The sequence below is a fragment of the Sminthopsis crassicaudata genome, chromosome 1, assembly GCF_048593235.1.
Source record: "Sminthopsis crassicaudata isolate SCR6 chromosome 1, ASM4859323v1, whole genome shotgun sequence".
Classification (NCBI taxonomy): domain Eukaryota; kingdom Metazoa; phylum Chordata; class Mammalia; order Dasyuromorphia; family Dasyuridae; genus Sminthopsis; species Sminthopsis crassicaudata.
Window position 1 is genome coordinate 622,262,591 of NC_133617.1, and position 288,358 is coordinate 622,550,948.

General features: G+C 34.6%; 1 pseudogene; it reads right to left on the minus strand.

Moving 5' to 3' along the window:
• Positions 1-277: 277 nt before the first annotated feature.
• On the minus strand, positions 278-192,022 carry LOC141551074 (uncharacterized; annotated as a pseudogene).
• Positions 192,023-288,358: the final 96,336 nt, after the last annotated feature.

The window sequence follows — 288,358 nt, forward strand, 5'->3', positions numbered from 1 at the left end:
CACAGATATAAAAATAGGGACAGAGGAGAATAAAGAGAATTAAGTGGGAAAACATTATTCAGGATCAAGAAACTAATATTTCAGGGATTTTTTAAGAATCTTCACATTTAACATATCATAAACATTTTCTTTTTTTTTTAAATAAAAAGCTTTAATAAAACAAAACAAAACAAAAAACCCAAACATTCCTGATTTTGTTTAGAATAAGCATAAATCATAAACTTCTATTGTAAAATTTCATTTTCTAAAGAAGTTGACCAAGAATTAACTATCAGGATTACATTCCCCTTCTACCACTCATATTGGACAAGTCAGTCATTTCTCCTATTCCATTCATTTTCATGGATGCATGGCTCCTGGTATTCTAGTAGTTGCTGTTCATCATTCCATGACTCCTTATGCAATGTTTGATTGAAAATCAGTGGAATTTTCTGAAAACTTGTTATCTGCTTGTGCTTGCTTTGATCACGACAGCCTCCTTTGTAACTCCTACTCAGGTGCAGGGTAGCTGAATTAATAATGTAAATAGACTGGTTTGGCAAGTCCAAGCTCAGCATCATTTGGCTACCAAAAGCATCACCACTTGCTTCTGCTATAAAATTCAAGAAGAGTTCTTCATAGCCATACTGAATATTTGCTTTGTCTATGTTGGAGCTGCCATAGCATCTTCAGGATAAACAAGTTCAACATCTGTTTCTCCAGTCACTTTACCATCAGGTCCAATTTTATTGTGTATTTGAAGGTTGAGTGATAAAAAAAATTATAAATAGCATTTTCCTTAGTTTTATAAGATAATTTTCTCATGCATACAGTGGCCTGCCATACTCTGGAAAGTGGATTCACCATTTCCATATCTATGATCAAACATCCTTGAAAAATAATAATTGAGGTCTATTCCAAAGCTATCCATCCCAAAGGCATATCCATAATTATATCCATTCACCATAGACTCCATATCCCCCACGATAGGCACCTCAACTCATTCTTTCAAACCCAGCTTTTTACCAGTGCTGTTATAGCCTCTGTCAACCTCAGACTGGTTATAAAGACCATAGTCATTAACTTTCAAAAAGGATCATAATGAGTATGAACCTGTGCCCAGCTCCTCTTGAAGATTTCAATGTACTTGTGCCCTTTTATTTTCTTATAATTCTTTAGAGCCTTTTCAGCTTTTCCAGCATGAAAATCTCTCCTACATCCATGGAAGTCATCTGACAATATTGTCCCATTTGGCACAGTTTCCAATTCTTCCTTGCTACAACCAAATGGGAGTTCTTTAAGGTGAACAAAATGATCATAGTCAATGTCTGAGTATTTAGATCAGTGGGCTTCAATACATTAAAAACTTTTTTAAAAATCAGCCTGGGAAGATTGATATAAACTGATGCTGAGTGAAACAAGCAGAACCAGAAATTCATTGTACACAATAACAGCAAGAAGGTATGATGATCAACTATGAAAGACTTGGTTCTCTCAATGGTTCAGTGATCCAAAGCAATCCCAATAGACTTTGGCAAAAAATGCCATCTGCATCCAGAAAAAAATCTAAGGAGACTGAATGTAAATCAATACATGCTATATTCACTTCTTTTTTCTGTTTTTTTTTTTTAAATCTCTCACATGGTTTTTTCTCTTTTGCTTTGCTTTTTCTCTCCCAACATTATTCATAAAGTAATGTGTATTAAAATTAAATAAATTTATTAGGAAAATTTATTTTATTAAAAAAACAGAATAAAAAAAGAAAAACAGAAAAGGAATAAAAAACAAAACTAAGAGAGAACACTGTCAGGTGCTGAGTAAAATATCAGGAAGGATTCAAAACATAAAACAGCAAGTGGTTAGATCAAGAAAGTTTATATGTATTAGTAGAAGAAATTATATTTACTAGTGTCCATCTTTTATTTACTTCCTTATAAATTGTTCTTTTTTCTCTTCTGCTCATCTTTTTTACTTTATCCTTTTTTTCTCCATTTTTCTCTGGTATCATATCCCCAAACAGGCTAGTAATTAAGAAAGGATATATTTATATACACATATGTAGTTATATACATATACATATATATATATATATATACATATGCCCCCGATGTCCCCACATACACCTTCACATATCTTTCCTATCCCTGCTGACCATTTATTGTAACTTGCCTTGCTATTACTTAATGTCCCCTCATCCATGCATCCCTCCCTTGTCTTCTTCCCACACTCTTTGCTTACCCATTTGCCCATTCCTCCCCACCTCATTTCTTTCTACATTTTGGAGGATGCTATGCTTTTCATGGTATAGCTGTAGTGTTGCCTGTTTAACCCATTCCTGATGTGAGTAGGTTTTGAGAACTATTGAGCCCCTTTCTCCCCTCTAATGCCTCCATGTCTATTCTTCCTTTGTACCTCATTTGAATAATATAATTATTATTTTTACCTTAATTTTGCCTGAATCTTACTTTTGAACAATTGCTGATATCAATCTTAAACATATGGTATACATTTTCCGTATTAAAAAAAACATAAACAATTTGTCCATATTGAGTTCCTTGAAATTGATCTCTAATATTGACTCTTATATGTCAGATTTTCTATTAAATTCAGGTTTGATTAATAGAAAGGTCTGAAAATCTACAAGTTCATTGAATGTTCATATTTTTTCATCAAATATTTTGGATAATTTTTCTGGATATGATATTTTTTGGCTACAGGCCTAGTTCTTTTGATTGTCAGTTGATTCTATTACTTGTGGTGTTTTATTGTGGCTGCTAAGTCCTGTATAATTCTAATTATAGCTCCAGTGTATTTGACTTGTTTTTTTTCTTGTTTCTTGCAAAATTATCTTTTTGATGTGGCAGTTTTGAAATTTGGCAAAAATTTCTTTTATGTTTTCCACAAAGGATCTCGTTCTGATGGTAATCAGTGGATTTTTTTCTATTTATTCTTTCCTTTCATGCTACCACTCAAAGACAATGTTCTTAGATTATTTCTTGCATTTTTGTGTCAAGGCTTTTTTTTTTATCACAAATTTCAGGAAGTTCAATTATTCTTATATTTTTTCTTCTTGATCTGTCATTTTTCTTATGTTTCACATTCTATTCTATTCTTTCATTCTTTATAATCTGTTTTGTTATTGCTTGGTCTCTCATAGCTTCACTGACTTCTCCTTGTCCAATTCTAATTTTCAAAGAATAATTTTCATCATTGAGACTCTATCTCCTTTTCTAGTTGGTTAATTTTTTTCACAATCATCTTGTTTTTCTTGGATGGTTTTTATTTTATTTTTAAAATTTTCCCTCAATGTCTCTCATTTGATTTTTTTATTAGTTTTTATAATTATAACATTTTCTTTGACAGTACACATGCATAGGTAATTTTTTTTTTTACAACATTATCCCTTGTACTCCCTTCTGTTCCAAAATTTTCCCCTCCTTCCTTCCACCCCCTCTCCTAGATGGCAGGCATTTCCATATGTATTAAATATCTTATAGTATATCCTAGGTACAATATATATGTGCAGAACCGAATTTTGTTGTTGTTGTTGTTGTTGTTGCAAAGGAAGGATTGTATTCAGAAAACATTTTCTTGAAGAAGAGAATCAGAAACCTTTGGACATAGCAAATAAAATTGATTTTATAGACTACCAAAATAGGAGTAATTTTCAAATCAAAGTCGTTCCCAAACAGCCAGAAATCAAGTCAATCCAATCAATCAATGACAAAAAGGGAAGGGAGAGAGATGACAATATTAATAATTATGGCCTGAAATTAAGACAAAGAGCTATTTAAATAAAATTTTGACATATAAAATGTTGAATAGATAAAGGAATAAATATTAATATAGGGGTAGCTAGGTGGCACAGTGAATAGAACACAGCCCTAAAATCAGGAAGACCTGAGTTCAAATTTGACCTCAGACACTTAATATTTCTTAGCTGCATGACCTTGGGCAAGTCACTTAGCCCCAAGTGCCTCAGCAAAAATAATAATAATAAATAAATATTTTTAAATAGACTCTATTTTAAAATAGAAGTTGAATCAACGTAAAACAATTGCCAAAATTAGGTAAAAAAAATGAAGACCTGTCTCAACAGAGAAAAAATAAGTCCATTATCAGACGTGGTAGTCATGGGCAATTCTGGCTTAGAATTTTAATTTTGTTGTGAAACCATGTGGAAATATAAAAGATTATGAACCATTTTACTTCATAAAACAGTGAGAAGCATTGTGGGGAAAATTCAATTTGCAGAAAAAAAATTGTGAGATGGATAAATTCAAAACAAGAAAGAGAATACAAGAAATAAAGAAGTAGAAAAATTCTGTCATAATTTCTTTAGAAATGTCAGTGGAACCATCACATCACATCTAGTTCCTAATATGCTAGATAAGGAAGAGAAAATGGTATGAAAAAAAATCAGAGATTGAAAGATCAGAGGAGGTACATTTTGTAAGTCATGCAATTTTGAGGGTGCTGAAATAATAATAAAAATATGAGAAGGAAGGTTTATTCAGACTATATTCTTCAATAGATTATGTATTTACAGTAACATTAGTAATAATAATATCTAATATTTCTATAGTTCTTGCCATGTGGTAGGCATTATGCTTCACAATTATTATCTCATTTGATTCCCACAAAAACCCTGGGATGTAGATGCTGTTATTACCCTCATTTTATAGATTTTTATAGATGAGACAAAAAGACATAAAGTAATATGTCTAGTAACACAGAGCTATTAAATGTGTGAGGCTGGATTTGAACTCCCAGCTCTCTCTGCATTGTAGTGCCACCTAGCTGACTTGGTTTTTGTTAATTGTATAAAAGGTTTCTATTGGGTACATGTTAACAGCATATAAAATTATTTAATAAATGCAACAGAGACAACTTTATTTAGTGAATCTCATTATTAATAATAAAGAAGACATAAAACAAGGGAGAAATATGGTTAACATGTGTTTTCTGCTGTTAGGGAGAATAGAAGCTAAGAAAAAAATATTGACTCTGGAGTCAAATCCCTTTTTCTTTCCATTTTTGGTGAGGGAGTTGGAATTAAGTGACTTGTTCAAGGTCACACAGCTAGGAAGTATTAAGTATCTGAGGCTGTATTTGAAGTCAGGTTCTCCAGTCTGACTCCAGGACCAGTGGTGTATACCTTAGGCCATCTAGCTGCTCCTAAATGCTATTCCTGAGGTTTGCTACCTATGACTCTGTACTTCATTTTCCTCATTTATAAAATGGCAGATTTGAATAGATGACCTCTGAGCTCTTTTCTGTTATTTAAGTTCCCAATCTGAAATCTGGCAAGATATTTTAAAAAAATTTTTCTTGTTCTTCTTATGGATAAAATGGAGAATGGTGGGTTGGATGATAGATAGTAAAAGCATGTTTTTTAAAAATAAATTGCATTTTAATCGGAATTGATAATAGATTGATATTAACTGAGAGAAAGATACCTGGGGGAATGCCACGTGACTAAATCCTGTGACATGTCCTGTTCAATATTATTTACAGAGGCTTGAATTAGATGGTGAGCTTGAGAAATTACAGGTGATATGAAGCTGGGAGAGATCTCTGATAAATACATGGTATAAAAGAATTAAGATTTCAAAAGAGTTTTTTTGAAGTTGGAGTGTTGAGTTGAAATAAAGAAGGTAAAATGTACTACTCTTACCTTAAAAGCAAATACTCAATTATATAAGTTTATGATACAGGAAAATTGGTTTAACAAAAGTTTATGCAAAAAAAAAAAAAAGATGAGGTTTTAGTTTAATACAAGCTCAGTGTGAATCAGTAGTGCGATATAGTTGCTGAAAAGCCAAATGCAATCTTGGGAGATAGAAATTATGATTATTCCTGTGATTTCAATTTCTGGTAAGGCAATTAATTCCTTCTGCCAGTGCAGACTGACAACCAAGGCAGCTGGCTAGCGCAGCAACTACAGCACTCTCCTTTGAAGTGAGAGAACTTTGAGTTGAAATCCAGCTTCCCATATGTATTAGCAGTGGAATCTGGGCAAGTCATTTAGTATCTAACTGCCGCAGTGTCCATAATTGTAAAATGGGGATACTAATAGTATGTACTGCTCAGAGTGGCAATGAGGATCACATGAGATAATATTTGTAAAATGTACTATATTTCTAAGTGACTATAATACTGTAGTAATTACTTGATGAATGTTTGTTTCCTTTCTCCCTCCTTCTCACCTTCCATCCCATTCATTTTTCCTTCATTCCTTCCTCTCCTTCTTTACATTCTTTCTTCATCTTTTTTCTTTCCTTCCTTCCTTCCTTCCTTCCTTCCTTCCTTCCTTCCTTCCTTCCTTCCTTCCTTCCTTCCTTCCTTCCTTCCTTCCTTCCTTCCTTCCTTCCTTCCTTCCTTCCTTCCTTCCTTCCTTCCTTCTTTCCTGCTTTCCTTCCTTTCTGCCTTCCTGCCTTCCTTCTTCCTCTGAAATATGAGTTACCCAGAGCACTGAGAAGTTAAGGAATTTGCTCAGCATCACATAACCACTATGTCAAAGATAGGGTTTGAAACTATGTCTTTCCAATTACAAGACCAAATCCCTTTCCATTCTGCTATGCTATTTTTCAAATTCAATCTTAGACTGGAAGCCATGTTTCATGAGGAATGATTGAAGGAACTAGAAATGTTTAGTCTTTAGAAGTTTAAAGAAGTTATATAACAGCTTTCTTTGAATATTTGAAAGGCTAGAATGTAGAGAAAGAATTAGAACTTCATTTGGTCTAGAGAGCAGAATTAAATCAAAGGGCAGAGGTTACAAGAAGGATGTTTTTGGTTCAATTAGACCAATAATTATAGTGCTTGAAACATAGTGGGTGCTAAATAAATGCTTCTTTCTTTCTTCTTTCTTTAGAGTGGAAAGGGCACTTAGAGATCATTTAATCAAATCCCTTCTTCCTACTTTCTAAGATGGACATCCCATGCAGATTTTCCTGTTGTCAGGGGATTCAAGTGCTATAAAAATAATCATAGATGAAGAATTGGAGAGGTACCTCAAATGTTTTCTAAAGGCTATTTCCTGATTATATTTACATTATCATATCTTCAAACCTCTAAATGATTAGAAGAGAGAAATGAGATGATGACTTCAAGAATAAAAGGAAGAAGGGAGGGAACGAGGAAGGGGGGGATTGGAACACAGGGTTTTGCAAAGGTTGATGCTGAGAAATTATCCATTCACATGTTTTGAAAATAAAAGGCTTTAATTTAAAAATGCAAACAAAAAAGAAATAAAGGGAGATGAAAAAATTAGAGAGACATTTGGTGCTTCTGGTTGGATCATGATAATACAATAAAAATGACAATACCAGCAAAATTCATTTACAAAAAAATAAAAATCAAAGAATAAAAAGAGGAAAGCTTGTGTTTTGGGAAAGATTTAATTGAACTGAGAATTGAATTAATTGAACAGGACTATATGAATTCATAGTCGTGGTGATACTTCTATAACCACTGAGTGTAGAAGAAATAGTCTAATTTGATTTGTTCCTTTGCTTTTTTTAATGAAAAGATTTGAGACAATGCACTTAAGGAGTATCATTTTAGCATGACAAAACATATGGCTGAGGAATAGACCTTACCTACTTCTTGAAGATCTCATTAGGAAAAAATCTATGTGAAGTCCTTTGAGATAATTTTAGAAAGAAATGTGCTTTGTAAGTACAAGATATGGATGGCCTCCTTGGGGTTATGATTATTGAATGAAGGGGTATTTTTGTTTGCTTGCTTGCTTCAAACTAGGGAAGAGGGAAGGGAGGATGCTGAATGGGGAGTGGGTTGGGGTGGAGGATTATGGAAGGATAATAGAGTCAAGAACTCTCAGTTAGTTAGTTTCAGACAAATCATCAGATTTAGTTTGTATGTCATTACAGTCCCATTCCTTGTCCCAATAAGGATATATGAATTTTAGAAAGTCTGAACATTATCATTATCAGTTGATACATGATTCACTAATTATTACAAGAGCTCAATGGATCTCACAGAGCTGGAATTTCTTCTAAAATAATTTTTAAAAGGGAGGAGACATGAGGAGGGATGTGAGTGGGTTCATTCCCATCCCACTCTTCCTGGCATATAACTTGTTAGCCTCGAGACAGTGGGACTCAGCAAGTCAGGCAGTAATGATTTGTTCCCACCTCCCCTCCCTATTCCTCAGGCACACAGGCACCCCTTTTGTTCCCCTTCACCCACATGAACTAAGTGATTCATAAATGGTCCTCTTGATGGCTACAGTGGACTCTGATCCTCTTAGGCAAATTGCCTCCAAGGGAAAAGTCCACGAAGTGAGCAAGAGATCGAGTGGGCATAGAAAAATTGCTTCAGAATGATGATAGGGAGTATGAGCGTGACATGGGTCATCATAGCATCCAAATAACACTTTCTAAATATAGATTACCCTTGGGGGCAAAGGGAGGGGGAGAAGAGCTTTATTCAGCTCTCTTCAGCCCTGCCCTGGGAAATGCAGTGAGAAGGGATATTGAGCAAAATGTTTCTGGCCTGGGATATAATAGAGACTCTTCTTTCTGCTCCTTCCCTCACTATTCTCCTCCCCATCCTCCCAAGGCTAGTCTGCTGGCTTTTTTTGGCAAAGCCCACATCCACACTGAAAGACACCTATGAGTTATGGCTGCCTGTTAGTGAAGGACTATTTTCCACAGTAGTTTTCCATGTCTAGCTCAAAAAAATATCCGGAATATAGTGATTCAGGAACTGGCTCTGAATCCAGATCCATTTGCATCAATATATGGTATGTACATGTTATAGTTCTTACATAGAAACTGAGCCACTGGCAAATGTCTACTTAAATGCAAGACATTAGGATGGTTGATTTCTTGACTTCAGATGATCAAGATAAGCAAACATTGGTAGATGATCAGTTCTGTCTGATTTCTGCATGTCAGACTTCTCAAAGTTAAGGTCTCTGTAATGGTCACCATTAAAATCTTTATTCACCCTTGAAGATTAATAGTAATAATAATAATACATTTATATAAAGGTTTACAAAGCACTTTATATATATATATATATATATATATATATATATATATATATATATATATATATATATATATTAGCTCACATAATTCTTAGGTGAAAGTTTCCATCAAATCTCTCTGTCTTTTAAAAAGGTTTGCCTTCCAAGTCACTCCTATTGTGAAGTCTTTCCTAAAGAATCAAGGGAAAATACTGAGTTTGCACAGCTGAGGCTCTGGGTTCTACTTCTAATGTTGGCATTTCTTACTTATATGACCTGAGACGAATTACTTCTCTTTGAGTCTCAGTTTCCTCATCTATAAAATGAGCTGGAGAAGGAAATAGCAAACTACTTTAATATCTTTGCCAAAGAAACCCCAAACAGGATAGGGAAAGTCAGACATGACTTAAGTGACTGAACAACAATAATAAATTAGATGGCAATAGAGTCTAGATAGAACTATCATAAACATACCGTGGATGGGTGGACAATGTTAGCTGCTATATCAAGAAAGAGTAGGAAGTATGGAAGAGCCTCAGATTAATCAGTCACCATTTATCAAGAACTATTTGCCATGCATGCCAGACATTGTGCTAAGCTCAATTGTGGCTCTTCTAAAACTTAGGTTACTAATGGGTCATCTGGTGGAATTTTCCTTTACATGGACAGAATAATAAAAAAGAAAATTGCAAGACCTCTTGTAAGATCATTCATCTTATATACAGTCTAATTATTTTATTACATGCTATATCTAAATCCATATAGTAGTTATCTACTTTGTTATGGTATAAAGCCACATCAGGCAAACCTTTTATGATGGGCTACCTGTTTAATGTTGGGTTGAACTCGCTGTTCATTTGGGCTTATTTCCCAACCTTTAAGTGACTCATCTCGTTGCTGACAGAGCCTGTGACACTGATTTTCAGTCAGTGCTCTTCCTCTGCCAGTACATAAAGGGCAGACTTGTTCCTACAAAATAAATTCAAACAAATGTAGGGAGCAATGGAATGATCTGATTGGAAATGGAATATCTCTTTGACAGTGAAAGCCTTCTTTGCCTCACTCCTAGAAGGCAACTGGGCTGAGTCACAAGCTAATGGAAACAGTGACTAGTTTTCTGTGACTACTCCAAAGTCCCCCAGTGAGTCAGTGGGTGAAGTTCAAACAGGAGATAATTTGTCTTGTGGGGTTTAAGCATCTTTACAAAATTCATTGAGGATCTCATGAGTCTGACTGCTTTTGCTCTGCTAACTAATTTAGCTCATTCTTGCTATATTATGCTAAGAAGCCTTAGCTTCTAAAATGGTCATTATCTGAAAAGTTTGTTTAAATGTGTTTATAAGGTCATGCGGTGGGTGTCAAGGTATATGAGACAGAGGAGCAACAAGTGATTCAGTCCTATGTTCCCATTAAGGCTGACATTGTAGGGAGGAACATTTTAATGTTGAATCAGCTCATGAAAAAAGAAAATTAAAAATCACAGAAAAGGATATCCTAAAGTTCTATCTATGTGAAGAAACAACCACCTGAATGGTCAAAACAGTCAATTAAAATTGTTGTGTATTATACATTATGTCAAATAACTAGCATGACCAACTCATCTGACTAAAGAAAGCGGTAGTTTTGAGTATAGTGCCCATAGAGGCAAAAATATGGATTTTAGGAAGGATCTTATGGAAATAGATTGGTATGATGGATTTAGGGCTAGCCACAGACTAAGTAAGATCTATCTGTGATACATTCTAGCTATATGACCATAAGCAAGTTATTTAACCTCAGTTTACTTATGTTTAAAATAGTGAGAATAATTCCTATAGTACTTCCCCAAAGGATTGCTAAAAAGGATCAAATGAGACAGTATGTATAAAATGCTTTATAAATTTTAAATTACTTTATAAAGTTATTATCAAGGCTGGGAACAACTCTTACTGGCTCAGAACATTCAATTGTTAAATTTTCAGAGTAAATATTTAAACTTCTAAAATAGTCAAATATTAAAAATCATGACTTGTTTTGTTGTTTTTATTGACTGTCTAGATTTAAGAAAGTAATGGAGAATATGTTGATGATGCAAATTTTTCAAAAAATTGTGTACATTTGGGTTTTTGGAAGGCAGTTGTTCAGCATTTATCAATCCATCCCTACTACTTTTACTCTGAAAATCTCTAGAGCAGTATAACTGAGATTTTAGTTTAAATAATAGTGAAAAGTACAAAAAAAATGAAAAACTACTTTCTTTTCACAGGAGAGGAGGTAGTCAGTGATATGTAGGTAAAGAAAAAGTGAGGGAATCAAATTAAATTAAAAAAAATTCTAGGCATGTGTATGACTTCTCTATTATTCAAGCCAAATTGATTTTAGGACCAAGTATTACATACTTGCAAATGAGCTTGAGATAGAGTAAGGCCTCAAACTATGATTTCTGTGATATAAGGAATTTCTTTCACCAATGCAGAATTAGACATTTTCCTGAAATCTGAAGTCTTAAAGACTTGTTCTAAGGATACTGAAAGCTACAGTGAGTAGCATATCTATTACATATCAGAGGTGGCATTTGGTCCCAGGTCTTATCACTGCTGATAGCAATTGTCTGTCCAATATACCTTATTGCCTTCCTTCTCAGCTGTTCTTGAATAACCTAGAACTTTAATCAGTGAAGAAAAGAAAAGACTTGCTACCTGCTAGATGTATGGAGTAGTGGAAAAGAAGACTAATCTGAGAATCAAAAGACTTTAGATGTTTTACTAGCTTTTCTGCTGTCTTACTGTCTATGTAAGAAATATGTGGAGAAAAGTATTTCTTGCCAAAGTCCCCTGACATGTGGGTCTGAATTGATTGTTTTCCTTGAGGGGTGTTGTGGCTATTCTTGAAACTTAATTGGTATTGGCCACTATGGGCTTGGGTCACTGTTATGGCTTTCTGGTTTACTAAGTACAGAAGGACCACTGCTTGCTTAGATTTGAAAGGCAGATCACCATGGGCAACACTAAGGCAAGGAAGCTATGTTTAATTGAACCAAGATTGGAATATCTTTTCCATGCTCTGATGATGTTCTTCCTCTCCTGAGGCTAATAAGCCATCTTATTTTATTATCTGTTAATTGTTCTAAGTCTTTCATCTTATTTCAATAAGGTCCCAGATTGGCCTGACTCAAAGAATGGCAACTACACCATGGAAAGTCAGTTATCCTCTCTAAACCACAATATTCTCATCTGTGAGGTGGAGATCATGTGACATAATGTCTTCATTTGCAGGACTGTTAGGTGGAAAGATCTTTATGACACTTAAAGCAGTTGACATGTGTAAAATAAAGTAGATTGGCAAATATAGATAGAAAACAAAATACAAGCAAACAACAAGAAAAAGAATGAAAATACTATGTTGTGATCCACACTCAGTTCTCACAGTCCACTCTCTGAATGTAGATGGTTCTCTTAATCACAAAGTCAGTGGAACTATCCTGAATCATTTCATTATTTAAGAGAGCCAAGTCCATCAGAATTGATCATCCTATAATTTTGCTGTTGCCATGTATAATGATCTCCTGGTTCTTCTCATTTCATTTAGCATCAGTTTATGTAAGTCTCTCCAGAACTCTCTGAAATCATTTTGCTGATCACTTTTTATAGAACAATATTCATATTCATAACCTTCATATACCATAACTTATTAAACCATTTTCTAACTGATGAGCCTCCACTCAGTTTCCAGTTCCTTGCCACTACAAAAAGGGCTGCCACAAACATTTTTACACATGTGGGTCCCTTTCCCTCCTTTATGATCTCTTTGGGATACAAGGCCAGTAGAAACACTGCTGGATTAAAGGGTATGCACAGTTTGATAGCCCTTAAAAATATTTCTTATTTATAGTTTATTTAATTTAAAATCATATAATAAGTGAAATAATAACTATAGAAGAAAAAATAGAAAATATTGGTGGTTTTTTCATTCCAGAAGGAATAAAACTCAGTTACAGACCTTAAAAACAGTAGATAAACCAAAAGAGAAAATATCTATAACAGAGAGTAATATGGTCTCTAGGATAGTATAAGGCCAGACACTAATTAATAAATATTTTAAAATAAAGGAAAATCCATTAACACCTGATGAAGTAGTGAGCTCTGTGGATGACCAAGACAGCAGGATAGTAGGATGTTCTTAAATAGTTAGAGAGAAAAATACAAAATGATAAGGCAGAATATATAGTCTGTACCACAGAAATAATTAGTAGAAGAGAAAAACCAGATTATATACTGGCAAATCTTACCAAAGAAACAATAGGGAGAATAATGATTGAGAATGCAATGGTACAAATATAAGGAATAATCTGGAAGAAGATGGAAAAAAGCAATAACATTAATAGAAACCATGATTTCTACTCAAACAAAATGTATCAACCTCAAAGAAAGGATACATAGAGCATTATAGGTTCCCCAGAAGGATACAAGTACCAAAACCTGAACATGTTAATGCAAGAAATAATATTTTTAAAATGTCCAGAATTTTTGCATCTACACTCTCACACACATATACATTGAAAAAAATCACAAAGTACTTCTATAAAGAGAGAAGGGAACATGCTACATTGTAAACAAATAATTATTAAATTATCTAGTGGTTAAGCAACACATAATCTTTAAATTACACAATTCTAATAAGAAGCAACAAATTCTGAAAGTATCAAGAAGAAATAAATATAAAGGAAAGAAAATGTGAATGACAAAAGACTATCCTATACCCACCAGAATTGAAGAAAGGAATGGAATAATATTTTAAAAAGAGAAAGAACTCAAGATGAACCCCAAAGTGACATACTTTGCAAAGCAGAGTCCAATCATCAATAAAAAATGATGGAAATTCCATAAAAAGAAGCATTTGAAGTACTTCTACAAAGAAAACGAGGTCTGAGCAAATTGTTTCTCTTGCAAAGATACTGGATAAAGGAAATATGATATGTAAACAAATGGTACATCCAATGAAGGCACAAATAGTGAAATAAATACACAAGAATGAAATTCTTATATCCTAATAGGGGAGGGGATATATGTCATTTAACTCTAGTGTCATCAGCAGTGATAAGAGTTAAACAAGGCTTAGTTGTGATTTGATGATTTTAAAAGAAGAATTAGAAAGCGAGGGAGAAAAAGAATACATAAATGAAGAAAGGAAAAAAGAGAAAGGGAAAGAAACCTCATTGTCATTTGAACTTGTCAAAGGAAAGAACACATACATATATACATGCACACAGAATTTGATGCAGAAGCATTCAACTTAAAAAGGAAACAAGACAAAATAGGGAGACAGGATATTAAGAGGAAAGGTAGATTTAAAAAAAAAAAACTGATCATAAGCAAAATAAACTCTAACCTTACTTATGAAGAAGAGTTTGAAAAGAAGGAAGGTTTATAACATTATGTATGGGGTCTCAGTGAGGGGAATAGGAGGACAGAAGAGCAGAAGTGTACTAGTCATCCAGTATAGGGCACAGGAAATGAGTAAAGTTTCACTACCCTTGTATTATTTATAAAAGAAGTGCTGGAGACAAAAAGAGGGGAAACCATAAGTGAAAAGGATGGAGAGAATTTGAATAGAATGAAATCATCCATAAAACAGAAGTTAACAGAATGGATTATAAAGCAGTATAGAAAACTACATTGCTTGCAAGAACACTTGAACCATAAAAATTCATAGTTAACATAAAGTATTGGGGGAAAACATTATATTTCTCTTAAACTAAAAAATTTAGAGATAGTGATTATTATCTCAGGCAATAAAAACATAGGATTAAGAGATAAATATAAATTTAACTTGAAAGATAGAAAATGAATTAGTATCAATATTAACCTATATGTCTCAAACGCAAAGCATCTAAGCACTTAAAGGGAAAACTAAATAAATTTTTCAGATAAATAGAAAAACTATAATTGTGGATTTCTGTAGAGCCTATTAAGATCTAGATAAATGCAATTAAAAATAAATAAGATGCTGAGCTGACCTAGAGTTTTAGAAAAGTTAAAAACAATGAATTAGCGTTTATTGAAAAGAAATAGAAAGAAGCATATATATTTTCTCAGCACTATATGGAACATTTAAATATGTTTTGGGGCATAAAAATCTCAAAGAGAAAGACAAACAGTATAGTTTTGTGATTACCATAAAATTATATTAAATAAAGAGCCACTGAAGATACTATTGTTGATGATATAATATTATCTGAAGGAATTGGTGAGTCAAAAAAATAATAGAAACAAAATATAATTTTATCTAAAATATGAAAATGTCAGCTTGAAGCTAAGAAAATATTACTTACTAAAAGATGCTCTCAGGTCCGTTTCTCACAATGCTTTATTTGTTCTGGAGTTCACAGCAGAGTAGTAGTATCTGGCAGACTGATGAAAGTGCTTTACAAATAATACTATCAAACTCAAATAGTTTGATATCTTGAAATTCAAATAGTTTAGAAATGGGAGCCATATAAGGCTCTCTGTGGGCTTCATATTAACTTAGAAAACCATATTATCTTTGAGTTATTGTATTTTTATTTATTTTGTTACATTTTTTTCCAATTATATTTTCACCTGGTATGGCTACAAGGTTGGGGGTTTAAAAATATAAGTCAAGCATAAGTGCAGCTTATTAGATAGTATAGGCAATATAAAGAGTTGTGGCCAAAGTGGCGAAACAAAGACTGCCACATGTATGACCATGATGACTCTGAACTCCAGTGGTGCATCTGAAGCATTTTGATTTAAAAATCAAGATGTCTTTCTGCCATTCTCTTGTCTTTGCTGAGAGAGATTGGCAAAGATGATGTAAGGCATGGATGACACTACTTTCTGTGTCCATTTCTAGGACTCTGAGTTCTGAAGCAATTTTGCCCTCTTATTATGATGGAAATTCAGGATTGAAAAGGAATTTGATGATGATATCCCTGAATGTATAGAAGATTATATCTCCTTATATAAAGACACAGATAATGTTTTGTTACTTGAGTAATATTCTTCTTTCTTATTCAGATTGTTTTATATTTTAAGTATATAATGAGATTTTTCTGTTGGATTAAATGTCTCTGGCATAGATTAGCAATGTACTAATAAATTGGGTCAGAGTTTGGATTGTAAACTGAATAGTTATTATTGATGATAATCATCCTGGTAGTAGCTAAAGAGTACAAAATATAAATATAAACTGTTATTAATAAAGGAACCACCAGAAAGTCTATTCTGCACCTAAAATAAGTTTGTCCTTTGATTAGGGAAATCAGAAATTTTAAGGGATGGCAAAGAGGATGATTGTTTCTGGGAATCCTTTCTACTGAGTACTGCATAAACATAAAAAATCAATCATTAAAGGTACTATCTCACTATAACTATTAGGCAATCTTTACCATGGGAAAAAATCTAGCTCATATTCACTAGATAGAAATCTAGGGCCATTAGCCCTGGAAAATTAAACGCACCCTAGTAATTAGGTCACTAAATATTATTAACTTTTCTGTTTCCTTACTAATGTGCATAATTTACTGTCTTTTAGCCAAAATTTAACCAGACATATTTTTGTGGGGAATTTGAAGTGGAAGAAGAAAAACAATTGGCATGAGTTATATAAAAATTATTTTCTTGTACCCTTTCCCACATACCCATTCTCCTGTAATCTCACTCATCTCTCATACCTTTCATATCTATCATGAACCTCTTTCTGGTCTTCTACAAATCTCTGGATTTATATAACTTTGCTAGTGCCACTAATCTGGGGTTATCCTAAAAGGTGAGAGATTGAAGAGAGACCAAGAAGAAAAGGATTGGGGTAGCAAAGAAGATTGAATAGAAAACAAAATTTTAAAAACCTAGGAGGAATCATGGGATTAGAGAATTTGGAGTAAGAAAAAACATTGTGTCATCTAATATAATCCTCTCATTTCACAAATGTGGAAACTGAAGCCTGAAAAAGAAAAAATAAAAAGTAGAAGTTAGGTCAAAACAACATTCTAGGATATATTTAAGATTGATAAAAAAAATTGAGATACAAAAGTGGAGAGAAGGGGGAAGAATGAATTTAAGATTGTTCCCACAATGTTAGAATAAGGAACATTAAACTAACCAAATCTGAGCCTTTCCACACAAAAAAATTATAGAGCAAGCAGGGACCCTCAGAGACAATTTTGTCCAACTCCTTCATTTTAATTGATAGCTACAAAGTAAGGCAGAGAAGTAAAAGTGATTTACCTAATCATATATTAATTATTGACGAGGCAGGGCTCAAATCTAGTTTTTCTGACTCTAAGTTCAGTCTTCTGCCTATTGCATAACACTCCTTTCTTGAAGGGAATAATCCCTGCCTTATCTATTCTTCGTCCCTTGTCACTTTGCAGCTATGATATACATCATTTTATGTTCCTTGGATTTCCTATGTATACTAGAAAATATATAGATATAGATAATGATCCTCATTGACTGTTCCTACTGTTTTGTTTGCCCTTTATTTGCACTGAATCTGCTTATTCTTCAATCCCTTTCTCCCCACCAATTCATTTTAACAGGTTCTTTGAAATCATTGAGGCCCTCATGCTTCTTCAAAAATTTTTCCTCACATTCAGATGAATGATGTCCACTTTCTTCCTAATTTAGCACTTAGGAGATAAGCAAAATGCATCTAATCCTTTTTCTCTATTACAGCCTTTCAAATACCCCTTAAATATATCACATCTATATATTTATTCTTTTTCAGGCTTCTCAGTTCTTTCAACCAATACTCATTGCATGAACTCAAGGCTCTTCCCTAGACATAATTGCTCTCTGATGATGTATAAGCAATAGCCTTTAGATTTTCTTGGTTTGTTTTTTTAATTTAATGATGGATTTGTTGATCTTTTTATTAGTAGAAGTATCCAGAATTATCTATTTTCCCCGAAGTATTGCTTTCACTGATTCCCAAAATTTTGATAGGTTATCTCTTTGTGGTTACTATTTTAATGAAATCATAGAATTTAGTTACTTGGTTTTTAATTAATTCAATCTATGTTTCAAGGTTCTCTATTGAACATAATTTTATCACATTGTGTTCCATAAAAGATGTTTTTATTTCTATTTGTATTGTCAATGTTTTTATATTCTAATACTTGGATATTTCTGTGAAGGGCCCATGAACAATTGAGAAATAAGAATGGTCCTTTCTAATCCCATAAAACATTCTTCAGAGGCTTATCATCTCTAGCTTTGCTAGATATTTTATTTCTTGGTTAGCTTTTACTAAGTCTGAGAGTGGTAAATTGACATTTAGTGAAATTTTCAAATGTTTCTATGATTTGTTCTTTGGCCTATCAATTCTTTAGGATTAAATTAATCCCCAAATAATTTTAATTCTTCAATGCATTTTATTGCATACAATTTTCTTGCATTCTTTATAATGCACATTTAACATTTCTGTTTTTCTTCATTCATATATGTGGGTGGTAGCATTATACATGATCAATTTTGGTGAAGATGTCCTCTGAAGCTGTAAAATATGTATTCTCCTTTCTATTTCCTTTTGGTTGATTGCAATCTATTTAATTAAAAAATTTCTAAAAGTGTATTAGAGTCTTTAATTTTTTCTTATTTATTTTTTGTTAGATTTTTGTAGATCTAAAAAGGGTACATTGAAGTTCTCTCTATTATAATTTTATTGTCTATTTCTCTCTGTAACTCATTTAGTTTTAAACATTTAAACTGTGATGTCTGCTACTAAGTGTTGATATTAATTAAAGTCTATGAAAATTTTCAGCACAATATAATTTTCTTGTTTATCTTTTTTAATAATATATTTTGCTATTGCCTTGTCTGAGATCATGATTGTTAACCCTAATTTTTTTTAATTTTAAAATTTTTAAAATTAAAAAAAAGTTGAAGCTCAATAGATTTTTGCTCCAGACTCTTATTTTAACTTTCTATGAATGTTTCAAGTGGGTTTCCTGTAAACAACATATTTTTATACTCTGCTTGTCTTGTAATCCATTCAGTTATTTTCTTATTTATGAGTGAATCCATTCCATTCATATCTTCCACTGTAAAAAGTTGCCTCTATTCTTTGACTTATTCTTTGACTATAGCAAGTTATTATATTCTCTGGGTCTCAGTTTCCTCTTTTTAAAATGATGAATTAATCTAGATTTCTAAGGTTCTTTCTGGCTCTAAATCTCATGATCTTAAGATCCTTACAACAAATCAGGAAGTAGATCTTATTCCCAGGTGGGGATGGGATAATAATGAGCAATTGGAGTATTGTTTAGCACTCTAAACTGCTATAAGGGAGATTAGCCTGTGCAGAATTTGGCTGTTTCCCTATTTTGCCCATTCTCACTATACTAGAACCTTGTGACTTTACCTTGGGGTATTTCCTGCTAGATTTATTTATTTGCTGTCTGTGCTTTTATAATGTGTTTTGTTTCCCCCCCCAAAAAGACAAATATATACATATATATATATACACAAATATACTACTTTTAATGCCAAGCCAATAGACAGTGTGTATTTGTGTGTGTGTATGTGTATGTATGAAAGAGTGAGAGAATCTATGTGACATAAATCTTTTACATAAAACAATGATTAAAATGTATTTGCACTGATACATTTAGGGTACATTCATGTAAATATTTATGAGAATTACTATATTTAAAGTTTTAGTGCAAATTGACTAACTCATTTGTAGGCCTGGTGATATCACAAGAACTAATTTTGTAAAATCCAAAGTTTATTTTTGGTAGAAGAAATTTAATGAACAAAAAGTTATCTATCTGATAGAGTTGTTTTTTTTTTTTTTTTCAATTGACCAAATAATTTTTTTTTGCCCTTGGACCTTTTCAATAGGGCACTTACTTTACTGAAAGGAAAAATTATCTACACACATCATGATAACTTAGAAGAACTCATTCTAATGAGCCACTAATTGGAGGATACAGAAGGAGGTAGAATAGAGAAAGGGTGAGAAAGAAAAAGGAGAGAAAGGAAAGAGGAAGAAGAAGAAAAGGGAGGAAAAGAAAAAAGGGTTACTAATGCAGAAGGAAAATAGAGGACTTTCTAAAACATGATAGCCGTCTTCAAGTATATGAAATATTTTTGAAAGATATATTACATTTGTTCCATTTGACCCCAAAGGCAAAAATAGAAGCAAAATAAAATGGGTGCAAAGGAGAAAATTTAGGCTGAATGTGACGAGAAATTTGTTTACAAAACAAATTGCAAAGTGTAACAGACTGTTTTAAGAGGCTCTTTAGAGGTCTTGGAGAAAAATCTGTTTGACCATTTACAATCATATAGTTATATGGATTGTTTTTCCAGTCTGGATTTGATTAGATAACTTCTGGGGTTCCTTTGAACTCTAGAGTACAAAGAGGTGGAAGAGAAAGAAAAGTGATAGCTCCCAATAACTTCCTCATCAACCACTGTGACTCTTTCCTCATCCTTTCCTGAGCCAGCACCACAATTATTGTCTTCCTTAGAGGAAGAAGCCATATTCCCATCCATCCAAGCAATACAAACTGGCACAGGTCACAGATTTTACTGTACCTATTATCAGGCTAGAGCTTGTCTTGGCACAGAGAACATGGGCAAATCATAACCACGGTGGGTTTCATTTTTATTGTCAGCTGATGTTATGATCCTCTTCAAGATTGAAGGAAAAATACCAATAACAGCAGCACAATGGAGGCAAAATTTATATTATCAATTTCAACAGAATTTTGGTGAAAACTCTTAGAGAATACATATGTCACTACATATGACTGATTGTTATTGTTATTGTCTAGCCCTGATATTTCACTAGTGCAAGAAACTCTCATTGAGAAAACTACTTCTATGACAATGCATATCCAGCATCTTTATTTTTACAGTCTTAAGAGAGTTGACTGAGCACTTGGAAGTTGTGTGACCTAGGACCACACAGTTTAAGTCAAAGCTAAAACTTGTACCCAGTTCTTTTTGGCTCTGAGTTCTGCTCTGAGTATGTCATATTGCCTCTCACTAAAGAAATGTAAATTATCAGTAAATTATTCATGATTATCATCATCAGTTACTTGGACAGATGACTTGTAAATGTTATTGTCACAAGGAAAACTGGACCAGAGAGTTATTCATGGCTTTATGAGAACTCATCACCCTCCTAGGGAACCAGCTCAAAGGGTTTGAGTTACTAATGGTTGATCAATAGCATTGTTTCATTAGAAGTCCAGGCATTTATAACAAAACACATCTTATATGCTAGTCTCTTTTCACCCAGAAGATTCTCCAAATTCTTCCCAAACTGAACCAGCTTCCATGCCACAATTGGAACCACATCTCTCTTCCCCAAAGCAATCCAAATCTGCTAGAAAAATCAGATGAGTAAACAGTGTATATTGCAACTCGACACAACCATTTAAAATGGAAAGCAAATATTACCATGTCCAATTGAAGCCACAGTGACTGTATAGAAAAAGTGTGTCTTTGCAGAACCATTCTTGTGAATTAGGAATAAAAATGACTTCCCTTCATCCCCACTTTGTCTTTGTGAGATCTCTTTATGATAGATTAATAGAGAATCTCTGAATGGTGGTGATTGACCTAGAGAAGTCCATCAGAAGATCACAAACTTATTGATTCATTCATTCTCTGTCTTCTAATAGCCAAAAAACACACATTAGCTTCATGACTTTATAGTTAGTGACCACCCATCAAGTACATTTAATGCCTTTGTTTAATAATTTAGTCAGTGATTCCTTGTGTTGCCTCCCAAACATGAAGGTATATTCATTTATCTAAGTTGAGATGACTAGATCCTTCTTTTCTTTTTTAAGTGACCTAGAATCTGAATTGTACATAATTCACCTTTTCTAGGAAATCTTGTGTAACAACATTCTGCACCTTGCCCTACCCCCTAACATGGGTGATGACCTCAGTTCTTACATAAAACTTTCTTTCATAACTAATCCACTTATCATGTAATAGTCTATATTATAGCTATCATAGTTCGAGGGTTATCCTCAAAGGAAGGCACCATGTCTTATTTCAACTTTATATCTTTTCCAACATGTAGCACAGGGTTCTACATATAGTAGGCATTTTATAAAGTTTGTTTTATTATTTTTTAGTTACAGAAGTCATCCATTTCCTATGCTCTCTGAAAACACCAGAGTAAGAGGGATAAAGGGAGAAAGGAGGGATAGAATTTGGAACTGAAGATAAAAACTAAAAATCGCATTAAAAAAACACAACCCTGGATCCCATCATACTGCTGCTGTTCTTTTTAGAGATTCCCCTATGCATCAAGAGGAAAATGTACCAAACCTATCCTATTCCTTACACATGGTATCATGTGGGACATAAATTCTAGGATTTCACTTTCCTACCTCCAATAGGTCCAACACACATATATACCCATAGCAATATTTTTGCCTTGGAAAGAATTAGTCAAGAATCTAGATTATCAGAAAATAATGATGACCCAGTCACAAAGATGACTGATATGTGTCTGTATTGTGTAGCACGGGAAAGCTCTTTTTGGTGTTTGTGTGGAGATGGATTGGAGACAAAGACTTGTGGCCTGAAAGCCAGTCAATAAACTCCAATGCTTCCTATCACCTGTAGGGTTATATACAAACTCCTCTAGTTGGTATTTGAAGCCCTTTATGAGTTGACTTCACTCTACTTTTACATTCTCATTATACATTATGTACATTCCCCTTCACAGACATTCCCACCAAAATGGCCTTTATAATATTCTTTATATATAGCTTTCCATCTTCCATCCCCAGATCTTTGTACAAGCTATCCTCCTGAAAAGGCCTCTCTCTTTATCTTGACTATTTCAAATCTCCAGCTTCCTTCAAGTTTCAACTGAAATTCAGCCTCATATATAGGACCTTTCCTAATTCCTCTTCCTCTCTCTTCCCTCACCCCTCATATTAATTATTTTTAATTTATGGAATAAACAAGAATTTCCATAATAAAATATAATGATAAAAATGCACATGAAACTGCAAATCTATTATAGAATGCTTGCTATTCCTAGATGTTTTCCCTCTGTCCTCAAGCCCTCAACCATTCTGTTATAGTTCACTCTTATAATAAATAATGAAGCTGCTCATTTTGATGACAAGATTTGGGGCCTCCAATTCAAGGTATCTCAGCTCTTTTGCTTCATTTCTCAAAACTTCTCATTATTGTCTCTTAATCTATTAATTTTTCCCCTCAGGTCAGAATCTCTCCTTTAACCAGTACATGCCTATGAATGGGGGAGTCTATTTCTTACTAAAATCATTACTTCAACTTATTTCCTTCATCCCATATCTTTCAACATTTTCCAGGAACTTGGTTCTAGTATTTCTTCTCTCCCATGAATTGTCAATTTTTCTCTTTCGATTAATTCTTTCCCTTCTGCATATAAAAACATAGTTTTCCTCTATTATAAAATATATTCCCTTAATATTTATACTCATTATATACTCTGAATCATTACTGTATAATCTTTTATTAATCAATTTCTTGTTTTTATGAAAAAAAAAGTTCAACAAAACCTAGGTGTCAGGACCTGAGTTTGTCATTTCTTATGATACAGTAGTATTTGTTTACTTCAGTTACTACTATTTGTTTAATCATTCTCCAGTAGATAGGTAACTGCTTTTTTCTCCTAAGTTCTTTGGTCCTACAAAAAGAAAAAGTATTGCTATTTAATATTTTGGTTTACAAGGTTTACTTCTAACTACTTTGGGATATATGATCATACTATTAAACCCTCAAAATCATCATTTACATAATTACCAAATCTAATAGGCTTTTTGTTACTCTTATTCCATAAGATTCTTTCCTTGGACTGTTCCTCAATCTACACCTCTAGCAATTCTAATTCATTCTTATGTATTCAACTACCAATTCTATGATTATTCCAAGATCTACACCCATCCTGAACCACTATTCTTTTTTAAAATTTAATTTAATTTAATTTTTATTTATTTTTTTATTATAGCTTTTTATATACAAAGCATATGCATAGGTAATTTTTCAGCATTGACCCTTGAAAACCTTCTGTCCCAATGTTTTCCCCTCCTTTCCCCCACCTCCTCCCCTAGATGGCAGTTAGACCAATACCTGTTAAATATGTTAAAGTATATGTTAAATACAATATATTTATACATATTTATACAGTTATCTTGTTGCACAAGAAAAATCAGACTTAGAAAGAAGGTAAAAATAACCTTGGAAGAAAAACAAAAAGCAAGCAAACAATAACAGAGTGTAAATTCCCAGTGTTTTTTTACTGGGTGTAGCTGGTTCTGTTCATTGCTAATCAATTGGAACTGATTTGAATCCTCTCATTGCCAAAGATAGCCACTTCCATCAGAATTGATCCTCATATAGTATTGTTGTTGAAGTGTATAATGATCTCCTGTGCTGCTCATTTCACTTAGCATCAGTTCATGTAAGTTTCTCCAAGCCTCTCTATATTCATCTTGCTGGTCATTTCTTACAGAACAATACTATTCCATAATAATCATATACCACAATTTACTCAGCCATTCTCCAATTGATGGGCATCCATTCAATTTCCAGTTTCTAGTCACTGCAAAAAGGGCTGCCAAACATTTTTGTACATACAGGTTCCTCTCTCTAACATCTCTTTGGGATATAAGCTCAATAATAATGTTTCTGGATCAAAGGGTATGCACAGTTTGATAACTTTTTGAGTATAGTTCCAAATTGCTCTCCAGAATGGTTGGATCCATTCACAACTCCACCAACAATGCATCAATATCCCAGTTTCCCCCCCACTCCCCATCATCATTATCTTTTCCTGTCCTCTTAGCCAATCTGACAGGTATGTAGTGGTATCTCAGAGTTATCTTAATTTGTATTTCTCTGATCAATAATGATTTGGAACACCTTATCATATGACTAGAAATAATTTCAATTTATTCATCTGAAAATTGTTTGACCACTATTCTAAGTGTAGATCTGTGACTATAGAATATTTCTATCTGGATATTCCATTTAAACTCAATATATCCAAAATTTAAGTTTATATTTTTTTTCTTAAAATAGTTCCTCCTGCTGACTTTGGTGCTTCTACATAAGGCACTTAATTTCACTTGATCTCAAATGTCTGGTATCTTAGAGCTGTCCCTCATTTCTCACATTAAAAATACACATGCAAAAATTACCAAGTACTCTCACTTCTTACCTCTGCAATATCTCACAAACAAATTCTTGTCTCCTATTTCTATTTCTACTGCCATCATCCTAGTAGTGGCCATCTTTGGTACTCAACTAGGTAAATGAATAGCCTCCCTAAAGATTTTATTAGATTCACTATCTCATCACCCCCACCATACTCAATCAATATATCATACTATTACCAGATTAATTTGTTTTATATACATAGACCTGCTTAAAAACTTTTTGAATTTTAGCAAGAAAAATTCAACCCCATTTTCTTGACATTCAAAGCCATACATAACTAAGACTACCCACTCTTTTTAATCTCTTCTTATATTTCTGTCCTCCATGAAAACTATCCTCTACTCAAATAAGATTGCTTTCTATCCTTTGAATAATCCCTATACTTTTCTATCTCTGCGTCTTTGCTAGTGTTGCACCCTTTGTCCATAATATCTTCCTTCTTACTCTCTGTCTAATGGATTGCTAGTCATCCTTTGAAGCCCAACTCAAATTTTACTCACTCCAAAATCTGCTCTAATTTTTACTATTAGTAAAAATTGTCCCTTTGGATACTACAGAACATTTTATTTGGTAGCTATTTAATGTATTTACAAGGTAATTATTACTTTGCACCTTGTTCTCCCATTTAGTTATAAATTCCTTTTTTTATAATTATAAATTTTTTGGCAGTGTATCTGCATGAGTAATTTTTTATAACATTATCCCTTGTATTCATTTTTCCAAATTATCCCCTCCCTCCCTCTACTCCCTCCCCTAGATGACAGGCAATCCCATACATTTTACATGTGTTACAAAATAACCTAGATACAATATATGTGTGTAAATCCCATTTTCTTGTTGCATGTTAAGTATTAGATTCCGAAGGTGTAAGTAACCTAGGTAGATAGACAGTAGTGCTAACAATTTACATTCACTTCCCAGTGTTCCCTCTCTGGGTGTAGTTGTTTCTGTCCATCATTGATCAACTGGAAGTGAGTTGGATCTTCTTTATGTTGAAAATAGCCACTTCCATCAGAATACATCTTCATACAACATTGAAGTGTACAGCAATCTTCTGGTTCTATTCATTTCACTCAGCATCAGTTGTTGTAAGTCTCTCCAAGCCTCTCTGTATTCCTCCTGCTGGTCATTTCTTACAGAGCAATAATATTCCATAGCCTTCATATACCATAATTTACCCAACCATTCTCCAATTGATGGACATCCATTCATCTTCCAGTTTCTAGCCACTACAAAAAGAACTGCCACAAACATTTTGGCACATACAGGTCCCTTTCCCCTCCTCAGTATTTCTTTGCGATATAAGCCCAATAGCAGCAATGCTGGATCAAAGGGTATGCACAGTTTGATAACTTTTTGGGCATAGTTCCAAATTGCTCTCCAGAATGGCCAGATTCTTTCACAACTCCACCAACAATGTACCAGTGTCCCAGTTTTCCCACATCCCCTCCAGCATTCATCATTATTTGTTCCTGTCGTCTTAGCCAATCTGACAGGTGTGTAGTGAGATCTCAGAGTTGTCTTAATTTGCATTTCTCTGATCAGTAGTGATTTGGAACATTCTTTCATATGAGTGGATATAATTTCAATTTCATCATCTGGGAATTGTCTGTTTATATCCTTTGACCATTTATCAATTGGAGAATGGTTTGATTTCTTATAAATTAGGATCAGTTCTCTTATATATTTTGGAGATGAGGCCTTTATCAGAACCTTTAACTGTAAAAATATTTTCCCAATTTGTTACTTCCCTTCTAATCTTGTTTGCATTAGTATTGTTTGTACAGAAACTTTTTAGTTTGATGTAATCAAAATCTTCTATTTTGTGATCAATAATGATCTCTAGTACTCCTCTGGTCATAAATTCCTTCCTCTTCCACAGGTCTGAGAGGTAGACTATCCTCTCTTCCTCTAATATATTTATGATCTCATTCTTTATGCCTAAATCATGGACCCATTTTGATCTTATCTTGGTATATGGTGTTAAGTGTGGATCCATATCTAATTTCTGCCATATTAATTTCCAGTTTTCCCAACAGTTTTTTTCAAATAATGAATTTTTATCCCTAATGTTGGTATCTTTGGGTTTGTCAAAGACTAGATTGCTATAGATATACCCTTTTTCATCCTTTGTACCTAATCTATTCCACTGATCGACGGTCTATTTCTTAGCCAATACCAAATGGTTTTGGTGACTGCTGCTATATAATATAGCTTTAGATCAGGTACACCTAGACCACCTTCATCTGACTTTTTTTTCATTAGTTCCCTTGCAATTCTCGACCTTTTATTCTTCCATATGAATTTTGTTGTTATTTTTTCTAGGTCATTAAAATAGTTTCTTGGGAGTCTGATTGGTATAGCACTAGATAAATATATTAGTTTGGGGAATATTGTCATCTTTATTATATTCGCTTGGCCTATCCAAGAGCACTGAATGTCTTTCCAATTATTTAAATGTGACTTTATTTTTATGGCAAGTGTTTCGTAATTTTGCTCATATAATTGCTGACTATTCTTTGGTAGATGATTCCCAAATATTTTATACTCTCAACATTTGTTTGGAATGGAATTTCTCTTTGTATCTTTTGCTGTTGTATTGTGTTGGTAATGTATAAAAATGCTGAGGATTTATGTGGATTTATTTTGTATCCTGAAACTTTGCTAAAATTCTGAATTATTTCTAATAGCTTTTTAGCAGAGTCTTTGGGGTTCTCTAAGTATACCATCATGCCATCTGCGAAAAGTGATAATTTGATTTCCTCATTTCCTACTCTAATTCCTTGAATCTCTTTCTCGGCTCTTATTGCCGAGGCTAGTGTTTCTAGTACTATATTGAATAGTAATGGTGATAATGGGCAACCTTGTTTCACTCCTGATCTTACTGGGAAAGGTTCCAGTTTATCTCTATTGCATATTATGCTTACTGACGGTCATAAATATAATGTTCCCGATTGTTCTAAGGAATAGTCCATTTATTCCTATACTCTCATCGTTTTTAATAGGAATGGATGTTGGATTTTATGAAATGCTTTTTCTGCATCTATTGAGATGATCATATGGTTTTTATTAATTTGATTGTTAATATGGTCAATTGTACTAATAGTTTCCCTAATATTAAACCATCCCTGCATTCCTGGTATAAATCCTATTTGATCATAGTGCATTATCCTGGGGTTGATTTTCTGAATTCTTTTTGCTACTATCTTATTTAAAATTTAGCATCAATATTCATTAAGGAAATTGGTCTATAGTTTTCTTTCTCAGTTTTCAATCTACCTGGTTTAGGTATCAGTACCATGTCGGTGTCATAAAAGGAGTTTGGTAGGACTCCTTCATCCCCTATTTTTTCAAATAGTTTATATAACATTGGGACTAATTGTTCTCTAAATGTTTGGTAGAATTCACATGTAAATCCATCTGTTCCTGGGGATTTTTTCCTGGGGAGTTAATAGCTTGTTCTATTTCTTTTTCTGAAATGGGACTATTTAAGCAATTTATCTCCTTTATAATCTAGGAAGCCTATTTATAATCTAGGAAGCCTATATTTTTGGAGGAAGTCATCCATTTCACTTAAGTTATCAAATTTATTGGCATATATTGGCAAAGTTGGGCAAAATAATTCCTTATTATTTCTCTAATTTCCTCTTCATTGGTGGAAAGATCCCCCTTTTCATTTGTAAGACTAACAATTTGATTTTCCTCTTTCCTTTTTCTGATCAGATTTACCAAATGTTTATCTATTTTATTGGCTTTTTCACAAAACCAATTCTTGGTTTTATTTATTAATTCAATAGTTTTTTTTTATTTTTACTTTCAATATTATTTATTTCTCCTTTTAATTTTTGTATTTCAAGCTTGATTTTTGGTTGTGGGTTTTTCATTTGGTCTTTTTCTAGCTTTTTAAGTTGCAGTCCCAATTCATTAATCTTCTCTTTCTCTATTTTGTTCAAATAAGCCTCTAAAGATATAAAATTTCCCCTTATTACCACTTTAGCTGCATCCCACAGATTTTGGTATGATGTCTCATCACTGTCATTATCTTGGGTGAAATTATTGTTTCTATAATTTGCTGTTTCACCCAGTCATTCTTTAAGATGAGATTATTCAGTTTCCAATTACTTTTTGGTCTATTTACCCCTAACTTCTTACTGAATGTAGCTTTTATTGCATCGTGATCTGAGAAGAAGGCATTTATTATTTCTGCCTTCCTGCATTTAATTTTGAGATCTTTATGTCCTAATATATGGTCTATTTTTGTATAGGATCCATGAACTGCTGAGAAGAAAGTATATTCCTTTATATTGCCATTCAGTTTTCTCCAAAGGTCTATCATAGCTAGTTTTTCTAATGTTCTATTTACTTTTTAAATTTCTTTCTTATTTTTTTTTGTGGTTTGATTTGTCTAAATCTGAGAGTGCAAGGTTGAGATCTCCTACTATTATAGTTTTACTGTCTATTTCTTCTTGCAGTTCTCTTAACTTTTCCTTTAGAAAGTTAGATGCTATACTACTTGGTGCATATGTTTAGTATTGATATGGCTTCATTATTTATGCTACCTTTCAGCAGGATATAGTTTCCTTCCTTATCTTTTTTAACTAGATCAACTTCTGCTTTTGCTTGATCTGAGATAAGGATAGCTACCCCTGCTTTTTTGGCTTTACCTGAAGCATAATAGATTCTGCTCCAACCTTTTACTTTTACTCTGTATGTATCTCCCTGCTTTAAGTGTGTTTCCTGTAAACAACATATTGTAGGGTTCTGACTTTTGATCCAGTCTGCTATCCGTCTCCGTTTGATGGGAGAGTTCATCCTATTCACATTTAAAGTTAAAATGACTAATTCTGTATTTCCTGCCATCATATTATCCCCAAATTATGCTTTTTCCCTTGACCCCCCAAACCCCTTCCCCAATATTTAATTTATAGACCTCACTTGTGACACACAGCCCTCCCTTTTCAATATCCCTTCCCCCTCCATCCAAGTCCCTTCCCTTATTCCCCTTTTCCTTTTCCCTTTTCCTCTCCCCCCTTATAATAAGGTGAGAGAGAATTCTCTGAAAAAAAATATGTCAATCATTTACTCTTTGAGCCTATTCTGATGAGAGTAAGAGTCACACAATGTTTCTCCCCCTCTCTAAATTCCCTCAGATATGGTATATTTTCTATGCTTCTTCCTGGGATGTAGTTTTATCACTCTTTCCCCTTTTTCTGATACTACCCCCTTCTCTTTACTACTCCTCCCCTTTTTTTAATATCAGCAAAACCAAATTATCCATGTGGACTTTACATATCCACCACAGAGATACAGTTCTCAAGAGTTCTTTTTACCTTTTTCTGTTTCTCTTCAGTCTTGTGGATGTAGATCAAATTTTTTGTTTAAGTCTGGTTTTTTTTCTTAGAAACAAATGGAATTCCTCTGTTTCATTAAATGACCATCTTCTTCCATGGAAGAAAATGCTAACCTTAGCTGGGTAGTTTATTCTTGGTTGCAATCCTTGATCTTTTGCCTTACGGAATATCAGGTTCCAGGCCCTTCTATCTTTTAATGTGGAGGCAGCCAGATCTTGAGTGACCCTTATTGTGGCCCCTTGGTATTTGAATTCCTTTTTTCCTAGCTGCTTGCAATATTTTTTCCTTTGTGTGGTAATTCTGCAGCTTAGCCACAATATTCCGAGGAGTTCTTTTTTTAGGGTCTTTTTCAGAAAGTGTTCGATGAATTCTTTCAACGCCTATTTTCCCTTCTGTTTCTATTATCTCTGGACAGTTCTCTTTGATAATATCCTGTAAAATAGAACCTAGGCTCTTTTTTTGGTCATAGTTTTCGGGAAGTCCAATGATCCTCAGATTATCTCTCCTAGATCTATTTTCCAGGTCTATAGATTTTCCCAGTAAGTATTTGACGTTATTCTCCAGCTTTTCATTTTTTTTGTTTTGTTTGACTGATTCTTGGGTTCTCAATGAATCATTCATTTCTATTTGTTCTGTCCTGATTTTTAATGAGTTATTTTCTTCATTCACATTTTTTAGTTCTTTTTGTATATGCCCAACTGAGTTTTTAAATGAATTATTTTGCTCTATTGAATTTTTTTCCATTTCCCTAATTTGTTTTTTAGAGAATTATTTTCTTTTTCCAATTCAGATATCCTACTTTCTTGAGACTTTTTATCTTTTCCAATTCAGAAATCCTACTTTCTTGAGAATTTTTTATCTTTTCCAATTCAGAAATCTTACTTTCCTGTGATTTTTTAACCTTTTCTAATTCACAAATTTTGTTTCCCTGCATCTCCTGTGAATTCTTTATTTTTTCCAACTAAAATTTCAGAACGTTGTTATTCTCTATCATAGCTTCTTTTTCCTTTCCCCATTTTTCTTCAAACTCTCTTAACTTTTTAATAGTCTCTTGTAGGAGAGAGTTATGTGATGGGGGGCCCTTTAAGCTGTTATCTGCTGACTCTCTGCTATTAACTTCCTTGGGGTTGGGTACCCGCTCTTTCTCTGTGTAGAAGGAATCAATGGTTCTCTTTAGCTTTTTACTCAAGGTTAAAAAATCTTTTGGGGTCTGCCCTTGGGTTAAGAAGTTTATTTATTTATTTCTTTACCAGCTTCCTCCCAGACTGGATGGATGCAGCAGCCCCTGTGCCTGATCTAAGAGATAGTTCTAGGAGAGAGTTCCCCTCCCCCTCCCTGGAAGTGCCTCAGAGGTGATTAGTATGACTGTGCTGTGAGGGTTGCCCAGTGAAGGACCCCACTGTGTGTCCTAGCGACTTCTCTGAGGTTTAAGACTGAACAGTAAAGGTGACACAAAGCCCCAGCCAATGCTTCCCGTGTGGCGTGCATATCAGCAGCTGACATGAAAAGCCAATGTGCTCAAACTGAAAGTGTCTGCCCAGAAACCGCGGTCCCTATTTCAAAGGTTCCACTTCTCTGAGACTTCTGAGGCTGAGTTCCACAGCCTCCAGCCAAGCCCAGAACTATGTGAATTAGATGTTGCCTCAGGCTGTGTCCCCACTGTTCAAGCTCTTAACTACCCCAAGGTGAAGCCCCGGGCATTAGAAAGCAGCTGCACAGCCTTGCCAAGATCTGTTAGGTCACTTCTGGATTGGGGTGGTTCTAGTATCTGGCTTTATATTTTAAAGTGGCTTGATTTCTCTTCTGAACTGCTGTTTTATAAGCAGAGAAGAGCTAACAGCCTGTGCCAGATTCTTCTATCTCAGTGGCTTCTCTGATCCCAGAGTTCTCCCCAGCTTGATTGGTACAGTGTGCTAGCACCTAACCGTCTGTGCTGGCCTTTTTTCTTCCTCCCCTGGGAACCGACCTTTTCTGTTGAAACTCCAGATTCTCTTCAGCTGGTAAGTAGTGCTTCCAATCCTTGTGGTTTATATCAGTCCAGCGTTATTTTTGAGGCTGATTTAACTAATTGGTAATGAGAGAAGAAGGGAGCTTACAAAATCATGTGTATCTTCTCCGCCATCTTGGCTCCGCCAATCTAGTTATAAATTCCAAAATGATCTGGATTATGTCTTGACTTTCTATTTTCTCCAGCATCTATCATAGTGCTATACACAGAAGGTAGACATTTAATAAAAAAATTTTTGAAAAGAAATGGATTATATCAATTTATGATTTAGAAAATCATATATATGTGTGTGTGTGTGTGTGTGTGTGTGTGTGTGTGTGTGTGTGTGTGTGTATAGCCCACTCCCTGGACTAATTCTCCCAAACTACATTCTGATATTGGGACTTCAGAGCATATTCTCCTCAGGACAACAGGGGACAGTGTGTTATTCAATTTCATCAGCTTGAGTCCCCATGATGTGTATTCCCTTCACATCAATCATCAATGATTGTGCTCCACCATAATTTTCTACAGCCAGTCAATATCTCTATAGTATCATTTAATGAATTCATATTTTTATCATTAATAACCATTTTGGGATCATTAAAGACCAATTAATACAATTGATCTTAAAAGGGAAAATTACCTGAAATGCTAATAGCAAGACTTGAAGTATAATAGCATTTTCCCAAATCAAGGTACTTTCTCCTTTGAAAAGTCAACTTAACATGGCAATTACAAACATTCTTCCCAATAAGTTCACAAATGAATGTGGAAAAACCTATGAATGAGTCACATTCTTACTTATAGAATATAGAGGGTCTTACCTGGTTGGTCAATCTAATGTTGAACTGGATTAAGTGGTAATTCCTTAATCCTAGTTTCTTTCTGACATCTAAAAATGGACTTTGCTGGTTCTTGCAACTTTCTAAAGCTTGCAAGATTACTGGTCCTTTACACCATTCACTTAAAGGGAAAAAAAGAACAAACAAAAATACAAAAAGAAGAAATATCAATTCTAGGGTTATATGGAAGCCAGCAGAGAGAAAGTAGCATAGTGATGCTACATTCTTCTCTACATAAAGGTAGTTCTTGCCTTACCACTAAGGAAAAGAGAGAGTCTTGATCTTTCATATTTATACTCAGCTCTGTAGTCATTTAAAAGACCTGTACTCATCACTTTTTTAGTGGACAGGAAATAGTTACATAAGAGCTGTGCATGCTCTGAATTGATAAGTCCCTCCATCACCATGCTCAGAAATAAGCTTCTTCCCAAGCATCTATGTTGGTTGATTTATATTATCCTTAAAGCAATCCTTCACAGTGGATAGTAAAGATACCTTTATGTTTAATTAAAAAACTGAGACACAGAGAAGTTAATTCATTTGTTAAAATTGCATCACTAATCAGTAGCAGAGGTAGAATTTGAATTCAGGTCTTATTCCAAATCTAATAATCACTATAACTTGTAAAGTTTAAGCCTTGCTTGAATTAATCTGTTTATACAATTTTTAAAATTATTGTAAATCACAATCAATTAAATATGTTTTATGTAAAGCCAGACACAAGAAAAACAAATGCTACACATTTTTTAAAAAGTACATTCATATTTACAAAACCATCTAATGGAAAGTTGTTTTTTTTTCCTTTCCATTTGAAGTTCAAAATAGGGAAAAACAGTTGCACAGCTAAGGAAATGCCTTTACTTGGTAAAGATGGATTTGAAAGCCTTTAAGGCCAAAAAACTGCACCCAATATGGGGATAACAATCTCTACCATTGAACTTACCAAGAAACTGAATTCCATCAATCTGGAAGCTCAGTTATTTGAAATGGGTCCTGCTTCTTAGGTCCTACAAGTTCATGGTATATCAAGTTAAGCTGAAGCTACTCTCTAATGCATTTCAGATATAGATATATTTTCTTCTCCTTCCCAGTTTTCTGATATCAGGTCCTGGAGCAATTTCAAGGTGATTCTAGCAAAGTTCATACAATGCATATTAAGAAAGCACAAATTTTATCTTTGCTGCATTGAGGAAAGTTTCTAAGCTAAAAAGTGAGACAAATAATTTTAACCACACATTTTGGTGATTATGAGGATCTCAATAATGGAAAGAAAAACTTAAAATTGGTACCAAATTTCTCACATGTAGGCAATTGTAATAATTGGCCTCCTCTATAAACCAGGCATTCAAAGTTTCTATCCTGCTTTTTCGTGGATAATTGTTATAATACTCCTGCAGTCCTCTAAAAGTGGAAATGATGTGAAAATGGCTATAAGGCATATGTACACCATATGGCTTTTTGATCCATCAAAGAATTTCATTTTTTATCTCAATGAAAGGCACAATAATCTTCCAAGACTATTTGCTATTATTTATGGAAATGATTGTTTAATTTGTTACTCAGTCAATAGGTATTGATATTAGTCAGTGAAGTTTGCTGACCTGGAATGTTCTACACTCAACTGTCCCCAAATGACTTTCATATGACACAGCAGGAATGAGGTTCATGCAAGAAAATGACTAAACTATGTCATAACAAAACCATACTGATAATTCTTTTTCATAAAATCTAGGGGTAAAAGAACAAATTGAAAATCATTTAGTGATAATGAGGGACATTTGATAATGAAGAAAACTATGGGATTTCATTCTCAATTCATCTTCTCTGAAGAGAGTAGAAAAAGTCAGCTATATATTTCTGTTACAGAGCTCCTTCCCTAGCCCCAAACTTGCTGAATCTATTCAGAAGATCAGTCAGGCTAAATTCACTGGTATCTAACTTTAAGAATGGAGCAAACTTCATCTTTTATCTTACTCAGTCCTCTCAATAAACATAGTTGCTTATTAATAATTCTGTTTAGAGCTAATAATAGTAGCTGTTTATTCAATTTCATTTCATTGTATACCCTTCATTTTTGTAGACTCTCCCTTTAGCAGATACATCCTCTTGTATCTATATGATCAATCTGATTTCTTAAGTTATTTTACCTGCATTCAGTCATACATCAATCATGCTTGATTATTTGTGGCCTCATTTGGGTGCCATTTCTTTTTCCAGTTCATTTTACAGATGAAACTGAGGCAAATAGGGTTAAGTGACTTGCCCAGAGTCACATAGCCAGTACATGTCTAAGGCCAGACTTGAACTCAGGAAGAGGAATCTTCCTAACTGAAGGCTCCAGATAGTGAAGTGCATAAATCTATGCACTACACTATCTAACTGCCCTGAAGTACTTAGTCCACAGCCCTTCCCAATGACATTAGTACAACTCAAAGGGAATGCACAGGGTAGAAATATTATCCCAGTTCAGACCAAGGCCCTAAGTCTTTCAGCTCAACAGGATTCAGCCATTTTTTAGTCCCCCACTCCCTTTAAACTTTTGATAATCCTTTCTGAGATCTTTTCTTTGTCTTTAGAATTTTCCTTGAACAGCTCAAGGTTATTCTTTCTTTTTAAAATATTTTTATTAAAGCTTTTAATTTTCAAAACATACACAGAGATAATTTCCAACATTCACCCTTGTAAAACTTTGTGTTCCAAACTTTTTCCCTCTCTTCTCTTCACCTCCTCCCCTAGATGGCAAGTAACCCAATATATGTTAAACATGTGCAATTCTTATATATATATATATATATATATATATATATATATATATATATATATATATATATATATATATATGTATTTCTACAATTATCATGCTGCACAAGAAAAATCAGATCAAAAAGGAAAAAAATGAGTAAGAAAACAAAAAGCAAGGAAACAATAACAAAAATATGAAAATATGTTGTGATCCACACTCAGTCCTCACAGTCCTCTCTCTGGATGCAGATGGCTCTCTTTATCACAAGATCATTGAAAATGACCTGAATCACTTCATTGTTGAAAAGAGCCACATCCATCAGAATTGATAATTGTTTAGTCTTGCTGTTGCTATGTACAATGTTCTCTTGGTTTTATTCACTTCACTTAGTATCAATTCATGTAAGTCTCTCCAGGCCTCTCTGATATTATCCTGTTGATTGTTTCTTGAGGAATAATAATCTAATAATATTCCATAACATTCATATACCCATTCATATTCAGCTGTTCTCCAACTGATGGATGTTCACTCAGTTTCCGGTTTCTTAGCACTACAAAAAAGGCTGCTATAAACATTTTTGCAGATGTGGGTCTTTTTCCCTTTCTCAAGGTAATTCTTAACATTACCTTTAGCAAGTCATAATTTGATAACAATGCTTCATTTCCCCATTTAGAAAATTATTTTAACCATTTTTTTGGGCATGAAACTTGGTGTAGAAAAAAATTCTTTATCTTTCACTTCAGTACTTATTAGCTGGGTGAATCCGACCAAATCAATAAACCTCTCAGTCTCTGTTTTCTCATCTGTAAAATAATAATAGCTAGCTAGCATTTATACAGCACTTTACTATTTGAAAAGTAGGATGATAATAATACCTATATTTTATATATAATGATCAAATGGGATAATATACATAGTTTTACTAACTTCAATGCACTATATAAATATGAACTGTTATCATTACTGTTATCATGTACCTATATATTCTAACAAATTTGACTATCCATTACAATCCGAATGAACAGTTGAATGAAATGAAAAGAAAAACATACTTATCTAAAGGAAGTGTTCATTCACCAAACATTCATTTATTATGTCTATATTGTATACAAAGCACTTCATTATTTGTAGCTAAGAGTCAAAGTGGGAAGAGGGCTGGATTTGGTTTCTTGAAGTCTGAGTTCAGAACCTGCTCCAGAGACTTGTTATTTATGTGAACCTGGGCAAGGCCCTTAACTTCTCCTCACTTTATTTTTCCTCATTTGTAAAATGGAGGATAATCACATTTACCTTCCAAAGGAATTGTGATATTTAAAGGAAATAACCTATACAGAACTCTGTCAGCCTTAAAGTACTATGTAGATATTAGATATTATGACAGGATTATTTACTGGTGAGTATCAAAGATAACAAAGACATAAAGTATTCCTTTATAAAACTTATAATCTAATCATGATAGGATGGAATAGTAATATCAATTAACCATTAAGCATTAATTAAGTGCCTGTAATGTGCCAGGTTCTGTATTAGGTGTCAGGGATACAAAATCATAGGACCTTACAGTAAAATGGTACAGAAAAAAGTTTATTTCCAAAATAAATATAAAGATATTTACAACAAACTAATGTGAAGTTATTAAATAAAAGATAGTTCATGAAATAGGGCACTCAGAGTTGGGGAAGTCAGAAAGGCTTCATGGAAAATGTAGTGCTTGATCTGAGTGTTGAAGAAAGACAGGGATTCTCTGAGCTAGAAATTGAGAGGGAATGCATTACATGTATGGGGAATATGTAAAGACTAAGTCACGGAGATGAGAGATTGATTGTCCAGTGTAAAAGACAAACAGAAGGCAAGTTTTGTTGGATCAGAGATTTCTGAAGAAGGAATTATATTTAATAAGGATAAAGAACCAACTTGGGCGAAATTTGTGAAGTGTTATTAAACTGCCTACATACTTTGACCGAGTAGAACCACAACTTGGTCTATTTCCAAAAATAATTAGGGGGAAAAGAAAAAAAAAAAAAACCTACATGTTTTACAATATTTATACCAGTTCTGTTTTTAGTAGCAAACAACTGGAAGTTGTGGGGGGATGGCCATCATTGGAGAATGGCTGAACAAGTTGTGGTATATTATTGTGATGGAATATTATTATGCTGTAAGAGATGATGAGCTTGATGATTGTAGAAAAACATGGATAAAGTTGCACAAAATAATGAAGAGTAGAAACAAGAAAACATTGTATAAAGTAACAGCAACATTTTTTTATGAATGACTTTGCATGAATATGTCATCTTGACTATTATAAAAACTCATATTAATTACAAAGGACCTATGAAGGAAAATGTTCTTTTCATCAAGAGAAAGAACAAATGGAAGTATGTATAAGAATGATTTTACATATATGTATGTGTATGTATGTATTTGTGTCTAATTACAGACATCTCTAGTATAGAAGGGAGAGAAGAAAAAAAAGGAAAAAAGAAATTTACATAACTTATCACATATTTAAGATGAATAACAAATTATACATACTAGATTTTCAGGTTCATGTGCAAAATCACCTTTTTAAAATAATGTTATGGATTTTTGCACTTCCGACCAAGATGGTGGCGTGGAGGCAGACAGCTGCTTGAGCTCCTCGTTTTCTCTTAGAACTTACTTCATGACAAGCCTCAGACTTAATGCTTGACCCAGAAAGAAATCCACAAATAATCATCAAGAGAGACATCCTTGAAAGTCGTCAGAAAAGGTCTGTGTTTGCTTGGGGGAGGGTCAATCAGACTGGGCACAGACTGAGGGCAGGCAACAAAAGCGAGACAGGCAGTTTACACAGCTCTTACCAGAGGAGGGAGGGGTGCGATCTCTACTGTTTCTGCAAAAAGACTTTTTCCCCAGTGTGGATACTCCATCTTGGCAGCAAGCCAGGAGCAGCAGAGAGGGTGTAAACACCTGAGGTGAAGATTAAAACCCCGGAAAGCTAGCGTCTCTCAGAACCCAGCCACCCCCAACCCCCACCTGGACTGACTCAGCGCGTTCTCAGAGCCTCAGAGTGCAGACTCAGTACAGTCATCGCTGTTCTGTTAGTGGCTCTCTGCTGCCCTACCCCCAGTCTGTAGAGGAAGCCCATTAATACCATCCAGCCCCATCCCCCGCAAAACAGACCAATTGTTTCTCTTGTCAATTTGTTTTCTTCGAATCCTACTCTGACAAAATGAACAAAAAATTCAAAAGGGCTCTAACCATTGACAGCTTCTGTATGGAGAGAGAGCAGACTTCAAATGCTGAGGGGACTAAAAACAGACTGTCCCCAGATGAATGCCGTAAGGGGGATATGAGCTGCTCCTCAATACAAAAGAATCTCATAGAGGAAATCAAAAAGACTCTCACAAGAGAGCTAGAAAAGAAATGGGAAACTTGGCAAGAAAGCCTGGAGAAGTCATCCCATGCATCTAAAGACAGAGTGGATAAAGAAATTAAATCATTGAGAAACAAGATTAGAGAGCTGGAAAAGGTAAACAACTCCAAAGAAAACAGGATTAGTGAACTGGAAAAAGAAAAAAGCTCTCTAAAAAATAAAATGGATAAAATGAAAAAAAATTCCACAGAAGATAAAAACTCAATTGGACAATTACAAAGAGATATAAAAAAAAGTGAGTGAAGAAAATACATCATTGAAAATTAGACTGGAACAAGTAGAAATGAATGACTCAAGGAGAAACCAAGAGGTAGTCAAACAAAACCAGAGAAATGAAACAATTGAAAAGAATGTCAAGTACCTTATTAGAAAGACAACAGACCTGGAAAACAGATCCAGGAGAGACAATTTGAGAATAATTGGACTCCCTGAAAAATGTGAGGGAAAAAAGAGCTTGGACACTATTTTCGAGGAAATTATCAAAGAGAACTGCCCAGACGTTCTGGAAACAGAGGGTAAAATAGACATTGAAAAAATTCATCAATCACCTACTGAAAGGGACCCTAAAATCAAAACGCCAAGAAATATAGTGGCCAAGTTCAAGAACCATCAGACAAAGGAAAAGATATTGGAAGCTGCTAGAAAAAAGCAATTCAGATATGGAGGATCCACAATAAGGATAACCCAGGATCTAGCAGCGTCCACATTAAAAGAACGAAGGGCCTGGAACATGATATTCCGAAAGGCTAAGGAACTTGGTATATAGCCAAGAATAACTTACCCAGCAAGAAGGAGCATCGTTTTCCAGGGAAGAAGATGGACATTTAATGAAATAAATGAATTCCATCTATTTTTGATGAAAAAACCAGACCTACATAAAAGGTTTGATCTTCAAATACAGAACTCAAGAGAGTTCTAAAAAGGTAAAAAGAAATCTTGAGAACTATACTTCTGCCAAAAAATATGTAAAGAACATATGTACAATTTGTCTTAGAAACTAGAGGTGGAAAGGAAATTATATCATAAAAAAGGGTAAAGTGGTGGTACTACATCTCATGAAGAGGCAAAAGTAACCTATTATATCTGAGAGAAAGAAAGGAGGGAGATGAACATAGTGTGTATCAATAGACATATTCCATTTATGGTGAAACTTCTTCCACTTCATTGAAAAGTGAAAGGGAAGGAGTAAGCTAAGGGGAAGGGAATACAGAAATTTCGAGGAAAAGGGGTAAAATAAGGGAAGGAACTTTAAGGTGGGGGAGGGATCCTAAAAAGGGAGGGCTGTGAAAAGCAAGTGGTGTTCACAAGTTTAATACTGGGTAGGGAGGTAAGAGGGAAGGAAAGGGGAAAAGCATAAACAGGGGTTAATAGGATTGCAAGCAATATAGAATTAGTCCTTCTAACCATAAATGTGAATGGGGCAAACTGCCTCATAAAGAGGAAGTAGTTAGCAGACTGGATTAAAAGCCAGAATCCTACTATATGTTGTTTACAGGAAACACATCTGAAACAGGGTGAGACATTCAAACTAAAACTAAAAGGGTGGAGCAGAATCTATTATGCTTTAGGCAAAACCAAAAAAGCAGGAGTAGCCATCCTCATCTCAGATCAGGCAAAAACAAAAATTGATCTAATTAAAAGAGATAAGGAAGGGCATTATATCCTGCTAAAGGGCAGCATCAATAATGAAGCAGTATCAATATTAAACATATATGCACCAAGTGGTGCAGCATCTAAATTCTTAAAAGAGAAATTAAGAGAGCTGCAAGAGGAAATAGATAGCAAAACTATAATAGTGGGAGATCTCAACCTTGCACTCTCAGAATTAGATAAATCAAACCACAAAATAAATAAGAAAGAAGTCAAAGAGTTAAATAGAATACTAGAAAAGTTTGATATGATAGATCTTTGGCGAAAGCTAAATGGAGACAGAAAGGAGTATACTTTCTTCTCAGCAGTTCATGGAACCTATACAAAAATTGATCATATACTAGGGCATAAAAACCTCAAAATCAAATGCAGTAAGGCAGAAATAGTAAATGCATCCTTTTCAGACCACAATACAATCAAAATTACATTTAATAAAAAGCCAGGGGAAAATAGACCAAAAAATAATTGGAAACTAAATAATCTTATACTAAAGAATGATTGGGTAAAACAGCAAATCATAGACATAATTAATAACTTCACCCAAGAAAATGACAATAATGACACATCATACCAAAGTGTGTGGGATACAGGCAAAGCAGTAATAAGGGAAAGTTTTATATCTCTACAGGCCTACTTGCATAAAATAGAGAAAGACAGGGCCAACGAATTGGGCTTACAACTAAAATTGCTAGAAAAGGAACAAATTAAAAACTCCCAGACAACCACAAAACTTGAAATTCAAAAAATAAAAGGTGGGATTAATAAAATTGAAAGTAAAAAAACTATTGAATTAATTAATAAAACTAAGAGTTGGTTCTATGAAAAAACCAACAAAATAGACAAACCCTTAGTAAACCTGATTAGAAAAAGGAAAGAGAAAAAGCAAATTGTTAGTCTTGAAAATGAAAAGGGTGAACTCACCACTAATGAAGAGGAAATTAGAACAATAGTTAGGAGCTACTTTGCTCAACTTTATGCCGATAAATTCGATAACTTAAATGAAATGGAAGAATACCTTCAAAAATATAGCTTGCCCAGATTAACAGAGGAAGAAGTAAGTAGTCTAAATAGGCCCATCTCAGAAAAAGAAATAGACCAAGCTATTAACCAACTTCCTAAGAAAAAGTCCCCAGGACCAGATGGATTTACATGTGAATTCTACCAAACATTTAAAGAACAACTAACTCCAATGCTATGTAAACTATTTGAAAAAATAGGGATTGAAGGAGTCCTACCAAATTCCTTCTATGACACAGACATGGTACTGATACCTAAACCAGGTAGATTGAAAACTGAGAAAGAAAACTATAGACCAATTTCCTTAATGAATATTGATGCTAAAATCTTAAATAAGATAAGATATTAGCAAATAGACTTCAGAAAATCATCCCCAGGATAATACACTATGATCAAGTGGGATTTATACCAGGAATGTAGGGCTGGTTTAATATTAGGAAAATTATTAGTATAATTGACCATATTAATAATCAAATTAATAAAAACCATATGATCATGTCAATAGATGCAGAAAAAGCATTTGATAAAATCCAACATCCATTCCTACTAAAAACGCTTGAGAGTATAGGAGTAAATGGACTATTCCTTAGAATAATCAGGAGCATATATTTATGACCGTCAGTAAGCATAATATGCAATAGAGGTAAACTGGAACCTTTCCCTGTAAGATCAGGAGTAAAACAAGATTGTCCACTATCACCATTACTTTTCAATATAGTACTAGAAACACTAACCTCGGGAATAAGAGCCGAGAAAGAGATTCAAGGAATTAGAGTAGGAAATGAGGAAATCAAATTATCACTTTTCGCAGATGACATGATGGTATACTTAGAGAACCCCAAAGACTCTGCTAAAAAGCTATTAGAAATAACTCAGAATTTTAGCAAAGTTTCAGGATACAAAATAAATCCACATAAATCCTCAGCATTTTTATACATTACCAACACAATCCAACAGCAAGAGATACAAAGAGAAATTCCATTCAAAATAATGGTCGATAGTATAAAATATTTGGGAATATATCTACTAAAGGAGAGTCAGGAATTATATGAGCAAAATTACAAAACACTTGCCACAAAAATAAAGTCAGATTTAAATAATTGGAAAGACATTCAGTGCTCTTGGATAGGCCGAGCGAATATAATTAAGATGACAATACTCCCTAAACTAATCTATTTATTTAGTGCTATACCAATCAGACTCCCAAGAAACTATTTTAATAACCTAGAAAAAATAACAACAGAATTCATATGGAACAACAAAAGGTCGAGAATTTCAAGGGAAGTAATGAAAAAAAAATTAAATGAAGGTGGTCTAGCTGTACCTAATCTAGAACTGTATTATAAAGCAACAGTCACCAAAACCATTTGGTATTGGCTAAGAAATCGACTAGTAGATCAGTGGCATAGGTTAAGTTTACAGGGCAAGATAGTGAATAAAAATAGCAATCTAGTGTTTGACAAACCCAAAGATCCCAACTTTTGGGATAAGAATTCATTATTTGACAAAAACTGCTGGGAAAACTAGAAATTAGTATGGCAGAAACTAGGCATGGACCCACATTTAACACCACATACTAAGATTAGATCAAAATGAGTCCAAGATTTAGGCATAAAGAACGAAATCATAAATAAATTGGAGGAACATGGGATGGTTTACCTCTCAGACTTGTGGAGGAGGAAGGAGCTTGTGTCCAAGGGAGAACTAGAGACCATTATTGATCACAAAATAGAAAATTTTGATTACACCAAATTAAAAAGTTTCTGCACAAACAAAACTAATGCAAACAAGATTAGAAGGGAAGTAACAAACTGGGAAAACATTTTTACAGTTAAAGGTTCTGATAAAGGCCTCATCTCCAAAATATACAGAGAATTGACTTTAATTTATAAGAAATCAAGCCATTCTCCAATTGATAAATGGTCAAAGGATATGAACAGACAATTTTCAGATGATGAAATTAAAACTATTTTCACTCATATGAAAGAGTGTTCCAAATCACTATTGATCAGAGAAATGCAAATTAAGACAACTCTGAGATATCATTACACACCTGTCAGATTGGCTAAGATGACGGAACAAATAACGATGAATGTTGGAGGGGCTGTGGGAAAACTGGGACACTGATGCATTGTTGGTGGAGTTGTGAAAGAATCCAACCATTCTGGAGAGCAATCTGGAATTATGCCCAAAAAGTTATCAAAATGTGCATACCCTTTGACCCAGCCATACTACTACTGGGTTTATATCCCAAGGAAATACTAAAGAAGGGAAAGGGACCTGTATGTGCCAAAATGTTTGTGGCAGCCCTTTTCATAGTGGCTAGAAGCTGGAAGATGAATGGATGTCCATCAATTGGAGAATGGTTGGGTAAATTATGGTATATGAATGTTATGGAATATTATTGTTCTGTAAGAAATGACCAATAGGAGAAATACAGAGAGACTTGGAGAGACTTACATCAACTGATGCTGAGTGAAACGAGCGGAACCAGAAGATCATTATACACTTCAACAATGATACTGTACGAGGATGTATTCTGATGGAAGTGGATATCTTCAACATAGAGAAGAGCTAATCCAATTCCAATTGATCAATGATGGACAGAATCAGCTACATCCAGAAAAGGAACACTGGGAAATGAGTGTAAACTGTTATTTTTACCTTCTGAATCCAATTCTTCCTGTGCAACAAGAAATTCGGTTCTACACACATAATTTGTATCTAGAATATATTGTAATATATTTAACATGTATAAGACTGCCTGCCATCTGGGGGAGGGGGTTGGGGGAGGAAGGGAAAAAATCTGAACAGAAGTAAGTGCAAGGGATAATGTTGTAAAAAAATTACCCATGCATCTGTAATGTCAAAAAAAAAAAGTTATAATTATAAAATAAAATTAAAATAAAAAATAATAATGTTATGGAAATGCTTGTTTTATTATTTTGTTGATTCATCAATTATTTATTTAATTTATTTATTCCATAATTATTTCCATAAATTAAAAATAAAACAAAAAATGTTTTTAGTAAGAAAATGGCATTTCCACCCTAGAGAAAGTATGGAGACACTTGGTTTTTTTGAGTTGAGGAGAGATCTGACTTTGAAGAAAATTGATTTGATAGGTATGGGGAAGATGGACTGGAGTGGAAAAAGTTTTGAGGCAGAGAAACCAATTAGGAGGGATCAAGAAATGCCATCTAGGAAATGTGATATTAGAACTGGTTCATGAAGGACTGAAGGATGAATAGGATTTTAAAAGACACAGATTAGACAGAAGGACATTCTAGCCATAAGCAATGTTATGAGCAAAGACCTAGGGGTGGGAAAATCATGAACTGTGCTTGAATGTTGTCTTTTATAAATTTCTACCTCTCATTTAGCTTCATTTCTTCTGAGGGACAAAAACTTCCATATGCTACCTCTTCTCACACTCTCATTCTTAGCTAAATCAGTCCTCTCTCTCTCCAGCTTCCATTTTCTGCTCTGCTCCTCTTTTTTTTTTTTTTTTTTTTTTTTTTTTACACTAGGGCTTTTGAAACCCTACTTTTTTGATTAACAAACTTCCCTTTAGATAATATCTCTTCCTCACAATTCTATCTTCTGGTGCAGAAAACCTGGCTTTGTCCAGATGACACTTCTTCCTAAGGTTTTTGGTATTCCTTCTCTAATGTCCTCTACTTTTTGCAAGTGGAGAAGTTGGTATATTTCCTTCATCTTGCACACTCTTCCTCTTGCTGCCATCATTCTGCAACCTTTCTATCTCTCATCCCCCTTTACTTATTCATATCACACTATTTACACAGTTGGTGCTTTGCTCTCTTGACTTTCAGGCCAATCTTTTTTTTCTTCCAAGTGGTCTCTATCTGTCTACAGAAATTTGAGCCTACTTCCATCATACTTGGGGATTTCAATATTTATGATGTTATCCTCTCAAATTTCTAGGTCTAAACCTAAATTTCTAATTTCTTGCAAGTCCACTTTATCTCAGTTACCCACAGGGGTATCAGTTAGGGAATGATTTATATTCTTATACATTTGACTTAGTACTTTATATATTTGAGAAATGAGGCCTTCAGCAGAGAAACTTGCCATAAATACCTTTCCATAGTTATGATTACTGTGTATTCTCCTCTATCTTATTTTCCCATTTTATCCTCCTCCCTTCTTCTTTCCCTCCCTTTTTTTCTCCATTTCCCCCCTTTCTACTTTCACCCTATTCATCCTTAAAAGTGTTATGCTTCTTACCACTATTTCCTACAATCTATCCTGCCTTTTATCCCTGTCTATTTCCCTGTAGAATAAGATATATTTTCCCCTCTTTGAGCCAATTCTGATGAGTTGAAACATTCCTTGCCATCTTCCCCATTTTCTCTTTCACTATAAAAATTATTTCATGCTCCTTTTATATTAGATAATTTACAAAATTATACTTCTTCCCTTTCTCTAGTGAATCCCTTTTTTTACCCTATAATATTTTCAGACACCAGCCCATCGTAGCCATCCCTCTTTCTTATTCCTTAATTTTATTTAATTATTATCCCATCATAGTCAACTAATACTCATATCCTCTATCTTTCTATACTTCTTTTAACTGTCCTAATAATGATAAAGTTTTTAGGCATTACTACTATTATCTTCCATTGTATGATATAAAAAGTTTAATCTTATTGAATTATTTATGACTTTTCTCTCCTGTTTACCTTTTTATGTTTCTCTAGAATATTGTCAGATTTTCTACTCTGCTCTGGTCTTTTCATTAGGAATACTTGAAAGTTCTATACTTCGTTAAATATCCAATTTTCTACATTATCCATTCTTCTCCATTTTCTCCATTTCAGTTTTGCTGGGTAGGATGATTCTTGGTTGTAATCCTGGCTCCTTTCCTTTTCAGAATATCATCTTCTAAACTTTCTAATTTTTTTTAAATGTGGAAGCTGCTAAATCTTGTGTTATCCTGACTGTGGCTCCATCATATTTGAATTGTTTCTTTCTGTATGCTTTCAATAATTTCTCCTTGACCTGGGGCTCTGAAATTTGACTATAATATTCCTGGGAGCTTTCATTTTGGAATTATCTTTTAAGAGGTAATCAGTTTATTCTTTCAATTTCCATCTCCTTTGGTTCTAGACTATCAGGGAGTTTCTCCTTGATAACTACTTAAAATATGATGTCCGGACTCTTTTTTAATATAAAGGCCTTCAAGTAGTCCAGATAACTTTTAAATTAGCTTTCCTCAAACTGTTTTGCAAGTCAGTTGTTTTTCCAAAGAGATGGTTCATGTTTTCTTCTATATTTTTCATTCCTTCTTTTTCTTTATCTTTTGTTTCCTCATATCTTAAATTTCACTTGCCAGTTTCTAATATTTAAGGAATTCTTTTCTTTAGTGATTTTTGTGTCTCTTTTACCATTTGGCCTATTCTGATTTTAAGATGTTAATTTCTTCAATATTTTTGTCACTTTTTTAACCAAACTGTTGACTTCATCATTATTATTATTTTCTTGCATTATTCTCAATTCCCTAAATATTCTCTAACTTTCTTATTGAACCCTGTTGAGCTCTTCCAGGAATTCTTTCTTTTGGGGGTAGACCTGAAACCATTTCATTTTTTTTGAGGTTTCAGATGGAGGAGTTTTGTCTTTGTTGTCTTCTTCTGAGTTTGCTTTGATCTTTTCTTATCATTCAAATCAAATGTTTTGATTATTCCTATCATTGTATATGAGCAATGCAACAGAGTTCCCAGTAATGTCATTTTGATCAGTTGTCTCAACCACTTAGCCTCTGTGAGCTGAGAACTTTGAAAGCCACTGATGCTGATTCAACTACCCCTCTACTCTTATTCTTGATCTATTCAACACTGCTAAAAGGAATAAAACAACTACAGTCCAGCTGTATCCACTACAGATGTTATCTAATGTAATGAAATCTTTATTTCCACATAGAAAACTTCTTATTCACCTTAGACAGATGTTTTCTGCAATCATTATTCTAAGCCTTCTCTTCTCTTTCAATTCCAAAATGTTGCCTTTATTCCTTGTCTTTCTCAACAGATAACCAGCACTTCTTCCTTCCTGAGAAAATTGAGTGATCTCCAACACTTACTAGCTATGTGACTCTAGGCAACATATCCCATCTATGTGACACTGACCAGCTGTGTGATTGTTTCTATATATCTCAATTTACTTTTATTTAAAATGGGTATGATAATAGGACCTAACTTTTAGAGTTGTTGTGAGGATAAATGAAAAATGAGATAACATTTGTAAAGGGCTTGACATGATACATAAATACTAGCTATTAGTATATTCTCTGTTGTATATGTCAGAACCTCTTTAGTTTTTCCACTTTTTATGTATTGTTACACAAGGCAAGTTAATCATAGTATAATGATTATACCCAGAAATACCTGAATACCTGAAAAATGTTGTCATTGTTATTGTTGTTCAGTCATATCCGTAATGTTCAACTTTACGATCCCATTTTGGTTTTTTTTCGTAAAGATGCTGGAATGGTTTGCCATTTACTTCTCCAACTCATTTGGATGAGGAAAGTAATGGAAACAGCATTAAGTGACTTGCCTAGGGTCATATAGCTAGTGTTTTTGGTCAGCTTTGAACTCAGGTCTTTCTGACACTAGGCCTAGCACCCTATTCAATATATTGCCTAATTGCCCCCAAAATAACACATAAAATAAATGCTGATTGATTAATTGATTCTTGTAGAAGGAAACTTAGCTTCTGATTATTTTTCTTTTGATACTTGCTAATTCTTTAGGGAATCTAAGAGGTATTATAACATCCCATAAAAATATTAGGTATGAATTGCAAGTTTTGGATTTCCAGAACAAACTATTTCAATTCCCTCTCTTTAAAGGTGCTCAGAATGAATGAATGTAAGCCACCATAACTAATCCTATGGTAGGGAAGATAGCCAGCTTTCCTTAGAGAACTTATAACAACAAATGGGATATTTGAAACATATAAAAATGTTTATCTTACAAATTGTAAAAATGGTCATGTTGAAAATCACCCCTAATCTTTCCACCAAAAGTGTTAGATTGAATAGCATATGTATAGGAGAAGCTAAATAAATTTTTCAAAACTGAAAAGAATTTTATGACCAGAAGATCAAATGTTTATACAAAAACCTTTATTTTCATAAAACTATTTTTTGAACTAAGTAGTATGGGAGACTTAGGGGAGAAATGCAAGCCATCTTCTAAGTCACATACTTGTCACGTAGGAAAAGAGACAAATTTGTTTTTCTTGACCTTAGAGGGCAGATTTAAACTGAACTTAAAGACTAAGTTTCTGACAGATGGAACAATGCAAAGGTAGAGGGAGTTGACTAGAAAAATTGGAGGTAACCTTTCATTAGAGACCTTCAGGAAAAAACTGGTCAGCTGCTGGCAGATGTTAAAATGGAATTTTTGTCCAAATAGGCTGATCTAGGTGGCATCTGAAATCTCTTCCAATGCTTTAAGGGTTGTTGGTTCTGTGACAGAGATCCTTTTACCCATACACATACTCATAAATGTCACGTTTAAGTACTGCTCATGCTGAAGGCAATGATTGATTCATAAATGTACATGTTCAAATCTTCACAATTAAGTCCTGAAATCTTACTGGGATAGTTAAACTTTCATGATTTTCAGCTCAAGAATTTTTCCATGAAGTCTTTTCCAGTTTAGTAAGCCAAAAGTAACCCTTTTTCCTGTAAGTTCTCATTAGAGTAAGAACAAAGTATTTGAAACCTCAGGCATGAATTAGAGATCACATTTCATCTACATTACTGTCCAGGGGAAACTTCTAGTCTTTTTTATAATAATTAATGATATGTATTTTCACTTCAAATTTTTCAAAGCATTTGACTAACATTATATCATTTGAGATTCCCTCAAAATATGTAAGGTACAGATTTATTATCCTAGTTTTATAGATGAGAAAGCTACAAGGGTAATTATTAATGTTTAGATTTGAACCCATTGCTTTCACACTCCAAATCCAACATTCTATCTGTTATGCCATGTCACTTGGTGACATGTGGTTGAATTCAATAGAATTATTTCATGCATGCAATGGAAAGTTGAATTTTTGGCTTTGAAAATGGATAGGCATATTAAAAAGTAATATTAAAAATTATCGCTTCCTGTATACCAAACAGCTACTCTCCCTACCCTTGCTGCTAACTCTCAATAATATAATATGATATCCCTTTTATGCACTTTCCACTGAATTCTATATTAAATTTATTTTGCACTATTTATTTCCCTCAACTGGATCATGAACTTATTAAAAGAGAATAGAGATTCTATGTTATTTATCTCTGTAAATTATGATTATGAAATATGTAGATTATGATATAGGGCTTTCCATATAAAAAGTGACTAATGAATATTTATTGTATTGAATCATTGAATTGCTCATTATGCATTTATTAAGCAGTTCCTTTATGTATGATGCTACAGTAGGTACTAGAGGTACAAAAATGTAATAATGTATAGATTCTGCTGCCAAGCAGCATAAAATCTAAATTGGTGAGAACTATACTCAAGTAACTTTGATACATATATTAGATTATGAAAATGCATATCATTGATTCAGGAAAATTTCTCTGAGAAATATGTGAAAAGAAAAGTCAGTTTCCTTTTGTGGGAAGTAGAAGGGGGAAGAATCACCAACTCATTGAGTAAGTAGGACCTGAGCTAGGATTCAAAGTAATAGAGGAACTTTACTAGGTAGAAATTGGTGAAAAAAGCAGTCCAGGAATAAGGCATGTACTGAGAGTATAGATACAGAAATGGAAGAGGAGGACATTCCATTTTCCTAAAAATATAGCATATGTAAATTGACATAGTATTGCTTTGAATATTAAGCTGAGTTTATGATTTAGTATTCAATGCATCAACCATTGCAATTTTTGGTTTTGAGAAGTTTGGCTATCAGAATGCTAGATTAAAAGATGTATAGATGTATAGAACTCAAATTATGGAAGGAAAGTTGACCTAAGAAAAACAAAAAGCAAAAACATGAAGGGAATTAAAATTAAAGATAGGATATGCAGGAGACAATTCTTTGGGAAAAACATGAAAAAAGCAATGTAAATATCATACAATAATAAACCACTAATATATACTAATGCAAAAATAAAAATAAAACTATCCATAAATTTGCATATGGACAGCAAAGCATTAATTAAGAGAATTCACAGTTCTTTACTAAGGAAGGGGAAAAAACTATTTCAAACTCTAAGACACATAGTGGTTACATTTGACTATTTTAAAGACAAAAGACAAAATTCACAAGCAGCCAAGATGACATTTAAACATGATGGAAATATAATTTGAGTTGTATACACACACACACACACACGCACACATATCACAAAATGAAGATGTAATATTAAGGGGGAATACAAACTGTTTCTTGCAGAAGTTAGGATTTTGGCTGAAAGTTGAAGTTTCTCAAAGGAAAATGGGAGTTTGAGATGAGAAGGGAGAGAATTCCAGACGTAAGAAAACATTGAAAATATATGGAATCTGGAAAGAGGATGTCTTGTGTGAGAAATAAGAAGGTAGCTAGTGTCATAAGATTCTAGAGTACATGGATGAAAATAAAATATAAAAAAACCAGGAAAGGCAGGAAGAAACTAGATTAAGAGGAGCTATAAAAGCTAAACAGGGACATCTATACTTGATTCTGAAGGTAATAAGAAATCACTGAAGTTCATCAAATAGGTAGGTGAGATGATGGGCGATCTCAGCCCAAACCTCACTTGGTCATTATTTGAGTTCTGATAGATCAGACTGAGTAATATAGTAATTGTTTCTATTGTGGCCAGAAACCATGAGTCTTCTTTCCCAGATGGGTATTGCTTTAGAAATTCCTGAGCTTAAAAAGGCCAAGGACTCCCAATGCATCCAGGACTATTTTCAGTCATATGTTGCCAATGAGTGCAGATGACCCTAACGGAGAGAATAATGATGGTAACTTTGCACAGCCATGATTCACTTAAACCTAATTCACTTTCAAATCATGACATGACCTTCCTGATATTATGGTCCTCTTTGAGAATAAAGGACAAATAACAACAACAACAAAGTGGCATGGTCAGACCTATGCATTAAAAAGATCATTTTAGTAGCTGAGTAGAGATTTAATATATTATGAAAAACAAAGGAAGCAAAGTTGTAACAAAAAAAAATCCTAGGTTGATAAACCTAATTTAACTATCAATGAAAAAAATGTTTGTTCAATAACAAAAGCATTGGAAGCATTCTTGCAAAAAAACCAAAACAACAACAAAAGAGCAAAAAGAATATTCAACTTGCAAACATCTCAAACAGAAAAAAACAGTAAATCAGGAAAAGCAAAAGTAAAAGGCTGAATTGAGTTACCATTGACTGAATCCCTCCAACAACACCCCTCTACCAAAGCAATATGGTTTATAGAACACATATAGAGTGGGAGATTACACATATAGGGTCAAGGAACATGGGGACAGAGGGAATAATATATCTATACTATGTTCATGGGAGAACAGTGAAGGGATGTTGATTCTTATTGTCTCTTGGTAATTGTAGAGAATGGAAGAGGTGATAGAAGGAAGGAATTGAAATGGACAACAGAAAGGATGTGGTCCTGATTGGGAGAGAAAAGATCCAGCTGAAAACCCCATGGCAGGATAAAGTTTATCTGTGATAGAAAATGAGAACTGCATGACAAGGTTAGCTTAGAAAGATTTTGTGTATTTGAAGGCACCTTGCAGAAAGAATCTTCTGCTTCCATGAAAAGCAGCACCCTGTCCCAGGAGAAGGGGAGATATGACTTGCTAAGAATATTTGATATTCAAAATAGTATACTAAGGGTATAAATAAGGTACATAGCCTTTAGGCTGTAGATTGATCATGGTAATGGAAAGGAAAAAGACTGGGTCACTTGAGGGCATATTATTTTGCACCTATTTTGTAAAATTTGGTAATTTTACCATTACATAATGCTGCTTTTCTCATTCATTGATATTTCTAAGAGATAATCACAGTAGAAAAAAGGGAGGAACATAGGAGAAAAACCTATAAAGCCAATAATGCAAAAATTAGTTAAAAGAAACTCAAATCTGTTACCTCAAAAACTTTAACATCATAAATGATACAGAAAACAAAAAGAAATAAATAAGGAATCATAAAATGAAATATGAAATAGACAAAGTGAATAATAAAAAAAGAATGCTGAAATTAACAAAGGAAAGAAAAATTTCTTTTAAAAAGGTACAACATTGAATAGTAATAAGACAGAATTAAACATACTCCATGGCATCCTAAAAAGATGTATCATGTGCTACTGGAACTTCACCAAAAAAATGTAAAAAAGCAGAAATACTTTCTTTTCAAGAAAGAGTTTAAAAGTATTTAGAGAGTAAGTCAATTAATTCTAAAGAACTGGTGGGTTAAAAAACAAATTAATATTTTTTTCTTTTTTTATTTATAATTTTTTTCACAATATATATGCATGAGTAATTTTTTAAATAATATTATCCCTTGTATTCATTTTTCCAAATTATCCCCTCCCTCCCCTTGATGACAGGCAATCCCATATATTTTACATATGTAACAATATAACCTAGATACAATATATGTGTGTAAATACCATTTTCTTGTTGCACATTAATTATTCGCTTCCAAAGGTATAAGTAACCTGGATAGATAGACAGTAGTGCTAACAATTTACATTCACTTCCCAGCTTTCCCTCTCTGGGTGTAGTTGTTTCTGTCCATCATTGATCAACTGGAAGTGAGTTGGATCTTCTTTATGTTGAAGATATCCACTTCCATCAGAATACATTTTCATACAACATTGAAGTGTACAGCGATCTTCTGGTTCTATTCATTTCACTCAGCATCAGTTGATGTAAGTCTCTCCAAGCCTCTCTGTATTCCTCCTGCTGGTCATTTCTTACAGAGCAATAATATTCCATAACCTCCATATACCATAATTTACCCAACCATTCTCCAATTGATGGACATCCATTCATATTCCAGTTTCTAGCTACTACAAAAAGAGCTGCCACAAACATTAACAAATTAATATTTTAAAAATAGATTATTTAACCAAAGAAAATTATAACAATTAAGCAAGATACCAAAAGATACAGCTTATAGGCTACAACAAAAGCTATCCTTAAGCCAAAAATGTATATCTCTAAACATTTTTATCATGAAAGAGAACATATTAATAAATTGGATACATGACTAAAAAACTTGAAAAATCATTTTTCAGAACCTCCAACTAAACTAGAAAATGAAAATTCTGAAAATTAAAGACAAGTCTAATAAAGCTGAAAGTAAAAAGTGCTATTGAATTGATAAGTATAATGAGCAGTTTTCAAAAAACTAATAAAATTATCTAATTTATTTTTTAAAAGAGGAGAAAACAAATTGTATAAAAAATAAAAGGAAAAATTCACAATAACTAAAGATTACATAAAGGATAGTATGAAAAATATTTTGCTCAATTATGTGCCAATATAATTAATAACTTAGAGAAATAAAGGAATACTTACAACAATTAAAAAATACCCAAATTAGTAGAAAAAAAAATTAAACAGTCCCATTTCAGAAAAAGACAAACAAACCACAAATAAACTCTCATAGGATCAGAGTGATTTACAAGTGAATTAAATCCAATAATAAAAGAAAATTATATCCCAGATCATATAAGTGGTTTGCAGAAATGGAAGAAATGCTGTCCTTCCAATTACTTTTCTATAATAAAATATGATCTTGATACTTAAATAAGAGAATGCAGAGAAAAATATAGAACCAATATCATTAATGAAGACTGACACAAAACTTTAAGTAAATTATTAGCAAACAAGGAAATACATTAGAAAGATTATGCTCTATAACCATGAGTGTAATGTTGGTTCAACATAAGGAAACTATAAGTACAATTAATAATGCAAGTGATATAAATAATAAAAATTACATGTTCATGCCACTAAATAATGAAAAGGTTTTTGAAAAAAAAATCTAAGACTTGTTTTTGTTTAAAAAAAATACTAGAAAGCATAGAAATAAGTGAACTTCTTTCTATTATAAGTAATTCCCATTTAAAATCAGGAACAGTTCTATGTAATGGAGAAAAGTTAGAATTCTTTCTAATAAGATCAGAGCTAAAGCAAGAATGCCCATTATCACCATTAATATATAACACAGTTGTAGAGTAATAAGACAAAAAAAGAAAATAAGAAAAATATGGGCAAAGGAAAAAATAAACAAAATTATTACTTTTGCAGATGAAAAAAGTATTTAAAACACCTTAAAGAATTCTTTGAAATTAATTGAAACAAATATAAATTATTTAAAATTTTCAGATAAATATATAAAAATATAAAAAAGGAAAATCTCATTTCAAATAACTAAAATAGGTACAAAATATTGAGGATCTATATACTAAGAAATACATTTGTACTATATCAATCCAATTAAAACACTCTTTGCAGAAATGAAGATATATCTAAAGAATGGGAGAACTATTTATTATTAATAAATTGTTCAGATGAATAGAATGAAAATTATAAAACTAGCTAAACTAATGTATATATATAGTATTATACCAATCAAGCTACCAAAAGAACAATTTTAGTTCTAGCAAAAATAATAATGAGCTCATATGGAGGAAGAAAGGCAAAAAATTTCAAGGAAATGATGGGAAAAAATAATATGAAGAAAGAAGACCTCTCAGTACCAGATTTCAAACTATAATACAAAGCAATAATCATTGTAACAAGTTGGTATTGGTCAAGAAATAAATAAGTTGATTTGTGGAACAGATTAGTCACACAACATGCAGAAATAAACATAGTAGTATATTATATAGCCCAAAGATCTACATTACTGAGGTAAAAATTCATTATTTAACAAAAACTTTCAAGAAAACTAGAAAGCAGTGGGACAGAATTTAGATATAGATCAACATATCACATTATTTGTCAAGGTAAACTCCAAATGTATATATGATTTAAATTTAAAATGTAATATTGGAGACAAATTTTAGGAGCAAAGAAGAAATTGTCTTTCAGACCTATGATTAGAAGAAGAGTTTGTGATCAAACAAATGATAGGGAGCATCACAGAGATAATGATCTTGCGATGAAGAGAGCCATCTACAAGCAGAGAAAGGACTGTGGGAACTGAGTGTTGATCACAACACAGCATTTTTACTCTTTTTGTTGTTATTTGCTTGCATTTTGTTTTCTTTCCCATTTTTTTAATCCTTTTGATCGAATTTTTCTTGTGCAACAAGATTATTGTATAAATATGTATACATATATTGTATTTAATGTATTTTAATATATTTTGGATAACTTGGCATCTAGGGGAGAAAGTGGGGAGAGGAAGGGAAAATTTGGAATTTGAAAAATTACCATGCATATGTTTTGAAAATAAAAAGCTTTAATAAAAAAAAGAAGTAAATCCAAGCTATCAAAAATAATTCAAAAATGCTTTAAATCACTAATAGATAAATGTAAATTAAAGCATTTCTGCTGTTTTATCTTATTCCCATCTTCCTAAGTGCCAAGTGCTGTATTAAATATTTTATAATTATTATATCATTTTATTATCATATTAATCCTGAAAGGTAGAGGCTGTTATTATCCCCATTTTCCAGAAAGAAAACCAAGACAGGCAAGGACTAAATGACTTGACTAGGATCACACAGTTAAGTGTCTGAGTCTATATCTTAACTTATATCTTCTTGACTCCAGGCTCAGCACTCTATCTACTATATCATTTGGCTGCCCCTGTTTTTACCATAAATGTCAAAATCTGAACAATCAAATAAAAGAAAAAAATGAAATAATGGAAAAGAAAGCAAACCCCACCCAAAAACTGTTGTCTGTAAAAATCAACATATAAAGAATCAAATAAGAGAGTAAAACACAATTTACAGTAAATTAAGTGAATCCAAAGGTGGCACAGTGGGCCAAATGGCAGGCCTGATGTCAGGATGACCTGTGTTCAAATGTGCCCTCAGATATTTACTACCTGTGTAACTCTGGGTACATCACTTAACTTTGTTTGCCTCAGTTTTCTCATCTATAAAGTGAGTTGGAGAAGGAAATGGTGAACCATTTGAGTATTCTAGTCAACAAAAACCCTAAATGGGTCACAAAGAGTTAGATTCAACTGAAGCAACTGAACAACAACCAAAAAAAAGATCTGAGATCAAGTAAAATTTATAATTTCCAATATCAATAGAGATTAGCAGGGAAACAATATTGAACTTCAAGCAACTATAAAAAATGAACTAATGTCAATACTACACATATATGTATCAAATGCTATAGCAATGAGATCAATGTAGGAAAGCTAAATGAATTGATAAAAGATATATATATATATATATATATATAAAATAACACAATAATATTGAGAGACTTTAAGATTCCTTTACAGGAGCCAAACAAATTTAAAAGAAATAGAAAAAAGAGGAAAATATGTAATAAAATGTTTGAAGACTTAGTTTTAAGACTTTCACTATCTTATGAAAGAGAACATTTCAAATGTTCTCATATTTCTCAATATTACATCTTATCTCCACAACTTAACAAAGTTGCAAGATACAAAATAAATCTACATAAATCCTCAGCATTTTTATACATCAGTAACAAAATCCAACGGTAAGAGATACAAAGAGAAATTCCATTTAAAATAAGTGTTGATAGTGTAAAATATTTGGGAATATATCTGCCAAGGGAAACTCAGGAACTATATGAGCAAAAGTACAAAACACTTTCCACACATAAATAGATTAAAAAAAATAAATTCAGATCAAAACAATTGGAAAAATATTAAGTGATCTTGGATAGGTTGAACGAATATAATAAAGATGACAATACTACCTAAACTAACTATTTATTTAGTGCTATACCAATCAGACACCCAAGAAACTGTTTTAATGACCTAGAAAAAATAACAACAAAATTCATCTGGAAGAACAAAAGGTCAGAATTTCAAGGGAACTAATGAAAAAAAAAATCAAATGAAGGTGGCCTACTAGATCTAAAACTATATTATAAAGCAATGGCCATCAAAACCATTTGGTACTGGCTAAGAAATAGACTAGTTGATCAGTGAAAATAGCTTAGGTTCACTGGACAAAACAATCCATTACTATAGCAATCTAATGTTTGAAAAACTCAAAGACCCAAACTTTTGGGATAAGAATTCACTATTTGACAAAAACTACTGGAAAAATTGGAAATTAGTAAGGCAGAAATTAGGCATTGACCCACACTTAACACCGTATGCCAAGATAAGGTCAAAATAGGTTCATGATCTAGGCATAAAGAATGGGATTATAAATAAATTAGAAGAACATAGGAGAGTTTACCTCTCAAACCTGTGGAGGAAGAAGGAATTTGTGACTAAAGAAGAACTAGAGATCATCATTGATCACAAAATAGAAAATTTTTATTATGTTAAGTTAAAAAGCTTTTGTACAAACAAAACTAATGCAGACAAGATTAGGAGGGAAGGAATAAACTGGGAAAACACTTAAGGCCTCATTTCAAAAATATATAGAGAATTGGCTCTAATTTATAAGAAATCAAGCCATTCTCCAATTGATAAATGGTCAAAGGATATGAAGACAATTTTCAGACGATGAAATTGAAACTATTTCTACTCATATGAAAAGGTGTTCCAAATCATTATTGATCAGAGAAATGCAAATTAAGACAACTCTGAGATACCACTACACACTTGTTATATTGGCTAAGATGACAGAAAAAAATAATGAAGATGTTGGGGGGGAGGTGGGAAAATTGGGACATTGATGCATTATTGGTAGAGTTGTGAATGGATCCAGTCATTCTAGAGAGCAATTTGGAACTATAATCAAAAAGTTATCAAACTGTGCATACCTTTGATCTAGAAGTGTTACTACTGGGCTCATATCCCAAAGCGATATTGAAGAAGGGAAAGGAATCTGTATGTACAAAAATGTTTGTGGCAGCCCTTTGCACAGTGGCTAGAAACTGGAAATTGAATGGATGTCCAATCAATCGGAGAATGGCTGAGTAAATTGTGGTATATGAATGTTATGGAATATTATTGTTCTGTAAGAAATGACCAGCAAGATGAATATAGAGAGACTTGGAGAGACTTACATGAACTGATGCTAAGTGAAATGAGCAGAACCAGGAGATCATTATACACTTCAACAAAAATACTATATGAGGATCAATTCTGAGGGAAGTGGCTATCTTTGACAATGATAGGATCCAAATCAGTTTCAATTGATCAGTAATGAACAGAAACAGCCACACCCAGTGAAAGAACACTGGGAAATGAGTGTGGACCACAAAATAGCATTTACACTTTTTCTTTTATTGTTTGCTTGCATTTTGTTTTTCTTCCAAGGTTGTTTTTACCTTCTTTCTAAATCTGATTTTTCTTGTGCAACAAGATAATTGTATAAATATGTATACATATTATATTTAATATATTTTAACATATTTAATATGTATGGGACTACCTGCCATCTAGGGGAAAAGGTGGAGGGAAGGAGGGGGAAAGATAGAACAGAAGTTTTTGCAAGGGTCAATGTTTATATATGTTTTGTCAATATGTTGTCAATAAAAAGCTATAATAAAAATATTATATCACACCTTTACAAAAACATGTCATATGCTATGTCACATAGAAATTAAAAATAAATGGTAAAAATCAGATGAACTACATAGAGCCTCTCCAGGTCACAATGTAATTACAGTAGTAATTGGGGAATGCATATTTAAGAAACATATTTAAATGAAATTTAACAATCATCCTGAGTTCAAAAGACAAATCATAGGAATAATAACTATATTTAAAAGAATGGTAATGAAAAGAAAAGACATCAACATTTTGGGGACATTGTTAAAGTAGTTAATAAAGGAAAATTTAAATTCCTGAAAATAGACCAACAGAATGTAAAAAGAAGAGGAGTTTTGAACAGAATGTATAATTTAAAAATGACAAAATAAACAAAAATAAATAAAACCAAAATAAGCATAAAAAAGAAAAAGTTGAAAAATAGGGATGAAATAATTAGAAAACAAAAGATGATATAATAAAGCTGAAAACTGTTTCTTTAGAAAATCAAAGAAAACAGACAATAGAGAAAAACTTTAAGAAAATTGTCAGAAGTTGTGATATAGTTACATACAAGTTAAAATGAGGATTTGGAGGATATATAGGTTTATTTGCAAAAATGTAAAATTAACAAATTTAAAAAATACCAAATAGAGACCTTAAATAACCTGATTTCAGAAAAGGAAATTTAATTATTTATAAAGGAATTTCCAAAGAATAGAAGTCCTGCTACAAACAGAATTATATCAAACTTTTAAATAATAATTATTAATTATGCTACATGAAATATTCATTTAAAGTTCAGGATAAATATCTCTAGCCAACTTGTTTTATGACACAAAATATGTATAGTCCTATTATCTTTTCAAGTAAAGGATAAAGTAAAGAAAAACAGCTATTGACTAGAATGATTAATAATTTTTATATTAAATAATACCCAGGGAAAGATAAAAGCAATGAAACAGCAACAAGAAAAAAAAAATACAAAAAAGCACACAACAATTGAGCTTATCATAAGTTTAAAGTAGTGATACAAGAATGATTTAAAGTTACAAAAACAATTAATAAAACTAAATATATTAAAAATAGAAACATGCCAAACTACCTGGTTGCATAAATAGTTGAAGAAAAATACATTGATAAAATAATACTCAATTATTCTAAAACTGTACAAAGCATGGACATAGAGGACTTTTTTAATATGATAAAAAGATATTTATATAAAATCAAAACTTAATATTTATCCAATCTATAAATATTAGTAAGTTTTACAGTACATGCAGAAGTAAAGTGAGGATTCTCCTTTTCCTCGCTGTCATTTGACAGTTCTAGAAATGCTCCTAATAGCAATAAAACAAGAGGAATAAATTAAAGACATAAAGATAACCAACGAGAAGGCTAAATCATCATTATTTGGTGATATAATTTATTTAGGAAACCCTATAGATAAGTAAAAAACTAATTGAGACAATTAATAGCTTTGATAAAGGAGCAGGAAACAAAATAAACCCACAAAGTCAATAGCAGTAATAAAATCTAGGGAAAAACAATAGAAAAACAAATCCCACTCAAATTAACTAGAAAATATGTATGTAATTCAATGTCACATTCATTACCAACACATCTACAATTATAAAAACACTCCTTAAGGAAATACAGAAGATTTAAGAAATCAGAGGGAAGTTCTTTACTGTGGCTAGACTATGCCAGTATAATAAAGATGACAATGCTATTACCGATTTAGTACTTAGTCAATCAAACTATCAAGGGAATGCTTTATAGAGCCAGACAAAATAACAACTAAATTTAGTTTAGTCTACAGCCAGGTTCCTCATAAGGAATTACCTTTGGAAGAAAAGATAGTCTTCTTTTCTATTTGCCTTTCACATACATTCTACCATTGACTATGTCATTGGGAGACTAAACCAGTAGTCCAGCTGAGATCAAAAGGACTGGATCTGAATGAAAGAACACATCCAGTCAGGAGCACAGTGATAAAATGAGGTCTAATGAAAGTAAAAGTCATTCATGGAAGAAGAAAGGATCAAGGAACATGGCTCCTTTAATTAGAAAATGACCCTAACCTATGGATTCAAAAAAGAACTTGCAGGTCATAAGATAGGCATTCCTGACCATTTTCATGATATGGTACTATGTTGCAGTCTTATATTTCCATCTGAGATGGTAGGTTCCACTCCTGTGATCTTGGGCTCTAACTGGTGAGCTTCATTTTATCTTACTCTGCTAAAAGCTCTCCATTACCACTTCCATGCCATCCTAGTTCTAAGAACAATAATAAAAATCTAAAGTTCCATTCCTAGTAATGACATAACAACCAATTGAAATTCTCCTTCCTGGCCACCATTTCCTTCTATAAATTGTAATCTCTTATTAGAATACAAACTCCTTTAGGGCAGGGACTATCTTGTGTGTATTTTTATCCCAGCAGTAAAATATAGTGTCAGGAATCTAGTAAGCCTTTTTGTTCTTCAGTTGTTTCAAATGTGTCAGTTGTTTCAAAAAGAGTCAGCTCTTTATGAACTCATTTGGGGTTTTCTTTTTTTTTCTTTTCCTAAAATTTTATTTATCTAATATGTTTCTCTATTTACATCCAAAATTTTTTTCATTTTTTTTTTAACTTGAGTTTTATATTCTCTCTCTTATCCCTACCCACAATTAGGAAACTACATGTGAAGTTATGCAAACATTTCCATAAAAGTCGTTATGAAAGAAAACATAGATCTCCCTCCCTAATGAAAATAAAAACCCTCAAGAAAAATTAAATTAAAAAGAAAGAAAGAGATAGAGAAACAGAGAATGCTTTGATCTATATTCAGACACAATCAGTTCCTTCTCTGGGTATGGATAGGACTGTCTTTCAGAGTAGTTATGGATAATTGTACTACTAAGAATAGCAAAGTCATTTACATCTGATCATCCCAGAACATTGCTATTTCTTTGAATACAGCATAAAACAAATTTATTTTGCTTGAGTTCATGGAGAACGTTTCAGGTCCTTTATTTTTTTTCTGAGATCATCCTTCTCATCATTTCCCACAGAACAATAATATTCCATTACAAACATACCACAATTTATTGAGCTATTCCCCAATTGATAGGCATCCCCTCAGTTTTCAGAGATAGAAAGGAATATACTTTTTTTCTCAGCAATACATGGAACTTAACACAAGAAATGACCATGTCTTAGGGCATAAAAATCTCAAAATCAAATGCAGAAAGGCATAAATAATAAATTAATTTTTTTCAGATCATGATGCTACAAAAGTTACATGCAATAAGAGGCTAGAGAAAAATAGATCAAAAATTAATTGGAAACTAAATAATCTAATTCTAAAGAATAAGTCGGTAAAACAACAAATCATAGACACAAACAATAATTTCATCCAAGAGAATGACAATAATGAAACACCATATCAAAATTTATGGAATAATGCCAAAACAGTTCTTAGGGGAAGTTTTATATTCCTAGATGCTTACTTGCATAAAATAAAGAGAAGAACAATGAATTGGATATGCAACTAAAAAAGTTAGAAAAAAAGACAAATTAAAAATCCCCAATTGAATACCAAATGTGAAATTCTGAAAATTAAAGGGGAGATTAACAAAATTGAAAATAAGAAAACTATTGAATTAATAAACAAAACTAAAAATTGGTTTTATGAAAAAAACAACAAAATAGATAAACAAATCTAAATTTGATTAAAAAAAGGAAAGAAGAAAATCAAATTATTAATATTAAATATGAAAAAGGAGAACTTTCCACTAATGAAGAGGAAATTAAGGCAATAATTAGTAGATTTTGTCCAATTACATATCAATAAATCTGATAATCTAAGTAAAATAGATGAATATTTTAAAAAATATAGATTGCTATGATTCACAGAAGAGGAAATAAATTACTTAAATAGTCCCATTTTAGAAAAAGAAATTGAGCAAGCTATTAATCAATTCCCCAAGATAAAAGCTTGAGGGCCAGATGGATTTATATGTGAATTTAACCAAATACTTTAAGAACAATTAATTCCAATATTATACAAACTATTTGGAAAAATAGGGAAAGAAGGAGTCCTACCAAAATCCTTTTATGACCCAGATGTAGTACTGATACCTAAACCAGATAGGGTCAAAAACAGAGAAAGAAAATTATAGACCAATTTTCTTAATGAATATTGAAGCAAAATCTTAAACATAATATTAGTAGAGAGATTACAGATTAGTATCCCCAGAATAATACAACAAGACCAAGTAGGATTTATACCAGGAATGCAAGGCTGGTTCAATATTAGGAAAACTATTGCATAATTGACTATCAATAACCAAACTAACAAAAACCATATAATTATCTCAATAGATGTAGAAAAAACATTTGACAAAATCTAATATCTATTCCTACTAAAATCACTAGTGTTTAGGAATAAATGGAGTTTTCCTTAAAATGATCAGTAGCATCTATTTAAACCATCACTAAGCATCATATGTAATAGGAATAAACTACAACCATTTCCAGTGAAATCATGGGTGAAACAAGGTTGCCCACTATCACCATTACTCTTCAATATTGTAATAGAAATATTAGCTTTGGCAATAAGAGAAGAAAAAGAAATTAAAGGAATTAGAGTAGGTAATGAAAAAGCCAAATTATCATTCTGCAGATGACATGATGGTATACTTAGAGAACACTAAAAAATCAACTTAAAAACTACCAGAAACAATTCACAACTTTAACAAAGTTGCAGGATACAAAATAAATCCATATAAATCATCAGCATTTGTATATATTACCAATAAAGTCCAGCAGCAACAGACACAAAGAGAAATTCTATTTAAAAATAACAGTCAATAATATAAAATATTTGGGAATCTATTTGCCAAGGCAAAGTCAGGAAACTATATGATGAACACAACTACCAAACATTTCCCACACAAATAAAGTCATATCTAATCAACTGGAAAAATATCAAGTGCTCATGGTTAAGCCAAGAAAATATAATAAAAATTACAATAATACCTAAATTCATCTATTTATTTAGTGCCAATCAAAATCCCAAGAAATTATTTTATAGTTAGAAAAAAATAATAACAAAGTTCACCTAGAAGAACAAAAGGTCAAGAATTTCAAGGGAATTGGTGAAAAAGGTACAAATGAAGGTGGCCTAACTATATGAGACCTTAAACTATATTATAATGCAGTGGTCATAAAAAAAACCACTTGGTACTGGCAAGAAATAGAGTAGTTGATCAGTGGAATAGGTTAGGTTCACAAGACACAAAATTCAATGACTATAGTTAGTGTTTAATAAACCCAAAGACCCCACCTTTTGGGATAAGAATTCACCATTTGACAAATTTGCTGGGAAAATTGGAAATTTGTATGGCAAACACTAGGTATTGAACCTCACCTAATGCCCTATACCAAGAAAAGGTTGAAATGTGTTGATAATTTAGACATAAAGAATGATATTAGAAACAAATTAGAAGAACAAAGCATTGCATATCTCTCAGATGTGTGAAAAAAGAAGGGATTTGTGGCCAAAGAACAACATTATTGAATGCAAAATGGATAATTTTGATTATATTAAGTTAAAAAGTTTTTGTACAAACAATATAAATGCAGACAAGATTAGAAGGGAAGCAATAAACTGGGGAAACGTTTTACATTAAAGGGTTCTGAGAAATGTCTCATTTCTAAAATATATAGAGAATTGACTCAAATTTATAAGAATTCAAGCCAATTGATAAATGGTCAAAGGATATGAACAGACAATTTCTCAAATGAAGAAATTGAAAACATTGCTCTTAATCACTATTGATCAGAGAAAGGCAAATTAAAGGAACTCTGAGGTACCACTACATACCTCTCAGATTGGCTAAGATGACAAGAAAAGATAATGATTAATATTGGAAAGGATGTGGGGAAACTGGGACACTAATACATCGTCGCAAACTGATTCAGCCATTCTGGAGAGCAATTTGTAACTATGCTCAAAGGACTATCAAACTGTGCATACCCTTTGATCCAGCAGTGTTTCTACTGGGCTTATATCCCAAAGAGATCATAAAGGAGGGAAAGGGACCCACAGGTGCAAAAATGTTTGTGGAAGACATGAACTGATGATATATAAATAAAGTGAGTACCAAAAGAACATTGTACATGGCAAGTATAGTAAGATTGTAGGATGATCAATTCTGATGAAAGTGGCTCTTTTCAACAATGAGATGATTCAGGACAGTTCCAATGGTCTTGTGATAAAAGAGCCATCTGAACCCAGAGAGAATTCTATGGGAATTGAGTGTGGATCACAACATAATATTTTTGCTCTTTTTGTTGTTGGTTGCTTGCATTTTGATTTCTCATTTTGATTTTCTTTTTGATCTGATTTGTCTTTTGCAGCATGACAATTGTGTAAATATGTATAGAAGAATTACTTATTTTTAACATGTATTGGATTACTTGCCATCTAAAGGATGGGGTGGTGGGAAGGGAAGGAAAAAAAAATTGGAGCACAAGGTTTTGCAGGGCTAAATGTTGAAAATTATCTATGCATATTTTGCAAATAAAAAGTTTTAATTAAAAATAAGAATATTTTGTGTATAGATAGCTTGTTTTTCTTTTTTTCTTTTATCCAAATCTCTTTTGCTATTCATGCCTAGTAATTGGGTTATTAAGTCAAAGGATGTACATGAATTTATAGCCCTTTGGGCACAGATCACATATTTTGATCATTTATCAATTGGAGCATATTTCTTTTTTTTTTTTTTAATAAATTTGACTCAGTTCCCTCTATGTTTGAGAAATGAGACCTTATCAGAGAAACTTAATTTTTAAAAATCAATTACTATTGCTAACTGTATCTCCCCCCCCCAATTTATTCTTTCTCCTTTAACTCCTATCCCTCCTGAAAAGTGTTTTGGTATTGACCACTCTCTCCCACAATATGCACTCTTTTATCAGCCTTCCTCTTCCCATATCACATGCTCCTTTTTTTCCTGCAGAGTAAGACATAATTGCTATATTAAGTATATAAATTATTTCCTCTTTGAGTCAATTCTGATGAGATTAAGGTTCACTCATACATACTCCCCCACCCCTGTCCTTCCACTGTAAAAGGTACTGCACTATTCCACTCCTCCCTTTCTCTTTCTCACTCCTTAATTTCATCATTTTTAAGAGTATTATCCCTTCAAATTCACTCACACCTGTGCTCTCTGTCTCTCTCTGTAAATTATATATATATTCTCCCTAACTGACATAATAATGAGAACATTCTAATCAATTGCATGGGGTTTTCTTGACAAAAAAAAAAAAAAAAGTTGGAGTTGTTTGACATTTCCTTCTTCAACTCATTCTACAGATAAGAAATTGAGGCAAACAGGGTTAAGTGACTTGCCCAAGGTCACCCACCTTGTAAATGGCTGAGGCTGGATTTGAATTCAGGAAGATGAATCTTGTTGAGTCTAGGCCTGACATTCTATTCACTGTATCACCTAATGGTCCAATTGTAAGCACTTAATACTTTTTTCATTCATTCACTTTGAGGAACAAAAGATCTCAAGGGAAATTTTTTTTAAAGTAGGAACAAAGATAGAAAAGCATTTATAAAACAGCAATGACCAAAGCTACTTGGTACTAAAAAAAAGTGAATAATTGAAACAGACTTGATCAGGAAGAATCATGTCAATAACCTAGAGTATAAGAGACTTAAAAACATAAATTATTTGAGCAAAGAACTATGTATTTGACAAGAACTACACAGAAAATTGGAAAATAATTAGTCAAAAATTAGATTTAAATTAACTTTCTGTACCATATGTATTTCAATAAGTTTGAAACAAATGGATGATTTGAATATTAAAAATTATATCTTAAAATTTTTTTAAAGGACGCTCTTTGCAGATGATATGATGGTATACTTAGAAAACCCCAGAGATTCTAATAAAAAGTTATTAGAAATAATTCATAACTTTAGCAAAGTTGCTGGGTACAAAATAAATCCACATAAATCCTCAGCATTTTTATACATCAGCAATAAATTGCAACAGCAAGAGATACAAAGAGAAATTCCATCCCAAACAAATGTCGAGAGCAAAAACTATTTGGGAATCCATCTACCAAAGAAAAGTCAGGAATTATATGAACAAAATTATAAGACAATTGCCACAAAAATAAAGTCAGATTTAAATAATTGGAAAGATATCCAGTGCTTGTGGATAGGCCGAGCAAATATAATAAAGATGACAACACTCCCCAAACTAATCTATTTATTCAGTGCTATACCAATCAGACTCCCAAGAAACTGTTTTAGTGACCTAGAAAAAATAAGACAAAGTTCACATGGAAGAATAAAAGGTCGAGAATTGCAAGGGAACTAATGAAAAAAAAAGGTCTGATGAAGGTGGTCTAGGTATACCTGATCTAAAGCTATATTATATAGCAGCAGTCACCAAAACCATTTGGTATTGGCTAAGAAATAGAACAGTTGATCAGTGGAACAGATTTGGTACAAAGGACAAAAAAGGGTACAACTATAGCAATCTAGTGCTTGATAAACCCAAAGATACCAACATTAGGGATAAAAATTCATTATTTGAAAAAAACTGTTGGGAAAACTGGAAATTAGTATGCCAGAAATTAGATATGGACCCACACTTAACACCATATACCAAGATAAGATCAAAATAGGTCCATGATTTAGGCATAAAGAGTGAGATCATAAATAGATTAGAGGAAGAGAGACCTGTGGAAGAGGAAGGAATTTATTACTAGAAAAGAACTAGAGATCATTATTGATCACAAAATAGAAGATTTTGATTACATCAAACTAAAAAGTTTCTGTACAAACAATACTAATGCAAACAAGATTAGAAGGGAAGTAACAAATTGGGAAAATATTTTTAAAAGTAAAGGTTCTGACAAAGGTCTCATTTCCAAAATATATCGAGAACTGACCCTAATTTATAAGAAATCAAACCATTCTCCAATTGATAAGTGGTCAAAGGATATGGACAATTCTCAGATAATGAAATTGAAACTATATCCACTCATATGAAAGAGTGTTCCAAATCACTACTGATCAGAGAAATGCAAATTAAGACAACTCTGAGATCTCACTACACACCTGTCAGATTGGCTAAGATGACAAGAACAAATAATGATGAATGTTGGAGGGGATGTGGGAAAACTGGAACACTAATACATTGTTAGTGGAGTTCTGAAAGAATCTGGCCATTCTGGAGAGCAATTTGGAACTATGCCCAACAAGTTATCAAACTGTGCATAACCTTTGACCCAGCAGCGCTACTACTGGGATTATATCCCAAAGAAATACTAACGAGGGGAAAGGGACCTGTGTGTGCCAAAATGTTTGTAGCAGTTCTTTTCACAGTGGCTAGAAATTGGAAGATGAATGGATGTCCATCAATTGGAGAATGGTTGGATAAATTATGGTATATGAAGGCTATGAATGACCTGCTGGATGAATTCAGAAAGGCTTGGAGAGACTTGCATGAACTGATGCTGAGTGAAATGAGCAGAATCAGAAGATCACTATACACTTCAACAACAATACTGTATGAAGATGTATTCTGATGGAAGTGGCTATCTTCAACATAAAGAAGATCCAACTCACTTCCAGCTGATCAATGATGGACAGAAACACCCAGAGAAGTGAATGTAAATTGTTAGCACTACTGTCTATCTACCCAGGTTACTTATACCTTCAGAATCCAATACTTAACGTCCAACAAGAAAATTGGATTTACACACATATATAGTATCTAGGTTATACTGTAACACATGTAAAATGTATGGGATTGCCTGTCATCTAGGGGAGGTAGTAGATAGAGGGAGGGAGGGGAAAATCTGGAAAAACGAATACAAGGGATAATGTTATAAAAAATTACTCATGCATATATATTGTCAAAAATTTTATAATTATAAAATTAATTAAAAAAAGAGAAAAAGAAAAAAAATTTAAGGAGTACCAGGAGGACAGTTCTTAATCAAACAAAGGAGGGAAGCACTCTTAAAGATAAAAGCAAAAAATTCTGATTATGAGATATTGAAAAGCTTTTCCACAAATAAACTCAATTGTAATAGGTTTTTTTTTTGGGGGGGGAGGTGAAGGGACTCATTTTTTTTCCATAGTATTTCTCTAGTAAAGGATTAATTTGATATATGGGCAATTGGCTTATGCCAATAGGCATAAAGTGGATAATGGTTAAAGGATATGAAAAATAACCCTAAAAAGAATTTTAAACTATTAGCAACCATATAAAATATTTCTCTAAATCACTATTAATGAGAATATAAGTCAGAACAGCTCACATTCCATCTCATGCCCCACAAACTGCCATGATGACAAAACATGGGAAATGGGAAATGTTGAAAGGGATGAAAATAGATAAGCACCCCAAGGAATTGTTAGTGAAACTATGACTTAGTTCAACTATTCTGAAAAGTAGTTTGAAATCCTGCTTTAAAGTAACCAAAATGTCCATATCCTTTAATCCAAAAATCTCACTGCTAAGCATGTACCCTAAGAAGGTCAATGATGAGAGGTTATTCTCTGAAATATTTATAACAGCACTTTTAGTCATAGCAAAGAAATAGAAACAAAACAGATGCCCATCAACTGGGGAATATCTAAGTAAATTATAACAAAATAATATAATATAAATTTACTACACTTATGAGAAAACATGAATAGAGAAACATGGAAAGACATATAAACTGATGTAAAGTCAAATGAGGAGAATCAGGAACCCAATACATGTGTGTGTGTGTGTGTGTGTGTGTGTGTGTGTGTGTGTGTGTGTATAATTACTACATTAGTATAACTGGAAAGAATAACAATGAAATCATTTAAACTGAGTGCTATGGAATTATTATCAAGAAAAAGAATAGAGGTAAAAAAAAAAAAAGAAAAAAAGTGTTTGGTGGGATGTGGGGCAGAGCATGGAAGTGCATAGAAAATAATGTGTAAATGAAGGAGACTGAGAAGGAATAATTAGAGAGGTAGTAAAAGGACCAAAGGAAAGGTGAGAATATGGGCTTAAAGTAGTAAAGAGATTTTTGTAGATTCTAAACGTCCTCTTCATTAAAAAGAGAAGTTGTTACTGTTATCATAAGGATAGCAATGAAAGTTCATTGTGCAAGCACTGAAGTCTCAATTTATATTTTATTTTGGGCCAATCTGGAATTTCAATGGAAAAAGGAATTCCTGATAAGGAAGCTCCTTATAACAATGCACATCTCAAAAATTTATCATCTAAGAAAGTTGCCTTTGAGAAGTGGCTTCCCCATGATCATCAACTTTAGAACCTGGGTCTGACTAAATTCAAGAAAGCTGAACATTGTACTGGAGAGAGCTCTGGACACTTATTTGGCACTGGACAAATAAATCACTTAACTCTATCTGCCTCAGTTTCCTCAACAATAAAATGCAATAATACCTAATTCTCAGGGTTGTTGTGAGAAACAAATGAAATAATATTCATACAACAGTATTTGGAACATAGCAAACAATTAATAAATGTTTGTTTCCTTTATTTGCTTGTTATTCATTACTCTCAGTGGTCCTCAAACTTTTTAAATAGGGGCCAGTTCACTGTACCTCAGACTGTTGGAAGGCGGGACTATAGTAAAAACAAAAACTCACACTCTGTCTCCACCCCTCAGCCCATTTGCTATAACCCTGGCATAAACGTCCTCAGGGGGCCTCATCTGGGCCACAGGCCGTAGTTTGAGAACCCCTGCTACATTATCTGTTGAAGTTGGATAGCATAAATATGAAGTAGAACCAGTTGGCATGTCCTTCTTTCCTCCAACAAGGTCCATCAACTCTTGGGAACAAAGAGGGCAGATGTTAGGATTTATGGAAAGTGCAAATTAGCAGGTTGGGAAACACATATGATTAAAGAGACAAAGGCTTTATGGTAGGAAAGAGATCATTATCCTGATGGCTGGTCACTGAGTGAAGGCAGAGGAATGAAAGAAGTGAAACCAGGATCTTTTTTTTTTTTTCCCCCATGGGAGATATTTGTCATCAGGAAACTCTTGGAAGGACTGTCTTAGCACCTCATTTGCACTTTTTACCAAGAGTCCCTCCAGGGTCATCTCAGATAAAGACAATTTAAAGAAGAGTGTTCCACACTGGAAACATAGGTGGTCAGGTACAGATTTCCCCCCAGAAGTGCCACTTGACCACAGGAATTTAGTTTTAGTTCACTACTCTAAGTATTTAATTAAAGACAAACTTAATGTGTTTATGAAATAGGATTTGATTCCCAAACACTCTAATCCTCCATCCCCTTCCTTTTTGCCTTCCTGCCTTGCCCCCACCATGAGGTAAACCACACTTTTTAAAACTCATGGAAGGTAGAAAATAACCAAAGATAACCTGGTTCCATGAGATATGAGAGGAGACTGTTACGTCTCAGAGGAACAAAAGAGAAAAGTCAGTTATTGTCCTTAGCAAAACTGGTGATGATTTGGATGCCTCTTCAAAGCCATTTGGGCTGGAAACCTCAAGTGATCAGATTTCCAGACCAAACCTGAAGCATTTCCTGGTCTGAGCTAACCTTGAAATGCCAGAAGTTCCCTGCATCTAATGATATTTTGGTATTTCCACTTCCAGCAATTAGCAGTGTAGAAAAGCCCCTACGGGGTAAAAATAAAAGATCTCTCTCTCTCTCTCTCTCTCTCTCTCTCTCTCTCTCTCTCTCTCTCTCTCTCTCTCTCTCTCTCTCTCTCTCTCTCTCTCTGTCTCTCTCTCTCTCTCTCTCTCTCTCTCTCTCTCTCTCTCTCTCTCTCTCTCTCTCTCTCTCTCTCTCTCTCTCTCCTGTTTCCCTTGTTTCTCCTCTCTCTGTGTTTCTCTTTTCCTTTTCCCCATTTCTCTGTCTCTTTGTCTCATCTCTCTGTCTCTGTCTTTCTCTTTCTCCCGCCCCAATCTCTGTGTATGTCTCTTTTTCTCTGTCTCTTTCTCTGCCTATCTCTGTCTGCCTCTTTCCAAAAACAAAAACAATCCTCCAAAAAACAAACAAACAAAAACCCCAGAGTCAAAAGATTTTGAAGGAGAAACAGGTTTTGCTTCAATCGGGCAAAAGTTCTATTTTTATTGCATTTGTTTTGTGTTTCTCTCTCTGGGTTTTACTTTTCTGGCTATCTGGGACACAAAAAGAGAGCTTTTGCCTTTATTTTAAGCAAGAAAAGGACAGTGCTCAGCCCACAAAAAGGACTGGCAACTGAGTTCACTAGTGGGTGATCCAAATGGGAAGTGAAGGGCTTCTCTACTTCCTGAAGTTAGTGCTGTCTGTGGAGGGAAGCCCAGCAGGCATGTCTGCTAGAGAGGAGGGAATTTATGAACTGACCAGGTCATCAAAAAAAAATCACAAGTCGCTCAGGATTCATTGAAGCAGTTGTGTAATGACCAGGTTTCAACAGCTGAAGTAGGGTGATACTTTGTAATCAGAGAAGCTATTACAGGGGGGACCGGGTAGAGTAAGACCAAAAATAATCACTGCAGGACCTGATGGAGGCAAATACTTCAGAGCTGTGTTACCCACACAGAGATTAGAAGTTTCAAGTATACTTGGGGATCAGAACTCTTTAAAGGGGCTGGCTAACATTAGGAGCACCAGTGATAAGATTCTAGGTGAGGTTAACACTAAACCCTAGGATCTTGGGAAAATATCAAGGAAGGGGAAAATATCAATTTTAGATGCACACTGAAATGTAATTAGTCTAATGCATTCCATGAATTTGGAAGGTTTCTTATGCAACAGACCAAAATATGAGTTTGCAAAGACCTCTGGATGTGGAGTTAGAGTCCCCAGGGCCCCTAAATCCTGTGCCACTGAGTCCCAATATTTTTATTGAGGCAAATCATATCACCTCTCTCCCTCAGTTTCCTCGGAAGGCAGCTAGATGGCACTATGGGGCACACAGCACTGGATCTGGAGGAGGGAAAGATTTGAGTTCAAATCTGTTCTCAGACATTTACTATTTATGTAACCCCGAGGACATCATTTAACCTCTGCCTGCCTCTGCTTAGTCAGCTGTAAAATGGGCATCTGTCTCTCAGAGTTGTCATGAAGATTAAATAGAATGATATTTGCAAAGTACTTAGCAGTATTTTACTTATTTATTTAGCATAGAGTAAGTGCTTTAATAAATACCTATTTCCTTCCTTCATCTATAAAATATGGAGATAGAACTAGATGACCTCCAAATCTATAGCTATTATCCTATAACAATAGATTTCAAAATTGCATCAATTTCAAAATTTACAATTACAGATTTTAAATTTCCTTCTGAAATATTTTTCCTTTTTTAAAATTTCCTTCCTTTCTTTCCTTCTTAAAGGGTGGGAATCATTGTTCCATTATTTGAATTTGGTTGAAAATCTCTGATTTCCCTAAAGAGAACTCCAAGCCTCATTCAACTTTTCTGGAGTTCACTCACAAATCAAACTGGACTGTGTTCCAGTAAGCTAGCTGATTTTCTTGATGTCCTTGTAAATGAAATCACTATTTTACTTTAAAAAAAAAAAACAATAATACAGAATATAGTTTGTGCTCTGTAATGCCCTTGAAGGACAAATGCTTAACAAAATCATGCTGAGAATGGACCTAGAGCATGGGGAGACCCTATATCCTTCCACACAATCTAATGGAACTAATGATTCTGTTAGACTTCTCAAAGAAGTCAAGTATTAGGCTTTAAGCCAGGCCCCAGGGATGTTTGAGAGACACTTTGCAATAGATTTCAGGCAGAGTAGGCAGGAACCACAGAGCAGAAGTTTTATGTCAAAGATAGCCTTCTAGAGCTCAATCCTTAACAAAGCTTCCCCTGCAGCAGCAGCAAGCAATTTAAGACAAATTATATAAAACACAGAAGATAGAAATCATGTCTACCAGCTGGTTGAATGACAAGGTAGGTCTCCAAAGGTTTGTTTTGTTCTGTCATAAACAGAAAATATCTGTGTGGAGTCTAGTACTAACTCATTACAGTTAAAGCAAGGAAAAAGCTCAGCAATTCATTCTCTCCTTGTGTACCCCTCCCTGTCCTCAACTTTTGATTTAGCTGAAGTCAGGCTTCAATAGTTCAATGGTTTCCATACTTATTTTACTTGGAATTACTTGGAATATGCGGATATTGCCTAATGTTGGTCTAAGATCCATTTGTTCTGATAGATGTGTTGTGACACAGTTCTCTTTTATTGTCCTGACTCAGTTTCTCTAATTATCCTGACCTAGTCCTGTCTCAGTTTCCTAAGGGTTCTGCCTCAGTTTATAATTGTTCTGCAAAACCTTCCCTCGCTCTTTATCAGAATATCTGATAAAGATTAAAGATCTTATGTTTTAGAATATCAGAATGCCTCTCCCCATCACAAGCTATCAGAATATCAGATAGCACCTTATCAGGATGTCTCTCCCCATGTCCAGGATGCCTCCCCCTATTATGTCATCCCCCTCTCCAGAGACTCACCCCATCCTGTCAGAGTTCAGTTCCCGCTCTCAGCATCCTGACTCCACCCCTGCCTCAGTCTACCCCCTGAGTCTGAGCCATGTGTATATAGGTCATTGAGAACTAACATTGTTTGCTAGCCTCATTCAGCCCTGGGACCAAACCATGGATCCATTTGGTACCAGCATATCTCTGCCTTTTAAATAAATTATTAAATACTATCTAATCTCTATCTTGCCACAATTTCTCCAGCATTACAGATGGAGTCATACTTCTTACCTAACTCCTTGAGTTCCACCAAAAGCAAATTAGAGTCAAGAGCTGAATTCTAATTTTGTTTTTTTCAGCTATATGATCTTGAATAAGTTACTTCTCATTGGTTCTCTGTTTCTTCATCTGTAAAAGAAAGGTTTGGGAATAGATAATTTCTAATATACTTCCCAGCTCCAGCATAATTTTAGTTTTGTAGAAACTCAGAGTGCACAGGATATTCTTCCTCCAAACTCCCCCTTACACCACTGACCATCTCTGAACCCAACAGGGAGATTATTTCTTACCCAAAGCCACACCCCAGAGAAGTTTCCCCTTAATGCTGATTCCTAGTCTCACAGCCTTGCCCCAGATGAAAATTTTGCTTGTAACTATCCCAGGAGAATCATCTGGGTGAAATCATAAAACCACAAGATCCTAAATTATAAGATTCTGCATCATAGCTTCTTCCTCCCTCCTCCCCTCCACCATAATAGGAAGCAAGTCCCAGGCATTGGTTAGAGATAGAGAGAGGTATGTGAGGCAAAAGAGAGAAAGTATATCCTGGAACAACTAAGGTTTACACCCCACTGAAAATAGAGCAGATGAAGGAAAGAAATGTACAATTATTGCCAGAGACAGCCTCAGCAGAGGACATAGATGGTTGGCGAAGAGGACAAGAATCAGTCTCTTTAGCTTCTAAGGATGGGGTAGCTAAGATAGGAAGGAACCCTCTTTCCTCTAAATTTTCTGCCTTGGAAGAGATCCTTAATTGTGGCTCTGTTTTCTCTAGTTCTACAAGTCTTACTTGAACTGTATAATTTCTATTAAAAAAATTGGCTATCTATACTTTTAATTGCTTTCATGGGAGGAAAAACTTTCCTTCAAGCAGTTGATTCATTCATCAATCTCCTTTGCTATATGGATTAGACTAGTCCACAGTCTGAAAACAAATTGATATTTTCCTTGCTTGGTTTTTTCCCCTAAATCACTAAAAATAATTTTCTCCAGCTGACTTTGAAATTACAATTCAAAGAGGAATGGTGTTTACAAAAAATTTGTCTTGACATAATTTTTTAATTGATTCTATGAGGCAGGGAGAAAGGGAATGGCAAATATTTGGTTCATTGAATACTCATTGTTTTCTTCACATGGGCATTTTTTTTTTTTTTTGCTAATTCTGAATGATGAGTCATTGGAAATCTCCAAACATGATGAGAAAAGAGAACTAGCAATAATTCTAATGCTATAGCTTTCTTGGTGAAAACTGCCACTTTTAGTGGCAGCAGAGAGTCTAAAATATTTGGGAGGGGGTGGAAAGAGTCCCCCCCCCCAACCCTGAAGTGTTTATTTCTGAGTATAGAGAAAAGTTCCAAAAGTGGTCTTTCATTTCAACATTCTTTCAACAGCTCAGTGAACTTCTCATAAAATGAATATTGTAAATACTTCTTTAAAGGAGAGTGGGGAGAGGGGCCTGGTATTTTCCTGTGATTTGTTTTATGTTATTGAAATATCCTGTTCTGGAAAACTCTCTGCTATAAATGCCATTCTCTATAAACATTAGCTCTGGGGCTGCTAATACTTGGCTTTAACAAATCTTTTTGGTAACAGCCAAGACTTGCAGCTTTGTCTTCTGAGAAGAGAGAAGGAAGTTGCTTGTGCACCAATGCTCAAGAAGAAATATTGATTTCTTTCCCCAATATGTGTTCTGAGACTGCTGCTTTCTGAATCTCTCTACGCTTGTGTCTTTTCAACTAGCTTAAAGTTTGCTTCACAGATAAAGATCCTATTACACTCACTAGAGGCTTTCAAACGCATTCTGCATGTTATCAGCATTCCTTTAAGATCACAACTACCATCAGAAAGCTTCAAAGGTCAAATGGGTATTCTCTCATTGCCTGAATGCTTACTAGACTTGTGACTTTGGACAAGTCGTTAACCTCTGACAGTTTCTCTTCCTCATCTATAAAATGAAATTAAATATTTGCCCTGCCTGTCTAGAAAACCTGATGTGAAGATGAAACAAAATTAATCTATGTAAAGGTACTTTAGAATCTGTGAAGAAATTTGACTTTTTTTTGTTTGACTATTTTGTTACAAGAATTTTCTTTTCTTTTAGAGGGGATAAGAGGGCAAAAAAATAAATTCTTAACTGTAAATTAAGTAAAAGGAAAAAACTTAAAAAACAAAACAATATAAGATGATGTTATTGTTGCTGCTGATTTTTTTTTTTACTTTCTCTGGAAAGGAAAAGGGATAAGGAAAAAGGGAATATGGGGGATGGGGTGGTATAAGGTTATAGATGGGTTGGAGATGAGGCTAGGCAATAGTACCAATCTGTTTTCAGAGACTCTACTGCAAAACATTTTCAGAATTCACTTGACCAACTGGCAATTCAATTTGACAAAGTTGTATTTGGTATTTACTATGTGTACAACACTGTGCTATGATAATAAATTCCCTTGTTCTCATGAAATTTGCTTAGGATGATACAGGTAATAAGTAGCAAAGTTAAGGGGAGACCCCATTTTCCTGATTTCCTCCACATCTTTCAAGGGAAAACCCAATTGCCACAAAGATAATGACCTTTATTAACCCAATAGACCAAGCTGGTTTGTCTTCCTCTCCTTTCACTTCTAGTAGAAGAGTTCCTGGAGGACAACTAACTTCCAGGAGGGTGGGAGAACATAGATGTAGAGGGTAAATTTCATTACAAATGGGAACCCACGAAGCTGTTGAGAACACCAAGAGATATTTTGTGGAAAGAGAATAGAAGAAGGCTTAGAACAGAGCCTTGAATTATTTAAAGTTAAAGAACAAGGCATAGATGATGCATTTGGGAAGAAGACTGAAAAGAAGGTGAGACATGAAAGAAAGAAAGAAAGAAAGAAAGAAAGAAAGAAAGAAAGAAAGAAAGAAAGAAAGAAAGAAAGAAAGAAAGAAAGAAAGAAAGAAAGAAAGAAAGAAAGAAAGAAAAAGAAAGAAAGAAAGAAAGAAAGAGAGAGAGAGAGAGAGACAGAGACAGAGAGAGAGGGAGGGAGGGAGGAAGAGAGAGAAATAAAGAGGGAGGAAGGATGAGAAAGAGGGGGCGAAGAAGGGAGGAAAGAGACAAAAAAAAAAAAAAACCAATGGTTAATATCAAATACTGTGTAAGTGTCATGGGGGAATAAGCACAGAAAAAGAGCCATGTAATTTATTAATTAAGATATTGATAACTTTGAAAAGAATTTAAAGCTAAATGATGAGATCAGAAAAAAGTTTGCAAAAAAAAAACTGAGAAATGAATAAAAAAATAAAAATGAAACCACTGAATATAGATAATTTTTCCTAGAAGTTTGACTATGAAAGGATAGAGAGATGTAAGATAACAGCTTGAAGAAATGGAAGGATCCCCTAAATATTTAATTTTTTTTGTTTATGCTTTTTAGTTAGTTGAAAGGAGCACTGATCCTGTCTGTAGGCAGCAGGGAAAGAGTCAAAAAACAGAGATATTAAAGATTAGGTTGATGAAGAAAGAAGGATAGGGCATTAATTGCAAAGACAATCTACTAGTGACAATGGGAATTGATTGAATCAAGAACACTGATAGATTGGCTGTAGCCAGAAGAGTTATCTTTTCATCCAAAATGAATGGAAGGTAGTGTAAGCAAGAGTGTGGAAAGAGAGAGAGTAGGAGAGAAGGCATTCAAGGCAAATGATCTCTTTTCTCAGTAAGGTAAAACAAAGTCCTCTGCTTAAAGCATAGTATGAAAGAATGGTATACAAGAGTTTGAAAAGATGTGATCTTTTGAACAACCATTGTTGTAAATACAATAGAGTTAACAAAAGAATAAAAAATTTTCAAGAGAACAATAAACAAAATAAACTGACAAAACAGAGTATCCATTTAAGTTAAACTATAAAAAGTATAAGAATCAAAAAAAATTAAAAAGTCATTTCCTTTATATCTAAAATAAGCAAATAGTATTATTTGCAATAGAGAAAAACCAGTAGGTTTCCAAATAAAATCATCACTTGAGTAAATCTGGTGGAAAAATTTCTCCGAATTTAGCTAGAGTGGTCTTTGAACAACAAACATGCTATCTATCATGTTGTCTGTCTAGTATCATTGTCAGAAAAAGAAATTAGGTAAATATGAAATGACATATTTTAAATGAAACCATACTGGCTTTTTATCATAATATTATTAATAGGGGAAAAAAGATGGGCCTTTATTTCAGATATAAGTTTAAAGGTCATCAAAAGTGCTGTACCAATAGTTCAAAAGCAATCAAACCCACTCTCCTTATTCCATTCTTGACTATTCACAGAATTTGTCCAAGATATAAGCATTGATGAATTCTTTAGATTGTCCTTTAGACTGCAAATAATATCGGGAAATATGGGTGCTTTTCACATACTTTGTATTTCCTAAAAAAGCTGAGCTACTCTAATCTGTGAATGTGTGCCTGGAACATAGTAAGTGCTTAATAAATGCCTATTGAAAAAAGTTATTGATTTAACATAGTACATCTAGCCCTTTCCATAATATGCTTCACATTCCATAAACTTTGTATTCTAGACATTAAAATGTGTGCCCTGAGAGTTCTTGTCTACCTGCCCCTCAAATTTTTACTTCTTCTAAGAACAATAAACATATTGATACCACTAATGGTTCTATAAAGATGGAGATAATTAACTGCCCTATAACTTCTCATAATCCACAGACAAAGCCTCCTTCTTTAGTCATAATTTCCATTTATGAGATTGTTTCTTGTCTCTTCCCTCTACCATTAGAATGTAAGCTCCTTGAAGATGGGAACTATTACACTTTTCAATTTAGATCCCCAGCATCTAATAGGACAGTGTTTGGTTTATAAATGATATTTAATACATTGTTTTTGCAATAGGAGTAGAATGTAATATGTTACCAACAAAGAATTTTATAAATGGAATTGGCATAAAGGATGCCAGAGATATAGTAGAATTAAAGAGAAAGTGAGCCAGGCATTCAGTATGAGACTGTGATAAATGATGAACACCCTGAAGAATCCAGTGGCATTAATTCAGCACTAAAGGATCAGATTCTAGAAGAAGACCTTCTTCTAGAGCACTGCGTGGACCCCTAATAAAGGATGGGAAAGGGTGGATAGGTTGACATCAATTCTTACAGAGGGAGTTCCTATATAGAGGGGATGATCACAGATCTATTAATGTAGGGAAATATTGAAGAAACTGGTTGTTATTCTTTGTTGATTTCTTTTATAGCTACTCTCAAATCATTCCTCCAATCTACTCTAGAATTTAATCAGAAATTGACTTTGTTAAATGCTTCCTCAAAGGTCCTTGATTCAAGTTCATTATTCACTTTAATTGTGTATTTATTAAGCATTACTATATCCCAGTTCTTGTGGTATCCCTTCATACATAACAATCTCCATGCCAAGAAATCTGTTCTAAAGCAGATATACAGACATCATAATTTTTTAGTTTTGTTTTTATTTTCAAATACATGCATAGATAGTTTTCAACATTCACTCTTGCAAAACCTTGTGCTTCAAATTTTTTCTGCCTCCCTTTCCACCACTACCTTTCTTAGACAGCAAGTAATCCAATATATGACTATGCCATTCTTCTATATATTTCCACAGTTATACTGTACAAGAAAAATCAAAAAGGAAAAGAAAAAAAACGAAAAATGAGAAAGAAAACAAATGTAAGCAAACAACAAAAAGAGTAAAAATATTGTGTTATGATATACATTCAGTTCTCACAGACCTCTCTCTGGGTGCAGATGGCTCTCTCCATCACAAGACAATTGGAACTGACCTAAATTACCTCACTATTTAATAGAGCCACATCCTTGAGAGTTTATCATCAAATAATCTTGTTCCCACTGTGTACAATGTTCTCTTGGTTCTACTCACTTTGCTTAGCATCAGTTCATGTAAGTCTCTCTAGGCCTTTCTGAAATCATCCTGCTGATCATTTCTTATAGAACAATAATATTCCATTACATTCATATACCATAACTTATTCAGCCATTCTCCAACTGATGAGTATCTACTCAGTTTCTAGTTTCTTGACACTACAAAAAGGGCTGCTACAAACATTTTAGCACATGTGGGTCTCTTTTTCTCCTTTATGATTTCTTTGGGATACAGGCCAGATAGAGATACTGCTGGATCAAAGGGTATGCACAGTTTGATTGTATAGTTATCACTCTTATTCCTAGAAGCACATCTCATCATAGCTACCATGCTCTATCACTCTCCAAACCTTGAGTAGATTCAAGTCCTCTTCCCTGACCTCCAATCAACTGTCTTCAGCAATCTGCCTGCTGTAATATAGTGCTAAATATAGCACAACTCAGGCAGGTTCTGGCTTTTGAAGAATTGCAATGAAAAGTTCTATTCCCATCTTCTTTGCAAGTGCAACAACTATATAGAGATGACCTCCCTGTACAAAGGCAAGTATTTAAGTCTCTCTTTCCCTTCTTACTGAGTAATTTCCTAAGCTCCTCATAATCACTCCAAGTCAAAGCTCCCCAAAAGGCTACACTAAGCCTTCTCCTTATTTATCATAAACTTTATGGCTTGATCACTGCTTCCCTAAATTCTTGTCATTTCTACATTATCCTTCATTTCCTGCTTATTATTCAGAAACCTATTCAACAGAGCAAAGTAATGTTGTTGTCTCTACCTTCTGAAAGATTAAATTATCAGAAGGGCAAACCAAAAATTTATCTACTATTCAGTTTTGAGCAACGTTAAAACCCAGCAGCTATCCAGACAGCTGGAGTCCTCCATCAGAACCATATTTTGCATCTGTGCCTACTCTGTGATCTTCCTCAGCAGCTTGTTCTCCAATTACTTCCTGCAGCTAACCTGCAGTGTCTCTCAACCAGATTTCTTCCTCCTCTATTCCCAAGTGCTTATCACTATATTGCTCTACTCAGGTTCATTGATTTCCCTGATACTCAATGCTACATTACCCTCTGCTCCAACCTAATTTGTTCTTCCTGCTATTCCCTCCCTCTCTCTTCCTAATTTTTTAGAGCTACTTATATAAGTAATATGAGAAAGAAAGAATTAAATCCATCAAATTAAACAGAAGTAGTTCTACCTTCATTTTTCATGTTTAGGTTTAAAATATTAAAATTTCTCCCCACATCTATGTCTATAGCAGTAATGTCTTGTTTTTTTTTTCTACTTGAATTTCTTAGAAGGATAAAATTTACTTTTTATAGTGTCTAGCACTCTGGTAGGACCAAAAGTATTTTATAGAATGGATTACAAAATAGAAGGTAGACTCCCTAAGGTCAGGAACCATTTTCATTTCTGACTTTGTATCCTCAATACTTAGCACAGTGCTTATAGATAGTAGTTCCTTAATAAAGGTTTGATAATTACATATATTCTGCATTTACTTATATGTGTACATGTTATATTTTCCAGAAGAATATGAGTTCCTTGAGATCAGGAGATGTTTCACTTTTCTTTTGTTTTTATATATTTGTTTAATATAGAAGAATTTACTAAATGCTTCTTAAAATGAAATAATCTATATTTTGAATGATAAAGATAGATCAAGCTTGCAAAAAGAAGAAATCTACTGATTATATAAAAATTGGGTTTTACTTAGGAAAATGAACAAATATTTTTATTGGAAATCCTGATGGGAAAATTTAAAAACTGATCTAATAATGGATTTTAAAAATCTTTCTAATAGTGAATATTATATCAGTTTATGGATCTATTTATTACTGAGAAGACAATTCTCAAATTGTTTTAGCTTTGCATGTTTCTTTTATATAAAGGAATGGAAAAGTTGCCCCACTAAACATTAAAAGAAGCCTGAGAAGCCAGATTCTGACACTTATCTCAACTTTTCAGTTTATAATCCAGGCCTTTGAACTTCATTCAGCAAGTCTTCTTCAGAAGAAGTCCATTCCAATTAGATGTGGAAGCTACTCTAGCCAAGAATTCCAATTTCAGCCTTCCAATATTTTCATTAACTTTAATTGTGTGATGTTTATCTCATTTCATATATGCCACATGGAATAATTTCATATTGACAATTGTTTGTTGCTAATAAAATAAACTTAACACTTCTTGGTATTTTCTTCCTTGCATCAGTTTAAAATACACAAAATGAATAAACTCAGTAGTTATGAAAACAAAACTTCCAAGGATGGAAAGGGTTATTGCCTTTTCAACTGTTGCCTAGGAAATCTAATCTAAATAAGAAAACACTTATTCTATCCACTGAATAAAGAGTTTTGATTGATGTTAAATACATTCAGTTAACAGCATACATATTTATTACAAAGCTGACAATTCTCAAAGCTTTTTTAAGGTACTTATATGTCAAAGGCAAGTCAAAAAGTACTTATTAAGCACTTACTGTGTGCCAGGCACAGTGCTAAGTGCGGGAGATACAGAGAAAGGAACTGAAAAATTTAATAAGGAAAACAACATGGTATAAACAAGATAGATAATAAATAAAATATAGAGAATGCACTAGAATGAAAACAGTCAGGATAGGGAAAATGTTTTTGCAGAAGATGAAATTTTAGCTGAGACTTGAAAGAAATCAGGACAACCAAGAGACAGAGGTGAGGAGGAAGAGGATCCCAACGTGGAGAATAGCCAGGGAAAATGCAGAGATAGAAATTAGAATGTCTCATGCAAGAAATAAGAAGGAGGTCAAAGTCATATAGTTACAAAATACATGAAGTGGAGCAAAAGGAAAGAAAACTGAAAAGGTAAAATGGTTAAGATTACATAGTAATTTAAAAACCAAATAGAATTAATTTTTGATTCTGGAAATAATAAAGGAGCACTGGAATTGATTGAAAATGGAGAAAAGAAGTGGTCATAGAATTTAGATCTTACTTTAGGAAGATAGATCTGACTTTATTGAATTTAGATCTGACTTTAGTGGAATTTTTGAATTTATTGAATTTAAATTTATTGAATTTAGATCTGACTTTAGTGGAAGATAGCCTGAGGTGGAAAGAGGCTTGAGGAAGGCAGACCAACAAGCAGGTTACTGCAATAGTCCAGGAATGATATAAGAGCCTGAACTAAGATAATAATAATGTCAGAGAAGAAAAAAGAAGGCATATGTGCATGAGAGAGATTATGAAGGTAGAATGATACTACTTGGCAAACAATTGAATATGGCGTGTGAAAAAGTGAGAAATTAAGAATGGCAGCTAGGTGGTGAGTGTGAGTGACTAACTGGGAGGATGAGAGTACCCTCGTCAGTAATAAAGAAATTAGAAAGAGAGGATGGTTTAGGGGGTAAGATAGTAAGTTCAGCTTTGATCATGTTTTAGTGAAGATGTCTATGGGGGATTTAATTTGAGATGTCTAATAGAGCTATGATACTGAAGGTCAGGAGAAAGGCTGGGGATGGACAAGTAAATCAAAAAAGTATCTGCATAGAGATGAAAATTGAATATAGAGGGATTGATATAATCACTAAGTGAAATTAGTAATGGAAAGAAAAGAGATAAGGGACCAGAATGGAGCTTTGAGGAATACCTAGAATTAGTGGGAAAGACCTGGATATGGTTGCATTCCCCAAATGATTTATTGGGCTGATTTAACATTAGTAAGAATACTAATTTGGGGATGGTTTTTCTAGTAGTGGAGAGTGCAGAATATCAGAGTAGTGGTATGTGTGTTGCATTTGGAATCAGATAACTTTGGATCAGATTTATGCTTTGCCATTTTCTATCTGTATAAACTCTGCCAAGTTATTTTCACCTCTTTGGGCCTCAATGCCCTTTCCCTTAGAACAATTTCCTGAAAACCTAGAGAGAAAAGAGTATCAAAAAGGAGAAGATAATTGGCAATGCCAAAGGCTGCAAAGAAGTCAAGAAAGACAAGAAGAAGCTATTGGATTTGGCAATTAAAAGATCATTAGTAACTTTGGAGAAAATATTCCAATCAAATGCAGATTGCAGCAAATTAAGAAATGTATGAAACAAAGGAAGTGGAAGCACTGATTATAGATGTTCTTCTCAAAGTCATTAATGGGAGAAGAGATATGAAATATTAGCTATTGAGGAACAGATGAATCAAATGAGGGTTTTTCTCCGAGAATGGAGAAGATGTGTGTGAGAGAGAGAGAGACAGAGACAGAAACAAAGATAGAGAGACAGAGACAGAGATAGAGACGTATTAACATTAATGGATAAAGAAACTACAGAAGATTCCTAAGAAATCTCTCCTACTAATCCCTGTCATTACTATTACCTTTAAGTGGTTATTGGCATATATATATTAAAAAAAAAAAAAAAAAAAAACTTTACCCAATTGAAATCAGTGGCTGGATAATACAGTTTCCTGGAGTATGGTGGTAGTGGCTGAGGTTTTGGATCCAAGGCCCACCTAGATAAAATAGCTTTATTCTCTTCCAGGGTCACAAGCTTATCTAATGACTTTTATATAACATTAGGCAGATGTGTATCACTAGTTTCTTAGGATTTATAGCTGGGAAGATATCAAAGTTCACATAAACCAGCCCCATAATTTTTGAAATAAGGAGGCTGAGGTCCAGAGCAGAAAAATGACTTGACCCATAGTATACAGTAAGTAGCAAAACATGGATTTGAATTGACTCCAAAGGCCTCAAGCTTACCACTATTCCAGCATTTTGTACTTCCCATTATTAGAGAAGGAAAAAAAAAACAAAAACACAAAACACAAAAAACAAACCCTTGAAACTAGTATTCTTACTAATGGTGAGTCAGCTTACTTAATCATTTGGGGAATGCAGCCACATTCCTGGGACAACAGCATGTCATGCTGTTTGTATTCACTACTAAGGAAAGCTTTTTTTCCCCCCTAATTCTCCATAGAAGCCTGCAAATTGGTCAGCTTTGGGCAAAAATCAGCATTGTACAAAGCTGACAGTGCAGAGGGTAGTCAAATCCTCTCTCCATTTGTAACCCTCATAGTCAAATATCCCCCCAACTTTTGAATTTTGGTATTAAAAAAAAATCAAGAATGGGCTGAAGAATGTTCCATTATTCCATGGGTGGACTATAAAATAATAATACATCCCCAATAGGTGATTGAGGATTGAATTGTATTTCATTCTACTCATTCTACACTAACTCACCCTAAGGAAAGTGATTAACATGCTCAGTACATCCTACTGATAGATGTGATGCAGCAAACAGCTGTGTATATGTAGCACCCAGATGTTTTTAGCAAATATGTGTAAGCTAGACAGTCAGCCAGTAGTAACTGTTTCCATAACCCTCTCCTTAAAGGTAACCTGGTTTTCCTTCCAAATATGAACAACTCCAAGAGAACCATCATAAATTGACTGTTCCCCATGAGAAGGGCAGCCAGAATGTCTAGTACCATGAAATCACCACTCCTTTTTTTTATTATCTTAGAAGCACAGAGGCCACAGCTGTACCCCTCTGCTGTCCTTGAGGTCCCGCCCTGCAAAGAGGTGCTAAATCAGGCAGTATCCTAATGGCCCAAACAACTGGTGCTCAAGTCAGAGGCTGGGGTAGCTAACAAAAATTCCATTGCTACTTATCCCTCTGACCTTGGACAAGTTACTTAACCTCAGAGCCATAAGGGGGGGTGGGGCAGCCAGAGGCCCAGGGTGCCAAAATTTAGAGGGTGTGGAGCCTTCCTCTGTTGCCCACTAGAAACAACTGAGCTTAGCACCTTGTCAGCAAGAATAAGTGGTAAAAGAAGCAAGGTAGCAGATGGTAGTTTCTCCTCAGCCTGTCCCCACCCTGACTCCTTCATCCCATCATCAGCTCTTAACAGGGAGCTTGTACTGTCCCAAGATCTCCTGAGTTTTGTGTCCTGGGGTCTCTCCTCTCAGTGACCCTAACAAGTAAATTTATCTTTAAAATAGTATAGGATACATTAGGATCTAATCAGATAGAATTCCTGGGGGGGGGGGGGAGAAAGAGAGAGAGAGGGGGGGGGATAGAAAGAGAGAGAGAGAGAGAGAGAGAGAGAGAGAGAGAGAGAGAGAGAGAGAGAGAGAGAGAGAGTCAAAGACAGAGAATGGACATTTAGTAGTGCTTATTACGTGCTAGTCACTTTTCTACAAACTATGGACACAAATTCAAGAACATTAATACAGTTCCTACCTTCAAGGAATTGGCATTCCTATAAGGAAAGCTAATGTGTAATAGGGTAGGAGAAAGAGTGGGTGCCACATTGTAGGTGCAAGGTGAGGAGGTAAAGAAGTCAAATAAGTCAAGAGTGAAATGAAAATATCTAGGGCCTGGGATAAAATAGACCTGCTTGCATAATTTCTCCTGAGCATATTTTGTAAACTTAGCTCTTGGATTCAAATCTACTAAATATGGTTCTTCTTGATCTGCTTGTACCTTCCTATTCTGGAGGAAAGCAAAACCAATCTCTCTTTCAGGGATTTTGTGAAAAATTCAGAATAAAGAACACTTTACACTATATTATGATACTGCTGAAATCCTGAATCAGAATCTATTTAAAATTTTTAAAATATATTTAATCCAATAATAAAGGAGGCTTTCTACCTATAAACAAAAGAAAAAAATTCTTTGCAGAGCCATCCCAATAATGCCTGCTTCTTTGTCAGTCTCAATCTTATTTATGAGTGAGAGTGAACTCTGTAAATATTCTCTTGCCAGCATCACCATGCTTTTGTGTCATCACAATATTACCACTTTTCAGCTAAGGAAAGAACCATTGAGAGGTAAAAGCCAATATCCAAAATGACACAGAGAGATAAAAGGAGGAACTTCCCAGATCCCAGAACATTAGAAATTAAAACCTTTCTCATGTATCCAAGGTCCAAATAACTTTAAACTTAGGAAAGTACTAGTAAAAAGGCTTAGGATGGGTATCCTTAACCTTTTCTATGTCATGAACCCCTTTGGCAGTCTAATGAAACTTACAGACCCCTAATTATAATTATATTTTTAAATGAAAAAAAATATGACTGAAAAAGGAAGTCAAATTATGAACAGGCAGTTTTTAAATAAAGTAATTAAAGATATCTCTACATTTGTATGAAAAGATGTCTTAAATAATTGTTCAAGATATCCAAATTAAGACAACTCTTCTTACTGCCATACAGCTGTCAGTCTAGCTAAAAAGATAGAAAAGGAAAGTACCAAATATTTGAGAGGATGTGGGAAAAATAAAATACTAATGTTTCACTATTGGTGAAGTGATATTCATGACATGAAGTTTTACATGACAATACATGTATAACCTCTGTCAAATTGCTTTCCTTCTCAATTGGGGGAGAGGATAAAAGGAGAGAATTTAAAATTTGAAATTTGAAAAAGAATGTTAAAATTGTTTTTACACGCAATTGGGAAAATAAACAAAATATTTTTTAAAAGCAAATCAATTCAGAAAGGCCTGGAGAGACTTATAAGAACTGATTCTAAGTGAATTGAGTAGAAACAAGAGAACATTGTACACAGCAAGCACAATATTGCATGATGATCAAATCTAATGGACTTGGCTCTTTTCAACGAGGTGATTCAGGCCAATTCCAATAAACTTGTGATGGAGAGAGCCATCTGTATCCAGAAAGAGGATTCTGGGGATGGAAAATGGATCACAACATAGTATTTTCACCATATTTGTTATTGTTTGCTTGATCTTTTTCTTCTCATGTTTTCTTTTTGATCTAATTTTTCTTGTTCAGAATGATAAATGTGAAAATATGTTTAGAAGAATGGTTCATATTTAACTTATATTGGATTACTTGCTGTCTAGGGGAGACAGTGGGGGAAGGGAGGGAAAAAATTGGAACACAAGATTTTGCAAGAATGAATGTTGAAAACTACGTATATATTTTGAAAATAAAAGAGTTATTAAAAATAAAAAGGAGATCAATTATATTGAAATAATGTGTATATGTAACATGGGTATATATAAATATACATGGTTACAGACCTCATGTTAAGAACCTCTTGTTTAGGAGAATATAATATTGGCTAGATAATCATCCCTAGTGATTTTGGAGGGATAGGAGGTACAGAATTTGACATTGCTTTAAAAATTAGATATCATTGAATTTTTCCCTCAAAAGAGTTTTTCTCTAATTGGGTTATGTTAGTCATAAAAGCCAGATGAGACTCACTACAGACAACTGAAACTTTCAGTCAGATCTTTGAATAAATAGGGGGATAATTCCTAAATCAGTATAGCTATCATTCTTTTCCAAAGTGGATAAACCAAACAAGTTACAGTATTATGAATATAATAGAATACTATTGGATGCTAAGAAAAGATCAATGGTATGGTTTAAGAAAAATATGAAAATGCTAGTAGTTAGAAATGCTGCCAAGTAAAATAAAATGAAAAAAGAGAACAATTTACACTATAACAACAATATTATAAAGATATTGATAACTTTGAAAAACTTAGGAATCAGCAAAACAATAAACCACAAATCCAAAGGACTCATGATGAATATGTTACACTCATCTCCAGACAGAGAGTTGTTGGAGACAGTGCAAGCTGAAGCATATTTTATATTCTTTTCTTCCTTCCTTCCTTCCTTCCTTCCTTCCTTCCTTCCTTCCTTCCTTCCTTCCTTCCTTCCTTCCTTCCTTCCTTCCTTCCTGCCATCCTTCTTTCCTTCCTTCCTTCCTTCTTTAACATGACAATTGTGGAATTTATTTTGTTTAACCAAACATATTTACGATAGGTCTTGTCTTTGTTGTTTTCTCAATGGTGATGGAGCTGAGCTGGAGAAGGGGAAATTTGGAGCTAAAAATAAAATGAAATCAAATGTTTTAAAAATGATTATAATCATTCTCTCCTTTTAAAAAAATTACTTGGGTTTATGGGACTCTATTATATTTATATGGTGGCTATTCAAAGACATTCAGAAGGAAAAACCAGCTAGGTACCCATTAGTAACCTTTTTGGCCAATAAGCTAAAGTAGTTATCCTTTCACTCATTAGAAAAACAATTATCCTGCCAAAAGTAGTATGAATGTTCCTACAGTAAAACCAGGCATATAAAACTGATTTGTCAGACTCAACCCTTCTCCCAAAGATGGATTTTTGCATATTAACATTCCAAAGCATTTCTACAAGACATCTCAATCGATGGCCATACTTCCAGTCAGATCAGACTCCTCCCTATTCTTCTAACATTCCTTACTGTCCCTTCTCATTTATGCTCAGCCTAAGCTGAGCTCTGCACCTATACCTCCCTCTTCCTTGCACCCCACTCCCAAATGCTTTCTCCCAGCATAAATCTTGGAAATTTTCACATTTAAGTCCTCCATGAAAGTTTCCTCTGCCATGTCAGGAGAATGATGAAAGCTAATTTTGTTTCTTTCATTATTTGGTGGAGTTTACCTTGTCTATTCTAATTCTTCCCATTTTATTCAAGTATTACAAAAATATTGCTATTGAATCAAAAAACTTATTTGAGATGCTACCTGTGCAAAAATAAATAAGTTTTGCAATATAAAATGGCAAACTTGAGCTTTGGTCCTGGACTGTTCATTCATACACTTTACAAACATTTGCATATATATGATATATTAGATACAAAATATAATCACATATATATAGATAGATATAAATTTTAGATATATAATATTACATGAAACAAATGTGGCATATATCATAGACACACATGCACATATATACACACTTTGTTGTTGCTCAGTCATTTCATTGGTTTCTTCAGGATCCCATTTAGGGTTTTCTTAGCAAAGATACCATAGTGGTTCAATAGATAAGTCTTGTCAATTCTGTATCCATAATATTCCTTGCATCCTTAGACCTTCTCTTCACAACCCTAAGTCAAGCCTTATTACTTCCTATCTACACTACTGCAATTGGCTACTAATAAGTCTCTCTCTGTCTCAAGTCTCTCTCTCCTCTAATCCCTCCCTCACACAGCTGCCAGAATGATATTCCTAAATGTCTGACCCTATCATGCTTATATTTATTGAACTCCAGTGGCTCCCTATTGGCTCTAGAATCAAAAATAAACTCTTCAAGTTTCATGTGCCTTTCCTGGTCTTATTATACTTACCCCTCTTTGTGTACACTATGATCAAAAGTGCCTCCTTGCTGTTCCTCATACTCAGCATTCCACAGCTCATCTCTATGCTTCCATGCCTGGCATGTACTCCCTCCTCACTTCCAGCTCTTAGGATCTCTAGCTTCCTTCAAAGCTCAGCTAAGAAAATAGCCCCCTACATAAGTCCTTACTTGATCCTTCCAGCTGCTAAGTGCTTCCTCGAACTTATCCTGCATTTACATCGTGTGTACACATCCCATCCAGCTGTCCACCCCAGCCTTCTCATTTGCCTGCCTGACTTCAATTCTCCTGGTGGGCCTCTAATGAAATAACACCCTCCCTATGGGACCTCACCACCATTACCCATCATGTTCCCAGGTTCTGGAGGAAGTAACTCACTCATGCTAAGTTGAGCTGCTTTGATTGATTTAGCAGGTCCCAGATTAGATCATGCTTCACATCCCACCCACCCACCCATTCAGTCAGCCAGTCAGTCAACAAGCTTTTATTAAGTACTAAGTACCAAGCCTTGTGCTAAGTGCTAGAGAAACAAAGAAATGGGAGAAAACAGTTCAGATTTGAAGGAGATCATAGTCAACCACAATGCTGTCTGTCATGCTAACACACATGCCTTTTCTCCTCCTTTTCCTCCCTTCTCTTGGCACAGTAGTCAGATCAATACTGCTATTACTTTCAGAAAGGGCATGTCAATAATTTACCCTGTATTTAACTCATATTCCTGTGACTCTACACAAGAAAACTTCATTCCCTAGCTTCTCTTCTTCTACATAGGTTGTCTCCCCCTTTGGAATATAATCGTCAATTGATAGGCAACCCCTTGATTTCTGATTGCTTACTATTACAAAAAGAACTGCTATCAATGTTTTTGTACATAAGGTGTTTTTTCCCCTTTTTCTTTGATCACTTTGAGATATACAACTGGTAGTGATGTTGCTAAGTCAAAGAGCATATGCAGTTCTATAGTCCTTTGATCATAGTTCAAAATTGTTCTTCAGAATGGCTAGATCAGAACAACTCCATCAGCAGTACATTAATGTCCCTATTTTTCCACTTCCATGATAGCATTTGTCATCTTCCTTTTCTGTCATGTTAACCAATCTGATATGTGTGAGATGATAACTCAGACTTGTTTTAATTTGCATTTATCTCATCAATAGTGATTTAGAAGACTGTTTTTCCCCCATATTACTTGGTAGCTTTGATTTCTTCCAAAAATGGACTTTTCATATCCTTTGGCAATTTTTTTTTGGCAATTTTTCAAATGGAGATAGATAATGTGTATTTTTATAAATTTGGCTCAGTTACATATATATTTGAGAAATGGGAAAAGTTCTCTCTCTTACCAACCCATGACACTGCCAAACTATATGCCAGTGGTGGGGGAAGAGGAAATTAAGGCCATGGATCCAACAGAAAGCTCATTTGGATAATCTTCTGGCTTTACCAAATACATTTCAAAAAATGTTTTTTGATATGATATGCAAAGTGAGACCATCTAGAAATATAACACTTGTTCAGGAGGTGGTGGCAAAAAGGACAATATAGAATGGGTATCTAAGAGGAATATATTTTGGTCTTCCTTACATCCCCACATTGCCTCTATTTGTTTATTCATCTAGATGAGCTAGGTCCATTTTTACCGATTCCTTCTGCAGATTAAGGTACTAATCACAGGATTTGTGGATTCTAGAATTACTCATCCTCAAACTATTTTTCTATGGACATAAAACTCGGGACCTTTTGACTTTTGATATCAATTGTTCCATCAGAAGTTGTTTAATAATAATTAAAACCCCATAACAGTGACATCTTCATTGGCCTTCTCCAATAAACAGTCTGAGCAGCTCCTGGTGATGGATGCTCTTTGATGGTTTTATTTCTTTGCCTACATGAAGGAAAGATTTTTTTCCCTTTCCTCACTATTAAATAGCAGCCAGCAGTTGAAAGATAGTGTCCCCACTCCTACAAAGGCTAAGGAGATTTTTTTGTTAATACTTTATATGTCAAAAGGCTTTAAATCATTTTTAAAAGTAGAAAAAATTTAGGCTTTTATATCAAGTTGTTGGACTTTTGCATTCTTTTCTAGACAAGGTTTAGACTTGAGCTGTAACTATAAAATAGAGAGGAGGTAAGTCAAAGTCATTTGAATTATTTGAGAATATAGTATTTTTGCTTAGTTGTTCCAGAGGGGAGTATTTTTGGGGAAATTGAATAATCCAGATAGCAGACTTCATATTTATTATTTCAATTCATTTAATGAATTCGTGACTGAGGTCCTGACAAGATGACTTGAAGAGGGGAAATTCCTTGAGCTAGTAGTGTGCTGGCCCTCTCTCTGGGGGAAAATATGCCCATTAAGTTAAAATTTCATCTGAATTATTACTATTTTCCCATAACTTTCTTAATTCTAGACAATCAACAAAATAATAAATCAAACCCTTATTTGTGGACCTCTAATATATAAATGCTCACAATGAAAATTTAACAATCTCTTTTTATGTCCTGATTGAGCTAGCTTCAGTTCACCCTTGGCTGAAGCCATTAGGGAGCTCACCTACAAAAAGTTCTTGTAAAAAGAAGAATGTGAAACTACAGTTGAGGATGGAGCAAAATACTTTGGTAGTTCAAAGGAAGAAGACATTATTCAATATTATAAGATCATCAGATTTACAGCCTAAAAGTAAGCAATCTAGTTTGGTTTTCTCATTTTAGTGACTTGCCAATGATTTGTTAAACTGAGCAACCAATCAAGGATTAGTATCTAAGATCCAGCTCAAATCCATGTTTCTATAATCCATATAATCTTCTCAATGCACTGTACATGCAATATTCTTTTGTTCAAAAGTTTCTAATAGCTCCCTATCACTATGACATAAAACCCAACTCCTCAACCAGGCATTCAAAGTCCTCACAAATTCTTAGGCTCCAGCCTATTTTTGTCACCTTATCTCACACAATATTCTCACAATATTCAATATGCTTTTCATCTCCCTTTTTCCATACTAGCATAGACTTAGATTTGAAAGATTCCATAAGAACCATCCAATCTAACATTAATTTTATAGATGAAAAAACTTATGCCCAAATACTTCTCTAATTCCATATGCTTCTTCCACTGTAATACTCTATCTTGCCTTTACTCAAACTATACCAAGCTTGAAGTAGGTTCCCTGATCCTCTTTCATTTCTTTCAGTTAAAAATCTTTTCTTCCTTCCCTTGTTCAAGATCTTATATTCCACCTCAGTCATGAAGCTTTCCCTGATCTTTCTCTCCTCCCAAAAGAAAATCATCTCTCTCTTTTTTCCTCAGCCTTTTCTCAGAAATTTGTGGCTCTCTTTTGACCTTATCTTCGGTTTTGTATAATAACTATTTGTCTTGCTTGCATTGAGTATAACAAACAAACAAACTAGCAAGAAAAATGTTTGCTGTTGTCCTGGTCATGTGTAATATAGAATTCAAATGGAAGAAGGGTTCCTTCTATGAAGCACTCCTTTTTTGTAGTTGACATTGTTTTGATTGTATGAATCCTATAGAACCTCCTCAGTGAAAGCCATGATCATTCAAAGAATTCATTTTTGAAGAGGACCAGTGATGGCTTGACTTGTAGGAAACTTGGATTATGTGGGACAAAGCTGCACAAAATTAATAGACTCAGGATCTCTTTCAGTCATCAAAGTCTAGTTCAAGACAAAATAAGAAAAATTGAAGATGGTCCAGGATGCAATGAATGACTTTGATATAAGTCTGTTCAAGCTCTAAGCATTCTAAAACATGTGCTTGAGCCACCTTCATGGTTGTTGGGAAAAGTTCTTATTTGCCCATTGCACCAATGATAGTTTTCACTTGCAGGGATCAGACATCTCCCTAATTCACCAAATGGGTTTGAGAGCTGTCCAGTTACCCTCAACCTGCTTTAATTTGTCTGCTCAGAAAATTTTACTGGAATGTGGCTGCTGTGATGTGCATACTACCAGCTTTTTGGAGTGAGAGCTGAATGAAAGGTGGTCAACAAAAGTGAATGAGCAGCCCTGAAAAGAGCTCAGCAGGCTTTCACACCAGAGGTACTGGTCCTCCCTGACACCTCCCAGGAGAGATCAAATGGATGAATAATGCCTAATGTTTAGACTATGACATACAGTTGGATAAACAATGTTAGCTAGTCAATGTCTTATAGGGGCACTGCTGAATAGTGAAGTGGGCTTAGAATAAGATAGAAGGAAGAAAGTGGGATTTATTTATCAACATTTATTAAATAAATATTTATTAAATGTTAAATATCCTACTATATGCCAGGAACTGTGCTAAGCACAGGAAATACAAAAGAGGCAAAAAACCATTTCCTGTCCTCAAGATACTTATAATCTAATGGAACAGCATACAGTGTCACTAACTCTTATAATGCCACTATATCTGAGAAATCACAATAGTAGTTGACCCAAAGGGCAACAGAGAGATGTGACAGCATATTATTAGTGATGGTATGTGAGCAAAAAAAAAAAAAAAAAAAAGATCAAAAGATATCCAAGAAATATGTCATCAGAAAAGAAGGCAAGTTGGTCATGAGATCTCAGCTCAAGAAATAATAGATGGATATCACTAATGTTATACTATAATGTTAAAAGACATAGAGGAAGCCCTCTAGCACACTGAGTAGATCATACTCATAGAAAAGGTTCTCAAAGAATGAGAATGTTTAGATGGGTTACTATTGGTACCACTAGAGTATATTAAACTATATTATGTTTATTTTTACACATGCCTTATCTCCTATCTATTAGACTCTAAGTTACGTGAAAGCAGGGGCTAACCTCTTGTTTTATCTCTATACCTCCTAGACAGGGAGTGAGTCAGGAAGGTAGCTTACTGGTAAAAAGAGCAAAAGAGAGAAAGAAGTGGCTCTGGCAACTCATATCTATAAAATGCCTATGCATAAATTTAACCCATAGAGTATACCATACCATGTCACCTACTTTCATAAATTCTTCTTAAGCTAAATATTACTCTTTCATTATTTTCCCTTTAAAGATTCTCTTGACATTATTTAATGTTTTATGTAATAGCCTTTTATTTTCAAAATATATGCAGATAGTTTTCAATAATCACCTTTGCAAAATCTTGTGTTCCAAATGTTTTCCCATTCTTTTCCCATCTTCTCCCCTAGAAGCAAGTAATCCAATATATGGTTGAACATGTGCAATTCTTCCAGAATATATTTCTATTTTTATTATGCTGCACAAGAAAAATCAGATCAAAAAGGAAAAAAATGAGGAAAACACCACAAGTAAGCAAATAACAACAAAAAAGTGAAAATACTTTCTTGTGATCCGCGTTCAGTTCCCACAGACCTGTTTCTGGATGTAGATGGCTCTTTCCATCACAAGTCTATTGGAGCTGGTATGAATTACTTCATTGTCAAAAAGAGCAAAGTCCATCACAGCTGGTCATCACATATTCTTGTTGCTGTGTACAATGTTCTCTTAGCATCATTTCATGTAAGTCTCTCCAGGCCTTTCTGAAATCATCCTGTTGATTGTTTTTTATACAACAATAGTATTCAATAATATACAGATCCCATAACTTATTCAGGCATTCTTCAATTGATGGGCATCCAATCAGTTTCCAGTTCCTTGCCACTAGGGCTGCTACAAACATTTTTGTACATATGGGTCCTTTTCTCTTTTTTATGATCTCTTTGGGACACAGACTCAGTAGAGACACTGCTGAATCAAAGGCTATGCAGTTTGAAAGCCTTTTGGGGAGAATTCCAAATTGTTCTCCAAAATGGTTGGATCAGTTTACAACTCCACCAACAATGTATTAGTGTCCCAGTTTTCCCACATCCCATCCAACATTTGTCATTATCTTTTCCTGTCATTTTGTTAATATAAGAGGTATGTAGTGGTACCTCAGAGTTGTCTTAATTTGTGTTTCTCTGATCAATAATGATTTAGAGTACTTTTTCATATGACTAGAAATGGCTTTAATTTTTTCATCTGAAAAGTGCTTTTTCATATCCCTTGACCATTTATCAATTAGAGAATGGCTTGAATTCTTATAAATTTGAGTCAATTCTCTACATATTTTAGAAAAGGTCTTTATCAGAACTCTTGGATATAAATTTTTTCCCAGTTTTTTTTTTTTTTTTTTTGCTTCCCTTCTAATTTTGTTTGCATTGGTTTCATTCATACAAAAGCTTTTTAATGTAATCAAAATTATCCATTTTGCATTTCATAATGTTCTCTAGTACTTCTTTGGTCATAAATTGCTTCCTTCTCCACAGATCTCATAGGTAGATTATGTCTTGTTCTCCTAATTGTTTATAATATCACCCTTTATATCTAAATCATGAACCTAATTCGATCTTATCTTGGTATAGGGTGTTAGATGTTGGTCAGAGCCTAGTTTCTGCCATACTAGTTTCCAATTTTCCCAGCAATTTTTGTCAAGTGGTGAGTTGTTTAGGTTTATTAAACCCAAAGCTGGGGTCTTTGCGTTCATCAAACAGTCTATTATTATAGTTATTGACTATTGTACCCTTGACATTATTTTAAAGAGACATATATAAGATAGATAGATAGATAGATATAAAAGGATTCAGTGCTACTTTTCCTGGTTTCTATATCATCCTAGAGATAATATTAGATCTTCTCCAAAGCATCCTAATGTACACAGTGCTTTCTATATCATATTTCCTGAAGTAAGATTACCCAGTACAACCATTATCTATCTTGGAAATGCTTAATAACAAAATCATGAGTAGTTCTTCCAAAAGTTAAATTTCAAGGAAGAGTTTAGTCACTTATTTTGATGCATGAAAAAATTGAGCCTCAGATCACCCAAGTTGCAAGTAACAAATGCAGGAGTCAAATCTTAATCCTCTCACTTCATTTGTGGCTGCCTTCAGATCTATTGCTGTTCTACTACTATTATTTATTAAACAAGCAAAACTCCTACAATATGAAAGGCAGTGTGCTAAGCTCTGGTTGGTTCCATGGACTTTGCCTTCTGTCAAGGGAGACAACATGTGACATGTTAGTACATGTAAAATAAAGAAAAGACTGGCAATTGTGGAGGGGGCACTCACAGCTGGAAGAGTTGGGAAGGCTTTAATGTGGGAGGTGGTTTTTGAGTTGATCTTTGGAGGAAATTCTAGGATACAGGTCAATGGAGAGAGCAGCAGCCCAAATGTGGAGCTTTTAGTCTTTTCTTATGCAGAAAAATGAGCTTCTTCCTCATGTGGGCTGTGTTAAGGGTCAAAGACCAAGCCTAACATCTAGCTTTATTGACTCTTCTCCTCTCTTCCCAGGGATTTTGAAATTGAGACTGTGAATCAACATTCTTATCTATCAACAAGCTCAACATGGGAGAGAGGATTTTTCATATGGGAATCATATCTACGTACTCATAGCTTTTGTTGACAAGGAAATCAGGTGGAAATTAACCAACCTTAAGATGTTAAAAAAGAGCAAGAGAGCATTGAAACATTTTAACCAAACCAGAAGCTGATTTGTGCTTACCTATTCTAAAACAAGGATTTTCTTGAAGAAAATCATATAAAAGAGTAAAATATACATGAATGTAAGAATATATACAAGAAATATATTGGTACAGTACTTGGCAAGGAATTTCTCTATTTGTCTCTAAGAAAGGGGAGTTTATAGACATTTTCTCAGCTATGATCCACAGTAATTAACAGAAGAAGAAAAAAGTTTTTATAAGCAAATTACTCTACTAACAATGAAAAAGGAAGAAGAGGGAGGGAGATAAAATTCTTTGAGAGAAATTATATATTTATAACAATGCAATTATGTATTTATAGTAGGAGAGGGCACAGAGCTATTGTTTATAAAAATTAGGATAATTTTACAGTAGTGAGTAATAAACTCACTTACAATTTTTACTCCCTAACAAACATTCCTGCTTGGTTCTTAGCCAGAAGAAACAGTCTTTAGACTTCCTAAATAAAGCATTGTTATATTACTTAGAAGTCCAAGGATTGCTTCCTTTAGTTAAGAATGAAGCCGGGATGTTTATTAATGAGCAAAAATGGTTAGTGTGTATGCTACTCACAAAAAGTTGGTTGTTTAGTGGGTAAAATTATTCTTTTATTAATAAAAATAATTTTAGTGATAATTTTTCAGTAAAAATGATCACCCTTCAAATGAAAAGGGTCCCTAGTTCAGAAGAAATAAGAAGCTAAAGATTGAATATATGAGTAGGGGTTGAGGGAAGGCTTGAAAATACTTGCTACAGAACTTTTCAATACCAAGAGTGTCACAGCTTATGAGATGGGACAATAGACAAATTCAGGATGCCAAAACATTGGAAACAGAGAAATATATCTGTACTTACTTCAATTGTGTGCAAAAGAAACTGTGGACATGACAAATAGCTCAAGAAAGAGTTAATCATGAACAACATTTGAGAAAAGTATTTCTGTCCATTTTAACTGATTTTACCTAGCTCAGATTTTTTTTCCTTTCCATAGACAGACTAAGATCTGGCCTCTTTTTCAAGCAGAATATAAATTGCATTCTAATTGGAGCTGTGGGTCTCTAACTTAAAGCAATACATCATTTAGTTTATAGATTGCAGTGTTATAAATAGTTCATCCAAAATAAGTTATATATTCTATGAACCCCAAAGTACACTGCCTGAAAGAACAGGTGTGTTTTATCTTCTTTCACATAAACAACAGGATCTGACCTATGAGTTCATTAAAAAGAGAGAGAGAAAGACATATAACAGTGGGTGGTAAAATTCCTTCTGGGCTATCTGGATATATCTAAGAAGTTTCTTTCTAAGTGATCAATGATCATCTGGGTAGGTTCTTGTTTAGGCTCATAAAAAAGAGTGGATTGGGTACATGATGACAGGCAGCAGAAGAAATGAATCATGGGGGAAGGGGAAGTGTCTGCTTCTACAAACCAACTAAAACAGATCATTTCCTAAATGAGCAACATCTATTCAAGATTTCAAAACATTTTTTGCATCTCAAAATGAAGGCAAGAATGAAAAACTCTACAAATGTCATCTAATGTTGAAATGGAATCATATTTTGTTAGTGCTGAATTGGAATTGGCCCCTGGACATAAGAATCAGATATTCAGAATTGGAAAGATCATCAGGACATAAATGTAGAACTGAAAAGAATTTTAGAGATTATCTAATCCAATTCTCTCATTTCACAAATAGGTAAACTGAAATTCCAGTGACTTGCCCTTCGTTACATGGGTTATAAGTGACAAAGCCAGAATATAAATCCAAGTCTTCCAAATCCAATGCCAGGGCATTTTCTTCTGTACTATGTTCTTTTATAGAAGACTGAGAATCATAAATTTTCAAAAATCAGGCAGTCCAACCTCTTCATTTTTACAGACAAGGAAGCAGGTCAAAATGGAGGAAATGACTTGCTCAATGGGAGGAAGTCACTCAGCTAGCAGGTGGCACAGCTGGAATTAAGACAAAGGTCTTGCAACTGCAAAGCCAGGATCTTTCCACTATAGTTCATGGAACTCCCTTAGTTTCTTTCTCAGTATGAACAACTGGTCCCAAGCATAAAAACCAGAAATCTTAGTTCCTATAGACTTTGCAGAATTAAGACAATCCCCAACAAGATAAGGCAATCACATTCTTCAGTCTCAATTTATTTTGCTGTTCATCAAAGTCTTGTTATAAAATTGAATGCTCTTCTTTTCCTTGTGCAGTATAGTATATCCTAAAAACAGTCAAGAAGGAATCTCCCATAGCCTCAGATATAACATTTCAAACAGATAATATCAGAGTTTCAGATAGTACAAGGGAATCCTGAATGCTAATACTTTAAACTGCTGTTTAGCTTCATATATTTTAATAGCATGTATGATGAAACAAGTTAAACTCTTCTACAACTTTTTTCCAATTATCAAAGTTTCTATGACTAAAAGCAAACAAATAAAAAACTCTCAATATCTTAAAAATAGTTTCCATGGAATATGGGCCAAAGGAGCTATAAAATAGTAAACTCTATCATTTCTAACTCTCCCTTCCCCCCCAAGAAAAGATGGAAACAAAACCAAGGACCAAAAAAAAGCGGGTATTTAGATAGTAAAGCCTCTTTCCCATTGGAAATATAAGATAAAGGGTCTTTCCCCATGGAGCAATAAAAGACCTATCAAGATGTAGAGGTAAAGAATTGAAAGGAAATTAGACCTTACTGGCTAGCACGGAGAGTTGGGAAAGCAAAGAATTGGAGAGGGAAAGACTTCAGAAAAAGGAATAAGAGAAATAAAGTGAAAGATTGGTGGAAATGTACACATGAGAAAGAAAAACAGATTTAGACATGAGATTTGAAAGGTGATGATGAGTATAAAGAGAAAAAAAATGTTTTATTGGACTAGAACTGAGAGTCATCTCAAGTCATTTAATCTAAACTCATTTTACAGATGAGTAAACTAAGTCCAAGGGAGGTTAAGTGACTTTCCCAACCAGAGATCCTCAGTGCCCTTTCCACTGTGCCATGCTACTACTCCCAAAACCTTTCTATAAAGTCATATTTAGGTTTTAAGAAAGGAAAACAATAAGGTTTAAAAAAGGTTTAAAAATAAGGTTAAGAATTAAGAATTTACACAATAGCACTTGAAGGTTTACAAAGTACTCCTCTCAGTAAGGTGAACAGTGTTATCCCCATTTTACAAATGAAAAAACTAAGGCTAAGAGAGTTCTATTTATTTACCTAAGAATATGTAAGAACTGAGATTTCAGCACTACTCCATGGTTAAATTTAATGCACACACTGCCTCTTAAAAAATATAACATAATATATTGTTTATCTTATTTTATTAGATTGTTCTAAAGTGACTTATATTTAAAGAGGATATTTGCATGTAACACAAAGCTTTTTGGTTTGTATGATGTGTATATATGTCCATGTATATATGGGTATATGTATGAATGTATATATATCAGCTGGGTTTAGGGAAAGGATCAAAAAGTTCTGACACAGTTGACAAATAGAAAGACAGAAAGAGACAGAGGACAGAGTAATTCCTTTTTTCAAAATCCATTGAGTCAGGAACTCTCCTTGCTCAGTGGTTAATAAAGAAATTGCCTCATACTCTCAAAATGAAAATCCTTCAGCACTAAACCACACAAATTTCCAGGGAAACTCAATGCATGCTCTACAAGAAGCATTCCAGTCTACCCCCTACTATACATATACATATACATATATGCACATGCACATACACACAAGCATTTATTCATATATAAACATACAAAGACCCAATATACACAGCTTATATGTAACCATATAATTACCAAATTTATATTTTTATATTATACTAACAGATTAGAAATAAAGATGGATGGCAGATAGATATATAAACACATATATGCACACACTATAAATGTTTATGTGCATACATATGCATTATTGTTAATGTATATGTACATACACATATGTACAATGCACATATCTTATACATATATTAATGAGAAAGGGCTCACAAACACATTATATGTATGTGTGTATGTATATGTGTATGTATATTTGAATGTACTGACCTTAGAATTAGAAAAACCTTGATTCATATCATCTCTGACACATATTGAGTAATGTTTAGTGATTCTTAGCAAGTTATTTAACTTCCTAGTCCTTCCAGGCAACTATTTAAAATTATCACTTGAAAAAAAAAATCCTGATCTGAACTGGTAAATGAATTTTCCTCATTAGGAATCCAAGCTCCAATTTATCTATCTATCTATCTATCTATCTATCTATCTATCTATCTATGTCCACTGATGGGAATGCCAGTATCAATGAAATCTTGGCCAAGTTTTGAATTTTTTATTAAAACTATAATATACATTGATTGTCAGAGAGCCTCTAGAATATCAAAGATAAATGTATAATATATAAATATATAGAAAATAGAATCTCTCCTTCAGAAAGTTTAAAATTCACTAAAAATAAGACCTTATTGAACGAGAGCAAGAAATTTGAGCATTGATATTCTTAGAAATGAAACAGGTAAGGGAAATGAGAAGAGAATACCTTGGATCATTTCCCTTGGATCTTACTTCAGATATAACACACAATGGGTTGGAGAATTCTAGATCCTCCAGGCACAGAAGGATTGTTTTTTGTTTTAGGTTCTGAGGTAATCTTTTTGTTTTTGTTTTGTTGTTTGTTTGTGTTCCAGTAACTATTGGGAATGAATCCTTGTATCTCACATAATATTTCACCTATGTGGACACTTCCTACAAAAGTACCACAAATTATCTATACTTTCTCAACTAATGAGTCTATATCTAATAGTTCTTGTAAAACAGTAGACATTGTGCATCTCAAGGTGGGGTAAAGGAAAAGATTAAGGACAATTTCTGAGCTCCAGAAGAAAATCATATAAGAACTCTGTATCAGGAAAGGAATGAAATGAGTGGAATCCTTGTTCAGAGCATCTAGTAAATTAGGAGATTCCAACTAGGCAGTGATTTCAGAAGTGATCCACTGGAATTCCATTTAACATAAGGAGGGCCTTTCTCCAAATATATTGACATTAGATACTAATGTTATCAAAATAATCCTGACTCTTAACACATGATTATTCCACTTTCTTTTCTGTTCATAGAGTTCCCTATTAGTATCCTTTACTTCTCCTATGTAATTTTTCACTTGTAATATGCCGCAACCTACCAACACCCTCAAATGTACCTCTCTATTGCACTTTGGATGACCTGAGACTAATTCTTTAATGCCTGTAGGTATTCCATGACTCATAGCCATTTAGCATCCTCAGAAATAGTGAGATCTTCCAGATGTTCCTGTTTACAGATGACATTATGTTCTTCACATCAGGCCCTAGAATATATATAGAACTTCCTGAGATCTATGATTATTCAAATGAATTTGGCTTAACTATTCACATAGGAAAAACCAAGTGGATGAAGAATACCTATTGTCTAAATCAATGGTTCTCAAACTTTTGGGTCCCAGAATCCCTTAAAATTACTAAGGACTCCAAAGACCTTTCTTTTGTTTATGTATGTTGTATCTGTTGATATTTATAAACTTCTTAATATTTTAGTGAAAATAATTTTGACCTCCCAGGGCCCTGAAAAGGTTTTAGGAACCCTTCTGGACTATATTTTGAGAACTGTTATTCTAGACAGTGATGGATTGGATTGACAATTCATAGAGTTGGTTCATCAAGATTTATATCGTGGATAGACAGTATGGATGGACATGATACTGGACATCATTCAAAATTGAACAGAAGGAAATTAGATTGGTTACTGTTTAGAAAATTTGCAGTATTTGTTTTTAATGATCCTACACATGTCTCAGAAACAAAGACCCATTTCTGCCACTAACAATGTATGACTGCAACTTATGGAATGGAAGTAAAATAGAAGAATAAATGAGGTCCCATAATCTGCATAATGATAATGTAGTCCCTGGGGTAAGGGATCCCCCTCCCTCTCATTCTTGAGATATATTGGAAGAACAACAGGGCTAAACCCTGTTTGAAGAATGTACACCTACCTCCAGTTCAAGAAAATAGGTTATGCTCCAAAAGAGAAAGCAATTTGTCTGTGTGAAGTCAGAACAGTTTATTTCTTTGTGATCTGGTTGCTACCCATGTGTCTAAATGCAATACTAAGCTGTAGCTTATGAAACAGTCTTGAGAAGAGGATCTTCCTAACCTAGCAGGTCTATTGAAAAACAATGAATTCTGAGAGATAATTAGTTACTACATGGATTCTGGGGAGGAAGGGTCAGGAAACTTTCTGTAATGACTAAGTGTCATGTATGGAGAGCAAAGACGAACAAACAACATCCTGGAGACTTCATCAAATTAAGTGACAGAAAAGGAAGCAAAACATCTAGCCCAAGCAATGATCCATGGAGCCACCCCAAATTAAAGACCCCTGATCCACAGATTTAACTTCCATTAAGCTTTACAACATAATATAGCATGGGACTTCTATCTACAGGATCCCCTATACCAAGAGAGGATAATACTAAAGGTAATTGATTCCTTTTTGAAGGGAATCTTCCTCAAGGAGCTATAATTGACATTAGGAGACTTGTGAAATATAAGGCTCTTTAATTACTAATATATAACTAATTTTTAATATTATTATTTGTTGTGAATAAGCCTTTCTTCTTGGTACATTAGAGATAATGTGTATGTGGGGGTGAGGTGGGGGGTGGGGGGGTGTAGATGGATGAGGGGGTGTGAGGAGGTAAGTAAGGTAAAATTAATTGGACAATTCTAGGTAAAGGTTATAACTAATATGACAGTGTAGTCTCTCCCTGAAAGGAAACAGAACTTTATATAAATCGCATATTTTTTTGGTGGAAAAGTCATAGAGAAGCATGTTTTTCATATATAAATGCCAAAAAAAAAAAAAAAAAAGACTTCAAACCCTAGGTCTGCTACTTACTACCTGTGGAATATTGGGTAAATTTTTTGACTTCTTGAGTCTCATTTGCAAAATGACTAGATTGTATCTCAAAGATCCATTTTAGATCTAAACCCTTTGTCCTCCTTAATTTTTGACTCCCTGATAGACAGGCAGTCCTTTAAATTATTTTCTCTAAATCAATTTTCTCAATTTAGCAGCTATGGATTTGCTTTTGTTGGGGTATTTGAGACTAAGTCTCCCAATCTCACCCAAATTGGAATTGTAGGTTCATGGAGTCAGTAAAGAATTTCCTTATTGATGAACAAGGAGAGCTTTGACCTGTTGCATTTAATATCTAGGCTAGTTTGTCTCCCTTAGATCTGTTGACCTCTGCCCTGAAGGCTCTTCATTTTCATTCCAGACACTTTTTTGACTTCGATCAGTTTAACTCGGAACTGAGTTTCACCTCAAGAAATCCACCATCTATAGTCTCCATGGTAGTAGTATCCTAGACATGAATCACCATATATACTCTCTTCCAGCAACACACATTTGCAAGATTTAAGTCAGTTTAACAAATATTTATAACTGAGTGCTTGTTCTGTGAAAAGCACTATTCCAGGTGATAGGGCTTTGAAGTAGGAGGGGAACAGAATGAAACAGTATTTTATTCTGTAGTACAGAGGTATTGTACAGCAAAAAGACAATTAAATACAAATTACATGCAAAATAATACAAAGTGTAGGAATTGGCGTGGAGGAAAAGTGAGAAATTGGTCTAGAGGTTGAGACATTGCTTATGGACAGGCATGGAGCTGAAATGAAAAAAGCATTTACTCTGAGTTTCAGTTTCTCTGAACAAAATGTAATAGGTAGATTGCTTCATTTTTATTTAGCTTAATATTAATTACATAAATCTGATTCACATATATATGTTATTTTTATAGATTTTTAATCATATAAACTTATATTTTAAAAAATCAAGTAGAAAATAAAAATCAACAGAAAATAGAAAATGTAGCCTCTTTTAAGGACAGGAATTACATTCACATTATCAGCAATATTTTATCTTTTTTATAATATGGAGTCATTTATAACCAAATCCATGTAATCTATAAATACCCCAAAACAATTCTATACATGCTTATTTGTAAAGGGTTCATGATAATATAAAAAAGTCATTGCATGTATATTTACATGTATATTTCTTTGATGGAATTGATGTTAATTACTGTTTATTTTAACAATTAAAAACAAAAACAACCAAAAAAGGTGTGTAGCTGTAATGCACTAACTCATCTTAGAAAGAACAAGCAAGACAAAATGCCTACATATAAATAGTCAGGTTCAGAAATAACATATATATGTGACAGATAAGGGTGAACAGATTTATAATTTTTTTTAACTGGCATGAAGAATGGTGTAATAAGAGAAGGCTAATTCAGAAATCAGAGCAGTCACAATATGAGAAAGAACAAAAAATCCTCATTTATCTTCAACATTAATGTTTCAGGAAACCAGATCGGTGCCTTTCCCCCTTATTTTTCATAAAACCCCTATAAATCATGTGCAAACTGATTCCTAGCTTTCTGAGGCAATCCATACTCCATGCAAAAATACATCTACAGAAGCAGGATACCTAGGGTCACACTCAAGGGCTGACTTCATTTTCTTTGTGATTGACATTAGGCATACGCAGGCTTGACCAAGATTTCACAGAACACCTTCTGCCTGTAGAAACGAGTCTGTGAACTAACCAATTCAATGGAAGGGTTAATATCATTAATTTATCTTAGCATGGTGTGAACTTCAAAGTCTATTGGAGGCTCCTTCAATGTTAACATTTCAGAGCAGAAAGCACAAACATCCAGCTTTCAAGACATCAAATTTTTCTTTTAAGAGATAACCGCTTCTGACTCAGAAGACAAATATTAAAAATAAAAATATCCAATCCAAACAGAAACCAGACCAGCTTTCCACAGCTCTCCACAAGCTTGGTGGTCTGGAAGTTTAAAAAAAAAAAAAGGCACCAAGATCCATGTGTGTGTGTATATGTGTGTGTGTGTGTGTGTGTGTATGTGTGTGTATGTGTAGGAATATGAGTGTATGAATGTGTGTGTGACTAAGTGCACACCTTCCTGTACAGATATCTTAAACAATTTCCTTATCCTTCCCCTTTTGAAAAGCTAGTTAAGGTATACAAATTCATCATCCTGCAACAAATCTCATTTTACGGTGATGAAACATGATTTTATGGAAGATGAATAGGAGATATTTCATTACTATAAAGCAAAAAATGAAAAAAAAAAATCTAAAGCCAAGGTGTTCTAAAGTGCTTTCACTGTGAAGCTTCAAGCCACTGTCTTTTATCACATCAACTCCAGAAAATCTCTTTGCTTTCTTTTTTCCTCCCTACATTTCTTCAGCCCAGCCCCACCTCAACTTCCTAATGCAGGAGAGGTACAATTTTGGGTCCTTCATTTATCAATGTGTAAATTCTATGTGTAAATGCTAGAACAAAGGCTTTGAGATAGTAAAAGTATTAGTTTCCAATTCAGGAGGCTGTAATCTAGGCACTGATTTCTCTGAATTTGCCTTCCTTTGCCAAAGGTCCCTTCATTAGAACTTCTTTCCTTTTTTCCTTAGCCTGCTCTTCTGCATTCTACCTGCGACTCATCTATGAATGAATAACACTCTAGATTTATAATTTTTACCACCCCTGGAAGGAACTTTTTTTTGTCTCTCTACTGAATATAAAATGAAGCCATCCTTCTGATCAAAGTGGAGTACAAAGTGATGAAAATCCAACACTAATTCCACCACCCCCTTTAGTTTTCCCTTTCTATTACATTTTATCACCAATAGATGGGACAAAGCTTAAAAGCAAGATCTTGGATCTAGGACTTAAAAGGATTCTAGAATTTATCTAATTCAAATATCTCATTCTATAAATGAGGAAACTAAGACCCCAAAATATACAAATAACCAGCAAGTCAACCAGCATTTAGTACCTACTATATTCATGCTAAGTGTTAAAGATACAAAGAAAGGCAAGTGAGTTAGGATCATAGATTTGGAATCATTCAGTCCAACTCTTCAATTTACAGAGAAAGAAACCAAGTCCTGGAAAAGTTAAGGGGACTCATCCAAGGTTCCACAGGTAGTATGTAGCAGAGCAGAAATCAAATTCTGGTAGTCTGCTTTCAAATACAGTGTTCTTTTCCCTGCCTCCTTCACTAGTGCAAGGCAGAATCATAAAAGAATAAGCAATATTCTTCCAGGGTTCAGGAATCTTAAAAGTCTTAGGAGAGAGAAGAAGCAAGGGCAGGGTTTGGGGAGTAAGGGGAGAAACTACGGAAGATTTGGGGACCAAGTATAGAAAGGTCAGGGAGGGATTAAGGGGAGCCAGGTAGAGTCTACAGTGGCCTCAGACTTCTCTGAGGCTATGCTTATCAAGACAGTTTCAGAGTTTGTCCCATCTCTGTGACAATGGAGACAGAATAAATGGATTAAGGTTCTGACAATGGAGGCTGGATGAGCTGATAAAAATTCCAGCTTCCACAGCAGTAGGTACTTTTATTAACTCCACTTTTTAGATGAAGAAACTGAAGGCAGATAAAGGTTAAATGGCATGTGAAGAGTCACACAGGTAGGAAATATCTCAGACCAGAATTTTCCCAATAGAAAGTCCAGAGGTCTATCTGTTGTGTTCCTTAGCTGCTGCTATTGAGTATGCTGCATTCCATGCTGTCTTATGGTTTCAGTTCTAATTTCTGAATAGCAATTTCTTCTATAGGTAACTATGGGAAGTGGAAAGAAAATGCCGGATTTGGAATGGGAATTGTATATTAGGTCAGCTACTTATTACCCATGTGGTACTGGAAGTCACTATGAACCTCAGTTTCCTTACATGTAAAATGAGGGGGGGAATTAGAATGTTTCTGAGATTCTTTAGTTCAGTTTCTTAAATTGTGGTTTGCAACCCCCATGGGGTCTCATAACTGAATATGAGGGTCATAGGATTATGATTTATTACTAGCAAATGTTTGGTTTGTATACCTATTTTACATATCTATATACTCAGAATCATGGAAAATTTTCTCAGGCAAAAAGTGGAAGCAAGTGGAAAAAGTTTAAGAAGTCCTGAACAGCACTTGTCCTATGAAAATGCTGAATCTGTGTATTGTTTGAGCAAAGTCAAACTAAGGTAGGATGGTGAAATTTGGCCCTTGCCTATGTCTCATTCCCATATCATTCCCAATCCTTTGCTTCCTATTGGGGAAGGCAGATGAGCCATTCTTCACACTATTCCTAGCTGAGCTTCTGACTTATTGGACTTAACCACAATATCTGAGCCCTCATCTTACCCTAGAATCATCTAGCCTCTTCTCCCATTGATGTGTTTCTTCTACGGCTTCCATTTTGGGGAAGGGTTCAGACTATGTTACTTTTCCATCTCTGCTTCTGACTCTCTCTGGACTCTTTCACCAAGTTGCATTATGGGAATCCCCCTCTCCATGTCTCATTTTTCAGTTTCTTTTCATACTTTGACTTTCCTCATTAAGATGTAAATTCATTGAGACTTTGTATTTTATTGTTTTTAAAATTCCCAGTACTGAAAATAGTGCCTAGAACATATTAAATTGTTAATAAATGCTTTTTGCCTATATGCATATTTTCTCACCTTCTCTTTCATTCCCGTTTTGATGAAGGAACTCTTGTGAAAAACCTTTTTACAGTATTATGTCCCATCTTCCAATTTACTAGTCTCCTGATAAAGCAACAGCAATCAACTACCCCTCTTTGCTGTGCTCTTCCCCTCTCCTTTTACATCTAATGTCTTTTTTTCTTCTTTGTTTAAAGCAGAGATACAATCTCAGTGCTGTCCATCTTAAACCAGGTATGAGATATTTAGATTAATTTGTCAGGAAAAAGTGAAGATTCATTTAAGAAAATAAAAATTGACTGAGGACATCAATTTTCCCCCCCTTTGAATCAAGATCAACAGAGAAAAGAAAAACATAATTACAATGCTTCTGAAAAAAAACAATGACTAACAGAAGAAAACTTTAATTTGGCTAAAACAAGAAAACTCAAAGTTGAATAAGGTATTAAAAAGAAGATATTAGGAAAACAACAGGGAATTAATTGCACCCTCATACACTTGTTCTTTTTTTCTTACAGGATTATCCTTAGGGCTTTCTTGTTGTAGGTGAATAGTTTTGGAAATCCAGGCAAAGCTTATTTCTAGAGAAAAAGTTTGCACAAATTTCTCCTTGTAACAGTCCTGACCAGGAGAGCTTAGTGCAAGAGGAAAGGAGAGAAGCCAAGAAAGAAGGATTTTGATTCCTGCCCTGGCATCTTCTGAAGGTACAGACATTTTTAGTTGCAGATATTTCAATTGCATATCATGTCCCACGGTTGGTCTTAAAACTAATTCCCTCTGGTCTTTCACTTTTCAAAAAGTCCCATTGATTCTGAGTGAGAAATGATGACAGGATCAAGGTTTGCCATTATTTTTTTAAATTCAATTTCCTGATTCAATCTCAATTCTCTCACAGCCTCCCAGTTCAAGAGTAGATGGTAACCCTGTTCTAAAAGTGATCTTTAATTCCAGCAGCCCCAAAACTGAGGGATTTTAGCCAATAATCATCCTGTCACTTTAGAAATATTTTTATCAAATTATAGATTAATATATTGGCTTACTTCTATAAATTCAAAAGTGATCATTTGATATTTGATATAATTATATAAACCTTTCAGAGGGGTCCTTTTGTTGGAGAAGATGGCAATGAACTAAATCCATGATTTCACTGATATGGGAAACTTTCAAGGATCCAAGGAGTAAACTCCCTCCACTAATGCTGATAAACATTTATTATGCAATTTAATAGTCTTTTTTTTTTTAAAGAAAAAAATATATATAATTTCTTCTACAAATATATATACTTTATTGATCTGGTAATTTGTTGTTATATATTTTGAATCCTCTCTGATGTTCTGCTGGGCACATGACATGTTTTCTTTTGCTTTTCTTTGTTTTGTTTTGTTTTTTTTTTTTTTAATTTTTTTTTATTATATATATATATATTTTATAATATTATCCCTTGTAATCATTTTTCCAAATTACCCCCCCTCCCTCTATTCCCTCCCCCCGACGACAGGCAATACCATACATTTTACATGTGTTACAATATAGTCTAGGTACAATACATGTGTGTGAATATCATTTTCTTGTTGCACAATAGAATCCGAAGGTACATGCAACCTGGGCAGACAGATATTAGTGCTAACAATTTTCATTCCCCTCCCAGTGTTTCTTCTCTGGGTGTAGCTACCTCTGTCCATCATTGATCAACTTGAAGTGAGTTGGATCTTCTTTATGTTGAAGATTTCCACTTCCATCAGAATACATCCTCATACAGTATTGTTGTTGAAGTGTACAGTGATCTTCTGGTTCTGCTCATTTCACTCAGCATCAGTTGATTTAAGTCTCTCCAGGCCTCTCTATATTCCTCCTGCTGGTCATTTCTTACTGAGCAATAATATTCCATAACCTTCATATACCACAATTTACCCAACCATTCTCCAACTGATGGACATCCATTCATCTTCCAGTTTCTAGCTACAACAAAAAGAGCTGCCACAAACATTTTGGCACATATATGTCTCTTTCCGCTCTCAATTTAATAGTCTTAAAGGATTACTGATGACCCTGAATTGTTAAGAGACTTGCCCAAAGTTATACAGTGCTTTATAAAGTCTTTTTTTTTTTTTTTAGCAAAAAGTAACTTTGAGAATTAAAGCAGGAATTGTTATCTTCATTAAAAAAAAGAAAATAATTAAAACAGAAAGGTTAAGTGGTCCAATGTTTAGCACAGTGACAGTCATACAGGAGACAGTTAATAAATGCTCATTGACTGACTGACTTGCCCAAGATTTCCAGCAAGAAATAACAAAACTTAGATTCATTTCCTGAATATCACTATAGCAAACTTGTAAAATGAAAGAATTTAAAAAAAAAATAATTCAGTGCTATTGAAATATTTTGAATACTGATCAAATCCTATTTATAGGATGAAAGACATTATATAAAGACAAAACTTGCTTTCAACCTTCCTTCTACTTACTTAAAATTAGATAGATAACCATATGAATGAATCAGCACTAGTTTATAGTCCCCTTACCTAGTAGTGTGTCTCTTAACTATAGGTTGAGCCATCTGCCATTTGGATTTTATGGAGATTGTGGTATTTATATTCATAGTTATATAGAATCTGAAAATCAGAAAATATCGATTTTAGAAACATGCACTTTTGCAGAAGTGAAATGCTTAGAATCACCTAAAGCAGTGACAATTCCTCCAATGAAATTTCACCTGATTTCCATCTTCAACTGAAATCTATAATGGGCCAGAACAGTGGAGAAGTATACTTTAAAGAAGGTATTAACTCATTGAATTGATACTATATTGGTTATCTAGTTTAGCATTAATGGTTTTCTAGTTCAGTACATGTACTTAGTACTTAATATAGTTCTACAAGATTGACACCTACTCTACAAGATTCATATCTACGATGATGTAATTATAATAGAGTATATAATAGCCAACAAAGACTGGACCAGAGACATTCCGTCTTTGATCAGGCTTCTGGCAGCTCTCCTTCATTTCTCCATTGAAACCAAGTCCCATCTGAAGGCCCTCCAGAAAGCTAGCCAGGCCCCAAGTGAAGGAGACAGACAGTGAATGACATAATAAAGAATTTGGACTTCATCCCTGGCTATTCTCGTGGTGATTACTCAGCTGATACAAAGGCTAGTCAAAAGACCTCCAGAAAGCTAACCAAAATATTACAGAAATCTGAGCCAAGCTCAATTTTAATTGGAAGTGCCTCTTCAAGATAAATATTTTGATCAGCTAATTCAATGATTGATATCCATCTAGCTAGGTAAAGCAAATAGGTCAAGACTCAGAACACTGGACTTAGAGTTAGGAAGACTTAGGTCTATTTACCCTTCTCAGACAAATTGTTTAATTTCTCTATGACTCAATTTTTTCGTATGAAAACAAAAATGATAATAGCACTTCCCTCAGGAAGCTTATATGAGGATTGAATGAGTTACCATATGTCAAGTGCTCCACAAACCTTAAAGCACTATATAAATGCTACCTATTAATAATATTAGCTGCAATGAACAACATTGCAACAACAACAAAAAATACAGTGTGTTTTTCTAGTGTAGATGAGGAAAGTAGTCTCTTTTGATTAATCATGACTTTTACTCATGATATTTTATAAATTCAACACACTTGTTGACTTTAGCAAAATATGCTAGAAAGAAGAGAAAGAAGCACATGTCAATTTTTAAAAAATATTATTTTATAGGTAATGGTCTATGTTGCAGAAGAGTCTAAAATGATGTTAATAATGACTTGATATTAATGCTAATGGTTTGGCAGTGAATTTTAAAAATATTTCTCTGATCTTGGATATTGTGGTGATAACAACAGCTACAACAATGGAGATGATAATATGCAATATACGTTTTTAAGGTACATTGCTTTTACAATGTAATAGATAAACTGAACTCTAATGATTAACCGTGAGTTTTACTAAAGAAGCTTTATCATAGGTCCAGGCTTGATGCAATTAATAGTATTTGGAGAAGCACACCAAAAATCTTTCATCTCTTTGGGCTTTATACAAGTTATCTATCAATGGCAACACTTTAGGTGAGCATATTTTCATCTGTTTTATATTTTGCTTGATATTAATATTCATAGATCTATGAATTTTTTTTTATCATTTGAGAAAACCTTTAAGGCAAAGGTAAAAAGGAATGAATGAATTCAGGGAAAGGCATAGAGAGAAGAGATGAATCTTAAGCAAGGAACCATGAGAAGATCAGTCAAAGATCACAGAGTGCAAAGAGAGATGGAGAAGAGAAATATCCAATGTAGCTGGAAAGATAGATTGGGATAATGTGATATATGACTTCAAAAGCTAAACAGAGTTTTTATGTTGTACTAATAGTGGCAATAGGAAGCCACTAGAGTTTAAAGAGGAAGGGAAATTACCTGGTAATTTTCCTTTAGGGAAAGTATATTTTATCATATCTTTTATCGTCAAAATTACTTTGGCAATAGTATATAGGGTGGCCTGAAATGGTGAGAAATTTGAAACAAAGAGATTACTGTAGTGATCATTCTATATGAGAGGTGATCAGGGTATAAAATAAGATGGCAACTGTGTGAGTGAGTCAGATGCAAGAGAGGATATGAAGGTAGAAATGAGAATATTTGCAATTCACTGAATGTATGGAAGAAAGGAGACTGGAGAGCTCAAGATAATATTAAGATTAAATGTTCTTAAATACTCGGAAGACTATGGTATCTTCAACAGAAATTGGGAAGATTGAAAAAGAGGAGAGTTAAAGAAAAAATATAATGAGTTGAATCTAGGTATACTGAATTTAATATTTCTTCAGGACATCTAGCTTAAAATATCTAATAGGTAACTAGTGATGTGGAACTGAAGCTCAGAGTAAGTCATCTGCAAGAGAAGACAATTAAAGCCATGGGAACTGGAGATTTCTAAGAGAGAATAGAGGAGCCAAGAAAGCAGAGTAAAATCAGGAAGCTACTTGAGCTCTCCTAATTTTCTTCAAAAACCACATGAAACCAAGCCTCAGAACAGAATCTAATGGAATGAAACCACCCAACAACTTCAAGAAAGGTCAGTCTCACTGAGGTCAAAACTATTTCCATAACTGACCATATCAATAACAAAACCAGAAGAAATCATATGATAACCTCAATAGATGCAGAAAAAGCTTTTGACAAAATGCAGTACCCATTCCTATTAAGAACACTAGAGAAAGTAGGCATAAAGGAATTTTTCCTTAAAATAATAAACTCTATCTAAAACTATTACCAAGCATTATTTATAATGGAGAGAATGCTGGATACATTCCCAGTAAGATCAGGGGTGAAACAAGCATGTCTATTATCACGACTACTATTCAACATTGTAGTATATTCAAAATTTAAGAAGGCTTTAGCAATAAGAAATAAAGAAATTGAAACAATTAAAATGGCAATGAGAAGACAAAACTGAATCATCCAAAAACTTACTTGAAACAATTAACAGCTTTAGCAAAGTTGCAGGATAAAATAAACCCACACAAATCATTAGTATTTCTATAGATTACTGGAAAAGCTGAGAAGCAAAAGATAAATTTTAAATAATTGTAGAAAAAAGAAAATGTTTGGGTATCTACCTGCCAAGACAAACCCAGGAACTATGTGAACACATTTACAAAAGATTTCTCACATAAACAAAATTAGATCTAAATAACTGGGAAAATATCAATTGTTCATGGGTAGGCTGAGATAACATAATAAAAATGATAATTCTACTTAAATTGGTCTACTTGTGCCATACCAATCAAACTACCAAAAATTATTTTATACAGATAGGAAAAATAATAACAAAATTCATGTGGAAGCACAAAAGGGCAAGAATATCAAAGGAACTAAAGAAAAAAAAAATACAAAGGATGGGAGCTTAGCAGTACCATATCTAAAACTCTATTATAAAGTAGCAGTCATCAAAATTATTTGGTTCTTTCTAAGAAATAGAGTAATGAGGGGCAGCTAGTTGGTGCAGTGGATAGAGCACCAACCCTGAAATCAGAAGGACCTGAGTTTGAATCTGGTCTCAGATACTTAACACTTCCTATTTGTGTGACCCTGGGCAAGTCACTTAACCCCAAATCACCTCAGCAAAAAAAAAAAAAAAAAAAAAAAAGAGTAGTGGGTCAAAGATATAGGTTAGATACACATGACATTATAATAAATTAGTATAGCAAAATCTAGTATTTGATAAACCCCAAAATTGTAAATTCTAGGATAACAACTCACTATTTCACAAAACTTGCTGAGAAAACTGGAAAATAATATGTTAACATCTCAGCATAGAACTATATATTACACCCCATACCAAAGTAAGGTCAAAATGGATATATAATTTGAAAGTAAAGAGTGATACCATAAGCAAATTAGGAGAGCAAGAGTTAATTTATCTATCAGATCTTTGAAGAAGGGAGGAATTTATGACCAAAGAAGAACTAGAGAATATTATGAAATGCAAAGTGAAAAAATTTGATAACATTAAATCAAAAATGTTTTAGACAAACAAAACCAACACAAACAAGATTAAAAGGAAAGTACAAGCTGGGGGGAAATTTTTAGCTAATGTTTCTGATAAAAGCCTTATTTCTAAAATCTATAAACAACTGTGTCAAATTTATAAGAATAGAAGTCATTCTCCAGTTGATTAACAGTCAAATAATATTAACAGATAATTTTCAAATGAAGAAATTAAAGCCATTTTTAGTCATATGAAAAAATACACAATCACAATTGATCAGAGAAATGCAAAGTAAGACAACTTTGAGGTACAACTACACCCCTCTCAGATTGATTAAGGTGACAGGAAAAGATGATGATAAATGTTGGAGGGGATAGTGATTTTCCTTCAGATACTAATACATTATTGGTGAGGTTGTGAGATGATCCAACCACTCTGGAGAACAATTGGAACTATATTTAAGGGACTATGAAAATGCATATCTTTTGTCCCAGAAGTGCCACTACTAGATCTATATCCCAGGTAATCATAAAGGAGAGAAAAGGATCTACATGTCCAAAAATGTTTGTAGCAGTTCTTTTCGCGGTGGCAAAGAATTGGAAAATGAATAGATGCCCATCAATTGGGGAATGGATGAATTAATTATGGTATATGAAAGTAATGGAATATTATTGTTATTTAAAACATGATTAATAAGTTGATTTTAGAAAAACCTGGAAATATTTATACAAATTGATGCTGAGCCAAACAAGCAGAACCAGTAAAATATTATTCACAGCAAAAGCAAGATTATGAAAGGATCAACTATGAAAGACTTGGTTTTTCTTAGCAGTTCAGTGATCCAAGGCAATCCCAATAAACTTTGGATGGAAAACACTATCTGCGTCTAGGAAGAGAACTATGGAGATTAAATGTAAATCAACACATGCAATGTTCATTTTTTTTTCTGCTTTTTTTCTTCTGTCATGGTTTTTCCATTTTGTTTTGATTTTTCCCTCCCAACATGATTCATAACAGAATGTGTATTTAAAAAGTTAATATATTTGAAACACACACACACACACACACACACACACACACACATATGTAGAGGGGATACAAATTAAAAAGCAGTAAAAAAAAGTATATAGAAGGATAAGAGAAGGCCCAAAGCAGAACTTGGATAACACTCACAGAAAGCATAATCTAGATTATGAGCCAAGAGAGAAGACTGAGAAGGAGGAATCAAATAAATAGGAAATAAACCAGGAGAAAACAGTGTCAAAAAACCCCAAAGAGGATGCAATATCTGGAGGAGTAATCAATAATAGTGTCAAAAGCTAAGAAAGATTAGAACTCAGAAGAGACCATCACCATATACAGTATTTAGAGATCACCAATAATTCTGGAATAAGTAGTTTCAGTTGAGTGAGAGGTCAAAATTCAAATTGCAGTTTAAGAGTGATGAAGAGTTGAGGAAAAGAGAATAAAGTATAGAAAACCTTTTAAAGAAGTTTACTTAGAGTCAGGATGGCAGAGAGGAAACACATCTTTATCTGAGCTCTCCCTAAGGTTCCTCATATAAACACTAAATAAAGCTTCTAAACTTATTTTAGAATGACAGAATCCACAAATATTTAAAGTGTAACAAATTTCCAGCAGAAGAGATATTAGGAGAGGTTCAGAAAAGGTTTGTTTCAATTGGACACTGAGGGAGGCAGGAAACACAGACACAACACAGATTAAGGATGTTGTGGGATCTACATACTCAAAAATCTACTGGAGGAGTCAAGCAGTGCTTGATTGCAAGCCAGCAGATCTGCAGATTAGCTGTGAGACATCCAACACAAAAAAAAATAAAAATAAAAATAAAAAAATAATGAGTCCCTGATCCCCAGAATAACATGGACCTGGCCACACCCACCTGGCACAGGAAGTTAGTCAGCCACCAAACAGTGGAGCCATTATCACCTGTAGGGGAGCTTTCCCATTCATTCTAAAAGTAGACTCAACCTTTTTTTTTTTTAATGAGCAAAAAAGTAAAAAGAACTCTGACAAAAGATAGTCTTCATGGACAAAGAGAAGAACAGATTTCAAACATTAAGGACACTAAAAGCAGATCATTTCCAGATAAAGCTCAAAAGGGTGACATGTTGCTTCTTATCTCACAAGTCTCTCTTGGAAGAAGTCAAAAAGGATCTTAAAAGAAAGAAGGAAAATGGGCAAAGGAAATGAGAACATTGTAGGAGAATTTGGAAAAGGAAACAGAAAATCTGAAGAAAATTCCTTACAAAATATATTTAATGAAATGGAAAAAGTACATTCCTCCTTACAAAATAGATCTGAAAAAAGGCGGAGTCAAAATGGTGAAGATTACACATGTTTCTCTCTGACCTTTTTTACAACCCTCACAATAATTAAGAAATTCAGCCTCTGAATTAACTCTGGACTGGCAGAATTCATAAATATTGGAAGTGCAACAAATTATCAGCAGAAGTTAATTTCAAAGATCGCCAGAAAAGGTCTGTTTCAATTGGAAATGGAAGGGAGGCAGCTAGCAGAAGCAACTGAGTATAAACACTAGCACAGACAGCACAGAGACCCAGGGTAGTACAGTCTCCATGGGCAGTGTATGGTGGAGAATCTACAGGGAGGAAACAGACCAGAAAAGGTGGGAGGGAGGCAGTGAAGCATAAACAGCTGAGCACAAACAACAATGTAGACAGAAAAAAAGAGGGAAATGAGGGAAATTACATCTCAGGAAGAGTCAAAGAAAATATATTTTAATTGAGGGAAAGAAGGAAGGGTGACAAATATTGTGTGAATCTTGCTCTCATCAGATTTGGCCCAAAGGAAGAATATTAGATATAGGTTTCACTAAGAAACATCTCTCATCTTATAGAAAAATGGGAGGGGAAAGGGGAAAAGGGAAGGGGTAGGCTACATAGAAGGGAAAACAGAAATAGTAAGGGAAAGGTATAAGAAAGGGGGAGGGACTCTAAAGGGGGAGAATCGCTTGAGGCAAGTAGTGCTCATAAGCAAAATACAGGGGAGGAGGGAAAGGGGAAAAGGAAAGAGAAAAGTATAATTTCAACTTTGGTATTTGAAATTCTAAAAATAAAAAGAGAGATCAATAAAATTGAAAGTTAAAAAACTATTGAATTAAGAAATAAAAGTAAGAGTTGGTTTTATGAAAAAAAAAATAGATAAACCTTTAGTTAATTTGATTAGAAAAAGGAAAGAGGAAAATCAAATTGTTAGTCTCAAAAATGAAAAGAGAGAACTAGCCACCAATAAAGAGGAAACTAGAGCAATTATCAGGAGTTACTTTGCCCAACTTTATGCCAATAAATTTGACAACCTAAGTGAAATAGAGGAATGTCTACAAACATACAGATTGCCCAGATTAATAGAAGAGGAAATAAATTACTTAAATAGTCCTATTTTAGAAAAAGAAATAGAATAAGCTATTAATCAACTCCCTGAGAAAAAATCTTCAAGACCATATGGACTTACATGTGAATTCTACCAAACAGTTAAAGAACAATTAACTCCAATACTATACAAATTATTTGGAAAAATAGGGTATGATGGAATCCTACCAAATTCCTTTTATGACACAGACTTCGTACTGATAACTAAACCAGGTAGAAGAAAAACAGAGAAAGAAAATCCTGATGAATATTGATGCAAAAATCTTAAACAAAATATTAGCAAAGAGATTACAGATAAACATCCCTAGGATAATACACCACAACCAATTAGGATTTATACCAGGAATGCAGGGCTGGTTCAATATTAGGAAAATTATTAGCATAATTGACTATATCAATAATCAAATTAATAAAAAAAAACATAATTATCTCAATAGATGCAGAAAATATATTTGATAAAATCCAACACCCATTCATATTAAAAACACTAGAGAGCATAGGAATAAATGGACTTTTAAATAGTCAATAGCAACTATTTAAAACCATCAGAAAGCATCATATGTAATGGGGATAAACTAGAACTATTCCCAATAAGATCAAGGGTGAAACAAGGTTGCCCACTGTCAGCATTGCTATTCAATATTGTATTAGAAATGATAGCCTTGGCAATAAGAAAATAAAAAGATATTAAAGGAATTAGAGTAGGTGATGAGGAAACCAAATTATCACTCTTTGCATATTATATGATGGTATATGTAGAGAATCCTAGAGAATTAATTTTAAGATTACCAGAAACAATTCACAACTTTAGTAAAGTTGCAGGATACAAAATAAATCCACATAAATCATCAGCATTCTTATACATAGCTAACAAAATCCAACAGCAAGAGATACAAAGAGAAATTCCATTTAAAATAAATGTTGATAATATAAATTATTTAGGGATTTATCTGCCAAAGGAATGTCAGAAACTATATGAGGAAAACTACAAAACACTTTCCACACAAATAAAATTAGATCTAAGCAATTGGAAAAATACCGAGTGCTCATGGTTGAGCAAATATAATAAAGATGATAATGCTCCCTAAACGAATCTATTTATTTAGTGGTATACCAATCGAACTCTGAAGAAACTATTTTACTGAACTAGAAAAAATAACAACAAAATTGTTCTGGAAGAAAAAAAGGTCAAAAATTTCAAAGGAATTAATAAAGAGCAAAGCAAATGAAGGTGTCCTAGCTGTACCAGATCTAAAACTATATTATAAAGCAGTGGTCATCAAAACCATTTGGTACTGGCTAAGAAATAGAGAAGTTGATAAGTGGAATAGGTTAGGTTCACAGCACAAAATAGCCAATGATTATAGCAATTTAATATTTGACAAACCCAAAGGCCCACCTTTTGGGATAAGAATTCACTATTTGACAAAAACTTCTAGGAAAATTGGAAACTATTATGGCAGAAACTAGGCATAGACCCATACTTAACATAGTATACTTAGATAAGGTCGAAACAGATTCATGATCTACACATAAAGAATAATACTACTAAAAAAAATAGAACATAGCATAGTTTACCTCTCAGATTTGTGGAGGAAAAAGGAATTTGTGACCAAAGAAGAACCAGAGATCATTATTGATCATAAAATAGATAATTTTTATTATATTAAGTTAAAAGGTTTTTGTACAAATAAAACTAATGTAGACAAGATTAGAAGGGAAACCATAAACTGGGGAAATATTTTTATATCCAAAGGATTTGATAAAGGCCTTATTCCTAAAATATTAGAGAACTGACTCAGATTTATAATTGTTCAAGCCATTCTCCAATTGATAAATGGTCAAAGGATATGAACAGACAAATTTCAGATAAAGAAATTGAAACTATTTGTAGCCACATCAAAAGATGTTCCAAATCACTATTGATCAGAGAAATTAAGACCAGTCTGTCTTATTGGCTATGACAGGAAAAGATAATAGTGAATGTTGGAGGGGATGTGGGAAAACTGAGACACTAATACATTGTTGATGGAATGGATCCAGCCATTCTGCAGAACAGTTGGGAACTATGCTTACAAAGTTATCAAACTATGCATACCTTTTGGTCTAACAGTGCTTCTACTGGGATTATATCCCAAAGAGATCTTAAAGGAGGGAAAGGGACTCACATGTGCAAAAATGTTTGTGGCAGCCCTCTTTCTAATGGCAAGAAATTGGAAACCAAATTGATGACCATCAATTGGAGAATGGCTGAATAAATTATGGTATATGAATGCTATGGAATACTATTGTTCTGTAAGAAATGACCAGCAGGATGAATACAGAGAAGCTTGAGAGACCTACATGAACTAATGCTAAGTGAAATGAGCAGAACCAGGAGATCATTATTTACTGCAACAAGACTATACTACGATCAATTCTGATGGACCTGATTCTCTTCAACATTGAAATGATAAACCAGTTCCACTTGTGCAGTGATGAAAAGAGCCATCTACACCCAGAGAGATAACCTTGGGAACAGAGTATGGAACACAACATAACATTCTCACTCTCTCTGTTGTTATTTGCTTGCATTTTGTTTTTCTTTTCTTCCTTCTTGATCTGATTTTTCTTGGGAAGCAAGATAACTATGTAAATATGTATACATATATTGTATCTAACATGCATTTCAACACTTTTAACATGTAATGGACTACTTGCCAGCTAGGGGAGGGGATGAGGGGTAAGGAAGGGAAAATTTGGAACAAAAGGTTATGCAATGGTCAATGTTGGAAAAATTATCCAGGCATATGTTTTATAAATAAAAAGCTTTAATAAAAGAAAAAAGAAACAACTCTTTGAAAAACAAAATTAGTGAAATTGAAAAAAATCCATTGAAGAAAAAATTCATTTAAAAATTCAATTGGTCAAATATAAAAGGAGCTTTAAAAAGGTAATTGAAGAAAATAATTCACTAAAAATTAGAGTTGAAAAAAATGGAAATAAATAACTCAATGAGAAATCAAGAATCTGTCAAACAAAACCAAAATAATGAAAAAAAAAAGAAAACATAAAATACCTCATTGGAAAGACAACTGACCTGGAAAATAGAGCTAGAATAGACAATCTAAGGATTACTGGACTTCCTGAAAACCATAAGGGAAAAAAGAGCCATGACATCATCTTTCAGAAAATAATCAAGAAAAACTACCCTGATATCCTAGAACCAGAAGATAAAATAGTCATTAAAAGAATTCACCAATCACCTCCTGAAAGAGACACCAAAATGAAAACTTCAAGGAATATTGTAGCTAAGTTAGAGAATTATCAGATTAAGGACAAAATATTGCAAGGAGCCAGAAAAGAAATCATTCAAATATCAAAGAGCCACAATCAGGATTATTCAGGGCCTAGCAGTTTCCACCTTAAAGGATGGAAGGGTCTGGAATCTGATATTCCAAAAGGAAAAGGAATTTAGAGTATAGACAAGAATTAAGTATCCAGCAAAAAAGAGCATTATCTTTTGGGGAAGGAAATGGACATTCCATGATACAGGTAAATTTCATTTGTTTCTTATAAGAGACCAGAGTTAACCAGAAAATTTGATTTCTACACACAGAACTCAAAAGAAGCATAAAGAGATAAAAAGGAAAGAACTCTTGAGAACTATATCTTCGTTATAGGTACATTTAGAGGGTGCAGGTATACTGGTCATAATATAATTGTGATAATATAAAAAAGAAATGAGAAGTGGAAAAGGGATTATACTAAAAGAGGATAATTGAGGTAAAATGAGATAAATTACATTTCAGGAAGAGACAAAGAAGAGCTATTATAAGTGAAGAAAAGAAGGGAGGGGGATGAACATTGTGTAAATCTTACTCTCCTCAGATTTGACTCAAAGAGAGAATATCAGACATATTTGGGTTCTCAGAGAAACTTGTTTCACCTTATACGGAAGTAGGAGGGGAAAGGGGGAGGTTAATATAAGGAAATACAGAAGTAGTAGGGGATAGATGTAGGAAAGGGAAGGGCTGTTTGAGAGAGGTAGTTGTCAGAAGCAAAATACTAGGGAGGAAGGAAAGGGGGGAAATTAAAAAGAAAAGCATTAGGAAAAATAAGATGGAGGGAAATACAGAATTAGTTATTTTAACTGTGAATGTGATTGGGATGAACTCCCCCATAAAACAGAAGTGGATAGCAAACTGGATTAAAAGCCAGAATCCTACAATATGTTGTTTACAAGAAACACATTTAAAGCATAGTGAAACATACAGGGTGAAGGCAAAATGCTGGAGCAGAATATATTATTCTTCAGCTGAAGTAAAAAAAAAAAAAAAAAGCAGGGGTAGTGATCCTAATCTCAGATGAAGCAAAAGCAAAAACAGATGTAATTAAAAGAGATAAGGAAGGAAGCTATATTTTGCTAAAGGATATCATAGATAATAAAATAATATCAATACTAAACATATATGCATGAAGTGGAATACTATCCCCATTCCTAGAGAAGTTAAGAGAGCTGCAAGAAGAAATAGATAGCAACCAGATCTAAAACAGTATTATAAAACAGAAATCACCCAATCACTTGGTATTGACTAATAAATAGACTAGTTGATCAGTGAACAAGGTTAGGTTCACAGGACAAAATAGTCAATAACTATAGCAAATTAATGTTTGACAAAAACCAAAGACCCCAGCTTTGGGGATAAGAATTCACTGTTGACAAAAATTACTAGGAAAACTGGAAATTAGTATGACAGAAACCAGGCATGGACCCACACTTAACATCATACACCAAGAATGGGTTCATGATCTAGGCATAAAGAATGAGATTATAAATAAATTAGAAGAGCATAGGATAGTTTACCTCTCAAATCTGTGGAGAAAGAAGGGATTTGTGACCAAAGAAGAACTAGAGATCATTATTTATCACAAAATAGAAAATTTTAATTATATCAAGTTAAAAAAAGTTTTTTGTACAAACAAAACTAATGCAAACAAGATTAGAAGGGAAGCAATAAACTGGGAAAACATTTTTACAGTCAAAGGTTCTGACAAAGACCTCATTTTCAAAATATATAAAGAATCAACTCTATAAGAAACCCATTCTCCAATTGATAAATGGTCAAAGGATAGGAACAGAAATTTTCAGATGAAGAAGTTGAAACTATTTCTAGCCATATGAAAAGATGCTCTAATTCATTATTAATCAGTGAAATGCAAATTAAGACAACTCTGAGATACCACTACACACCTATCAGATTAGCTAAGATGACAGGAAAAGATAATGACAAATGTTGGAGGGGATGTGGGAAAACTGAGATACTGATACATTGTTGGTGGAATTGTGAATGAATCCAACCATTCTGGAGAATAATTTAGAACTATGCTCAAAAAGTTATCAAACTGAGCATACCCTTTGATCCAGCAGTGTTACTACTGGGCTTATATCCCAAAGAAATCCTAAAGAAGGGAAAGGGACCTGTATGTGCCAACATGTTTGTGGTAGCCCTTTTTGTAATGGCTAGAAACTATAAATTGAATGGATGCCCATCAATTGGAGGATGGCTGAATAAATTGTGGTGTATGAAGTTATGGAATAACTTATGTAAGAAATGAACAGCAGGATGATTTCATAGAGATCTGTAGAGATTTACATAAACTGATGCTAAGTGAAATGAGCAGAACCAGGCGATCATTATACATGGCAACAAGAGTATAGAACAATTAATTGTGATGGATGTGGCTCTCTTCAACAATGAGATGGTCCAAATCAGTTCCAACTGTTCAGTAATGAAGAGAACCAGCCTCACCCAGCAAAAGAACTGTGGAAAATGAGCATGGACCACAGCATAGCATTTCCACTTTCTGTTATTGTTTGCTTGCATTTTTGTTTTCCTTCTTAGGTTTTATTCTTTTTTTCTAGATCCTATTTTTCTTGTGCAGCAAGATAACTGTATAAATATGTATACATATAATGTATTTAACATATATTTTAACATATTTAACATGTATTCAACTACCTGCCATCTAGAGAGGGGTGAAGGAAAGGAGGGAAAAAAGTTGGAACAGAAGGGTCAATGTTGAAAAATTACCCATGGATATGTTTTGTAAATAAAAAGTTATAATAATTTTAAAAAGAAATATATACTATATATTTCAAAACAATACTAGTGGGGGGATCTCAACCTTGGTCTCTCAGAATTAGATAAATCAAATCACAAAATAATAAGAAAGAAGTTAAAGATGTGAATAGAATCTTAGAAAAGTTAGGTACGATAGATCTTCAGAGAAAATTTAAAGGAGACAGAAAGGAATATACATTTTTTCTTGGCAGTTCGTGAACCTACACACATATTAGGGCATAAAAATCCAAAATCAAATGCAGAAAGGCAGAAATAGTAAATACATCTTTTTCAGATCATGATGCAATAAGAATCACATGGAATAAAGACCCAGGGAAAATAAACCAAAAATTAATTGGAAACTAAATAATCTGCTCCTAAAGAATTAGTATGTGAAACTACAAATCATGGACACAATTGATAATTCCATCCAAGAGAATGACAATAGTGAAACAACAAAATTTATGGGATGCAGCCAAAGCAGTCCTTAGTGGAAGTTTTATATTTCTAGGTGCTTACTTGCATAAATTAGAGAAAGAGAAGATCAATGAAGTGGGCTTGCAACTAAAAAAGTTAGAAAAAGAACAAATTAAAAAACCCCAAGTAAATACATACTTGAAATTATCAAAATAAAAGGGGATATTAATAAAGTTGAAAGTAAACAGAACTATTGAATTAATAAAACTAAGTTTTATGAAAAAATCAACAAAATAGATAAACCTTTAGTTAATTTGATCAGAAAAAGAAAAGAAGAAGATCAAATTGTTAGTATCAAAAATGAAAAGGGTAAACTTTCCATCAATGAAGAGAAAATTGGAGCAATAATTGGGAGCCATTTTGCCCAACTGTATGCCAATAAATATGATAATCTAAGTGATGTGGATGAAGATTTACAAAAATATAGACTGCCCAGATTAACAGAGGAGGAAATAAAAAAAAAATTGAATACGTTATTAATCAACTCCCTAAGAAAAAAATCTCCCAGGCTAGATGGATTTACATGTGAATTCTATCAAACATTTAAAAAACAATTAATTCCAATATTATGTAAGGAAAGAAGGAATCCTACCAAATTCTTTTTATGATACAGACATGACACTCATACCTAAACCAGTTAGGGTCAAAACAGACAAAGAAAATTATAGACCAATTTCCCTAATGAATATTAATGCAAAAATCTTAAATAAAATATTAGCAAAGAGAATACAGTAAATTGTCCCCAAGATAATTCACCATGAGAAACAGGAATGCAGGGCTGGTTCAATATTAAGAAAGCTATTAGCAAAATTAACTATATCAATAACAAAACTAACAAAAATCATTTTATTGTCTTAATAAATGCAGAAAAAGCATTTGCCAAAACCCAACACTTATTTCTATTAAAAACACTAGAGAGTTTAGAAATAAATGGAGTTTTCCTTAAAATGATCAGTAGCATCTATTTAAAAGCATCACTAAACATCATTTGTAATGGGAATAAACTAGAACTATTTCCAATAAAATCATGGGTGAAACAAAGTTGCCAACTATCACCATTACTATTTGATATTGTATTAAAAATGTTAGCATTGGCAATAAGAGAAGAAAAAGATATTAAAGGAATTAGAGTAGATGATGAAGAAACCAAATTATCACTTTTTGCAGATGATATGATGGTATACTTAGAGAATCCTAGAGAATTAATTTTTAAATTACCATAAATAATTCACAACTTTAGTAAAATTGCAGGATACAAAATAAATCATCAGAATTTTTATATATTACCAACAAAGTCCAGAAGCAAGAAATATAAAGAGAAATTCCATTTAAAATAACTGTAGGTAATTTAAAATATTTGGGAGTCTACCTGACAAGGCAAAGTCAGGAACTCTATAAATACAATTACAAAACAGTTTTCACAGAAATCAAGTCAGATCTAATCTCTTGAAAAATATCAAGTGCTCATGAATAGACTGAGCTAATATAATAAAAGTGACAATACTGCCTAAATTGACTTATTTATTCAGTTCCATACCTATCAAAATCCCAAGAAATTACTTCACAGAGATGTAAAAAATAATAACAAAATTCATCTGGAAGAATAAAAGGTCAAGAATTTCAAGGGAATTAATGAAAAAAAAATGTAAATGGAGGTGACCTAGCTGTATCAGACCTAAAACTGTATTATGAAGAAGCAGTCAGCAAAATCATTTGGTACTGGCTAAGAAATAGAGAGTTGATCATTAGAATAGGTTAGGTTCATAGAACAAAATAGCCAATGGCTATAGTAATCTAATGTTTAAGGAACCCAAAGACCCCAAGTTTTGGGATAAGAAATTACTACTTGACAACAACTGCTGGAAAAATTGGAAACTAGTATGGAAGAAACTAGGCATTGACTCTCACCTAACACCATATACCAAGATAATGAAATGGGTTCATGATTTAGACATAAAGAATGATATAATAAGCAAATGAGAAGAACAAAGATTAGTTTATCTCTCAGATCTCTGGAGAAGGAAGGAACTGGAACTCATAACTGAACACCAAATAGATAATTTTGATTACATTAAGTTAAAAAGTTTTTGTACAAGCAAAACCTATGCAGACAAAGTTAGAAGTGAAGCAATAAACTGGGGGGGGAGAGGAATTAAATTCAAAGGTTCTGATAAAGGGCTCATTTCTAAAATATATAGAGAATTGACTCAAATTTATAAGAATTCAAGCCATTGTGCAGTAGATAAATGGTCAAAGGATATGAACAGACATTTTCAGATGAAGAAATTAAAACCATTTATAGTCATATGAAAAGATGTTCTACATCACTATTGATTGGAGAAATGCAATGTAAGACAATTCTGAGGTACCACTACACACCTTTTAGATTGGCTAAGATGACAGGAAAAGATGACATGTTGGAGAGGATGTGGGAAAATTGGGACACTAATACATGGTTGGTGCAGTTGTGAACTGATTCAACCACTCTGAAGAACAATTTTTAAACTATGCCCAAAGGACTATCAAACTGTGCATACCCTTTGATTCAGCAGTGTCTCTACTGGGTCTGTATCCCAAAGAGATCATAAAAAAAAAAAAAGGGAAAAGGGCCCATATGCGCAAAAATGTTTGTAGCAGCCCTTTTTGTAGTGGCAAGGAACTGGAAACTGATTGGATGCCCATCAGTTGAAGAATGTCTGAATAAGCTACAGTATCTGTATATCATGGAATATTGTTGTTGTATAAGAAACAATCAACAGGATGATTTCAGAAAGGCCTGGAGAGGCTTACATGAAATGATGCTAAGTGAAGTGAGCAGAAAAAAAGAGAACCTTGTGCACAGCAACAAGATTGTATGATGACCAACTGTATTGGACTTGGCTCTTTTCAACAATGAGGTGATTCAGGTCGGTCTTATGATGAAGAAAGCCATCTGCACCCAGAGAGAGGACAATAGGAACTGAATGTGGACCACAACATAGTATTTTCATTCTTTTTGTTGTTGTTTGCATTTTTGTTGTTGCATTTTGTTTTCTTTCTCCCTTTTTTTTTTCTTTTTGATCTGAATTAGAACATATTATAGGGGTGAATGTTGAAAATTACCCATGTATATACTTTGAAAATAAAAAGCTTTAATTTTAAAAGAAAGGAAGAAAAAAAGGAAGGAAGGAAGGAAGGAAGGAAGGAAGGAAGGAAGGAAGGAAGGAAGGAAGGAAGGAAGGAAGGAAGGAAGGAAGGAAGGAAGGAAGGAAAGAAGGAAGGAAAGAAGGAAGGAAGGAAGGAAGGAAAGAAGGAAGGAAGGAAGGAAGGAAGGAAGGAAGGAAGGAAGGAAGGAAGGAAGGAAGGAAGGAAGGAAGGAAGGAAGGAAGAAAGAAAGAAAGAAAGAAAGAAAGAAAGAAAGAAAGAAAGAAAGAAAGAAAGAAAGAAAGAAAGAAAGAAAGAAAGAAAGAAAGAAAGAAAGAAAGGAAGGAAGGAAGGAAGGAAGGAAGGAAGGAAGGAAGGAAGGAAGGAAGGAAGGAAGGAAGGAAGAAAGAAAGAAAGAAAGAAAGAAGAAAGAAAGAAAGAAAGAAAGAAAAAGTTTAGAAAAGTTATTGACTATTTTGTCCTTTGAACCTAACCTATTCTACTGATCAATTAGTCTATTTCTTAGCCAATACCAAATGGTTTTGGTAACCACTACTTTATAATGTAGTTTTAGATCTGGTAAACTAGGTCACCTTCATTTGATTTTTTTTTCATTAGTTCCCTTGAAAGTCTTGACCTTTTGTTCTTTCAGATGAATTTTGTTGTTATTTTTTCTAGGTCATTAAAATAGTTTTTTGGGAGTCTGATTGGTATAGCACTAAATAAATAGATTAGTTTAGATAGTATTGTCATCTTTATCATATTTGCTCAACTTATCCAAGAGCACTTAATATTTTTCCAATTGTTTAGATCTGACTTTATTTTTGTGGAAAGTGTTCTGTAGTTTTGCTCATATAGTTCCTGACTTTCCCTTGGCAGATAGATTCCCAAATATTTTATATTATCATCAGTTACTTTAAATGGAATTTCTCTTTGCAGCTCTAACTATTGGATTTTTTGTTAGTGATATATAAGAATGCTGATGACTTATGTGGGTTTATTTTTTTATCCTGTAATTTTGCTAAAGGTTCGGATTATTTCTAATAGCTTTTTAGTAGAATCTCTGGGGTTCTCTGAGTATACCATCATATCATCTGAAAGAGTAATAATTTGTTTTTTATTACCTACTCTAATTCCTTTAACCTTGTTCTGAACTCTTATTGCTGAAGCTAGCATTTCTAATACAATATTGAATAGTAATGGTGATAGTAGGCAACCTTGTTTCATCCTTGATCTTATTGGAAATAGTCCCAGTTTATCCCCATTACAGATGATGCTTATTGATAGTTGTAAATAAAGGCTACTGATTATTTTAAGGAAAAGTCTATTTATTCCTATATTCTCAAGTGTTTTTAAAGTGAATGGATGTTGGATTTTATCAAATGCTTTTTCTGCATCTATTGAGATGATCATATGGTTTTTGCAAATTTAGTTATTGATATAGTCATTTGTGCTAATAGTTCTCCTAATATTGAACCAGCCCTGCATTCCTGTATTCCTGACATAAATCCTACTTGGTCATGGTGTATTATTCTGGGGATAATTTTCTGTAATCTTTTTGCTAATATTTTATTTAAGATTTTAGCATCAATATTCATTAGGGAGATTGGTCTCTACTTTTTCTTTCTTTCAACCTACCTGGTTTAGGTATCAATACTATGTCTGTGTCATAAAAAGAATTTGGTAGGACTCCTTCATTCCCTATTTTTTCAAATAGTTTATATAACATGGGGATTAATTGCTCTTTAAATGTTTGGTAGAATTCACATGTAAATCCATCTGGTCCTGGGGATTTTTTCTTAGGGAGTTGATTAATAGCTTGTTCTATTTCTTTTTCTGTAATGGAACTATTTAAGCAATTTACTTCCTCCTCTCTTAATCTGGGAAACCTATATTTTTGAAGGTAGTCATCTATTTGACTTAGTTTATCAAATTTGTTGGCATAAAATTGGGCAAAGTAACTCCTAATTATTGCTCTAATTTTCTCTTCATTAGTAGAAAGTTCTTCCTTTTCATTTTTAAGACTAACAATTTGATTTTGCTCTTTCCTTTTTCTAATCAGATTTACTAAAGTTTTATCTATTTTATTCATTTTTTCATAAAATCCACTCTTACTTTTATTTATTAATTCAATAGGTATTTTTTTATTTCAATTTTATCAATTTCTCCTTTTAATTTTAGAATTTCAAGTTTAGTATTTGGGGGGGGGGTTAATTTGGTATTTTTCTAGCTTTTTAAGTTGCAAGTCCAATTCATTGATCTTCTTTTTCTCTATTTTATTCAAGTAAGCCTCTAGAGATGTAAAATTTCCCCTTATTACTGCTTTTGGTATGTTGTCTCATTCTTGTCATTCTCTTGGGTGAAATTATTAATTGTGCCCATGATTTGCTGTTTCACCCATTCATTCTTTAGGATAACAGTGTTTAATTTCCAATTACTTTTTGGTCTATTTACCCCTAGCTTTCTGTTGAATGTAGTTTTTATTTAATTGTGATTTGAAAAGAATGTATTTACTATTTCTGCCTTTCTGCATTTAATTTTGAGGTCTTCATGTCCTAATATATGGTCAACTTTTATACAGGTTCCATGGACTGCTGAGAAGAAAGTGTACTCCTTTCTGTCTCCATTCAGTTTTTATCATACCTAACTTTTCTAATATTCTATTTACCTCTTTAATTTCTTTCTTATTTGTTTCATGGTTTTATTTATATAATTCTGAGAATGCAAGGTTGAGATTTCCCACTATTATACTTTTACTGTCTATTTCTTCTTGCAACTCTCTTAATTTATCCTTTAGGAAGTTAGATAATATACCACTTGGTGCATATATGTTTAGTATTGACATTGCTTTATTGTTTATACTACTCTTTAGCAAGATATAGTTTCCTTTCTTATCTTTTTTTAATTAGATCAAATTTTTGCTTTTGCTTTATTTGAGATAAGGATGGTTATTCCTGCTTTTTTGACTTCACCTGAAGCATAATAGATTCTGCTCCAGCCTTTTACCTTTACTCTGTATGTATCTCCTTGCTTTAAATATGTTTCCTATAAACAACATATTGTAGGTTATGGCTTTTGATTCAGTCTGCTATCTGCCTCTGCTTTATGGGAGAGTTCATCCTATTCACATTTATGGTTAAAATTACTAATTCTTTATTTCCTGCTATCTTATTATCCCCAGATTATGCTTTTCTTTTTCTTATCCCTCTTATCCCCCTCCCCAGTATTAAACTTATGGTTACCACTTGCCACATGCAGCTCTTCCTCTTTAGACTCCCTCCCACCCCCTTTGAATTCCTTCCTCTTTCTTATACCTTTCCCTTATAACTCTTTTCCTCTCCCACTTTTTAATGAGGTAAGAGAAGTTTATCTGTAAACCAAATATGTAAATTATTTTCTCTTTGAGCCAAATCTGTTGAGAGTAAGATTCACACAATGTTCCTCTTCCCTCAGATATGATAGGCTTCCTTTGCCTCTTCATGGGATGTAGTTTCCTTCTTTTTATCTCCACTTTTCCCTTTTTCTGATACTATCCCCTTTCCACTTCTACTTCCCTTTTTATATATCATACTAGTGAAATCAAATTATACATGCACTCTCTATGTATGACCATAACAGAAAAACAATTTTTAAGAGTTCTTTTTACCTTTTTCTGCTTCTCTTGAGTCCTATATTTGGAGGTCAAATTTTTGTTTAGTTCTGTATTTTTTCATTAGAAACAAATGAAATACACCTGTTTCATTAAATGTCCATCTTCTTCCCTGGAAGAAAATGCTCAGCTTAGCTGGGTAGTTTATTCTTGGCTGCATTCCAAGTCCTTTTGCATTTTGGAATATCAGATTCCAGGCCCTTTGATCCTTTAATGTGGAAGCAATAGATCCTGAGTGATCCTTATCTCCTCAGTATTTGAATTGCTTTTTTTCTGGCTACTTGCAATATTTTTTCCTTAGTCTGATAGTTGTGAAATTTAGCCACAATAATCCTTGGAGTTTTTATTTTAGGGTCTCTTTCAGAGGGTGTTCAATGAATTCTTCAGTGCCTATTTTACCTTCTGATTCTATTACATCTGGGCGGTTCTCTTTGATGATTTCCTGTAAAATATTGTCTAGGCTCTTTTTTTCATCATAATTTTCAGGAAGTCTAATAATACTCATATTATCTCACCTAGATCAAATTTCCAGTCTGTTATTTTTCCAAGTAATATTTAACATTTTTTCCATTTATTTATTTATTTATTTATTTATTTTGGTTTTGCTTTTTTTTTTTTTTTTACTTCTTTTTGTATATGTTCAATTGAGTTTTTAAACGAGTTGTTTTGCTGTATGGAATTTTTTTTCCATTTCACTAATTTTTTTTTTTTACTGAGTTATTTTCTTTTTCCAATCTACAAATCCTACTTTCCTGGGAGTTCTTTATCTTTTCCAGTTCAGAAATTCTGTTTCTCTGCACTCCCTGGGAATTCTTTACCTTTTCCAATTCACATTTCAGGAAGTTGTTTTCTTTTTCCACTTTACCAATTTTTTCTTTCAATGAATTATATGCCTTTTCTGTACTCTCTTGCAGAGCTTCTCTTTCCTTTCCTCATTTTTCTTCTAGGTCTCTTTTAAGAACTTTTATAATTTCCTCTAGGAGAGCCTTGTGTGATGGGGATCAGGTTACATTCCCCTTTGGGGTGTTGTCTGGAAACTGTCTGCTATTAGTGTCCTCAGAGTTGAAAACCTGCTCTTTTTTTATATAGAAGCTATTGATGTTTAGCATATGCTTGACTTTTTTACTTATTTTTTAAAAACCCTTAGGGTCTGCCTTCAGGGCAAGGAGGTTACCACCTTCCCCTACAGACTAAGTATAACCATATGGACAGTAGCTGTTCTGCAAATGGGCTGATAAGAGCAGCCTAGTTGTGGAAGTACCCTGCACTGGAAATGTCTCTGCCCTGGGAAGAACCCTGCTACACTGCAGATCAGAGACTGCCCTGGGACTCACGGCTGTGCAGTGAAAGTGTCACTGCCCTGGGCAGAACCCCACTGTGTAGATCAGCGGCTGCCCTAGGAAGAGATCTGTATTGGAAGTATTAGTACCCTGGGAAGCAGAATCCTGTGGAAGTTCTATTGCCCCAGGCGTAGTCCTCCTGCTGTGCAGATTTGTGACTGTCCCAGACAAAAGCCCCATGCTGCAGAATGGGGCTGCATGGTTCTGCTGTGGTCTGTGCTGAGTCACTTTTGGTGTTGGGTGGGGGTAGCCAGATCTTTTTAGATTCTGGCTTTTTTTGGAGTACACTCTACTTTTGGCTTTAATTTCTCTGCTGATCTACTGTTTTGCTACTAAAGCAGAGCAGCCAGACTGTGGTGTAGTTCTCCCTGCAAAATCTTCACCCATGGAGACTACCCCAGTCCCTGGTCCACTCAGTGTCCTAGCCTCTGATTCTGCCTTCCTGCCTGCGCTGGCCTGCTTTCTCCAATCAGGACAAACTTTTTCTGGTGATCTTCCAGATTATCTTTGGTTGGTAATCTGTTGTACTCCCAATATTCGTTGATTTTTATCAGTCAAGCACTATTTCTGAGGCTGAATTTGGTAATTAGTAGTGAGGGTAGAAAGGGAGCTTAAAATGACATATGTGTCTTCTCCACGATCTTGACTCTGCCCCTCTTGAGGAGAAATGTTCTGACTAAGGTTATGTAGCTAGTAAATAGAAAAGTAAGGAGGCAAAGCTAGGTCTTCTGGCTCCAAATTCTGTACTTCAAATGATTAGTATGTATGATGTACTATGATCCCAGGCACAAAGAAACCTCCCCCTCCCAAAAAAAATACTTTATTTGTTCTTTATTATCTATAGGTCTTCTAATAATACCTTACTTACTCCATAATAAAAGAAAAAATACTGAAAATTTTGTTTTAAAAAGTAATATATTGATATGAATAAATTTCAGTCAAAGTATAAATGTGATTATCAAACTTTACCTTTTTTATAGGATGAGAAAAAGTAAGGAGTTTGTGAGCAGGAAGCAAGCAAGGAGAAGTAGAGTAGAAAAGAACTCCAAGAGTTTCACACTTAGACCTTTAGTCAATCTTACTAATTTTTCATCTGGGTAAATAAAACATATGCAAAAGTACTTCCTGTATTGCTTGGCTATGTAGACATAGTACCTTCTCAGGATCTATGATTACAAATAAGTGTTTTTAAATGGCAAGATTCCACATGTTGGATCAGTGCTCATTTTTAATCAATCTCTGGGAATCATGACTATATCCATTATATTCATTCCATGAAATAGGAAACAAATGCCACATAATTCTTACATGTGCTCTTTGCAAAAATTAATTGTGATGGATTATTACTTCTTTTCTAGCCAAATCAAACTAAGAAACATAATGCTTCAAAACAAAATACATTTAGTTAGAAGACCCAGTTAAACCCAAAGATAGTCCTACTACATATTTCCAAGGTTACCCCATCTCATAGATTCCCATGACATTAATGAAAGAGAAAGACATATTTGGGAGCACATATAGCCAGGAAACCCATGAACCTGAATCTGAACCTGAACTACTCAGCCTTTGGATTACATCTCAATGTTTTTCTATAAAGTTGTTGATGTCATCTGTTGGGCAATTTCCTCTTCTGTGCCTTAAGCTGCTTGTTCCAGAGGGTTACAATAAAGTACTGGGCTATATTCTCTTTTGTGCTACTATCTTCTGATGCCTCACTGAATTGCAACTATTACATATTTTACTCACTGCAAGGATGTGATCAGCGTTCTTCCTCATATAGACTATGACTAATTCAACTCTTATGGGTCAGCTCCACAGCTGTACTCTGACTGGGTTTTTTTGTTTTTGTTTTTACTTAGGTCAAATCTATTTTTTGGACTCCTTCCTGTCTCAGAAAGCACTCTCATATAGACTTTCCTAGTATTCATATTGGAATGAAAAATTCCTTTCATCTTTCATGATATACCTGTAAGCTAGCATTAACAATGGCAGCCAACCTGATAACTCATTTTAGTAAGTCTAGGCTAGAGCTATTTACCCTTATCTGGCATTAAAGAGATCGTACCACAAACCCTATTTTCCATGATGTATGCTCCTAATATGCAAATATTTGACTGCTACATTTTTTATTACAGCTGGCTTTTGAGTTCCTTAGAAGCAAAAGATTAGATGAATACTTAAGAGACTAGTCCATTATGTACAATTACTATCCTTTCATGTAGATAAAATGGGAGAATTAATGAACAAAAGAATAAATGGTTAGTAGATTGTAAGAGCTCACATTTACAAAAATATTTATGGTCTACAAAGTTCTTAATAAGAATTATGTCAGGAAGCATAAGCATTATTCCCATTTCACAGATAAGAAAAGTCAAGGCTCAGAGAATTTAGAGATGTTTAATGTCATACAGCAATAAATGGTATAGGAAGGAACCTAACCCAGATTTTCTGCCTTCTTAGTTTGCCCAGACCCATTTGTCCTATGCTATGTAGATAAAATTGAAAGGATACTAAGCTTGGCAGGCAATTTTATTATCTACTGTCTCTAGTCAGCCATGTGACCATGAAAATATTCCTTCAGCTTTCTAGGCTGGGGTTTCTTCATCAGTAAAAACATAGCTGTTTCCCATGCCTACAATGTTCTCCCTCTTCATCTTCATCTCTTAAATTCCATGTTCTATGTCATATATCACCTAATAGTCCACCTTCTGCAAGAAGTTCTAGCTCTCTTTTCTCCTATTATTTTTTCTCTGAAATTATTTACATGTAAACAAACTATGCTTTATTCAATTCAGGAATAAAAATTAATACTCATGCATGAGGTCATTAAAATAGTCACAAATTTCTTATCATCTCTGATAAATCTTTTTGCTACATATTTGGCATTTAATGATATTCCTTTTCAGAAAGCTAACCTTCTGGGGGGTAATGAAGATAAAAATAAATCTGTAAAAGTAGGATATCATAAATGGTCAAAGGATATTAACAATTTTCAGATGAAGAAATTGAAACTATTTCTAGTAATATGGAAAGGTGCTCCAAATCATTATTGATCAGAGAAATTCAAATTAAAACAACTCTGAGATACCACTACATACCTAAATTGGCTAAGATGACAGGAAAAAGTAATGACGAATGTTGGAGGGGATGTGGGAAAACTGGGACACTGTTACGTTGTTGGTGGAATTGTGAATACATCCAGCCATTCTGGAGAGCGATTTGGAACTGTGCTTAAAAAGTTATCAAACTGTGATCCAACCTTTGATCCTTTGATCCTTTTGTGACCCTTTGATCCAACAGTGTTATTACTGGGCTTATATCCCAAAGAAATCTTAAAGAAGGGAAAGGGACCCACATGTGCAAAAAAGTTTGTTGCAGCCCTTTTTGTAGTGGATAGAAACTGGAAATTGAATGGATGCCCATCAATTGGAGGATGGCTGAATAAATTGTGGTAAATTAATATTATGGAACATTATTGTTCTATAAGAAATGATCAGCAAGATGATTTCAGAAAGGCCTGGAGAGAATTACATGAATTGATTCTAAGTGAAATAAGCTGAACCAGGAGATCATTTTACCCAGCAACAACAAGATTAAAATATGATTAATTCTAATGGATGTGACTCTCTTCAACAATGAGATGATTCAAACTAGTTCCAATTGTTCAATAATGAAGAGAATCAACTACACCCAGAGAGAGAACTATGGGAAATGAGTGTGGACCACAACATAGCATTTCCATTCTTTCTGTTGTTGTTTGCTTGCATTTTTGTTTTCCTTCTTAGATTTTTTTTCTTTCTTTCTAGATCTTATTTTTCTTGTTCAGCAAGATAACTGTATAAATATGTATACATATATTGTATTTAACATATACTTTAACATATTTAACATGTATTCGACTACCTTCCATCTAGGGGAAGGGGTGGGAGGAAGGAAAGTAAAAGTTGAAACAGAAGGTTTGGCAATGGTCAACATTGAAAAATTACCCATGCATATGTTTTGTAAATGAAAATCTATAATAAAATTCTTATTATTTAAGTAAAATCAGATTCCTCATAAAACAGTAGGATATTATAAATATATTATAAATACTATTTGAAGAAAGGCAGAGAGAGAAGCCTACATGTATAGGCTGAAAGTATGCAAAGTTTCAGATTCTCCTGATCTTAAGAGCTAATGGTAATTACTTAATGGATTTTCAAAACTACTTATTTGGTCCTTGTCTATAATATTCAGAGAAGGCTGTACCTACAATATTCCATTCAGTTATAAGTACATCACTACTACCAGAAAACATTTCTTTTCTGCATTATTTCATGGAAATGGTCTATCTATAAAATAAGAGGGTTGGACTAGATGGTCTCTGATGTTCCTTCCAGTTTTAAATCCATAATCTTAAAAAAATTACAAAGTGCTGCATGGAAAAAAAAAAACTCCAATAATTAATGATAATAGCTGATCATTGTATATAGATCTTCATAGTTTACAAAGTACTTCCCAGGGATTGTTTCTCTTGATCCTTATTATAACACTGAGGTAGATAATGCAAATATTATTATTCCTAGTTTAGATAGGGAAACTGAGTCTCAGGGAAGTTATGTGATTTGCCCGAATTTGCACAGCTTGGCTGTTGAGGCTAAATTAAGTTAAGTGCTCTCATTTCAGGTCTTCATTAGACAGTGGAAAGAGAAATTCTGTCCTGGCCTCTAATATCTTTGAGCCAGGTCTATACATATTAGCACCAGAGAGACACATAGAGATTATCTAGTCCAAATCCATTAGCCTTTACAGAAAATTATTGGCTAAGTGAGGACTAGAATTCAAGTTTATTGATACTGTCTGTAGCTTTCTCCAATGGGCAGTCTTCAATGACTAGGGTTAAAATAATTAGAAGAGGCAGTTTTAAGGATGCTCCTGTTATTTAAAAATGTCTCAAATCTCCTCATTCCCCAAACCTAAATCAAAATTTTGGCAGATATGAATTGACACAGACATTGAAGTATAACAGTGGTAGAGAAGCAGTCATTATTCCACTCAATTAAATTAGATTTTCTCAACAAATATTAATTTAAAGCCCTAAAAATGGAGAGCATCAGAGGTTTCACAAAGGAGGAACTGAATTTTGAACAATATAAAAATTATGAGAAATGCCAATGAGTAAGTATGCAGAGGAAGGAAATAGTAAGCCAAATTTGATGTAATATAATTAATGATATAGAGTTAATTTTGAGTCATATACATATGTATATGTATACATATATAAACATATACACATTTGTATGTATATATTTCATGAAACCTAAGTTTAAAATACTTAGACTGCAGTATTAGTTAAGATGAGATGTTAGCAATCTTTCAAAAGATATATGTCAAGATTTTATTTGTCTTTTTTCTTTTGATGTTCTGGGAAAAGGAAGAACAGTGATAAATGTGCCCAGTGGGAAATGGGATGGTGGGGAGATCAAGGAGGTATCAGCATAACAGTCATCATCTTGGATTTGGGGGTAACTCTTCAAAATAGAAGTTCCAATTTATTTTTGTTGATTTTCTTACATGAAACCTTTTTCCTTTTCCCTTTTGATAGTAGTGTCTTTGCCCCTCCTCCAAAATTACCTTGTATTTATCCTATATTTACATTGTCTCCCCCAATAGAATGAAAACTCCTAAAGGGACTTTTCCTCTGTATCCCCAGTGCCAATTATGGTACTTGGCACACAGTGGGAAATAATAAATGTTTTTGGTTGATTGATATACTCTACTGAAATAAGTTATTATTTATTTATGAATAAACCCAAATTAGGTTATAATGATCATGATTTCACTAATGGCAATTTGCCTCGAACTATATTACCCTGATATTTCTGTCCTATAAAGGAAGTAACATCTTCTGTAACAACTGCACACCCAGTGATCCATCATGCATAGGCCAACAATGTTGTAGGGAAATGTGTTATAATAACTAAACATGCTTCATGTATATCATAAGGATTGACTTTAAACATTTTACATTATGCTATTTTGAGGGCTGGCAGCCAGCCCAGTTCCTACCACAGTTCTCAAGTTAAAGTGGAAGGTCATGTGAAGTTGGTTAGCAAAATATACGTTTTGCTTTTCTCCAAGAAAACACTTGAAATTTACACCACCTCATGCATATATTCTCATATTTGAGGAATTGTATATTATGGACTCTACAAGTGCCTTACTTCTGGAAAACAATGTGTATCCTATAAGGTTTCCAGAGGACAATGGTATGGAGGCTCAAATCAGCCTTCTCAGAAGATCCTGAAGAAGCCCAGTCTTCTGAGGACCATCTCAAATTCTTTTGCCCACAACTGCTCTTTCAGTCACAGAATAAGACTCAGATACTGCTCTACTCAATCCTAGTGTTGTGGCAGCAAACTAAAAGTGGGTGACTGTAGTTATTTAACATGTTAATTAACAACCAACCTTCCAGAGGCCCCATTCCTGGACACAATCCTATTGTGTGCTTAGAACAATGTCTAGTGGCTTGATCCCTGTTTCTAGGCATAGTTCTTGGAGGCACTGAACCCATGTTATTGATGATAACCTGATGCATTTCTTTGGCTAAAACTTTTTCCTCACTTGGGATGCTCATCAAACCTAAGTGCTTTAGACAGACACTGTCTTCTTTCCATTCTCCTTCAGACTCTAACACAGAATCTGAAAATTAGAGAAAAGAAGAATATTTTCAGATATGACATTTTCCCAGACTGAACAGCTGACTTCAATGTATTAAGTGGCAGCTTTAAATTAATTAATTAAATTAAAATTAATTGAAATTTAAAATTTAAAAAAAATTAATACTTTCTATATGTCTCTATAAGTAAAAAATCAACAGTGTCCCAGAGATTTGGAAAGAGGATTTAGAATTGATGACATCAATTTGAATTGATGACCAAGGCTTTCAATTTCTAGGTTTAGGAGAAGAGTATTGATTTAAAATAACTTTGAGTGTGTGTGTGTGTGTGTGTGTGTGTGTGTGTGTGTGTGTGTGTGTGTGTATTGAATGACTTAAGCCAAATATGCATATCAAGTTCTTTGGCATCTATCTACTTTTTGGATTCCTTTTTTTTTTTTTTTTGCTGAAGCAATTGGGGTTAAGTGACTTGCCCAGGGTCATACAGCTAGGAAGTGTTAAGTGTCTGAGACTAGATTTGAACTCAGGTCTTCCTGACTTCAGGGCTGGTGTACTATCCACTACACCAACTAGCTGTCCCTACTTTTTTGATTTTTTTGTTTAAATTATAACTATCAGAATGAATGTCTAGAATAAAAATGTAACTTTACACTTATTTATAATCTAATGAAGGAAAGTCTGACATCAATTTTTTTCTTTTTATTTTCAAATAATATCTTTGGATTTCCACATACTAATAAGGTATACAATAGAATATTTTCCCCCTATGGCCTACCAGCATCTCACCTTTTTAGCATCTCTCCTAATGCTGAGGCGGCATGGACAAGGAATCAAAGTTCTAAGATACCATAAACTTTCTATATTGTGTCCATTTCTACAAATGTTCTATCTTTTGAACTTACCACCATAAGTAGACAACTGATTAACAAGATTTTTCAATCAACGAACCAGTATTTGTTAAGTACTTATTGCATGTTTAGCACTACAATCTGAATTGGTTCCTAGAATGACTGGAAATAATGTATTGACCATTTTTTCAAAACAATGTGCTTTTCTGGTGTGTGTGCTTTATTATCATCATACAGACATGGCCAGAGTTTGAACCTGAATTGCCTGGATCACAAAGTGAATAACTAACTTCTCTGGGATGAGGCATCATATTCAATGCCTTAATTTTTGATGCTTCCCCAGAGATAAAAGACTGTGTTTATTTCCATTGCAAAACCTGGTTCAACTTGGCAATGACTTCTTCAGAAATTTCTGGCCTGGCCCGTGGAAAAGAATAAGCTTTCTAAAATATAGACCCAGAGTAATATTTTTCTAAAATGATTTCTCAGTGACTGGAACTGTTAAAATGAAAATACACAATACAAATATAGGAGACAATAGCACTGTTTCAGCATTTATTCAATTCTGAGATCCCTTTACAAATAAAACTTCAAAGGCTTCCCTCCAACTAACAAGCTTTTTTTTTTTTTTTTTTTTTTTTTTAATGTAGTCTGTCAAAGAGAGTTGAAGTTGCCAATAAATTAAAACAACAGAAATGGAACAGCTTCTTGGAAAGGGAAATTGCTCCTTTACTCTTAATTCTCTAATTGTTCAGATTAAGGGTGTGGTAAATATCCCCTTAGAAGAGAGGAAATGAATTTATTTAGCCTAGAGAAGAGAAGGCTGTGGGAGGAAAATATATAATCTTGAAACAGATTAGAGATTTGCTGGAATGTTTTCTTTCAGCAAAGAAATTGAAAAGCAAAAGTAATTGAAACAAGACATTTGGAACAATTTTCTAACTGTTCTAGGACTTTACAATATATTAGCAAAGGAGATTATAGATTGTCCTTCTCAAGTGATTCCACAACTTCAATGAAGAACTAAGCATCACTCTATAGCCAGAAATGCCAAAAGGGAAAAGAAGAAAGAAGAAAGAAGGAGGAGAAAGAGGAGGATGGGGAGAAAGAAGGGGAGGAAGAGGAAGAAGAGGAAAAAATGGTGGAGAGGCAGTTCAGAAAAACTAACAGGTTAGTTTTATGTTGAGAGAGTTTATCAACTCTCAAAGCACATGTAATATTCCCATACTCTCTGCAAAAAGAGGGAAGCACATTTTGGGATCTTTTCTTTGGGACCATCTGTAGTTATTGTAATTAAATAGTGTCTGAGTTTTTAGTCATGTGTTGCTGCTGCTGCTTTCTTTTTGCATTATTTTAATCAATAGAAAAGCAACTAGATGATTCACTGGACAGAGGGCTGGACCTGGAGTCAGGAAGACCCAAGTTCAAATCTGGCTTCCTATACTTACCTAGCCAAGTAACCCTAGCCAAGTAACTTAATGTGTTTGTCTTAATCCACTAGAGAAGGAAAATGCAAACTACTTGCCAAGAAAACCTCATTCAAGATTATGAAAAGTTAACACAATCATGAAAAGTCAGAAAAGACTGAACAGCAGCAACAAAATCAAAATATTTATTGATTCCTAGTTCTGCTTATCTCAAAGAATGTCTGGGGGAGGGGAGAGAAATAATGTATATACAGGTAAGTAAATTTTAAAATATACACACATAGAAAATATGATGCAATTTGATGGAGGAAAAGAGCACTAACCTTTGTGGGACCCAGAAAAGGCCTCTAGTAGGAATAATGTTTGAGCAGAATTTGAAAGGGAGATAAAGATTCCTATATCCAATAGTTCTGGAGATAAGGAGAATATCCAAGAAGGATGAAGGGGGGAAGGAGAAACCAGTCTTTAATGGAAGAATGAAAGGGACAGATTGAATAGCATGTACAGTGAAAGGCAGATAAGAAAATTTGGCTGGAATATAAAATGCATGAAGGAGACAGAATAATACAGAATGAGGGGAATGGAGGCATGAGAAAATGTAAAGAGTCAAGAATGATTATGAATCTATAAGCTGGATAACTGGAAGAATGTTCTTATTTTTGACAAAATAGAGAAGTTAGGGAGCAGACAAACATCTCCCATTTTATAGCTATGTTTTCCACTAAGTGTTTTTTCAATTAAGGCAAAAATAAACATAGTTAAGGGAGAACTGAAGACCAAGATGGGTGAGGATATAGTAATGGCTTATCTAATCACTATAAATAAATTAAAGTCCTCTATGTGAAGAAATTATATCTTAGCAAAGTGAAAGAATAATTTATAATTTCAAATTGAGTAGAGAAAACCTGCATGAATTGCAAAGAGATGAGTGGTATAGAATATTCTGGTCACATCCTGTGTTGGATTGGTGTAATTTTATGTCTGAATCTGCATAAGGCCCTGCTTCTTACATTATGGGTCATGACCCCATGTGGTATCTCATAACTGAATGTGGGAGTCACAAAATTATGTTGTTTTTTATCAGTGTTTGATTTGTATAACCATTTTATACACCTATATACCTGGGATTGTATAAAAAATTTTCAGGAGGAAAAGGGATCACAAGTAAAAAAAATTTTGAGAAACCCTGATCTAAGGTAAGGTACCTCTGCAGAAATTTACAATGACTAATTTTCATACCTGAGGCACTTGGGATAATAAAGTAATATAGTGGGAGAAGGAAGTCAATAAGCAGATTTTCTGGATTTATTAAAATGATAGTCACAGAACCATAAGACAATGCCCAGAAGGAACAGGTTGTAATAGAACTTTGGGCCAGAACTAGTAGGAACAATGTAAGCTCTTATCCTTTGCTTAATTTTTCCCCCATGGTTAAATAAGTTGTAGTATGTGAATGTAGTGGAATACTATTGTGCTATAAGAAATGATGAGCAGGCAGATTTCATAAAAACCTGTAAAGATTTACCTACATTGATATAAAGGGAACTAAGGAGAACCAGGAGAACATTGTATATAGTAATAGTGACATTTTGTGATAATCAACTATGAATGACTTAGCTCTTCTTGGTAATCCAATGATCCAAGATAATTTAAATGTTGTCTTCATACAGAGAAAGAATGAGTTTGAAGGCAGATTGAAGCATACTGTTTTCAATTTTTTTTCATGCTTTTTTTTCCTTTTGCAAACTATGATTTTTTTTTTCAAACTGTCTTCTTTCACAACATGACTAATATAAAAATATGCTTACCATCTGGGGGGATGGAAGGGAGAGAGAAAATTTGGAACTCAAAATTTTATTTAAAAAATGCTAAAAATTGCTTTACATGTAATAAGAAAAAATAAATTATTACTTTAAAATTTTCCCCAAACACAGAATAGGAGAGATATAATCAGAAAGTAATCTGAAAAAAAGTTCTAGAATTTAAATAAATTACAAGCTTAACATGAATCAACTCTATGATATGGCAAACTATACATACCCAACACAATCTTAAGTTGTACTAGCACTGTCCAGGATTAGGGAAGCTATACTTCTACTGTACTTTATACCTCTACTACTACCTCACAGTCAGACAACAAATAGACAATTGTGTTCAGTTTGGGGGATCATATTTTAGGGAAAACATTTAAATAAGCTAGTTCTATAAGAGACCAGCCATGATGGTGAAGGTCAACATGGTGACTGATTGGAGGGAAAAGGTATGTGTAGCTTGGAAAAAAGATATGCTTGACCATACATAAATGGGATTGAAAACAGCAAAGAGGCAAATTTTCGTTCAATGTAAAGAAAACCATCCAAACTATCCCAAAATGAAATGAAAGATGATAAGTTTTCTCTCACTAGAAATTTTTAAGCAAAGACAAAGTGATCAATTTGGGGGCATTCTTTACAGGGGATTTCTTATTTGAGTATGAATTACCCCAAACAGCCTTTAAGTTTCCTTCGAGCTCTGAGATTTAGCATGAATTCCATGTTTTGCAATGGGGCTTTTGGGAGAGAAGGGTATTAATCAAAATTTTATTTACCAATAAGTTAAATTCATAAAATGCTCTTTCCAACACTAAAAAATACAGAGTTCTACAGAAAGAATTCCATATATTCTTCATATTCAAACCCTTCGCCATCTTATCTAATATCAAAATCACAAACTCTGTAAGTCTTTTTCTCATATGTAATCACTTAAAGCCAATCATGGAAATTATTCTACATAAAATATCTCTTGATAAGATATTTTAAATGCCTTTTGGAGGGCTGTTTCTCAGATACAATGATCTTGTTTTTAAAGTATTTTGAAGTATTCATTATGAATATTCTCTTGATGTCCAGTTTTTCCATTGATCTTAACCTTGTTCTTCAAGAATTTTTACAATGTCCAGATTTCTTCTTCTACTAGATGGGTAAGAGCAAGGTTCAACTTTAAGTTGATTTCTTATTCTTCTTATCATCTGGTGACACTATCTTAGACATACAATGTGGAGAAAAAGAGTTGTTCTGTTAACAATAAGAATTCTCATAGGGAGCTATTAACACCTTAACCTTTTCCATACTAAGATAAATTATTATTTCTCTCTTATATTAATAACCAGCTCTAATTGGGGGAAGTATAGGATTTTTTCCCCTCCTAGCTCCTCATTTTCTACTAGGTCAAATCAGCCCCTGAAGAAAAGGGCTGAGAAGAAGACTGGGATTTTAACATTCTCCTCAATCTTGTTTGGACCTCGTCTAATTGGGAAACACTTGTTCTGATTTTAACAAGTAAAATTATTGTTGTCTACATGAATTCTGGACCATAGTATTCAACTTAGATTTGGGTTTAGGATTTTTTTTTGTATAGATTTCCCTGAAGAGAGGGAAGAGTGACATAATCAAAATCAAGTTCCCACAGTCTTAGAATAGGTCAACCTCTCATTATTATATTTATTCTCATTAATTATTAACCAATCACAGTTGAATGCCACCTATCATTCTTTCAAGTGTATATAAGCATGCAGAAGCCACCATGATTCATTGTTAATTTATAAGAGATGGCCAAATGACCATACTTTTATTAATTATTAACTAGTCAAATTAATAAAGTGATTACCCAGAAATTGTCTCAAACTTTTCATTTGTTACAATATCAAGAAGTATAGAATTTTAAGGAGCTGTCCAAATAATAAGATTATTCTGTTCTTATATAGCTGATGAACAAAATTGCCAACTATATATGTATATGTGTGTATGCATGTGTGTATATTTATCCAAACCCATATATCTTTACACATCTGTGTATCTGAGTATATAAATATACTGAAAGTTTGCTTTGAGGTTAAGTGTTTCAGAGAATGTTTCCCCTGTCCTCTAACTTACTAACTTTTCATCTAAAAGTCTGCTGACAGAATGGAAGAGGCCAGGAAATATCAAATTCTAAGAAGGTGATGAATACTTACTATCTGTATAGCTGTAGACAAGTTATTTAATTTTTCTGTGCCTCAGTTTCTTCCTCCATAAAATTATGGGGCTACATCAGATGGCCCTCGGGACCTTTCCATTTCTCAATTTATGATCTATATTCTTTAATCTACATAATTAGAATGAATCATAAAAGATTGGTGAATGGGAAAGGAAACAAAAGAAACTCTAAACTACTAAAGTAACCCTAAAGACAAGGGGTTCTTCCTATAGAAGGCCAAGCCTGATAATCATTCTATTTATGTGCTATTTCCTAAAAGGGATCTATTTTAATTTCTCCAGTCTTTAATGTCCAAAGATACAATGAGTTCATATTCTAGTTGTGTCCTTTCATTACTCAACTTCAGCTTCAGGACAGTTCCAGTTTTCAAGCAGTGAGAAACATTGCCAGAGACCCACCAAATGGTAATAGCATGTATTACAGAAAAGATAACAAAGTTTCCAGCCAAACACAATTACTTTAAAAATCAGTTCTGAAAAAATGGGAAAACTTTCTGGATGAAGAAGAGCATCAACAAACTTGAAAAGAAACACCACTAAAGTAAAAATTGCCCCACATATATACATACACTTTTACAAAGTCACAACAAAGAACCATAGCCTACCTGCCTGAGATAATACTTAGGAAACACAGCACAGCATTTTAGCTGGGGTATTTATAGAAGAGGGCAGACATGACCCTGATGGCAGAACCTACCATAGTTTAGAACTGCAGCTGAGGACAAAGCCCAAAGACCCCTTATATTCCAACTTGGCTGTCTCACCAAGTCTGGAGAAGGAATTAAACACAATGATTTGAATCTCAAGCTCAACCATCCTAGCACCACCACTTTTGTCACAGGATCTCAAAATAAGAAATTATTCTTAGATCCGGGTCACAGTTCTGGGTATCAGTCCTAAAATAAGGAGGAGCACTAGAATACCAGAATTTGCTACCACTTGGGACTAGGCAGCCTGATCATAGTTCCAGAATGGAACAGACCAGAGTATATATACCAGAGTGCAGACCAGAAGAGCAATAAATATACTTCTCTTTAGATTATCTAGAAGAGATTTTTTTTGGAAGAACTGAAAACTTAAACCTTCCCAAGAATTATCTTTGAAGGTACCTGCACAAAAAGCAGGCAAAACTTTTTGGATCTTGGAACAGTGGCCTTCCTACTCACTTTAACAAAAAGTTCAAAGTTAAAAAAAAATAGTCTGAGGAAATGGGTGATTATAGAAAGATAGTGTAGTGACAGAAAAGATCAAAATGCAAACTCAGAAGAAGACCACAAAGTCAAAACTTCTCCATTAAAGCCTCAGAGAAAATATGAATTGGTTTCAGACCATGGAAGAACTCAAAAAGGATTTTAAAAAAATAAGTAAGAGAGGTAGAAGAAAAATTGGGAAAATAAAAAGATGTAAAAAAGTTCACTAATGAAAATATTTCCTTAAAAATTAGAATTAGGCAATGACTTCAGGAGACAAAAAAAAAAATTAAAACAATAAAATAAAATCAAAAGAAGAAAATGTGAAATATCTCATTAGGAAAACAATTGCCCTTGGGGAAAAAAAAGATTCAGGAGAAATGAATTAAGAATTATTGGACAACCTGAAAGGCATAATAAAAAAGGTTCTCTAAATCATCTTTCAGGAAATTGTAAAGTAAAATTTTCATAATATTCTGGAACCATAGGGTAAAACAGAAATTGAAGCAATCTACCAATCATCTCCTAGAAGAGATCCCTAAATAAAAACTTCAAGGAATATTATAGTCAGATTCCAGAGTGCCCAGATCAAGGCAAAAATATTGCAAGCAGCTAAAAAGCAACAGTTCAAGTGAAAGGAGAGAGAGAAAGTAGAATTCATGGGAGGAAAATAAAGTAAAGGCAAATAGTAATCATAACTATGAAAAAAGTTATAGCAAGTTTCTCTGATAAAGACCACATTTCTCAAATTGTATTTCTCAAATACATAGCAAATCTAGTCAAATTTATATAAATGATCTATTTGCCAATTGATAAATAATTAAAGGATACAAATAGGCAGTTTACAGATGATATAATCAGAAATATCTATAGCCACTTGAAAATATGCTCTAAATCACTACTGATTAGAGAAATGCAAATTCAAATAACTCTGAGCTACTACCCCACACTTATAAAATTGGCTAATGTGACAGAAAAAAGAAATGATATATTTTGGAGGGGATGTGGGGAAATTGAGACACTGTTACTATAGAACTTCACTGTTTGTGAAGTTGTATAGTGATTTAAACATTCCTTAGAGCTATTTGGAACTATGCTCAAAGGGGCATAAAACTATGCAAATTCTTTGACTAGGGAATATAGACTAACCAGGTCTATATTCCAACAGCAACAACAAAAACCAAACATGCATAAGAGTATTTATAACAGCTTTTTTAGTGATAGCAAAGAATTGAAAATTGAGACATCCACCAAAACTGAATAAACATGTTATATATGATTGTGATGAAATACTATTGTGCTACAAGAAATGATGAGCAAGATATTTTCAAAAAAATCTGGAAAAATTTATATGAACTTATACATACTGAAATGAATGGAACCAGGAGAAAAGTGTATATAGAAACAGTAATAATGTATGATGACCAGTTGTGAATGACTTGGTTATTCTTAGCAATGCAATGATTGAAGACCATTCTAAAGGGCAAAGGAAAAATGCTATCCATCCTCTGGAGAAAGAACTGATGGAATCTAAATGTATATTCTAGCATACTTTTTTTTGCTTTTTTTTTCTTGAGGCTTTTTGTCTGTTTTCTTTCCAGTATGACTAACATGAAAACTGTGTTTTGCATGACTACACAGGTAAAACTCATGTCAAATTTATTGCCTTTTCCATGATGGAGAGAAAGGAAAGAAATGAGCTAGAGAACTTGCAAGTCTTTTTATTATTTGTTTTTTTTTAATATATTTATTTATTTAAAACAAATAGGAACAAATTGTCATGTGCACAGTAAAACATCAGAGGATTCAAAATATGAAATAAATTTCCATTTCAAAAAAGGATATATAATAAATAATATAAAATAATAAATAATATTCAGAACTGCCTTTCTTTTCTTTCTTGTAGATTTTTGTTGTTGTTGTTCTCTGTTGTACACTTTTAATTTTATTCTGATTTTCTCCTTTCTTCCTTTCCACTCAAATTTTTAAATGAATGTTAAAAAAATTTACATGTTATTGGGAAAAATAATTTTGTACAGAGAGCAAATTTAAAAAAAAAAAGTAAAGGGGCCTTCTTCATTCATAAAACAAAGAGAAGAAAATACATAATCTAATGCATTAAGAAAATTTCTAATTAAAATTTCAGAAGAAAAAAATAACTCCACAATGATAATAATTAAAAACTCAAAGGGGAAAAATGGTTGATTACAATGACTACAAGAATAGATAAGAGAGATCAAATAAGAGATAAAATTAGAGATTTCGAAGAATGAACTTAAACTCTTATTTTTGAGATAAAAAGCTTTAGAATTTTATCAAAATAGTGGATAATCTGAAAATATGTCATGTTAATAAGTATTATTAAGTACTTAATATGTATGTGCCAGATATATTGTGCTATATATGCAATGGACATATAAAGAAAGTTGGAAGACAATCCTTGCTTTCCAAGAGCTCAGAATCCATTGCAGAAAACAATATTTTAAAAACTATGAACAAACAAGATATAGACAAGATAAATTATAGATAACCAACAAGGAGAAGGCACTAGCACTAAAGGAAATCACAAAAGGCTTCTTGATCTCTTCTTTTATTTCTGCTTATCATGAATTCATTTTACATAAAAACTATGGAAGTTGGCAATCAAATTTCTGGATGTGTAAATCTTGTTTTGTTCTTTCAGAAGGCAGTTAATGGCTTTCTTCTATATTTTCTTTGGATTCTGGTTATAGTAGGTCTTATAAAAATACAATGAAAGGATAGACAAACCTAATAATAATAATAATAATAATGAATTAATATGAATAGAATTAACTTACTTAAAACTCAGAAAACTGGCTAAGCAGATCAGAAAAAATCCAATATGTTGATTATAAGAAACATACTTAAAACTTAAAGATTGCTTCTATGAATATTTTTTTCTGACAAACTGCAAACAGTTCAAAAAAACCAGGGATTACTTTTTGTCTTTGTACTTTCATCACCTTGCAAAGTACCTGACTTAAAGTAGATGCTTATTATGAATGATGCCTTGTTAAAGGATGAATTTCATCTACACAGTTAGAGGAAAAGCTAGCAAAACTATTGGGAAAGCAAATAGTGAAGCAATACTTGTGAAGGACTTCCCTATGCCCCTTTCAGACCTGGTCAAATTTAACAATAGGATAAAGCAAAAAATAAGTTAAGAAACCAAATAGAATTGAAGAAAAATTAGTCAGTGGTGGTACTATATAAACAATACCTATTTAGGATTTAGGTTCAGCTCCATCTCTGTGATGATCTGTATGATCCTGAACAAATCATGTACCCTTTCTGGTCCTCAGTTTCCTCATCCCTAAAATAAGATGATTGATTGAGGTGGTCTCTCTAATCCATACTGGTTTAAAATCTGTCATACTATTATCTTTAGTGATTACCAAATGGGAATCATAACTTTATATATTTCTCAGCTTTATATATGTACTTTCAAAAAAGTTAAGAATTCATAACAGACTTACGGCCAAGATGGTGGAGAGGATGCACACATCTGCTTAAGCTCCGTGTTTTCTCTCAGAATAATTTATCTCATGACAATTTATCTCAGAATTAGTGCTTGATGGGAAAAAAACACAAATAATTACCAAGAGAAGATATCCTCAAAAGTCACCAGAAAAGATCTGTTTTTGCTCGTGGGTGGGGACAATTAGACTGGCACAGACTGAAAACAGGTAGCTGCAGCACATCAGAGTAAGGCAGGTAACTCACAACTGAGCAAACCGGAGGGGGGGGTGGAGTATGATCTCAGCCATTTCTGTGGAGAGAGCTTTAATACAGCATTGGCAGCAAGCCAGTAGACAAGCAGAGAAGCTAAAAGCACAGGGAGTGTGTTATGGAATATTATTGTTCTATAAGAAATGACCAACAGGAGAAATACAGAGAGGCTTGGAGTGACTTACATCAACTGATGCTGAGTGAAACAAGCAGAACCAGAAGATCATTATACACTTCAACAATGATACTGTACGAGGATGTATGCTGATGGAAGTGGATTTCTTCAACATAGAGAAGAGCTAATCCAATTCCAATTGATTAATGATGGACAGAACCAGCTACATCCAGAAAAGGAACACTGGGAAATGAATGTAAACTGTTATTTTTACCTTCTGAATCCAATTCTTCCTGTGCAACAAAAAATTCGGTTCTACACACATATATTGTATCTAGAATATACTGTAATATATTTAACATATATAAGACTGCTTGCCATCTGGGGGAGGGGGTTGGGGGAGGAAGGGAAAAAATCTGAATAGAAGTGCAAGGGATAATGTTGTAAAAAATTACCCATGCATATGTACTGTCAAAAAAAGTTATAATTATAAAATAAAATAAAAATTAAAAAAAAACACTTTCAAGAGTTCACAGTGTAATGTAATGATAAAATGCAACAACTAGATACAGGCAAGACAACCAGGATATATTAGAGATCATCTCAAGGGGATGACAATAACATTAAGGGGGATTAAAAAAGGCTTCTTGCTGAATGTTGAATTTTTTCTGAGACTTAGCCTGAAGAAAGTAATGATTAGAGAAAGAATTTCAAACATGGGAGACAGCAATAAAAATGCATGGAGTATTATGTTCCAGGAACAACAAGGAAGTAAGGTATAACAAGAGTGGAAAGGAGTGGAATAGGAAGAGCTTTAAGAGTTAGAAACTTTAAATTAGATGCTGTGAGGTCGATCTCAAGCATATTTCTAGCTAATTGAAGTTTTTCATCACAACTGCATATTGTTTCCATGCTAGCTTTGTTAGATGCATGAGCAATTCATTATCCCTTTCCCTTCTGGTTTTCTTGGATATTTACTAATATAAGCTAATACTTTATCCTACAACACAGTATTGAGATATAACAAACAATGAATTTAAGAGACAGAACACCTGAGTTCTAGTCTAGGCTCTAAAAATTCCTATTCTAGCCCCAGTTTACTCATCTTCAAAAGAGGGATAACACTATCTGGAGTTTCTGCTTCACTGAGTTGTTGCTCATGGCAAATGATATATGTAAATAACTTTTAAAACCTTAAAATGATACATAAATATTAGCTATAAAAAAAAAAAGCACAGGGAGTGAAGACTATAACCCCTAAAAGCTAGCGTCTCTCAGGACCTGGCCACACCCACTCCCAAGTGACTCAATACACTCTCACAGTCTCAGAGCCCAGACACAGTGCAGCCATTGCTGTCCAGCTAGTGCCTTGTTGCTGTTCCCTGCAGTCTGTAGAGAAAGCACAATAATAACATCCAGCTCAATTAAAAAAAAAAAAAAAAGCAGACCATTTGTTTTCTTGTTAGTTTGTCTTCTTTGACTCTTCTTTGACAAAATGAGCAAAATATTAAAGTGCACTCTAACTATTGATAGCTTCTATATGTCTAGAGATCAGACTTTAAACCCTGAGGAGACTAAAAACAGACTGTCCCCAGATGAATTCCCAAAGGGGGATATCATCTGGTCCTCAGCACACAAGACTCTCAGAAGAAATTAAAAAGACTCTCACAAGAGAGCTAGAAGAAAAATGAGAAAAGGAAAGGGAACCTTGGCAAGAGAGTCTGGATAAGTCATCCCACTCATTTAAAGATAGAGTGGATAAAGAAATCAAATCCTTAAAAAACAGAATTAGTGAGTTGAAAAAAGAAGATAGCTCTCTAAAACATAAAATTGGTGAAATGGAAAAAAATTCCATAGAACAAAACAACTCACTTAAAAACTCAATTGGACAATTAGAAAAAGATATAAAAAATTGAGTAAGGAAAATAATTCATTGAAAATCAGAATCAAACAAATGGGATTGAATGACTCAAGGAGACACCAAGATTCAGTCAAGCAAAACCAAAAAAAATGAAACAATGGAAAATAATGTCAAATACCTTCTTGGAAAAACAACAGACCTGGAAAATAGATCCAGGAGAGACAATCTGAGAATTATTGGACTCCCTGAAAAAATATGATGAAAAAACGAGCCTGGACACTATTTTCCAGGAAATTATCAGAGAGAACTGCCCAGATGATTTAGAAACAGAGGGCAAAATAGAAATTGAAAGAATTCATCGATCACCTACTGAAAGGGACCCTAAAATCAAAATACCAAGAAATATAGTGGCCAAATTCCACAACCATCAGATAAAGGAAAAAAATACTGCAAGCTGCTAGAAAAAATCAATTCAGATATGGAGGAGCCACAATAAGGATTACCCAGGATCTAGCAGCATCCACATTAAAGGATTGAAGGGCCTGTAATATGATATTCTGAAAGGCTAAGGAACTTGGTATGCAGCCAAAAGTAATTTACCCAGAAAAAATTAGCATCTTTTTCCAGGGACATTCAACAAAATAAGTGAATTTCATCTATTCTTGATGAAAAACCGGATCTAAACAAAAAGTTTGATCTACAAATATAGAATTCAAGAGAAACCTAAAAAGGTAAAAAGAAATCTTGGGAACTATATTTCTGTTATAAAGATATATAAAGAACACATGTATACATTGTTCTAGAAACTAGAGGTGGAAAGGAAATTGTACCAGAAAAAGGGTAAAGTGGGAGTACTACATCTCACAAAAAGGCAAAGGAAACCTATTATATCTGGGAGAAAGAATGGAGGGGGATGAACATATATGTATCATACTGCCATCAGAATTGACTTAAAGAGAAAAATATTAGAAATATTTGTTTTTTGGTGAAACTTCTCCCACCTCATTGAAAAGTGGGAGGGGAAAAGTGAAAAGGGAAGGAGTAAACTAAATGGAAAGGAATGCAGAAATTGTGAGAAAAAGGGATAAAAGAGGGGGAGGAATTATAAGGTGAAGGGAGGAATACTAGAAGGGGAGGGCTGTAAGAGGAAAGTGGTGCTCATAAAATTAAGACTGGGGAGGGGGATAAGGGGAAAGGAAAGGATAAAAGCATAAGCAGGAGCAAATAATACAGAATTGGTCATTTTAACCATAATTGTGAATGGAGTAAACTCACCCTGAAAAGAGAAAGGAGTTAGCAGACTGGATTAAAAGCCAAAATCCTACAATATGTTGTTTACAAGAAGCACACCTAAAGCAGGGTGATACTTATAGAGTAAAAGTAAAAGGTTGGAGCAGAATCTACTATGCTTTAGGTGAAGCAAAAAAAATCAAGGGTAGCCATTCTGATCTCAGATCAAGCAAAAGCAAAAATTGATCTAATTAAAAGAGATAAAGAAGGGTACTATTATCTTGCTAAAGGGTGGCATAGATAATGAAGAAATATCAATATTAAACATATATGTGCCAAGTGGTGTAGCATTTAAATTCTTAAAAGAGGAATTAAGAGAGCTTCAAGAAGAAATAGACAGACAAGATCGGGCGCGTTCAGGGTGGTATGGCCGTAGACAATAATGAGACATCATACCAAAATGTGTGGGATACAGCCAAAGCAGTAATTAGGGGAAGTTTTATATCTCTACAGGCCTACCTGCATAAAATAGAGAAAGAGAGGGCCAACGAATTGGGTTTACAACTAAAATTGCTAGAAAAGGAACAAATTAAAAACCCCCAGACAAACACAAAACTTGAAATTCAAAAAATAAAAGGTGAGATTAATAAAATTGAAAGTAAAAAAACTATTGAATTAATTAATAAAACTAAGAGTTGGTTTTATGAAAAAACCAACAAAATGGACAAACCTTTAGTAAACCTGATTAAAAAAAGTCAAGAGAAAAAGCAAATTGATAGTCTTGAAAATGAAAAGGGTGAACTCACCACTAATGAAGAGGAAATTAGAACAATAGTTAGGAGCTACTTTGCTCAACTTTATGCCAATAAATTCGATAACTTAAATGAAATGGAAGAATACCTTCAAAAATATAGCTTGCCCAGATTAACAGAGGAAGAAGTAAGTAGTTTAAATAGTCCCATCTCAGAAAAAGAAATAGACCAAGCTATTAACCAACTTCCTAAGAAAAAGTCCCCAGGACCAGATGGATTTACAGGTGAATTCTACCAAACATTTAAAGAACAACTAACTCCAATGCTATGTAAACTATTTGAAAAAATAGGGATTGAAGGAGTCCTACCAAATTCCTTCTATGACACAGACATGGTACTGATACCTAAACCAGGTAGATCGAAAACTGAGAAAGAAAACTATAGACCAATTTCCTTAATGAATATTGATGCTAAAATCTTAAATAAGATATTAGCAAATAGACTTCAGAAAATCATCCCCAGGATAATACACTATGACCAAGTGGGATTTATACCAGGAATGCAGGGATGGTTTAATATTAGGAAAACTATTAGTATAATTGACCATATTAATAATCAAATTAATAAAAACCATATGATCATCTCAATAGATGCAGAAAAGGCATTTGATAAAATCCAACATCCATTCCTACTAAAAACGCTTGAGAGTATAGGAATAAATGGACTATTCCTTAAAATAATAAGGAGCATATATTTAAAACCTTCAGTAAACATCATATGTAATGGTGATAAACTAGAACCTTTCCCTGTAAGATCAGGAGTGAAACAAGGTTGCCCACTATCACCATTACTATTCAATATAGTACTAGAAACTCTAGCCTTGGCAATAAGAGCCGAGAAAGAGATCCAAGGAATTAGAGTAGGAAATGAAGAAATCAAATTGTCACTTTTCGCAGATGACATGATGGTATACTTAGAGAACCCCAAAGACTCTGCTAAAAAGCTATTAGAAATAATTCAGAATTTTAGCAAAGTCGCAGGATACAAAATAAATCCACATAAATCCTCAGGATTTTTATACATTACCAACACAATCCAACAGCAAGAGATACAAAGAGAAATTCCATTCAAAATAACAGTCGATAGTATCAAATATTTGGGAATATATCTACCAAAGGAGAGTCAGGAATTATATGAGCAAAATTACAAAACACTTGCCACAAAAATAAAGTCAGATTTAAATAATTGGAAAGACATTCAATGTTCTTGGATAGGCCGAGCGAATATAATAAAGATGACAATACTCCCCAAACTAATCTATTTATTTAGTGCTATACCAATCAGACTCCCAAGAAACTATTTTAATGACCTAGAAAAAATAACAACAAAATTCATATGGAAGAATAAAAGGTCGAGAATTGCAAGGGAACTAATGAAAAAAAAGTCAGAGGAAGGTGGTCTAAGTGTACCTGATTTAAAGCTATATTATAAAGCAACAGTCACCAAAACCATTTGGTATTGGCTAAGAAATAGACTAGTTGATCAGTGGCATAGGTTAGGTTCACAGGACAAGATAGTGAATAAAAATAGCAATCTAATCTTTGACAAACCCAAAGATCCCAAATTTTGGGATAAGAATTCATTATTTGACAAAAACTGCTGGGAAAACTGGAAATTAGTATGGCAGAAACTAGGCATGGACCCACATTTAACACCACATACTAAGATTAGATCAAAATGGGTCCAAGATTTAGGCATAAAGAACGAAATCATAAATAAATTGGAGGAACATGGGATGGTTTACCTCTCAGACTTGTGGAGGAGGAAGGAGTTTGTGTCCAAGGGAGAACTAGAGACCATTATTGATCACAAAATAGAACATTTTGATTACACCAAATTAAAAAGTTTCTGCACAAACAAAACTAATGCAAACAAGATTAGAAGGGAAGTAACAAATTGGGAAAACATTTTTACAGTTAAAGGTTCTGATAAAGGCCTCATCTCCAAAATATACAGAGAATTGACTTTAATTTATAAGAAATCAAGCCATTCTCCAATTGATAAATGGTCAAAGGATATGAACAGACAATTTTCAGATGATGAAATTAAAACTATTTCCACTCATATGAAAGAGTGTTCCAAATCACTATTGATCAGAGAAATGCAAATTAAGACAACTCTGAGGTATCATTACACACCTGTCAGATTGGCTAAAATGACAGGAACAAATAACGATGAATGTTGGAGGGGCTGTGGGAAAACTGGGACACTGATGCATTGTTGGTGGAGTTGTGAAAGAATCCAACCATTCTGGAGAGCAATCTGGAATTATGCCCAAAAAGTTATCAAAATGTGCATACCCTTTGACCCAGCCATACTACTACTGGGCTTATACCCCAAGGAACTACTAGAGAAGGGAAAGGGTCCTGTATGTGCCAAAATGTTTGTGGCAGCCCTTTTCATAGTGGCTAGAAGCTGGAAGATGAATGGATGTCCATCAATTGGAGAATGGTTGGGTAAACTATGGTATATGAATGTTATGGAATATTACTGTTCTATAAGAAATGACCAACAGGAGAAATACAGAGAGGCTTGGAGAGACTTACATCAACTGATGCTGAGTGAAACGAGCAGAACCAGAAGATCATTATACACTTCAACAATGATACTGTACGAGGATGTATGCTGATGGAAGTGGATTTCTTCAACATAGAGAAGAGCTAATCCAATTCCAATTGATTAATGATGGACAGAACCAGCTACATCCAGAAAAGGACTGGGAAATGAATGTAAACTGTTATTTTTACCTTCTGAATCCAATTCTTCCTGTGCAACAAAAAATTCGGTTCTACACACATATATTGTATCTAAATTATACTGTAATATATTTAACATATATAAGACTGCTTGCCATCAGGGGGAGGGGGTTGGGGGAGGAAGGGAAAAAATCTGAATAGAAGTAAGTGCAAGGGATAATGTTGTAAAAAATTACCCATGCATATGTACTGTCAAAAAATGTTATAATTATAAAATAAAATAAAAAATTAAAAAAAAAAAAAAAAAAAAAAAAAAGAAGAAGAAATAGACAGCAAAACTATAATAGTGGGAGATCTCAACCTTGCACTCTCAGAATTAGATAAATCAAACCACAAAATAAATAAGAAAGAAATCAAAGAGGTAAATAGAATACTAGAAAAATTAGATATGATAGATTTTTGGAGAAAACTAAATGGAGACAGAAAGGAATACATTTTCTTCTCAGCAGTTCATGGAAACTATACAAAAATTGACCACACATTTGGACATAAAAACCTCAAATTTAAAAGCAATAAGGCAGAAATAGTAAATGCATCCTTTCCAGATCACAATGCAATAAAAATTACATTCAATAAAAAACCAGGGGAAAATAGACCCCAAAAAAATTGGAAACTAAACAATCTCATACTAAAGAACAATTGGGTGAAACAGCAAGTCATAGGCATAATTAATAATGGCAATAATGAGACATCATATCAAAATGTGTGGGATGCATCTCTAGAGGCCTACTTGCATAAAATAGAGAAAGAGAAGATTAATGAATTGGGCTTGCAACTAAAAATGCTAGAAAAAGAACAAATTAAAAATCCCCAGTCAAACACTAAACTTGAAATTCTAAAAATAAAAGGAGAGATCAATAAAACTGAAAGTAAAAAACAATTGAATTAATTAATAAAACTAAGAGTAGGTTCTATGAAAAAAAAAAAACAACAAAATAGACAAACCTTTAGTAAATCTGATTTAAAAAAGGAAAGAGGAAAATCAAATTGTTAGTCTTAAAAATGAAAAGGGAGAAGTCGCCACTAATGAAGAGGAAATTAGAGCAATAATTAGGAGTTGCTTTGCCCAACTTTATGCCAATAAATTCGATAATTTAAATGAAATTGAAGAATACCTTCAAAAATATAGCTTACCCAGATTAACAGAGGAAGAAGTAAATATTCTAAACAGTTCTATTTTAGAAAAAGAAATAGAACAAGCTATTAACCAACTCCTTAAGAAAAAAAAAAAAAAAAAAAAAAAAAAAACCAGGATCAGATGGACTGACAAGTGAATTCTACCAAACATTTAAAGAAAAATTAATTCCAATGCTATATAAACTATTTGAAAAAATAGGGATTGAAGGAGTCCTACTAAATTCATTTTATGACACAGGCATGGTACTGATATCTAAACCAGGTAGATTGAAAATAGAGAAAGAAAATTATAGACCAATGTCGCTAATGAATATTGATGCTAAAATCTTAAATAAAATATTAGCAAAGAGATTTCAGAAAATCATATCCAGGATAATACACTATGACCAAGTAGGATTTATACCAGGAATGCAGGCCTGGTTCAATATTAGGAAAACTATTAGCATAATTGACTATATCAATAACCAAATTAATAACAACCTTATGATCATCTCAATAGATGCAGAAAAAGCATTTGATAAAAAATCCAACATCCATTCTTAATAAAAACACTAGAGAGGATAGGAATAAATGGACTTTTCCTTAAAATAGTCAGGACCATATATTTATATATATATATATGTATATATATGTATATATATATGTCTACATGTCCAAACAGTTGTTTTGCTGTACAAAAAGAATTGGACTTTGAAATAGTGTACAATTAGCCTGTGAAGGAAATCAAAAATGCAGGTGGACAAAAATAGAGAGATTGGGATTTCTATGTAGTGGTTCATAGTCATCTCCCAGAGTTCTTTTGCTGGGTATAGCTGGTTCAGTTCATTACTGCTCTATTGGAATTGATTTGGTTCATCTCATTGTTGAAGATGGACACATCCATCAGAATTGATCCTCATATAGTATTGTTGTTGAAGTATATAATGATCTCTTGCTTCTGCTCATTTCACTCAGCATCAGTTCATGTAAGTCTCTCCAGGCCTTTCTGAAATCAATCTGTTGGACAATGACCTTATTTGAGCATAATGTGATGAAAACTATAATCTACAAAAGGAGTTTGAAGCAAACAGTAAGACTTAAAAATCAAATAATATTATCTTAAAGAATGAGTAGGCTAATGAACAAATAGAAATAATAAAATATATATGTTGATGCATTTTGGCTGAACTGTTAATTGATCCACCATTTTAAAATTATTTTGAGATAATATTTTAAAAGTAGTGAAACTGAATGTTCCCTCTGTACCAGAGGCATCATTAAATGATTTGTTTTCCTGGGACACTGATACATTGTTGGTGGAGTTGTGAAAGAATCCAGCCATTCTGGAGAGCAATTTGGAACTATGCTCCAAAAGTTGTCAAACTGTGCATACCCTTTGACCCAGCATTGCTGTTATTGGGATTATATCCCAAAGAAATACTAAAGAGTGGAAAGGGACCTGTATGTGCCAAAATGTTTGTGGCAGCTCTTTTTGTTGTAGCTAGAAACTGGAAGTTGAATGGATGTCCATCAATTGGAGAATGGTTGGGTAAATTGTGGTATATGAAGGCTATGGAATATTATTGCTCTGTAAGAAATGACCAGCAGGAGGAATACAGAGAGGCTTGCAGAGACTTAAATCAACTGTTGCTGAGGGAAATGAGCAGAACCAGAAGATCACTATACACTTCAACAACAATACTGTATGAGGATGTATTCTGATGGAAGTGGAAATCTTCAACATAAAGAAGATCCAACTCACTTCCAGTTGATCAATGATGGACAGAAATAACTATACCCAGAGAAGGAACACTGGGAAGCGAATGTAAATTGTTAGCACTACTGTCTATCTACCCAGGTTACTTATACCTTCGGAAGCTAATAATTAATGTGCAACAAGAAAATGGTATTTACACACATATATTGTATCTAGGTTATATTGTAACACATGTAAAATGTATGGGATTGCCTGCCATCGGGGGGAGGGAGTGGAGGGAGGGAGGGGATAATTTGGAAAAATGAATAAAAAAAAATGATTTGTTTTCTTTCATGGTACCAAAGGCAAAAGAAAAGATTTTATTTACACACACACACAAAAACAGAGAGAGAGAAAGAGAAATGCATATATATGAAGAGAGAGAGAGGGAGGAAGAGGGAAAGAGGAAAAAAATAATTAGCATCAATATTTTTAAATGGAAAAAAAGCATTTTACATGTCTGAATTCTCCTCATGCTCCTCCCAAATAGAAGTCCTGGGTTACTAGAAAAGTATATAAGATACCACAGAGGAGGAACATCTGTTATCCAAGTATACCTGCAAACCTAACATGACTTTTGTAACTCTAGCCTTCACAAATAATTTTCACTTGCTTCCCAAAAGCAACCTATTTAATTAAAGGTACTGACTTTATTCCTTTGATCTTTTCAGATTGGGAACCAAAGTTCATTGCAATCAACAGCAATACAACTGTGCCCTGTATAGTTTTCTTTGCCTCAAGAGACCATCAAAGCCTTATCATCTCAATATACTAACATCTCTGAGGAAGAAGTTGTATCCCCTTCTGGGATTGCTGCACCATTATCCATAATCTTCAAGGAATCATGAACAGAAGAATTACTAGAAGCCTGAAAGATGTCTTGTCAACTTTATTTTCACATTATCTTTTCTTTCGGTTCCTTTGTCTCCATTGGACTACTATAATAGTCTTACAATTTGTCTTCTGAAATCTGACCATTTCACTCCTCTGCTCAATAATTTTCTCTAAGACAAAGGAAATATTCTTCATCTACGGTCCTTCACCCTAAGTAACAATTTCACTCCATCCTGCCCTTCCAAACTCAATTCATATCATTTCCCTTTTTCTACTCCATATCCAGGACAACCTGGATTACTTTCTAACTGTTCCATGACCTTGGAATTATATCCCTTACTTTCATGCCTCTGTACAAGTTGTCCCCATATCTGGGATGCCCTCCATCCTAAACTAGGTTTCACAGAATCATTAACTTTTCTTCAAAGTCCAGTTCAGGAGCTGTGATGCCTTTCTTCATCCATCCAGTTGTTAACAGACTTTCCATCAAAACTTCATGGATTTAATTATCTATTTTCATGGTATATCCTGTCAGGAGAATTCAACCTGTGTAAGAGCAGAGATAGTTTAACTTTTTTTTTTTGGGGGGGGGGAAGAAGGTTGAGTTCTTTTTTCCCAATATAACTATATAATACCTGTTTAATTAAATTGAGACATTCTCTCTATACTACTTAGTCATCTTATCAGCTCCCATAGATTTAATTATAATTTCTCTGCTGCTGATTCTCCTACCTTGCCCTAACCTTTTTTCTGACCTCCAGCCTCATATCTCCAACTGTATTTCAGACATCTCAGTAGGTTGTTCAATAGGAATCTTATGAAAACATGTACAAAACTTAACTCATTATCTTTCCCCTGAAGTTTCCCACTCTCCATTACTTTCAAGGGTATAACCATCCTCCAGACTCACAATGTTGGGTATCACTCTCAATTTCTCACAATCTCTCTCATGCCTCATGTTAATTTTATCTTTGAAATTTCTCAAATACAACCCTTGTTTCCTCTGATACTTCTTCTACTCTGCTACGGACCCCAAACCCTCAAGCTCTAACTATTTCCATAGGTTGTTGGTAGATCTGAGTATCATCAGTCTCTCTTTATTCCAATCCATCCTCCATTCAGTCACCAAACTCATTATTGTAGAGTTCAGATCCAACTATATCATTCTTCCCCATCCCATACCAGCACACACACACACACACACACACACACACACACACACACACATATACACACATTTCACACATGCACATACACACATAAATTCAATAAACTTTATTGACTCTATTATATCCAGGATTAAATACAAAATTGTCCTTTTGATATTCAGAGATGTTTTTAATCTGCTCTTACCCCTTACCTTTCCAGTCTTCTTATACCTTATTACTCACTATATATTCTTACTGATCTACTTTACTGTTCTACAAATAAGAACTATATTAAAGGCATTTCCACTGTCTGTCCCCTAAGCCTGCTCTCCCTCCTTATCTCTACTTCCTTACTTCCTTGTCTTCCTTTAGCTCCTAACTTAAATGTCATTTTCTATAGCAAGTTTTTCCCAATCCTTTTTTAATTCTGATGTCTTCTTTATTTTGAACATTTTCTATTTATCCTGTATGCAACTTGTGAATGGGTGTATATGTATGTATGTGTACATGTGCATGTGCACATGTGTATGTATGTATGTATGTATATGTGTTTACTTCTTGTCTTCCTCCCTTAGACTGTGAGTTCCTATAGATCAGGAATGTCTTTTGACTCTTTTTGTATCTCAGGTGTTTTAACACAGTATCTGGCATACACTAGGTACTTAACAAATGTTTATTGACTTATTTATTGACTGATAATGGGTTTATTCTTTTTTTTTTAATTCATTTTTCCAAATTATCCCCTCCCTCCCTCCACTCCCTCCCCCCGATGGCAGGTAATCCCATACATTTTACATGTGTTACAATATAACCTAGATACAATATATGTGTGTAAATACCATTTTCTTGTTGCACATTATTAGCTTCCGAAGGTATAAGTAACCTGGGTAGATAGACAGTAGTGCTAACAATTTACATTCACTTCCCAGTGTTCCTTCTCTGGGTGTAGTTATTTCTGTCCATCATTGATCAACTGGAAGTGAGTTGGCTCTTCTTTATGTTGAAGATTTCCACTTCTATCAGAATACATCCTCATACAGTATTGTTGTTGAAGTGTATAGTGATCTTCTGGTTCTGCTCATTTCACTCAGCAACAGTTGATTTAAGTCTCTGCAAGCCTCTCTGTATTCCTCCTGCTGGTCATTTCTTACAGAACAATAATATTCCATAACCTTCATATACCACAATTTATCCAACCATTCTCCAATTGATGGACATCCATTCAACTTCCAGTTTCTAGCTACAACAAAAAGAGCTGCCACAAACATTTTGGCACATACAGGTCCCTTTCTGCTCTTTAGTATTTATTTGGGGTATAATCCCAATAACAGCAATGCTGGGTCAAAGGGTATGCACAGTTTGATAACTTTTGGGGCATAGTTCCAAATTGCTCTCCAGAATGGCTGGATTCTTTCACAACTCCACCAGCAATGTATTAGTGTCACAGTTTTCCCACATCCCCTCCAACATTCATCATTATTTGTTCCTGTCATCTTAGCCAATCTGACAGGTGTGTAGTGGTATCTCAGAGTTGTCTTAATTTTCATTTCTCTGATCAGTAGTGATTTGGAACACTCTTTCATATGAGTGGATATAGTTTCAATTTCTTCATCTGAGAATTGTCTGTTCATATCCTTTGACCATTTATCAATTGGAGAATGGTTCGGTTTCTTATAAATTAGGGTCAGTTCTCTATATATTTTGGAAATGAGACCTTTGTCAGAACCTTTGCTTTTAAAAATATTTTCCCAATTTGTTACTTCCCTTCTAATCTTGTTTGCATTAGTATTGTTTGTACAGAAACTTTTTAGTTTGATATAATAAAAATCTTCTATTTTGTGATCAATAATGATCTCTAGTTCTCCTCTGGTCATAAATTCCTTCCTCCTCCACAGGTCTGAGAGGTAGACTATTCTCTGTTCCTCTAATCTATTTATGATCTCATTCTTTATGCCTAAATCATGGACCCGATAATGGGTTTATTCTTACAAGATGATATTTCTTTTTTTTTATTATAGCTTTTTATTTACAAGATATATGCATGGGTAATTTTTCAGCATTGACAATTGCAAAACCTTTTCTTCCAATTTTTCCCCTCCTTCCTCCCCACCCCCTCCCCCAGGTGGCAGTAGATCAATACATGTTAAATATGTTAAAACATATGTTAAATACAATATATGTATACAGATCTATACAGTTATTTTGCTGTACAAAAAGAATCAGACTTTCAAATAGTGTACAATTAACCTGTGAAGGAAATAAAAAATGCAGGCAGACAAAAACAGAGGGATTAGGAATTCTATGTAGTGGTTCATACTCATTTCTCAGAGTTGTTTTGCTGGGTATAGCTGGTTCAATTCATTACTGCTCTATTGGAATTGATTTTGTTCATCTCATTGTTGAAGAGGGCCACGTCTATCAGAATTGATCATCATATAATATTGTTGTTGAAGTATATAATGATCTCCTGGTGCTGCTCATTTCACTTAGCATCACTTCATGTAAAGTCTCTCCATGCTTTTATGAAATCATCCTGCTGGTCATTTCTTACAGAGCAATAGTATTCCATAACATTCATATACCACAATTTATTCAGCCATTCTCCACTTGATGGGCATCCAGTCAGTTTTCAATTTCTGACCACTACAAAGAGGGCTACCACAAACATTCTTGCACATACAGGTCCCTTTTCCTTCTTTAAGATCTCTTTGGGATATAAGCCTAGTAGTAACACTGCTGGATCAAAGGGTATGCCCAGTTTGATAACTTTTTCAGCATAGTTCCAAATCACTCTCCAGAATGGCTGGATGTATTCACAATCCACTAACAATGTATCAGCGTCCCACTTTTCATACATTACCTCTCACATTCTGCATTATCTTTCCCTGTCATTCTAGCCAATCTGACAGGTGTGTAGTAGTATCTCAGAGTTGTGTTAATTTGCATTTCTTTGATTAATAATGACTTGGAGCATCTTTTCATATGGCTAGAAATAATTTCAATTTCTTCATCTGAGAATTGTCTGTTCATATCCTTTGACCATTTATCAATTTGAGAATGGCTTGATTTCTTATAAATTAGAGTCAATTCTCTAAATATTTTGTAAATGAGGTCTTTATCAGAACTTTTAACTGTAAAAATGTTTTCCCAGTTTATTGTTTCCCTTCTAATCTTGTCCACATTAGTTTTGTTTGTACAAAAGCTTTTCAATTTGATATCATCAAAATTTTCTATTTTGGGATCACTAATGATCTCTAGTTCTTCTTTGGTCACAAATTACTTCCTCCTCCACAAGACTGTGAGGTAAACTATCTTATGTTCCTCTAATTTACTTATGATCTCATTCTTTATGCCTAAATTATGGAACCATTTTGATCTTATCTTGGTATATGGTGTTAAGTGTGGGTCCATGCCTAATTTCTGCCATACTAATTTCTAGTTTTCCCAGAAGTTTCTGTCAAATAGTGAATTCTTATCCCAAAAGTTAGGATCTCTGGGTTTCTCAACACTAGATTGCTATAGTTATTGACTATTTTGTCTTGTGAACCTAACCTATTCCATTGATCAACTAATCTATTTCTTAGCAAATACCAAATGGTTTTGGTAACTGCTGCTTTATAATATAGTTTTAGATCAGGTACAGTTCCCTTGAAATTCTTAACCTTTTGTTTTTCCATATGAACTTTGTTGTTATTTTTTCTAGGTCATTAAAATATTTTTGGGAGTCTGATTAGTATAGCACTAAATAAATAGATTAGTTTAGGGAGTATTATGTAGTTTTGTTCATATAATTCCTGATTTTCCCTTGGCAGATAGATTTGCAAATATTTTATACTATCTGTAGTTACTTTAAATGGAATTTCTCTTTGTAATGGTTGGATTTTGTAAGTGATATATAAGAATGCTGTTAAATTATGTGGGTTTATTTTGTATCATGCAACTTTGCTATAGGTGTGGATTATTTCTAATAGTGTTTTAGTAGAATCTCTGGGGTTCTCTAAGTACACCATCATATCATCTGCAAAGAGTGATAATTTGGTTTCCTCATTACTTACTCTAATTCCTTTCATCTCTTTCTCAACTCTTATTGCCAAAGCTAGCATTTCTAATGCAATCTTGAATAGTAATGGTAATAGTAGGCAATCTTGTTTCACTCCTGATCTTATTGAGAATGGTTCCAGTTTATCCCCATTAGAGATGATGCTTACTGATGGTTTTAAATATATGCTACTGATTATTTTAAGGAAAAGTCCATTTATTCCTATACTCTCAAGTGTTTTTAATAGGAATGGCTGTTGAATGTTATCAAATGCTTTTTCTGCATCTATTGAAATGATCATATGGTTTTTGTTCATTTGGTTATTGATATAGTCAATTATACTAATAGTTTTCCTAGTTTGACCCAGCCCTGCATTCCTGTTATAGATCCTACTTGATCATGGTGAATTATTCTGTAGTCTTTTTGCTAATATCTTATTTAAGATTTTAGCTTCAATATTCATTAGGGAGATTGGTCTGTAATTTTCCTTCTTTGTTTTCAACCTACCTGGTTTAGGTACCAATACCATGTCTGTGTCATACTTGGTAGGACTCCTTCATTTCCTGTTTTTTCAAATAGTTTATATAGCATTGGGATTAATTGTTCTTTAAATGTTTGGTAGAATTCACATGTAAAGCCATATGGTCTTGGGGATTTCTTCTTAGGGAGTTGATTAATAGCTTTTTTTCTATTTCTTTTTCTGAAATGGGATTATTTAAGTAATTTGCTTCCTCCTCTGTTAATCTGGGAAGCCTATATTTTTCAAGGTAGTCATCCATTTCACTTAGCTTATCAAATTTATTGGCATAAAGTTGGGCAAAGTAACTTTTAATTCTCGCTCTAATTTCCTTTTCATGAGTGGAAAGTTCTTCCTTTTCATTTTTAAGATTAACAATTTGATTTTCTTCTTTCTTTTTTCTAATCAGATTTACCAAAGGTTTATCTATTTTATTGGTTTTTTTTTCATAAAACCAACTCTTAGTTTTGTTTATTAATTCAATAGATTTTTTTACTTTTAATATTATTAATTTCTCCTTTTAATTTTAGAATTTCAAGTTTAGTGTTTGATTGGGGGGGTCTTTTGATAGCTTTTTAAGTTGCAAGCCCAATTCATTAATCTTCTCTTTCTCTATTTTGTTCAAATAAGCCTCTAAAGATATAAAATTTCCCCTTATTACTGCTTTAGCTGCATCCCACAGATTTTGGTATGATGTCTCATCATTGTCATTATCTTGGGTGAAAATATTAATTGTTTCTATAATTTGCTGTTTCACCCAGTCATTCTTTAAGATGAGATTATTCAGTTTCCAATTACTTTTTGGTCTATTTACCCCTAACTTCTTACTGAATGTAGTTTTTATTGCAACGTGATCTGAAAAGAATGCATTTACTATTTCTGCTTTCCTGCATTTAATTTTGAGGTCTTTATGTCCTAATATATAGTCAATTTTTGTATAGGTTCCATGAAGTTCTGAGAAGAAACTATATTCCTTTCTGTCACCATTCAATTTTCTCCAAAGATCTATAATAAGTAATTTTTCTAATATTTTATTTACCTCTTTAATTTCTTTCTTATTTGTTTTGTGGTTTGATTTATCTGATTCTGAGAGTGCAAGGTTGAGATCTCCCACTATTATAGTTTTGCTGTCTATTTCTTCTTGCAACTCTCTTAAATTCTCCTTTAGGAATTTAGATGCTATACCACTTGGTGCATATATGTTTATTGATATTGCTTCATTGTCTATGCTACCCTTTAGCAAGATATAGTTTCCTTCCTTATCTCTTTTAATTAGATCAATTTTTGCTTTTGCTTGATCTGAGATAAGGATGGCTTCCCCTGCTTTTTTACTATACCTGAAGCATAATAGGTTCTGCTCCAGCCTTTTGACTTTACTCTGTATGTATCGCCCTGCTTTAAATGTGTTTGCTGTAAATAACATATTGTAGGGTTCTGGCTTTTGATCCAGTCTGCTATCCACCTCCACTTTATGGGAGAGTTCATCCCATTCACATTTATTGTTAAAATTACTAAATCTGTATTTCCTGCCATCATATTATCCCCAGATTATGATTTTCTTTTTCTTGTCCTCCCTTTCCCCCTTTCTCAGTATTAAACTTATGGGCACCACTTGCCTCATGCAGCTCTCCCTCTTTAGAATTCCTCCCACCCCGTTTGAATCCCTTTCCCTTTCTTGTACCTTTCCCTTATTACTCTTTTCCTTTTCCCTTTTCCTCTCCCACTTTTTAATGAGTTTCTCTGCAAACCAAATATGTCAATTACTTTCTCTTTGAGCCAACTCTGATGAGAGTAAGATTCACACAATGTTCCTCCCCCTCTCTAAATTCCCTCAGATATGATAGGTTTCCTTTACCTCTTCATGGGATGTAGTTTCCCTCTTTTTATCTCCACTTTTCCCTTTCCATTTCTACTTTTTTATGTTATATCAGTAAAATAAAATTATGCATGTACTCTTTATGTATATCCATGACAGAAATTCAGTTCTCAAGAGTTCTTTTTACCTTTTTCTGCTTCTCTTGAGTCCTATTGTTGGAGGTCAAATTTTTTCTTTAGTTCTGGTTTTTTCCTTAGAAACAAATGGAATTTAATTGTTTCATTAAATGTCCATTTTCTTCCCTGGAAGAAAATGCTCAGCTTAGCTGGGTAGTTTATTATTGGCTGCATTCCAAGTTCTTTTGCATTTTGGAATATCAGATTCCAGGCCCTTTGATCCTTTAATATGGAAGCTGCTAGATCCTAAATGATTCTTATTGTGGCCCCTTGGTATTTGAATTTTTTTTTCTGGCTGCTTGTTATATTTTTTCCTAATTCTGATATTTCTGAAATTTAGCCACAATATTCCTTGCAGTTTTTATTTTAGGGTCTTTTTAAGAAGATGCTTGATAAATTCTTTCAATGCCTATTTTACCTTCTGATTCTATTACATCTGGGCAGTTCTCTTTGATGATTTCCTGTAAAATAGTATCTAGGCTCTTTTTTTCATCATACTTTTCATGAAGTCCAATAATCCTCAGATTATCTCTCCTAGATCTATTTTCCAGATCTGCTGTTTTTCCACGTAGATATTTAACATTTTTTTTCTAATTTTTCATTTTTTTGGTTTTTGCTTGATTGATTCTTGATCCCTCCATGAATAATTCATTTCTATTTGTTCAGTTCTGATTTTAATGAGTTATTTTCTTCATTAGCTTTTTTAAACTTCTTTTTGTATATATCCAATTGAGTTTTTAAATGAGTTGTTTTGCTCTATGATTTTTTTTTCATTTCACTAACTGTTTTTTTACTGTTATTTTCTTTTTCCAATTCACAAATCCTACTTTCCAGGGAGTTCTTTATCTTTTCCAATTCACAAATTCTGTTTCCCTGAGAGTTCTTTACCTTTTCCAATTCATCTTTCAGGAAGTTGTTTTCTTTTTCCACTTTATCAATTTTTTCTTTAAGTGAGTTATAAGCCTTTTTTGTACTCTCTTGCATAGCTTCTCTTTCCTTTCCCCATTTTTCTTCTAGCTTTATTTTAAGAACTTTTATAATTTCTTCTAGGCGAGCCTTGTGTGATGAGGACCTGGTTACATTCCCCCTTTGGGGTTTTATCTGGAGACTGTCTTCTATTAGTGTCGTCAGGGTTGAAAACCTGCTCTCTTTCTGTGTAAAAGCTATCACTGGTCCTTTTGGGGTTTTTTACTCATTTTTTTTAAAAGCCCTTAGGATCTGTCTTCAGGGCAAGGAGGTTACCAGCTTCCTCTGCAGAGCAGGGATAGGTATATGGACAGTAGCTATCCTGCCAATGGGCTGCAAATAGTGGCTGAGTTGCAGAAGTGCCCTGTGAAGAGCCCCACTGGATTAGCGACTGCCCTGGGGCTAGAGAGGCTGAGCAGTGAAAGTATCACTACTCCAGGCAGAAGCCTGCTGTGGGTATTAGCAATTGCCCTGTGACTAGCCCCAAATGTCACTGGAAGTGTCTCTGCCCTGGGGAGCGCTGTCTTGTGGTGGAAGTTCCATTGCCCCAGGCCAAGACCCAAATTGTGAAGATTAGAGGTTGCCCTGGGCTGAGCGCCCCTGCCGTACAGATTTATAACTGCCCTGGGTGAAAGCCCTGTGATACAGAATGCAGCTGCACAGCTGTGCTGTGGTCTGTGTTCAGTCACTCACTTCTAGTTTGGGGTGGGTGTAGCCAGATCCTGTTAGATTCTGGCATTTTTTGGAGTACACTCTACCTTTGGCTTTAATTTCTCTGCTGGTCTACTGCTTTGCAATCAAAACAGAGCAGCTAACCTGTGATACAATTCTCCTTGTAAATTTTCCAGGAATGGAGACCACCCCTGCCTGGGTTTGCTCAGTATGCTAGCTTCTCCTATCTCCCTGCTTGCGCTGGCCTGTTCCTGCTATCAGGACAAACCTTTTCTGGCGATCTTCCATATTATATTTGGCTGGTAAATTGCTGTGCTTCCAATCTTCGTGAATTTTACCAGTCAAGCACTATTTTTGAGGCTGAATTTAGTAATTAGTAGTGAGGGTATGAGAGGAACTTAGAATGTTACATATGCCTTCTCCACCATCTTGGCTCCACCCCAAGATGATATTTCTTAGAAATAAACAAAAATACCGAAATATAATTGTAAAACATTAATCCAACTGTATTAGTACCGTATGGGGAAGACATAACTATATAACAGCTGAGCAAAAATAAGTTTAGTTGGAGAGGATGACCACTATTTTAATGAGCAAATAGTATATATGACTACCAAAAAGGCTACTTTCCAGGATGCCAGAGTGTTTGATTCTAATAGTTTAGAATCCAGAATAAAGAAGGACATACTTTCAATCATATCTAGAGTATTATATTCAGTTCTAGGCATTACATATTAAGAGGTATATTGACAATATATAATGGGATCTGGACAGTGATGATTAGGATATCAAGAATACTTGAAATTCTATTGATAAGATATAATTCTGCTTGACCTTAGAGATTAGTATGAGGACTATTGGATAGAAACTATAAAGAGTGAGCTTTTAGTTTAATATAATCCTTTAGATGAAATGGGTTTATAATGTATTTATGATTTTAAAATATTATATATAATATATTATATATGTATCATATATATTTAAATTTATCATTGAAAGCATTCAGCCCAATCTGCATAACTATTTGCTAATTATCCTTATTGCCGTTATTCCTATTTCTTTTAGTGACAGGTTGACCCCTGAGAGAGCCTCTAGCTCTGGGATTCTAGAATGTTATTGACAAGTAATTTCACAACTTGAACAGTGTATTCTTTTCACAATCCTACTAATTTTCTTTTCAATTTAAAGAACTTCTAATCACATAAAAATATTGTATATAACTATGTATATTTGTATATTATGTATAACATAAACATACATATATGTGAAGATCATAAACCTAGGACATATGTATGAGGTGGACAGAGAAAGAGAGAGAAAGAATATGAGAGAAAGAGAGAGGAAAAAGGAGAAAGAGAGAGGAAAAGAGAGGAAGAGAGAGGAAGAGAGAGAGAGAGAGAGAGAGAGAGAGAGAGAGAGAGAGAGAGAGAGAGAGAAAGAGAGAGAGAGAGACAGACAGAGAGAGACAGAGAGAGAGATGAAAAAGATATGAAAAGCTGTACAGTACTTAGAACCCTAGGGGTATGGCTAGGACCAGAATACATAATATCATTCCTATAGGGAACTCCAAGATAAGGAAACTCTTTCTTACCAATGTAAATTGGCACAATCTCTTTAAGTTCTAGATAAGAACACCAAGAGGTTATGTGACTTGCCAGAATCATACAGTCTCTCTATGTATCTATTTTTTTATGAAATCTCTCTATTTATTGATCTATCTATCTAACCATCTATCTATTTAAAGACCCAGGTTATGGTTCTAAGACCAGCACTCTATTTCCTATACCATATATGGTATAGAATTGTATATAGAATAGACCTAGAATTGTAAAGGAAGTAAATGCTACCAACATCCACCCAAAAAATTGCCTAACATTTTCCCAGGGAGCATAAGTTCTTTAATCATTTTAAAAATTATGCCCAAGTTTTTCCTTCAGGGTCTTCACATGATTTCTGAGTATAAACATATAGAAACAAAAAAAAAAAATGAGATTCTCTGCTGGAAAGGAGAACAATGGGCAGGAATTTATCTTTCCTTTATGACCATATTTTAACAACACCTAAATTTATTGAGACCTATATTCTTTAGAATCCATCTCCATACCCACAGATAAGCAATTATCCTTTTTTAATAAACATGTACACAGAAATGTGAAGATGCATAAATACCCAAACCAGCATTTCTTGACATTTAAAATATTTCTACATTGGCTTGGTGCCAGTAATCATATTTAAATGTCAATGAAATTAAGCATAAAGGATACAATCCTGTAAATTTATTTGAGAGGGAGAGAAAATACTGTAGCAAAAAATAATAATAATAAACACTCTTTCCTTATAACAAATGATCTAATTAATGTTTGATGCTTTTAATGATGAAATTTATTTCACCCACAATGAAACATTTCCAATCCAAGACAAAAACAAGTGTCTAAAGGTAAAGCTCTGACACTGCTTCTAGCAGTCTAGATGTCAGTATAATTTTCTGATACATACTACATTCGTCTTTATGGCTACCAATAGTATATGAGAAGACATATAAAATAATTATTTGGAATCCAATAAAGGAGAGAAATGCCAGAGTCTTTGATTCAATTACAACTCCTGGTCAAAAAGCATCCCTTTGAATTCCAATAGGAGATCTGAGCTTGTCCCAGCCCCCTTTCTGACTTGCTTGGACTGTCCAGCCCCCCACTGGTTCTGATCTGCTTGGGCTTCCCAACCCCTACTAAGATACCCAATATAATAAAGTCTTTGCAGATGGACCTTGGTAGTTCCCCTTTACTGCCAGGACCTTCTGTCCACTGAGAACTGCATTCTTAGTGCAAAATTCCACTTTCCATAGATCTGCCACTATAGAAGGCAGTCTCTTGGTAAACTGATTTCTATCTAACAATAAACTTTCATTTTGCAACTAATATTTGGGAATGAGCGAATTCTTTCACTCCTAAAACCTGTGGCTGATTTAAAGGGATTTTCTTAATCACTCTCTTATAGCCACTAACTTCTAGACTACCAGGAATCTAGACCACTCTAATCCTTATCAAGGTGACTAGAGCTAAGTTCTGATTGGTGTGACTGATGAAATTGGCAAAGTTGTTGCCATTATCTAAATTTGTATTTTATCTTTCCATTGAGCTAGAACTAGTGACTATATTTTAAATAATTACAACTTTGAATAGTGAAAATTCAAATACATGTAATCACCCATGGAACTATCTGATGATGATAAAGAAGGAGGAGAAAGAGGAACAGGGAGAAGAGAAGGAAGAGAAGGAGGAGAAAACAAGAAGATAGTAAAAAAAACCTGGCACTTTAGTATGTAAGTGAAACTTAACACAAATAAAACACCACTTCATTTCCACCTGGCTGCATGTATCATGGATTTTTTTTGTATTCATTTTGGGATCCTTCCCTTTATTGAGCTGTCAGTAAGTCAATAAATATTTATTGAGTGTCTGCGGTATGCCAGGTACTATGCTAAGCACTGAGCATACATACTTTTAAAAAAAAGTACCTGTCCTCAAAGGAATTTACAATCTAATGAGGTAACACAACATAAAAGAGGAAACTAAAAAAGAGGAAAGTGGTGCTGGGGCATAATGTGGTACATTAATATGATGAAATACTACTTTCCTGTAAGAAAAGATGAAGAGGATAGTTTCATCCCCTGGAGAGATTTATGTGATATTAAGTAAAGAAATAAATAAGCAGAACCAGGAAAATAATTTAAATGATTACAAAATTGATTATATAAAAATGTAGTAAAGACAAACAAATTTGAAATATTTAAGAATTCTAATGAATATAGTGACCAACCATAATTCCAGAGGAATTACTATTCTGATGCAAAAAACAAAAAACAACAAAAAAAAAAAAAACATGCTGTCTATGCTGTCTACCTCCAAATAGAAAAGTAATAAACAGAAAGTGTGTATTGAAGTCCTTATTTGGACATGGCTGATGTGGGATTTTTTTTTGCTTAAATATTCAGATTTGTGATGGATTTTGTTTGTTTTCTCAATGAGAGAAGAATGGAAAAGTAAGAGAAGGAGAATTCAAAAATAAAAATAAAATGAAATTTAAAAATAAAAAATTCAATAAGGATAAATGAAAAGTCTAACATAGATTTTGAAAAATCAACTTCACAAATACAAGCTAGAGGAAATGTGGCTAGACAGAAATTTGTCTGGAAAAATTTTGAGTTAGTAGACTCAATGTGAATCAGAAATGTGATGTATGGCCTAGAGAGCTAACCCAGTCTTAGGCTGACTTAAGAGAGGCCCATGTGCAAATTAAGGGCAAGGTAACAATGCCTCTGTATGAAAAGCAGCTATGTGGTGCAGTGAAGAGTGGGAGAAGACAAGTTCAAATGTGGATGCAAATATTTATTAGCTGTGTGACTCAAGGGAAATCACTTAACTTCTGATTTAGTTTCCTCATCTGCAAAATAGATTGAATTTTAGCACCTACCTTTCAGTGGTGCTATGAAACTTAAAAGAAATCATTACAAAGTGCTTATCCAGCGCCTGGTACTTACTAAATGCTTATCTCCTTTCTTTCGGGCTCTAATCACACTCTCTCTAGATGATTGTATTCAGTTCTGGGTGCCACATACAAGGAAGATGATTGATAAGATGAAGTGAACTGAAGGATGAAAGACCTCAAAATTATGCCAGATAAGAATCATTTGAAATAACTGTGGGTTTTAAGCCGGTAGAAAAAAAGCTAATGGGGACAAGAAAACTTTCTAAATATTTGAAGAGCTCTCATTTGGAAGAGGGAATAGAGCTGTCCTGCTTTATTCCTGAAGGTAGAACTAGCAGCAATGGCCATAAATTGTAGGGGAAAATTTAGGCTTAGTATTAGAAAACAAATAAAAACAAGCAAGTCAACAAAAACGCCTTTCTAAATAATTAGTACTATATATGAAAGTGAAATGGAAGCCTCACTGGAGGTCTTCAAACAAAGCTTGAACATCTGGGCACTTATTGAGTATGTGGTAGAGAGAATTTTTGTTTAGATGGTCATTGAGATCTCTTTCAACTTTTCTGATGTTTTTTGTGGAAAGAATTAGTCAAGGACCACTTAAAGTCTAGAGAGAGTGGAGGAAACTTGCCAGGCAATTGATAGCCAAGGTCTCATTCAGCACTTTCTAGTCCTTCATTCCTTCTAGGTGCTTATTACCTGGTGGACAGTTCCAACTGCCTAGCCTTGAAGCAGCAACCCTGGGTTACAAAATTGACTATATAAAATTTAATTGATAGTATAAGAATTACAACTCATATTTCTTTTATCCTTTAAAGGTTTACAAAGCATTTCACAATACCAATCCTGTGAAATAAATAGCATAAATATTATCACCATTTGACAAATGAAGATACTGAGGCTCAGAAGGTTAAAGTAAATTAATCAAAGTTACATAGCAAGTATCACAGCCTAGATTTGAACCTGTACCCAGTAGTTGTTCAGTAATTTGTCATTTCCAACTCTGTGTCCTTATTTCAGGTTTTCTCAGCAGAGATACTGTAGTGGTTTGTCATACAGATGAGGAAAGTGAGGCAAACTGAGTTAAGTGAATTGGTGTAATGCTCGAGAAACCAAGCAAGTTTCTGAGTTTAGAGCGTATTTAATGATTTATTAAATGGAGAGATATACTGGAATCAAGTCCATGGTTTGGTTCCAGGGCTGAATCGTCTCCAAGAATCAAGCCAACAATCAGAGTTCTCAGTGACATATATATGTGGCATGAGCCAATGGAGATGGGATGACATAATCAGCAGGAGGCACCCTGGACATGGGGGGAGGCATCTTGATAAGACACTATCTGATATTCTAAAAGCTTGGAATGGGGAGAGGCATTCTGATGTTCTTTCAAGCATTTTGATAAAGAGGGAGGGGAGGTTTGACAGAACTGAGAAGCAGGGAAACTGAGGCAGGACTGAGGCAGGATAATTAGGGAAACTGAGTCAGGACAATAAAAGAGAACTGTGGTATAACATTGGCTGGGGTCACACAACTAGTTAAGTGGCTGAGTCTCAATTTGAACTTTTCTGAATCCAGACCCAGCACTCTAACCACTGCCCCACTTAGCTGCCCACCCTGAGTCCACTGCTTTCCAGCCATTTTCTAGGATTAACTTTGGACCCTTTTGGTAAGTATAAGAACTCCTTATTTTTCTACCCTTTCAAGCTTGTTGAGATCGTTTAAAAGGGAAATTGGGATAGGAGGATAATAAATCAACTCATTTGTCTAAAATCTGACCCAGTCTCCTTTAAGTGGGAAGCAGCATACATTGTACCTTCTCCAATTTGGCTTGTACTGATTCCAGACCCTAATAGAATAAATCCTAAGCAGCAGCCAACTGGAAAGTGTGTATTCTCTACTCTGGTAGTATTTTTCTCTCTCTCTCTTTCTCTCTCTCTCTGGTAGTTGGGCTGAAAGGTCCCCAAAACACCCAGAAGAAGTACCCAAGGAGTATCTACAATGAGCCTTAAGCTTTGATTTTGTTTACAGACTGCAAACTTTATGTGGAAAAATGTGTTTGTGCCAGTTCCCTCACAATGTAATGTGGCAGCTCATCATCACTCTGTTAAAGTTAGTCTGGAAAAAGTATTGCCCAGTGATGAATGGCTGGCACTGGAGGAACGCATTGTACTTTTCCAAATTTGGCCCCAGCACAAACAAAAGCACTATCACTGTAGAAGTTCCAGTGCTTAGTGAAGATGAAGGCCATCCTCATCTAGACAAAGCTATAGAATGACAAGTTTTCCATCAGGTCCTTTATCTTTCTAATGCCTATACCCTTTTATGATCTTCATTCCTAATGGTCCCTATTATTTTCAAACTTACTCATCTTTCCATCATGGAGAAGGACAAGCAATTTGACCCAATACAAATGTATATATTAAGAGTAGACTGGGTGAGCACTAGCTCTGAATTCAGGAGGACCTGAGTTCAAATCTGACTTCACACACTTAACACTTCCAAGTTGAGTGACCCTGGGCAAGTCACTTAACTCCAATTTCCTTAGCAAAGAAAAAAAAAAAAAAAGAGTAGACTAGGCAAAGAGTTACTTTAAACAAAGGAACAAGCTTCTAATGGTGAAATTGTAAGGCTAAGAGCTTTGGCAAGGGTGGAAGGAAGGAGAGATGATTTTGTTTAAGGAAGGGCCTTCCCAGGTTCCCTCAAATCCCCTTACTATAGGTCAATGTCTTCTCCATCTGAGGTTGGATAAGTTATTTAGAACTAAGATTGTTTTTTCCCAGCTGTGTCTTTCCTGACTAAATAAAACATTTTCTTTAGCAAACAAAGCTTTAATTTAAGCCAGCACCTCCTTACCAGACTTAAGTCACTCATTTCTTCCTTCCTTCCCCAGTACCCATCTATAGGAAGTAAAGAGAGAGAAGGTAAATTGCTGAGTTCATTTAGAAGAAATTTGCCAATTTGAATTGCAAAAGCTTGGGAAACCTTAAAAAAATGAAAATCATCCAGGATTCAGTTTGGAACTATCATATCCTGGCTGAAATTCTAGAACAGACCTGAATTCACATAAAAGAACTATAATAAATTCAAGGTGTTAGGTACTCTCATGACATCTCTTTATTGAACTATTGGCAAGAGAGCAGAGAAGTGTCAGCTTAGGAAAACTAGCTTTTCACTCAAGGAGGTGTCTTTTTGACTCTGAGCCTGGCATCTATTCACTATGCCACCTAGCTTCCCCTACTTTTAGAGGAACACAATAACTTGGTCTTTTCAACAACCCTATAGGGTAGGCAAGGATTATTGTCCCTATCGACAACTAAGGTTCCCAGAAAGTAAGTGGCAGAGGAGACAGAGATGGAAGATGTAATGTTATGCAGGAGTAGTAGCAAATAAAAATGTTTGGCTGACTTGTAGCATGAGTAAATGTGTGATAAGACTGGAAAGATGGAATGAAATCTGATGATGAAGGACCTTTTTCCCTTGAATAATATTTTATTTTTCCCCCAACTCAAAACAATATTTAATATTCATTTTTTTAAACATTTGGCATTCTAAATTCATCCAAAATAAAAAAATAAAATGGAAGACAGTAAAAAGAAGTATGTTTCAATCTGCCTTTGGGGTTCACCAGTTCTCTTTTTGGAGGTGGATATAATTTTTTACCCTGTGTCCTTTGGAATTGTCTTGGATCATTGTCTTGATCAAAATAGTTAAATCTTTCACAACTGATGATCCTTACAATATTATTTTTACTGTGTACAATGTTATCCTGATTCTGTTCACTTCAATTTGCATCAGTTCATGGAAGTCTTTTCAGGTTTTTCTGAAATCATCTTGCCTCTCATTTCTTACAGCACAATAATATTCTATCATAATTATATACCACAATTTATTTAGACATTCTCCAATAAATAGCCAGCCTCTCAATTTCCAATTATTTGCTATAAAATTTTTCTGCCAATAGGTCCTTTTCCCTTTAAAAAAAAAAATCTCCTTGGGATGCAGTATCAGTAATGGTAGTGCTGGACTAAAGGGTATGCACAATTTTATAGCCCATTGAGCATAATTCCAAGTTGCTCTCCAAAATTGTTGGATCAGTTCACAATTTCACCAGTCCATAATAGTGCCCCAGTTTTCCCAAGAGAAAACTGCTATTAAAGCACTTCAGATTTGATGCCTCCTCCTGGCTCCTAAAAATCAGAGAAAGTTATAACTGTAGATTAAGATGATGGTGAAGATCTGCTTAAACAATAAGATGCTGGGGCAGCTATGTGTGGTGTCATGGATAGAGCACCAGCCTTGAAGTCAGGAGGACCTGAGTTCAAATCTGGTCTCAGACACTTAACATTTCCTGGGTGTGTGACTGGGCAAGTCACTTAACCCCAATTGCCTCAACAAAACAAAACAAAACACAAAAAGATGACATCATTCTATGATAGTCTTGACACCCATACTCTGATGGTTCAAATAATTTCATTTCACATCTTGCATGAATAAAATTGCATTCAGTCAATTTGAATGAATTGTTAGCTTCCAAGCTAGTGACATATTTGATGGATAATCAACCAGGAGTCCTTGCAAGCTCCTTCTTCCTTGAAGAATGCAATAGAGGAGTCAGTAGTTCTTCTGCAAAAGATCCAGAAATAATACCCAGGCGCAGATACTGATGCAGCTCTGTCTGTCTTGCTCCCTCATTTTGTCATCAGATTAGTCCAGAAGAATTTGAATACCAAAGAATGTGGGGTTTCCAAGAACCCCTGGCAACATTGTTGGAGGAAGTCATCATGGATACCAGACTGTCAGTCAAAGATAAAAAGAAAAAATTGAAAGTTTCAGAAATTCTATCCTGAAGTCTACCAGGATTGATTTTCCATATCAAAGAATGAAGCACTGGTATTTCCAGAAAAATCAAAATCAAAATCACAGCGGCTGATGTGATTGATGACTGAAAAAGTTTCTTCAGCCTTTTCAAAGAACTGAGATTTTTAAATGTACCTTGTTCTGAAATCATTAGTGATCTCTTTTTTGAGTATGTAGGTTTGTAAGAGAGGGAAACATACACATTTTGATTCCTGAAATATATAAAAAGTGTTATCTGGTATAAAAAATATGTTGAACCATTATCAGTGTTTTTTATAAGCCTTGATTTCTATTTTTTATATTCAGCCACATTTTGTATAGTACACTGAAATTAAAGATTTTAAGAATGAGATGTTTTAGTTCTTTTTCATCACTTCTCTTAAACATTATTTTCTTTAGAAATTGTGTATAAATATCTCTGTGTGCTTTGTGTATGGGTGTGTAAATGTTATTAGTTCTTGAGTTGTAAATAAGCTTGGAAAAATGATTGCACTTGAATGAGAGCAAAACATTGGGTACTATAACTATGCAGCAATTGCCTCTACCACTAACTATGATTCTGTTGTGTAAATTTTGTGATTTTACTTTACTGTACAAAGGTTCTTCAGTTCCAGTGCTGACCTAAAGTTCCTTTATTGTTGATGTACTAGGCATCAAGTTGGATTTCAATAAATTTGTTCCTGCCATGACATATCATTCAATCAGTATTTGTAAGTCTTTTTGGAATGGCTGAATTTGGGATTTTGCCAAAAGATGGAAGATTGGAACACATAAACTGCACCAGGTGCTCTCAACCAATTGATTTTTAGTAAAAATCTATTTTATGAGATTTTTCTGTTTTTCTGTGGAAAAACACAAACAAAAGAAAGCTAATAAGAGTGAATCATTTCACAAATTTCCCTTGTGTCCTGCCCACACTCCTTGTAACAAGTTATTGAATATCTAACAAGGCTAGTCTTCAGACAATACATACAGTCAATCCCTGAACCCATATTTAAAGCCTTTCTAGATTGCTAAAAATGTTAAGAGCCTTCCTCAGAATATAATCAGAATATAATGGGAACCCCTCGAGGTGATTTGGCTTGCAGTGTATGTAAGAAGAACCAAGTGTATAGATAATACATATTACATAGTTTATGTCATGCAGTTTAATAAAGAGACAAGTAAGTATATAAAATATTACCTTATCCTATGATATGGGCCCAGGTCAGAATAGATGGAAGAAAGTAGGCAGCATTGTATTTGGGAAATTACATGTCATTTTCAATTCATGACTATAATCATCATGCTCTGTGTACATGATTTATTCCCTTTATTAGACTAATTTATGAGATATAAATTCTGCTTCATAAACATGATTAAGACTTGGTGGAGTGTGATTAATAACTCTAATAGAAAACTACACAAGATTTAAAAGGAACTCATTAGGTAGGAAAGAGGATAGAATTGCATTTTATATCTAGATAAACCCCTGGAAGAGAGAAATTCCATTCTAAATAATTACAGACAATATAAAATACTAGGGAGTCTACCTGCCAAGGAAATGTAAGGATTTTATGAACACAATTACAAAACACTTTTCACATAAATAAAGACAGGTCTAAACAGTTAGAGAAATATGAATTGCTCATGGGTAGAATGAGCCAATATAATAAAAATGACAATTCTACCTAAGCTCATTTACTTATTCAGAGCCATATCAATCAAAATAATAAAGAATTAGAAAAAATAATAACATTCATCTGGAAAAAAAGGTTAAGAACATCAAGAGAATCAATGAAAAACTGTGAAGGAAAGCAGCCTAGCAATTTCAGGTTTCAAACTATATTACAAAGTGGTAATAATCAAAACAAACTGGTTCTGAGTAAGAAATAAAACAGTGTATCAGTGAACTGGATTAGATAAAGAATACACAGTGTTAAATAACTACAGTAATCTAAATTCAACTAATAATTTAATAAACACAAATATCCAAACTTAAGGGATAAGAACTCAAAATTTTACAAAATTTGTTGGGAAAAGTACAAAACAATTTGACAGAAACTAGATATAGCTCAACATCTCAAATGGTTTGCAAGCATAGTCAAAATAGATAAATGATTCAGACAAAGTATGATATCACAAATAAATTTACCTGTAAGATCTATGGCCAAGGGAAGAGTTTCAGACCAAACAAGAAATGGAGAGGAACACAGAAAATAATGAGTGCATGAAACAAAACCAATGCAATCAAAATTATAAGAAAATCGGGAAACTGAGGAAATAGTTTTATAATAAGTTTCTTAGATAAAGGCCTCATTTCTCAACTATATAGGGAATTGAGCCAAATTTATAAAAATAAGAGCCATTCGCCAGTTAATAAATGGTGAGAAGACACAAGTGGACAGTTTCCAGAAGAAGCTATCAATAGTCACATTGAAAAAATGCTCTAAGGAATTAGATTAGGTAATGAGGAAACTAAATTATCACTCTTTGCAGATGATATGATGGTATTCTTGGAAAACCTCAGAGATTCTATTAAAAAGCTATTAGAAATAATCCACAACTTTAGCAAAGTTGCAGGATACAAAATAAATCCACATAAATCATCAGCATTCTTATACATCACTAACAAAATCCAATAGCAAGACATACAAAGAGAAAGTCCATTTAAAATAACTGCCAATAGTATAAAATATTTGGGAATCTATCTGCCAAGGGAAAGTCAGGAACTATATGAACAAAACTACAAAACACTTTCCACACAGAGTCAGATCTAAACAATTGGAAAAATATTAAGTGCTCTTGGATAGGTTGAATAAATATAATAAAGATGACAATACTCCCAAAACAAATGCATTTATTTAGTGCTATGCCAATCAGACTCCCAAGAAACTATTTTAATGACCTAGAAAAAAAAAAAAAAAAAATTAATCTGGAAGAACAAAAGGTCAAGACTTTCAAGGGAACTAATGAAAAAAGAGTCAAATGAAGGTGGCCTAGCTGTATCAAATTTAAGGCAGCAGTCACCAAAATCATTTGTATTGGCTAAGAAATAGACTAGTTGATCAGTATAATAGGTTAGGTTCAGAGGACAAAATAGTCAATAAGTATAGCATTCTAGTGTTTGACAAACTCAAAGACCCCAGCTTTTGGGATAAGAATTCAATGCTTAACAAAAACTGCTGGGAAAAATTGGAAATTAGTATGGCAGAAACTAGGCATTGACCACCACTTAACACCATACACCAAGATAACATCAAAATGAGTTCATGGTCTAGGCATAAAGAAGAGATTATAAATAAATTAGAAGAACATAGGATAATTTATCTCTCAGACCTGTGGAGGAGGAAGGAATTTGTTACTATAGAAGAACTAGAGATCATTATTGATCACAAAATAGAAAATTTTGATTACATCAATTTAAAAACTTTTTGTACAAACGAAACTAATACAGACAAGATTAGAAGGGAAACAATAAACTGGGAAAACACTTTTACAGTCAAAGGTTCTGATAAAGGCTTCATTTCCAAAATATATAGAGAATTGACTCATAAGAAATCAAGCTATTCTCCAATTGATATATGGTCAAAGGATATGAACAGACAATTTTCAAATGAAGAAATTGAAACGATTTCTAGTCATATGAAAAGATGTTCCAAATCATTATTGATCAGAGAAACACAAATTAATACAAATCTAAGGTACCACTACATACATCTCAGATTGGCTAAGATGATAGGAAAAGATAATGGTGAATGTTGGAGGGGATGTGGGAAAATTGAGACACTGATACATTGTTGGTGGAATTATGAACAAATCCAACCATTCTGGAGAGCAATTTGGAACTATGCTCAAAAAATTATCAAACTGTGCATACCCTTTGATCTAGCAGTGTTACTTACTACTGGGCTTATATCCCAAAGAGATCTTAAAGAAGGGAAAGGGTCCCACATGTGCAAAAATGTTTGTGGAAGCCCTTTTTGTAGTGGCTAGAAACTAGAAATTGAATGGATACTCATCAATTGGAGAATGGCTGAATAAACTGTAGTATATGAATATTATTGTTCTGTAAGAAATGACCAGCAGAATGATTTCGGAGAGGCCTGGAAAGACTTACATGAACTGATGCTAAGTGAAATGAGCATAACTGGGAGATCATTATATACTTCAACAATACTATATGATGATCAGTTCTAATGGATGTGGCTCTCTTCAACAATGAGATGATCCAAATCAGTTCCAATTGTTCAGTAATGAAGAGAATCAGCTACACCCAGTGAAAGAACTATGGGAAATGAGTGGACCACAACATAACATTTCCACTTTTTCTGTTACTATCTGCTTACATTTTTGTTTTCCTTCTTAGGTTATTTTTACTTTCTTTCTAAATCCTATTTTTCTTGTGCAGCAAGATAACTATAAATATGTATACATATGTTGTATTAAACATATACTTTAACATATTTAACATGTATTGGACTACCTGACATCTGGGGGAGGGCATGGGGGGAAGGAGGGGAAAAGTTGTAACAGAAGGTTTTGCAAGGGTCAGTGTTGAAAAATTACCCATGCATATGTTTCGTAAATAAAAAGCTATAATAAAAAAAAATGTTCCGAATCACTATTGATCAGAGAAATGTGGTTTAAAAAATTTCAGAAATATTATATCACACCTGAAAAAAAAAAAAAAAAGGAAAAGGACAATGCTAAAGAGGAGGAGGGAAAATTGGGACATTAATTCATTATTGGTAGAATTTAGAACTGATCCAGTCATTACCAGTAACAATTTGGAACTATGCCCAAAGGATTATAAAACTTGACATAACATTTGATTTCACAATACCTCTACTCATACTGCCTCCCAAAAAGACCATTTTTTAAAAAGGGAAAAATCTATTTCTTCAAAATTATTCATAGTAACTCATTTCATGGTGGCAAAGAATTGAAAATTGAGGAGCTGTCCTTTAATTAGTGAGTGACTAAATAGATTGTGATATATGATTGTGATGGAATATTACTATGTTTTAAGAAGTGACCAACAAGGTGATTTCAGAAAAACCTGAAAATATTCCTCATGCAAATTAAAATAAGCAGTACCAGGATAACATTGTACATAGTGACAACAATATTATAAGGCTAATCACCTGTAAGAGATTTAACTACTTTGATTAAGAAAATGATCTAAGATGATTACAAAGAATCCATGATGAAAAATGCTTTTCATCTCCCATGAGAGAACTGATGAACTCTAAATGCAGATTGAAGCATGCATCTCTTTATTATATTTGCATTATTTTAATTTGTTTATGTTTTCTTTTGTAACATGGTTAACATTGGAATGTATTTTGAGTTCACATATATAATCTATATCAAACTATGTGTTTTCTCAAGGAAAGAGAGAGGGCTAAAGAGAGGGAGAGAATTTGGAACACAATTTTAAAAAAATAATAATTATTTAATATTTAACATGTATTGGTCAACCTGCCATCTGGGAAAGGGGGTAGGGAAAAGGAGGGAAAAAGTGGGAACAAAAGGTTTTGCAATTGTCAATGCTGAAAAATTACCCATGCATATATCTTGTAAATAAAAAGCTATAATAAAAAAATTGTTTAAGAATATTTACATGTAATTGGGAAATATTAAATAACATTTAAAAATTATTCAAAAATGATACATGGGAAGAAAATGTTAAATTAGAGAAGAGGTATCAAAACACAGCCCACAATATATCCCAGTGTAGCCTAAATGAGAGTCAATACAATGAAAAAATATTTCACAAAATAAATAAAAATATAATAAATCATAGGTAATATTAATATGTGGTTTTCTAGCTCAACATGTAGCCTGCAAATATAGAGCTTAGTGGCATTCCTTTCTATTTGAGTTTGACTTCTTTGTCCTACCTTATCTTTTCTCTCCCGATTACCATATATGATTTTCCTAAAATATTACTTTTCTCTCATCAGTAAACTCCAGTGATTTCTCATTTCCTTTTGGACCAAATACAAACTATTTGTTTGGCACCTAAGACCTATACAACCAGGTTCCAATGAACCCTTCCTGCATTTTAAAACATTACTCATCACATAATCCAGCAAGAGTGGTATGGAAAAGCCACCATGGTGAATGAGTCAGTGAATCACTTAGGAAAGTATTAAAAAGTCGCTTTGCCTTAGTAAGTTGAAATTGTGTAACACAAATTTATAGTGGATTCAGCAAACACAGTTTCATTATTTTCTCCAGGTTTCTTCAGCATTTCTTAAGTAGGAATAGGAGCAATAGATTTGGCAGAACAAGATCTTCAATAAGATGAGGACAAGGTATTCATAAGAAGAGAACAGTGTAAGTTGAACTGGTCTATCATGGGCTCAAGATGGAAAGGGTTGCCAGAGAGGGAAAGATACCCTTGGCAGAGGTTGGGGAATGAGAAGTGATGGGATTGGAGGTCACAGTGATGACAAAGAACAGAGTTTGTTGTAGAAGAAAGAATTGGAATAATAACAAATTAATTATTAAAGAAAATTAATAATTAAAGAAATTCTTGAATATGGAAATAGAAGATCAAGTATATATCCATTTCTATGTATAATTGAAGTGGAGTGCAAGAGGAGATCCTAGGATATTAGCAAGTTGAGAATTTGTGATGTTAGTATGTTAATGGGAATATCAATATATATGTTGAAGTCTTCTAATATGATGGCAGGAGTTGAGAAAGAAAGACTGAACCATATACTGAACTCATTGAAGAAAAAAGGAAAATGTTCTGGAGATTGGTAGGCAGCAATTACTAGAATCTTGATTAGGTGATAAATATGGATTGAATGAACCTCAAAGGAAGAGAGATTACTGAGTTATGGTGACAGAGGGAAAGCCCAGAAGTGGCTATAGGTAGTAAAGAATATTTCAACTCCCTCAATGAATCAGGGGTAATGAGTAAAAATACTACCAGTGTTGAAATGTGTATTTGGGGAAATTGTACTATCAGGAAGCAGACAAAGCTCAGTGAGTTTAAGAAGATGGAGAGTTGATAAAAAGGAAAAGGTTTAAAATTAAAACTAATCTGTTACCTATGGAACAAATTTTAAAAGGAACACAGTGTAAGGAGTAGCTATGTTCAAAGTAGAAGATGGAGGGGAAGGGAGTTGAGTTTAAGGCAAAGAGAATAAAATAGCCTTCATTGAGGAACTAAAAATGAGTTTTAACCATGGAAAAACCATTAAGATGGGGAGACAATAAAGGAAGAGAAACATATTAGTAAATGAAGAAATTAGAATAGGAGGTTATCATTATTCTTAGGGATTCAGCCTATCATAGTGATGAGATTTAAATTTAGGGAACCAAAATGAAATTAGGGTTTCTGGTGGTCAGGGAGTTAAATGATAAGGTCTGGTGGCAGGTTAGGGGTTCAGGGAACTGACTCCCCTGCAACCCCTTGGGATTTGGCACAAGAGTAGAAAGTTTTGGGGACTCTCTTCTGGCAGTGCAGAGATTCTCTGTAAAAGAATTTACAGATCTGAAAACCGAGATTTATAAAATAGGTTTATTATGGGGTTGGAAGTAAGGCTAGAAATCCTGACAGAGAGGCATAAAGCCTGGTTAGGAAATAGATGAAGATAAAGAGAGGATGGCACTGGAAAGAGTATTCCAGTGGACAGAGGCTCCTTGGGATGCCAAGCATGGAGCTGGCATATTTGGAATCTCTGCAAAGAGAGGGTTTTAGTTTGGCTCTTTTTATAATAGGAGCTTTGGCTACAAGCTGATGGGGGTTCATGTGTAGAGTCCCAATTTGGCTCCTTGCTGGGTTTCATCTTGAGTTAGAATTTGAATTGAATTCAATGAGTTTCAGGACTGAGCTGACCCCACCCAGATAACAAGAATAAAACTGTTTATCCCTTGGGACAGGGTCCTTCAATGTGGCAGAGTTGAAGGAGATTTTCTCCTTCAAGGATTTTCAGAGTTTTGAGGTCCCCTCTTCAGTGAAGCAGTGAAAACTTAAATTCATGTAAGGGAAAAAGGATGAAGATCTCAACTTCATTTAAGTGCTTTGAGCTGGCAAGAGTCATAGAGATTTCATGGAGTTCATGCCAGGAGGTAAGGCATGAGGTGTGGGGCCTAAAAATGGTATCAGGGCATCTAAGGGGTGTTTGTCCCCGTCAGTCATCCCCAGCCAGTTGTCCCATGTCCTCCTGGCTGAAGGGCAGTTGAGAATCAAAAGTTTGAAGCCTAGAGAAAACAGATCTCAGGAGCAGATTAAAAGTGGAGTGTTCTCCAGGGTGGAAATGAGGACATTGGGGAATGGGGCCTTTAGCAGGAAATATATCAGGACCCATTTGTGGGCTGCATTAAGAATGCTGATGACCCATCTAACAATCAAAGTAGGAGAAAATGCTAAGAGCAAAAAGTTCAAAAAATGCTCTGAATCCCTGAGGTTAATGTCTATCCCAGGGTTAATTTTTAAAGAGAGAGAGTTTCAGGTTTTTTAGTTCAGGTGACAAGAGTTTAAAAAAAAAAAAAAAAAACCCAACAGCTGTTTGTAGCAGCAGAGTGGGAGAAACATAGAGGGCTCAGAATGGGCTCCTCTAGTTTTGGCCTTAGTATATTGGCCTTGAACCCCTGAAAAAGTTCGGGGGTGGGTCCCAGGTCCCTTATTATGCTGGGAGTTTTTTCCAGTTCTTTCAAAGACAATTCTGCTGGGCCTGTGGGCTAGCTGCTTTTGCCTGAGGACAGAAGTGTTAATACCAGGATTTGAAAGAAAAAAAACACTTTTAAGATGCAAAGAAGGCTCTTTTCAAGGGCTCCCGAGAGTTGGTGGGTGGAGGGAGATTGGCCCTTTCTGGTAATCTTATCAGTGTTCAAATTTTGAGGTGGAGGTATTTTTCCAAGCCTAGTGTGTCTCTGCATTAAGAGACAGCCTAAAGGTGAGTCTTTAGGGTTCCCAAGTTTTCCCAATTCTAAAGAGCTCTTCTTCTCTGGGGCATCCCCAGAGACAGAAAAATGTGACAAAAAAACTTTGTCAACCCGCAGAAATTTGTCTATCCAAATATCCTTGGGAAGGCAAATCTGCATGCGAAGACTAAGGCTCTAGGCAGCTCCACTTGTGTGCCCCAGGAAATTGAGCTGTCCCATTCTCCCCCCCCTCCCCATAGAAGGGTGGTATGGTGGCTTACCAGAAAAAAACTTCGTGAACAGTGTTCACCAAATTGAAAGCAGTTAAAGAGTTTTCAAATAGTTTCAATCTGTCCCTCTAACTCCTCATTTCCTGCTGCAGTCAGGGAATGAGAAGAGAAAAGAAATAAAGAAGCTATCTTCATTCTCTTAACAATGTATGGGACAAACATGCTTTCTGAGAGAGCTGGAAGCTTCGGCTCCTTTAAGAGCCAGGCAAAGTTTCTGGGAGGGGTGTGGCCCGCTTGTCCAGAATGCTGGTAAACTTCTGTTTTAAAAGGTGGTGGAAAACTTTTCCAGGGATTTGAGAAGATAAGATTGAGTCCCCAATCTACCCACTGTATAGTACCCCAGTATGGGGACAGGATAGGAGCATTTAAATGACAGGTTGCCAAGCCATATAGGAGAGGTCTGAAAAAGGCCTTGACTTCCTCTGTGATCCCCATTCTATGAGGGAGGGAGAGGAAAGACCAGAGGTGCTGAGTGAGGGTGGGGGAGAAAGAAATGCAATCTTCTTACCCGGTGCTTCCTCAATAGCGAGGGTTCCTCTGTTGATTCCACGTTGGAACTTGAGGGAGGGGGAGCTCATCTAAACCTCTTGTTGTGTCACAGTCTCCTTGACCTGTTCTACCTCAGTTTACCTGTACTAGTTTCCCTCATTGTCCTGACTGAGTTTCCATGAATTGTTCTATCTCAGTTTCCTTAACTGTTCTGCCTCAGTCCCCTAAGTCATAAAACCCCCCTGGTTCCTTAAGACTGAGGACCATTTGCTCTAAGGTTATAAATTGTCAATGGGAGATGAGGAGCAGATCAGGCATCCTGACTCCTAGCTCCTTCTGCCCCCAAGAATTTATGACACTGCCCCTCTAAGATATTGCAAAAGATAAGACTATCACAGATACTTCACTGACATCTTGACTTCTGTTATTCAAACATCCTGACTCTGGCTTTTAGTAAAAGTTTATAACTTCCCCCCATCCTGATTTTCCCGCTTTTTCCTTCCCTTTGTCTGAAGAGCTATAAAAGTGTTAATGGTTCCCCCATTCATTACTGGATACTTTGAGACGAGAGTCCTGTCCAGTCAATTAAACTCTCCAATTAATAAAATATTATAGAAAACTCTCTAATCTCTATCTTGCCTCAGTTTCTCCGGCATTACACTCTAAATCTTGCTGGGAGAACAAGACCTGAAGTAGAGATTACTCACCCCTGTCCAGAAATTAGCAGCCATGGATAGAAAGATATTCTCCAAGCTCACTCCAATTCAGTGACCTTTTTCCTTGTGGCTACTGCCTGACCATTAGAGACTCCATTGTATTTAATAGTGGAGTGGGAGAAGGGCTCAAATACAGCTTCCCTTAAGTTTCTCCAGTTATCAAAGAGAGTGCTGGCCTGGGACTCTCGAGAGGGTAGGGTCCCCAAAATGGCCATGTGTCTCCTTTGTGGTGGTGGTGGTGGGGTGTTAAAGAGACACTTCCTTTCGTGTCTCGGAGTTCCTGCCTGAGTATAGGGTTTTCTGGTGAGCACTTGAGGTGCAAAGGAAGATCCTTTGTCTCTGGAGGGGCTGGGGCAATGGAGTTTCCTCAAGCCAAGTATCTCTGCTCAAGGAAGGATTTTCAGAGGCAGAGGTGTTTCTATATTGTGGACAGGTAAAAGCTTTTAGTATTCCCAAATTCTTGCAGTATCTCTTGTATCTCTAGAGACAGAGAGTGAGACAAAGGGAGGCCTTTTCTCAGTCCACAGCAATTCGGAAAGAATTGTGAATAAGTATAGAGCTCTAACAAGGACCCAAGCCTGACCTGGGTGGCTTGGGTGTTCACTACAGAATAGGGAATGAAAAAAAAGGTTTTTTACCTTGTCCAGAGTTTCAGATTTTCTGGTCCCACTATCTCTAAAAATAGAGTGTGACAAAAAGAGGCCTTTTTGCCAGAAAATGCAAATATTCTCCTCAGGAGAATATTGCCCATAGCCCAGACCTGGTCTGGGTGCCCACTACCTTTAGAGATAGAGTGAGACAAAAGAAGGAATGCAAGTATTCTTCCTGTAAGAATACTGCAAAACAGCTCAAAACCCAAATTGGTTCTGAGTTCCATTTTGAAGTTCCATTTGGTCGCCAAATAATGTCTAGTTTGGGGGGTTCTGTTTGGTTAGGGAACCAAATGATGAGGTTTAGATTTGGGGAACCAAAATGAAATTAGGGTTTCTGGTGGTCAGGGAGTTAAATGATAGGGTCTAATGGCAGGTTCAGGGTTCAGAGAACCAAATGAAGAGGTTTGGCTCCCCTGTAACCCCTTAGGATTCGGTGCAAGGGTGTAACACATGTAAAATGTATGGGATTGCCTGTCATCGGGGGGAGGGAATAGAGGGAGAGGGGGTAATTTGGAAAAATGAATACAAGGGATAATATTATAAAAATATATATATATAATAAAAAAAAATTAAAAAAAAAAAAAAAAGGATTTGGTGCAAGGGTAGGGAGTTTTAGGGACAGAGAGGTTCTCTGTAAAAGAATTTATAGACCCAAAAACCCAGATTCATAAAAGGTTTATTATGGGGATTGGAAGTAAGTTAGAAATCCTGACAGAGAGGCATAAAGTCTGGTTAGGAAATAGGTGAGGATAAAGACAGAATGGCACTATAAAGAGTATTCCAGTGGACAAAGGCTCCTTGTGATGCCAAGCATGGAGCTGGCATGTTTGGAACTCTCTGCAAAGAGAGTTTTCGTTTGGCTCTTTTTATAATAGGAACTTTGGCTACAAGCTGAAGGGGGCTCTTGGGTGGAGTCCCAAGTTGGCTCCTTGATGAGTTTCAGCTTGAGCTAGAATTTGAATTAAATTCAATAATCTCAATGAGTTTCAGGACTGAGCTGACCCATCCAGAAAACAAGGATGAAACTGTTTGTCCCTTGGGGCAGGGTCCCTCATTGAGGCAGAATTGAGGGAGATTTTCTCCTTCAAGGATTTTCAGATTTTCGGGGTCCCCTTTTCAATAGGGTATTACCTACCATGGAGATGGTCATGGTCAAAAAGAGCACCTATATTATAAACTGCAGAGAAAAAGTGTAGAGTTGTATTGGTAGAGTAAATAACTCCCTGGGAACTTCCAACACCAATGAAGTTTTAGTCCCTATTTCCCTCAGAAACAAGTTCCATAGAGTTATCAAATTCATTTTACAAAAGTATAGATCCCATATGACATACAAACTAATACCCAGAGTGTAAGTTCTCCAGGATGACTACTCCATGCTTAAGATACTCTATGGGTGTATACTCTTTTAAAAATCATAGCTCATGAGTTCCCACTGATCTGTTTACCTTTAATACTCATCCAATTGACACAATTAGCTCTAAGCAAAGTAATTTACTGTAATGGCAAAGTAAGAAAAAATTATAAATCATTTGCCCCAAATATCTATCTATCTATGCCATAATAGATCGTAGGTATTTACAATGGATTCTCACAAATTTAAGTGATATTGGTGGTAAGAATCACAATTTATATAGAATTCACTAATGGAAAAATAAATACATACAAAATTCTCACCAAAGAAAACAGACAATTCCCATCTCAGACAATAAAGTATCCCAATATCCTTTCTCCTTCTCCTAAATAAAACATCTCTGTTCAGTAGGTCACTCAATTGAGATTCCATTCCTCTCTATAGTCTGAATCCATACAAAAGGGCTAATTCTCACAAGAAAGAACTCTTCCTATCTCATGCCTTGGCTCATTTCTTAAAGAATAGCAGCGAATTTATAGCTTCATTGATGGCATACTCTCTACCAAATTTACATATGCCACAAATTTAGGAAAGTTAGCGAATGTTGAATAACAGAGTTTGGATCCAAAAATATTTCAAAAGATTAGAATAAACCTCTTATTCTAAAGAAGTTATATAAAATTATTATAATTGTAGAATCCTAAATTGAAAAAAAAAAAAAAAAAAACCACCTGTGTGTGACCCTGGGAAAGTCACTTAACACCAATTGTCCCAGGAAAAAAAAATTGCCTAGAAGAGGTGACACCTGAACTCTGCTTTGAAGGAAGCAAGGGATTAAGGGGTAGAGATGAAGAGGGAGCACATTCCCAGCATAGAGGACAGTTAGCACAGAGGCAATCAAATTTCTAATTGGAATGCCATGTATGGGGAACAGCAAGTAGTCTAGTTTGTCTGGAATGTGTCACGAGCAAGACAGTGATATGAAGATACTCAACTGAGGTCATTATTTGGGTAGCAGGAATTCTGTGGGATTCGGTTTGAGAGGAGTCATTCAATAGTAAATATGGTCTTGAAGAGCATGAACACCAAGAAAATGCCTTAGAGGGCAAACCATTTAAACTGCCTAATCCATTGCTCTTTGTGACTCAATGCAAAGCTTCTGATCCTTGCTGTTAGCATGCCCTGTGATCACCAGGAGAAGGGGCAGACATCACAGAACTTTCTCTCCCCCAGACCATTCACTGGCCAATCATGTGCTTCTGAAATAAGACACCGGGAGGCCAAACTGCTGCAGTGAGAAGAGTCTCTGCCTATCTCACTAATCTAATGAAAGCATAGCTTTACAGAGAGGACATAGCGTTCTACGCAACCAGGGCTGCTCACGAGTGTCTGAGGGAGACAACATTATTAGATCCTGAAGGAAAGTCTGCATTCCCTGGACAGTCTGCCTAGCTACTAGAGATAAACCTTAGCAAGAAATTTGCAAATAGGGATGCTTTGTGGTGCAAAGAACATTCATCAAGAAATCAGAAGTCCTGCATTTTAGTTTCAGCTCTGCCACCTACTTTGTGACCTTGACCAAATGATTTCATCTCTGTGGGCCTCAATTTATTTGTAAAATAAGACAGCTGGACCTTACGTTTCCTTTTCTGGCTCTATAGTTTTATAAATGGACTCAACATAGTCTAGTAAGCACCAGCTCTGATTCCTCAGTTAAATGTTTTATTTATAAAAGAAAGAGGGAACAGAAAGTTTTGCAAGGGTCAATGTTGAAAAGCTTTAATAAAATTAAAAAAAAAAAAAAAGAAAAGAAAGGGGGATTTTTTTTTTAAGTTTGAAAGAGGTGCTTTATTTATTTGTTTATTTGTTTAATGGGCAACTGTTCTTCATGACAGCTCCATTCAGCTTGAATGTGTGCATTCAGCATGATGAGGGCTGAGGGTACCAAAGAAGAGGTTAGGCAGGAATGGGTGAGGTTCTCTGTTCTTCAAGGCCTGAGTTCAGAGCAAAGGAATTTCACTAAACCCAAAGGCTATGGTAAAAAACACTTTATTGTTAGTTAAAGAGACAGCAAGAGGGACTTTCTTGGTGGGCATATCATTCTCAAGAGACAAGTGATCTGCAAAGAGACATTTTCTGAAGACCCATTTTATGCATGAGTCTTAAGAATTCTCAAGTTGGTGTAACATCCTGTTAAACTTCCTCCAACCTGCTTATCTTGATCCAGAGAATGCAAGACCATTTGGGTTTGTGTATCAAAGGAGACATTTTCTGAAGACCTATTTTATGCATGAGTCTAAGAGAATTAAATCCTATCAGACTTCCTCCAAGCACTTTTTCTTGCTCCAGAGGATGCAAGACCATTTGGGGTTGTATATACATTTTGTTGGTGATTTTATATAACTTTATAGGGCTGACTTATGCATATCAAGCAGAGTTTTACTCTCATCAAGCACACAGGGACACTCAGTGAATACAGTGAGGCTGATAACTAAATCTCATTCATTTATAAGCCACATGTGAAATGAAGACCTAAAACAATACTTTTGCCATCAAAGGATACAAATTAATATTGACTTCCTATTGTCTCATTAAGAATGCTCTTATACTAATAGACTAGAACAACAATAACAGAAAGAATTTTAAAAAGGAAGTGTACAATACTCTTTTCTGATTATTGTTTTTAAATTGAAGCTTTTTATCCTCAAAAATATGCAAAGATAATTTTTCAACATTGACCCTTGCAAAACCTTGTGTTCCAATTTTCTCCCTCTTTGCCCCCCACTTTCTTTCCTAGTTGACAAGTAATCCAATATATGTTAAACATGGTAAAAAAAATATATGTACAATACTCATTTTTAGAAGAATGTATATGTCTCTCTTCAAATACATTTTCCTTTTCTATAAAATGGGAATCATAAATAAAACATTTAACTCAGTTGTTGTATCAAGTGAATTAACAAACAAAATATTTTGTAAATTTTAATTTACTATATAATATTAGGTTGTTGGAGAGAATGTGGGAAAACTGGAACACTAATACATTGTTGGTGGAATTGTGAGCAGATCAAACCATTCTGAAGAACAATTTGGAACTGTGCTCAAAAAGTTATCAAACTGTGCATACCCTTTGATCCAACTGTGATTCTACTGAACTTATATTCAAAAAAGATCTTAAAGGAAGGAAAGGGATGTACATGTGCAAAAATGTTTGTGGCAGCCCTCTTTGTAGTGGCAAGAAACTGGAAACTGAATGAATACCCATCAACTGGAAAATGGCTGAATAAATTGTGGTATTTGAATGTCAAGGAAAATTATTTGTTCTGTAAAAAACAACCAGCAGAATTTCAGAGAAGTTTGGAGAGACTTACATGAACTGATGCTAAGTGAAAAGAGCAGTACCAGGAAATCATTATGCATGGCAACAACAAGATTATGCAATAATCAATTCTGAAGGGCATGGCTCTCTTAAACAATAAGATGATTCAAACCAGTTCCAATTGTTCAATGATGAAGAGAGCCATCTGAACTCAGAGAGAGGACAGTGGGAACTGAATGTGGTTCACAACATAACATTCTCACTCTTTTTGTTGTTTGCTTGAATTTTATTTTGCTTCTTTTTTTCTTTTCACTGGTTTGATTTGATTTTTCTCATGCAGAACGATAATTGCATAAATATGTATGCATATATTAGATTCAATGTATATTTCTACCATGTTTAACATATATTGAACTACTTGCTAGGGGAAGGGTGTGGGGGAAGAGGGGAAACTGGAACACAAGATTTTGCAAGGGCTAATGTTGAAGAATTGCCCACACATATGTTTTGAAAAATAAAAAGCTTTAATAAAAAAAACGTTTAGGTCTTAATATCTTTATGTTATTTTTAGTACTACAAGTCAGTATTAATATGTTTATCTATTTCACCAATGATAAGTTTTAGGATCACAAATTTGGAGCAAAAGGGACCCTGCAGGACTTCTAGAATTATGCTACCCTCAGCTTTAGGACAAAAATATATATATATAAAATGGATTGTGATACTTTATACTATTATCAAAACTATAAATTTTAGAAGTGGAATGAACTTTAGAGATCATTTAGCCCAATCCATAAATTTAAAAAAAAAAAAAAAAAAAAAAAAGAAGACTTCCAGAAGAGAAAATGATTGTCTAACTTCAAAGAGATAGCATGTATCAGATCTGGGATCTGAATCCAGGTTCTTTGATTCCAAATGCACAATCCTTTCTGAGACAACACCTTGAAGTTCCAAATCATTCCTATTATGTATTAAAAATTTATGTTTAAAGGTGTTTGTTGTTGTTATTTAGTCATTTCAGTCATGTTGGATTGTTTATAACACCTTTTGGGGCTGGCTTATGTGGCAAGGATTTTGGAATGGCTTGCCATATCTTTCTCTAACTCATTTTATAGATGAGGAAATTGGGATAAATATTTTTAAGTGACTTGCCCCTGATCACACAACTAGTACTTGTCTGAGACTGAATTCGAAGTTGGTCCTGACTCCAGGCCTGATGCTCTATTCTCTGTGTCACCTAGCCACCCTGTTTAAAGGTATTAAGCTGGCAATATTTATTTTAACTTTCATAATTTCCACTTTTATTAGTGGCTAGTAGGTTCACTATAAGTGGTCAGATTAGCCAAAAAAATAAAAAAATAAAAAAAATTAAGTCAGTAAGATGATTTAGCAAATAAATTTACTTGATGCCTTTTGTTTTTATATCAGCATCATTTCCCCCCATTCCAGAATCAAGCCCTTTCTGGTTACTCAAGACAAACAACTACATAAAAACATTTAAGCATAGTAAGTACATCAGACAACATGTACAACGTTCTTCCCCAGGACACAAATGTATTCCATTCAGAGTTTGGCTTCCTTTCACTGATTTTTTCATTTACATTGTTGTAGTCATTGTATACATTGCTCTTCTATTCCTGCTTATTTCAGCTTGGTTCATGCAAATGTTCCCATGTTTCTCTAAATTTCCCATATTTGTCATTTCTTACTATTACAGCATAACAACATTAAATTCAATCCATTTATTGCAGTTTGTTCAGGAATGCCCTCAGTGGTTTCTAATCCTTTTGCTACCACAAGAAGTGCAGCTATAAATATTTTGATGTATATTAGAACTTTGTTTCTTTTCTTGTTTTCCTTTTAATGAGTTTTCTGGGCAAAAGGCATGAACAGTTTTGTTTTACTGAATAATTACAAATTGATAGAAACACTAGATAAGTTCACGACTCCACAAATTAGTTTGTCTGTCTCTCTGCATCTCTCCAACATTATTTTCCTTTTTTTTTTTTTTTTTTTTTTTTTTTTTTTTTTTTTTTTTGGTAGGATAGGGAGTAAAAAGAAGAATCATTTTTGCCATTTTGCAGGATTAAAGTAAAATTTCTAAGTAGTTTTAATTTGCATTTCTCCTATAATCATTGATGTGAATCATGTTTTCTTATGGTCATTTATAGTTTGTGATTCTTTTGAAGAACATTCAAATCTTTTGACTGCTTAACTATTATGGAATGACTCGATCTTATAAATTCTTGATATCTTGGCTATAAAAATTGTTAATGATATTTTATATTTTTTCTACTTCTGAGTTTTAATTATTATTCAATCTTCATTGATTTTATTCATTAACAACTTCTTTATTTTATGTAACCTAAATGTTAAATTTTCTCTTTTATGGACATTTCTTTAACTTATTTGATTAAAAATTCTGCCCCTACACAGTCAACAGAGTAGTTTTTCAAAGACAGGGATTACAAGAGCTGAAATAAACATGGAGTATTTGGGCAGTAATAAAGTATCTTTTTGAAAGAGGAAAACTTACAAAATGAATATGTTCTCTTGAGAACTGTTTGTTCATATTTTTGACCACTTATTTATTGCTACATAAATAGATCAAACATTTCTCTGGTAATAAGTGGAAAGAACAACCGTCACAAGATAAGAAACTGAATACTGTAAAAGTATAAAAACCTAAGAAGAAATATGAGAAGACACATTTTCTTCCATCGTTTGCAGAGGTGAGGAGTTGGAGTGCCATTCATAGGAAACGCTATTATATCAGGGTGTTGCTTTTTTTTTTTCCCCCCAAATAGTATTACTATTTTTTTCTCTTGTTCTTCTTTATAAACAAACAAAAAATTCTTTAAGAAACTGTTCTCTGGGAGGAAGGAAGCAAATGAAAATATAGATAATATAAGGATAAAAATTATCAATGAAAATCTATTTTAAAATATGTGTGTATATATTCTTAAAGCATAGAACAAGGGGTCTTAAACATTGCTTTTCAGTTGTCTACCAAAATTTCTACAGCTAGGTGGCACAGTAGATAGAGTGCTGAATCTAGAGACAGGACTCATCTTCCTGAGTTTAAATAAGCCAAACCTTCTGACTACCAAGCAAAACCTTCTGGCTAACAAGCCATTGACATGAAAAATACTTTTACATTATGTAGATTAATTTTCTTATAAATAAAATTCTGGCTACACAATCATGTATATACTTGATATAGTATTGAATTCAATAAGTATGTATTGATTAGCTATCCATTGCATAGTATTGTGCTAGAGAGTTAGGGAAAAACTCTATTAAAAAAATTAGTTATTAATTTGGGCTTGAATAATGGATAGAAATTGGATGGATAGAATAAAGGGGGTAGGATATTATTGGCTATAGGAATTATTGGAGCTAGATATAGCTCCATATAGAATCATGATTTGCAGGCTAAGGGAGTTACTTTTTATCAAGTAGGCAGTGAGAGGCAAAGCAGGGCACTAAATCAAGAGGTGGCCCCAGTATTAGGAAGATCTCACTGTAAGTCTTGCCTGTGTGACACTAGGTGATTCACACTCTGTTAGGTTACCAGACATTCTTCTTAAAGCTATAAGCTTTTGACTACTCCAAAACTTTCCTAGGCCAATGAAATCACAGGTAGGGTAAAATAAAATGTGAGATTATTAAACGCTTGTTGGAAGAGGAATAAGGACAGGGGAGGACATGATGAAAATGTTTTTTTCAACAAGATCAGTCCAACATTGGTCTGGAAAAGGGAAAGACTGAAGTCATAGAGGTCAACCAAGTGGCTATTACCACAAGCTAAATGAAAGATGATCTAAGTTCTCCTGTTTTATCTCAGAAGAAATAATACAGCTTGTATGCATCACATGTACAGCTTAATAAATAGTTTCAAATGCATGATTTCCCTTGATTCTCTAAAGAAGTCTCTGAGGCAGGAAGGAGGTATTATTATCATTCAGAACTTACATGTGACTTGCCCAAGGTCATACAATTCAGGAGAAGGATTTGAACCAGGGTACTATCTCCAGATCTTTAGATGCCACCAAATAGCCTCTTTTAAAAGCAAGCAATATGTCTGGATATGGCCAGTCCAGTCAAATCTCCTCTCTGCTTTGATCATTTAACGAGCCTAAGACATCAAGTAGACACAATCATTTTGACTATATACAAATATGTTTATAGAGCCATGAATCAGGTTTTCTATGTGCATGTCTCTAAATAATAGGGATTGTCCTTATCCAGGAGTGATAATTATATTTACCCACATGAGGATGCATGCGGTCTGAAAGAATGTGAGGAAGTGGTGCAATAGAGGGTTAAAGCTAACATTTATGTATAAGCTTTCTAGAAGTTAGAGCAACTTCGAAGAAACAATATATAGACTCTTCTCCATACCCATTCTAACCAATAGGTGGAATTAAATCTATATATATTTTGTTCTTCATTTTCTGAACTTTTCCAATTCCCCACAATAAGTTCTCCCTTTGAATGTGTTGATATCTTGTATTCCTCTCGTAAATAGGAAGCCCTTGGTCTGTAGCAACATTTCATGAAGTATCCAGGCCATATTTATTTTATTTGTGGCTCCACTCTTCATTTTCCATACTTCTATACTACCCCATCAGCAGCCATGTTTTGGGGGTTTTCCCATCCTCACCCCCAATCCACTTTCTAATTCCCCTTTTTATGTGGTCTTCAACTAGTAAAATGTAAGAGTGTTTTAGGATAGGTACTGTAAAGAGCTGAAACTCTTGAGTTAATGCACTAAGGTCAGAACAATCAAGCACTTAAGGCTAATTACCAATTGGACAAGAATATGCTCTATAAGAATATGTTTGGAAAATGGCCCTTCCCACTATCCTGTGCTAGCCCAATCATTTGGTGTATACCAAGAATTGTGGGAGGGACTAGGGGCTGGAGTAAGACTAGCCAGAGTCACTTCTAGGCAGGAGATGAAGAGGTGAGGTCCCAGAGATCCTGCATTCATCCCCTTGACTTCTACAGCTAAAGTCCAAGAATTAAGACCAAGGACTTTTGCTTATCCTGACTCCAGTTAATGCTAAGGTATCCAGAGTGCTAACTCAGTTATCACAAGGTACCATCTTCTTTGTATTTGTATCCCCATAGCTTTGGAACTTTGGAATCAATTGGGAGACATTAGCATAGGACTACCCAGCATGGCATGCCCACATCAAATAAAGTGCTACTGTACTCTATGAATAGTAGCTTAAAAGAAACCTGAAACATTTTTACTTCAAATATTCATACTGACTTTTTATGTCCAACCTGTGGTTGAATCTTTTGAATTCATATTGATCTGATCAGTCACAGTCACCACACTCTACCCTAACCCTGATAGTGATGTTATTTTCATCTTCTTCTGTAATGTTCTTGAACTGTGAGGGTCCAATCGTCTGCTCAATTATAATCCTTCTCTGGGAGTAGATCTGTAAAATCTTTTCCTCTGTGCACAGGTTTCTTGGGAACTCTGAATCTCCTCCAACTCTTGTCCTTCCTCAAATCAGACTGGTCTCCTTTCAGTCTGCCTGGCATCAAGACTTTATCCCAGAGTCCATTCTCTCAGACCCAATGCTGCCCTTCTTTTATCCTCCCAGAGAATGGGCATGGGATAATGCAAGGGCTTCTGGGAAACATTACTTCAACCAATGAACTTGCTCCTCTTAGAATTTCTAAGGTGTAAACTCCCTTTAAAGGCCAGAACCAAAGGTCTGAGCCAGAGAACTGTCAAGTCAACCTGAGTTCTCACCTTGTAATTGTCCAGACAACCTGAATTCTCACCTTGTCACTGTCCAGACAACCTGAGTTCTCACCTGGTAATCCTAACATCTCCCCCTTTCTTTTGATTTAGAACATAGGGTGGTCATGACCTTGAAACATAAATCCATCAATATAGAAGGCATTACACATAATTACATAGATTGCATAAACACATAGTAACATAGTAACATAACACATGCTAGAAGTATGTAACAAATAACATGATCAAATAATCATAAATTGAGAATTTATAAATGTCCATAAATCCATTGTCCATTAGTCTCATTTTGTGTTAGGAAATCCAATGATTCCTGCTGGTTTTAAAGTTCTTTAACAGTCTTTTTATTAGCCATGTTCTTTCAGTGTCAGATGTTTCTTAGATCTTCTCTTTTGTTTTGAGGTTTTTCTCTTGTTCTGTCTCTCTCCAGGTGCTTGTTGCCATCTATCTGTTTCCTTCTTAATCTTTTTTCTTTCTGTCTGTTAAAATACAAGCAAACCCTCTCTCCCAGGCAGTTAACCTATCTAATTTCCTTCTATTTACCACTTTTTAAATCTCTTCTCATCATCTGGCAATTACATTGAAGTTGTTTGCACTGGACACAACCCTGTTAGTTTAAAAGGCCTGTATTCTCCCCAAGTGTAATCCATTTTTGCAATCTGATTGCCTTTTGGCTGACTTATCAGATAATCCCTTTCTGCCATGTGATTGCATTTCTGCTGGTTGATCAAATCAGAGTCCTGACCTTCTAAAGGCTCTTTGGGTGTAACATCAGCTGCCACCATGCCCCAAGTCTTTTTTGCCTGGGGCCCTGGACCTGGGCCCCTCATCCCGTTTTCCTGAATTAGTCTACACTCTGATGCCCAATGGAGTCCTCTGTTACATTTTGGACATGGAGTTTTAGGTCTTCTCTCATCCTGTCTCCTCACTCTATCTCCATATTTACACTGAGCTCTTAGATGTCCAATTTTTCCACATTGGAAACATCAACGAGTTTCTCTAGAAGTCCCTTGCCAGGAGGGACCATGTCTTTCCACGTTCATCATAGTCTGGGTGTAAAAAGTATTTGTTCCCACTGTAGCACATCGTATTATGATCTCCTCTAAAGGAGCATCTTTGTCTAATCCCCATATAATTCTTTTGCAAATCTCATTGGCATTTTCCTTAGCTAGATGTCTGGTCATTATTTCTGTAGCTGCATTTTCTCCAATAGTTCTTTTGACAGCAGTTGCAGACGTCCCACAAAATCCACAAAAGATTCACTGGGACCTTGCTCTATTTTAGTGAAAGCTTCTCCCCGATCTTTCTGTCCAGGGAGGACACCCCAAGCTTTTATTGCAGCCTTAGCAATTTGCTCATATATTGTCATGGTATAATTAATCTGTTCTGAATTCTCTCCATACCGACCTTCACCAGCTAAGTGTTCAAAAGTGAATTTTGTGTTAACTCCTATTTCCAAATTGCATCTGACTTGGATTTTACATAATTCATGAAATTCCGCAAGCCATAACAAATTTTGTCCAGGTTCTAGACATGTCCTTGCTATGGATTTCCAATCATTTGGGGTTAGGACTTCATAAGACAAACCATGTAGTAACATTTTAACATAAGCTGATGTAGCTCCATAAAGGGTACAACCTTTTTTCAAATCTTTAATTTTATTCAAATCTAAAGGTGCATATCTTCTCCTTTTTTGACCTACAGAATCAATCTCTTCAATCACAGGATATGCATATATAAAATCACTTATATCCTGTCCTTCTCTTTTAGCTTTAACCAATGCTTTTTCTAATCTTGTCATAGGCTTAGGCTGTTTCACAGGCGATTCTGTTTGTGTTTCTGCCTCTTCCCCTCTTCCTTCTTCCTCCACCTCTGAAGGTGGAGATGATGTGGGCCTGTCAATAATCTGCTCTCTAGGTGGGGTTGAAGCTTCTTCAAGAGAATCACACCCTAATTCCTCATTTAAATCCTCTTGTTCTTGGGCAAGATTTTGATCTTTCCTTTTTTTCTCACACTTCCTCCTCTGTTCATTTTTAAAACTTTTCCTTCTCCTACAACTTGCTCGATAGTTTAAGGCTAATTGAACTATGTTGTAGATATAAAATACCTCTGCAGAAATTGAATGAGGCCCATTTTTTGCATGAAATTCTTTCATTTCAAATCCCACTAGCTTCCATCTATCTACATCTATCTTTTCTTCCTCTAAGAACCAAGGGGATGTGTGTCTTAATTCAGCCAAGAGTTTAGCAATCTGTACCCAGGTTACAAGTAAACTCTGCTCCTCAATTATCTTAATTATACTCTCTATAGTACCACTCCTGAATGGGGCTGGAACTGAGGCTGCCTCTGGGGCTGGGGTTGAGTCGGCTGAGGTCGAGGGATTGTCTTTAGCTAACATCTGCCCCATTTCAGCTATAAGAGATTGCTGGTTTGGCCCATAACAAGTTAAGTTCCTTATTTGTCTATTAGAACACTCACTTAATCTTTAACAAAGTTTCCTTGTTACTCACAGTTCTGGGTCAGACAGACTGAGATCTAGATCAGAGGCTTTTTCACTGGAATTAGGATGGTGTCTGTCCCTATTAAAAAGTTTGAGGACCACTATCCCAGTCTTCACTCTATCATTGTTATGGGCCAGAACTCTGAACTCTGAAACAAGGATTCTTACAAGGTACTAAGTCAGTGGAATTGATAAAGACAATGGTTATCTAGTTTAGCATAGGGCTTAATAGTTCTCTAAGTGCAGTATGATTGACTTAATCTTACAGCAAATAGCGGTTTCCTAGTGATACAATGATTGGTTTATAGTTAGAATAGAGCACATAAGCCAGGGGAGAAGGAGAGAGAGATTCATTTCCACCTTCAGTCAGGCTCCTGGTAGCTCTCCTGTGGGACTGAGAGGCTCTGAGAGGGGGCCAGAGAAGACAAGGGGACTGGAGGCTGAAGCACAAGTCCTTGGACTCAGACTCTCTTCATCTCATGTCACCTTAGTGGCAGGCTCTTCTCCTGCATTTTCTCCAAGGAAACCAAGTCCCCTCTGAAAGCCACAAGAAAGCTAGCTGAGCACCAAGTGAAGGAGACAGTAAAGACTTTTGAACTTTAACATCTGGCTATTTTTGTGGTGATTACTGAACTGAAAGAAAGGCTGCTCCAAGGCTTCCAGAAAACCACCAAGAACATTACATTTTGGCACTAGAACATTACATATCATAACCTCTTTTGTATGAGATAATTTACTCCATTTTACCTTTCCCTGCCCAATTTTATATTTAGATCATCCTCTCACAATCAACTCACCTTCTATCAATGTATATTCTTTCAAGCTACTCTAGTAGTAACTCTTAAGAGATACAAATACGTTGCTATTATCAAGAAGTAAAACGTTTAGCCTTATTAAATCCTTTATAATTATTCTTTAATATTTACTTTATTATGCTTCTTCTGATTCTTGTAGGCCAAATCTTCTGTTAGATTTGGTCCTTTCTTCAAGAATATCTTGAAGTCCTTTAATTCATTAGATATCTATTTTTTTCTTAAAGAATTATATTCAACTTTACTGGATAGATTATTTTTGGTTGTAAATTCAACTCCTTTGCTCTTTGGAGCATATTCCATGCCCTTTGGTCTCTTAAGGAGGAAGTTGTTAAATCTTGTAAATAACTTCACAATATTCAAATTGTGTCTTTTTTTTTTAATTATAGTTTTTATTTACCAGATATATGCATGGATAATTTTATAGCATTGACAATTGCCAAATCTTTTGTTCCAATTTTTCCCCTCCTTCCCCCAACAGATGGCAGGTTGACCAATACATGTTAAATCAAATTGCATCTTTTTAATTCCTTATAATATGCTCTTCCTAACCTGAGAACTGTGAAATTGAATTAATAAGGTTTCTATGAGTTTTCATTTGGAGATCTCTTTCAGGCAGTGATTGGTAGATTTTTTTACAATTATTATTTTTCTCTCTAGCTTTAAAACTTCAGGCCATTTTTCCTTAATAACTTCTTGAAAAACAGTCTGGACTCTGTTTTTGGTTGTAACTTTCAGATAGTTCAGTGACTCTCATATTATCTCTCCTTAATCTTTTTTCTGGATCAGTTGTTCTAATGAGATATTTCATATTCTCGTCTATTTTTTTTTCATTCTTTTGATTTTGCTTTGTTAATCTGTTAATTTTTGATATCTTGGAAACTCATCAGCTTCTTTTTGCCCAATTCTAAGTTTTAAAGAGATATTTTCTTCAGTAAGTTTTTAGATCTCTTTTTCTAATTGGCTGACTTTCTTTTCATAATTTTCTTAATTTTCCTGCATTACTTATTTTTCCTCATTTTCCTTAACCTCTCTTATATAGTTTTTAAAATCCTTTAAGAATTCTTTTTTGAGGTTGGGACCATTTTACATTTTTTCCCTTAAACTTTAGAAGTATCTGTTTTTATTTCATATACCTTCTAAGTTTAAATCCTGATCTTCTCTATTAACATAGTAGTAATTTATGGTCAGGTTCTTTCTCTGTTGTTTATTTTTTACTAGCCTATACCTTGGCTGTTAGCTTTATGTTAGAGTTGGGTTTTGCTTCTTGAATGTGGAAGATGATATTTCAATCTTTATGGGTTTTTATGCTACTGTTTTCTGAGATCCATCTTGGGTGGGGGGGTCTTTGACTATTTGGCTCTTCCAATGTTTTGTAATTAAAGGGCAGGTGTGATCACGATTTCTCCCACTCATGTCTTAATAGATGAGAGACTTCTATCTACAGCCAAGTCATGATCAGAGCCCCCAAAACCACTTGGTTGTCTAGCTGTCACCTCATATGTGAAATATTCCAAAGGGAATTCTTCATTATGTTCTTAAAAAGCCATCTTTTATCTTCCATATTCAGGATAAATAACTTCTCCTTATTTTCCTTACTTTTTAGGGCTTTCTGTCCTTATCCCCAAGGAATAAAGAAAGTTTAGAATCATTAGGAAAGTTAGAAAAACACAACGGTAAACAGAATTACTTCTAAACTATATAAGAGAAATACAAAAAAATCATCACTATGGTAACAAATCCAGATAAAGAAAGGCAGAAAACATTTAAATAATTGACAGGAATCTCAATAGTAGTTTACTAAATGACCATGAATTTTATAAATGTATTTTATAGTGCTATGCAGCAGGAAGACTTATTTTCATGAGTTTAAATCTGGCCTCAGACATTTACTAACCTTATATGTGATCATTGGTAACCCTCTGTCACCTCATCTATAAAATAAGCTGCAAAAGGAAATGACAAGGGACAGCTAGGTGGCTTAGTGGATAGAGCACCAGCCCTGAAGTCAGGAGGACCTGAGTTCAAATCTGGCCTCAGACACTTAACACTTCCTAGCTGTATGATCCTGGGCAAGTCACTTAACCCCAATTGCCTGAACAAAAAAGAAAAGAAAAGAAATGACTAGTCACTTCAGAATATTTTCCAAGAAAATTCTAAATGGGGTCATAAAGAGCCAGATACAATTGAATAACAACAATATTTTGGGGATTTGGTCAACTGGTAGAGCATTTCTGAGTAAATACTGGCAAAGCATTATAACTTTAGCTTTCTCCACATGTAATCATTCCACTGGAATGACTCTTTTTTTTTTTTTTTTTCATAAAAATATCAACCTTAAAATATGACAAGTTAAAACATACCATTGAAAGATGTTAGTTTTATTTTCACATTCCTGGTTCAATCAGGCAGTTGAACATTGACTCAGGGAGTGAGCTTTATCAGATAAAAAGTCTAAAAAAGATCTAAAAGTCTTCTTTTATCATAACGAGCAAGAGAGACCATGTCCCCCACTTTTATACTCCATGGCCAACAGGATGCTCTTTTGTGGTTTCTGTTCCCTTCCAGGCCGCCCTTGATGTTCATATTAATATAATTTTATTTGAATAAAATTGTTGAAGGGAATAATCACTAAATGTGTTTATGGTGATACTCATACCTACTAAAATATCAATAAGCATGTCCTAAAGGGAACTAGGGATTCCAAGAGGCAAAGGGTAAAATCTGAAAGCATACTAGTTTAACTTTGTGATTTATGGGGAAGTGTTGGTGCTGTCCCATAGTGGGACATTCATTGTGAAATACAAAGCAGATCAAATAGAGAATCATGACAGGGCAGTGTCATAAAAACCCAAGGAATAATAATAATGATGATGATAGCTATACAGTGACAATAATAATATATATAATAGATTTATAAAATAATAATTATAATAGCATTTATATAGTATCTACTATGTGTTAAGCAGTATGCTAAGTGATTTCACTTGACCATCATAACAAACCTGAGAGGTAGATGCTATACTTATGCATACTTTATATATAAGGAAATTGAGGTAAGTAGAGTTATATGACTGCCCAAGGTCATATGACTAACATGTATCTGGAATGGGATTTGAACTCATGTTCCTGATTCCAGGTTCAGCATTTGTTTTACTGTGCCTCCTAAATGCCTCTAAGAAGAAGAGAAAATAGAGAATAATCAGAAGAAGGTGTGGTCAGCAATGTCAGATTATAGAAGGAAGTCCACACAGACTAAGGTCTGAGAAAAATGCATTGGATTTAGCAATAAAAAGATCACTGGTAATCTTGGAGAGAAAAGCTTTGATTGATTATGTCATTTGTACAGAAGCCAGATGTCAAAGGATTGAAAGGTTGCTAAGAAGTAAAGTAGAAGAAGCAATGTATATAGATAGTTGTTTTTTTCTTTTTTTTTTCCCCAAGAGTTTTGTTTCCAAAAGAAACAAATACAGGGGAATAGCTTGAGACAATATTAGGGCAAATAGATTGGGTATTTAAAAGTTACAGCTACCCATAGAGTTATGACTTATCTCCAAACTAGATTTCTAAAACAAGGATGACCTCTTTTCAGAAACACAATGCTTTTTTCTTTTTTCTTTTTTCTTTTCTTTTCTTTTTTTTTTTTTTTTAAATGGGATTGATCCACATGAGACTTCTGGCTGAAACTTATTCATCCATTCCACAATCTCTGGATCACTGTTGATCAGTGGGAAGTTTCCTAATCAGTGGAAGGCTTTTATTATTCCATTTACAGACATCCTTAAAAAGAATCCATTTGAATCCCCCTTTTCTCCACCAAGGAGAAGAAGGAAAAGACTTCATAAGTAGATGTTATTATTTCACATTTCCTATACTATTTATTATTATCTTTTCAGGGCTGATCATCTATCCCTTTTTGTCCACCTAGCACTCAGTTCTCACCTGTGGTTCCAAGAAGCTATAGTATACAAAGCAGTCACCTTCCTGGAAAATGTTTCAGCAGACAGGCTTAAACCAGAGTGAGGGTAACTGATAAGCCATAAACCCATCTGTGAGTTAATGGAATGTTTAATTTCTCCCAATGGAATGGGTGGATGAGAGCAATTTCTTCCAAAGGCCACAAAGGTGGCTGAATCAGGATCTGTGAGCTTGAACAGACATAGACGATATCAGGTCATCCACTATATTCTGGGACATCACATTATCATGACTTTTGTCTTGCAAATGGACTAAAATTAAAGAGATGTAGAAGAGAAGAAAAAGAAAAGAAGAGAAAGTAGGAATGGCAACTTTGTGCAACTCTAATTCACTTAAATCCACTTCCCTATGATGTCGTTGATACTCTTTGAAAATGAAGAACAAACAACAACACATTTCCTATCACCCAGGGGGGGAAAAAGAGTAACTCAATTCATCCCTACAATTAAATTTTCACTTCTTCAAGGGATGCCCCTGGACCTGAAATCTCAGGGATGGTACAACTTTCATATGCTCTCCTCTCCCATGGGTCCTATAACAGAAGTCCAAAAATGACAGAACAATTAAAGGAAAAAGAGGAGTGTGGCTATCATAGCTTTTCCCCTCACTTCTATGTTATTCTTGTGTTATCCATTTGGTCTTGCTCAGCTCAGAAGGCTGATGCAATTTTCTTTCACTTCTTACTTTTCCCTTTGATATTGATCATCCTGTGAACTCTAGCTCGACTCTAAAGAAGACTGTTTACTATCTGGAACCATGATTTGGACCTCAGGATCTTTTTCCCAAGGGTTTTTTTTTAAATTGTTCCCTGCAGGAATTCTTTTAATAACCTCTATTCACCAATATTCACAGGTTCTATTCCTGTTTGGGTATGGGAAATTCTATACACTCTTGGAATTTATAAAAGAAATGGATTCTTAGGAACAAAAGAACACCCTAAGGAAAGGAAAGAACACACAAAAAAGAGACCACAATTTTCTTAAGGTCTCCTCAAATTAACAAACATCTAGTTAGTCTTAATGGAATGGAATTAGGAATGGAAGTAAAATCATTAATGTCCCCTTAAGGTCTTGATGTGGTCAGTGCATATATTCTCAACTTCTTCTGCCTCCTTAAAAGGGACAGTTCCAGAATCTGAAAACATTTTAGCAAATGTCAAGAATCACCCAATCTTAGAAATTTCAACAATCATAGAATCCAACCCATATATGAAAGAAGGGTCTATAACAAGCAAGAATCCTAAAGGCTGCCAGCTCTTTCAAGTTCTTGGTATCATCATCCCAGACTGCAGTTATATAATAAAATGATTACATTTAATGATTAATAAATAAATTGCTTCACTAAACTTTGATGAAGACCCATTTGATTTTATAGCAAGAGGACAAGTAGAATTCAGGAAGTGACTTTCCTATGTAGCATGTGACTGCAGCTCTCTAGAGTGAATCACCTAGAAATCACAGGCAGCCCAGGCATATGTAGTCACTGCTATGGCAATAATGCAATGACACTCTGCAGTGGAGGTGCTCCCCTGCTATAATTAAGCCAGAAGACATGACCAGCAGGGCATTCCTGCTTGATAGTGTAAGGTATGTGGTCAAATTTAGACCAACTTGAAAGCACCCCAAAAGGTACAATAATCCTTCCATGTAAATGTCCTGCCCAGAGTGTTTGATTGCTATTTATAAACCATGTTTAAAATGGGAAAATGTCCTTACTTTACTTTATAGGTCACTTCTGCTCCAAAGGACCTGGCCAATCAGAGGGGCTACTTCCGGGGTGACCACAATTTTTCTGGCATTTCTGCATTTGGACTGCTGCCCTCTTCATATCAGGGCAAGGAGAAAAATCAGGGGAGGGTTGTTTGGGTATGTACATGCCTTCAGCTCTTTTTATGCCATGATCCCCTATGCAGGGAGAGATTTACAGAGTGGTAATCAGCAGCACAATTTGCAAAAACTAGAGATTTACTTAGAATTACAATACTGGGTCCTGGGAAAGCAATTACAAATTAAAATTTAATTCCTGAAGGCAAAAAGGCAGAACTACCAAAGAAATAATGATAATTAATAATAATATCAATAATAAGCATGCTAATATCTATGTAGTGCTTTAAGATTTGCTTTACATAAATCATTTTATTAAATCCTTTCAATAATCCTGTCAAATAGGTGCTATTCTTATCTCCATTTTGCAGATGAGGAAACTGAGGCAGAGGGAAATTAAATGAGTTAAGCAACATAAGAACATTTAGTCACATGGCTAATAAGCTATGGCAACATTAAACTCAGGTCTTTATGACTCCCAAATCTAGTTCCCTATTCACAAAAGCCTTCTAACTATTTATTCATTTTGTGCTGTACCTCACAGGGACAAAGACTGAGCAGGAAATAACCTCCAACTAGTAAAAAAAAATAATAATTGTTTAAATTTGTTTTAGAAAAAAATTCTTCTATTGAAAGCTTCTCAGACCACTTCTACTCATTTTCTTTCAGAAATAGAAGGAGCCCTTAATATAGAAACTTTCTCCACCAATGTAGGGAAGTATCTCTTTTGTGACTTATGATCCCAAGATATTTAGTTTTGTTATTTTTTATGCAAAAGTTTTATTTTATTTTCTATAATTTTTTTTATTTTCAAAATACACACAAAAATAGTTTTTAACATTTACCCTTGCAAAACTTTGTGTTTCAAATTTTTCTTCTTCCCTTCCCCTCACTCCCATACCAGACAGCAAATAATCCAATTTACATTAAACATGGGAAGTTCTTATATATATATATATTTTTTTCTACATTTATCATGCTGCATAAGAAAAATCAGCTCAAAAGGGGAAAATGAGAAAGAAAAATAAAAGCAAGGAAGCAACAACAAAAAAGGTGAAAATACTATGTTGTAATATGCATTCATCTTCATAGTCCTGTTTTTGGATGCAGATGGCTCTCTCTATCACAAGTCTCTTGGAATTGGTCTGAATGACCTCATTGTTGAAAAGAGCCAAGTCTATCAAAGTTGATCAACAGATATTTGTTTAGGGCACTAAGGGGTTAAGTGGATTACCCAGGGTCACATAGTTAGCATTTGTCACAGGCAAGATTTGGTATCATGCTTTTCTAACTCTAAGGCTGGCCTTCCATCCATCAAACTCCTATCTGAAAAAGCCACGGGGGAAAATTAATAATCATAATTGGCATTTATACTGTGCTTTCAAGGACCTGAGAGATTAAATGGTTTTCTCCAATGTAATAGGTACTGAATAGCAAAGCTTGGATTCCAAGCCAGGTCCACCAATGCCCCTTGCAGCACTCTCTGCAGTGAGCCAAGTGTCCTCTCAATTCCACCCTCAAGTGCCACTCAGAACACTCAATTAGACTTGTTGAGAGCCAGAGCATACTTATGATTGCTCCAGTCTGATATAGGTTTTGACAATGTGCCTCTAGGAGCATTTGAATTCTTTTCCAAGAACAAAACAGTTGATAAAAGAAAAGAATGAGGCAGGAAAACTAGAATAAGAAACTAAAATAGAACAGAGAGAACCTCAATGTGTAGGACTGGATAGACCACATAATTCATGTTCCTTCTGGTTAAATTGGAAAGGATAAATAAATAAATAAAATAAAAGGCAATAAAAGGCAGGGAGAATCTTCTCTTTCTTTCCTGAGGTTGACTATATCTTTATCCAGGGCCCTTGTTCAATTTCTGCAAAGGTATTTTATACATACAATGTAGTTCAATTAGACTTAAACTATCCGGCAAGTTGTAGGAGAAGGAAAAGTTTTAAAAATGAACAGAGGAGAAAGTGTGAGGAAAAAAAGATAGAAGATAAGCAATCTCAAGACTTTGCCAGAGGGCAAGGGGATTTAAATGAGGAATCAGGGTCTGATGACTCTGATTCTCCTGAAGAAGCTTCAACCCCACCTAGAGAGCAGATTATTGACAGGCCCACATCAACTCCACCTTCAGGGATGGAGGGAGGAGGAGGAGTGGGAGAGGCAGTGATATCATCAGCACCTCCCCTCCAGCAATCACCAACTCCTTTAACTAGATTACAAAAAGCAATTTTTCAAGCAGCTCAAAATGGAAAAGAAATAGATAATGATTTCAGACTTCACATTTTTCCCATGATTCAACAGTATTATTCTGCAGGCCAAGAAAGTAGAAGACATACTCCTTTTGATATGGACATCCTCAAAGACCTAAAAAAAGCTTGCATTCTCTATGGGGCTACATCAGCTTATGTTAAGATGTTAAGATGTTATGTTATGTTATGTTACAACAGAATTTGGCTTATGAAGTCTTAACCCCTAGGGACTGGAAAGCCATTGCAAGGGTGTGCTTAGAACCTGGAAAAAACTTGTTGTGGTTTTCTGAATATAGTGAGCTCTGTAGGATTCAAGCCCAACAAAATAGTCAAAGTGGAGTTAATACTTCAATCACCTGTGACCTACTAACAGGTGTAGGTTCTTATGCAGAAGCTTCAATACAGATTAATTACTCCATAACAGCATTTGAGCAAATTGCTGCTGCTGCTATCAAAGCATGGGCTTCTCTCCTCAGTAAAAACGACAAGGGTGAGACCTTCACAAAAATTGTACAAAGACCAAATGAACTCTTTGCTGATTTTGTGGCACGTTTGCAGACAGCTGTCATACGGACTAATGGTGAAAATATATTAACAGACCCTTTGGTAAGGCAACTTGGTAAAGAAAACGCCACTGAGGTTTGTAGAAGGATTATACTAGGACTACAGAGGGATGCTCCTTTAGAGGAGTTCATAAGACTCTGTGCCACAGTGAACACAAATACCTTTTATAGCCAGGCTATGATGCAGACTTCCCAAGATCCCAACAAGGGAAGACAGGGTCCCTTTTGGCAAGCAACTTCCAGAGAGACTCGTCAATGCTTTCAATGTGGTAAAGTAGGCCATCTGAAAGCTCAATGTTGGCATAGAGACAAAGTGAGAAAATAGGGTGGGAGAACAAGACCCAATACCCCATGTCCAAAATGCAACAGAGGACTCCATTGGGCCTCAGAGTATAGACTGATTCAGGGAAATGGGATAAGGGGCCCAGCTCCAGGGCCCCAGGCAAAAAACACTTGGGGCATGATGGCAACTGATGCCACACCCAGAGAGTACCTACAAATCCAATACCCAGACATAACCAATCAGCCAGGAAGCCATCTGATGGGAGAAAGGGATTACACAATCAGTCAGCCAGGAAGCAACATGATGGGAGAAAGGGACTACAATTAGGGAGGATAGAGTTGTATGTAGCTGGAACAACTGAGATACCCCCTGGAGAGTAAAATCTGTTCCTTTCCAGCCTATGGATCCCTTGCCTCCAGGCATAGTAGGCTTGACCATTTCACCTCCTGAGAGTACTTACAAAACAGTGTTCATTCATACACTGATGTGGGAAACTGGGGAATGTGTAGATAACATCCCAGTCACTAACACAGGTAGACAATGTGTGACTTATCAACCAGGGGAAGTAGTAGCATAGGGTTTATTGATACAGACCCCTAATAAGCAATCTGGTGACAGACTCCCACATTCTGACTCCAAGCAGCAAAACCCAAGAATATAATAGACAGCAGCTGTGACAGCTGACCAACCTATGCTCACCATCTATATAAATGTCATACCATTAGAAGGACTGGTGGACACTGGTGCAGATCGCACAGTCATTAGAGGTCCCAACTGGCCTAGTCACTGGCCAAAGACTAAGGCAGACACCTATATGTCTGGGGTAAGAGGATCAATAGCAGCTGAAGTTAGTGCTACCCCTTTGAGATGGATATTTGAAGGTGAAACAGGAGTTTTTACTCCTTTTGTAGTTGAAAAAATCCCCATCAATCTGTGGGGAAGAGACATTTTACAACAATTAAACATGAGTAATTCATTTTTTTAGGCAGGGCTTCTGTTGAAGGCCTGCCACCACCTTCACCTGTTCCTATCCAATGGAAAATTGATACACCAGTGTGGATAGAGCAGTGGCCCTTAGGTAGTGATAAAATTCAGGCCTTAATAGACATAGTACAGGAACAACTTGACCAAGGACACTTACAACCTTCTCTAAGTCCTTAGAATTCCCCAGTATTTGTTGTAAAAAAAGAAATCTGGAAAATGGAGGATGTTGACTGATTTAAGAAAAGTAAATGAACAGATGGCAACTATGGGAACTGTTCAACCTGGACTTCCATCTCTTACTCAATTGCCTAGAGAATGGCCTCTGTGAGTTATAAACATTAAGGATTGTTTCTATTCTATCCTTCTAGATAAGGATGATATGAAAAGATTTGCCTTTTCAGTGCCCAGCATTAACTTAGCTGAGCCTTATAAAAGATATGAATGGACAGTTTTGACACAGGGAATGAAAAACAGCCCTTGTATGTGTCAAATGTATGTTGCTGCTGCTCTTACTCCAGTAAGAAAAGCATTTCCAAAAGTAATGTTATTACATTACATGGATGATATATTGGGATGTGCACCTGAGGAACAAATTTTAGAAGCATGTCTACAAAAAAACCATAGAAACACTAAGGAATTATAAATTGCACATAGCTTCAGAAAAGATTCAAAGATATGCTCCTTTTCAATATTTAGGATATGAAGTATATCCTAAGGTGCTTATAGTACAGAAACTCTCCTTAAGAACAGAGAAGCTAAACACCTTAAATGACTTCCAGAAATTGATAAGAGATACCCATGGATGCTTCCTGTGCTAGGCTTGACTACCTGTCAATTGCAACCATTATATGACATTTTAAGGGGAGATACTGCTTTAAGCCAGCTTACAAAAGAAGCTCAAGAGGCTTTGAGACAAGTTGAACTGGCTTTATCCAATGTGGTTGAAAGAATCACTCAAAAACCCTTGGAAATATCAGTGTTTGCTACACAAGAGGCACCCACAGCAGTCCTTCATCATGGAGACAGTGTGATAGAGTGGGTGAACCTCCCAGCACAACCAGAACAAAGCCTTATTCCTTACCCAATGCTTGTGGCTAGAATTTTATTAAAAGCCATTAAGCAAGCAGTACAATTATCTGGGATAAGACCTGACAAGATATTCACCTTTTATACTAATGCACAAGTTAATGTGTGCCGTGAAACCATCCTAGAGTGGCAAATTTTATCAGCCATGGCTCCAAGTTTTACACACAGATCTCCATTAAAGATAACCAGACTGTTACATAATTGGCGATGGATTCTTGAAGAAAAGGTTTCTAAAGTTCCTCTTAAAGGACCAACTATCTTTAAAGATGCATCCAAATGTAATATTTGCACTGTATACTCTTGTGACTTAACTATAAAGAGAGTAATCAGAACTCCTTTTCAGTCCACTCAGCAGAATGAATTGTATGCAATCATTCTAGCTCTTGCTTATTATCCAGAAGACATAAATATGATATCTGATTCGGCCTATTCAGTAGGTATGGTACAAAGAATTTCCATAGGCCAAATAAAATTTGTAGCCTCCAATATATATCAGCTCTTTAAGGAACTTCAAGAGCAAATGAGAAAGCATCCAGGTAAGATTTATATTTTGCATGTCCACTCCCATAGTGGACTTCCAGGTCCTATTTTTGATAGTAATTCAAAGGCAGATAGCCTTCTAACCATGTTGGCCAATACTCCTTTATTTCAAGAAGCACAAGAATCTCATTCTAGATATCATCAGGCTGCCTGAGCTTTATGTTTACAATTTGGAATAACAAGAGAAGAAGCTAGGAGCATAGTAAAAGCCTGTACAGCTTGCCTTCCTTTCCATGCTCCTACACTCTCTCCAGGGAAGAAGCCTCATGGTTTGAGACCTAATGAAATTTGGCAAATGGATGTGACCCATTATAAATCTTTTGGTCGTCCATCTTTTATCTACATGGTGGTAGACACCTTTTCAGGATTCACTTTTGCAATGCCAGAGCAAAAGAGACAGCCGGAGCGGTCACTGAATTCCTTATACAAGCATTTGCAATTATAGGTGTGCCACAAACAATAAAAACAGACAATGGACCTGCATACACTTCTAAACATTTTGCACACTTTTGTGCACACTATAAGATTTTACATACCACTGGCATACCATTCAATCCTCAAGGGCAGGCAATAGTAGAGAGAAGAAACAGAGATATTAAGATACTCCTCCAAAAACAAAAGACAAATACACAGGATTCATAGAGGACATCTGTAGGCTGAACCCCCAGATGCTTCCTCCACATAAGACTTGTCACAGTAAAGCACACTGGTGGAGATAGAATGAAAGACACATTAGAATCCTAGACCACAGAGCCATAGCTTACTCTCATGTTAAAAATTCTTTCAACAACAGATGTTTCCTTGGTTGATTTATGTATGTCCATATCCACAAATTAGCAACTTCCATGGGATTTTAAAATATTCAAAATACTTTAAATTGGTCAATGATAACATATGTGCCCAAATCATAGCTTTTTCTCTCTGACTATTGCTACCTTCTGAGAATAATTGCCTTAATTTCCTTGCTCTCAAACTTTGTCCTCGGTGCAAGTGGGAGACCTCATTAAATAACAACACAGATATTTTAACTATGTATATTCTCTAGCAGAATGGGAAATGCAGGTTACTCAAAGCCAAGAATGCAGATCCAGCTTGAAAAAATCATCAGACATTCAAAAGCAAACCCTAAGAACTGTCCCATCAAAGAGTGAAGAGCAAAGGCAAAATTAGAATCAAAAACATTAAAACCAAATCTTGGAATCTTGCTGAGATATTCTCTTTATTAAGAAAATCTCACAAATATTACATGAAATGAAGAGAGAATCAAGAATGAAGAAACTGGTCAGTGATAAACCTGTGCCCAGACACATAGCTGTTTCTGTCTGCCTACTGTTACCCTCCAAGAATGATTATCTTAATTCCTTTTCTCTCAAGGTAGTGGAAATGGGAAGCCTCATTAAATAAAAACACATGTATTTTAATATATATAGACAGCATCAGAAGTTGTATTTTGATATATATAGAAAGGCAAGAAAACATCATATTTGAAAAAAGCATCAAACATTCAAAGCAAACCCTAAAGATGAAGCAGTGGAATATCTAAATTTTCTGAGCAAATAATGGGGGTTCATTCTCAATCCTCTGAACATTTCCCAGCCAGTCCTTCATCTCCACTTCCTCCATTACCACTTCTTTTTTATATATATTTATTTTTTTTTATTAATTTTATAATTATAATTTTTGACAGTACATATGCATGAGTAATTTTTTTTATAACATTATCCCTTGTATTCATTTTTCCAAATTTTCCCCTCCCTCCCTCTACTCCCTCTCCTAGATGACAGGTAATCCCATACATATTAAATGTGTTACAGTATAACCTAGATACAATATATGTGTGTAAATTCAATTTTCTTGTTGCACGTTAAGAGTTGGATTCTGAAGGTATAAGTAACCTGGGTAGAAAGACAGTAGCGCAAACAGTTTACATTCAATTCCTAGTGTTCCTTCTCTGGGTGTAGCTATTTCTGTCCATCATTGATCAACTGGAAGTGAATTGGATCTTCCTTATGTTGAAGATATCCACTTCCATCAGAATATATTTTCATACAGTATTGTTGTTGAAGTGTATAATGATCTTCTGGTTCTGTTCATTTCACTCAGCATCAGTTCATGTAAGTCTCTTCAAACCTCTCTGTATTCGTCCTGCTGGTCATTTCTTACAGAGCAATAATATTCCATAACATTCAAATACCATAATTTACCCAACCATTCTCCAATTGATGGACATCCATTCATTTTCCAGTTTCTAGCCACTACAAAAAGAGCTGCCACAAACATTTTGGCACATACAGGTCCCTTTCCCTTCTTTAGTATTTCTTTGGGATATAAGCTCAGTAATAGCACTGCTGGATCAAAAAGTATGCACAGTTTGATAACGTTTTGGCACTCCATTACCACTTCTAAGAGGACTACAGATAATCATATTATCTATGACTTAGCTCTATACTGATTCTTCAAAGTTCATGTTGACTGGAAAATAAGGAAAGAATTGAACTCTTCTCTGATCCAGACACTCCTCTTGATGCCAGGTAGCTTCAACTAAAGAAACCATGAATTTCCAGCCTTTTCACATCATAAAGTTGCCTCCGAAACTGAAATTGTTTCTCTCAGAATTACCATTAGATCATTTGTGCTCAGGAAAACAAAACAAAGAGAGATAGCTGGAATTTGTACTCTATTATCAAACTCATGTAGGTCAGAGCATATATAAGCTACCACATATGAGTAGTTTGTCATAGTGTCCTGCATCCTGGAAAGGAATGAAAAATACTGCTTCAGTGATTAGTTATCTCTGATGTAGTGGCTTCCTCTAGCCACCATTACAGGTACTAAAGTACCTCCTAGACATTGTTGCATCAAGACTTTCAGCACTGAAAGACTATCTCAATGGACAAAGACTCACACATACAAAAATGTTTATAGTGGCTCTCTTTGTCGTAACAAAAATTGGAAATAAAGGGGATGTCCATCATTTGGAGAATGGCTAAACAAATTATGATTATATGGATGTCACAAAATACTATTGTTCTATAAGAAATGATGAACAAGCAGAGTTCAGAAAAACCTGAAAAGATTTACATGAACTGATGTTGAGTGAAGTGAGCCAAACCAAGATCATTGTACTAAGTTACAGCAACACTGCAGATGATCAACTTTGATAGATTTTACTCTTCTCAGTAATACTAAGATCTAAGAATCATGATGACAAATGCTATCCACATCCAAAAAAACTATGGAGTATGAATGTAGATAAAGAGTATACTCTTTTCACTTCTTTTATTTTTTTTTCTTCTGGCTTTTCTCTTTTATTCTAATTCTTCTTTCATAACATTACTCATGTGGACATATGTTTAATATGATTTACATATATAACTTAAAACAAATTGCCATCTTGGGGAATGGGAGAAGGAAGAAAAAATGGAAATTAAACTCTTAAAAAAGTATATGTTAAAAATTAATAATTTTAAAAAAGAGAATGAAAGACAAACAGCCACAACAGATTACCCAAAAGCCTTTGGGCTTCCTGAGATTTCTGTTAGGAATTTCCAGTAATTACTACAATTTTCACAAACACTTTTTAGTCTTTATGTTAGTTATGAAAAATTCTAAAATTTAAATTGTTCAACTTAGATGTTAAATATCCTTCTAGGGCCTAGAAAGAACCTACTTTTATCATGTCTAAAAAGCTAGTGTATAATGAAATTAGAAAATGGATGCTCTATCATTCTGTCTTCTAAAGCTGCTAAATTCTTTTATTCATCTGAATACTGTTGGTTATCCTCTTTTTACATACTATCCACTTTGTTCAACACAGTCTGATGATTCTTTAAAGTCCTTTTTCAAAGTTCCATTTCAAGTGATTTTGCCAGTTATCCAACTTCTTTTGAGACACTATGTTCCTTTTTATATAACATTTGGACAAATGCTAAAATAATTTTATAGAATAGTCAAGTTCACAAAGAGTACTACAAATAGTAATAATGGATGGAACTTAGCAAAAATTTATATACACAAATGCTTGAGTTTGAGTCAACATTTTCCCCAAAGTTCAGAAGATTGCAGATCTTTCATTATATATGGCTTCAGTAGCCACTTAGTCCAACCTCTTGTTTTATATAAATGATTGCCCAAAGTCACAGAGGTTATAAGTAGCAGAGTCAAGGTTTGTTTTCAAGTCCTGTTACTCTAAGATAATTATACCATGCTGGGTTATAGTATTATAGAGTTAGTGTTAGAAATAGCCTTAGATGTTAGACTTCACCTAACTCTCTTGTTTTTATAGATTAAAAAAAAAAAATCAATCAATAAACTTTTGTGAAGTGCCTCCTATGTGCCAGGCATTGTGCTAAGTGCTAGGGATACAAAAAGAAAAAAAATCTGTTCTCTTTCTCAAGGAGTTTAAAGTCTAATGGGGAAGAGAACATGCAAACAAATATATGAAAAACAAACTATATGTGAGATAAAGAGGAAATAATTAACAGAGGTAAAGTACTGGAATTAAGAGAAATTAAGAAAGACTTCTTGAAGGAAGTGGGATTTTAGTTGGGACTAAAGGAATCAGTGGAAATGAAAATAGATAATATTGGGGCAGCTAAGTAGCGCAGTGAATAGAGCACCAGCCCTGAATTCAGGAGGACCCAAGTTCAAATCTGGTCTCAGACACTTAACACTTCCTAGCTATGTGACCCTGGGCAAGTCACTTAACCCCAGCCTCAGGGGAAAAAAAAAAGAAAAGAAAAGAAAATAGGTAATATTTCTTCATGTTCCCATAGGTAGTAAGTGGAAAAGCTATTATTTGAATCAAAAAAAAAAAAAAACACTCCAAATCAAGTGTGTATATCTATCAACAAGCATTTATTAGACATCAGCAAAGTTATTAGACATTGTGTTAAGTTCTGAGAATACAAAGACTACAATGAAACCATCTCTGCCATTAAGAAGTTTACATTCTTTCAGGAAGATGCAACAGATACTTATGAAAGTATATTCAAAGTTATATAATCTTTCCATTGCACCATACAATCAATCACTAAATCAATCAATACATGAGCTCTCATAGTTCCCTGGAGGAGAGTCCCTCTGATTTGTGAAAGGGAAGAGAGAAAATAATTGGAGAGAAAAATTTCAACGAGCAACTTCTCTCAACATTTTCTAAAAATCATATAATAGGTCCCTGATTCAGCTTTTGTTACCAAACACAAAAACTGAAAATGTGCCTTGTAATTCAAGAAAGCTTCATTAAATGGAGAAAAGGGACCAATTTTATAATGATCTGATTCTAGTTCTTTGGCCCTAAAGAGCATGGCAAAGAATTGTAGCAGCTTGCCATGGAGTACAGATGCAGGTGTACGTGTTTTTAGTGGCTCCCTTAGGAATCTGTTCTGTACTTTCTAAGCCAGTAGGATTACAAAAACTAATTTTCCAACTATAAAAGTAAAAATGAATTCTTAATATTCTTCAAAAATGAATATTTCAAGTTAAGAAATCTTTACCCCCAAAGACTTCTTTTTGGCAAAATACAACTTCTTAGTGTAGCCCATGTAAGCTTTAGGAATCCTTTTCTCAATTCTTATCCTCATAGAGGAGATGCTAGTCTAGAGAAAGGCTTTCCCTCAGAATTCTAGAGTTAGCTCTGAGAAGTTTGAGGGAGATTCTCTAATGCCTTTGGCTCAAGCCCCCTCTGGTATTCTTCCTCCAAAGATTATGATTTGGAAATCATTTTAGTCAGTCATCCTCTAGTAGCTTTTAGATATAGATAGAGTGTAAATAATTTTTTTCTCATCAGAGAATTAGTCTAACATTGAATAAGAGGTGGGTTTTTTTTGGATTTTTGCTTTTTTTGGTCAATTCATTCAAAAGAAAGAAGAGAACAAAAAGATTTTTCTCCCTTAGATATATGCCCCATTTATTGTATAAAATAGTTCAGAGAAAAGTGAATTGCCCAAAATATATAATTAGTTAGTAGCATAGTAGCAGAGCAAATCCCTTACTTTTTACCATCTTTTTGCTCTATATCATCTTGCTAAATTTCTCTCACTGTTACATGAAGTTCCTAACTAAGGGACATGAAATATTGCTAGACAATGGGAACCTAACTTTATTATAAGGGAGAATAAACTACCTTTCATTTAATTAAAATTTCAAAATCACTATTCCTCAGTTTTCTAGAAAATCGTATAGCCAGGAAGCCATAGAGCAGGAATGATAGAAAAATAGGCATGATGACTATCACCAACTAGGAGAGGTAGCATCAAATACTTCCAAATAAATACTAGTATTTATCTCTCTGAGCTGGAACATATTTCTTCAGTTCTTTAGTTTCACAAACAAGATGAAGGAAATGTGTTTAGAAGGCAACTACTATCACTAAAATAAGTGACACTGATAATAAGGAATATTCCTATGTTTAAGTATTTATTAAAAGGAAAAGTTATATTATGCATGTCTCAAAAAATCCAAAAATAAATAAATAAACACAAAATCTGGAGTTTAAAACCTCAAGATTGATAATATTTTCCAATATATTTTATTTGTTATGTAATTATTGAACAAATGGAATTTTCTTATTCATGACTGCCCTTGCTAAATAAAAAGAGATCTCTTCATTAAAAAGAAGAAGAGGATGACAGTTCCTATGAATGAGATGTAAGGGTCTGCTTGGACTAATTGATATTGTGCTAGGGCAGACAAAAAAGCTAACATAATTTCCTTACATTATGGGAAGCATGGATATTTAGAACTAAGGTGTTATAAACTCTGTCCAAGTCTGTACAACTTTTGGAATATTGCACTTAATTCTGGTCAAAATAATTTGGGAAGACTAGTGATAAACATTGATCAGAGCAATGACAGTAAGAAAGAGCATCAAGCTCAGGAGAGCATAGGTTGGTGGCACAGTGAATGGAGCACCAGCCCTAGAATCAGTAGGACCTGAGTGCAAATGTGACGTTAGACACTTACTAGTTATATGATTCAGGGAAAATCCCCCAACCCTGTTAGTCTCAGTTTCTTAATTTGAAAAATGTCTGGAGAAGGAAATGACAAACCATTGCAGTATCTTTCTCAAGAACACTACTGTATGCTTGAGAATGGGAACCTAACTTTATTGCAGGGGGAGATAAACCACCTTTCATTTCATTAAAATCTCAAGATCACCATCCCTCAATTTTCTAGAAAACCTGATAGCTAGAGCCAACACAGAGAGCAGGGATGATAGAAAAGTGGTCACCAAGAGTAGGATAGGACTGAATCAACTGTACAACAATATGTGATAATGGGATTAGACATGCTATACTTTGCCCTGTTGAAAGAACTGGGAATAATGGAAGAAGTTGTAGGGAGATAGGTTGGGGCTGGCTATAAAAAGCTACCTAACTATTCAAACTAGCCATGAGCACCATCGGTAGCCCCAAGAAGTTGTGGTTGGCCCCTCATTGGAGGTTTTCAAGCAAAAGCAGAATACTTTAACCAATAATTAAATGTGTTGTAAAGGAGATTCTTACTCAGATACAGATTAGGCTATATAATATTTGATCTCTCTTCCAATTCTGACCTTCTATGATTCCATGATTCAATAAATCTATGACTTCATTACTATAGGCACCCCATTCAAACATAGAAGTTACAACACACCCAATGCTTTCTCAGTCTCTGCAATTCTTGACTATGGCTATTCTACAGAGGATACACTCAATGCACTGGACATCTTCCTCCAGTTTTTTTTTTTGTTTTGTTTTGTTTTTGTTTTTGTTTTTTGCATTTGAAGAGATATCTGTGAAGTGCTAATGTTTTCTATATGTTATTTCTTGATCTAACTCCAATAACATATTTTCCAGATGATATCTTTTACACTGGTAGACTTTATACTTTTTGGTGTCAGTATCTCTTTTACATTCTTAAAAATTATCTTTAAAAGTTTCATATTAGCTAAGCCATAATAGAAATTTTAAAAACTTTAGTAGTATTATTAAAATAATTTTGACCTTGCAGATTTGATAAAGGGGTCTCTGGACCACATTCTGAGAAGCATTATTTTACATCATCTCTTCCATGCTAGCCATCATGGTACCAGGCCATAATCTACTTACAATAATAAGTATCTGCCCATTGCTCTATAGTAATGATTCTTTGAAGATTGTATTGTTTCATAATTTATATCCATACATCTCTGGGATAAAGAACAAAGGATGCAGAAAAATATTTGGAGATTAACAATAACAAGTCCATTATAAGTTTTTATTCTGTGGTCTACTTCAAGCTGGACTTGACATGACCCATTGTTTTCAAGGAGGATGCTTTCATAGAAGGATAATAAGGAAAAATGAGGAAAGAATTTTAACTGGGCCCTTGACTGTCAGACTTGCCTTAATTTTCTTATATTTTCAGTACCTACAATAAATCAATGGGCAAAATCTATTCTAAAGTGAAAAAAATCTTATTATTGATTGGTTATAAAGTTACTATTGCTATTTTTAAAGAGTTAAAGTTATTGTTAATTAAAATATTGGTTGAGAAAGATGGATTTTTGCATCAGGGAGCAATTCAATATCATCGAAAAGGCCACAAAAAAATCTCTGGATTGGGAGGGCTTGGCTGGCTGTCTCTCCTCTTCCTGTTCATATCTGTCTTTAGTGGGAGGCCAAGATGGGCTTTCATAAACTTCCCATTCTGCTGCATATCATATTCCAGACAATAAGCATCTTCTTCCTATTTCCTTTTTCCTGTGTGAATTGTTAAGCTGATTTCTTTTGAGTGCTCTTGGGTCTCACTGAAGAGTGGTCGCTCTTCTGGGAGTTGATTTGGTCAGTACAAGGTTTTCCATAATAAAGACCACCTGGAGGATTTCATCATCTGCCAGCAAACCTTCTTTCACTGGGACACAGTGCAGGAGATTCTCCACAGCAGTAATGACAAATTTGGCAAGCATTCATTTGATGCTTTGTTTGATATCTCTTATTATACCAATAAGAAATCTTGTATGATCTTATTATTCACAGGAGGCATCCTGTTGAAGAATATCTTTTAAAATCTTGTTCTGTCAAATCAAATATTTTTCCCTAATCAACAAACAATAAACATAGAAAATCTTTATTCTGCACACTTCTCAGACAATTTTTAAATGTGTATTTTGAAATTTTTTAAATGTAAAATTGTAAATTGATTGGAAATGTATAGGACATATTTCCCTTAAAAGGTTAATTAATGAAGACATTAAGCTCAAAAAGTTCTTGGAAACTGAGTGGAAGCCCTTCAGTTGGGGAATGGCTGAATAAGTTATGGTATATGAATGTTATTTAATATTATTATTATTCTATAAGAAACAATTAGCAGGATGATTTCAGAAAGGCCTGGAAAAACTTATATGAACTGATGCTAACTGAAGTAAGCAGAACCAAGAGAATATTGTACACAGCAACAACAAAATTATGCAATGATTAACTCTGATGGATGTGGCTGTTTTCAACAATGAGGTGACTCAGACGGATTCCAATAAATGTGATGGAGAGAGAATCTGCATCCAGAAAGGACTCTGGGGACTGAATGTGGATAACAATATAGTATTTTCACCTTTTTTGTTGTAATTTGCTTGATTTTTGTTTTCTTTCTCATTTTCCCTTTTTAATCAGATTTTTCTTGTGCAGCATGATAATTGTGGGAATATGTATAGAAGAATTGCACATGTTTACTATATATTGGATTATTTGCTGTCTAGGGGAGAGCTGAGAAAAAGAGAGGGAGAAAAAAATCTGGAACACAAACACAGGGTTTTGCAAGGGTGAACACTGAAAAGTATCTTTGCACATATTTTGAAAATAAAAGGCTCTTTAAAAAAATGATAAAAGATCAAGTCAGGGGCAGCTAGGTGGTGCAGTGGACAGTGTACCAGCCCTGAAGTCAGGAGGACCTGAGTTCAAATCTGATCTCAGACACTTAACGCTTCCTGTGTGACCCTGGGCAAGTCACTTAACCCCAATTCCCTCAGCAAAAACAAACAAACAAAAAAAGATCAAATTGTTCTTATTTTGTGTTATGAACCATTAGCAGCCTATTAAAACTGATGGGCAGCAAGGGACACAATGGATAAAATCTGGGGGGCTGAGATCAAGAATACTCATCTTCCTGATTTTAAATCCCACTTCATATACTTACTAGTTGTATGAAACTGAGTAAGTCCTCAGTTTCCTCATCTGTAAAATGATCTGGAAATGGAACTGACAAACCACTCCAATGCCTTTCCCAAGAAAACCTTAGAGGGAATCATGAAAAATCAGACAAGATTGAAAGCACTGGATAACAATGAAACCTATGAACTCTTCTCAGAATATGTTAAATGCGCTAGATAAAATAGATAGGACTACAAAAAATTATATTGAGATACAGTTATCAAAATATTTTAAAAACAACATGGAATCCAAGTTAAGAACCCTTGGAATAGATAGTCTCTTTCTAGCCCTTAAATCCCATGATTCTGAATAGAACAGTGAAGTAGCACAGAATATAGAATGCTAGACTTAAGAGTCAGGCAGACTTGACATCAAATCCTATCTCAGATATATAGTAGTTGGGTAACCTTGAACAGGTTATTTAGCCTCAATTTCCTCATTTATAAAATAGAAATAATAATAAGATCTACATCTCAGGGTTGTTGTGGAGTTAAATACAATAATATACATGAAGTACTTTGCAAAACTTAAATTCCTATATAAATATCTGCTATTATATTACAGAATATAAGTTATATGAAATGAAGTTATGGAATCCAGTTAAAGAAGCTCCTTCTTCAGAGGACTTAAGCAAGAACATGAACCTCATAAATCCGAATTAATTACCTTTCTTTCAGAGGAATATACTAAACAAAAGTCTCTCCATCACTATAACATTATGAAAAGGGATTGTTAGATACCTTGGCATTTCCATCATTATAATAATGTTTGGTGGTTAGGCTACTTCTGAGTCAAAAAGTCATAACCACCTCTACTTATATTTGGCTATTATCATTGTTAATATTTGTAAGTAAACAAAGAAAAGCAAACATAGTACCAAGTCTGTAAAAATAAGGTTACTCAGCACACTTTAAGAAGACAAATCAACTAAGTAATCCATGTCTGACAAATTCATTCCCTGGACTATTCTATTCAATGTTAATCTCCAGATGTTGGAAATATATAAGAACAATGTAGTTTACCATGCTTTCCTATCTAGGCCATTTTTCAAATCCGAAGAATGTAGAAATTTCAATCTGGCCAGCTATTCTATTGGTATTTCCAAATTCAAAAGAAATGATATCTGATCACTAAGTCATAGAACACATGTTGCCTAAGGTCAAGAGTTCTTCCTAAAGGACCATCATTTTATTCAATTGTTAATCCTTTTTTTCTGGAATTTATCTGGGATCATATCACAAGACAATAGCAACACTATTCTTTTGGGATATTGAGCTAGTTCTGGTTTTCTTAGTTTAGAATTTTAGAGGACCCTGTACCATACATCATCTATCCAGTTGCTGAACTGAAAATCTGGTATAGATTTAATCTAAATAAGGCAGATTCATTTGAACCCAATAGAACTCAGCAGCTACTAGAGCTTTCCCCCTTAAAAGTAACCATCATTTTTTTCTGTATTTTTTGGTATGTACTTCTAAATGAAGCAGCTGGTGGTTCGGTGGTTAGAACACTGAGTCTGACATCAGAAGACGTGGCCTTAAGCACTTATTAACTGTTGCTCAGTTTCCTTAAATGTAAGATGAGAATAATAATAGCTTTCCAGAGTTTTTGTGAGGATAAAATGAAATGATTATAAAGTGCATAACAGTGTACTAGATACAGAATAAGCATTACATCGATGTTAGCTATTAAAATTTACATTCTTATCACCTTCTTCTTTAAAATATAAGAACAGTGGTTATGTTTTTGCCCTTTTTTGTATTCCTAGTACAGTTGCTAGCTTAAATAAGTATTTAATAAAGGCTTCTTCATTGATTGGGTACCTGTTATGGGCCAGTCCCTTTATGATGTGCTGGAAATACATTGACAAAAGCAAAACAGTCTCAATTTGTATACCAAAGGAAACACGTTAAAAAGTGTGTGTATAAACTAGTTGATCAGTGGAATAGGTTAGGTTCAAAGGACAAAATAATTAATAACTTTAATAATCTAGTGTTTGACAAACCCAAGGACCCCAGGTTTTGGGATAAGAACTCAATGTTTGACAAAAATTCCTGGGAAAATTGGAAATTAACATGGCAGAAACTAGGCATTGACCCACACTTAACACCATACACCAAAATCAGGTCAAAATGGGTTCATGACCTAGCCATAAAGAATGAGATTATAAATAAATTAGAGGAACATAGTTTACCTCTCAGACCTGTGGAAGAGAAAAGAATTTATGTCCAAAGAAGAACTAGAGATCATTATTGATCATAAAATATAAAACTTTGATTAAATTAATTAAATTTGATCAAATTAAAAAATTAAATTAAATCAAATTAAAAAGCTTTTATACAAACAAAATTAATGCAGATAAGATTAGAAGGGAAACAATAAACTGGGAAAACAGTTTTACAGTCAAAGGTTCTGATAAAGGCCTCGTTTCCAAAATATATAGAGAATTGACTCTAATTTATAAGAAATCAAGCCATTCTCCAATTGATAAATGGTCAAAGGATATGAACAGACAATTCTCAGATGAAGAAATTGAAACTATTTCTATACATATAAAAAGATGCTCCAAGTCATTATTAATCAGAGAAATGCAAATTAAGACAACTCTGAGATACCACTACACACCTGTCAGATTGGCTAAATTGGCTAGAATGACAGGGAAAGATAATGCACAATATTGGAGGGGATGTGGGAAAACAGGGACACTGATACATTGTTGGTGGAGTGAATATATCCAGCCATTCTGGAGAGGAATTTGGAACATGCTTAAAAAGTTATCAAATATGCATACCCTTTGACCCAGCAGTGCTACTACTGGGCTTATATTCCAAAGAGATCTTAAAGAAGGGTAAGGGACCTATATGTGCAAGAATGTTTGTGGCAGCCCTCTTTGTAGTGGTTAGAAACTGGAAACTAAGTGGATCCCTATCAACTGGAGAATGGCTGAATAAATTGTGGTATATGAATATTATTTTTCTGTAAGAAATGACCAACAGGATGATTTTAGAAAGGCCTGGAGAGACTTACATGAACTGATGCTGAATGAAATGAGCAGGACCAGCAGATCATTGTATACTTCAACAACAATACTATATGATGATCAATTCTGAAGGATGTGGCCATCTTCAACAATGAAATGAACCAAATCAGCTCCAATGGAGCAGTAATGAACTGAACCAGCTACACCCAGCAAAAGAACTATGGGATATGACCATGAACCACTACATAGAATTCCCAATCCCTCTATTTTTGTCTGCCTGCATTTTTGATTTCCTTCATAGGCTAATTGTACACTACTTCAAAGTCCGATTCTTTTTGTACAGCAGAACAACTGTTTGGACATGTAAACATATATTGTATTTAATTTATATTTTAACATATTTAACATGTATTGGTCAACCTGCCATCTTGGGGGGGGGGGAGCGGAAGAAGGGAAAAAATGGAAAAAACGTTTGGTGATTGTCAATGCTGTAAAATTACCCATGCATATATCTGGTAAATAAAAACTATAATTAATTTTTTAAAAAAAAGGGTGTGTGTGTGTGTGTGTGTGTGTGTGTGTGTGTGTGTGTGTGTATTAGAATTGAGGCTAAACCAAAATGGGGCAGAATGAGGTAGGAACTCATCCAAGTTCATCCCCCAAATCCTCCAAATACCTTTAAATAATGACTCTAAGAGCCCACAAAAAGATAAGAGTGGAACAATTTTCCAGGCAAAGGTGGCTTGGAATGTCAGCAGGAGGGGTGTGTGACATTAGAGTGAGTCTGGAGTGCAATCACAATGTGCTGCCCAAGGTTCCAGGAAACCAGGAACATTGGAAGCAGTGTCATCATTCTCCAGACCTCTCAGCCCACAGAGAGTGGCAGCAACAGCAGCAGCTTCTAGAACCTAGAACACAGGTCAGAGGTTGGAACAGCTGGTCAGAGGGAGGTTGCAGAGGGCCTCTTTGCATTATTGACTCTGTTGTTGACATTGTTGACTCCCTCAACCCAATGGAGGAGGGGATGGTCAAAACACTTTTGAAGAGGGACAGGGTGAAAGGAAAGAGAGAATAGAATAAATAGGGTGAATAAAGAAATAGCAATAGTAATTATAAAAATAATTTTGAAGCAAGGTTCTTTGAAGTCCTCATTTCTCAAATGTACAGGGAATCAGACATTTTTTTTTTAAATTGAAGCCATTCCCCAATTTATAAGTGATTATGCCTAAAGGATTATAAAATCATGCATATCCTTTGACCTAACAATATCATTATTAGGCATGAATCTCAAAAGAGATTTTTAAAGAGAAAAAAGACAAATCTATTGGAATTGTTTTGGATCACTTTATCGTTGAGAAAATCTAAGTTTATCATATCACATAATTTTGCTGTCACTGTGCACAATATTCTTCTGATTCTGCTTACTTACGTGAACTGATGCTATTTCAGGATTTAGAGCTATAATAACTGCAGAGATCCACTAGTCTAACCTCTTCATATTCCTGAAGATTCAGTAACTGAGACTTAGGGGAAAGACTTAAAAAGGAAGATCACTTAGGCACTAAATATCAGAACCATGATTGAACCCACATCCTTTAGCACCTCTATACTATATTGCTTGCTTAAACTGGAATCAAGGAAATAGTTGGTTTCAGGATATGGATTAAATAAGACTCCAAACTTTTCCAATTTTCCAATGCAAATATCAGCATTTTAGTTTTGGGAACAATACAGATACGTATCACCATATGTTTCTCTTTCTGCCTCTGTTTTCTCTCTATCTCGTTCTCCCTGCTCCCCAAACATATATAAACATTCATATATATCATTTTATTATTTTGATGTGGGGACTTGGCTTTTACTTCTGATTGAACTATTACAGGGAGATCCTTATATAGTAATTCCCTCTACTTGTATAGAACTTTGGGGTGTAAACTATAAGCTTTAGAAGCCATCTGCTCCAAGTTCTCTTTTTAGAAGAAACTCATAGAAGGTAAGTCACTTGTCTAAGATCATGTTGCTGTTGTTCAATTGTGTATTTGTGACCCCATTTGGGGGGTTTTCTTGGCAAAGATATTGGAGTGATTTGCCTTTTCCTTCTCCAGCTCATTTTACAGATGAGGAAACTGAGGCAAGCAGGGTTAGGTGACTTACTCATAGTCACATAGCTAATAATTGGCTGAGGTCACATTTGAACTCAGGTCTTCCTGACTCTAAACCTGATGCTCTATCCACTATGCCAAACATCTGCCTTACAAAGGAGTAAATGTTTCAAATCAATATTTTACTCATTCCAGAATCAGCATTCTTTCTCCATACCAGAGGTGTCAAACATTCAACCCAAGGACTAAATGCATTCCCCAGTGTGGCTCAAACCAGATTAAGTTGTAGTTCCTAACTGCTTTAATTTGTTGACTTATAATACAAATATATCAATGTGGAAATGGGTATGTGTTGTATTAAGTGAATTCAACAACAGTGTATACCTAGAAATATTAGGATACAGAAAAGTCATATATAGCTTTTGATTAATGTTAAGATGCCTCTTGTTTCAAGAGTAAGTAAGCAGTAACCAACCCACCCATGTTCCAACCAGCCCCCTCTCTCTGGATAATCTTGTTTCTCTCTAGTGCATGAAAGGTTCTGCAGGAGTTCTGATGGGTGATGTGAGGTCATTTAATTCTTATTGGTTAATTTTTTCTGATTAGTCAGAGATTAGTTGTGCCAACTTGGAACCTGTACCCTGGCAGCTCCAAGGCAAAATGCCTTCCAGGAGCTTTCTGTCAAGACTATCAGGGCTGATGAAAATGCATCTTCTAGGCCAAATTCCACCCTTGGATAAGTGGCTACAGTTCCAGATTTAAGTCAATGGGGCCACACCTCTAGCCCAAAGGCAAAGATTTCATTCATTTCTTTGTAATCCTTTCCCATTCCTTCTACTTTTCTGCATCCTCAGAATTAGATGGATTGAGTATTGGACCAAAGTCAGGAAGGCCTAGGGTTAAATATAACCTTAGAAGCTCCTAGTTGTGTGATCTAGGGCAAGTCAGTTAATCTCTGATTGTCTCATTTTCCTCAACTATAAAATCTGAGTAATAATAGCACCTACCTCCCAGGATTCTTGTGAGGATTAAATGAGAGAATTGTAAAGCACTTAATAACTACCTGGTTGTTCTCTCCCCCTAACCCCCCACTCCCATGGCCCTTCATCCAAATTAAGAACTTCTAGCTCCTCCATAAAAAAACTGAGCCTCCCAGAAGAAAGCTATCTTTCAAAGTCTCAGTGGAAGGGAAAGGAGAAATAATTTTCAGAATATATTGAAATTCAAGTCTTGAGATCTTACCCTAATTTTTCTAAGTGTTAATGGGCTCTCACATAAAAAATAAGGAGGCACAGTTTATACCAGCAAGAAATCTCATTGAGATATTGAAGTCAGTATCTTCCCGATATATGGTGTCAGGCTGGATGAGTAAACACCCAATTAGTCACATTTAGGGGCAGGTAGGTGGCTCAGTGGACAGCTAGATAAGCACAGGCTTGAAGTCAAGAAAACTTGAACTCAACTCTAGATTCAGACACATACTAGTTGTGTAACACTGAGCAAGTCGATTGATCCAATTTGCCTCAGTTTCCTCATCTATAAAATGAGCTAGAGAAGGAAATGGCAAACCCCTCCAGTATCTTTTCCAATAAATAAATAAATAAGAACAACAACAAAATAATCCTAAAAAAGGCCTGTAAAAGTGGCATATAATTAGCTCAATGTAATGGAACACTGAGTTCAAATCCAGCCTCACATCCTTGATTTCTGTAAAATGGAGGTAAAAATAGCACCTACTTCCCAGGTCTGTTGTAAAGATCAAATGAGATAATAATTATAAAATACTTAGCACAGTGCCTAAAACAGAGTAAGCTTATATAAATATTAGCTAGTATCATTAGTACTATCACTGCCATCATTATTTGAACAAAAGGAATGCTCCTACAATCTACTATGTCATAAGCCTCATTCTAAAAGAAAATAATACAGGAAAGGCTCAAAAGCTTTCCCAAAATGTCACAATCAACACAACAAGGAATATGCTCAGGATCAAAAAATGATAGCTATGTTAAAGAGAGAATCCAGACTCCTTAGGTGGCAAAGTAGGAAACTGAGACTCAGAATAATAACGAAGGGAGCAGAGTCAGGATCCTATTTAAGGTAATTTAAGGAAATTGGATTGTTTCCTAGCCTCCAAGAATAATCAAAGCAATTCTCTTCCCTGTGGAAATGCCTAATGTTATCCCTGAAACATACAAGTTTGTTGTCCTGCTTTAGATTTTTTTTTTTTTTTCAGAAAAAAAGTTCATTCAAAAAGCCCATGACATATGACCTCTATGAAGCTCATCAACACCATATATCCAGGTGAGCTAATTCACATTCACATAGGCTGAATGCAAACCTTTTTCTTCCTCTATCCTATGGCAAAAAGTCAACAAATTCCATCTGTTCTCAAAGATTCCTTCCTTACAGAATAAGGATAATCTTATTTTTAAAGTTCTGTTTGTAACATGCTTCTGTCTTTACTTTCCTGGTATACCTTAAAGCTATTTGGCAAACTTTTGCCATAACTTATGAATGAGATATTTTCAATAAACTAAGTACATATATCCTTTAAAGGGATGTTGTCTTGATGGCTAACTGTGGTAAACTAAATTCCAAGTACTTCTACTCATTTTTTAATATGAGTAAAATAAAAGTTTAAGAGGCCATGAGGCATAAGAACATCATCTATTTTTATTTGACTGCAGATTGGTCTTTAAGAAAACTCCCCCTCTCTTTGAGAATTCAATGTTTACACCCTCACTTGGCATTTACAACCTGGCCTTTTTTACAGTCTCTCTACAATCTGACTATTTTCTATCTCTTCAGTCATCTTACACATTACTTCTTTCTCTACCTACTACAATACAACTATAATAGCCCTGTTGCTATTGCTTGTATACAACTCTTTCTCATTTCTGGGCCATTGTACTGGCTGTTGTTCAGGCATAGAATAACCTCACTTCTACCTCTTAAGATTTCCTGGCTTCCTTCAAGAGTCAGTTCAAACACTACCTCCTCCAGGAGGTTTTCCCTGGTCTCTCAATTGCTTGTACTTTTCCTTCTAACATGTCCTTACATCTACTCTACTGTGTATCTCTTATAGCTCCCCTTAGGTACATGTAAGTTCCTTGAGGGAAAGTACTATCTTCACCTTCAGCATTAAAGATAGAGCCTGGCACATAGTAAGGGCTTAGGAAATGTTTGTTGATTGATTAATATTAGCCATCTAAAAAATAGTCTTGCTTACATTTCATTAGTAGAGTCATGTGTGCATATGATTTGAGAAGGGCAGCTACGTGCACTGGATAGAGTGCTCTGCCCAGAGTCAGGCAGGCTCATCTTTCTAAGTCTAAATTAGTCCTCAAACATTTACTGATTGTGTGACCCTGGGTCAGTCATTTAACCCTGTTTGCCTCAGTTTCTTCATCTGTAAAATGATCTGGAGAAAGAAATGGCAAACCATTCCAGTATCTTAGCCAAGAAAATCCTAAATGAAGTCTCAAAGAATCAAACAACCCCAAAACTGAATGACAACAGCAAATGATATGAGAAAAAAAAAAAAAAAGCTCTGGTATAAATTCCAGTTCTTAGACCTTGTTCCAATAGTTCTTTTGATGCTTAAGAGATGTAAGTTTTATCTCTTACATTCAGCCTCCTAAGAACAGGAAGGAATTATATACAATAAAAACAAAAATTGAAATAAACATTTTCTGTAACCATTATGTGGGCCTAATCAGATGCCAAGATTTCTATTCCCACCTGGAAAATTAGAGCACTGTTTTCCTTCAATCATCATCAGAAAAAAATAAGATTTGGCCTATTTGTGCCCTTTTCTGTGTACATTCAGATCCATCTCAGCAACCAATTACATGGTTTGTTTTTAACATGCAATAAACAGGCCGAAAATATTCATTCTCTCCTCTCCATTATCATTCACTTTCAGAAGTAGGCTGTCTAATCTCTCAATAGAGGACCCCTGTGCATAATCCCAGATCTGAGCCCTTATTGGCCAGCTTTCCCCAATATTTTCATACTCAATTTAACATTTTCATAGGCAAATTATATTTTGAACATATTGCCCATCTCCCTAATATAGATCAATATTCTAGGCCATAAGACAGAAGCGTTGTCCTTCCCCTTGATTCCTCATTGCAATACAGGAACAGGTCTCAAAATGGTCAACACACCAATCATTTCCAGCTACACATGTAAATGCAAATTACAATTATAAGAATCCCAATTGCCAATGTCTTGCAGAAATTTTGTCCTAGTTTATGTAAAGTGGTGAATAGGTTTTCTGGAGTATACTTTCATTAGCTCAATTTAGCTAAATTAAGCTTCAGGGATTGGATGTCACCATTATCAATATGCATCATTGGCTATCCATGCCTGATGAGTAGGGTCAGAGGTAGATGTAATTAGAACTCATTCTGTGGACTGCTACCTCATCTCAGGTTGCAGTCTTCAGCACAAAATAATGAAGCATAGGAACACTAGGAGGAGAATGAAATCTTTAAGGTGAAATTAAAACAACTAACCTTGGATAGTATGAAGTATTACTTCACAAAGACAGATTTACTGCTATTCTTATGGAGAGGGAAACATCTCTTGCTGTTCTGGAAATGTCCACTGTCACATGGAGTTTGCCAGGATTCAGAAAATCCAACTAGCCAGCTAGTACCATATGGACTGTTCCTTGATGGGAGGCCATATTCTAATTATGAAAAAATATAGAGTGGGAGGCTCTGGGTTCACATTTTGATTTAGTCTCCGTTTCCTTATCTGTAAAAATATAGATAATGTTGGTGGTCTCACAGTTGTGAAGAACAATTAAGATAAGGTTAAAGGAATGGGAATTGTATTGGTCACTTCACTGATACTAGGAACTCACAAAGAGGAGGTTTTCTCTACCAATGCAAGTTAATACCTTCTCTCCAGCTCATATTCTCAGAGTAATCCAGACCACTGAAAGATTTAAGTGATTTACTGAGGATGATACAATTAGTGGGAGTCAGAGGCAAAACTCGAATCCAGATCTTTCTGACTGAGATCAGTTCTCCATCCAAAAAGCCATTCTGCCTCTTTTTAAAAGCACCATATAAATAGCAGTTAGCACCATTGATGCAAACTTAAAGCTTCACTTTTCCTGCAGAAAAGAATTGGGGGAGGGGATATTGTTTGTTTTGTTTTCCCTTCATGCTACAAAACTGAGGTTGGCTGCATCCTGCCCTAAAATCTGCTAAGAACACAAATACACTTAACTTAAAAGGCTTAGAATATGGAGTGGCTGTTAAACATGAGGAAATTGCTTCTTTGTTTGTTTTCATCTCCTCAGTTTCCCCCAGAAAGTAGACTGAAAATTCTCTCCTGAACCTTGAAAGAGTCTGAGCGGGGCAGAGTTGTTGACCCAGAAGGAGCTGACCAAGGAGGTGACCACATGATGGAAAGTAAGTTGCATTGTTCTGGCCTTCTGTTTACTATCAAAGCTCGATGGGTAAAATGATACATTTGGAGCTGTAGAACTTTTTTGTGCCCCTTTCATTAGAAATCTCTGAGAAATCTTCCTAAGTTAGAGCAAATCCATCCTTTCTGTTTTTCCTCTGGTTGAGTATAGTTTTAAGTGATTATATGTAATTTCCAAAGTCTGTCTTTATGAAGCAAGGAGCTAACCAATTTCCACTAAAAGTCTCCACCAAATCAGATGAATACAGGGTCAGTGGAAAGCCAGCAACCTGAAAATATGCAGTTAAGATCTTCATACTTACATTTCAGTCAACTGATGACCTGATTGCCTCTGAAAAAAAATCCCATGCTCTGACAAGGCAGTGAAAGGAAACCAAAGCATCTTTGTGGCTCCTTTGAAAATGAAACCATTTCAACAAAGAATAGGTCAATTGAATTCAACTGGCTTTCAAATAGATAATGTAAAAAACATATTATGATAAGTTTGGACATCAGTTTGACCTTGTGAGGTTTATGTTTCAAATCAAGCTGAAACTTGTTTGGTGTATTTTGTAGTTGGTATGAACAAAAAAGCTATGTGTATATTCACACACATACATATATCTTTTAAAATATGAAAATATTTTAAAATAAATGTATTCTATATTTTAAACATACATACATATATATTTTAAAGAAAAAGACTTTTTTTCATTTGGAAAACACAACTTTTAAAAAGAGGCTCCAAAAACTTTTTGGATGTCAGCTGGCTCTTACAAAACAATGCTAATGAGCTAAGTGTAAATGAATCAGAAACATACGGATTCCATTTCCCTTTAAATGAATGGGTATTTGGAAGCCAGAGAAAAAAATACTGGGGAATATGCATTGCGTGTAGTATCTAAACCACAAAATCATGGGAGCTGGAGAGGCATCTGTTGAGTTACAAATGGGCTCAAGTTCCCAAGACTTTACCCAGAGGGAAACCCCTTAGCCCTTTTACTCAAGAAGAACCATCAGAAACCTGTCTAACTGGGCTCCTATATAAAGGAAAAATCTTCATGACCTTATTAGAAATGATTTCTTTTTTGTAGTGTATTAGGTGGGGGGGAATCATTACCAGTACACTATAAGCACCTTGGAGGCAGGACTGTCTTTTGTACAACTTCTATAGCACCTGGCACACAGTAGGAGCTTAATAAATATTTGTCAGTTGATTGATCAGGTTGAGTCCTGGGGCAAATGTAATATAATAATTAATAGGTTTATTATATTATATCAGACTTTTATAGAATGGTATTAAATCAGGGAGTGGAAAATCAGGATTTGCTTTTTGGTTTTCTGAATACACGTAATAACCAGCTACATAGCAAGGGCTATAAATGGAGAGCATTGTTATTCTTGGTTATAGCAGTAAAAACAAAACAAAACAACAAAAAAACCCAAATTGGTTGGTGTCTACCCACAAATGCACCTAAATACAAATACAAAAAAGATATGTGATTTCCTGTCTATGAGTTCATAAATCCTAGGGATCTGCTTAAACAGCAGAGGGAAGTTATGACTTGCTCAAGGTGCAGAGTGAGGGTGAAGGTGGAGTACCCTTTCATGTGTGTGGAAAATGGGATTATGAGCAGCAAGCCTTACTAACTCCAATCCCAGCACTCTAGCCACTGGATAATATTGTCTCCACACCTGAAATGGAAAGAAAGTATGTCCCTGAAATGTTTTTGTTCAGTCATTTCAATTATATATAATTCTTTATGATCCAAATCGAGATTTTCTTGGTTAAAAATATTGGAGTAGTTTGCCATTCATTCTCCATCTCACTTTATGGATGAGGAAAGCAGGGCAAGCACGGGAAAGTGCCTTGTTCTTTAATTCAGGTCTTCCTGCCTCCAGGCCTGGGAATCTATCTATTATACCACCTAAGTGCCCCACATAAATTTAAGGTGATTCTAATTCCAAAGTAAACTGGCCTTCTCTGCTTAAATGGGAATAAGCATGTCAAACATACTTTTATATATTAATTTAGGCAGCTAGTCATTAAAAAACAAAACAAACAAACCAAAAAAAACCTGCTACGAAATAAGGGCACAGTGGAAAACATAAAGCTAAATAAGGCATAATCCTTGCCTAAAAAGAATCTACAAAATATTGAGTGAATGACAAAGCACTTGTTAAGCACTCTACATCATACCATCAGATATTTGTTTAATTTGAATTGTTGTTTTTTTTTTTAAAGGTCTTCTGCTACTCTTTATCTTTTCAAGTATATTGGCTATTTACTTTTGTCCTGGTGATAAACATTTTCCCTCTTCCCTACCCCAGAAAAATACTTTACTTCTGGGAAATACAAAGGAAGGAATAGGACACTCCAGATTGATCTTCATTTACAAAACTGAAAAATTGGAAAGGATCTCAGCAAGACTATTTAATTCAATTTCTTCATTCTACAAAACCAGAAAAAGACTGAAGCAAAAGTGAAATGACTTGCTCAATGTCCCTCATTTGAAAGATCTATGATTAGAATCAGGTCTCCTGCTATTCTGTGCCACTTCCCTGAGGAAAGCAGCTGGAGAAGATGAAAGTTGGATTGGAATTATATTAATCATTGCCTAAATGATGGCAATATAGCTTATCAAGAAAGTGACCTAAGAACTTCCTGGCTACCTTTGGTTCCTCTTCCCTGTCTCAGGATATCTAAAACACAATTTCAGTCTCTCTGTCTTTATTCCTTTAATTACCCCCTGTTTCGAGTCCCTTCCTCTGAATCTCTCTGTTCTTCCTAATGGCATCCCAACTCAGATTTGACATCAACAAGTTTGGTTCTCAATTCACCCACAGCACTTGAAAGACTATCCTCCCATTTCTCTTCAAGGGAAAATTTTAAAAGCAATAAAATATAAAACAAAGAAACTCAATTTGGTATTTGACCCTCCTAGTCCTGGGAGTAAAAACTTCACAGGCCCTAGGAGACTGCCCCCTAATCACTACTTCACCCCCAATTCAGTTAAACAAATATTCTTCTTCCAGGTCTTAGGAATGCAATCAGACTGGGAGCTTCTCTTATGGACTCCAAATCTGTCTGGAGCTCCTGGAGTGGAAATAGCAGATGAAAGGAAAAATCTCTTATGGATGACCAATGAGGCAGTCACCCCCGAAGGCTTGCTCTTACCTCTTCAGTCAGCAGGCACCAGGGACTGATGAGAACCACGAGTTCACAAGGAATTATTTATCACACAATTTGTCACCACAATTTCCTAATGGCTTAAGACCAATGTGGAATCTTTCATCTCAATGGAGCTAAGGAAATACTTTCAAGGTTCCTAATTGGTGAATACCAGTATGTTTGGAATTCACTATTTCCCTTTTTCCAATATGGATCAATTTAACCTTCAGGTCAGAAAGGTAGACTCTAGAAAATAAACAAACAAAAATTAAAAAGATATTTGGAGAAGGAAAGATAGATGAGAAAGGGATAGAATCCTTTTCTTTCAAAGAAAAAAAAAAAAAAAAGGTGGGGGAATGTATTTGTTTTCCTTAGCAGCAAGCTTAGTGATTCTCTTCCAACTCATTAGTATTAATTCCACTCAGACAACAGCTTGACCTAGGAAAAATCATGGCCCAGGGAGTCTGAGGAAAGGGAGGCTAATTTGGATTTTGCCCTCCAGCCTCTTACAATTGGCATTATTTCCAGGAAACAATGTCTAGACAGTTAAGAAAAGCAGTGCTAATATCCTCCCCAATCAGTTGTGTTCTGAACATTGGGAGGCTGGGGAATGCTTGTGTATGTCCAAGCTCTTAGAATCCCAAACTCAAATCAAATATGGGACCAAATATGAACTCTAAGAACCCTGCTTTCTCTTTAAGGATTCCTGGAGTCTCCTTAGGCTTCCATAGAACAATTTGCAAACCACAATTCTAGATCCCCCACTCTGCCCAATTTTCTCTTGTGGGCCTCCTGGTATTTCAATGAACTCTTTCTAAAAGGGTGAATTTTGACAGGCAGGTGGGGATTGGGAGTGAACATCAAACAAAATATCTCATCTTAGGTAAATGATCTTTTGTTTATCTATAAATAGACCTACATTTCTATCCACATAATCCTTCTCTATCACAAGGAAAGAGGAAAAGACTCCAATAGGCACAATATCTGAAAGAAAATAAAGATGGTGACAGGAAACCTGTTTTTAAAAAATGTTTTATTGATGACCTTTAAAAAACCACTAACTTCCCATTGGCTCTCTTAATGCTTAATAGAACACTATGTTGTAACAAAGTAGTAAGTACACTTAAGCAAAACCAGCACTGGCCATGGCTAACAATATATTTTTCATTCTGTACCAAGAGTTTACCACCTCTTTTCTAAGAGGTGAGAAAAGTGATTTTTTTTTCTATTATATTATTGTATTAGGACTAAGAATTTTTCTATTTCCTTATTCAGGGACCAATCCTTGAAAGTCAGTCTCAGAAGAAAAGCTGAAATTGACCAAATACTCCAAGAACATGCTTCTTGACTTTGGGAGACCCCACCCAATCAATTAGAAGACCTTACTTTTATTTACCTACAACATCTAATCTAAATGAATTCTTGCTCTTGGGAAATAAGCCCATGCCATTCTGCCCCTCCATTGGTTTGAGAATCCAGTTTATGAGCAGAAAATTAACCAGAGTGTTCTGAGTAGAGGTAGACTCTCCTGTCTGGATTACTATAGGCAACTGTCTGTTGATCAAGCTATATTCTCAGCTGGAGGAGATGAAGACTTTTAGCCCATCTTTTCATTAATATATCATACCCCCTAGTTAATTGTTTGCTAATGAGGGTTGATTTTTACCCTAGGAGGGCACCTTCATTCCTCAGAAGTATGTAAGCATTCAGGGATCTCCATGGTTTTGTTTTTGGTTTCCATGAGAAAAAACTGACCATTAATTTATTAATCATTAGCTAGACTAATTAATTACTAATTATCCAGAAAATCTGTCTTTTAGCCTTTTTATTCATGTCAGAGGCAAGAGGCATGCTTCAAAAACAGTCATAGATCTTCAACACAGTATATATCTTTGGATCATGGTGGCATAGTAGGATCAATTTGTTTTTGTCCTTGATTTTTGAAGAGGATGAAAATGATATTACAGGCCATCCTGACAGGTGGGTTAACTGTATTTAAGTGAGGCAGAATTGCATAAAGTCATCAGACTCTCTTTTCAATAATTGCTTTTCAAGGCAATTCCAATAGACTTGTGATGGAATGAGTCATTCACATCCATGGAGACTGAATGTGGATCATAGCATAGAATTTGCTTCTTTTTTGCATTTTCATTTTTTTCTTTTGATCTGAGTTTTCTTGCACAGCATGATAAAGGTGGAAATATGGTTAGAACTGCACTTGTTTAACCTATATTGGATTATTTGCTGTCTAGGGGAGGGGAGGAGGGAAGGAAGAAGGGAGAAAAAAATTAGAATACAAGGTTTTGCACGAGTGAATGTTGAAAACTCTTTGTATGCATTTTGAAAAACAAAAAACTATTATTTTTTTTAAAAAAACAAAGTTCATCAGCCTCTCTCTCTCTTCCAGAATTTTTGAGGTCCAGTAGCAAGACAAAAGGAAGGATGCAGTGGATGACCTTGGTGTCTTCAATATGTGACTAAAGTCTAAAGGCTCCACAGCATCTGCTTCAACTGCCTTCATGGCCATTAGAAGAAATTGTTCTCATCTGACCATTTCACCAGGGGAATTCTTTCCATGCTTGGGGCAGAAACTCACCTAACTCACCGAAGGGTTTCAAGTCCACTGGTTGCCTTCAACCTGGATTAAAGATCTTAATCTTAAAGATCATAATTCCATTTCTTTCAGAAGCTCAGAGCAGGGGAAGGTATAGCTCATGAGAGGTAGTTTGTTATAATGGAAAGAAAAGACTTGGAGTCAGGAATTATATGGATTTAAATACCTCCTCCATTCAAATGCAATCTACTATTGGAATATGATCACATGTAATATGTTTCAACACTGGCTGTGGTCTTGCCACTCTAGAAGCCAGTTGTAGTTTTACCAGAATTGGAGGGAGCGATGCGAGGTATAGGGAATAAGGATGATTGGAGGGTGACATCAGGCAGCAGCATTATCCAGTCTCTTTCCTCACTTCAGTGTATTACCACTTGTAACCCTGGTTTTAATTGAGGAGCACAAGACAGGGATGGGTAGAGTAAAGATTTATACACTTCAATATAGCCATTTCCCATCTCCTGACTTTTCTCTCTATAGAGAAAAGTGTCAGAAGTGAGACAAATCCTGATCTTTTTGATTTTTGGACCAATTCTCTATCCACTACCTTCTCTGGCACAAAGTGGGCACTTAATTTGACAGGTTGAATAATTGAGTTAGATTTTATTTTTTGATGTTTTTGCTTCAGAACCCTAACAGATCCCAAGGGTAAAGAATCAAAACAAATAGGACAAGTTAAGAGAATTCTATCTATAAAAGTTGTAGAGGTAGACGAGGCTGACTAGAATTTAGGAGTCTATTTTTCTGAAATTCTAGTGAATGAGATGAGAACTGAATGTTTTATTTCTAAAGAAAATTTATTTTTTATCACTTATTTTTTATTTATTATTTATTTATTTTATTATTTAAGAAAAACAGGTAATCCCTCCAAATGGATGTGAAGAATGCTCCCTTGAGTCATATAAGTACTGGAACAACAAACATCTCACAAGTCAGGCACAGAAAATATGCAAACCTGGGTGTATTCACTGGGCATTCAATAAGCATTTATTAAGTACCTGCTACTCTATGTTAGGTGCTGGGGAATTAAAGACAAAAGCAAATCCAGTTCCTACCTTCCTGACAAAGTTTACATTCCTCTTATTTTGCAGATGGATCATTAACTTGCCTATAGGGAAACAATTAACTTCCAAAGTTTTTTTTTAATTATAATTTATACTATTCTTTTAAAATTCCGAGTTCCAAATTCTCTTCCTTCCTTTAGATCCTCTTCCACCCATTAAGGAACTAAGCAATTTTATATCAATTATACATGTGAAATCATGCAAAACATATTTCTATATGTTTCAAAAAAAAGGCAAGAAAAATAAAATAAAATAAATTATACTTCATTGTGTAGTTAGAGTTTATCGGTTCTTTCTCTTGTGGTGGTAGATAGCATTTTTCATTATGAGAACCATCTTGAGTCATTGTCTTGATCTAAAAGTAATTAAGTCTTTCACAACTGACCAAAGTTAAAATGTTACCATAACTATGTAAAAGGTCCTCTGAGTTCTGCTCACTTTCACTTAGCAACAGTTCATATAAGATTTCCCAAATTTTTCTGGGGGTGGAGTGGGGGAGAGAAATAGACTCTTGTCCTTTATTATAGTACAATAGTACTCCATCACAATCATATATTATCATAATCATATACTTGTTCAACCACTCCCAATGAATTCCCTCAATTTTCATTTCTTTGCTATCATGAAAGGAACTGCTATAGGTCCCTTTCCATATTCTTTAATTTCACATTCAAAATTTTTTGAAAGAGAAAAAGACAAGCCTCTTCTTCTGCATGACAGAACTTATGGCCATATGATACAAAGAAAAATATAATACTAACAATCAAGCTAATTGGGACAATGAGAACACTTTGTTCAATTTTCCACACAGGTTCAGGTTATTCCTATACAAACAGGACAATTCTTGGAGATACAGTTGGCCTTTGCATCCCATACACATAAAGCTTTGGTGTCTAAGATCTAGACACATTAGTCAATCACAGTCTTGCTGACATACTTTAAGAAGTTAGATTAAAAACTGAAAGCCTAAAGCAAACTCTGCTAGAAACAATAACTAAATAAAAATCTAAGTGAGCCAGAAAAAAAGTCTATCTGCTAACTTACTTAAAATACCTATTACTTCTTAATCACAAATGACATTCAAGTCATTAATATAGTATATGAACTCCAAAAAGTTTCTTAGTGCCAAACCCATTTTTTCTAGATTAAAAGATGAAGAAAATGGATAAATCTAATATCTAATAGTCAGAGTCAGGGAGAGCCAGGGTTAAGGCTTGGCTGCTATCCTTCACTTCTAGAAGATGATGATGCCCATGAGCAGTGTTTATGTACTCAGAATGTTGATTTAGTTCTGGCTAGCATGAGTGCATCATATCCTCCTTATTCCTCCTTCATCACAAGACTTTATCATCATGTTCTCTTCTGCTAATTACAATTCTCATGATAGATAGAATGAGTAGTGTTTCAAGATTCTCCAAAAGACTCCTGAAATACTTCAAAATGCTCCTTACTCTCAGGAAAAAGTAGTTTGTTTTTTTTTTTTCCTGATATTGGAGAAGAGAAATGCCACAGAATTACCCATCCTGCCACAGAAAATAGGAACACTGTGGTTTCTTCACTTCCTCCTCTTCGTTTTCTCCTCTCCTACCTAACCAAAAATATAAAAATCGGATATTTCTCTCTCCCCTCCATACTTTGTACCCATTGGTTGGTAAGGTTTCCTCAAAGTGGAATGATAGGAACAACTCTCTTTTATATAGAATTTTATGGTATAACACCATCCTTACAAGAATTCTGTAAAACAGGTACTACAAATAAGATTCCTATTTTGTAGATAAACTGAAGCTTAAAGAGGATGTAACTTTCTCATTGTATTGCTAATAAGAGTTAGAGCTAATATTGGAACCCAGATGTTCTTAATTTTTTCTCTGGGATCATTCTCCCAACCTACACAGTCAGTGATAGGTTGAATCCCCAGAAAGTCAATTGCTCCATCTCCTAGGGTTCTAATAGTATCTCCATAGGATCTTCTTAACCTTTAACTCACTTAACAATTATCCAGTAGATTCTGTTAGATCTTTAGCAAAGGTATTTAGTCATAATAAAGTTATATTGTATTTTAAAATATAAGTAACATTCTTAGTACAAGCACTATATCTCTCAATGCTTTAGCAGTGTCCATACTTTACTAACCTAAAACTAGAATTTCAGAACAATGTTCTTTACAACTTCAGTCCTACTATGATCTTTCAAAAAAGGCCAGGGTGGTAGAAGTTCCTCTATTTTGGTAATCTAAGGTTTGCCATCTCTAAGCAAGAGGCTGAAAAGGTCTGGCCTTTCCTATTCAATAATCATTTCTTGATCAGAACAAATTCCTGAATAATGGACACTCATCCTTGCTTACAGTCATCAATTCCTATCAACTAACCTTTATTGAAATCTTATTCAGATGAATATGAATGAAGTCTCTGCCCTAGAGGCAAAGTCATCATTTAATTTTTATTGTTGTTATTTTCAGTCATTTTCAGTCCTCTCCAACTCTTTGAGACCTCATTTGGGGTATTCTTGGCAAGAAACTTGCTACTTCCTTCTCCAGCTTATTTTACATATGGGGAAACTGAGTCCATTGATTTACCGGAGTCATCCAGTTGATAAGTATTTGAGACCAGATTTAAACTCATGAAGATGAGTCGGCCTGGCATTTTATCCACTGCTTCACCTAATTGCTCCATTATTTCATTAACCTTTTTATATGTAATTGATCTATTCAAAACTGAGACACTTTCTAAAGTATAAAAGGCATTTCTTTTATCTGAAAAACTTTCCCTATTACATGTCAGTGACCATTTTTGCCACTTCTAACATTCAACTTTACTAAGTCTTAATGGGGCAGACTATTATAATTGTTTTTGTTTGTTTGTTTGTTTGTTTGTTTTGCTTTTACCAAATGGAATATAAGATACTTGAAGTCAAGGACCATTTGGATTTTCTCTGTTTACACTCTATGCCTAGCAAAATAGCTGGGTTATAGCAAGCACATAAACAATGCTTACAGATTGATTCCACTACAGCACTCTACATACCATTCCCTCTCATGTTTGTGCCCAATTTCCAATTTTAGGAATAAGTTATATATTTGACAAGGAGGGAAAAATTCATCCATAGAAGTTGTGGGTAGGGTTTGAATACCTTGCCATTATTTCAAATTGATATATTCAAAACTGAACTTCTGAGTCTTTACTTCCGTCTAACTTCCCAATTTCTGTTGGCAATGCCACTATCTTCCCAGTCACTTGGGCTTGACATGTTAAAGCCATCATTGACTCTTGCCTATCTCTGATCCCCAAATCTAATCAGCTTCAAAGTATTATCAAGTTTCCCTCTATCTGTACACCCTGTCACTACCTCTTTTTTCCATGGTTTAAAACCCCAAAGACTCCAGAGTTGCAGCTCAACTTGTGGGACACTTTGCCAACACAATCCTATGGGAACTAGGGAGCAGGCCAAATAGCAGCTAGAGGCTGCAAATTTGCCACTATTTGTTGTAGTATTTATATATTTCTTAACCATTTAACATGCATAAAAATGGTGTTTAATTTTTATTAGGTTTCTATCTAATTTTGTCAGTATCTTGCCAATGACTAAGTTTTTTGAGTGTTGTGCCTCTAATCCTCTTTTACTCATAAGCCCTTTATATTTTTTATAGAACAATTTTGCATAGTGTAATGCTTTGGGGGAACACATGTATAAAGTTATAGCAGAACTGACCTTAGCTCACAAAGGGAGAATAAAATTAGGAGATGCTCACATTATCTTTTTGCAAAGCTAGGAGACTTAATGTGGGTGACCACATTTGGTTTTGTGTAAATTGTATGAACTTGCATTTATCAAGTGAGCCCAGAAGCACACAATGTATATTGCTTATTTAGTGTGACACATGTGTTTGAGTTTGCTCTCTCCAGTAATTCTGCAAGGGAAAAGAGTGCATATTCAGTTGCAGGCTTTGTTAAAAGTTAATGAAGTCTCAAAAAAGGAATATAATACTCTTGCCTGCTCTCCAGCGCCGGGTCTTTGTAAACAGCATGGCAAGGCTGCTGAGTTACTACTATGAAAGTTACAGGAATTGGCAACTGCCAGAGCAAATGTTTGCTTCTGCTCTGGCCCCATAAAGCTGAGTTGATAGTTTTGTGGCTCATTCAAAAGAAAATATTATAGAAAACAGAGAAGGAACTAAAATTGTTTTGTTTTGGCGACAGACTGTCAAATCTTATAATTTCAAAGCAAGCAAGAAAAAAGAAATTATTTGCCTCTGATTCTAGAACAAGGTAAACTCTGACCCTCAGTTTCCCCATCTGTAAAATAAGGACAATGATATTGCTTTAACTACTTCTGAATAAGGAAAGTATTTTTGAAGATTGTAGAGTGCTTTGAAAGGATGAGCTGCTATCAAGGTCCTTATTTTTATACATAAGGCACTTCTAGTCTCAATGTATAACATTTTGGGGTACTGTGGGAAAATTTTCCAGTAGAGCCGATAAAGGTGCCTTCTCCACTCATATTCTATTATCATTTTTCCTTTGTGATCCTCATGTAGTAGTGGAATGGAAAAAGGAAGCGGGGCAGTCTGTGGCCATAGAACAAAGTTTTCTCTCTATTCTAAGCAAGCTGGCTAGCAAGGAATGAAACCCATGACCTTGGTCTCATTAGAAAGCTGCTCTAACCAACTAAGTTGACCAAAGTAGTGAGAGCCAGTCTGAAGAAAAATACAGAGGGTTGTTAAAAGCCTTTTTTCTTTAATAAATGCTATTTTGCCAAATAAAGCTTATTATTGACAAAACAGGAAAACAGGGTCACCAAGCTGTAAAAACTTGGACTGGGCCTTGAGAAGAAGACACAATAGATAGTGGTTTAAGAGGTCAAAACATTGTGGCATTGATGTCATTTAAGATCCTGGGAATAGAGGTAAGTAATTAAATATACTTAAATATAACAACAGGCACTTCCCAGGACTTAAGCAACTGGCCTTTAGCTAGTCATCAGACCACATTCTTTCACAGTTCATGAGAAGAAAAAGGGAGAAAAAGATGGGTAGAGAGAGATATGTGTCTATTGAGAATCTACTACTCATTCATCAACTGATCTGTCAGCAATATACCAGCCAATGCAAGGTCCCAGAGATACAAAAAAAAAAAAAAAGAGAGAAAAGAAACAGTCTCTCTCCTCAAGGGATTTACATTCTATCTAGAGAAATGTATATGTAGAATGAATTATTTACAAATTAAGTACAAGGTAATTTGCCTTGTACTTAATTTATAAATAATTCATTTTATATGAGACAGCACTAGAAATCAGAGTAGTAATCAAAGGTTTCATATAGAAGTTTAAGAAGTTGAAGGAAATTAGGTGTTCTAAGAGGCAGATATGAGAAGGGAGTGTATTTCAGGAAAGAGGAATGTGAATGCCTTTGCATTGTAAGGAGCTGGAACATTGAACATTGTATGTGACTAATAGCTAGAAGAGTAGACCATAGAATATACAAAGTGAAAAAGCATTATAATAGGGATAAAAAGGTAGGTTTAAGCTATATTGGGGGCTTAAATGCCAAATGGAGGGGTTTGTACAGTAAAGACAATAGAGAGCCACCCAGTTTATTGAGCAATAGAATTTCATAGTTAGATGTTCATGGAATATATGGATTTCCTTCAGGTTAGCTCCTATCGGTCTTGGGTTCTCCAGATGTATGGTCCTTAGAACATGTAAATCTCCAAATCAGTTCATAGGGTGGAAGATACAGCCTCAAGGAGCAATCTTTTTTAGCCAGACCAGTAGTAAATTGACAGGGAAGCCAACCTTGCAAGCAAAATTTGTTCAGCTGTTTTGCCATACCCAGAAGTAAACTTTCTGGGTTGAATGTTTATAAAAGTCATTTTAAATTTCAGCCTACTCTCCACCAGAACTTGGTTGGCAGAGGAGAAAGTAAGCCCCAGGTTTAGGGAATTTGATTGCCTTTCTTTTTTTTTCTATATCTTTGTAAAAGGTAATGGACTCTAACTGTTTGTCAATTAAATTGAGGAACTAACATCTAGTTAGATGATCCTGGGGAGTTACTGTCATTACTATATGGGTACAATAATCACTGATGATAGATATTGGGGGATATTAGGAGCTCAAACCAATACCATTAAAAAAATCTCCTAGAATTCTAGAGGAAGATGGAGAAGTAGCATAGTTGAAGGGACTTATCAACATAGTTTTGATTGGCAGTGTGAGGCTAGAACTTGTATGTGTTTATATGTGTATCTAAGTGCCCATACATTTATATGTTAGACTTCAATGGATCTCATCAAAAGATCTCCTATAATGCAAATTATATGTGCCTGTGCTAAGTCTCATTCATTCTCCACTACAGGGGATCCCCCCAAACTGCTTATGGCTTTCTTCCAGGAACATACAAATTATATAAAATATTTCTTCCTCAAGAATCTTTCAATCTAGAAAGAATACTTTCTCCTTTTCAATTAAATTGATTTTAAGCACTAAGGAAAAAGGATCAGAAATACTCTTCTCCTGAGATTCCAATGTCATACCACGAAAGCTGATGCCTACTGATTGGACTTGTAAAGGTTACTTGCTATATCTGAGAATCCTTTCCTTTATCCCATCATTAAGAGACAAACTTTTGTGTCATTAGAAGAAAAAGAAATACTTAACCAGACTCTGAAAATGGAACTATTCATTATAGCCAGAACAAGTTTCTTAAACTTTTTACACTCACAACCCCTTTTCACCTGAGAAATTTTTTCTGACTCCTAATAAATCATAATTTTATGATTCAGTTATGTGACCCCATATGGAATCACAACTCATGGTTTAATATGCTTTGGCCTAGAAAGTGGGAGTTCAAGTGTAGAAACACAGATCACCATGGAAATCAACATACTTTACAATGATGAGTCTAATGCCAGCATTTTATAAACATGTCTGATTTATGGAAAGCATTTGTTTTTGTCTATTGCAGCCCTATTCCCACCTTACTGATGAGGAGACTTTCTTTAGTGAATCAATCAATAAACCAATCAATCTACAAACATTATTATGTTATATGCCAGGAACAGGGGATCCAAAGACAAACATGAAACATGTTCTGCCCAGAAGGCAGTTTGTGTACTCTCATAGAAGCCAATATATGTATATTGTGCATATGAAAAATAAACAATATCCCAAATAATTTAGTATGAGAGAAGCACTGAAACCTGGAAGGTAACAAAATGCTTCGTGTCTAAGGAGCACAGGAGCTAGGTTTGAAAGAAGCAAGGTCTTAGGCTTCACAAGGAAGCAACAGCAGAGAGCTGTGTCTATGACCAGAATATTGTGGTGTCTTTGACATTTAATATCCTGGAACTGGAAGTAAGTAATTCAACAGACCTAAATTTAACAACCAGCACTCCCTAGTACTGAAATGGTGACCCATTCTGGTCAAACCATCAACTTTACCCATGGGCACTTCATATATGCTGAATTCCCAACAGGGCCTATCTAAAAAGGAAAATGTTAAGCTTATAAGTGTATAGACTTTGCTTAGGTATTTAGATGAGTATAAAGGCCTCTTGAGTGTGTCTGCTTCAATAGAATTATGTTTTTTTTAAAAACTTGAGGGGTTGTCAGGGACTTTTGCACAGTTTCTTAGTAAAAATAAAATATGAAAGGACTTATGAACAATTGTACAGATAAAGCTAATATTTTTAGCTTTCAGAAGCAAAGTGATTACAGGGTGATAGCCTAACTGATTATGAGATTGGAAAGAATGAGAATAAAAGGAGGTAGCATTCACCAGGGATAGGATTTTGTTTGAAGTAATGAATGAAGCAGCCTGATACTGTGGAGAAAGACCTGGGTTCAAAACCTAACAGATTTATAATAGCTTCATGATTATGAACAAATGATTAGACCTCTTATTAAAGTAATATATGGGGAAACATATAGAAACAGTAACAACTTTTGATGGGTTTTAGAAGAGAATACATTGAAATAAAAGCTCTCTAGGTCTAGGCAACTTTCTAAGACTAAATTGCTAATTTGTATCAGTAAAGAAATTTTTTCTACTGGGAGTTCCTATATTAAGGGATCAAAAACAAAACAAAACAAAAAATGGAGGGGATAGAAAGGAACAGACATTTTCTTCAAATTGGTCATTTGCCTCACTACTAAAGACTGAAATATAGAATAGTCCCACCTGGATCTTATTCACTTGTCCCATCTGTAGTACAGGTGCCATGATGGACAAAGCACTGGGCTTTGAATCTGGAAGATTCATCTTCATGAATTCAGATCAGGGCTCAGCCATTTCCTAGATGGGTGACGGCAGTCAAGTTTCTTAACACTGTTTGCCTTAGTTTCCTCATCTGTAAACAAACTAGAGAAGCAAATGGTAAACTACTCTAATATCTTTGCCAAAAAAACCCCAAATGGGGTCATGAAAAGTCAGACACTACCAAAGAACAACAATGACAACAGAATGCCTCTTCCACTGGGTTGAAATCAACAAACTAAGCCAACAATTTATCATCAAAGTGATCCTCTCTATTCTCTTCTGTTCAAGTTGTACAGTAAAGAATTTTATTGAATGAAAGAGTTTGTGTTTTGAATGTTCCCACCCCCACCCACAACTCCATTTTTTTTTTTATTTAAAGCTGATAATTTGTCTCCTTACTCTGTCAGTTACAAATTATCATCTTGTAACAGTATTGGGTAAATGTCAAGTTCTGGACAGGGGGAAGAAAAGTTTCTGAATTATTCATCTAAATGTGTTCTCCATACAAAAGGGCTCCAGTGCAGACTTTTTAGAGTTAGGTTCCAAGGGCCAAATGTTGGCCCTCATCATCTTCAGGACAAAAGCAAGCATACATTACTCCAGCAAAAGCCCCTTGCATAGCCCCCATCAGGCAGACCATTCATACCAAGACCATGGAATTTTCCTGTCATGTAAAGCCATGTTGGGGTCAAGATGCAGATATACTAGCAAAGTAACATATAGGGCCTTTCGGATGTGCCACCCTCCGTTCATTGGTAAGGGGAATTGAACAATCTCTTACAGATTTTAATAGGATCTAAAAATCAAGTCAGATTAGCTCCATTTCATCTAGTTCCTTCATCATTCTCCAAAAGAATAATCAATCAACAAATTCTTATTTATTAAATATATATTCGGTGCTAGGCAAGATAGCCTACAGCAGCCCAAATAGGGTTCTTCAACAAACCTTGTGTTCTTTATGTCCAGGGAATGCTGATGCCAGCTCAAACTGGTCAATGTGAGCATTCACACCTCTGATATTGAAAAATAGATTTCATTGATAACTGACACCTGCACTTGGTTTTGAAAGAACAGAGGGATTTCAACAAGTCAAGACTTAGAAACAAGCTATATATTTTTCTATAAACTCATCACTCTCAACTTTGCATTTTATTTATTAGTTTTATGTCTCTATTTAAATAACTTCCTTGAAGACAGGCACTGTATTTTATCTATCTTTATATTCCCATCAGTCCCTTGCATATACTGGTTATTCAACTATATGAGGAAAACTGGCAAGAAAATAGAAAGATATATAATAGTCCTGCCCTCAAGAAGCTTACAGTCTTGTTGAAGTGATAAAATAAACACTCATAAAAATAACTAGCACTATAATATAGTATATTTTAAATTTCTAAGTCATTAATATAGACAATAAGTGTTAAAGTAATTCCAAAAACTTCTTTAAGTCATAATGAAGAAATGGATAGAGTCTGTAGAACTTGAAGTAGGCTTTGGAGGATGAGGAGTATTCCAACAGGCAAGGGCAACTGAAGGGCATACCAAGAAAGGGGTTATTTCCTGGAGGAAACTAGACCACCTAAGGAATAACAGTATACAGGTAAACCAGTTTGATTGAAATAGGGTTTGTGCTGAGACATGGATTAAAAGGCATCATATTCCAGAAGGTTGGTGGAAGTGGCAGATGGTCTCCATTTTTACAGGTAAGGAAACTGAGGTTCAAAAAGATAAAAAAAAAAGATGTAAATAAATCTAGATCCAAATATCTTTACTCCTAATCCTCAACTTGTTTTTAAGCTTTCCTCCATCATGGTAGTTGTCATTTAATTCAGTGTTTGCCATCCTGATTGCATGAAATTGAAACCACCTGATCCCAGTTGTTAGTTGTAGGATTAAAGATATTGAAAGGGAAAAGTTCCTTTATTTCTTTAAAACACTGAACATGACAATGCTAAGGTATTTTAACAGAAAGATGAAACCAAAAGAAATTTTCCCCATATTCATTATATTGGGGCCAAATTATGTGGGGCCTTAAATAGCAAGATAAGATGTACTTATCACATAGACAAATGAGAGGCACTAAAAGGTTTTGATGAGGAGAATCGTCTATTGGAATTGGTATTTTAGGAAGATTAATTTAGAGGCATCTAAAAAAGTGAATTGGACTGGGTGATTTTAGAATCAGAGTCTAATATTACACTACTATTACTACAAATGCATAGGAATCAAACTCTCCTTCTTAGCTACTGAAATTCTCATCTCAAAGCCAAGTAATAAAGTGAATTAACCACAATATAGTTGCTGTAACCCACAATGCCTTTGCCTAGTTGAGAAGAGAGGATTAGCAAAGCTGCCCTTCAAATTCTACTACTCTGGTCATCTAAACAGTATATAGGCACAAAAATTGATTAAACACTACATCAATCCCTGTGCTAAATACAAAAGTTTGTGGGCTTTTAGAATCTTCTTTAAAGAGCTTTCATTTTTTTTTTATTCATTTTTCCAAATTATCCCCTCCCTCCCTCTACTCCCTCCCCCCGATGACAGGTAATCCCATACATTTTACATGTGTTACAATATAACCTAGATACAATATATGTGTGTAAATACCATTTTCTTGTTGCACATTAATTATTAGCTTCTGAAGGTATAAGTAACCTGGGTAGATAGACAGTAGTGCTAACAATTTACATTCGATTCCCAGTGTTCCTTCTCTGGGTATAGTTATTTCTGTCCATCATTGATCAACTGGAAGTGAGTTGGATCTTCTTTATGTTGAAGATTTCCACTTCCATCAGAATACGTCTTCATACAGTATTGTTGTTGAAGTGTATAGTGATCTTCTGGTTCTGCTCATTTCACTCAGCAACAGTTGATTTAAGTCTCTCCAACCCTCTCTGTATTCCTCCTGCTGGTCATTTCTTACAGAGCAATAATATTTCATAACCTTCATATACCATAATTTACCCAACCATTCTCCAATTGATGGACATCCATTCAACTTCCAGTTTCTAGCTACAACAAAAAGAGCTGCCACAAACATTTTGGCACATACAGGTCTCTTTCCCCTCTTTAGTATTTCTTTGGGATATAATCCCAATAACAGCAATGAAGAGCTTTCATTTTAATAAACAAGGAAGTCAAGAAGGAAATGAAAGTATTTACATTGTAATGAAAGTGAAGGAACCATTGGACCATTCTTCACTTTATCAAGTAGAGGATTGTAAAGGGCAGGAAATTTGGAGAAATATATTTAAGGCTCAATATGATTGATTTAAACAAGGTGTTAGCTTAATACAATGGATATCTAGTTTTATATGTACTTAGTACTCAATATAGTTCTACAAGATTGACACCTATAATGATGTAATTATAATAGAGCATATAAGAGCCAACAAGGACTGGACAAGAAACATTCCATCTCTCACCATCATGGTGGCTGGCCTCTCCTCCTTCATTTCTTCATTGAGACCAAGGCTCCTCTGAAAATGTCCAGAAAGCTAGCCTAGGCTACAGGCAAAAAGACAGACTGTGAAGGAGACAATAAAGACTTTTGGACATTATCCCTGGCTATTCTCCTGGTGATTACTCTGCTGAAATAAAGGCTGGTCCCAAGACTTCCAGAAAAGCTAACCAGAAACAGAACAGAAATGCAAACAGTTTCCCCAAAAGTCAAATTGGTGAGTAATGGTGGCCAGACTCAAGGCCAAGAAAAGACAGGATACATTTGATGAACTTGAAACTTCTACTTGCTATTGCCAGAACTCCAAAAGAAGTTGCTTATATCCAAAATTTTTACAGAACAATCATTATGCCAGAAAACATCACAGTAACACAGGATAATGAATATTCCAAATCAGGCAAATTTGAGTGTCTTTATTTGGAGTAGCAAATGCTGGCATTTTGGATTTTCTCAATGGGGGAAGCCAACAGGAAGTAATGGCAAATAATAATCCCACTTAAAATTTTCACTTTCTTTGGCATGCTGCATACCTTGTTTTGTTAAACACTGAAATATATTTCACAATCATCGAATGGGAGATTTGAAAAGGACTATAATAGTCACATAGGGCAACCCATAATTGAATGGTATCTCTGGTTTAATATCTCTGACAAGCCTCTAATTAAAGATTTTTTTTCCTATGCAGAGGAACCCAACAGTTCTTCAAGCAACCCATTATATTTATGAATAGTATAGTTATGAAGTTTAGAAAAGTTATTTTTATTTCTTTGCTTTACTTCTAACTATGATCTTGAACTTGCTTCTTTGTAACTTCCATTCAGGTTTTTGTTGTTGTTCATCCCTCTGAGGGCAGTCAAGATAAGCCTGGTATCTCTTCCACAGGATGGTCTTTTAGATACTTGAATACCACTGTCTCATCTTCTTAAAGTCTTTTCTTCTCTGGCTAAACACATTTTAAATGATTGTAATGTAATCAAATAGCTTCAAACAATACACTTTACAAAATTTCTACTTGAGCCTATTTCCCTGCCCATATTTTATACCACTCAGACCATCATGATGAGAAGTAGCTACATGGTTGGCTCCTATAAGAGGACCAGAGAATATCTGTGATTTATAGTCACTAGGATTTTCATGACAGCCATTTCCAAAGTAATAATCCTTATTTTGTTGGTATAGAAAGACTCTAAATAATGTCTCAAGTATTTCTCCTTGCTCTATTATTCTTCCTAAAGTCACATTAATTTGTATGAAATGTTAAAATTCTACATATGTATTTGACAGTAGGCTTTCATCAGTTGGGTATTGTGCCATAGAAATACATACACGCTATTAACTACTATCTACATTTTCTCTAATAAAATCCAGTATAGATCATATTTTTCAGGTATTATTCATATAGTCTGATGGTACAGTGGAAATGAGTTCAAATCCTGTTCCTAATAGGATCTGGGCAAGCAAACCTCTATAACTTTGGACAAGTCACTTTGCTGCTCTTCAACTCTGCTTTTCTTGTCTGTAAAATGGGCACCTCCCACAAATAGGGTTATTTTGAAGATGAAAAGAAATAATACCTATAAAGTACTTTGCAAACCTTAAAATACTGCATAGTTGCTATTATTATTTAATTCTTTACAAATGCAGTCAATTTTCAAAATCCATGCCAATGGAAATAAGCAGAGTTCCAAATTAGTATCTTTAAAATACTTTATTTTTTGCTTTGAAATACATTCTTAGACTTTTATTTATTTTAAAGATTTATGTTTCTTCCTTAGGCTTATAGCAAAATTAATTTGTATTTTCTGAGTATTTACCAAATGAAAATAAGAAAAGGTAGCCTGGAAGCCTGGTAATTAATAAGGGAAAGGGTCTGGTACAATATTAAATATTGTTAAATATAACTGGCAAAGCAGAAAGTTTTCACTTTTGGACACATAGAGAGTAACTTCCAGAAGAATGAAGAAATTGTCAAACCATGACCTTGTAGAAGGAACAATCCCCTTTATAACAGAGTTTTGTTTGGAGGGGTTTGGTCTGGACCTTTCATCATTTCAGGGAAATATATTCTGAAGAAATTCCTTGCAAATCTATTCAGCTACTACTCTGCAACTCTTAGTGTTTCCTGGAGCATTTAGTCAAGGTCATTTAGCCAATATGTATCATAGTTAGAAAATGAACCTAGGACTTTCTTACTCAGAGAACATCTCTCTAGTACCTTAACATTGTTCCCCATAACAGAAACTAAAATGTAGAAAATATGTACTGTCACCCTGGAAAGCCTGTTATAAGAAGGAAGGACACCACTGTTACTGAACCTTAGCATTTAAAATAATCAACCAGAATTAAATCTCAATTCTATAAAACCAACTTGGTTTTAAAATATTTTAAATAGGATTTTATTAACTGTCCCCAGGCCTCACATTGATTGGGAAATACAATTCCTTTGGTTAAATTATTTCAGCATGGAAAAAATGCAAACATCTAATACCACTGATTCACAGGGTGACTTTCTCATATTTCTACCAGTGAATGTGACTGAGAAGTCTACAAGACGTTAAATTTTGATGAGGGAAAGGATAAGATGAGAAGAGACCTAAAAACAGAAGAAATAATAACAGGAGGATAAAAGATTACTTATTATATGTGGATGCTAAATTAATTTTATAGTCATCAAGAGTGTGATGAAGTTTTAAAAAAAATAATCTAGAATTCTTTTCACAAGCTTTAAGAGCTATGACTCCAACCAACCTCATTAATGAGTAAACTGAGGCCTAGGAGATTTGAATAATTTTCATAAGGTCATACAGTTAGTCAGCAACAGAACCAAAGCTACTATGAGGTCATATAATTCCATGCAGTCTTCTTTTCACTGCCTTAGTAGAAAGCACTATATTCCCTTAGAGAATTTTTATTTTGACAGTGGGAAAATCCCTTTTAGATACTGATGAAAGTATAAGTTACAAACCCGGCTTAAAAAAAAAAAAAATGTGATCCATCACTGATGTTGAAAACCAAAGCTATATAAACATGGTTAGTTGTTTTTCTAATGTATAATTTTGGAAATATATGACTTTGCAAATAATTTAGGCTCTTCTACTTACAATCAGAGCAGGCTCACTTCCGTTTGCATTAAACTTAGTTTTGTTATGGTATCCCATTACCATCATTATCATCAATTAATAGCCTTCCTTTGCACTGAGCTCATCTGTCTTCACTAGGAATTCTGCACTTGGAATGATGGGAGTAACACGATTCCCCCACTATGATGTTAGGAACAGTTGATAGCACCTTGGCAAACCAACTGACTAGGCCCACTCCTTGGAGGAGGTATCAGATGTACCTGTGCTGGTTGCCCCATCCTTTGACTATTTTCAGTGAAAGACCAAGGAGCTCCAGCCCTGTTGTATGTCTTACCTTAGCACAGAATCATAGAATGTTGGAGCAAGAGATCTAAGAAATGATATAGATTAATTCTCTTGTTTGACAGATGAGGAAACTGAGACATGTATGGGTTCAAGGACTTACGGAAAGATGTATAGAGAGATAGCTCCTCCTGAATTTCAGCCTAATATGCCTTCCTTTTTACCACTCTGATTAAAAAAAAAGTATTTGTGGAGTTTTGCAACATGCTCAGCCCTGTGCCAGGCTGGGGTGAGAGGAGTTAGGTGGATCAGTGGATCAGAGAAAGTCCAAAGAGAGGGATTCTGATCTCAAAGTGTTTAGAATAGAGATGGGGAAGAAAGATCAGTGTATCAAACGGTTAGTGACAGGGCAAATTGTTTTGCTTCTGGAGTTAAAGGACACAAACTAATCTTCTGCCACTTATTACCTTGTGATCATGAGGAATGTCATTTCCTCTGTCTAGGCCTTAATTTCATGATCTGTTAAATGGAAGGATTGCACTAGATGACCTCTAAGTTCTTCAGTTTTAAATCTATGATCCAGTGATTAGAGGAAAATGGACAAACTGATATAAAGACAATTAAACAGCTACTCTTTTGACAATGTTAGTGTCATTTCAACTTAAAATCAATCTCTTTTTTTCTAAATCCCTGTTTGTTGTTGCTATTGTTGTCTCAGCTGTTTTCACTCCATTTGGTGTTTTCTTGAAAAAGATATAGGAGTGGGTTGTCATTTTCTTCTCCAATTCATTTTACATATAAGGAAACTGAGCCAAATGCAATTACTTGATTTACCTAGTGTCACAAAGCAAGTAAGTATCTGTATTGAACTCAAGTCCTTCTGACTCCAGGACTGGCACATTATCTACTGTACCACATAACTACCCTTAGATGGTTCAGTGAATAGAGCACTGGTCTTAGAGCCAACAAGACTCATTTTTATAAGTATAGATCCTCAGACACTTAATTGTTGTGTGATACTGGGCAAATCATTTAAATGTGTCTGCCTCAGCTTCTCATCTATAAAATGGGTTAAAAAATAAAATGATAAATCATTCTAATATCTTTGCCAAGGAAACCCCAAAAGAGAGTCACAAAGAATCAAATCTGCTTCGAAATTTCTATAGTGATTCTTAGACCTTTGAGACAACCTGTGTAATTCCTGATTCTAAGAACCCCTATGGAGATTTAGTGAAGGGAAGATCAGTGTGGGTTAGAATAGTTGGAAAAAGCTTTTTGTAAGATATAAATTGAGATTTAATGTCATTAAAAACAATAATAACTAATAATTAGTGCTTAAAGGTTTATAAAGTGTTTTAACTGTTTTCTCTTTTGATCCTCACAACAACCTTGTCAGTTAGGGATTATGATTGTTATCCCACTTTATAGATAAGAAAACTGAGATTGAGGGAGGTGAAGTGAGTTACCCATTGCACGTAGGGTCTGAGGAAGGAAGGTCTGACTTCAAGTGCAGAAATCTTTTCACTGAATTACTTCTTTAATATTCCTTTTCAAGATATAGGTTTAACCAAGAATTCTACAGTTTGGTTTCAGTGATTTGAATCCTTAAAAGAATCTATGATTATCAATATTTCCTCTAATCATGCAGACCGCAACTCATCCAATTTTTTTAGCTTTGGTTTGCTAATTAATCTTTAGCTTTTTAGTTTTGGTTTACTTATAAGAAAAACTCCCTGGTTTTTCATCTTTACATAGAATTGGTCTGCAAATCCTTTACTTCTCTCATTTTCTAATAGATTTAATTTCAATATGAACTGAAGCCAAACTATATAGGATTTCACCATCCTAGAAAAGTGGGGTACAGTGGAAGGATTCCTATATTTGAGCCCCAGATTACAAATCCTTCATCTTTCTTTTATCTGTGTCCCCTTAATCAAGTCACTTCAGATCACTGTGACTTAGTTTCTTCATTTATAAAATAAGAGGGTTAAACTATATGATTGCTGAGGATCTTTCCTGCTGGAAATCTATGACTGTTTTTAATAAACTAGACAAGACTGAAGGAGTACCAGCATGCCCGTGAGAACACCAAAAATTAGTTCTTCCAAAACTAAGTGAAATATCTTACTTATCAAACTTTAAGAAATTCATGACTAAGTCCTGTTTGGCATGGGAGAAGGGTGGCAGCTGGATCCAATTAACTTTGTACAAAAGACCTCCAGCAAGATTTTGGCCTCTAAAGTGATGTGTTACCTGTATTACCCAGATTATTTAATTTTTCAGAAATCTTACTCTTTGGCCCTGTTCAGACTCAGCTCCCTGATCCTGGAAGCTCCTACCTCTCTAGATTCACAGCCTTGAAAATCTAAAACACATGCCATGGAAATTCTGCATTGAACTTGACAAGAAATATCCTGTTTATTCAAAATTACTCGTCATTTCCAATGATCCCCCTTGTCTACAGTGAGTGAAGCATATTCAAAGGCTGTGAAGTTTAGATGTTGTTTACCCAAGCAGCTCACTGGAATGTCAGGCCAAGCAAGAAAAATGTTGAAGCTCCCTACTCCTGTAACTGTACACTGCCCTTGCTCACAGGCTGGAACCAGCTACTGCTATTCAATATTACCACAGGGCCTGGGGAAAGTTCTTAAATAACCCTACTTTGCTATAGGAGGACACAATGAGTAGAGGAGGCAGGAAAGGAAAATGGGTGGTTTGCACATCCCCAAGAATGCTAATTAGGTCATTCACAAAGGTGGGTAACTTTCAAGGATGTGAAACAAAGAAATTAGGAATTTGGAATCCAGGATGAGACCAAGCAACTGTCTGGAAAATATAGAGAAGAAAATAACCTTTGTCTCTTAGAGAGGGTCAGATTCATTTTTTGTGTGTGTGTCTACCCAGGAAAATGTGGTTTCCACGTTAAGGCTTCCACACATTGGTTGCTCCATCAAGCCTGGTTATTTCAGAAATCTTGAAGCAACAACGTTTGTTGTTTCTGAACTATAATAAGTTGGATTGACTACTGCCAGGTAAGAAAGAGCTTGGCTGATTTTCTTCTATTTTGAATCATTTCCTGCCAGCTTGGTGGAGTGCCCATATAATGAAGCCTTCATTCTGAACTGATTATCTATGTTGGGTGTGCTGTTGAAAAAGAACATGAAACCGAGGAAATCAAAATTCAATGCAGGTGCTGCAGCAGCTTCTAGGAATGATCCCTGATCCCAAGTGTCTGCCATGGGATGAGAAATTGAATTAGGCAGCTTCCTGGAAGAGACAGGTGACTTGTTCCATTAAGCTAGTTGATAGTTTATTGTCCTGTTTGCCTGATGAACTATTCATGGTATCCTTCCTCCTTTAGGCTTTACTTAGTTAAAACCTTATTATGCATCATGTGATCTGCCTTCATGAAGACAACATGACTTGATTCCTTTTGTATGAGGGAAAATAATTCCTATTGAAATTGATTATATCAGTAACCAAGCTCTAAGTAGATGCTGAGTTTGGAATATTGATCACCCATTTCTAAGGGCTTATGTTAGCAAAGTGGGTTTTTTTTTTTTCTCAATCATTTAATTATATATTCCTTACAATATTTGAAATTGCATTTGTCTGCAAAGGAAAGAAATGATGACCGAGTTTCTACTGTGTGACTTCTAGGATAGCTATTACCTATTAAGTTAGGTAGGGATCTAAAAGGTTCAAAGAGATAAAGTGACATATCCAGAGTCACACAGCTGGTATGCATCAGAACTTTGTGAATAGTCAATCATCCTGTCTACCATGTCCCCTTTTCTAAAGCAAATTATAGAAAGGCAATAGCTGGTAGAGGAAAAAAAGGATATTGACCAAGACAGGCAGGGAGCGCCTTCTATGAGGCTGATAGAACTTAAATTGTGACCCTCCTAAAAATACTGAAAATTTACTCGATGTCAATGCAGTAAAATAAGTGTCAGTTGAACCTCAGGATTGCTCAATCAGTGTGGTGTTTTTTGTTATGGAGAATTCAAAGAAGTGGCAGTTCCTAACATATATAATCAGCACAGGAGGGAAGAAAAGAAAACCAAAATTTCTTCAGTGGCTTTTCCTTCCATAAGGAGTATGCTTGTGTCTGGGCAAAAGTGGACTTGTCTTGTTTTAGGAGTTTTCTCACCCTAGGCGACAAGTTCTTTGGAATTCAAAGTAATCCAACAGAAGCTGGTGTCCTTGGATTTAAATTTGTTACTTGAACTCTGTTAAAGTTTTAAACTGATTTAAGATCAGAAAGTCTGCTTTATTCCACATTTAATTTTTTGCTCATTTTCTGTCAGAATTTACTTAGATATCATCCTTTCTGTAATCTCTCAAGAGCTCTCAAGGTTTAAACCTCTCTCACAAAACACTTTTGCTTCTTCCATGCAAATGAGTGGGGAGAGAAAAAAATCAAAGAACTATTAAATTTAGGGGGAAATTTAGGGATTTTCATTGTCGAGGCACTCTCATATGTGTGTGGCAGACAAAACCTTTACATATATTGAACCTTCCCTTTACCCTAAAAATGCCTTCATTGTCCAATGGGGAGTTAAGACATAAGATGAGCTAGAGAACTCTAAGCTACTAGGATCTATCCTTTCATTCAAGCAGCTTCTGGATTTCTACTTTTGCCCTGAAGTCATTCCTAAATAATAGAAAGAAATTTTTTTTAAAAATTCTCCTGTACTCTTTTGAAAAATCAATAGAGCATAAACATATTAATACTTTTTTATAATAAGATCAGTTTCTTATGTATATAGACACTAACCTTCAGCCTTGAAATGGACTTGGGAGATTATCTAATCTGACCCACAACTGAACAATCTCCCTACAATTTACCAAGTAAATGACCATCCTGTCTTTGTTTGAAGACTGCAAGTGAGAGGATATGAAATACCTTTGAAGACCATCTATTCTATTTTTCATTCATCTGAACATCTCTCTTGAATCACACAGAATAGGTGTACCTATTCTGGTTATTGAATTGAATTGTCTAGTTGAATTTAATACATTCTATAACTCTCCCATTGGACACTGCATAATATTAAATATAAATTATTACTGGGCTTATACAGGATATAAATATAATAAGATGTAATGTAATGTTATATGAATGTAATAATGTAATAAGAATGTGAAGGTATTATAGAGAGAAAGGAATAGGAAAATGATAAAATATGAATTGATATTTAATTTAGAAAATGGAATGTTAAAGAATGGCACATTGTATGAATATGGTGCCATTCAAAAGAAAGTGCCATAGAGAAATAAATATTCCAGTCTATTTGGAAGATCTATCCTCTATAATGGAGAAGGGTGACTCACCAAACTCACTTAGGCCAATGGAAATATCCCTGGAGGCCATCCAAATTATTTTCATCTGAGTCTCTGTTCACCAAACAAGTTTATGGTCTTAACTAGATTTTTCAAGTAGGTTTCCATTTCGTAAAGAAAATATTCTGGCTGGCCAACATGAGAATCCAGCTCATACAGATCTGTTTCTTTTGTATACTATTACTCTGGCTTTCACAGTATAAGATGAACAGGTCTTCCTGAGACCTGATCATTGAGATCCTATTTATGTTAAACAGAGAAATTAGTTCCTATTTTGAGTCCACCTATCGAGCCTGACCACATAACCTTGCTGGTTTCTAAGACTCCAAGTTATTAAGACTGGTAAGATTTACAGAAAGATCCTCTTATAGTAAATGACCAAACTGGAATCCCAGGAGATTATCAATCTTGGTAAATGAAGGGGTAGCAAAATTAGAATTCATAGGGCCTCAAGAAAATGCATTAGAAATTCACATAACTATAAAGAACTCAAGTCCATATTATAACAAAGATATTTATCACAGATTTAAAATTGAAAAGGGTTTTAGAGGCTGTCTAACCTAACCTCCTCATTTCACAGATGAGGAAACTGAGAAGCAAGGAGATTAAATTAATTTGCCAGAGACATAAAATTAGGAAGTGTAAGGGCAGCTGGGTGGCACAATGAGTAGAGTGCTAGTCTTGAAATCAGAAAACCTCATCTCTCTGAGTTTACATCTGGATTTAGACATTTGCTGGCTGTGTGACACTGGTGAATGTACTTAATCCTGTTTGCCTCAGTTTCCTCATCTATAAAATGATTTGGAGAAGAAAATGACAAACCACTCCAGTAATATTGACAAGAAAACGTCAAATGAGAACAGGAAGAGTTGGATATTACTAAAATGACTGGACAACAATAACATAAAAGTAGTACAACAATAATTGGAAAAGTGGAGCATGAACTTGGATCTTATGGATCTAAAATTCAACATTTTCCCCCTAGACCATGATGTTTCCCCTCTGTCTTGCCCAATAAAAATATTAATAATTATTAAAAGAATAATAGACTTCTGGACTTGAAGTTCTTTGCATAGATTATGTAGGTACTTAAAGATTGTTAAATGAATGAATAGAAGCTCTTTAAAAGGAAAGAATAAACTAAATTTTAACAAATAGGGATGCAACTTGATGGCTTTATATTTATAGGGTATTTGAATAGACTCTCTTATTTTATCCTTACAGCTCTGTAAAATAGATCAAGTATCATTAACTTTTTGTAGATTTCTCAAAGTCATGTACCTTTTAATTGGAACTCAAATCTCAGTCATCCCACTCTCTAAAGGACCTTCCATCCTGCCATGCAATCTCTATAACAGGGAATGTATTGGAAATGGAGCTAATATTTTTCTTTTCCTTAGAGTAAAAAGTCTCTCTTCTCTTTCATATAGTCTTCCTAAAGTAGCAATATCACAAAGTGGATGGTGAGGGACCTATGGTTTCTCCAGGGAGGCATTAGTAGTACTTATATCTATTCTTCATCTACTCTTCTTCACTCATCCCTGATCTCCAGCCTGGGCTACCATAATTAAATTGAGGAATGGGGTTAGAAGCTTTGGGTTTCACTCTAACTTCTGTCATTCTCTGAGTCTGAGCAAATCACATAATTTCTCTGAATTTTTTATTCATCTATAAGGTGAACATTTCACTGGGGTTTCATGGGTTGATGTAAGGAAGAAAGGAGATAATGTTTATAATAGATTTTTTTGCCAACTTACATTTGAAATACAATCTAATATAATTATTCTCATAGAATTCATTAAGATTGAGTCCTAGCATCCTTTGGGGACTTTGCTATTTATAGAACCTTGTCAGAGCTCAGTTAGAGAGTAAAAGGAAAAGAAGAGGCAAAGGATAAATTCTGGGAGCAATGGAGAATTCTTATCCCTTTGTCCTTCAAACAAGACAAGATGCATACACATATGAATATTATTTGTAAAAGCACATATATACCATCCATATATATCAAGCCACTGCACTTGGAATACACCCAACTTTCCCCAGCTGCAGTAATTAAGCACAAGTCTCCAAGCAGTCACTTATGGTGGCCATGAAATATGATCAGAGAGGAGTCAAATTGCTTACCTGTTAGATGATGAAATTGAAATCTTCAAGAAGCAAATGATTTTATCCCCTCATTGCCCTTTCAAAAATCAGATCATTTCAAAGCAGCACACTTTTACATTGTGTGTGTAGGTTCATAAACCAATGTCTAACCTAAGTTAAACTGGTGTCTTTCAGGGCTCTGTATACTCCAAGGAAAAAAACAATAAAATTCAATTTAACTGCTGGTGACATTTTTTAAATGTTTCAGCATTTTCTAGTAAAACAGACCAACTTCCACACTAAAAACACTTGGTTTCTTGAATTAATTAGAAAGACATTGAAAAGAATAAACCTTATTTGGAGGATGTAATGAGTTCTCATAACTAGAGACAGAATTAAAGAATTTCAAAATTGGAAGGAATCTAATTCAATTTTTGATTTTACCTACATAGAAAAATTTTGGTGAGAAATTCCTTGTACCAATACAAGTCTTTTTCAATGTAATTTACAAACATAGAGAATGGCCTAATCACTTCAGTCCCTTAAATTCTTTAGGCATTTTATCCAAAGTTACCTGGCAGATAGGTGTTAGAGGCAGGAATTGAACCCATTTTTCTTCATTGAGGCAAGCCCTCTATCCATGATGCAACTCTGCCTATCCAACTGATGTGTAAACAAAAATCCTCTTGACAATGGATTCAACAAGTGTACCTTCCAACCTTCAACTAAAACTTCAAATGAGGGAAAACCTGTTATCCCCAATCCCAGCCCCTGCAGGAAGCCCATTCCAGTTTTGGCTAGCTCTAATGGTTAAGAGTTTTTACTTTACATTAATCCTAATTATGACTTCTATTTGTTACTTCTAGCTCTTCTTTCTGGAATCAGCTAGAAGAAACCTCATCCTTTCCCTCCAAGACTTTATGGAAAGTGCTCAAAGCCAGCAATCACACTCCCATCTCCCAGTCTTCTATTTTCCACATTAAATTTAAACCATTTCCTCAAAAATATCTTATATGAAGAGGCACCTAACTACTGGCTGTCTTTTCTAGACATTTGTTTTTCAATGTCCTTTCGGATAATGATCTCAAGAATTGAGCATGGCATGTACTCTGTTTGTGATTGAGGACCTATTTTGTTTTGACTTTTCTAGTCCTAGAAACTTTTTTGAGGGAGACCAAACCATTATTTCATTGTTATAAAGATCTTCCAATGAGGTATCACCCTTTGCCAATAATTATCAGTGCCTGGTCTATAGCCCCTAGTTCAAATAGTTGCCAGGGGCACTGGATGTTTGAGTTATAGACTGTTAGGATTACAAGGTGCTAACTCAGGTTGTCTAAACAATTCTCTAGCTAAGAATTCACACCTTTAGTTCAAATATGTCTTTTAGTTCAATATGTCTTTCTTCATTTAACCATTCTCTTTTGTGGCTGCAAAATCATACCATTGCCTCATATTGATCTTGCAGTTCACTGTTAACCTTATCAGTTTGTTTCTATAACAAAGAAAGAGACAGAGATAGATAGACAGAAACATAGAAACACAGAGAGACAGAGACAAAGAGAAACAGAGAGAGTAAACTTAAATTTACTTAACATGTATATATTGTACACTCAATTCCTTACTGGACACAGTTGGGAAGAGAACTATAAAAGGAATATTAGATATAGTCCCTGTTCTTGGTAACAAAAGACAACTTAGGATCAGCACCAAAGAAGTGATAAGGAAAGAAAGATGGAAGAAAAAGCTTGATGTGTACTACAAGAATCCAGGACAGCTCCCTGAAGGAATGAGCATTTGAATTAGACCTTAAAAGAAAAGCAGGATTATGTTTTAGGTTTGTATGGCTAGAGTCCCAAAGGAGTCTTGTAAAGCTGTGGCCAAATTGCTGTTAATCCTCATAGAGTACAGGATGAGCTCTTAGCTCCCCTCTGTTCATGTGTAGTGCTCTTTTACATACCCAAAAATATAAGAATAAGGATCATCCCATTACCAGTCACAAGGATATAGTTGGTATTTTGGCTCTCCCATTAATCAATCAATCAGGAAAGATTTAAGCTCTGTAGGCACTCTGCTGGGAACTGACAATACAACCATCAAATAAGATAAACCTTATCTTTAAGGGATGTCTTAAAGTGATTTGGAAGGTGGGGATTTACAACTGGAAGAATTGGGAAAATGTTCTTAAAAAATAGTACCACTTGAACTGAAGTTTAAAGGGAATTAAGATTATTGAGAATTAAAAGTGAGAAAAGAAATTATTCCAGGCATGAAAATTAGTCTATGAAAAGGCAAAGTCTCAGAAGAAAAAACCATTTTATTTGGAGTGGAGTCTATGTAATAAAGAAGGAATACATTAAAAGCCTAGAAGGATAGGCCAGAGCCCCCCTATAAAGGGTTTTAAATGCTAAGGCAAAGTTTTTGGTTTTATACTAGAGTCTAAAAAGCCACTAAAGCTTCTTGAGCAAGGAAGTCTACATCCAGAACTCTGCTTTAGGAATGCCAGTTTGTCAGCCCTATAGAAAGAGGTTCCATGTGAAGACTCATTAAATAGCTATTATAGTCCAGGTGAATGGTGATGAGGGCAGGCACCAGAGAACTCTTGGGGATAATAGTTACAGTAAATTCTTAAAACTGGATAACAGAAAATCTTGGAAAGTGGGGAGTAAAGGATGGGGGTAAGAAAGAAGCATTTGTAGGCACAAAAGATTCCCATTTCTCCTCAACTCTTAGGGAACATTTTTCTCTGAAATTTCTCTTTGCTCTAGAAAGAAACAAATTGATCAGTTTTGTTTTCCCTTAGCTATCATCTCCTAAGAAATGACAGACCTCTCTCCACAACCAGGAATTTTAACCAGTTAATCACTAACATATATCATAAAAACATACAATCTCATTGTTTTACCATCAGTGAGCATTTCATATATGCAACTGAAACTTCAATTTCCTCCCTCTACTCTTTTTTTCTCAGCTCTTGGCCTTCATCCAAGGAAGATGGAGAAAGACCCCCACAGTCTAATTTCCCAAGCACCACTATATTTTCCTCCTATTAAAACAATTATGGATGCTCAGGAAGCCCTCTGTTTCAGGGGTCAAGTTAGTAGCATGCTGTGACCCAGAGACTTCTCCATCAGGACAGCAGCTCAAAGATGTCATCTCTAAGGTGACCCAATTAGTGAGGAAGACATACCAAAAAATCCTGATATTTTCCATAGCTTGTTAAAAGGAAAACCTAGGACATACTAAAAGGTTACTCAGGGATACCCACATATTTAACAGGAACCCATATTTTAAATGGGATGGATACTAAATCCATCCAATTCTTGGAATGTTACTACTCTCTTAGGAGCCCAAGAGAAGTTTCTGATGTTTGCCCATAAATCTCTCAGACCTAAAATATCCAAAATTAGTTTCTGCTCCATGGGAACATAAAAATGATATGGCTTTCTTCTTTGACATGTCAGTTAATAAAAAATAGGAAGCTAAGCATGAATATTGCCTGCTATATTTCCAAAGAGACCTCTCATTAGAAATGGGAAGCATTTTAATTACCTGTTTAAGTTTTTGTTTTATGTGTTCATGTTGTAAGTTTTTTTTAAAGTTATTGTGAACACTCAGGAAATTATATCATTAATCATGCCCTTCTAGATACTACATAGACTGACCCTAAGTACCACTATAATTTTTAGAGTCTTTTTATTTTTAAAGTTTGTAGAGAAATTTGAAAATGATTTCTATTATTTTTACTGAATTAAACTATCAACTTTTGATTCACAGAAATGAATTACAGCATGGAAAGTCCAATCTGCTGAAGAAGTCAAGTCATTAGCCGAAAGGTACATAGTAACAAGCAGAGTACAGATTTGAACTAGGTCCTCTGACTAAAATTCACTGTTCTTTTCACTGTAACAATCACTTTGCTTATATTGAGTTTAGGTATCGCATTTATGAAATATGGTGACTGATTGAATGTGATGCTCCCTCAGATCACCCTCTAGCTCTGAATTTCTATGATTCAATGATAAAGGAAGGTATCTTTCTGCAAGTATGTTCCTTCCACCAAGGCCCAAGGGAAGAGAGGACCTCTTACCAACCAACCAATTTTGAAGAAGATACTTACTTAAGGCTATAAGTTCATAGATACTTTCCCCTATCTCAATCCTTGAGTACTGCTATAAAGTGAAAAAAGAGTCCTGAGAAAAAGAGGAAGGGAATCAGGCTAACTGAATCTGAACCCTTCAGAAAAAAATTCTTCTTAGAGCTTTCTAGGAATCATAGAGGAAAAATCATCCTCATACCTCAGTGGTCTGCTATTCCCAAGAATTATTGTTTTTGTTTCAGAGTATCTGTTCTGTGTGGTCTTATATTCAATTACTTCTCCATTCACAGATGTGTGGGCTAGACAATAATAACAGTTGCAGTCACAATTGGTTGATTAGCCAGACTAAAAAAGCAGCCAGTAATGGTTTGATGTCAGCTTGTCTGGTCTCCAGAAGAGTACTCCAGGGGTCTGTGCTTTGCTTTGTGCTGTTTAACATTTTTAATAATTACTTGGATAAAAGCACAGACAATATCATTATCAAATCTGCAGATGACACAAAGTTGGGAGGGATAGCTAAGCATGCTGAATGACAGAATTGGGATCCAAAAAGATCTTGGCAAGTTAGAACATTGGGTTGAGACTATTAAAATGAAATCTAATAGGGATAAATATAAAATCTTCCACCTGGATTCAAGAAATTGACTTCACACATGCAAGATATGGACTGCATAGTTAAAAATAAGAGAGCGGCTGGGGTGTACGAGACTGCAAGAACATCAGTTGTGATAAGGCAACCAGAAAAGTTAACAGTATTTTGGGCTGGATTGAGAGATGCCTAGATTCAAGGGAAAAGGAGATTAGCATCCTGCTTTATTCCTTCCTATTCTGCTTTGGTATTGTCTTCAATTCTGGGAACTAGATTTTAGAAAGAATACAAATAAGCTATAGGGTATTCAAAGAAGATCAAGCAGGATCTTGTCATATGATGATAGGTTGAAGAAAATGAAGATGTTTAGCTTAGAGAAAAAGAGAGTGCAGTTTGGGTAGAAGACATGGAAATTGTCTTCAAATATTTGAAGACATTCTATGGAAGAGAAATAAGACGTCTAGTTAATAATAGAGAATAGAGAATCAGTAGCAAAGGATGACTGCTTTTTGTAGCAAAAAAATAGGTCTAATTAAGCTTGAGATCAGGAAAAATTTCCAATTGGAACTAGCCAAAAGCAGAATGGACTGCCTTGGAAGGTAGTGAGGTTTCCTCCCACTGGAGATCTTCAAGCAAAGTTAGATAACTACTTGTTAGGCACCCAAGCTTCTTCTCTGGGAATGGCTGGAGTGCACAGCCCTTCTATGTTTAAGATTCTATATAAAGAAAACATAAATAAAGTTGACACCCTATAATATATTAATAGATTGAACGGAATGTGACTTAAGGGTCTAACTTTCAACCAGAGCATTCTGGGAACAGTTTTGTTCTACATTACATCGTGGATCAAGGATTCTTTCCACTTGTTATGTGTGGGAGGAAAAAACAAAGGTTAATCATTGAGACTGGTAGGTACAGATGCAGTTGACAGGTCTTCATTTTCTGACCATTTCCACAGGGAAAGCAGCTTTTGGAAATTCCAAACCCCAATAGGCAAATGTGATCTATAATCTAGACTGTTGGATAGCCTGGGGACTGGGCAGTGAAGTTCAAGGGAGCTAGTTTTTTCCTTTTGTTTCCTTTAAGTGTTAGTCTAGCCAGGGTCCTGCAAACCTTGGTAGTAGCCTTGTCCGGAAAGGGCAAGGACACTACTCATTTGGCTCGAGCCAGCTAAGCAACGACGCCACAGGCACCCAGAACACTTGTCGCCAGTGTAATTGGTATTTCATTTTCCCAGGCCTTCATTCCAGTAAAAATTGTTTGGTTAGGTTTGGGATTTTTGCAAACCACAGTGACCCTCTGAGGACGGTCTAGATCCTCCTTCCTTTTAGTAAACTCAGTCAGTTAGTGATCATAGAATTATAAATATGGGGCTGAAAGGTATCTGAGAGGGTATCTTGTCTATCCTTATGCTTTGATAGATGAGGAAATTGAGACTCAGAAATATTAAGACTAAAAGCCAAGCATATTATCTTTGTAGCAGGGCCTGGGCTTTGAACTCAGATCATCTGATTCCAATATACTAATTAATAAATCATAGCTACAGAAGTGAAGGAGGTAGCACAAACCATCTAGTTCAATCCTTCATGTTATAAATAAGGAGACTGAAACCCAGAGATGTTATTTGTACCAGCTGCTATAGGCAGTAAGTGACAAAAGTAAGTAAGGTTCTCTGACTGAAAATCCAATATCCTTTTCCCTAGACCAAAAGGATAGTTTTCAAGGTCCCTTCCAGCACTAAATCTTATGATCCCATTAACTTCATTTTGGTCAATTTTCAGGCATTTTAAAGTATTTAATATGGGGTATATTGTGCAGAACATTGGGGATCTAAATTTTTAAATGTAGCAATTCTGCCCCTGGAGAACTTCTGTCCTAACTCTGTTCCTTGTCCTCTGTGCTTGTATCAGGTATGCATCCATCATGCCATTGAAAGACAAGTAGAAGGAAATCAAATTCCTTCAATTTGAAAAAGCATTCTCTTCAGCTAAATCCTAGAAACTTTTGGGCAAGCTCTTTTCTCTCTGTTTTCAAGTTTAGGAGTACTTGAATGAGAAATTTAATCCACATGTTTCTTCTTCACATATAGACTTAACACATCAAAATACAATCCCTTTGAAGTCCAAATGGCCTATTTATAAGCCTTTCCCCTAGAAATAGAAAGTCATATTTGGCCAAGAATTAATGAGCATGAACCCTCAGAAGCTCAAATTCCTTTCAAGAGTCTTGACTGGGTTTGAATGAATTCTATATCCCACCTCCAAAATTATCCTACTTTTTGCAAAACATAAGAGACCCTTCCACACTGTCATCTATGTCTTGATTACATATAGTTGTATCTGAGCCAAGGATGGAGCAGCTATCTTGGTGAATCAACACAATAGCACTGTTAGTGAAGAGAAGAGAAGCAGAGAGAGTTCTCTACTTTGCCCAAAAACCTGTACAAGAGAGAAATGCAATTACTCACCAAGAGGGACAGTGAGTATTAATGGGAGAGCCAAGAAATAAATCTGGAATCCTGACTCATGCTGGGAATGGAAGTGGCTTTCCCAGAAAATCTTGATAGAACAGTATTTCTGTTTAACTATTTGGATTTGGAGTTTCCACAATTGCCTTCCCATATGTATCAGTTCCACCACTTCTTTGATGCTCAAAATGAATCATGGCATCTTAAATCCATGCAAATTCATCAATATCCTCTTCAAGCTCTAAATCTATAGGCCCTATATTCCTCCTCTCAGAGTAGGATTTAACCCTCAACTAAGAACTGTCAAAAATCAAGCTATCCAAAGAGAGTTATCCAACTGATTGATGGACTGTTTTCAATATGTTGGAGACCCCTCTCTGAACTGCCAACAGTGGGTCCAAGCTAAGAGATGGCTAGGAGTTACCACTAAGACAGGTGAGTTTAAGAATGTCAACAAATGACGAACATGTACCCATTGTTCTGGCTTTCTTCCAAAATCAAATAGGAAGGATTTTTGGCTGTGCTTTTAAACAGTTTACTCTAGGCCTCCTCTTCCTTCCAGTTGGCTTGGACTCACTACAGCTGCCTGAGAAATGATCAGTGTCACCTTCCCACTAGAGGTTTTCCTAAACATTTATTTAGTAAAATAAATGAAACCCACATCCTAGACAACTTGCCCAGCATAAATCATTATTTACTTTAAGTGGGCAGATAATAATAACTTACATTTATAGAGTCTTTCACAGTTTACGAACAACTTTGCACACAACCCAGTTAGATATTGTTAGACTGTTATTCTCATCTGACAAATAGGGGAACTGAGGCTCAGAAAGGACAAGAGACATTTCCATCTTTAGCTTGTAAATCTTTGAAATTTTTCTACACTCCACATTAATAGCTAGTTATTTGCAAAACAGGACTAAAGCTTAGAAAATTAATATTTCCTATGAATTCAGCTAAGTTTTGCATCTCAGAGACATTCTCTTAAATACATTTAATCTTTAGTCAGGCAGCAAGCATTTATGAAGTGCTTACTATGTTCAATGCATTAGAGAAACACACACAAAAAAGTTTTCGACCTCAAGAACTTCACATTCTAATGTGTGTGAAATCTAAATACACATAAAATGTATACACAGTCCATAGAAAGCAATCTCAGAAAAAATTTTAAAAAAATTCTCTGCAAGGAAGATCAGACAAATCCTGATGGGCCACCTCAAAAGGTAAGATTTGAGCTGAGAATAAATGCTAAAAACCAGCAGGAAGCTTGCATGTACATACCCAAACCAGGTTGGGAATAAGGCAGGCCCCATAGCTTGTTTACTAGAAATCCAGGAATTCACAGAACAGCCCCATATGTAGCAATAATTACCAGCCCTTTATTGCCCCAAATGAAAACTAGATTCCAACGTTCCAATAGCCATACTGAACATTAGCAAAATTCTGTTTCAGCCTTCAGGATACAAAGCATATTGACCTTTAACCTTTAGGTCCTTTGGCAAAAATCATAGTATGTGAGACTTCTCTAAACCAAAAACCAGTGGTAGAAAATCCAGGCCCTCATTTATTTTTGAAATGGCTCACACAGCCATAACCTCCATGTGTTCTATAGAGTCAAAGCACATGCTGCTACTTCTGTTATCCAAAGGATAAAAATAGAGACAGGTGGAGATTACAACATTTGCCAAAGGCATTGGCAGAGTTGGTATTTGAATTTCCAGATAATTATTTCACCTCCCATATGTATTATCTTCCAAAGTTATGCCTTTTATTTTCACATCAATAAAGCTTGGGGGCAAGAACTCAACATTTTGTAAAAATTTCTGGAAAAACTAGAAAGCAATTTGATAATATCTCATACTATATACCAAAATACAGTCAAAAGGGGTAAATGATCTAGGCATACAGGGTGATATAAGTAAATTAGGGGACCATGGAAAATTTTACCTCTCATAGATCAACAGAGAAAGGAAGAGTTTATGAACAGACAAGAAATAGAGAGGATTATCAGAAATGAAATGAATATTTTTGATTATGTGAAATTTAAAAGTTGTTGCACAAAGAAAACAAATACAGCCAAAATTAAAAGCAGGAAATTGGGGGGTTGGGTTAAGAGAGGAACGAGGGTGGTGTTTTACAGCAAGTTTCTTTGACAAAGGCCTTATTTCTAAAATATGTGGAAAATTGAGCCAAATTTATAAAAAATTAAAAGCCATTCCCCAATGGATAAATGGTCAAAGCACATGAACAGGTGAATAGAAATACTAATGCATTATTGGTGAAATTTGAACTAATCCATTCTTTTTGGAGAACAGTTTGGTATATAAACAAAGGACTTTAATGCTGCATATTCTTTGACCCAGCAATACCACTACTAGGTTTGTATCCCAAAGAGGTCAAAAGAAAAAAAGGAAAAGAAGGACTTTTGTACAAAAATACTGATAGCAACTCTTTTTTTGTGGTGGAAAGAATTGAAAATTTAGGTGATGTCCATCAATTGATCAATGGCTTGAACAAGTTGTGTTATGTTTGTGCTGAAATACAGTTTTGCTGTAAGAAATGACAAGAAGGATGTTTTCAGAAAAATGTGGAAAGATATAAACTGATGCAAATTGAAATGAATAGAAAAGGGAGAACATTGTACAGAATAAAGGCAATATTGTAAAGATGATCAATTGTAAAAGACTTAGCTACTCTGATCAAGACAATAATCCAAGAGAGTTCCAAAGAACCCCTGATGAAAAGTGTTATTCACCTTCTAAGAAAACTGATGAACTCTAAGTACAAAGTGAAGCACACTACACTCCTCTTTCACTTTATTTTTCTTATTTTTGCTTTTGTATTGGTTTGGACTTTTTTAATATAACTAATATAGAAATGTGTTTTGTATGACTTCACATGTATAATTGATATTCCTTGTCTTCTCAGTGATGGAGGAGGGATGGGAGAAAAGGAGACAATCTGGAACTCAAAAAAATTTTAAATGATTGTTAAAGATGAAATTCTCTCCACAAGGACACTAAAAGGTTAAGAGTGAGTTTATTGTCGACTAATATACATCCATATATATATAGCTAATATATATCCAAGATGGGAATTAAACTCAGTTCTCCCTGATTCCAATACACAATGGTCCATAATTTACTTAATAACCACTATAGAATGCTGTCACACAATGAAATCTTGTGGTACATTAGTAGAAACATAGTTTCCAGAATAAGTGAAACAAACAGAAGCATTCCTGAGAGACAACTAGGTGGATAAGGCATAGAACATTGGACATGGGGTCAAGAAAACCTGAATTTGAATCTAGATTCAAATACTGTGTGAACCTGGGCAAGTTATTTAACCTCTACACATCTCAATTTCCTCATCTCAGAAGTGGAGATGATAGTATATCCCCTAACTCAGATTGTTGCTGTGAGAATCAACTTATATAAAGGATTTTGCAAAACTTAAAGTCTAATAAATAAATAATAAATGCTAACTTGAATTATTGATATTACTACTCTGAGGAAACTGAGGCCAATAATATTAAATGACTTGCCAGGCTCATATAACTATTGTGGATTGCTACTATAGTAAACTAAGTATTCATGAGCAGTAGGAAAAGCAAACCCCTCCCTGGACTACCTCTCTTTTGACTGGAGGGCTGGAGGTTAGAGAATGCCCAATGCCTTGTTTTACTGAAGGCAAAAATTGGACTCACTCTATTCAATATCTGCAGCCCTGCCTGTTTGCAACTCCACCCTGACATATCTCTTCTTTAGCCCCTTGTTTTCCTGCCTCCTTTTGTGTGTTGCCTCCCTTGCCATACAAACACCTTAATATTGTAAGTTCCTTGATAGCAAGGACCATTTTTCTTTTTATTAATTGTATTCTTAAGAGGCAGTTAGATAGCAGAGTAAATAGAGCATTAGCCCAGAAATCAGGAGGACCTGAGTTCAAATTTCACCTCAGATATTTAACACTTACTAGCTGTGTAACCTTTGGACAAATCACTTAACCCCAATTGCTACACACACACACACACACACACACACACACACACGTTAAAAAAAAAATGTATTCCCCATTTCAGCACAGTGCCTGACACACAGTAGGTACTTGTTGAATGTTTATTAGATTGGATTAATTTACATTGGAGTCAGACAAACTAGATTCTAGCTTGAACCTACTAGTTAATTACCTGTGTGATTTGGAGAGTTAGGATAGTACAGTAAGTATATATACTAGATGTGAAAACAGTTTCAAATCAGAGGAAATGGGGTCATTGTCACTTGCTACCCATGTGAGCTAGAACAAAGCATTTTAACATATATTGCCCTCAATTTCTTCATACATAAAATGAAAATATTGGACCATCACCTATAAATCTATTTTATTAATTTGGGGGAGATTTGAAGAGCTTAAGGGAATTCAGATCCACGATTCTTTAACCTCTCTTACTCACATGTGTAAAATGGGGATAATAATAACACCTTCCTGGGTAGCGACCTGTATCAGACAGTTCTATATTCAGATCCAACCTTAGATATTTACTATCTGTGTGATCACGTAGCATGTTTGCCTCAGTTTCCTCAGTTGTAAAATGAAGATAAAACAGCAAATTCTTCTTAGAGTTGCTGTAAAGAATAATTCAGATAATATTTATAAAGTGTTTTGTATATTACCTGGCATATAGAAAGAATGTGATCAATTCCTATTCTCTTCTTTCCTTTCTTCTGTATGTTACAGAGTTGTTTATAAAGAGCAAAAGAGTTATTTTGTATAAAGCACTTTGCAAACCTTAAGAAATGCTAGCTATGATGATGATATAAGGAATTCCTAATTTGGCAACTCCCTCTGCCAACTTGAGCTTATATCTCACTTGAAGATGATTTATAATTGTGTCATATATTATATATATATTACATATGATATATAATATGCATATTATATATAGAAACTATTTCCCTAAATAATTTCTAAAAAGAACTAATCTTAAAAAGAATATAAAGTTGTATACATATATTGTATTTAACATATACTTTAACATATTTAACATGTATTGGACTACCTGCCATCTAGGGGAGGGGGGACAGGGAAGGGGGAGAAGGAGGAAAAAGGTGGAACAGAAGGTTTTGCAAGGGTCATTGTTGAAAAAGTACCCATGCATATGTTTTGTAACTAAATGCTATAATAAAAAAGAAAAGTAAAGTAAACTCAAAGATCCTAGATTCAGAACTGGAAAGAGCTACAGAAAAAAAAAAGGATATAATTTTTCAGTTTGTCTGAACTTGGAAATGTATACTTTTGCACAAGATCATGCAATGTACAGATGAGGTGATGGAAATCCTTGAATCTAAGAGTGTTCTTTATAAAATCGAGACCTTTGTAATGTACATTTGGTAAAGAGAATTTCTATACCCATAAATATAAATGCAGCTCTTGACTGGCAAGGTCTCAGATGAAATATTTGCCAGTCATCTGTATCTGTAAAAAAAAAAAAATAAGAAAAATGATAAACATCTTTATGTGAGAACTAGGAGTATAAGCTCTCCCCAGGACAAGTTACCACTGCATAATATCAAGAACTGGCACTTTACTTCAACTAAAGAAATAATTGCTCTTAATAAGCCAGTTATTGTGGAAGAATCAGACTTGGGAAAGCCAAATTATTATCTTCTAAGATGCAGGGCATACAAGTGTGATTTGTTTGGTATTGAAGAAGCCACAAGGAATGCAAATAATCATATTTTCCATGAAATATTACAACTCAGATGGAAGAATTTAGAAGCCATGACCTTAGTCCATCAAAGTGCTTATGATGTCTGACATATTAAAAAAAAAGTATGATGGATTCATTTTGCTTGGGTTTTTTCCTCTTCTTTTAGAGTACGGGTCCATATGTAAACCTAAAATGGAGATTTGACAGTTATCTGGTTAATTTAATCCATGGAGACAGATAGATCAAAACTAATTCAAGTCAAAAAGTCTACTTCATCATCTGAAAATTCATTGGTTCATCCAAGAAATATAAATTCACCAGAGAGACATTAAGTCTCTACTTCTCTGTGTGATGCTCTGGCACCAGACTTGGGTTCCACTCTGGGCTTGGACAAAATATTTCCACCCCATACCTAAAAGACAAGACACTCTATTCCAGTCTTATAAACAAAATTCTCCCTTCCAAAAAGATAAAATAAAAATCCTCACAAACCTGGGAAAAAATTCTTTCCAGCCTGTTCTCCCTTCTTGAGTAACCTGGATGGTAAAGTAACAATGAAGAGCAAATAATATATTCCTTTTAATTTGCCCAGTCCAAATATTTATTCACAGTGAGCAAGTGACTAATTACTAAGTTGATCTGTAAAGTTGACTTCATGAGTATTTGATGAATTGTGTTCAAAAAATTTGAGTTGGATACAAGTATGATTTTTATAGTATTTGGGGTAAGGAAGGATACTTTTTTTCCCTTATACTGTGTATTATTTGAAGTTAACAGATTACTTACCAACATGACCAGATACTTCAGTAGCATTGCAGAGGAAGGGGGAGTGGTACAAGGTGAGGGTTGCAGGGTACAGAAGGATGCAATTCACAAAATGAGCCACTGAGCTAATTTAAACAGCTTAGATGGGGAGAGATGTAAGTTGCTCTGAATAAAGCCAGTCTGCTTTGTGTGGGCCTCAGATGCATGTTGAAAATACCAAAGAAAAGAAGTAAATATTAATGAAATAATTTGGTTTCAGCAAAATCTATCTATATCCTTCCCTGAATTAAAGAAAGCATTTAGGGGCAGCTAAGTGGCACAGTAGATAGTGTACAGATCCTGAAGTCTGGGAGACCTGAGTTCAAATCACACCTCAGATGTTTACTAACTATGTGATCTTAAACCAATCACTTAACCCCATTATCTACACACACATACACACACACACACACACACACACACACACACACACACACACACACACACAAATTAAAAAAATGAACTCTACCAAATGTGAAAGCAAAGACATTCTACCCTTCCCTTTTCCTAAAGGACTTTTACTTCTATTATCCTCCAAACTAAAATCCCTCCTTCTCTCTCTTTCTCTCTTTACTTTCTAAGTTCTTGTCCTTTTTGATAAGCTAACTCAAATGCACTCTCTCCATGAGATGTGTAGAATAATGTGAAAAACCCAGGGTTTGGCATCAGAAGCCTTAATTTCATTTCCCAGCTTCTTCATTGACTACTTGTATAATCTGAGGGCAATGGCTTTCCTACTTGATCTTTCATGTTCTCATATGTGCAAAAGAGAATTAAACTAAATCACCTCTAAGGTCCCTTCCTGTTCTAAAATCCTAAACTTCCTAATTCCTTTCAAGGAACATACCATTTATTTTTGCAAATCTTGAATTCACTTAATATGTATAAATATGTATTAAAGTTGTTATTATTGTTGTTCCTCTTTCATTCTGGAAGAGGATATAACATAGGGAGGATATTGTCTTGACTTGCAAGTGAATTGGATTTAAGTGAGGGAGGGCTTTGTGTGCAAAGTCATCAGCCTTACTTTCTCTAATGGAGCCATCTAGTTTCTACTGTCCTGCTTCTGAGTGCTGTGATGCTTCTGCAGCACATGGGGATGCATGATCATGCAACAAAGATCAAGGCAATTTGCTTTGCAATAATTAAAGATGGAAAGAGATTGACAAAAGTTTTGGGAGGAAACATTAAATGCTCAGACTTCTTAAATGAAATGTACTCCTGAGTAAAAGACCTAAATTCAATGAAATTTAATTCTCCCATTATTTACTTTGTAGCAATCACTTCTTTTTAAAAAGTTTTTTTTTCAAAACACATCCAAGATAGTTTTCAACATTCACCCCTACAAAACCTTGTGTTCCAAGTTTTTCTCCCTCCCTCCCTCCCCATCTCTGCCCTCTGCTAGATAGCAAGAAATTCAATATGGGCTAAACATGTGCAATTCTTCTAAACGTATTTCCACATTTATCATGTTTCACAAGAAAAATCAGATCAAAAAAGAAAAAATAGAAAGGAAAAAAAACCAAGCAAGCAAACAACAACAAAGGTAAAAACACTATATTGTGATTCACATTCCAGTCCCATGGTCCTTTCTCTGGATACAGATGACTCTCTCCATCACAAGTCTATGGGGATTGTCCTGAATCATCTCATTGTGGAAAAAAACCAAGTCTACCACAGTTGAGCAACACATAATTTTGTTCTTGCTATGCATAATGTTCTCGTGGTTCTACCCACTTCACTTAGTATCAGTTCATGTAAGTCTCTCCAGGCCTTTCTGAAATCAGCCTGTGGATCATTTCTTATAGAACAATAATATATCATTACATTTATATACCATAACTTTATTCAACCATTCTCCAATGTATGAACATCTAGTCAGTTTCCAGTTCCTTGCCACTATAAAGCTTGCCACTACAAACATTTTTGCACATGTGGGTCCTTTTCCCTTTTTTTAATGATCTCTTTGGGATATAGACTCAGGAGAGACATCATTGGGTATACACATTTTGATAACCCTTTAGGCGTAGTTTCAAATTACTCTCCAGATTTGTTGGGTCAGTTCACAATTCCACCAAAAATGTATTAGTGTTCCAGTTTTTCCACATCTCCTCCAATAGTCAAAATTATCTTTTCCTGTCATCTTAAACAATCTGAAAGGTATGAAATGATACCTCAGAGTTATCATTTTTAATCAATTGTGATTTAAAGCATCTTTTCATATGCTTCCTTTCTAATCTTGGCTGCATTGATTTTGTTTATATAAAAACTTTTAAATTTAACATAATAAAAATTATCCATTTTGCATTTCATTATATTTTCTAATTCTTCTTTGGCTGTAAATCTCTTCCTTCTCCACAGATCTGAGAGGTAGACTATCCCTTGTTCTCCTAATATGCTTGTTTATAGTATTAATCTTTTTATCTAAATCATGAACCCATTTTGAGCTTATCTTCATATAAGGTGTTAGATGTTGATCAGTGTCTAGTTTCTGACATACAATTTTCCAATTTTCCCAGCAATTTTTGTCAAATAGTTAGTTCTTATCTGAGAAGGTGGAGTCTTTGGGCTTTTCAAACACTAGCCATTGACTATTGTGTATTATGAACCCAACCTGTTCTACTGATCAACTATTATATTTCTTAGCCAATTCCAAATGATTTTGATGATCACTTGTAGCAGTTACTCCTAATTATACTACAGAAAAACCTATTGCAGACTATCTACCATTAAATTACATCGGGTTTGCATATTTCTTGATAAAAAAACATTCTAAATTTTAACACATTTTTAAAAAAATATTCTGTGCCCAGGCTTGCAAGTGACTCTCTGGAATATTCTTCCAATGGACTTTTTTCAAATGCTTTGTTTTATTTATGGTCTTTCTCTAAAATGTTTTATATTTTGTAAGAATGGATTTCTGCACTATCATTTTCTATTGTTAATCATTTTATACTTCAGTTAGAATAGTATTTTTTTCTCAACTGAAAGACTAGCTATAAATATCAAGACTATAAATATCAAAACCAAAGATGTATTTAGTAATAAAAGAGGTATTTTTATTTATAAGAACTAGATGATCTATGAAGGATAGATAGCATTCTAATCAAACACAATATGTGTGGAGTTATTTTTGATGAGACACCTTTGTCTGATGCTTCTTTGCTTATAGTAGTGCTTTCAATGAAGAAAAAATATGACAGTTTCCTAAATTAAACATTTATTGTGCATTTTTGTGAGTAAAAAATTCTGCATAGTTATACTAAATACTTGGTTATACCTGTCCCTGACACTATCACTGCATTGGATGAAGTGTGTGAACTCTGTCTATAAGTATTACCCTGCTAATGAGGCAGCTGTCCTAAATGGAAAAGGCATTGTTTATGTTCTAGTATCACCCAAAAGAGAATAGCCACCTTTCAGGCTGCATATAGAAGCTCAAGATGATGGCTCACTCTTCATTGCATATTTTAACATTTGTTCATTCTATAGGAAACAATAACTTGTTTCCTTCCCTGAATAAATAATAGCCACAACCCAAACACAAGTAGACCTTGCTATCTGGCACATAAACTAGAGTGGCAATAGGCTGGGTTGTCACACACTAACTATAAAAGCCTTTCCTGATGACATTGTACCTACCATTAAATGTGGCTGATGGGCTTCCTAAGGCTGGAGGGCTTAGATTGGTTGAGAAAGGGAGTGCCATGGGATTTTCAGTCATCTAACATTAAGTTCCTGTTAGATGAATCCTCCTCACTGCTTTTTGCTTTGGTCTTTTTAGGCACATATAACTTTAGGTTTGTAGTTGACCAGTTCCTCTCACAGCAACATGAACCTGTGGGAACAAGATAGCAGCTACTTCATATCATTTCCTCAATCAAAGTAATTGTGCCTGAGTCACTGCTCAGTCTCCCTGTCAGGAGAAGGGGTTCCCTTAGGCTCATACCAGGGCTTCAGCAAGCTCAAGATGTACTTCATTTTACTTATTCTGCTGCTTCTCCATTTTTTGTTGGATTGTGCTATCTATGAGAGTACTGATTGAGTCCATAACAGTTTAGTAATAAAAGACTTAAAAACATTTTTAAAGTGGAATCATTCCTTACTCCATAACAAGAATTGTATCTCATTCAAACTCTATACCTCTCCCAAAACTTAAAAAATATTCCATACACTATTTGGTACTCTAATAAATATTTGTTGAATGAATGAACAAACAGAATTCAACAGAAGTCACACATATGGAAAAGCAGCTAGTTAATGCAGCAGATACAAGGCTGGGTCTGAAGTAAGGAAAACCTCAATTCAAATGCTGCCTCTGTCATTTCTAACTTTATAACCATGGATAAGTCATTTAACCTATATGTCTCAGTTTCCTGATCTATGAAATGAGGATGATAATAAGCTTTATCTCTTATAGTTATGATAATAAAATGAAATAATATCTACAAAATGCTTTGCAAATCTTAAAGCAAATGTTATTTATTCTTATAGGGGACCTGATCTTTAAAAAAAATAATTGAATCTTCAGGAAACAGTAGTAGTCATCTTTAAAAAGAAAGGAAAACATGTAATATATGAGGTATAACCTTTAAGCATCACACTTTAGTAAAGTCATATTATATATGTAACAAACCTAAATCCACAAAATCATCCCTAGCCCCTAAATAAACAAACCAATGTATAAACAGACTAGTCCATTTGTAGAATGGCAGATAATAGCTACCCAAACAGTTGGCAAATCTTGTTTGGAGCTTGAAGATAACAATAATTCAAACAAATTGATGAAAAGAAAATTTGTAAATGAAATTAATCTTAAACACTTTAATTCAATCCTAAAATATTATTCTGTACTTTAAAAGTATAAGAAACTCTGTACATAAGGTATTATTATCATTGTATTAACAACTGTAATTATTATTAACCAAAATAAGTCAGCTACATGTATACTCTTTTAAAAAAATCAATAAATATTTTAAAAAATCAATAACAGAAAAGATCTGCATCAAGTTTTCAAATGTACTGGTTTCCGCAGATGGCTTCTAAGACCTATTGTATTGTTCAAAATATAGGCCACTGTGAAATGTAGGCCACTTAACTAAAATTAGATCTATTTGAAAGGTAAAATATACTTTTAAAGGAATAAATGGACCCTGAAAAATAACACCCGTAATCTGCATTTGATTTATACAAAATATATAAGATGGACTAGAAGACTAATATATTCTGACTAAAACAGTATATTATGGCCTATATGATGAAACTGTTCCATTTGCAAATAGTTTGTTCTCTCTCTCTCTCTCTCTCTCTCTCTCTCTCTCTCTCTCTCAAAACCAATAAACCTAAATAAGAAGCAAAGAATTATGAATAGAGATAATAGTGAAATGAAAATGAAAGGATGAGTTCTATATGGCTACTAGGCAATTATAAGATCTTGAATAAATTATTTTCCTCATCTGAAAAATGAAAGGCCCTCTATATAATCACGATGCCTCATATCAATGATACAATTTGAAGATATTTTGGAGGGGATGAGGAGGAACAGAATACAAAAATATATATGTCTTCAAAGGATGTACAATTTATATTTGGGGGGTAGAAGAGGAGAGATATTATTTCAGATAAACAAAACCTAGTCTCAAGTAGGAATTTGTTTGCCAGTATTTTTCTTTCTTGGGGCAGCTAGGTGGTAAAATAGAGTGCCAAACCCAGAGTTAGGAAGATTCATTTACCTGAGTTTTAAACTGGCATCAGACGCTCATATGCTATGTGATCCTGGGCAAGTCATTTAACCCTGTTGTTTTTTGTTTGTTTGTTTGTTTTTTCAGTTTTCTCATCTGTAAAATGAGTTGGAAAAGGAAAAGGCAATCTTTCCAGTATCTTTCCTAAGAAAACCCCAAATGGGTCACAAAGAATAGGACACCACCAAAAAAGAACAAGTTTTTTTTTTCTTATTTTTTAAAATCCAAGTTTTCAAATCAGAACAAAGCCTTACTCATACCTTCAAATTATTTTGCTTATTATCTTCATTACAAATGCAATGGCTTAGAAAAATAAATCATTTATAAATGTAACA